General features: G+C 38.2%; 5 protein-coding genes and 1 long non-coding RNA gene across 12 annotated transcripts; 3 read left to right on the forward strand and 3 right to left on the reverse strand.

The window, feature by feature from the left end:
- Positions 1–3,369: 3,369 nt before the first annotated feature.
- STAU2 (staufen double-stranded RNA binding protein 2) lies at positions 3,370–186,166 on the reverse strand. Of its 3 annotated transcripts, none has more exons than XM_067290558.1 (15): positions 186,086–186,166; positions 166,005–166,212; positions 164,786–164,916; positions 160,226–160,385; positions 157,836–157,971; positions 127,639–127,798; positions 122,489–122,596; positions 116,121–116,333; positions 112,196–112,333; positions 109,158–109,289; positions 104,509–104,569; positions 89,061–89,368; positions 72,167–72,280; positions 5,340–5,428; positions 3,370–4,483 (listed from the first exon to the last, which is right to left on the reverse strand). In XM_067290558.1, exons 2-15 carry the CDS (start codon positions 166,201–166,203, stop codon positions 4,390–4,392), a joined length of 2,043 nt encoding a protein of 680 aa, XP_067146659.1. In that variant the 5' UTR covers positions 166,204–166,212; positions 186,086–186,166; the 3' UTR covers positions 3,370–4,389. The 3 variants fall into 3 exon arrangements, with proteins under 3 accessions (XP_067146659.1, XP_013798288.2, XP_067146660.1); XM_013942834.2 differs by lacking the exon at positions 186,086–186,166 and adding an exon at positions 171,608–171,807; XM_067290559.1 differs by lacking the exon at positions 72,167–72,280.
- A 476-nt stretch (positions 186,167–186,642) lies between these two features.
- LOC106484623 (uncharacterized) lies at positions 186,643–197,246 on the forward strand. The gene is made up of 5 exons (XR_001292598.2): positions 186,643–186,837; positions 186,967–187,114; positions 193,351–193,444; positions 195,977–196,098; positions 196,761–197,246. It is a non-coding gene; the product is annotated as an uncharacterized lncRNA (long non-coding RNA).
- A 4,851-nt stretch (positions 197,247–202,097) lies between these two features.
- On the reverse strand, positions 202,098–236,538 carry UBE2W (ubiquitin conjugating enzyme E2 W). Of its 3 annotated transcripts, none has more exons than XM_067290561.1 (6): positions 236,469–236,538; positions 216,895–216,986; positions 213,639–213,741; positions 210,819–210,974; positions 209,581–209,656; positions 202,098–204,984 (listed from the first exon to the last, which is right to left on the reverse strand). In XM_067290561.1, the coding sequence occupies exons 1-6, from the start codon at positions 236,481–236,483 to the stop codon at positions 204,971–204,973; spliced, it is 456 nt and encodes a 151-aa protein (XP_067146662.1). In that variant the 5' UTR covers positions 236,484–236,538; the 3' UTR covers positions 202,098–204,970. The 3 variants fall into 3 exon arrangements, with proteins under 3 accessions (XP_067146662.1, XP_067146661.1, XP_013798293.1); XM_067290560.1 differs by having other exon boundaries at positions 209,581–209,674; XM_013942839.2 differs by lacking the exon at positions 236,469–236,538 and adding an exon at positions 224,624–224,809 and having other exon boundaries at positions 209,581–209,674.
- Positions 236,539–242,436: 5,898 nt separating this feature from the next.
- ELOC (elongin C) lies at positions 242,437–259,112 on the reverse strand. 2 transcript variants are annotated; one of them, XM_067290563.1, is made up of 5 exons: positions 259,009–259,100; positions 258,500–258,560; positions 249,770–249,827; positions 247,324–247,467; positions 242,437–245,094 (listed from the first exon to the last, which is right to left on the reverse strand). In XM_067290563.1, exons 3-5 carry the CDS (start codon positions 249,771–249,773, stop codon positions 244,904–244,906), a joined length of 339 nt encoding a protein of 112 aa, XP_067146664.1. In that variant the 5' UTR covers positions 249,774–249,827; positions 258,500–258,560; positions 259,009–259,100; the 3' UTR covers positions 242,437–244,903. The 2 variants fall into 2 exon arrangements, with proteins under 2 accessions (XP_067146664.1, XP_067146663.1); XM_067290562.1 differs by lacking the exon at positions 258,500–258,560 and having other exon boundaries at positions 259,009–259,112.
- Positions 259,113–260,409: 1,297 nt separating this feature from the next.
- TMEM70 (transmembrane protein 70) lies at positions 260,410–263,234 on the forward strand. The gene is made up of 3 exons (XM_067290564.1): positions 260,410–260,556; positions 261,080–261,191; positions 262,556–263,234. Exons 1-3 carry the CDS (start codon positions 260,410–260,412, stop codon positions 263,002–263,004), a joined length of 708 nt encoding a protein of 235 aa, XP_067146665.1. The 3' UTR covers positions 263,005–263,234.
- Positions 263,235–269,885: 6,651 nt separating this feature from the next.
- LY96 (lymphocyte antigen 96) lies at positions 269,886–279,117 on the forward strand. 2 transcript variants are annotated; one of them, XM_013942820.2, is made up of 6 exons: positions 269,886–269,969; positions 271,428–271,477; positions 273,284–273,373; positions 273,950–274,078; positions 275,322–275,374; positions 278,415–279,117. In XM_013942820.2, the coding sequence occupies exons 1-6, from the start codon at positions 269,953–269,955 to the stop codon at positions 278,514–278,516; spliced, it is 441 nt and encodes a 146-aa protein (XP_013798274.1). In that variant the 5' UTR covers positions 269,886–269,952; the 3' UTR covers positions 278,517–279,117. The 2 variants fall into 2 exon arrangements, with proteins under 2 accessions (XP_013798274.1, XP_013798273.1); XM_013942819.2 differs by lacking the exon at positions 269,886–269,969 and having other exon boundaries at positions 270,934–271,477.
- Positions 279,118–288,358: the final 9,241 nt, after the last annotated feature.

Raw genomic sequence — 288,358 nt, forward strand, 5'->3', positions numbered from 1 at the left:
GGGGAGAGACAACAGAGAGAACAAGAACTCCTGAGGTTCTTCTCTACTCATTACATAAATACCCTTTAAAAATGCTGCTGATGAACACTTTGTCTTTTAAATCCTCTGGCTATGACTTCAATCAGGTGTAATTATATGGTGGCATGTTGAATTCAGGGAAGGACTCTAGCTGAGGGGTAAATTCAGTTTCATTGTAAATGGGCAGTGAATGCTGGGATGGTGGAGGAAGAACCATAGACATCTGCATCCTTTTCTCCAACTCTACAGCCCAGATGCTGCTGTGTTTTGCATTTGTTGCAAGCAGCACATCTGTCTATCTGGAACTCGGTGCAAAATGTGTGTCAATGTGAGAATACAAAGTTCCAGAACGTGCTGAACTGTTGACAGGTCAGTGTGCAATTGGCAGTGATAACTCAGATATGAAGTTAACCATGTCAATTCTTTTCCTTTTAGTTATATCATATACCTACAGTCTCTCTGTGATGAGGCTTTTCCTGTGTAAGCTGTTGATCACCAGAAGGTGTTGAAAAGATTTTCTGAGAGGATACCTGAGGGTATTAGTTTCCTCTAAGCATAATTCCTCCTGATTAATGAGTGTTGTCCACAACTGATGACGATTTGGGTTCCTGAGTCCTTAAAAGGAGTTGAACACAGTCTTCATGGCAGTGCTCTCAGCAGTCTTTGCCAAATGGGCACAGTTTCCAGCTTTGTTCCTCAGGACCAGTTTATACCTCTGATCCAGATCTCTAAAATATGGCATTTTCCCATCTTTGGAAAGTGCTTTGTGATGCAGGATGAAAGATGCAGAACATGTGCTAAACAGGAAACTAAACTATTCTTGGTGCTTTGCAAATAGAGGATTGACACAGTCTCTACCCCAAAGATGGTACAATCTAAAAATATAAATAAAAATGATTAACTGCTTTTAGAGAATCAAACTCAACCATTTTAGGACTAATAATCACATTCAAAACACACTGCTTCTTCTCCAATATTCACTGTACATCATTAGCTAATTATTAAGCACAATTAAATATAAAGGGTGCTTTGTTCTATTTGCCCCTGTTTACCAACTTTTATCTGATTATGGAAAGCAGTTGGGGCTGCTGAAGGAAAAAAAAAAAGTGTTTACATCATTGGACTAAAGCTTTCCCCAGAAGCTTTCAGATGCTGCCGGCTCAGGAACTAAAACAGGGACAGCTGTGAACCAACAAGACAAGTTTGGAAACATGTCCACTGCCTGCTGCAACACCTCTGGTGCAAGAATTCTCCTCAGGCTCTTGGGAAGTTGCTAGTGACAATGCCAAACTACACTTAAAGTTCATTGCTGTATATGTGTGTGTGAGAATACTGCAGAATTTTCTTTAAGAAACTGCTTGTATGTGTTATGCAGGTAGACAGATTGAAATCTGAGACACAAGCTTTGCAGTGTGTTAAAATAACACTAAACCAACATAATGGAGTTCAGGTGTGGTATCTTGATGAGCTCCATATTAAGGTCTCTGTGCTCCCATCCATACCTGTAGAGAGCAGGGACTCTTTCTTCAGAATTATGTCAGGAAAAGCTCTTAGACTTCATTGGCACCTCTTTGGTGAGGCTTTTAACCTGCAGTTTGGGAGGTGTTTTAAAACTGCCATCTGTGTGCACTTTACCTCAAACTGAACAGAATTTTCTGACTTGTGATTACTGCAAATACTAGGCAATCCTGCATTTGGAAAATAGTTAGAAATCCTGCTGATATATGACCCCAAAATAAATCTACTCCATGTTTCCATAGTTTCAAAAAAATGAACAAGCTCCCCCAGTTACTTGACTTGCTTTTGTCACGGCAAGAATCAAGTATCTCTCTGACCAACAAGAGGACCTGAGATGTTGAAAATTACATAGAGTTGACCTTTCTGTACTGTTGTCTGCAAAGTAGGGGCTGACTGAGACAGCTTGGGCCTACATAACCAGTTGCATGCGTTTGATTGCAATTTGCTCATTTGGAGCGAGGTAAGTACCACTTTGCTGTTCTGTCATGTGCACTGTAGCGAGCCCAGTGCCCAATGGAGAGGCCATCTGCCATGAACACAACAAAGCAACTAATCTGAAGATTACTGGATGCATTTCTGCAGCTATGCCTAGGAAACATCACCATGTTGGTGGGGGTCAGAGGTGCCTGAACAACACTGTGCAGCTACTGCTGACACCTGGGCTTGAGAAGACTAAAGTTTTGTCATTCATGCTCCTGCTGAGCATGGGAAGCTTTAGTCTGCTCTGGTTGGTTCCCAGATCAGTGGATGAGAAAGTGTCAAGCTATACCTTGAGTTTCTGGGCAAACAAGTACAAAGCAGGTTTGCCAAAGGGTTACTCTGTAGTGACCGGACTGGGAACATACTACAGAGGTACTGTTAATGCTTGGGAGACCATACTCTCAGTCTCCTTGTCACATTATCCCCAGCAAACTCAGCTTCTTGTCCTTGAGACAGATGCAAATGAACAGAGTTGTCAATGAATAGGTTTGTCTCTTCCTTTTGTTCCTGTTCTCCATGGGAGAGGACAATAATGCCTTTTGTACGCTTTGCACCAGAAGGTACTGCTTGAGCAGAGACTGAGCCTGCTTCTGAACTACCTCAGCTGGCTGCTAAGGTGAAGGAGCAGTAGATTTCTGCTTTGGTAGCCAACTAGGCAGGTAGTGTATCCCTGAGAAAGACACTGTGGAAGATCTAAGCATTTTTGTATGCTTAAGAACTTGAGTCTGCCAGGTGTCAAATGCCTCTGGCAATCTCCCAGTTCTGTGGGAATTGAAAGGCTCAGCTTGTTCCAGACAGTTTTACACGCCACAGAATCAGACCCTAGATAAACTGCAAACTCTGAGCACAAAGGCTCTTAATCTGTGGGGAGGAGAGTGAATCATACCCCTGAGAAAAAGGACTTAGAATTTTTAGCAACCACTCACCCTGTAAAAGCCTGATAGATGTTACCCTGAAGTCTTTCATAGAGGTGAATCAATTCCACTGTACCTTGCACCATTTCCTTACATTGCTCTTTGTTTTCCTGAGTGAGTCATCTGGGTTGTGATTTCTGCTTTACATGCTTCTAAAATCTTATGCAATGTTGTCGTGACTGCTATGCAGTTGGTAGTTGCCTTACATATTTATTGCATAAGGCTTAAAAAAAATAGTCGTATTTCAGACAAATAAATAACTTAACTGTCAGTATGACCGCTTTAACATAATAAGTTTGTAGAAGGTGGAGGCATAGAGAAAGGTACGCTGAACACTGTTTTTGGCGCTTTGGCCAGTCATTCGTTAGTTTGTAATTGTTTTTTTCAATTCATTCTCTGAGTTGTCTACCTGTGAATGATAAAGAAGGAGACGACACTGTCATCGTACACATGAACTGATGTGGTTTTACTGCATTTGGCCACACACTTGAATGAAATATGCTGGTACAGAGCGCAGCCCCAGGTCTTATCTCTGCTGCTACTCCCTTTACAACAGAACGATCTTTACATCAACAGTTTTCCTTCCTTGGTTAGATAACATTGCAATCCTATCTTTTGCTCTTGGTCAGAATGCAGAGATTAAAAACACTCAGTTGATGCAAACGGTGGGTTGATACAACACACAGAATGGGGTGTAGATGTGCTTCACACAACAGAGAGCAGAATTGAAGGGGAAAATGTTGCTTGGAGGCAAGACGCCTCTTTAATTGATTATGGCAAGGAAAATCAAATACCATATCTGCTTTTCCTGGAGTATATTGAGACTGATCATAACTAACATCTGTTCATGTTAAGCAAATACTTGTCATGATTTAAACTTCTGCTTGCATACAACTCTGAGTAGTGCATCTTAAAGTCATACTTATTCATATAGAATGAAGAATGCATAATGTCTGCATAAAAAGATAAGCTGTATGACTATATATGAAGACAACAACTACAATTCTCACAGCACTGTCATTGGTTATTTTTAAAATATTCAAGCATTATTTAAAAAACAGTAAGCTGAACTTAAACTACACTACGAAAAAATTGTATAACTGAACCAATGCTGACTTGTTTTCCTCAATATTAATCAATTTTAAAATTTCCCTTTTTATCTAACACTTTTTGTTAATTGGTTGTTACTTTAACCTCCAGTAACATGATCAGATTTCTTCTGCCTCTGGGCAATTGAGTTATGCTCTGATCTCAAGCTCTAAGGGAAATGTTCAATTCTATTTTTTTCCACAGTTGAATAAACAGTACCATGTATACTATCTCTTGTGTTAGAATAGTGTTGTCTTCACATAAGACTCAAATAATGGTATTAGTCATTCATTTCCTTGTACACATACACCCTATTGCGTGTTGACAGGTTTATAAGGATGCAGTGGCAGCCGTGGGCGCTGGGAAGCTCCTAGACGACAGCCTTTGAATCCTTGCAGTCCTGAGCAATGGTGCCTGAGTTAGTCTGTTTATTGTCTGCTTTCTCTCCCAGATGCTTGACTTGTCTGAAAGATTAATACATTAACAAGAATGGTAAGGTCCAGGGTTGCACATCTTTAAGACATGTTTATTAGCAGATGGCACATGAGATTCAAAGGTCTCTATGGAAGGCAACATTTTAAAGTGAAATAACAATATTTATGTTCAAATACTATGCTGATGAGATCATATGGAAAAATGTTTCTGATTAAATTAGTTTATAAAAAATACAATATATCTATCAAAAATTCCAAATGCCACTTACAGTCTTTTTCCTCTTATTCCATTACTTCCTAATTTATTTAGTAAGAGAAGGTTACCTTTTTACTTAAGCAGACCAACAACTGGAAAAAAAATTCTCTACTGGATTCTACAGACAATCCTGCTTTTTTAAATAATTGAAAATCCAGTGTGAAACCTGGATCTATTGTCTGCTGCTTAAAACTAATATTCCAGATATGGGTTTTTAAGATCCGACAGAAATTTTATCTTGCTTTTAAATTCTCTAGGGTAAAATTCATCTTGCAGACATAAGGACTTACTGACAGATAGCTATCCTATCTACAGGCGATATCATGTGCTGCAACACATTTGACAAAAATCATGTTACGCTACTTACACAGAATCCATAAAATAAAAAGAAAATCCTTTCCTTCAGGATTTCCATAGGAGGACTGACTGCCTGATAGTTCATTATTAAGTATTACCAGTAAAGCTAAACCTGAAATCCTGTTTATGCTCTCAAACTGTGAAAAATTTTATGTAAATTTCAAAGGAAATTTTTTTGCACAGGTTTAAAAGGGCAGCTAAGCTCTTAATTAACATTTCTTATCTACCATGCCACACAGGCATTGAAATGCCGAGGATTTAAAAGGTACTTACTTTTCAAGTGATCCATTTTCAACTTTCATAGCCCCTTCCACTGGATCCAGTCCTTGTTCTGAAAACTGTTTCAAGGCACTTAACGCTGCCTAAAGAAAAAATGAGCTGTCAAAACCCCCACTAACATAACAATATTAATACCAAATGAAGGAAGGTGGGTATTTTACTTTTAAATCATTTACTGTATTTTGAGGCCATTTAGACTACAGAGCTAATAAAGAAGCTGCATGACAGTGCCATGATAAACAGCTGTGTTTGTGCACAGGTTTGAGTATATCTTCATCTTCCTGGGCATGTGAGTGACTTCCATTCGTGTTAATGAAAACTGCATTACCTAGGTGAAGAACAAGATTAGATTTTAGGATTCTTGCTTCTCCGGCCTATAAAGTCTCTCTAGCCTCCTCATGTGCTTTCCTAGAACCTATGCTTCCCGGAGCTCCTATGGAAGGATTCTTGTCTTCTGGATGATTGAAAAAGTTGTGAGTAGCAGGAAGAGGGTCAGTAGGACAGTATGAACGTGCCAAGTCTAGATTTCAAACAATGCAATAGACTGATATCTTATACATAACTCATTCAAGTGTGCTAAATATAGTGAGCCAATACAGGATGATTATAGAGCATCAACAACAGAAGAATGATCGATTTTACAGCTTAGATTTTTCTGTATAATTGCATTCTTTATTGACCAGCTTCTCTCCCCCCTTCACGAGTCCTGCTTTAGTTCTGTGAAGCAAATTGTTCTTCTCTCCCCTAACTGCTTTGGCAACAGACAAATGATTTTTCATAATTAATTTAGCAAAGGTTGATTATGAAACTCTCAGATATCACGTGCCTCCCTTCAAAAACACATCCAATACAGTAAAACAGTAGAGGTCAGTTCTGTCTTAGAGGTGAAATGAAAGGCAAAACTGAAAAACAGATTTTTCTATTTAATCACTCCCACCTAAGTTGCACTCAGGACTAATCACAGCAAAAAAAAGGTAACTTTTCACTGACATTATCATAGAAGGTAACATCACATATACTGGAACTGATTGTAAGTCTTACAGCATTGCTTTTCATGGTCAGGCCAACAAGCACCATTTAGAAATGTGGGAGTTGCTCTCCTTTTACTTGACAAGACAGAAAGAATCTATGTTTCTATCTCCATCTCCCATTCTTCTTGGGCAACAGGGACACTGTCCATAACGGAAGCTGCCATTGTAGTGAAGTACTAGATTTACTTTCATAGTAATGCTTTGTCTGGATTCTCTCAACAGCTCCTTTTCTTGAAAAGTATGTTTATACAACTTAAATATTATTAGACAATGTGTATTTTGGCAAGATGAAAAACAGCACAAGAATTGCCAGGCTGCCCTAGACTAAAAGACCATGTATCCCAGATTTGTCTATAACAATGACTAGTTTCTAACACTTCAGAAAGCACTCCCATCCATAATCAACAAAGGTGGAATCTTTCTAGTCTGTGAGGTTTTGCCCTAGCAAACAAAGATAAAGCTAAACATTTCTTAAAATGTCTTGCTAAACCTCAGACTATCAATCATTGTTACTTACCTGTCCCCTTTCCCTTTGCCATGTCTTCTGGGCCTCCTGTATCTGATAGCTACACTGTTCTCTGCTTGCTCCTTCTTGCCATCCACTGACATAATTTTTCCCTTCATCTCAAATTCCTGCTGTCCACATCTTTCTTGCTTCCTTTTTTCCATGTATGGTTTGTCCCAGAAGTGCTGAACCTCAGCTTCACTCAGTAACAACTCCAGTTCTAGGACCTATCACTTCTATCACCCACTGAGTTCCCCAATCCCTTTCCTCTTTTTTCCTGTTTTTTTTGACGTTTTGATTTTGTGGGGGACTCCCTGCTGCAGGGGACGGAGGCATCTATCTGCCGACCTGACCTCATGTCTAGAGAGGTTTGTGGCCTGCCAGGGGCTCATGTGAGAGATGTCATGGAAAGACTGCCAAGGCTTGTCCACACTTCGGACTATTACCCACTGCTGCTCTTCCATGTGGGCGCCAATGACACCAAGGGCAAACTGGAGACCATCAAGCAGGATTTCAGAGCTCTGGGGATGGTGGTCAAGGGTCTGGGAGCCCAGGTCATCTTCTCCTCAATCCTGCCAGTGAGGGGGATGGATGAGAGGAGGAGGAGACGGACTTTCCAAGGTAACGACTGGCTGCACTGCTGGTGTTGGCAACAGGGTTTTGGTTTCTATAACCATGGGACCCTGTTTGAAGATCGACAACTGATGGGGAGAGATGGGATCCACCTCATGAGGTGGGGCACGCGGGTCTTTTTGCCAACAGGTTGGCCAACCTGGTAAGGAGGGCTTTAAACTAGGAAAGATGGGGGAAGGGAAGAGTTATAGTGCCAGGGTAGCTGGCAAAAGACAGCTCAAGCTGGGATGCCTCCAGCAGGTGAATGCAGCCAGGGAAGTGCGCATGGGATGTGGCTATGGAGGACCCTCTTCTACCCCTCCTGGGAAACCTGCATGCTCGATCACCTCCCTGAAATGCCTGTACACCAATGCACGCAGCATGGGGAACAAACAGGAAGAACTAGAGATGTGTGTGCGGTCGCAGGGCCATGATCTCATTGCCATTACAGAGACATGGTGGGATAGCTCGCATGACTGGAGTGCTGTCATGGATGGCTACGTGCTTTTTAGGAAAGACAGGCCAGGAAAGCGAGGTGGTGGAGTTGCTCTTTATGTGAGAGAGCAACTGGAATGTATTGAGCTGTGCCTAGGGGCGGACGAAGAGTGAGTCGAGAGCTTATGGGTAAGGATTAAAGGGCAGGCTAGCATGGGTGACACTGTTGTGGGTGTTTACTACAGGCCACCTGATGAGGAAGAGGAAGTCGATGAGGCTTTCTACAGACAGCTGGAAGTAGCCTCACGATCCCAGGCCCTGGTTCTCATGGGGGACTTTAACCACCCTGATATCTGCTGGAAAGAACACAGCTAGGCACAAACAGTCCTGGAGGTTCCTGCAGAGCATTGGTGACAACTTCTTGACACAGGTGGTGGAGGAGCCAACAAGGAGAGGTGTGCTGCTGGACCTCGTACTAACAAACAAAGAAGGACTGGTGGAAGATGTGAAGGTCGGGGCAGCCTTGGCTGCAGTGACCATGAGATGGTGGAGTTCAGGATCCTGCGAGGAGGCAGCAGGGCACTAAGTAGGATCGCAACCCCGGACTTCAGGAGAGCAAACTTTGGCCTCTTCAGGGACCTACTTGGAGGAATCCCATGCGTTACAGCCCTAGAAGGAAGGGGCGTTCAAGAGAGCTGGTTAATATTCAAACATCACCTCCTCCAGGCTCAAGAGCGGTGCATCCCTATGAGTAGGAAGTCAAGCAAAGGAGGCAGGAGACCTGCATGGATGAGCAAGGAGTTCCTGGCAAAACTCAACCAGAAGAAGGAAGTATACAGAAAGTGGAAAGGGGGACAGGCCACTTGGGAGGAATATAGGAACGTTGTCAGAGTATGCAGGGATGCGACGAGGAAAGCTAAGGCCCGTTTGGAATTAAATCCAGCAGGAGATGTCAAGGACAACAAGAAGGGCTTCTTCAAATACCTCAGTAGCAAGAGGAAGACTAGGGAAAATGTGGGCCCTTTGCTGAATGGGGTGGGTGCCCTGGTGACGAAGGATGCAGAGAAGGCAGAGTTACTGAATGCTGCCTTTGCTTCAGTCTTTACTGCTCAGGCCAGCCCTCAGGAACCCCAGACCCTGGAGACCATGGAGAAAGTCTGGAGGAAGGAAGACTTTCCCTTGGTCGAGGAGGATTGGGTTAGAGATCATTTAAGCAAACTTGACACCCACAAATCCATGGGCCCCGATGGGATGCACCCACGAGTGCTGAGGGAGCTGACGGACGTTATTGCTAAGCCACTCTCCATCATCTTTGAAAGGTCAGGCAGGACAGGAGAGGTGCCTGAGGACTGGAAGAAAGCCAGTGTCACCCCAGTCTTCAAAAAGGGCAAGAAGGAGGACCCAGGGAACTACAGGCCAGTCAACCTCACCTGCATCCCTGGAAAGGTGATGGAGCAGCTCATCCTGGAGGCCATCTCCAAGCATGTGGAGGGCAAGAAGGTGCTCAGGAGTAGTCAGCATGGCTTCACCAAGGGGAAATCATGCTTAACCGATCTGATAGCCTTCAACGATGGGATGACTGGCTGGGTAGATGAGGGGAGAGCAGTGGATGTTGTCTACCTAGACTTCAGCAAGGCTTTTGACACTGTCTCCCCTAACATCCTCATAGAGAAGCTCAGGAAGTGGGGGCTAGATGAGTGGACAGTGAGGTGGATTGAGAACTGGCTGAATGGCAGAGCTCAGAGAGTTGTGCTCAGCAGCGCAGAGTCTAGTTGGAGGCCTGTAGCTAGCGGTGTCCCCCAGGGGTCAGTACTGGGTCCAGTCTTGTTCAGCTTCTTCATCAATGACCTGGATGAAGGCACAGAGTGCACCCTCAGCAAGTTTGCAGACGATACAAAACTGGGAGGAGTGGCTGATACACCAGAGGTCTGTGCTGCCATTCAGAGAGACCTGGACAGGCTGGAGAGATGGGCGGAGAGGAACCTCATGAAGTTCAACAAAGGAAAGCACAAGGTCCTGCACCTGGGGAGGAATAACCTCATGCACCAGTACAGGTTGGGGTTGACCTGCTGGAAAGCAGCTCTGCTGAGAAGGACCTGGGAGTGCTGGTGGACACCGAGTTAAGCATGAGGCAGCGATGTGCCCTTGTGGCCAAGAAGGCCAATGGTATCCTGGGGTGCATCAGGAAGAGTGTTGCCAGCAGGTCGAGGGAGGTGATGCTCCCCCTCTACTCAGCCCTGGTGAGGCCGCATCTGGAGTACTGCGTCCAGTTCTGGGCTCCCCAGTACAAGAGGGATGTGGCACTACTGGAGCAAGTCCAGCGAAGGGCTACAAAGATGATTAGGGGACTGGAACATCTCTCTTATGAGGAAAGGCTGAGAGAGCTGGGCCTGTTTAGCTTGGAGGAGAGAAGGCTGAGAGGGGATCTTATCAACGTGTACAAGTATCTGAAGGGAGGGTGTCGAGAGGATGGGACCAGACTCTTTTCAGTGGTGCCCAGTGACAGGACGTGAGGCAACGGGCACAAACTGAAACACAGGCAGTTCCATCTGAACATGAGGAAATACTTTTTCACTGTGAGGGTGACAGAGCACTGGAGCAGGTTGCCCAGAGAGGTTGTGGAGTCTCCTTCTCTGGAGGTATTCAAAACCCGCCTGGACGCAATCCTGTGCAACGTGCTCTAGGTGACCCTGCTTGAGCAGGGGGGTTGGACTAGATGATCTCCAGAGGTCCCTTCCAACCTCAGCGGTTCTGTGATTCTGTGATTCTGTGATATATTTGCATTTTCTTACAAGACAGCTCTTTTTCTACCACCTCATAGTGTCCCTCGTAATTTCAGATATGTATTCACAGCTCCTGCAACCTCTGATCACCATCTACCTTTCCATTCTGGATCTTGTTTGCCCAGCAAAAATCACTAGGTTTGTTCAAATTTCTCCCAGTAGCAACAAGGTTTTTCGTCCACTCTCCTTTTAACTCATCTGCTTGTTCTAGTAATGCCACACCTTTCTTCATCCTAATTTCTCCCTTCTGTTCCTCTCCTTGGGCTCCTTTTCATCACAGTATAAAACATGCTTAGCAAGTGAGGAAGGAGAGAGATCTGGGCTCCTGTGCTCCCTTGCACAGGTCTGCTTTTCTGTTTTACTTTAGTCAGTCATGGATGAGCAACAATGAGAACCAAACAATTCAAGGGGTAGAGATGGGCATGCAAGAATCCCTTCTCCAAAAAAAAAAAAAAAAAAAAAAAAGTTATAATCTTTAAGATAGAGAGTCAAGCTATCTTGCTGGCTTTCACCTAGTCCTATGCTTGGCTACGGAGTGGTTTAACATCAACTGACAGAAATAAATCTAGCTAGAAACATACAGCAGGTGTGTGCAGTCTCCACCAGTTTAAAATGGGTGATCCTTCTCAATAAGGCACCAGTCTCTGGATCCTGAGCATAGGGAGGCATCTAATGTCTAGTTCTGAGCCAGGACAGGGCAAGGAGACCAGCTGGTCAATGCTACTGTTCCCTGCCTCTTTCCCTCTCTCTAAGCTTCCCCCAGCTCAGAGCACAGGCTTTCTTGATCACCTTTTGGAGGCACCTAGCTACTGCCCTTATATAAAGTCTAGACTCCTAGACTGTGGTTTCAAAATATGTTGTTTCTAGCCTAATTTCGTTCTTACTGTTCTCATGTTGTTTGTTCCCATGTCTGCCCCATAACATCCTGCTCACTTAGCTGAGCCAACAGAACTGTTTGTCAGATCAAGCTGGGAAACAGGTCAGAGAACTGATTTTGCTTAAAAAATATCCTGCCAAATTGAAACATGTATGAGTAAATATATATTTTTAAGCTGGCTTAATGGGCACAGGGGATGGAGGTGGAGAGCCAAGTAGGGGTAGGTGTAAGCAGCAGCAATCCCATGTCCTTTATTCCTGGATGATTTGTTTTCAGGCCACTTGAGACACTCGCATCCTACTGAAGTGAGGCACCAAAGTTTTAAGCAATTTAAAGCCTAGATTGACTGCCTAAAATAGGTGTTCTGGATCTTGTTCGTTATATTTAAGGACAGATCCCACTAATTTTCTCTTCACTTTCAGCTTTGTCTCTGACAACAACACAGGCATTGTCTGCTTATATTCTCCCTTCTCCTGTTTGTTTTTCCTAATGAATGTTAGTAAAATGATCACCATCTCACTTATTTCTTTTTATGTAAGGCAGTCTAAAAGCTATTACCAGGTAGCACTGTGAGGAGAAAAGGAAGCTGATACATCTGCTACTACTACACAGTTTTATTGCTACTTCATCTATTTCTTGAACCCATCTTGTTTGCTTTTTCTGTATCCATTTCTAGCTTCCTGATCTGATGTGTGAATTGTAAACTTTTTGCGGAAGAACTATTTGTTCAAGTTATTTGTCTGTACAGTGGCTAGCACAATGAGGTCCTGATCGTAGTAAGTAATAAGAAGTGCCAAGTAATGCTTCAGTCAAGATTAGATCACAGGTTGATCATATGATGTGCAGAACAGTCTGATCTTGATCAGTGGTCACTAAAACCGGCAGACCATCAACAGAGGAACTGAACCAACCCAAACTTCTTCCTTTATAGAATTCCTCTGAATATGAGTATCTTTGTTACTTACTACTGGTTAACTCATAGAACTGGCTATTGCAAGGCATAGCGCATACATTGCAGAGCAGCTTCCAAGCTTGCTTTCCAGGAAAACTGCTTCGGAACTTCCTAGAGGAATATTAGCCAGTATTGCAACAGAAACAGCTCACAACAGCTCTTCTAACAGCAGTGGAAGAAGTACTGCAATATAAAAATGAACTCTCTTGCCTGTAAGCCTGGGTCATTACTATATTGATGTCAAGGATGCAAATATGGAACATGTAGAGGAAATATATAAAATGAAGGTGTGTAATAATAAGGTGTGTAATGATAAGCACTCTTTAATGCCATCACAACTTTCAAATCCTACTGCTTGTTATACAGTGCAGTATCACTCCTCTCACTCCTCCATCTCACCCTCTTCAAACTATACCCTTCCCAAACCCAAGCATGATAGAAAATATAAGAGCTCAGAACTATCACATTTCTGAAACCAAGTATCAGAAGAGGGGAGTGGCAGGAAAGCAGTCCTGTGCCTGTATCCCCAATCTTCCAATTAGAGGTGTAAGGTTGTTTGTGTGAGCACTGTTGAAGAGCCACCTTTTATATCATCCCTCATTGCCTGTCTTCTCACCTTTGCTGCTCTGTAAGCTTACAGTCCTTTCAAAAGCTCAAGCTTCTCATTGCAGAGTCCCCAGTCCCTAGCATCTTTGGCCTCAGTCCCATATCCTTCCCAAGCCACTCCAGAGTCCCTGGTCTTCCACTCCTTACTATCCACCCCAAAGCTCCAACTTACTTAAGAGCAGAGGAACCCACCTCTACTACTCCACAAATCCCCCCACACCTAGGCCATTACTTTTTCCTGCTCCTAAATTCTCTCCCATTCAATACTCCCCAACCACTCTCAGCTTCCAGAAGTAAACTTTCCTTCCACAAGTCCTCCCAACCTCCTACACCTTACAGCCCCTCTTTATTTTCCAGTTTCCTAATGTGTTTCAGGTTTATGTTTGATATGATTTCTTTTGCATGGAAACACGTCTCTCTCCCCATAAGACGTCTGTGAGGGAAGCCTGACTTATTTCCTGACTTTTTACAACAATATTTGAATTTTGGGAAAGTTCCTTTCCTTTTTAAAATGTTGCTTAACTGGACATGACTGAAGGGCCATAGATGAAAGGTAAAGGGGGGCTTACATTATCTTAAAAGCTCCTGCTTTTCTTTCTCCTGGTTCTCCCATAGCTTGCTTATGTTTGGAAGGATCAGCAAAGCTGAGAGAAGCTCATAAGTAAACAATACTTTAGACCTTAAAAGATGTCCTTAATGCTTCTCCTCACCCCTTCATGCCCCTAAACAGATATGAAGAGCCTAGTTTTAGGAAGGAAGCTGGTAGCTAAGAGGCTGTGACCTGAATAATCAGCAGAGTGACACAGAGCCCAAGTAGTGGAGAAGGGCAGTGAAGAAGAGTTACAAGGATACATTAGGCTAATTTAATCCATGATTCAATTCTATTGGTCCCAACAGATTTACACCACTTGGCTTAAATATAACTTGTGAATGGCAGATAACTTAGGTTAAATGAAAAGGAAAGAAAAGAATGGAACATTTGACAGTGAATCTGGTGAACAATTTCCTCTTTTTAAAGGCTCAACACTTCCTTCCATTGATATTTTTCTTACAATAGAGCATCTGCACAGATATAGAGAAATATTTCTCTCCCCCAGAAGATTTTACAACTGTTTTGTGAGTGAAGCCCCATAGGTTACTGAACAGATGTCCTTACACATTTCTTGTATCACTTGTTTTCTATGTAGCTACAACAGTGCCAAAAATACAATGCCAACAGGATGCACCGCACTGCTAGTTGTTTGTTTTGGCTGCCATTTCCATTATTAGTATGTGTGTGTATCAGGATGGGGATGGATGTTTCCAGTCATTTTTTTAGCTTTCCTCAAGTCAATTAGCAATTAGTAAATAGCATTGAAACTTGTGAATATTCTTCCTGTTTCCCACTCTGGGGATTAAGCATCTTGTAATGGCAGTTTAGTAACATTAGATCATTCTTTTAGCAAGAACAGCAGACAGGCACTACACTAGCCCATGCACACTTAAGCTCACATCCTCATGATAAAGATTTCACATTCTTTTTAGCACAGTATGTGGTTTGTGTTTTTCCTCTTAAATCTATATTCCATTTCAGATTAGTCCATGAAACTGAAAATAATAAAACTTTGTTGTTCTCTGTGGCCCCTCCAGTTGACTTTACTAAGGAGATCTAAGACAATCCTAATAAATACATTGCTTGACATCATTGTTAATTCACTGGTGAGATGTTTCCAGACTTCAGTTTCTTAAGTACATAAAAATATATATATTCAGTTTGTCCATAATCAGTGTTTTCTGTAGACATAAAAATATGGTCAGAAATAGCTTCAGTGCAAAACTGTATTAAGAGTTAGGCCATGGAGATAAGGAACTTACTGTCTTTGGTAGCTGGGTCCAGGTTCAAGATTGAGTTTGCAGAGTCAGATGGCTCACTGTGACCATACTGCCTGTAGCCACATGTCATATATGTGATCCAGGCTCAGGCCATGCCTGAGTTTAGGCTTGACAAAATACTTGCATGCCAAGTTAAAATGACAGACAGATCTAGATCCAGTCCCTGATTTCACTTACAAGCCTATACAACAGCGTAGTTAATGCACAAACAAAACTGGAGACAGATATTTCTGCCCACAGCAATGGTGCTAGCAAGTGGATTTACAAAAACACCTAGTGTTCATCTGTTCTCTAAGCTAAGAGAAAAGAGACGTCCCAAAGGAGAGGTTCTCCGCCTTTCACAGACAGTTGAGGCCTCTGTGCAATAACATTGAGGCAGAGCTGTCTGCATCAGTAATGAGATGCACTTCATGACTTTTTAATATGTGGATTTAAATTTCACATTTAAAGGCTATTGAAAAAAAAACCAACAATATTACAGCTGTAGAGGTGAGCTTGAGGACTTACTGTCCCAAAGCTAAGCAACTATTTAAATTTGTATGTATTAAAATTACTGTTCTTTCTGATTGTTTTTGCTTTCCCTTGATGAAGAAATTTTTGACCAAGCCTCCACCTGGCCTTAACTTGTCCACACCCAAAACTGCATGCATGCACAAATGCACAAAGGGAAGATATATTTGCTTGTGTGGACTTACATACATACACACAAAATAGCTAAGATTGACTCCTTAGCATATCTATTTAATCCTCCTGGATTTACCAGGATGGCAACATATAAACTAAACAGAAACTAGGTGATGGGTACTGTAAACAAATCCCTTTTCCCCACAGCTTCTGTTACAACTGAATTTACTCTATTGCAAACAATAACTTTTGCTAGGAGTTTTTGCCACTTTCCTCACAGAATCACAGAATCACACAGAATCGCTGAGGTTGGAAGGGACCTCTGGAGATCATCTAGTCCAACCCCCCTGCTCAAGCACGGTCACCTAGAGCACGTTGCACAGGATTGCGTCCAGGCGGGTTTTGAATACCTCCAGAGAAGGAGACTCCACAACCTCTCTGGGCAACCTGCTCCAGTGCTCTGTCACCCTCACAGTGAAAAAGTATTTCCTCATGTTCAGATGGAACTGCCTGTGTTTCAGTTTGTGCCCGTTGCCTCACGTCCTGTCACTGGGCACCACTGAAAAGAGTCTGGTCCCATCCTCTCGACACCCTCCCTTCAGATACTTGTACACGTTGATAAGATCCCCTCTCAGCCTTCTCTCCTCCAAGCTAAACAGGCCCAGCTCTCTCAGCCTTTCCTCATAAGAGAGATGTTCCAGTCCCCTAATCATCTTTGTAGCCCTTCGCTGGACTTGCTCCAGTAGTGCCACATCCCTCTTGTACTGGGGAGCCCAGAACTGGACGCAGTACTCCAGATGCGGCCTCACCAGGGCTGAGTAGAGGGGGAGCATCACCTCCCTCGACCTGCTGGCAACACTCTTCCTGATGCACCCCAGGATACCATTGGCCTTCTTGGCCACAAGGGCACATCGCTGCCTCATGCTTAACTCGGTGTCCACCAGCACTCCCAGGTCCTTCTCAGCAGAGCTGCTTTCCAGCAGGTCAACCCCAACCTGTACTGGTGCATGAGGTTATTCCTCCCCAGGTGCAGGACCTTGTGCTTTCCTTTGTTGAACTTCATGAGGTTCCTCTCCGCCCATCTCTCCAGCCTGTCCAGGTCTCTCTGAATGGCAGCACAGACCTCTGGTGTATCAGCCACTCCTCCCAGTTTTGTATCGTCTGCAAACTTGCTGAGGGTGCACTCTGTGCCTTCATCCAGGTCATTGATGAAGAAGCTGAACAAGACTGGACCCAGTACTGACCCCTGGGGGACACCGCTAGCTACAGGCCTCCAACTAGACTCTGCGCTGCTGAGCACAACTCTCTGAGCTCTGCCATTCAGCCAGTTCTCAATCCACCTCACTGTCCACTCATCTAGCCCCCACTTCCTGAGCTTCTCTATGAGGATGTTAGGGGAGACAGTGTCAAAAGCCTTGCTGAAGTCTAGGTAGACAACATCCACTGCTCTCCCCTCATCTACCCAGCCAGTCATCCCATCGTTGAAGGCTATCAGATCGGTTAAGCATGATTTCCCCTTGGTGAAGCCATGCTGACTACTCCTGAGCACCTTCTTGCCCTCCACATGCTTGGAGATGGCCTCCAGGATGAGCTGCTCCATCACCTTTCCAGGGATGCAGGTGAGGTTGACTGGCCTGTAGTTCCCTGGGTCCTCCTTCTTGCCCTTTTTGAAGACTGGGGTGACACTGGCTTTCTTCCAGTCCTCAGGCACCTCTCCTGTCCTGCCTGACCTTTCAAAGATGATGGAGAGTGGCTTAGCAATAACGTCCGTCAGCTCCCTCAGCACTCGTGGGTGCATCCCATCGGGGCCCATGGATTTGTGGGTGTCAAGTTTGCTTAAATGATCTCTAACCCAATCCTCCTCGACCAAGGGAAAGTCTTCCTTCCTCCAGACTTTCTCCATGGTCTCCAGGGTCTGGGGTTCCTGAGGGCTGGCCTGAGCAGTAAAGACTGAAGCAAAGGCAGCATTCAGTAACTCTGCCTTCTCTGCATCCTTCGTCACCAGGGCACCCACCCCATTCAGCAAAGGGCCCACATTTTCCCTAGTCTTCCTCTTGCTACTGAGGTATTTGAAGAAGCCCTTCTTGTTGTCCTTGACATCTCCTGCTGGATTTAATTCCAAACGGGCCTTAGCTTTCCTCGTCGCATCCCTGCATACTCTGACAACGTTCCTATATTCCTCCCAAGTGGCCTGTCCCCCTTTCCACTTTCTGTATACTTCCTTCTTCTGGTTGAGTTTTGCCAGGAACTCCTTGCTCATCCATGCAGGTCTCCTGCCTCCTTTGCTTGACTTCCTACTCATAGGGATGCACCGCTCTTGAGCCTGGAGGAAGTGATGTTTGAATATTAACCAGCTCTCTTGAACGCCCCTTCCTTCTAGGGCTGTAACGCATGGGATTCCTCCAAGTAGGTCCCTGAAGAGGCCAAAGTTTGCTCTCCTGAAGTCCGGGGTTGCGATCCTACTTAGTGCCCTGCTGCCTCCTCGCAGGATCCTGAACTCCACCATCTCATGGTCACTGCAGCCAAGGCTGCCCCGACCTTCACATCTTCCACCAGTCCTTCTTTGTTTGTTAGTACGAGGTCCAGCAGCACACCTCTCCTTGTTGGCTCCTCCACCACCTGTGTCAAGAAGTTGTCACCAATGCTCTGCAGGAACCTCCAGGACTGTTTGTGCCTAGCTGTGTTCTTTCCAGCAGATATCAGGGTGGTTAAAGTCCCCCATGAGAACCAGGGCCTGGGATCGTGAGGCTACTTCCAGCTGTCTGTAGAAAGCCTCATCGACTTCCTCTTCCTCATCAGGTGGCCTGTAGTAAACACCCACAACAGTGTCACCCATGCTAGCCTGCCCTTTAATCCTTACCCATAAGCTCTCGACTCACTCTTCGTCCGCCCCTAGGCACAGCTCAATACATTCCAGTTGCTCTCTCACATAAAGAGCAACTCCACCACCTCGCTTTCCTGGCCTGTCTTTCCTAAAAAGCACGTAGCCATCCATGACAGCACTCCAGTCATGCGAGCTATCCCACCACATGGACCCACTCACAATGCACCGTTCTCCCCAGTTGATTAGATTTCATGTGAACCAATGTTAACATCTGTTTAAAAATTAAATTTCAGAAAGGCTTTTTTCACTGCACAATGTAAACCTTAATTAAAAGACTTTAAGCCCTTTCCTCACACAGTTTATGCTACGCATAAAAAACACAGGGTTATAATCTGATTAACTCACGTAGTTTACATGGAAATAGTATTTTCCAAACTGATTAATCTCTGCAGAAGGGAATAGACACCTGATAGGCACTAGAATTAAGGCTACTGACTGCATCTGTCAAGAAAAGGGGGTTGGGGGATAGGAGTCCAGTATCTTCAAACAAAGAAGGATGATTCACGGATGTAGCAGAGAACACTTCCGAAAAAGTCCCACCTACTAGTTAATGCCACCCCAAGGCAACTGATGCAGCCAGCATTTACATGACAAATAATCCACGTAGTGCCTGAGTTTGCCAGCTTTCTGGAGGTAATCCTAAAGTAAGGATTAACTGTTCTTGATCAATTTTTCCAATATATTAAGCAGAGTTTCTATCAACAGCAGCACGCACGTCACCTTCTTTCACGTAGTTTTATTGGGCATGCATGTTCACGGTTTGAATTCCCCCATGCCTCTCAATATTCCAAAAAGTAGGTGGAGTGAAAGACTCTATTCAACATGGAATTTTATTTCTGTAGATTTTCTCCTTCAACAATCTATTTAGGTAACAGGACTGGTTGAATCACCAGTACAGAGAATCAATTTGGCACTGGCTTATTTTAGGATATGAACAACCCCACTAGAAACCTGACATTCATTCTTGTGACTATGCAGTAATTCCAGAAGCAATGAATGGTGAGGCATTATCTTAAAGCCTAAGAAACAGCTGAACGATCATTTGAGGTGAGACAGTTCTATTGCTTTTATCGTGACTGAAGAGTTTATGGCCATAAGGAGAAAAAAAGCAGCACCTGATTTTTTAAATAAGCTTTAAAAGTATGCTTTTGTATGAGGAGTATCTGAGCAATAATACTGAAGGCCAAACTTAATACTAATGTAAGAGATTAATCTAGCATGAAGAGGGTAGTCTGTTTGCCAAGTTTAGGTTTCATTCTTACTTGCAGGTGGGAATAAGAGAGGACAGGATAACTAAAAGGTTTGTAAGAGACTCAGAAAAAAGTTCTTAAATCTGTATCTTCTCAAACTCCTCCCTCTTCACATATTCTCAGCTGTGAGAAGCAACACATTTTTGAAAGCTACCAACACATTAACTTTTAAAAGGGTTGCATGTAACTTTAGTGCTTTGGAAAATATTATCTTCTAAAACCTTGCGCCTCACGTATATTCCTACTCAGCCTCCATTTCTTTCCAAATTCGAAACTTCATATTTTGTCTTCAGTTGTTGAAATTGAAAGAGCAAAGACAGAAAGACCAATGCATCACTGTAGCTTACTTAGTAACATGGAGAAAACAATTTAAAATAAAATTTCTAAGCATTTACACTATATACAGCAGAATTTTACTAGAGAGCTACCCAGCAGAAACAATTTACAAACATCAAACACTTCATAAAACATTTTGGAGAGCTTGTCTGCGTTCTAATTGTTTCTCTAGATACTCTTACTATGTTAATAAACACTAGTCATTCCTTGGAAAAAGCAAGTCCATCTCAGAAGATGTATAGGGCCCCGTTTTTAAATTAATCTTTCTTCTAATTTTGTGTCCCCAGTCAAAAGCCATTCAAACACTAACTTTCAGAAGGATGTAGCTGTCTAAGTAATACAGAAGCTTTCATTAACTGGAGACCTCCAAATGATAGCATTTAGATGGCTAATAGTTGGATAGGTTGGCAGAGGCTTAAATCATACAGTCTGGACAGCACTCAAGCATGGGTGTGAAGCTGCAGATTATAGGAAATTTTAAGAAATGTGACTTTAAAACTAAAACTGAACGCAGCAGAATGTGTATCCTCAGGCAAAATCCTGCACCAGCAGGGAAGAAAGGCCATGAATCACTGTCTCTTTCATCACTGATGGCTGGAAAATATCCTTGTCAGCTGTGTTCTCAGAACATTTTGGTTTAGTTAATTATTTATTTATTTATAGGCATTTCAAGATATCAAATTCTTCACTGCTATATATTTGCATGCTGACTGTCATTAACCTTATATGTATTACAGGAGATTTTGATCTCCTGATTTTAGCTGGTGGACTAAAGCTCTTAGCTGTGTAAGATTTGGTGATGACTTGTAAAATAGGCTGCAACAGCCAATCCTCTTCATTAGTCTGGCCTTCACATACTGTTTTTTAACAACACTACCACAGCTTTTACTACGTGACTAGCAGTATATAAATGAAGCAAAAACCACTCCTTTTATCCTCAAGGTCAGAGAATGGGCCCTGACCCATATTAGTAGTAGTGTAGATGTGGCCAGAACTGTTTTAGCAAAAGAATTAGCTCTAAACCAAGTTGTAATAAGACAAGATATAAGCATTTTCTCTGCTACTTAAGGGCTTTTTTAGGTAACTGCCAATGTAGAGTGGTCAAAAATTAAGGTATTAAAATATTTTTCAGAATCCTCAAAGAAGATCCACGCCGAAATTCATATACAACAAAGTTCAAGCCATCAAATATCACTCAGTGCTCACTTCAACATGCTTACTCTTCCAGATAAAATAAATCGAACCTGTAAAACAAACTCACTACTTTGCACTTCTACTTGCAAGTATCTTCTTCATGAGACAAAGTGGCACTAAGAAGCAGAAGCAGCTTTATTATTCCTGTTTTTAAAGAGGATGAAACTGAAGTGAAAAGAGTGCACAAGCACATAGATGACTGGCCCAAGGTCAAGCAATAAAAGCAAGAATCAGCTTCAAAGAATACAGTTTTACTAGTTTACAGGCATTTTATCATAGGCTAAGATAGACAGTGGGAGATTCTGAATAGGAAATAGTATTTAATGATAGAAAATAAAACCACAGTCTACACTGCAGCCCTGATTTTAATTCAAATGCCTCATTCCTGTCGCTACCACCAAGCAAATTATAATCTTCCCATTACTGTTGAGCACTTTTCAGGAACCAGTGGAGAAAAAGAGCCCTCTTAAGAGAAGAGGGCTGGTGAGAGTCTCTAACAAATTCATTTATTTTGCTGAAATGTTCTAAGGAGCCTTCTTTTTTCAATGTTTTAAGAATATAATTTTTTTTTATTCTTTACTTAAAAGTTTGACAAGTTACCATATCTAAAGACAGTACTCTTCACTTTAGAAATGGGACCAATTTCCTAAATATCAGAATCCTTGTCTTTAGTAATTTTAAAACAAAAAAAATGTTTGTTCTCTCATGCCAAAACCACTACCTTAGGCTTTAAGTGTGTGTCCGACTAAACATGACTAGAAACTTCAATTTGAAAACAAAAGCAGTGGATTACACTTAATGCAAAGGACTGCCCATAGGATTATTCAAGCAGCACACTACAGCTTGAACAAAGGGGGAGTTTAGGGCTGTAGATTCTTGCATGCAAAGTCTCTGATGAAGCCCACTTACTAAATTGTATTGTGTCCTTGCTTCCATGTAACTCTACTCCTGTGGCCTGTATATAGACATTCTGCGAAGGATACTCCCACCCTGAAAGCACTAATGACCAATTGCCCTCTTAATTCTACAAGTCTCATTTTGCAGTGTGCATGTATGCACAACAAAGTATCAAATCGAGACTGACAGCTAAAAGTGTTATATCTAGTATATATTGCATGTAATTTGAAAAATTTACTGCAGAAATTTGAGTGCTTCCAAAACACAGTCAGACAAAAGTTTTTGATTCTGATCTCACACCATTTTTATACTGCATTAACTGGTGTTTTTCTCTTAATTGAAGTTGATTTAAGTGAGATCAGAGTCAGGCCCAAGAGCTACAGGCTGGACTTCTCATATGAAGCAGTTCATAATGTAAATTTGTCCTTGCTAACTGTTGATGGCTTGTCCTCATCCCATTTTAACCTATAACCATCAGCTCCTTTAATGGAAGTGTCTATAAAGATCTTCTCTAAAATATGCTTTCCAGCACTCTTAATGTCTTTTAATGTCTTTCCAATTAAATCCAGATGTGAAAAGCTTAAGGAACAGTTCTCAGGACTGAAAAAGATGACATAAATCTTGCAGCTGACAGAGATCCCACTGAGCTCAGTTGGGGAAACTCACAGAGGACTTCTTGTGGGCCAGAAAAGCTGCTGGGTATAAAGACAGATGTGTATACTCCTATTAAAAAATTTAAATAAAAACTGACTCCTACAATGAGGTATCCACAATTATCAGGGACATTACTAACTCAATCCCTCAATGTGCTGAGCACATCCTGTGTGGTAGCTTTTCTTCATTTTTGGGGGAAGTTTATCAGAGTTGAAGGGAGACACATCTTTTAAAGAAAGAGCCTCTCACCTTTCAGAACTACGGCTCTTAAACCAGTGGAGGGTCTGATTCTGGAAAATGCTGTCTGTCTTGGTCTCATACTGCTATCAAAATAATGTACTCAGCAAAGTGAATCTCTGAATTTCTACCCTGTCTCCTTTACCTCCTCCATAATCAGGTTAGCAGACTAAATTGTGGTATCACTACAGAAGAGATCCCAAATGTGCTATTAATTATAAATTAATAATTACTAATGTGATGGGAAACTGGGCATTCATAGTGACTGACTACCACTGCTGGGCAAATCCTGTTTGTGCAGCTGTCAATTTTGGGTTTATTTTGCCGTAATCACTTGTATACTTTCAGATTTTTTTTTATTTTTGCTTTAAACAACAATAGATCATCTTTTTTTGCCCTTCCCTGACTGTTCGGAAATGTGGGCTTAGCTCAGACCACATCTTTCAGAGGCAGGAAATACCCCCCCCCCCACACACACACAGCTTCTGTTAAAGAAAGTTTCTAGAAAACTGCCCAATTATAACAACTTTAATTCTCTTCTGCCCTCCTGCTACTTATTTATTTATTTTGGAAACTGCTAAAATATCCAGACAGATCAATGATTTTTAAAGAGCTGTATGATCATGAGACAACAAAAAGAAAAAAAGGAAAATTGTTCCAGGACAGAAGAAAGACCCATTTGTAACTGAGAATGAAGTTTGAGTCCATGTTTACTAGTGACAGGAACTTCAGTAGAGATATTTTGGATAGTATTACTTAAATCTAATTTTCTAATGCCCATGAAAAAGATCTTAGCACAGTTTGGTATCATGAGTGAGTATAGGGAAACATGAAACGAGGTACCTGAATTAAGAAAAATCTTTCTTACATACTCAAGTACCACAATAAATGATCAAATACAGGATTTGGACACTATTGCAGGCCTAACACTGACAGTGGTGGGCTCCTAAATGCATGCAGAGAGTACTTGAAGATAACATTCCTCCAGATCTCAACTTGCTTTAATTTCCAATGTGGCCAGCACTTTTCAGACTATCACTCCTGCAGGGCTGGATCTGACTCCCACCAGAATCACTGCTTCATGAACATCACTCAGGAGTCACTAGGAATGCCCTTCCCTTGGAATGAGCCTGCTGTCTCCGCAAGGATCCCAGTCTTGGCTAGCTCAGGGAATGAGCTCAAATCTCCTGCATTTTGCTGCCAGGGACCACCAGGCCAGCTCTGATTTATAGTTTTTTCTTTACAGTTTTATGATACAAGAATGTTCACTTGTAATTATAACAGTATTTTGTTGGCTCTCTGCCTTGACTTGGGTATGCACAACACCATATCCTCCATTCCAGCTTTTTTATGTCAAGACCCAAAATTTGAGAAAAAAAGTACATCGAAAGTATTATGAAGATGCTGCAGATCTTGCTATTCCTCCAAGAGGTGACTAGTATGTATTTGTTGGGCAGGTCACATGACCAGCTGGTTAAGACACTGAGCTAGAACTCATGGCGAGAGCTGGTCAAAATTCTTTCAAAATTCAGGAAAACACTAAAACAGGAAACAAACCTTTTCATGGGAATATGTCAGTTTTGACAAAAGGTTTTCTAGGCCCAGGACAGACTCTCCAGTCAAAATATCACAGACAAGTGCCATACATAACCACTGGGCTAATGACTGTGTTGGGGTGGCATGTTCATACTTGCTTGTTCTTCTGTATGAAAAATTTCAAGAGGTCTCTAGATCATTTCCAAGTGATGATTGAAAATACTTGAAACCTTGCTATTTTATATAGGATAAAAATCTGATTCATTCAAAAGACTGACTCTGCCACAATCTGCTATGTGACCTTGGAGAACCACTTTAGCTCAGTATTTTTCAAACGTACTTAGCTCCTGACTTTGAAATCATCAAGTACCGTATTTTGATCACTTTTGATATAAATTTGATTTTGTCATTTTCAGTAGAGGTATATACTTCTTCAGAGTAAATTCCAGGTATTTTAGATACCATCTGATAGTTAACTGTCAAACAATTCCAAGCCTTTTAAACAAAGAATACTTCTGTGCTAGCTTAATTTATAGTGTCATATATGTCCTACTTTACTTAAAGTGGCTGTGATTAAGAAGAAACACTAAGCTTAGATTTTTCTCCTAAATGAGAAAAATTTAAAGCCAATAAACTGTATCCAGAATTTTAGCTGGAAGTTGAAATAAAGGGCATATTTGTTCCTGGTCACTGAATTTTTACCCTGGGTCTGTTGCTCCTGCTGTTAAGCTCCTATACATTCCTTACTAGCATGTAGCGTCCAGCAGTTAAAGCTCTCAGAATTTGGAATTAGAGGTGAACTGCAAAATAAAACAACTTTTGGGGAAGAGTAGTGTGTGGCTAGCGTGATAGAAAAAGGCGACTGGAAAAGTTAATTTTCAAAAAGAGGACTTCTCCCACAGAATTTTTTTTTTTAATTTTAGATTAGATATATAAATTCCAACTTATCATTGGCATCTGAGAATTCTGACAATATCTGAAAAACCTGGAAGATATTGTGAAATCTGGTGGATACTACGCAAGCTGTATTTCATCTTGCCCTTTAGTACAGGAGTGAAGAGGTTGAGACTTAAGCTTGGAGCTCAGCTTTCTATCTATCTATATCTCAGGTGTGAGAATACCTTCCAGGTGCCCCAAAGTTTGTCTTTATTGTACAGCAAGAAGAAAAGTCAAAACCACTTTTTTCTAGCATCTAAAGAAAGCTATACTATTTCCGTACCCCAGATCTCTTTTCAAGGTTATATTCATATTTTTTAATCATATTATGTTTTCTAAAATAAAATATTTTAGCCTGTCTTTTTACAATAAAGGAGCAGTACCATGACTTCAATGTTTCTCCTTTTCCCTCACAACCTTGTCTTTCAAGGGTATTCAAATACTTCTTAAAGGTGATAGAAAAAGTGGAGAAAAGCTAATATGCCTATTCATCACTTCAATGATTAAGTTAAATGACAGCATTGCAGAAAACTCTAGAAATACATAAATTTTTCCACCTATTTCAATGCTGCTGTTTTACACAAAAATTCAACCATTTCTTTAGCAAACACATCTTGAGGTGAAGGATTAGCCTTCACTAAAATCAGTACCAGCTGTTTTCCTATCCAATTTGTGAAGTGGCAGATGTACTTTTTACTGAATTATTCTGTACTTTCTACTGTTAAAAGCTCCTACATTTAATGAAAAAGCCAAATATACCCTCAGATTCAGCTTCTGCTTCAATGTGTACGTCGATTTAAATGGCCACTGGCTGCATGCACCTGGATTTGTCTTACAATCATTAACTTCTACTCCTGGCTGCTTCAGCAACACAGGTAGAATGATAGAAAGAGTCCTGATGTTGTCGGAAGGATCAGGCTCTTTCAGTCATCTCAGTGAATGCTGTCCTACATGCTTTTCTCATAAGAAGGTATACATAGGATGCTGCATAGCTCAGAAAATGCTTACACAGAGACATCAACAAGCAGGTATCAGATTTTCTCAAAAATTCTGATTTCTTAAATTCAGGAACTGGCAACTGCCACCTGGCAGCTCAGCAATGCAGATTAGACAGTCCTTGCCTGTGATTAACTGAGCTGTGCAACTACGGACCTGTTTTTCCTCCATTTACAGTTGCAGTCAAAAAGACAGATGTATGTCCAACAACTTTACTGAACAGCTGGCTTTTAGACTGGAAGATCTGCTAACGGCTATTTTATCATTTCATCCTAACACTTATTATTAAAAGCCATTAACTACAGCTGTCAAAAAGAGATTATTCAAAATCTTGCTAGTTACAAAATAACCTGTCATGGTTATATTCAATAAAGAATTTAGGTGCTTACAAATTAGGCACTGTAATATCAAGGTTTTAAATAGCAGATCCCTGGAACAGAATCAAAGGTCTAAAGTTACATACTCAGTTTCTTTATTCAGTGTAAGAGGAGAGTTAGGTTTCTCTGAAGAACCATCTGAAAAAGCTATGTGCTGAATATGCAGCTACCTAAAAGCAATGAGGTACTCCAAACCCAGAGGTGAACTCTTGCTCCTCTGCGGTGCGAAGTCAGGGTTATATGCAGAGGATCCAGGATCTTGGCCTGTTGGTATCTAGAGACACGCTGTTGTCTCCTCAAGATAGTTGGCTATTCCAGCTTATCTATAGACCTGAGCACAGCCCACTGTCTTCACTGAAAATATGTTTATCTGAGAAGCAGGTATAGGTGAGACTCACCTTTTTTTTTAATGGCACAGATGTTAAAACACTTGCCCAGAGGACAGGAGATACAGATTTTAGATTTCTCAGCCTCAAGCAAACAAACCACATTTCCCATCTCCTAGGTGATAGTCTAACCTCCAGGTTAACTGATAAGGAAGATTCAGCTCTTGAAACTGGGCAACTGTGCAGAAAAATAATTCGAGATCCACGGGTCATGAAAAGATAGTGCAAGAAAGAGCTTGACTCTGTAGCTAATGGTCACAGGACTTACCATGCTGTGACCTGAGGAACATCCCATGTTCCCCAGATTATTTCTGCTCTTTATCCAACTACCACTTTAACACAAAGTTCACATGTGATGAAAGCAGGAACTGTAATCCAGTACTTCTGCTTTCAGTGACTGCTCTAACCAGTAGGGTACAATAATATTCCTTACTGTGCCCTCCTTTTATGATCCTGAGTATTTTCATTCCTTGTGGCACAGATTATCTGTGAAGGTAGATAAATAGCTCTGCTTGCATTTACAGAGTCTCCTGTGAGATGACACCTTAAGGCTGTGGAAGGAACAGAGTCCGAGTTCACATTTCCTGAGTAAGTTTATGCTGCTGTGCAAAGTACAGAAACCACTAGCAGCTCCTTCAACCACAGCAAAGAAGGAAAGTCTTCGGGATGTTATTTTGTCATAAATTTTTGCCTGCAACACTTTTTAATTAATATACAGCTGTATCTTAACAAAAGATTATTATTTAGATAAGTAATAACAATCTTTAATTATTCAAGCTGTCTTTATGCAAATGATTCCAATAAGCCTGCTCATCTATGCAAACCTTATCAGAGGATTTCCAGGATCAGGCTACAAGCAGTTTTACTCCGCCACGATAGAGCAAAATTAAGTTGCTTAAAATCAACACACTCGCAACAAAACAGAAAATACTAATATAATTTATAAGGCAGAAAGAGTAAAACATTATGTCAAGTCTTACTTAGCTCTAAGAACTTAATACTCATATCTGTCACATAAACAATGCAATCATAGCGTCAAGGGAACACTAGCTTTATAAGGCTGCCACCAGACGTGGAGAAAATACTAACACTCATAACCATACATATTATGTAGAAATATTTTTCAGGCACAAATAAGACCTAACTGAAATCACGCTTGAGATAACTGTCAGGCTATCAAGTTACCATAAAGAAAGGCAGAGATCAGACTTATTCTTTCCTTCACAATGAAATCAGTATAAACAAATCATATAATATTTGGACACCAATCTCCTGAAACAAAGAAGCCTAGAAAATCTCTTAAAACCACCCACAGACTCTGCATGCTGGCCTGTGATTATACAACTGGAGAAGATCATCCAAACTGCGATGTAAACCAATGTCAGTCTGCAAATGATAATACTACAATGGTTCTAGCAAAAAAAATAGAGCAAGTCCCTGGAACAGCCATCAATAAGGAATACCGTTACGTTTATCTAACCATATTCCTCATAAATTAGAAATACTTTTTTTAAAACTTAGAGAAAGAAGCTTAATTCCCATACTGAGAATAATAACTCTCCTATGTGTCTTTACTAAACTGCAACGCACACTCAGATAAACAAAAATGAATCTGGGGCCAATAGTAAAGGAGAGAACTTCCTAATGCACCCCAGGGCTTCCTGCGCTTCAACCCGCTTCTCCATGAAACCTACTTTGTCCTCATGTTTACCTACTATGTGGGAATATTCACCCTCATTTTTAGAAATATATATACCATACAGCATAAGTCTTTCTCCTAGGGACTACATACAAAAAGAGGAGCTCAAATGTTGAAATGCTTTCAGTTCTTTCAGAAAAATACAGTATCTCTGTAGACCGTATTTCTTCCACCTCAAAGCTGTAGTTTTTCTCTTGCCCTGACAGCCTAGAGTAAAGTATTCTAGATTTAAAAAAACATGTGCCTGTCTAGAAGAGATATGAAAGGATATGGCCAATTTTTGGTCCATAAATATCTCCTTGAAGTTTAAAACCCTGTGTACAGTGTTTAGGTTACGCTCCAGAAGATGCAAGTCATGCAAAAATATTAAGAACTCTTAAAGCACTGGATTAAGGCAGTTGTCCTGAAGGTAAGTTCTGTGATCTATCCATTTTTGGCCTGTTTCCACTGATTTTGAGATCTTGTAATGCTCAAAAATATTTTTCTCAAATCAGAAGTTGGTGATATGATACCCCCACCTTCCCTTTCCCACACACTATGAAAAGCAAAGTTATTTCTTTCTTTCCAGCTATACCATAGAGGAATCTGATGGTTCATATCTGTACTTGACAAAGAAAGTTACTTCATTCAAATCAACTGCCCCTGTAAATTGATTAATAATTTTTATTTCCTTAACATTAATCTCATTCTTTTCTTTAAACTACAGTTGAGGGAACTGTAATTGGGTATCAAGAATGGGTATGGATCATACAAAAGAAAACAAAAGAAGCAGTAATGAATTGACAAAGCTTGTTAGTCTTCTCCAGGAAAGTTGCAACAATTAACAATATAGTGAGTGAATATCAATCATTCAAATGCAGTAAAAAATGTCTATATATAAGTAAAAGAAATTAAGACTGATAGCTGACAAAGACTCAACAATCTTGGGAAAAAATAAAAGTCTAGCCATTTTTGCATTTAAAAGTTCATGAAAGAACACTTTAATTATTCAGAAAAAAGTCAAAATATAATTTGTATTAAAATAAGCAAATTGTCATTCTCAAGAAAGTATCTTCTGCAGACAGAATATTTACACAAAGGCTGTTCCCTCATACTGACATTTGTACTTCTTATATTCCTATTTTGCTTAACATTCAATCTTTTCCAGGTCTTATTTACAGCATTATGTCTGGCTAAAAGTTGTGCTACTCTCATCAGTGTTACTAGCAGTTGCATATTCAGTTAACAAGACACTTATACATGAACAGTGCTTTACAGGAAACACAAGAAAAAAAAGTCTTAGCTGCTGCTAGTGATCACTAACTCTCTTGTGTTTTATCTGGTACAGCCATTTCATCAAAGCTGGTCATATATGAAGACTCAAAGTCAAATAATTTTCCCCAATATTTTGTTATGATTTTCAATGTATAATTCTAATTTATAATATTTATAATTTGTATAGAAAATATTTTGATTTCTAGAGGCAAAATACAAAAGTAAAGTATGTATTTTTTAAGTTGTACATTAAAACAAAATGTAATTCCCAACCTTTACTGGGGTAGTAGCAGGAAGGAGCTTTCCATGAACTGTCACATGTATGTTGATACTTTTTGTAATATAGTATGATTGAATAAATTGCAACTTTGCTTTATTGTTAATGGTATTTAAGCTCACCACATACACTACATATTTTAATAAATGACATGCTTATTTTGCTAATTAGTTCTAAAAAGAGAAAACCCCTCCTTATAACAGCTGCGGTTGCCCAGATGCCATAAAATCAGCATGCCTTTGCTACGCCGGGGAGGGGCAGGTCTTTCATTTGTGCAGGCACTCGGAGACCTAGGCCAGAGCCAGCCATATGCAAGCAAATTCTGCCTGATGCGGTTTGGACAGTGGGGCAGGGCAGGAGTGTGTGTGTAACTGGTTTCTTAAATAAAATACTGAGTGGATTATTTGTTCCTGTATGGATGGCAAAGGTTCGTGGAGTTGTAGACCTAGTTTGCTGGCTGGAGAGCAGCTCCAGCCACATGCCTCAATCTCCCTGTTGCACCACAGCACAATGGCCCCAGTTGTTCTGCTCTGGCAACAGGATCAAGCTCTCACCCTGAAAGACTGATTCCAGAAAGAATAAGATGTGTGTGCACTGAATAACAACTTACCAAGCAGTCAAGGGTTGATCGGTTTTGATGAGGAGCAAAGTTTGGCAGACAAAAGAGCTGCCAGGTTCAGTTTGGCTTGTGTGAAGCTAACATTTTCTATTGTCTCTACAAAGCTATTAATACACTGTTAGAGTACGAAGAGAAGCAAAAGCAGTTTCTTCTGGAAAAAAAAAGTGAAAGTTCTTCCTTGTAAAGCTTTTGTGGAACATCCTGCCTAGTAGTACTAGAAATACCAGACTTAATTTTTTTCAGTGAAGGGGCAGCACAAAGATATTAGCCTCTTCTCAGGAATATTACCCTTTCTATGCCTCATTCACATTTTTCAACAGTTCCCTTTAGCAGTGAAAAATCAAGTCACCATTCCCATTTCACCATTGTGCCTTTGATCTGCATGTTGACTTGGCTGACATAATGTTATACTTAGGCATCTCAAGAGTTAAGCACTAAATCTAATGAAAATGAAAGAAAAAGTTTTTTGCCTCATACTTCCCATAACAAGAAAAATGTAACTAGAGGGTAAGGTGAGACTTGAGATCAGATAGAAACTGATCTGTGATCCTTTTCATGCAAACGAGGAACTTACTTAGTTTTCTCTTTGGAGAATGCTCCTAGGCAGGAGTAAATTGACAGCTGCACTCTCATAACAGCTAGGTTGGATTCCTATGTACTCTTCAGTCCTGGACATTGTTTTATTATTTTGCATTTAGATGTACGAAACTCCATGCACCTGCACTACAAAGCATTAAACTCTGTATCTAGTAAATCTGCTAATAAAGAAGCCAGTTCAATTGGTGAATTTATTTGATGTGGTCACTCACTATGAAGTGGATTGAAAGTACAAACTTCTGTCAAGCCTAATACTGTGGAAAAACACTGCAGGTTTTTATTGATGTGGGCAGGCCTCAATGAGTGACAGAGTAAGGCCAGTTTGCTGAACACTTGAAAAATAAATTCTTTTTGAAACAAAGAAACAAAGTTTCTTTGTTCAGTTTTAACACCTCTCTTGACTTCTGTTACCCACTTCTCCTTTTCCCATTCCCAAGGAAGGTTCCATTAATCATTCCTCTAATGGAAACACTTGTGTCTGATCACTAAGCAGTGGACACAGGCACAGTCTTGGGCATGCACTGAACGAGAAGCCCAAGGGAAGGCTAGCTGAAGAGTTTGGGAAAGCAAGGATGCCTTTTTAAAATAAACTTTGGAGAGGTCAGCAGGACAGCAAGGGGTCAGCACCAGGCAGCCAGTGGGTGGATGGCACAGGAGAAAGACAACAACACTTGTCATTAATTATATCTGTTGGAATGCTACACATTTTTCCCCCCAAGTGGTAGTACTCCAGACATCCCAGCACAATCTCTCCCACGTCCTACTCGACCCCAGGCAGGGCACATGCCAAGAAGCTTTCTTATGCTAGAAGCCAAGAAGTAGCTAATATGAGTGGAGGTTAAAGAATTTAAATGTGTCCCTCCACTTTGAAACGTTTTTTCTCCAGTTTAAAACCATCCCTTTTTATCTGTCTCTGTCAGTGAAAGATATAAAGATTCTATTAGAGCTAAATATGGGTAGATTTCTGTGCTCAAACTCAAACTAACAAAACTCTTCCTTTGAAGAGGAAAAACTGCTGGGAACTGGACTGCACAGAGCAAGAATGTCACTATTATTTTTTTCCTCCTAAAATTGATTTTGCAAGATCCTAATACCATGTACCACTTACCATGTCCAGATGCATCTGATCTGCAAAGGAGTTTTCTCCTACAAACATATTTTGCAAATGACAGAATATATTACTTGAGATGATTTCACATGCTTTTCTCTTGCAAAACTTTGAACTACCCCTATTTATAAAGCTAATTGTTTCATAACAAGTAGCATCTTTTATTTTAATAAAAGCTCCAAAAAGTTGTTGACAGGAGAAGAAATAACCTGCTAGCAATTCACGGATGGATCCATTCTCACTTACCCTGAATTCTCTAAGACATAGTCGAAGTTCATTGTCTCTTTTCAGCTGAAGGAGACAGCTATCTCTGGAGGATGCATTATCCTGTCCTGAATAGATAGGTGGGAGGAATCATCAAATGCTTCTTCAGTACTTTCACTATAGAGAAACCTATAAAACTAGCTTAATCAAGATGCTTTTTAATTGTCTGAAAGTTATGCAAGATGTTTCAGTGAATTACTAAAACATCCTTAGTGACTTTTAGTGGCTTACAAGGAAATTTGGTTATTGGAACTTGAGCATAGCAGAACCTTTCAGTTTTATGTCATATATTACCTGTTCATGTTGGGAAAAGTTCTGCCCATTTCTGCAGAGTAGCCTAGGATGCCTTAAAATCAGCAACACTGGTGAGGTTCCTTTGTGTAGATGGAAAGAAAAAAACCCCCAGAATTTGGGGAGATCATCCTGGAGGAGAGCAGAGTTTCCCTGTACACTGCAGGACCCTATTTTGCACTAATGGAAGTTTATTGAGATAATGACTTGAGCCAGACTGATGTGGATATTAAAGCCCTGCTAGAGGGTTCTGATTATTAAGAGGGGAAGAAATGAAAAGCCTGCACTGGAGGCACTGAACGACACTGCACAACTCTGTGGCTTAAGGAGAAATTCCCCATGATCCAGTGAATCTCCCTAAATGAAATCCAGCTTTTAAAGTTTGCAATGGAAAATAATATATCTTTTTGTAGAGAAAAAGGAGACCTTTAGAAAAAGAGGACTCCTTGTGTTGGTCAAAACCAGACCTTGACTGTGTTTTCATTGGAATGATGCATCAGACAGGGATTATTCAGACTGAGTATTACAGCTCTGTTTCTGAGCTCAGGTTCCAAGATGGGCCTTGAATCCACAGCTTCAGAGCCCAAATTAAGTCACCATATATTTTTGAGAGATTTTTATTTAACTTTTTCTCTGCAGTTTTCAGGGTTTCATACAGTCATAAAACACAGGTAAAAATATGCTCACTCTACAAACAGAAAAATATTGCAGAAGCAAACACATGTTGTGGTAAGGCACAGTATCCGCAGGAAAGTATTCACCATTCTTTATTGAAAAAAGGAAAAACTACCCAGCGCTGAAAAAGTAGTAACAGAGTAAAAGTAATCTCCTAGATGGATAAAGAACTCCAGAGTGCCCCACAACATTCAGCACTCAGACGTCCCTTCTCCAATCACAGCATTGAACAAGAGAATTAAGAACAGAGACTAAGTTATATGTAAAAATATAACAAGCAACTCTTCCTGCCTTCCCCTCAGAAAACAACAGCAAAGAAAGCAAAGAATGAGCCCGATTGTGCTGATTTAAACCATTTGCAAAGCTGCAGTTCTGAGTTATGCTCATATTAACCAAAGACCAGACACCAGGTTTCCTTTCCTCATTTGAGAAACTCATCATAGCTAGAAACTGCTTCTACAGGAGGCAGATAGAGACAGGCCTAAAGGGCAATACAAAAAATGAACTCACTACACAAAACTCCAAAGAGAAGTGAAAAAGAGATCAGACCAAATCAACAATTTCAAAACAAAGTGCCCTCAGGTAGCAGAATTTATTCTTCAGATATCATCTGAGACTTCATTATGAAAACAAGGTAGCACCACACCCCAGTACACTTCCTTCAGTTTTGCTCCTCTCCCTCTCTGAAAATGTGTATTGATTTTATTGTTCTGGGCTACCCAGACCAGTGACCAAAGTTACAGCTTAGTGAAATTTCTGTTCTGTAGCTATAAACCACTTATAAATTCATTAATTCATAAAGCCAGAAGGGAATCTGAAGTAGTCGCGTTTGACCTCGCATGTCATACTGTGTTAGTCCTGTCCTTTTGTGTCGACTAGAGAAATCCTATCTTGATTCATAGAATTTTAGGGACTTTTAGCAGCTTGTTTCCATTGGTAAGAACCTTTTCTGCTCAAAACTCTTTCTCATTTGAATTTGAGTACCTTCAGCTTTTTGCTATTGGTTCTGATTATGTCTTTCTTGGCTAGATCAAAGAATCCTTTAGGAATGAGCAGTTTTTTCTTTGAAAGTACTTTGACAGAATCATCAAGTCAGCTCCCAGGATTTTCCTTTAGCAACTAAATCAAATGAGCTCTTTCAGGACTCTCACCAGAAGGCATTTCCCCCCACTTCCTCCAGCAAACACTTTTTTGTGACTGTTTTCTGAACTTGCCTCAATGTTTCCACAACCTTTTAAAAATGTTGACATCAGGACTAGGTGAATTCTTCCAGCATCAGCTTGACCAATGCCACATATAAGTACATACCTTGTAACTCATACTTACTATTATCCAAGTTGTTCGTGGTCAAGAACTGCAATGGGAACTCTTACTCAGTTACCTTCCTTACATGACTCCTCATCAAAGTTACTTACTTCTAGGGTCATTCTGTCAGTATGACTCTGACTCCTTGCTCCTTGATGAATAATTGTGCAGTTAGCTATATCGAGATGGATTTTGTTTGAATTGACTAGGCTTATCAGACTGTATTCTATGACTTACCATCATTTAACCCTCTGTTGGTTTTTGTGCTATCAGCAAACATTACTGAGAGATGCTTTTATATTTACTTCCTGATCACTGATGAACATATTGCATATAACCCAAGACTGAAAATTAAAACTGAATTTTGAAGTGTTTATTTCAGTACAGTGTAGAGAACAAACCACCAGAGTCTGTTATGTACTGGAACAGATTTCTCAGGATGACTTAGGAAAGCTTGTATGTAATAAAAATAAAAGGTCAGGTCATATTTTCTGCCCTAGTCTTCAATTTTGTGTAAACCAATGACAGGGTTGAAATGGAGATATTTATATAAGCCAATAAGACACTGCAGGTCAAACTACCTGATTTCTGTGCAGGTAAATGTACACTCCTTTTTGAGCCTAATAGATGGCCTGCTCAAAATCAGTGGCCTCCTTACACTTCTTTGGAAGCTTAGGCTTAAAGTATACATATGAGATGTTGCCTGTGTTTTAAAGTCTTCAGCAGTCTGTATTACTCTGCTACATTCTCAGCAGTACTAAAAAAGGAGAAAAAACAAGTGATACCTGTTCCACAACGTTGTTATAATGTGGGAATGGAAGCTGAATATAGTCGGCAATGTAAGTTATCAAACTTGAAGCTGGCAGCTTTCAGTATAACAGCACCTCATTAATGCAAAATACCTTATTCTATTGAGTTGAAAGCTTTTAAAGTGTCCAAAGAAATCTTGCCTACAGGGCAACAATGCAGATACTGAATTCAGATCATTAAAGCAGATTACTAACAACTCTGCTCTAGCCTACATGGGTATTTATTTACCTTATTTGACTATAGAGTATACAAAATTGTAAACAGCTGAATATCCTGAATTCTACAGCATGAGACTGTAGATTGTTATGACGAACAGAGCTATGAATGCCCACTTCCTCTAAATAATACTGTGTTTCTCCAAAGGAAAAAAAAGATATCTGTTTAATAAACGATAGGACCCATTCCACATGAGAGAAACAAAGGCTTTCTTAAAACATGAGTTGTGCTTTACTAAATTTGTGCTGCTTTTTAAAAAATAGGTTTTTATATAAAACTGATTTGTCTTTACTGCCTTGCAGTCTTAAGCATCATGCTCTGCTTCCTTCAGTATTTGAAAATCAATTATTTCAAAGTATTAACGTTACATAGAGTTAGTAGCACAGGCAGCTCTAAGAATGATTGTTCAAAAATTCAAAGTGTCCAAAATTATTTAGGGTGGACTTACTGAGATTTAAAAAACAATAAATATCTCACTTATTAGCCTTCTATTTAATTTTAATTTTTAAAATTCATACACATATACTATTTACTGCATAGTAGCAGCCTGCACTATCTCAATGACAGGATATTAAATAACCTGCACTCTGTTTCCATTTAGTGTAGAAAAGAATCTAGGTCTGTTGTATCCAGAACTGGAATTAATTTATCAGAGAAAATCGATTTTAACATTGAGAAATGTTGTGGCTTTGAAGACAAATCTAATTGTGAAATAAAGTTAAAGTAAAAATAAGACAGAATGTCATCTATTAATTTCAAATAGAGCATTAGAAATCAGATACATAAAAATTAAGTTCTGAAAATTCAGATTTCTGCATCATCCTCACTCAACTGTGATGTTATTACTGGCCAAAAACACATCTTGGTTTTGTTCCCCTAACTTAGCTAAAAGTTTATTTGTTGATATATGATCCCAGAAAAATCATTCTCTGAGTTGGGATAGGAAAACAGCTTAGACATCCAGCCCTTCCTCTGGAAAGGTTTTCTAAAGGCTCCATTGCTTTGGTCAGACTTTTGTGTCTGGGCTCATAATCTGGGAAGAGCAAAACCATGAATCCCCCCCAAGTTATTATTTTACATAAAGTGACCTGTTTTCCAGCTGTGAGAAATCAGGATTTTATCTGCCTATAGTATAATTTGTTCTTCCCACTGAGCTCCTAAAAGCTAAAACACTGTAGATTTTCCATCTTATAGAAATCCAATTTAAGAACAAAAAGCGTCAGGTAATCCAAGAATTTAAGTGATTCTGGGATCACGTTATGAGCAGAAACCTTTGTATCTTTCTAAGTTTTACATTCCATTGCCTGAAGCGTTTGCTTGAATTAATTCTTTTAGAGTTCGGCACATTGCACTACAGGATTTCAAGTTTGTAGGGAGTTTTGGATACAAAGGAATAACTTGAGAAACGAACATCAGACAGGAGAACGGTCAGAACCTCTATGCTTTTAATGCTCCTTCAGGACCAGAATATGACTATTTCACTCACATCAGTGACCACCACCAGAGCCTGCACCCAAACTCTTCTTTCCAAGAAGCATACACTGAATGCCGCAAGTGCAGGCACCCCACCTGCCTGCTCCGGGGGGCTTCCTCCACCCGGCCCATGCACTTGGATGAAAACCAGGGTGTGGAGAGAAGGGAGACTGCTCTGCATCTACTTCTTGTTCCCATATGAGGTCAGGAGATCGCCTGTGTGTATACCAGTCTCAGGGGCTCCAAAGCACTTCTCAAAAGTACATTTGTAAATAGTGAGCTCACATGTTTTTCCAAGTAGATATATCAAATGGATCAGAACGTTGGAGCAAGTAGGTAGTAGGGGAGCACATTAGTCTAACCACGTAGATTGAAAATGACATCATTATTCTGAATTTTGCTCTTTTCTAGACCTGCCTGAAACAGGATATTCTGATTTCCATGTTTCCACTCATGAAAAACCATCAAACCACATTACAAATATCCAGGCAAAGGAGTTCTGTCTTATGACAAAACATATTCAGTTCTCATTATTAGTTATCATCAACAGTGTCCATCCTCTATTAGAAATTCTTAATTCCTTGTCAAGTTTGAGGGAAATATACAAGATGTTTTCTGAAAACTGGCTGTGTGTTCTTCCATTTAATATTAAATTCAGTGTTCAAAGTTTTTTGAGGAAAGAAGCACTACTTCGTTACTTTCTCTGATTTTTTTTTTTTTTCACGAGTTCTGATGAAACCTCACTACTTCTGATGAAGGGGGAAGTGGAGATGCCAACATTTGGTGCTGATTCAGAGGCACCCACCACATGTTGTAAAAGCTGCTGCCTAAAAGGGATTATGTGTTCCTTCAACTATTATATGCTTAAGGAGATATGAATAAACTTCCAAATTCCAAAATGATTTAAAAAAAAGGAATTACTCCCACAGAAAAGAAAAAAAAATAACCAAAAAGAAAGTCGATGAAATGGAACCAATTCATGCCAAATTTTGCCAACAGTTTTTATAGAAAAAAGATGTCAGATGTCCTGAAGCTATTTATACAACCAGTCTACAAACAACAACTGTCAGTACCAGAAAAAAAAGGGTTTTATCTGCTTGGTTTTTAGTCCCAGAACACTTGCAAACTTGTAGCAAAGAATAATCTCAAAAGACTATTATGTTCAGTAGATTATACAATGCAGAATCAGAAGACTAGTTTGTTCTGGTATAACTTAGAGCAGCACGGAGGCTGATTAACTCTTGCTAGGGATTGTAGAGACTGCATAGGAGCAACCTTTTTTGACCTCATCCTCTGGGTCCTAGTTCAGAGGGTGAAAAATGTGTGGAAGCAGGCCACCTCTTCATAGCTTCTTTTAGTCAGATAAGATCTATTTACATTTCCTACATGTGGTCACTTTTCGCTGGGGTTAGTTACCTTGTCACTGTTCTCAACCATCTCTGAAATACATTTAATAGTTTCAGGTCACTATGCAGTTTTTTAAAGTGTAAATTACTACCTCCTCCCTGTCTTGAGAGGTTCAGACCTCTCAAGATGAAAAAAAGTTAGACCCTTAACTTCACCAGTCCCGGGCAGTTATCAGAGGATTTTTTTAATTAACAAAAAAACACAGGGGCTGAAAATCTCAATGAAACAATGCAGGAATTACTGAACCAAACTATTTCATAATATATTGCAGTTCAATTTCAATATAACCTGAAGCTTTATTGCATCCTTCTTTTCAGAAGCAAATCTGCCTGAGGCATACTATTTTTGACAGTCTAGAGTACATCCCCCATAAACCTAAATTCATATGGTAAGCTCTTACTCTTAAATCCAATTTTATCTTTATTTGGGGGAAATAACTAAAGATAAGGATCAGTTTCTACACTTGCCCTTAGCTGCTTCAGAAAAAGGAATGCAAACTGACAAAGCTTCTTTATTTCTAGTTATTACTCTAATTATTTATCCACAGTTCGGATCATGATTGCTTCTATTTATACTGGGAGCCTACACATTGTACTATTTCTGCATGACTGCTTGTCAAACAGACACCTCCGACAACAATAAACAGCTCCCTTTCCTAATTAGAAATTCAGAATTTTTCACTGGAAACTAGAGAAACATATTTTTTCAATAGAAGGCAACTGAGCTGCAAGTAAGAACTGTACCTCGTACACAGTCATAGAGATAATTATAGGTAAAGCAAAGTCCTAAAATAAAGATTATGGCTCACATTATGTAGAACAAACTTTTAGAATTACAGCATATTTACAGACTTGAAATATTCAAAGTTTTTAACGCATTATGTAGTATGTAGCTATACTTCACAGACATACATTAAAAGCATTTCAAGTGGTCCTGTTCAGACTAAAAGGTTACTCACAATTAGCATAGAGAGAAAAAAGAAATTGTATACACGCGGTTCTGTCCTTGTTTTGAATAGTCATAAGAAAGAGAATGAAAGTGAAATACATGCTTTAATTTATGAACAAATCAATATTTTAGTCTTGTTATAAAGCTTTTACACACAGTACAGTTAGCAAAACAAAACATGCACATCATTATATGTTAGGAAATGATGCAGTTAAGTAGAAGTGACAGTTAAGTTTCCATCTGAAAGTTAGGGCGGATAATGGGGAGCATTGACACAAACTGTTTTTAGCCTAAGAACCTGACGTGCCAGTGACATGCCCTACAGCTCTGCTTCACAGTCTTCTCTGAATGACAGACTGGTTTCTTTGCATACCGTAGAGCAAAGCAACAATAACAAATTACCCAGAAGAAAGTTTGTCTACCCTAACAAATTTGGACAAAAAGAAAGGCACAAATGATTTTAAAATAACAGTACTTGATTTCTGAGGAAGCTAACACAATGCCGTCCGCTTGTTAAGAGCCTGAGGTGGTGAAGTGTCCATAGCACTCCAAATCAAAGGGCTGCAATCAGCGTGGGATGCTGAGCACATTTCAAGTTGGGCCCTGAATCATGTGTGTATCCAGTGTGCACACAACATGCCATCTTGAAGACTTACAAATAATCTGCAGCCACACAAAAAGAAGGCTGGAGCATATGGCAAGATTTAGGAAGCAATTGCTCCTAAAGACATCAGAGAACTTTTGAGACAACTGCAAAATATTATGTAGCCAAATGCTTCAAAGCTGCTTGTAAAACATCACTATCATGCTGCAGGACTGATTCTGCTGCCCCTCTCCTTCCACTTAAGTAACCTCCTGCTGAGAATCTGTTTGAGAATGTATCAGCCCCCCAGTTCTTCACATGATGGCATTTATTGAAAAATACCAACAGACAAAACACAGAACTGTAGTTAGAAGATGCTGATGTCAGTGTAACTCTTTCATATACTAACAAGCGTGTACTTACATAATTACAATATTTTGCAGGTTCAGATTTGTCCGATAGTCTACACAGTCCATCTGCTCCATTTTAGCATTTTCAGTAATGTGAGCATGCTCCATATCCTGATGAGATATCTGCACAATTCCCTCCTTTTCTCCAGCCCCTTCCTCCCCAATTCATACTGTGTGAACATTCAGCCCTGAATATGCTATCTAATCCTAGGAGCTCCTTCGAGGACTAACTTACTGCCAGTTTTGGTCAGACAGCTCCTTTATCTTACGCTGTACTCAGGGCTCAGGGTCACACCCACGTTGACTGACAATGTAAAGCAAATTGCATTACTCCTTTAATCTTTGAGATTGTCACAGTGATTCACAAGGTGGCACATTGGGAGTATGGTTACATTCAGATCTTCTACTCCAAAGCAAATGTCTCTTATGCTTTAGATAAAGAAAAGCCTTTGCTAAACTCTTCTTAAGGCAACTGTTATACAGATATTTCTTTTGACAACAACATCCACATAAGCAGTTCTCTGTTCCTTTTCTCTTCACTCCCCTATCCCCATTCCAGTCCCTGTGTTGCTGTGAGTCGTGCTGCTACAACTGTCCGTTAGGACACATCAGTGCACACATCAGTGAAGCTAGATCTAGCTTCTAGCTTCAAAATAATCTCCCAGGACAAAAATAAATGAATAAATAAATAAAATAAAATAAAATAAAGCAGCTATATTTGATGTGGATCAGTTTCCCAGTCTTGTTCATCATGCAGGCCCCAACAGTTGCACCAACACAACAGGAGGCAGTGGCAGGCACTGCTTACACTGACACCTCCACTAACAAAAATGTCTTTACAACCATGCCCTATGAACAACATCAGAAACATAATTCATTAGGAAAGTTAATTCAGTTACACATGCTGACTCACAACAGGAACCACAGGTTTATTGTGGAATAGTGCAATTATGCTATTCTCTACAGAATACCACGGCTAGTTAGACAAGACAACTAAGTCAATCCAGCACCCCGTCTCTGCTAAAATTAATAGTCCTATCTCTCCCCTCCCATTCTAGGAATACGCTCCTGCCCCCAGTCTTCCACCAGCACGGGCAAGTCCCCCAAGGTAAGCCATAAATCTGTTCACATATTTTTGCAGGGTTAATTTTCTCTAAGCACAGCCCTCTGAACTGCCTCCCCATGGGCCAGGTACCTGCACAAGGAGACACTGGGACCATGCAGTTGGAAACAAGATGGCAGGAAAGGCATGAGACTGCCCCTTTTGGTAGCAGGTAGCAATTAAATTGGTTTAGCTTTAGTGTCAAAATGCCCCATATTTGACAACATAATGGACTACTGAAACACAAAAAAGTACTATCCGTCTGTTGATCAGTCCTTCAGTGAATATAAAAGGGTAGCAAGGTTCACTCTGTGGACTTAACCTAGTGGCATGTGTTGGAATTGGGCAAAGAAAATGGATTAATTTCTGCTGAGCTAATAGTTTTGAGAGAATAACAAGTATGGCTCATTAGCTCTGCTAGGTGTAGGGGAGGTGAAGGTGGCCTTTTGCCTAAAGGCTTAGGTAAATAGAGAATTTTGCAGGGAAGTGCTTCAAACAGGCAAGCTTGATAGGAAACATCAGACTAAAGTTTATATCTTAGCTGTCCTTTTAACTAACAGTGGAGACATATTCTATAGAAATTATACATATTGGATTATTTCTGAGGGTTTTTTTTTAATTGTATATAGGGATTCATATTTGATAGCATTTTATAACTTCTTTGGTCTCATACTGCAAGATTATAAGGACTGGATCTACTAAAAGGGTGTTTCTGAAATGTAACTTAAGTCGGTGGTTTGACAATACAGAGACTTTGGCCATAATGACAGCTTAAAGTAAGAGGGACTGGTTCAGCATCTGTCTTAGCCTGAGATTTCCCACTTCTTAAAAGTGCCTAAGCACTAAGTTAGAGAAGCTGGGCTGGATAGGTGAGGAATGTCTTGTAATAAAATATTACGGTGCCTGGAAGCATGCTCTTCTACTCTGAACATGGATACAGGAACAACCACAAAAGGGATTTAGGGTAGACTGGAAAAAAAAAAAGGATTTTATGCCCTCAGATTATTTCTCTCATCTTACCCATATTACAGCCTCAACTGGGTGTGTGCTATGCTACTGGGCGGAAAAGGCCTCAAGATTCCCAGAAAGACAGGAAACAGGTGCCTGACTTTATAGGTGCCAGCTGGAAGAAGAAAGACCTAGATTTAATTCCTACTATTAAGATTTGTTGGGTATTTTATCCAAAGATTTTTTTTACTGTAAAATACAGAAACAGTCTTAGGTAATATTAAGGCACAACAGTAAGTATTTGGAAGTAAGCTGTCATTAACATGATAGGAGCCTAAACATTTATGGGTTGAGGTACAAAGCAGTAGATCTGAATCTTATATTTAACCAGAACATAGGTGCATACATAGCACTTATTTTTAAATAGTTACATCTTTGCCTGTAGCTTTAAAGAACTATATAGAGTCAGAAGATCTGGTGAATTTAGTCCTAATCTTTGACTGCAAAGAACATAATGATAACTCAGGCCATCATTGAGTAACTTTCTATATATCTACATACGTGCGGTAACAAGCTTAATGGATATAACATGAGAGGTTCATCAAGAGCTTGAGCAGATCTGAACATGACAGGGGGAGCAATTCACGTAGTTTTTACAGTCTGTGCATAGGTTTACCCCACACTGGCTACCCCAATTGGTAGCCTACAGTGGACTTGAGCTAAGTGTTTCTTCACTAGTCACTACATGTTTCCTTTGAACAAGGTTCAAGCCAGTTTTTAATTCTTCTAATCAAACATTTTGGGCTAAACTATTGCCATGAGAACTGCACTGAAACTGTGACTTCTCTGTTGTGGAATCCAGCCTTCAAAGTTTAGGCTGTAATTCCAGCTTTGCTTTCTTATTCGGCATTGCTTATTCACCTGTTACCAGCCCCACAATGTTTTCATTCAAAAGAGAAAAATTTGCTTGATTCCTACCTCTCAACAAACAGAAATTAACTGACTTACTTGCAACCATGCATGAAGACATTAGACCCAGCTGCTGTGTATCTACAGCAGGCCGCAAGTTAAGATTAAAGCAGCGTACAGTGCCAAGTAAATTGACCTAACCAGCAGTTTTCTCTGGAAAGAATACTGTAATATACCTCTTCTAATTTTCTTGCGTCAGCACTAAAGATAACATTAGGTATTTGCTTCACATCATTTACAAGGGAAAAAAAAACTTGCATGGGAAAGTATCAACAAGCCAAAGTGGTAAGAGAAAGGACTGATGAGATGCAAGTTTACAGGAAGGAATCCGAGACAAAAATAGTGGAGGGCATTAAATCCTTTTCTTTGGCATTGGCTTTCTCCAGGGCTACGCCACAGAGTAACGTTCAAGCTTAGAGAGAGTAGTGTGTACAAAGCAGCTCGTGACAGGGTTTTACCAGCCTTACTCGTATGATTTATTCTGTCAGGGCATTTACACAGGGTGTTGACTTCCCAGAGACAGCAGCGGGCTGCTTCTCGCTGCAAGCGCAGCAGCAGCAGCAGAGCGGCTCCGTGTGCTGCTGGCGTGCCTCACCCACGACCTCGAGGCTCAGTTTCCCTGTGCGTTCACTGCTGCTGAGATTGCCAGCAGAGATCACTAATTACAATAGCATTGACACCTGTCTACTGAGATTGACACTTGCGACTTATTTCCTCGAGGCCTCCTGCAGACGTCGAATTGGAACAGCTTTCAATCACTCATGCCCCAGGCCGGATTCACACAGGTGACCTACAAATGAAAAATTTTCCCCTACTAATCCCTAGTTGCCATCAGGGTTCTCTTTAACAACATCTGATGTCACTATGTCAAACAAAAACTTATGGGTTTGAGGTGAAAATTAAATTTGGTTTCCTAATAATTATTCATATCAAAGAACAAGAGGACGGAACCAGTGACCTGTTCTTTACCTTTAGTTTTCTTTGAGTCCTCTGTTCCTCTGGACAGCAATAGCCATGGGAATCTCAGTTCTGCAGGGCCTGGCAGAGCCAGCGGCCAGCAAATCTGCTGTCTCACTTTGCTTGTGGTTATGCTCTAGCGACCAAAGAGCAGCAGGAAAGCCGAGCGTTGAACAGTCCAGGAGACCAGGGACCAGAGGACACTCCAGCTCTCCACTTTGAAGGCTGATAATGGGACAGGCGAAACCTGTCTGCTGAATATGCTCTGCAGGTGGTATCACCAGTTGGGACTTCTTAACCAACTCTAAAGTCACTTGCAAGGCCAAAAACCAAACCAAAACATGAGCTTGAAACTGTATTAATATTTAGATATCCATAGCCCAGCTGATATTTCGAGCCATGTACTTACTCCCTTTGCCAATACAATTATAAGGATCTAGATACTTGGGATTACCTATGAGAGAGAAATGTTACTGATGAATTCAATACAGCACCTTTATGTTGCTTATTTTATATGACCACTCAAACACATATACTTAAAAAACATAAATATATTCATTCTTTGGGGAGACAAAATATGGCTATTGTTCCTTTGCTGAAAAAAAATAAACAGCTCATGTGGCAAATTTTAACTATACAAATAGAAAAACTACATCTTTTTCTAAAAAGAGACCTTCAAAGATTCTTAGGAAAATTAGCTATGCTTTAGAGCCAAATATTTCAAAAAAAGAACTTGGAAACAAAACACTGGTATTCTTTCTTGGATTACTCTCAAACAGAGGCTTCTGCCTATAATTGTATGCAGCACTTTCATGATATGGACAATTGCCTTGGAACTGAGAAATCAGTTCTGCAAAGCACTAAAAATGCTGAAGATCAGCACTTTGCAGGAGACTGCTGATACTCTGTGTGGGACCAGTTAGTTGCTAAGCAGAGAAACCCAAACTAACTTGGTGCTACTGATATATTTCAAATATTAAACAAGATCTGTAGATCTGAATACTACTTTAATAAATAATTGTTCTTCTAAGCATATACAGAGAAATCCTATTAGGTTCCTCCTGCAACAGACCAATATCTGTAAGCATACAAAAATTCTTCAAGAAAAACTTTGGGTTAACTCTGTAGGTCAAGATATATGTGACATGCAAAACTGTTTTACTGCAGACAGTTAAATTTATTGTTTGGAAGCTGATTAATCAGTCTGATTGATAGAGAAAATTTTTAGAAAAAAAAATTTAGGTAGGTGTCTGCGGCTGAAAATCTAATGGCAAATGCTAAATAATGGTAAATAAAGAATCTATTTCACAAGGCATGTATGGGCTATAAACTGCAGCCATTTTTCTACAGCTTAAATTTTTTTAATTACAAAGAACGATTTAATCACCAGTTTTTCCTATCCAACTGCAAAAATTCTGCAACCAAAGCTAATACTTACAGATTAAAACAGTGCTCCCCAGATGAATAAAGATGTCAGAATACTGTCCAAAAACTTTATGGTGAAGACTTAAAAAAGGATTAGCAAAAGTAGTTGTGTCAGTGCTGGCTGAATTTCAAATACTTGCCCATGGGTTGATTTTCAGAAAATGCTTGCTCAGTTGCTCTGAAAAATCAGTTTCTCTGGCACATTTTTTTTTTAAATTGAAGCATCTATAATCACTGGTCACTTGAAAATCTATTCTCTCTTCTGCTAAGACTTTTTGATAACTACATTCTTTACACTCCTAACTATCAGTAGTGAAACAGTGAAGAGAGAGTTTCTAAAAGTGAATCTTGTCAGAAAATAAATCATTGGTATGTCACTTAAATAGCTTCAGTCTTGGCATGCTAAATTTTCATGCTCTGATAAGGTTTTGGCATGATCCTTTAATTACTCTTGCAAAGAACACGAATAATTAAATCATAAAGTACTCAGTTTTCTTGGTATTGTTCCCAGTCAACGACAATATGACTATATGCAAACCATCACTATTGCTATTAAAACATAAATAAAGCAGTAAAACCCTAATAAAGACATGGAAAGTAAATCACTACAGTATATGAACTCTGCAAAAACTAAGTGGTCAGCTTCATCAGCTCCTGAATATGGGGAATAATAAAAGACTGCATAGAAATGCCTATATAAAGGCTAAGGAGCTAAGCAGCTTTCCTTTGTGTGGGGTGGGGGGAAAGGGGTCCGAAAGCTTTGTGAATTATTCAATAAATCTAGAAGCATTACAGAGGATGTGACCCAGAACACTGTGTCCCTGGCCCAGAGCCTCTGCTTAGCAGCACAAATTAAAGGAAAGCGTATTCTGATGCCCAATAGCCGGTGCCTACTGGTGATTATTTTCTTTGCACAGACATCTAGCACCCACTTGCTTTTTTCCAGTACGTGCTGGTGTAGGTGGCAGAAAAGCAGTCTTCTCTGCCTTCTTCGTCTTTTGCCATTTCCACTCTGCTCTCTCTGGATACGTGGATTAGGCGGAAAAGGCAAACACCTGAGGCGACAAACTGCTTTCTTTCTGCTTGTAAGTGGGATGTACACATGGAAAATTCTGGTTTATGAGTGGAAGTCACCACTTATCTGTTGCTCTGAAACAGTTGTATCAATTCTGAACAGGGACCATGGCTTCAGAAACAGATATAAATGCTTAGTGTGTCGTAGCAGCCAACTCTGCACAGCTCCCTTTTCAGCCTATGAGCTTAACTGAATTACTTTTCTGATGTAACTAACCCTATCTGTCGCTATACTATCTATCTGCTGCCAAGACAGCCTGTGGGATGGGAACTGAGAACATAGGCTAGAAACCTAATGTATAAGTACAGCCTATTTCATAGAGCTCTAAGTGCTTGTTTAGACATTGGCCATAAAACTGTAAAACTGAAGCCTGAAATACTTAGAGGAATTGGCTATGAGATTGTGTATGCAACAAAACGTCTAAATAAATGCTCATACCATTCCCGTCTCATTCCATTCACAAGATAGGCATATACAAAAGAGTCGTTCTTTTCCAAACTTCTCCCACTACAACCCCAAAGTTTCATGATAAAGAAAGTGGCCAGTTGTAAGGATATTTTGTGTATAAGGGAAAGCAGCAGAGTCTGCTCAACAGAGCACTGTACCAGGATTTATACTTTCAGGTTTGCCATGGGCATGGTGACTGACTTTCAGAAAGATGTTGAGCCTCTTCATGCCTCATTTCCCTATCGGTAACATAAGCAGAATGATACCAACTGAAGTACTTGAGATACACCAATGAAAAGTGCAGTGCAATAAGCAGATCTCCCCTTTGAGAGACTGAGTTACGCACCTCATACAACTCTTGTCAGTGGAAAGGTTGAAAAAACTCCACACCTTTCAGCTTAAACTAATCGAAACATTCTGAGTCCTTGGATTGCACCTGGAACTATTTATTACCAAGATCTGATCTTGTGATGGGATTAGTTCAGCCTCAGTGTTACAGTAACTCCACTGTGGTTTCACTCTTGTAATGGGGAATAAAAATACATACTTCTGGAGTTATGTTTCGTATTAGATGGTGAGCATATTTGTATGAGCCCTCATTTTCCCATTCAGCTTCAGAGGATCCCATCACACAGTTTTGTATGGTTATTTTCTACTTCTGCATTGGGTCAAGCTTTCCCCAGGGTACACTTCTAATTCATGATCTTCTACATTATTATTACCCTTTTGACCCAAATGATTAGCCAAAATTTGAGGCCCTGAGGGCTGTTTCTATTAGGAGGGGAAAATGATGAAGTCAAGCATCTTTTACGCAAATCTTGTTAAAAAAACACCCCCAAAGTCTCCCCTCCCCAACTTCACTTCTTCTGTTTCCTTGAATACAGGAGACACACAACAACAACAACAAAAACTCTCTGTCACCACTTCTCAAAGCCTCTTTCAGCCAGCACTCAGACCTTTTGCCTTTGTGGGATTGTCATAGAGTTTATCTAATTCTTTACTTTCTGTTCCTCTTTTGAGTTTTTTGCTATGCTTTGCTCCTGCTTTATCTGTTTTTCTTTCTTTTCTTCTTGTCATTCTCTTCCAGATATACCCAATTTCCATAGAGCTTAATTTAATATCCAGTCATACCCTTCGTCCACCTAGTTAAAATTCCTGAGTGTCTCCACATATGCTTTTGTTTCAGGAGGTGAAATGTGCCGTAGGTTAGGGTGGAGGCTGCTATTGTTTGAACTGCTACTAAAATGAGCTTACCTGTTCCTTAAAGGAAGGAGGTAACACTCATCAAGTTCCCCGATGTTTCACCCAAATGTGCATGCCAAAAGTTTGCATTTTTGGAACGCTGTGGCAATCCTCCTGGTTTGCCTACAGATCTCCTTCAGCTGGCTTCAGAGTCCGTAGCCGAATGAACATTTATGCCGGTGATGGCCGTGGTGTCCCTCAAAGCAGCAGTGCTGGCCTCCGCCATCCGGATCTGGTTCACTACTTGCAGTATAAACAGCTGCAGTAGCTCAAAGGGAAGTGTGGTAGAGGGTCAGGAGTGAGAAGCCAAGAGTGGGGGAAGGCAGGACTGCGCTTCCGGCATCCATTTCAGCATACCTGGCTGAAAGTATTCATCAAACTAGGGTCCCAGCCACGGAAACCTGCCCGAGTTTCATGCAAGTAAATATGCCTGTGAAGTAGACGCCGGTAGCCGTTAGTTCTAATAGGAGCATATGGGTATAGAGTATATGGGGAAGCTGTGAATTTTTAAATTATGACAGTTACATAGAGTAGCATAAGGGACTCAACACTTTCCGCCAGACGTGTTTTAAATACCTACCCAAATGAACCAGAGAATTTTATAGGAAACATGCTCAAAATAAATTCTATCTTGATCCTGAACTCACACAAGGGTTTTCTGGTATTTCATAGCCTTAATGTTTGGAAACCTTAAAAATTTAAGAATGTAGTAATCTTTAAAAGACCCTTATGAAGGAGAAGTACATTTTAAAGGTAGAGAAGTTGACTTGCCCAAAGTTAACAACTACATTTGTGGCAAAGCACACTTGTGCCCATAGCCCCATCTCCTCGGCTGTTGGACCACAGACAGCGTTTTCCTCACAATGGGAGTTGAACTATTATCTTCAAAGGCAAAAACCCAGTGTGAGTAAGCTGTGAAAATAGCTAGAAAGTACATCAGAGAATGTACTGCTATAATTTCCTCTTGCAGATGGACATTTTCAAATAAATCTAAGGCCTCAGTCCTTAAGGCAGTACGTACAGGGCTCTGTAAACTACTACAGCAGTTGTGCTATACCTGTAACCCCAATCTGTAACACAAATATTAAAGCTCAAAAAGCATGCATAAAATCTATATTAACACATTAATCTGAAAAGGACATTTGGCTAATATAAAATTCAGCATCATCTTCACTGATGGTTCAGGGAAATAAAGTTGTAATAAATTGCTGCAAGGCAAAGTACTAATGATTGAATGAAGCCATGCAATTAAGATGTAACTTTTTAAATCACCTTCGAGGTTAAATGTAGAAGAATTATGAGTAAAAGGGCAATTAAATGCCAGACTCTTCAATCTAAGGTCTCCTCATCAAAGCTTCAGTTACCTAAATTGTTTTTCACTATTTCAGAGGAAGAGCTGGGTGTAACAATATTTCATCCCCCACAAGAGGAACTAAAGAATACTCTTTCAAACAAAAGCATTACCAGGCTATCAAAATCTTTACAAAGAAAAATAAACTAATCAAGATTGATCTACCAGGGCTCTCAAGTTCCCAAATTCCTAAATGTTAACATTAGGTTAGAAAAGGGGAAAGAAGTGTAAAATGTAGCCATTATCATGTTCATATCACAACCTCCAGTGATATATCTTAATGAAATGTGAGTTGCGTGAGCAGTATATTTGATGTTTATATAATCTGTAACTATTTAAACACTTTTAAATGCTGTCTTTAAAAATAATTTTCTTCTGAAATCTTTAAGATTTATTTTTGATGAGAAACATGGATCTACTTCTGCTCTGGTCCTGCAGACACTTATGCATATGACTAATTCAAGTGTATATAATGTCTCTGTTGACTAAAGACATCCAAAATTAAGTGTTTTCAAGACTGTAAAGCCAATTTAAGCTTTCTTCAAAGAATTCATGAAAATTCAATTATTTACTGACTGAAAAATTAAACTAGCTGCAAACTACAGTTGTATGAGAAAATGGAAATTATAAAAACGCTTTGCATAACATTTAAAACACTAGTATTTTTCTGCATTTCCTTTCTTTTTTCCAAGTGACAATGATAGTACATTGATATAAATCAATAATAGAATTTTATATTTTCATATCATAGACCATCCCAAAGTTTCCAAGGTACTTTAAGTAGCAGCAATTGAATAACCTGCCCTGCTCTGTGAGGTTCTATGCCTCTATTACTAACAGGAAAACAGACAAAAAAGGAGTATAAGAAAACAGGCTTCTCACCAACATAACACTGACAAGATCAGGAATAGCACAAAGATCATCCTATTTCTATTACTGAGCTTTAGGATTTAGACTACTTTATCTGCATCATATAAATAAATAAAGAACACATGCCATTTTCTCTTGGGGATAACTAAGACAGAAAAGAAAGAAGCATGTTTGACAGATGCTAGTCACATCACTTACTGCATGTCTGGAAAGCCTTAGAAGGCATCTCTCTACACCAAAATAACTAAATAAATCCAAAACTCACACCAGTTCACTCCAATAGCTTAGAGATTTTAAAGTAGGAGTGCGCTACTCTGCTCTAACTTTGACTAGCTGCCCACAGCTCTCCCCTAAAAGAACACACAATGAAAACTGTTCACTTAAGCTAGGTAAGAGAAAACTCTTTTTCTTACTGATTGAAGTTTAACCAAAACTGGGCATTGCTAATCCATAATAACATCCAAACAGATTTACACCAAAATAGCTCTAAATAAAAATTTAATTCCAGAGAGAATAAAAGCAAGCCCAAAGTTATAAAGATAGATGAAAAAGAAATATATTAATATGTGGTGCTTTTTATCTTGTGCAAAATGAACTTCTTTATCTTCCTTTCCCTTATACCATTAACCCTGTAGTAACTGTTGTAGCTGTACTGTACAAGTTTAATTGCACACCAGTTTAAACAAGTAATGCTACTTACTGCTGTCATTTGCACAGGCACCAGAGTAAAATTCAGTTCTCTGATTTCCAGAAAACTTACAAGCACCTTCACAAAGTTGATTACAATGCCCTTTCCAGCTTAACGTTTCTGAGATACACACACAGCCTTCCTGACACATAGAAAAGAGTGCAAATTACTTGAGTGTTCAGCACCATAAAACACAGTCACTGATATAAAAGCACTGAAAATGTGCATACCAGCTTTTTATTGTGCGTTTACAGCCCAATTCAAGTTTATGAATAAAATTTCATTAAAAGTTGAAATAATGTTATTACATATCAGATATGCTGGTATTATGTTAACATTAAACTGAGAAACTGAATCAACTACGTTTTTACTTGCTGTATGCAGCAGAACTTCTTCCCATGCATCTGTAATTTTAAAAAATTCCTCCTACTTCTACAACAACCTTTTGCTAATTTTCTTCAATTTTCTGCTCCACTAACTTAAAAGTAATTTCCTAAAGAAAACAGATGACAGACAACTTGAGTGACTGATTATATTGTGCCATCACTTTGTTTTTCTCTGAGGCCTTGGTTTAAGAGGATGGATGTTAGTGTAAATGACAGAAAGGGGAGCTTCGCATAGGATTTCACTTCTGTTCAAAGACAAGCTAATGCAACCTCACTGAGGTGCAATCAACTTGACAAATGGATGCTGTGCAGCCCTGTGCCTCCCACTGAAACCCGAGAGTCTGATTTACACAATATTCTCCCTGTAAACTGAAGGAAGACCAAATTCCAATCAGACTTAACGCTGCTTGGCTGTATAATGGGTTGATCTGATAATTCTTCCCATATAATGAAATCTGATAATAGTGGGAAAAAATACATCAGAGAGAATGGAATACATTAATGAACTTGTAAAAATACACTTAAGTCTTAACAGATTTAATAAACAGAAAAGAAACAGCTCATACCAGGAGTCTTTATATGTGGCCAGCAGTTCTCAGGTTTAACAATGAAGCTGACTGAAAATACAGTTTCTATTTACAATTGACTACATTCACCACACCTTTTTTCAGATGGTCAAGAAAAGAAAAAAAGCATTTCAATATCAAAGTAAGCTTTGTAATATGTTTACATGTCTTGCCTTGTTCTGTTTCCCTTTCAAACCAAACTAGTGCTATGATACAAGCTGTTTTCTCAGGGAAATGTGAGTCAGATAGAAATATTTTCCTACCCGAGAAACAGTGTTTCATTTACTAACCGGACTCATAAATAGGAAATGTAAGAATTTGCTTGAAGCCTTTTAAGACTTTTAGAATTGAAAAATGAAGACAATTCAATTTCAAAACACTTATTTTATAAGTTTGACAGTTGGCACAAAAATTAACTGGACGGTTACATTGTAAAAATGTGACAGAAATGTCTACTAAAATCAGTACTTTTTGTGTATCATAACAAACTATTCAGGTTGTCACTGTCCTCTACAAATAAACTTTTTGCCTTAGGATTACAATTGTTATCAGAAGCTGTTCTCACACACATACGGGCTGAGTAGTGCAGAATTTTTATTTACTTTGCTGTTGTCACAAATAAAAGCAAAAAAAACCTTATACAAACATTTCATGCTGAAGTGAATGGATTTCAACAGCTGCTGATTTGGTGACATCGAGAACCCCAGTGGAGATGTCCTGCTGCATTAACGTCTTGGAAATGTTAAAAAGAAACTTCAAACAGCCCTTGTCTAGCAGGCGGTCGAAGCGCTCTCTCTGTGGGGATCATGTGAAGACTAGCAGAGCAGTCACTCAGTCATGAATCAGACTTGTCAATAGTTGCCTATTTTCTCAACAGGTGTCTCAGTCACACCCCATAATCCTTACCCCCATCGGCTTCTCATTTAACAGAAATCACTATCTGCCCAACACCCTGTTTCTACTAATAGGAGATTTATGCATTGACTTTTTTAATAACCAATTCCCTTCTAGGGTTGTTTCTGAATTTTATACTTGCCTATAAACACTTCTCTCTTGCCTGTTTGAGCTAGCACGGAAAGTATGAGAATTGTAACTCCAGAGTCAGGAAGCAGGTAATCCGTTACTGTTGCTGCAGCTAAGCACAGCAAACACCGAACTGGCCTCTTCTGTTTTGTCAGCTAACTTGGAAATGCTATCGCATTGAGAGATGTGCTATGATGCACTACACAGCAATCGCTTGGTACTAGCACAGAAAAAGGCATCACTGATGTAAAAGATCTTACTCTACACGAAAACGTAGGAAAATGATTCATGTTAACTGAAATTAGACAAAATAATGTTTAAAGAAAAATCCAGAAGGCCATTTTTAACAATAATTCTTTTCTAACCATCTTTCAGTCATGAGTTTTTACAACTTTTTTTTGCAAATTATATTAATTACATTAAGCTTTGAAAACCTGTTTTATTTTATATGTGACTCATACAAATATGAAACTGCATAAGTAAATTAAGCCCTATGGGTCACGGCTGTTGGAATCCTGATGAAATACAAATATTCATACAACATTTTAAATTACATACAGTTTTTACCCTATAAGAAAGTGTTTATCTGTATGCTTATAGCTGCACTCTTTGAGCTACATCAGTATTAAGCACTACAACAAAAAAAGATTTAGGTAAATTTTCTTGTTTTTTCTGTTAAATAGCACCAAGTCAGTAAATATACTGCAATACCTATTAAGCTTGCACAAATTGTATCATTTATAATGTGAATTAGAACCAAATCTGTGTTGCCAGCCTATACTCTAAGGTTTCTGTTGTTACTTATCTTTCAGAATTTTCCTACACATTCACAAAATACTAATGTTCTGAAGTAATCTTTTGTATTTTCAGGCCAATCTCTTCCTGTATCAGTAAAGCAAATATGTTTGTAAAGTAATGTGGGCAGGTTAGTAGCGGCATGTTTCACTTTTATAGCAACAGCACCTGTAGAACTACAGCTTCTGCATGACTCACAGATTAAACATAAAAAGAGATTTACCAAAAAATATATCAGATTTATGCAATGTTTTGAGATCATAAGCCCCCTTGTATCAGACTTCATCAACAAGTTCCCTAAGGAAGTCAAACTCTCCAAACATAGCATACAATTTAATAATTTCCAAATACCTTTGAAATTCATGTCAAATGAAGTTAGAAAGTAAAACTGGTGCAGTTTGATCATTCCAGCTGTACGTCAAAATTCTTCCACATTGTTGGATAACATGAAAGTGCAGCACCAGTTCCTGTCACCTTCAATTTAAAAACTTTTGATATACTACCTCAGAGCATGCAGTTGTTTAAATACTATCTCTAACATCAGTAAACTGCATGTACCATCTGCACTGTGACTTGAATTACTGAAACACAACACTACACAATTAAAGAGATCATCTCAGATTTCAGCAGAAAAAACATTGTACTAAAGAAATTTAAATCAAAAGAAAATATGTAACTTGATTGCATATCTGATGCATACACAGATTATTAATTTATATGGCATATACTAAAGGACAAGTTGTTATAAGTATGTTGATAGATACATATAACCCAGGCCAGATCTTGAAAACACAATGGAACTGAGTGACTTCGTGTACAAGTAATCCCACTGAATTAATCTGAACTATATGCATAAGCCTTTCATAATTAGATGCATAAGTAATTTGGTAATTTGTATAAGAACCTGGATAATATATATACATCACTTCCTATATTTTACAGAGAGTATATGAATACATTTTTTGCTTTGAGGTAATTTGTAAGAATTTTGTTCCTACTTATAGCCTTAATTTTATTTTATTCAACATTGTAGAAGTATTTGATATAAGACTGGATTAATCAATTGTGTTAGATTACTCAGATGTATGCCACTTTCTGTGCATTTGTGGACAGAAGACTTGCATTTTAAGATTTATTTTCACTAAAATTTTTGACAGTATGTAAGGCTATTATGCAGAGAATATCCCAGAGAATTATTTAGAGAACACAAACACATCCTCATCAAATGCACCTTTTAATGACATTTACTTATTAAACTCACTGGGCACTGATTGATTGATTCTGTATGGGAGCCCAGCCCTATACTGATCACATTCATCAAAAGAAATCCCTAATCATACCAGCGTATTCAAATTTTGAACTTTACTCCCAGTACTCAAGGAATGTAACTCATGAAATAATGAAATTTAGGGTAAACTGAATCTTGTTTCCTATATGTAGAGACTTTCTAGTTTCAACACAGGTAAAATGCTCTTGCTATATTCTGTGCTCTCTTCCCCACAAAGAGCAAGAGTTAATAGAAAGATAGTTATTTTAGAGCAAACCCCTAATGTTGACACATTATCATTGTAGAAATAGAGCTTTCAACAGGTGATCTACAATGACGCAAGTTCCATCTCATCCTGATGCAGCTCATTTATTCCAAAAAAGACAAAAATATGGACCAACCTACACTAACAAGAGTAATGAAATGGCTATAACATCAAACAAGAACATGAGACATAGTCAAAATAGTATCAAGAAATGGGAAACTTATTATCAATACAAATGGGCATTGATATTCTACAACTTGACTATGTCTAGTTGTAATATCCAAAGTTTAAAAAGTATATTGGCAGATTAGACAGTTCTGAAAAAGAGGTAGAAGAATAAGCTGAGTCTGTAAAATCTTCCTTGCATTTCGAGGCTAAAGAAGCTCAAGCTATTCTTCTTACCAGAGAAGGTGAGGAGGAAACCCAACAATGATCTGCCAGTACTTACAATGAAAAACATCTGCAGAGAGACGTGTCTTGGAGGTAACAGAGACAAAACAAGATCTTGTAAAAGGCAGAGGAAGCTCAGACAAGAGGAAAAATGCACAACTGCTCTTGGAGAACAATAGGACAGGAGTGATCTTGAGCCATCCTTTTCTCCTGCCAGACAAGGAACCTAATGGAAACTTCGACCACAAACTCTGAAGTATTGACTTTGGTACATTTCTGGCATTAATGTATGACACCAGTGTACTTGGACTGTCGATTTCAAGACCTGAAAGGACTTAGTTCTAACTTCTTTGCATCAGAGAGACCGGAGCACATCACCTGGTTATACCACTCCTCACTGGTAACTTAGCTTGCTTGGCTTCTCTCTTCTGCTTGAACTGGAGAATGTGATTGGGAGCCCAGAAGTACATACCATATACATTGAAAACTTGTCCCACCTGATAAAGACCACCACTGCTGAAAATGTGCTCCTGTGCAAACCATCAGCCAAATAACAGGCTCTAATTTTCTGGGCTGCCAGCTGCTCCTTCAGTTGTGAAAAGATTTGCTGTCTACATCAAGATTTTCAAAGGGAGGTCTAGGAGTTAAGTAAGAGGCATCATCAAAAAGAGAACTATGAGACTCTGTGGTTCTTAAAGATACAACCCAGCACATATGTCTGTTCCCAGGGCAAGGACAGTGAATTCCTGTGATTCCAACAATGAGTCTTTATTTTTCTGTACTTCCCTCCATCTTTTTTTCTAAAATCATAAACAGAATTTTCCCCTTTAATCACCTTTGACTAGCAGAAGGCAACAGGCATACCAGTGCCATCTACAATGACTGGTAAAACAAAATAGAAAGAACAAAAGGGAGTACAAAACAAAAATCATTAATTCTATTATAGAAATATTTGATATGACTGTAAACTGCAGCTTTCATGCAGTTTGAAGATAAAAACTGACTGTAGGAATAGCAGTCATACTTCTTGGAATACCATGTTTTATTCTCTGCTATGTGACATTCTTAGACAAAACCCTAGCTTAAACAAGAGCTGATACTAAACCCATGCAATGTAGCTAGGTGTCTGGTATTCTACATCAGATCAACCTCTATTCACATCAGCTGAATTTGCAGTTCTGACTGTATGTACATTTGTACAGACCAATCATCAGGTAATTTAATGGGTCCGCTCGTATGCAAAGCTACGTAAGTACCCTAATGTCTATAGGATCAGGAAACTGGGTAAGATTTTCTTAATGAACTAGCAGTGTGGTTACTCTTCTGGCATCACTATAAACTGAATAGGGAAAGCTCCTGCAAAAGACAAAGCACACATCCTTTAAAAAGCTGTGGTGCTTGTCGCTTCTGAATACCATGGATTAAGGTATCTCAAATCAGATGCCCAGAATCAGAGGGTGTGTTTGAAATGTAGCCTTTAAGTTTTCTCTGGAGCTTTTAATTTGTACTTTGTATCATAATCCATATTATTTTTGAAGTTTCACAACTCAACTTGAACTTTGCTACAACTGTCCAGATAGTATGAGTGTTACTACCCTCTTACACGTGGCACTGTCCATTACGCTGCTGATGGAATGCATCTTGTCTAAATATCTTAAGAAGTGCTAACTCTTGAAACAACTTCTGGCAGGCTGTTACATCTGTTTTTTACCTTCTCATGCTTTCTTTCCTAAAAAAATCTTTCAAGCAAAGAGGAATGTATTTCCATGTACTTTTTTCAATCATACACTTTACTATAAAATGCTACCCTTTTCTATTTAACCAAAACAGCCGTCAGTACTTTTTAATCACTCTGGTTTTTAGTTTAAAGCTGTGGGTTAATTGAAAATAGCAAGTTTACGCCTTATCACTTTTCTCACTGTTTAGTCATGATCAAAAACAAGATGTTCCTTAAGATATCTCATAATTTCATCAAATTCTATACTTGCTGTTTTTCCAACTGGTTTCAGTACTGTTCTCTTCACTCCATTGCTTATTTTGTCACATTTCCCAAGTCTTACTATAACTCAGTGCTTGTTATACTGCTGTATGTTCCACAGTCTATTTAGATATGAAGCGCTTTTGGCTTGTTTTCCTAAAAGGCATATCTTGTAAACAGAAAACAATCTGCTTCTGAAGTTAAGTTAATACTTAGCTTGCTCCTCCTCCTTTCAGTAACATTCTTTGATCTGAAATATAATGGTGACAATTTTATTTTGTCAAAGGCTTAATGCAAGTTAGTTTAGTTTTTTTGATAGATAAAAAAAATACTGCTGTTTTTCATGACTTGCCATTATTGTTAAGATAGCTTGAATGTCTAAGCAAGCTAAAAGCCAGATTTATGAGGTAAATGCAATATAACTGAACAAGTGTATCAAAGAAAGCATTTCTCTAGTTGAAGAACTAAGATGTACCATACTTAAAAACAGTCTGTTGAGAAGAAGGTGTGGAGACTGTCACCACCATGCTGTTCAGCTGAGTCTTCAAGAAGTACTGTGGCTTCTTTGCTTCTGAAAATGTACTCATGGACTTCCCTCAACACTAAAAGTTACTTTCACACAGCACCTCCAGCCATATTAAAGCTGGCAAGTTTTTGTTTTCTTCTTCACATTTCAGTATGTCTCTGTTAAAGACATTTTCTAAAGAATAAAAGTGAGAATCCAAATTGCAGAGTTTCTTTAACATTCCAAATAATAAAATTCTTTACTCAATGTTGGTCTTGTAACACTCAACCCTCAGACTCTATTTGACCTGAAGAGAGAGACACAGTCATCAAAAATATTAAGGATGAAGTCAAAATTTTATTTTCCAGTACACTGTACATATTGCCCTTATTGCAGTTAAAAATCACAGCAAAAGAGAGTCTCTGCGAAAAGAGGATGAATTTAGACTCTTTCCATCTACACTCAGCTCAGGTGTTACCTTTTCTAAATGTAAAACGACTAATTTAAAGGTATAGCTTTCTATTGCAAATGAAAATACATATTGTCCCAAACACAATTTTCTTACACTCTACTAAACACAGACAGGGATGGCTAGAGGCTAAAAATCTTTAGGTTCTCCACTGATGCAATAACTAAACAAAAAAGACAACCTTACTTGTTTCAGAAAGCTTTATTAGAATAGGAATCTTTGAAGACAAACACAAAAGATTCTAATATGTTTAGATTTTATAATGTAAACAACTAATTTAATGCATCACTAGCAATATACAATAGTCGCCATCTTGCAACATGAATGCGAGTAAGAAACTGATGTAATCTGTGAGATATTTCAAAATAATTAATTTGAGAATAAGAAAAGAACTTTTATTGTGTAAACCTTCCTCATTTTCCTTTTTTAAAAGGATCAGAAAACCAGCACTTGAGCACTTGCTAAAGGTAACAAGCAATCATTTGAACTGGCTTCTAAATTAAGAACATAGAATTGCATGAGGAAGGCTATCTGATCAAACATGTTTCAAGCATTAGTTAAAAAAACTCCTCAAGATTCAGTTTATCTAAATTATGGCCGAAAAAGCTCTCAAGTTTTTGCAAATTTTCTGGTACTTTGACATGTCTAAATTGTGAAATATTTCCCACCATGTCAGACTTCTTCTACGCTAATATTTTTGTTCTGTAGAGGTAAATAGGGCTTTAAGCATCTTTGGTCAAGATAGCATTTGATGCCTCCTCCTTATTTGCTTATCTTCCTTTCAAACTTGTATCTTCTTCCTTAATTATTTTGCAGGTTAGATAATTATACCAAATACTTCTTTCAAATTTCTGTTGTTTTCCTATCATGTCAAGCATGCACATACGCGTGATGACTAAAAAATGTTCTCCTACACACTGATCCCTGTTTATTTTTTATAAATTTTCAAAGAATGATCCTGTTTTCAGGCACACTCCAACATCAAGTCCCAGACCCTTCAGTATTATCTGCATTGATGAACTGAGGCACCCTGTGAAGCCCCACTCACATGAACAAAGCTTCACGTAGCTCCAGCTGTCTGACTAAATGAATGACAGGGTAGTATTGCACCAATTCACATGAAAATGGGGTATTGAATCATATATGACAACACAGAAATCCCCTCAGTTCACAATTTTATACAGCATGCTGCGCTAGAAAATATTACCCCAATTATTTAAAACAATGTTAAAGTATGAAATATTTAGGGAGCAGACTGAAATAGGACTCACTTGTTGAATAGCCCAATATTTTGAAGTAATGGTTGTATAGGTTTTTTATACTCTCACAAACCAGTTAAAATCTTTAAATTACTGGGATGAGCCCTGCAGCTAGTACTAGCAATGGGTGTGCTTTTTATGTAAATGTTTGGAGCATGAAAGGTATAGGCGTCCCAGTGTTCTCATCACACAGAGAATCCAGTCTTCAGCATGTGTCCTACTTTATCAAACTGCCCATCTCATAGATCCTGCAATAGTAGATGTACAAATGTGTGCCAAGATGTCCATTATGAATCAATGCCATATAATCAAGTTTTAAAAAATACTGAAGCAAATGCAATGCTCTTTTATAGACAGCTGAAGAGCTGAATGTTAAGGGAGTGAAGCTTTCATTCTGTCTGCAGGTTGTGCAGTAAGTGAGAGCATACATGGTAGAAGGAGACTTTCCGTGTACTGCTGGGGAAGAGAGTGATTCTAGCTGAAGATGTCTTACTACCTTAAACTGCCTTTGTGGCCTGCCCTAGCAGTCTCTGCTTGGGATCCATGTGGCAACTTTCAGTCATCATCACTAGCACACAGCTGGGAGGTTTGAACAATGCTGCCACCAGCTGGACATGGACTGGTGGAAAGGATGTGGACTGGTTGTAGAGCAAGGTAAGCATCTCCTTTCTTAAAAAACAAAAACAAAAACAAAAAAAACAGAAAAAGCAGTTTGGGGTTGCCTAAATCTACTCTCAAACTTCTGATAATTATTCTACAATTTCAACTGAAAATAGCAGTTGACTAACTGTAGAAACTTTGAAATTATCTGTTATGAGTTGCTTGACTTTTGCCATCTGTAGTTAAACCAAAGGGCAAGATTCAAAAGGCAGGAGACAATTGGTTTTAACACCACTTAACACCAATAGCTAGGATTTAGACTGGAAAACCATAGCTTAAGGATTCCTTGATTCACAAGGGATCTGAATCTTTCTTTCACATCTTTCGGAAGAGGGGCCCAGCCACCATGTTGTGGGACAGTCCAAAATGATAATCCCTCAAATTCTTCTGTTTATGCAGTTCTACTTGGCATGGTCTGTTTAAATATTCAGAGAGACAAGGAAAGTGATGACTCTGTGGGCATTGATTCCTGTTCCAGTGACTACACAACTGTATTGCTCTGTAGCATGAGGCTTCTGGTAGAAGATACATGTTCCTGCAGGGACAGGATAGAATAAACTTTACATGTTCTGCATCTTGCATGAGTACCTTCACACTGAGCTATCAGCTAGATTAATTCATCATCTTTCCCACCACTTATGTGAACCTCAGCCATTTTCCTAGCTTCACTACAAATACCCTAGTACAAAATTAATTATTTTTTTTGGCTAGAACTATTTTTTTCTTTATTTTGGACCAATCTGAACTTTTTTTTTGAGAGGATGAAGGATGAGAGAGGAGATTTTGGACTGTAAAATCAACTGTTTGTACAGCCCAAAGGATCTGCGGAAAACTAGGTCTCACAGTCTCTCTAATGATGGGAAAGAACGAATATAACGAAACACATATAATTTAAAGTTTAACTTAGAGTTCATTATTTGGGTTGTGCTTGATACCTCCTTTTTAATGTTTATTATCTCAAGTCCTGGACCCATGAGAGGGTAAAATTACTTGGAAGTACTCTTATATTTAGCATATGTGAAGGATCCTGCTGGTATGAAGCACTATTATTGGAACACAGATGATCTACATGATCTGTAAGTGCTACAAAATGGATATTCTGGGAATGTAGGAACTCCTGCATTAAATGAGAATATTGTACATTTAATGCTTTCGAGAAAAGTTAGTTGGTGACTCCTTCCTTCCTTTCTCAAATAGGGAAATGTTCTGATTCAGGGATTAGAGAAATCTGGTGTGACCACCAAAATCTATACTTGAAATGAGTTTGGGAGTCAAGAGAGGCAAGAGACAATGTGCTGTGTTAAATGAGTTCTAGAAAAGCATATAAAAACCTGCTTTTTCTCTGGGTATATCTCATGCTTTCTCTCTCTGTCAGGGAAACAATGCAATCATGTAAAAAGGGAAAGTGAAATCATTTTCTCAGGCAAACCATTAGTAAGCAAGCTAGAGTAAGTCTTCAGTTCTCTCTTCATGAGGCATTTTTGTTCAAGAACACAAAAACTGTTTAAGGAAGAAAGCAAAATGTTGTTGCACCATGTCTAGGAACTGACTTTAATCTTAGTGCTCCTAAACATAATTCCACCACTTCTTCTTAATCAGCAGAGATCCAGCTCTCTCATGTAATTATTTGTGTTCCAAGTAGCATATCTCAGAGAGTAACTTAAATTTGAACTGAACTTTAAATTGGACAGGGACTCATACAGATGAGTATCGACCTAAGTTATCTAGACACAACAGACAGCGAGAGTTTGCAATGGGAATGTGGTGCTCTCTAATACTAAATTTTCAGAAGTGCTTATTCTAGTTAACCACCAGGGCTGGTTATGCAGTGTAGACCTATGTCAAAAAGAAAAAGGAAAAGTGGTTTTAAACTCTGAGCAAATGTTTAGGGGAAAATTGTACCAATTTGATCCAACTACTCCCAGTTAAAGTGGTGATAGAGGAGAGTGGTCATTTTTGTTATATCCCTCTGTATTTCTCAGTACATAAGCTTGGCTATTCCCCTGTAATTATTTATAAAACCTGACCTCCTCTTTTTCCCTTTAAGTCTACTGTGAAAAGATTTATTATGAGAATATGGCTTCTTTGAAATGAAGGGGGCTAGCATGTCAAATTTTGTTTCTACTTGCACTATGTAGATCCAGTTGTTGTATGATGATTATGCAAACAAAAATCTATGAAACTTCATTTGTACTAGGTGAATGCATAATGCTAGCCACTTGATATTACTTCATGAAAAGTGAGAAAACTAGGTGACAAACACTATTTTGGCAAAAAGACAATTCTGCAGATGCAACATGTGTAAATCATTATTTTATCTGGTAGAATAGCTAAGGAAATGTGATTTATGTTGAAATGCCAATTATATAATTAGTGTGTTAAGCAACTTCACTGAAATGATGTGATTAAACACATATCAACAAACAGACATGGTATTACTCTGATTAGAGTGTGGAAAATGCCACAGAGTAACTCTGGTGAGTACAGGGTGGGCAATGAAATAGAGCATATGTATTGCTAACATCATTCTAATACCATTCTGAGTTTTGACTGTTAGTTTTAATTCACAAGGTTTGAATGACTTTATCAGCCCTAGCTATTAAAATGAACACAGCTATTAGAATGAAAATGCTGGCATCGGGGGTCAAGATGAAAAACCCCAACTGCAAGACCAACTATTGGGGAAGGGGACTCCTTTCACTTCACTTTTGACTCCATCTTTTTTACCAACTTCTGTCTATCCATTTTTAACTGTTAAGCAAGGGAAGAGCCCAGCCCTGCTGTCTTCCTTCTGGCTGATGCTGCCGGGAAAAAAACTGTTAAGATTTCTTGATATTGCAAGTGGGCTGAATTTCCTGCTGTAGTGTGACAAAATAGAAAAGAGACTGACACTTGTAGGTTTTCCAAACTTCTCTAATACGTGTCCATTTTAAGCTTCTTGCCTTCCCAAACAGCAACAGCAGCAACATGAAAATTACAGATTTTACATTTCACCATTGGCCAGATGAGCCTAAAGTAGCCGTAAAACTAATCAAACCAGAAGCAGATTACAAACTGAGGCCAGTGGCAGGTTAGCTCATTGCATGTTGTTTATGCCTTTCTTTTCATTTCCACATGCTACACTGCACTGAAAGCTTGCTAAGGTATTTTAATGGATCACACAAGCAACTATTAAGGGTGCAGTTTCAAAAAAGCTAAACATATCTAGGTCATGGCAGCTACAATTCTGCTTTTCCTCCTTCCTCCTGTGTGCATTCCTGTTCCCTTCCTTATGCCAGATCATGCTATTGCACAGTGAATTGCTTTAAGGGTGATAAACCAGATAAAAATTTGTACAAGAAAAATCTCTTTTCTTTTATGTGGAGTTAGTTTTTGTCTCGTTCTCCTCAAGTGAGGCTTTACAAGATGGATAAGCTGGTCCAATGGGTGGCTAGTGCAGAAGGGGATGGCATCCCATCCCCTTCCCTTGGCTGTGCAGGCCTGCTCTCTCCCTTGCTTCAGTTCTGGTACGCATCTAACCCCCAGTGGGCCAGTTCAACTCACTAACCAGGCTAAAAGATGGAGTTAGGTTCTGCCTGCTTAGTGGTTTAGGGAGCAGAGGAGCCCACAGGCAGGACTGGGGATGAAGTCAAGGGGAAGGAACAACCTTGCTACTCTTGTGAAACCTCACCTATGGTTGTCATAGGGATGTTCTGAGATGGTTTTTTTTTCAACAGAGAAGGAAATAGTACCCAAAACATTGGCAAAGTCTTGTTTTGTTATTATTTACACACCAAGCATGTAAGATACCATCAGACTGCAATAGTAGCATTTCATACCCTGTTCACATTACTGTGTAAACAAAGATACATACACGGAGCACTGAGAAATCTTATTCTGCATCTTCAGTAAGAGGCAGTCATGTTACAAAGCTGTTTGGGAAACCCTGAACGAGAGCACTGAAGCAGCCTGCCTGGAAGACAGCACTGCTTTGGTTTACATTCTGTTCCCATTCGGCAGTTAATTAGTAACTTATTTTTTGAAAATGAAAGATTACACATTCTGAACAAATACAAGCGTTTGATCTGAGGCGCATCAAGGAAAACTTCAGCAGTTGTGAGGGAAAAGCAAATGCTCTGTCACGTACATCCAAATTGAGTTAATGGGAAACAGAAGACAAAGAATAAGGAGAAAATGTACTAAAGCTTCCACACACAGCCATGGGGAGCACAGCAGACGAGCAAAAAGTACTGAACAGCAGACAGCAACCTAGTGAGCATAACTAAAACCTGATGGGGTGACTCCTGACAGGAATGTCAATGTAAAAGGTGCAACTTTCCAGCTACAAAAAAGAGAAGAGTGAAGTTTGGTGCTATATATCAAAAGTAGCTTATATTTCTTTCACAGTGAACTGTCTCTTTCAGAGTGTCAGGTGCTCAACTACGGCTATACCTAAGCCACCCTGAGGGTTACAGAGTCATGGAGGAAAAGGCAGCAGCCCCCAGACAGTATGGGCAGGAGAAGGAGCCTTAGCCGCATGAGATATTTTTACAAGAACAGGTAGAAGTCCTGATTCTGAAGGGGCTGTGAAGGAATCACTGAGCTTTGGAATACTGGCTAGAAGTTTTTTACTGAGTCAAACTACGCTTTTTTCCTTTTATTACAGAAACCACCCCAAAGAACTGAGAACTGTACAGAGGAAAATCAAGCAGAACTGAGATGACAGGGGAAGCACATAATACCAGTAGAAAAAGAAATACATTCATTTTTTAAAGAAAATCCTAACATCTTCTCATTTTTTGACTATGTCCATGACACAAATGTCTACTATGAAGTAAATCTGAACATTTTGAAAATATTTGTTTTGCCTCAGAACAAAATTCCTTTTAAGCAGGAATATTAATTCCTGTAGTGTCCAGGAAAAAATCTTTTTTCTGATGTGGAAAGGTATCTTAACTAAAATCCCAATGCCGTTCATCTTCTCTGGTAACAGCAGTGGGCAAATTCTCTTCCTCTTCATACTCACTGACAGGACTGTTAGTTTTTTTGTTTGGATTTTTTCTTTTGGGGATTTCTGGCCCTGCACGAGCAAGGAGGCATTGCTCTCCCTCGTGGGAATGGTGCTAACCCTCCTGAGAAAGTCTGAAGGAGTACCACTGTCTTAGGAAGCTGCTGCAAAGGGGCTGATAGGGAGAGACAGCCAAAACTGTGAAATCAGTAATACCATCAGAGGAGAGGGGAGAAGTAGCACTGAGGATGGAAACCAAGAGTCCTGACTCCCAACCCCACTGCAAATCAGTCAGTCAGTGAGTCTGGCTGACATAAATTCCCTAGGAGAAGACACCTTTCCCAGCATGCTCTACAAATAGTCCTCATTCCCTATAAAGTCCACCTTTCCTCCATGTGTTTTCTGTTAACCCAAGGTAAGGTTCATCTTAGACCTTGTCTTGAGTTTTGATGCTCCAAGCATTCGTCCCTCGAGCCTATTCGTTCACCTCCTGGGTCTCTCACCCCTCGAGGACTACTTCTCTCTTTGCTGTATTCAAGTGACATGAAGAGTTGCTCACCCCAGGGTGTCACCATAAGCCCTTAACCCTGCCCAGTAACACCAGTTCGCAGGCAGACAGTGATGGTCCCTTACATAGCTCATTTCGGTTTGTTTGTTATTGCTGTCTGTCAGACTTTCCATCAGCAATTTCTGAAACTGTTGATGATGGCATCTTGCTTTCAGTACAGCCCCCTCTCTGCTGCACTTTCTTATCAAGTCTATCTCATAAGTAACACTTCCATTTCTACAATTTCCACCCCTGCTTATTCTCTTTCCAGCTATTTTTACACTTGAAAATAGAACTGATAATAATGGTAGATTATATATAACATTACACAGGGAACCATTAAAATTTGTTATCTGTCCTAGAAAATAAAAATATTCTATTTTACGCATTGTGACAGGTAGGTGAATTTGAACAAACACACTCTAACATACAACACAAACATAATGGAATTAAGTGAGCATGGACTCAAGATACAAGCTGAGCATAAAAGATTCATTTTCACTTCAGAAGCACCTTATCAGAACTACTGGGTGAAGTAAACAGTAGAAGTCAGTAATAAATAAACTGAAAGTAATGTCAGCTCCAAAAAACAAGCATATGTTCAAATTCATATATTAAAAATGCAAACATTAAATATTCAAAATTATCAGAAAGTATTAAAGTAATGAGATTTTAAGAAAATCACTGGTTTTTGAGTTGTCTGAGTAGAGAACTGGTCACCCCTCAATGAATATCAAGTTATTTTTGGCTTAAAATTGTACAGGCAGAGTATTCTACACCAAGAATTCAAAATCTGAAGACGGGCTTTATCTGTTCTTCCCTTCACACTGCCAGGACTGACTTAAAATAATTTTATTTAAAAATGACTTTTTATACTTTTAATTTGCCTTCTGTCCTGCAAGTTGTAAGAGTGCACCCAAGACATTCTTTCAGGTTTTTCATAACAGCTATGAGAACTACAGGAGTATTTATATCCCTGAAGCAGAGTTCTGCAGTCATGTAGACTCAGAGCCAAAGCATTCAGAAAAATGCCCTTTATTATAAAATCACAAAAGATGGCAACATTGCAGGTTCCCAAAATATACATGTGAATGCGGAAGGTGTGTTCAACACTGGCTTTCTCAAGATGTAGAAGTGTGGGAGAGTAGGAAGTGGTGACCATTTTAACTGAAAGCAGCTTGCAGCTAATTTGTATAGAAAAAACTGAAAAATAGTGGAAAACTTAGGAAAAAAAAAGAAAGTCGATAAGGATGCTATTAGATACTGGGAAACAGAAAATAGAGAAGAAGGTATTTCAGGAAAAAAAAATTCTAAAAATCATTACATTTCTAGTAAAGAAGTTGGCATATCTGAATACAAAACCCAACAGAACATGTGGCAGGCTAGACAGCAGTGATATTACAGAAATGTTTCCCCTTTTTACTGTTTGTCAAAAGAGAATAAAAGTTACTTTTAGGAATAAAATACAGACCAACAACAGCTTCCACAGCACTGCTTCATGACCAAATGGGATACGGCTTAGCAATCAGGTATTTGAAATGCACACTAATTAGTGCCAATATGAAATATGAATTTTACTCTGAAATAGCTCAAATGTATGAAATATTTGGGAAAAAAAATCCATTAAAATCACAAGCTAAAGCAACCTAAAGAATGAAGAGATGAATTCTCTACATCACATAGGAAAAGAGCAAGTGATTTTGAAAAACTGCCGTGTCAAGTCTTAGTAGATTTGAATAAGCAAGAAAATATACTTATGTTGGATTGTAACCATACTGGTATCTGCTGGGTAACAAATGTCCCACTGGATGTATAATGAAAGATATTCCAATATTACAAAAAACAAGACCAATCTAACAAGTCGACTATGGTGCTAGAAATGCCCTTGAGAACCTTTTTTTTATTTTTTTTTGGAGAACCATTTAACCATTAATAACTATTAATACCATATATATACACCTAAATATCTATATCTATCTGTCTATCCATATATATATATACAAAAAACTATATACACTATTCGAATTTATCACAGTAACAAAATGGTTTCTACAAAGCAAATATAAAAAGCAGAATACGAGATGGGAAAAAAAGGGTATTTGGTCAACTATGGTCCTTCTGCCACAATATCCTGACAATTCTAGTATACAGCTGGTTTATTAGATGCACTCATACAAAAGATTCCACCACCTTCCTAGAGAGAAACTATTCCAGATTCTCATTCAGACAGCTTTCCATGAAACAATGTCAGAATTTACAGAATCTGTATTTTAGAATGAAAATGAGAAAAATTATCTTCACAAGCAGAGAAGACATCCTAAAGCCACACTATGTCAGGCCTCTTAGCTGATTCAGATCAACATGTCACCATTGAAATCACAGGTTTTTAGGCAACTAGCTCATCCTAAATATTATACAATATAAAAGAGAGATACAAGTAACAGATGACATTAGTTAAAGACTTTCCAGACTTTAAGTTTTATAGTATATGGCAGCTTGCACTTATTTCATTTGAAACTTAAAAATGAGGATAATTCAGCTTAAGAAATGCGCAGCAGTCCTTTTTCCTATTTTTTAAGAATAAGGTATCAAATAAACCTGCTGTGAGGGAAATGGTAGAAAAACAAGAAAAATCATACCAAATCACAAAGGAATGAGAAGGAGAAGGATCTTTTTAGTCAGCCCATTAACAGCCCTAATTTTGTTACTAATTAATTCCAGTGCCTGACAAACACTTGATGTACCTTTTGTTTGCTTTATTTTGTTTTGTTTTGTTTGATACAGTTTTCTCTGTCTGCTTAGATAATGGCAAATGCTTCATTCCAGTGCTGCCATCCTCCCCAACAAACACAAGCAGTGAATAGTATCTGTCCTCTCCAGAAAGTGGAATTCCTTTGATATTTAGGAAGGGACAATTCTGTGACTCCTGACCAGCATTTGGATCTATTTGTGACCCACCAGTTGCCACCCGGCTTTTAGATGATCATTTTCTTCTGCTCACAGCTCAGAGAAAATCTTGGCACAAGTGATGAGGCTTCAGTGTTGCAACAACCACCCAATCATGGAATGATAAACTTTTTTTCCTTTTTAAAAACTTGTGGAAAATTATATAACTAAGAAAAATGAGGAACATTCTTTATAATGCAAATTGAAGCAAGATTAGGAAATTCTAGCTTCATAATGGCCCAAGCAAACTTAATTCTACTTATTTGTGTACATGCTATGCTATAAACTTTAACTATGTGATTTTATGTATTTTTTTCCTCACAGAATTTCCCATTTGGAGCACTGAATGGGTGCACTAGGGAACTAGGGCTGCACATAATCTGGAATTTCCTAGCTCCAAGGTGCTTGGCTTTGCAGGCTCAGTAATGCTTTTTCATTTAGTAATTTTAAATATATAATTATTCAGACGGATTAAACTTGCTTTTTGCTTACACAGTCTTTTTTTGTTTACATATCATACCCTAGCCTAAATAAATGCTTAGACAAAAGCCAAGCTGGCTGGTAGCCCAGAACGTAGTTGTTACCAAATTGACAGAGACCACCTTAAATTCACTGAAATGTCTAAATATTGTATTTGAGATACAACTATATTTTAAAAGACAATCTTTACTGAAAGAAAAACTGACAGAGTTTAGAACAGTATAAACCAGCTGCTGGATGAAATGGGAATTGAATGGAATATGGCTGTCGAATCAGTCTGACTTACCACAGCTCTCCATTACTGTAAAGTACCAAACACTTACAGACAGGAAGTATCCTCAAGTTACCATGTAAATAACTAATGAGCTTAGTTTATGTTAACAACTAACTTCTTACAAACTTCTAATAAAAAAACACCAACCTAAAATACAGCTAAGAGCATCTGAACTTTTCCCCAAAAGTAACTAATTCTGATAATTCTTAAGAAGACTCTTCCTTTTTCCCTAGAGAATCTTACATACAGTCTGAAAAAATGTATGCTAGATGTTAGCACAGTCAATTTAAAGATGGCCTGCAAAGGCAAATAGAAATGGTGCTTTTTCCAACCTACTAAAGATCTGAAAGATGCAAGGTTTGGTTTAAAGTTTTCTTCTATTTGTTTCCTTTTTTGCTTTGAAATCTTTTGGAGTATCAAAGACTTGTCTTGTCTTGATTTTATACATAAGAGTGTTGGAGGACAAGAAGACCAGCATGGAAGTCCCCCTCAATTCCCACCTGAAGCAGCTAGGTGATCAGTGATTAATGAAGAGAGTTTTTTCTGCTGGCTGTCTGCCAGAAGCTTGAATCAAACATTTTAAGAACAGCCAAACAAAATGAGAGTTTTGCAGAGTCTGATTAACAATCCTTTTCCCCTCTCAAATGCCAGTTTCTTGTGACAGATGATGACTTCATCTCACTTGTTTTACAGCTACTCATAATCTTCCAGTAAAAATTGGATAGACAAAACCTGATACATGCATAAAATTAAACAAAACCTACACAGAAACCTGACTCTAAAACCAAAACAAACTCTTTGGGCTTTCTTAATATATCTTAAAAATCTGAAAAAGGCCACATATAGAGTTTTGTCCTATTTTCAGGTCACTCCTTAGATCTAATCCCATTATGGTAAGATAGGCAAATCCCAGGGATAAGCACATGCCATATGAAAAGCACAGATGTGTCTAAATTTGAAACACGCTAATGCTGACATTCTGGCCTTACTAGATATTAATAAAATTACAGGAGTGCGGGGTGAAGGTATTATACCTGGTCATGGCTGGCTTCAATGGAGCTTCCGATACCTTGGAAAGTCATCTGCACAGGAGACAGTGTCAAACAGGTCATACACTCTTTGCCATTTTGTCTATCACTGTAGTGTACCTATAACAGAATAACATACGTAATCTGCTAAACACCAGGTTTGCACAAGGGAGTCATGCTAAAATACTCTGTCCCTTTTCAACAAGTTTGTAAGAAGAATTCTGCACATTTACATTGAATTCATCTTTAATATAAAACAAGGAGTGTGTAAAATACTCTAGGTAGTCATGTACTGAACTGGGGGCAAGTCTTCTGTGATATGTTTGTTGAACAGTTTTTAAGTGCTATGCTCTTCAGTTCCTGAGACCTTTGGGGCTGAATTCGAGGCATTATATTTATATAACCATAAGAATCAGTTTCAAGTTATAGTTTCCAACCTAGATGTTATCTTTAACAGCATTTTGTAGCTTAGTTACAGAACATCCACATAAATCATCATATCTCCAAAAACTTGGCAATAATAGTTTTAATTTTTCAATTGTAATGCCATTTTTATTGAAATCAACTAACTTTTTTGATATTGCTATGTAATGTCGTATATTTGAACTTGCCTTTGTAATTGAATTAAAATGACAGATAACATGGAGAAGAATTCACATTCTTCTTGAGATGTCTAGGTCTAGGCTATCCTTCTCTAAGAGTAACTCATTCGCTACTAATGTCCAGATGTTCATGTTAAACTTGATTCTTGAATGAAATACAGAGGAAGATACTGCTTCTACTTAAATTATTTTCCTTGCCTTGAGGTCATCTTCATATAGTTCTTAAATCCCCTAAAGAAAGGACGGATTTTAGTTTGTTGAGACAAAAGTAATTTAAATGTTGTCAGTATTTCTTTATTAAGAACAGGTTGCCACTCATGCTGAATTGTTGAAATATTACAATCTGCTACGTAGCTCCTGGTTTCTAGACAGGCAGATCAAGCACTTTGCTCTACAGCAGAGGTGGAATTTAGTTTATGGTGGTAATTTACATTGGCTATGTGACCCCTGTCAGAAACGGAAAGCGAGATCAGTTCTGCTGGAGCTGATCCTAACTAACCTTTTATGTTAGTATCTATTTACAAATGTATAGATCTCAGGGAAAGGTTATACGATAAAGTCTCATCTTTACCTTTAAGCTACAAAATTAAATACTATTATTTCTGAAGAGAACTAGGAACTGTATTAGACTTATTTCTGTAGAACTGATTTAGAGATGTCTATGATACTTAATTGTACACCATGTGTACTACACCCATTTTGCCTAACTCTTCTCTGCCACAGGTGTAAATTGGGAATAATTCACCTGACGCAAAACCAATGCAAAGCTCGCTGAGTGAGAGGAAAAAGAAGTCCTTGGTACATTACAGAATTAACTTTAATGACAGACAACACATAAAAACAGTTTAGCTGTGGTCAAAAGTAAGATATAGAATGCAGACTTCTCCTTTTACTGTGTATAGAAATATTGATTTAACTCAGCCCTTCTTAAAGCTTTCTGGTCCATCCTTTCCTCCTCTCTCAACCCTCACAATATGTGCCTACTAAATTGTTTGTGGCTCTCTGCCAGAAAAGCCATACTACTTACTTAGAAACCACAAGAGGACCCTTCACATATACAATGGTTTAACTTTGATTAATTGAAAGAGGCATGAAGGTATGAAATTTGGCTTGCAAATATAAACTCAAGTTCTTTAAATGTCAGGGACTACTGTTATGAAAAGAACTTAGTAAGCCTCCACAACTGTGGTATCTGGTTGCAAGCTAGATATTCCGCTGAGTATCTGCTGTGGGAGTGCAAATTGGGGAAATGGGGCAGAGAAGCATGCGCAGATGATTCTGCACTGCGAGTATGACATAGCGCAAGGGCCAAAAGCAACTTTCCTAGGAAAGGACATGTCTTACAGTATGCATGGAGAAATGGAGCAATGGAGCATTCAGAACTGCATAGCATGTTGTAGGCTTACTGTTAATGAGAATGATATGAATGCAGGTGCAGTTCACTAATGTCCACTAGACTACAGCAAGTTTAACAAGTTGAAAGAACAAGAGATATCCAGAAGAAAGATTACAATAAGTATTACATGAAATGATAATCTGCAACAGCAGAAGATTTGATCTGTGACTCATTTGTAGTTCCAAGATGAGAATACAATAAATCTGGAAGTCTAATTTCTTTCTAGGTTTAACCCTACTGAAGGAATTTTTTGATGCACTTTTGGCCTCATCTTACTGGATACAGACCATTGCTTAGTAGTTTCTTAAGACAATAGTTCTCTAGTTATCTCTTACCACGTTGAAGCTCTTCAGTTTAACCAAAATAAACATTTTCTATGTCAATGATATAAAACAGTGATATAAAAACAAACTACTGGACTTAGAATGTGGGCCAAAATCAGTTTGTCCTTTCATCAAATCTCTCTAGGCTACAGAACTCTATACAGTCAACAGAAACATTCTGATTTCCTCTATACATTTTGGCATGTGTATGCATGATATCCCAGTAAATCTGTGTTGTTATTAACCAGTCCAGCTGCTACATTTTCAAGCTCTCTCTATTTTAATTCTCCTTCTTCTTCATAATTGATCTATGATCTAAAGGTTGTTTTCTGTCAACCAAGCAGAATGCCCAAAATAGGCACTTTGGAAAAAAATAGTAGTAGTCTAATAGCTATTGAATAGTCTGAATAGCAGCAGATGCTTCCAGGTTTTCAGCCAGAAGTATGTTGTAAATGTTTCAGTTTATATGCCCATACTAGTATGACTAAGTATGGAAGGAACCTGAATATCTATAAAACTGGTTTAAGGATATCATTAGCATCTAAGGCAAGAAACATGAAGGCAGAGCAAATGTTTTCTTCAGTATCTGTGATCAAAGAGTGGCAACTGAAGGCTGGCCAAGTGCTCCAAGAGTGATTACATGGCCATTATTAATAACTATAATAATACTTTGCTTTTGTAAGTCACTAAGTGCCTCTAGTTTAAGCGTGGAGAGTGCTTAACTACTGCTCATCTTCACAATAGCTCTGTAGGCAGGTAAGGGCAGCTTGTGGACTGAAGTTAAATGACTCACCCAAATTCACTCAGAATTGGCAGCAGTGAATGGCAGCGTTGGGACTATAACCCATGATTAAGGCCTGGAGCCTAACCACAATTGGGCATTTTCCCTTTCCATATATTAGGTAGGTAAAAATAAAAGGGTTATGAAAGCAATTACTATCCAAGTGCAGTGCCTAATTTTCAGGCTTTAATTTTTTTGCAATTAAGGCACATTCATAAATTAGCTCAGTGCACTTTAAGGATTAAACTGCAATGAAATTTCTCTCATTAAAATTCAGAATGTTTTATTTGGATAACATATAAGAGACTTTAAAGAACAGCATTAGGATTTAGTTAGAAAATAATGCCCAGGTTAATGTACTGATGCCTGTGGGAAAGGTGGTGCAAGTTTCTGAGCAAAATTCAAGGATCCAGCCTCAGACTATTATGAGTGATTTACATGTAATTCTCTTCAAAGGTATGCCTACACAGCACCAAGCAGTGCCACAACAAGATCCTGGCAATAATTCTAAATGAGTCTGCTCATTTATTGGGAAAAAGCATACAGCACCGCTAGCTTTTCTCCTGGGTAACTACACACTTCTAGTATCAGAGATAAATCATTTATAACTAGCTCAGGAATCCCAAACACAGCACTTCATTGTTCTGCGTAGACAGGGCACAAAACCTCTGTCTATAAAATGCAAAGTGCATCCCAGGCATCAAAATAATGAAGTAAATTCTAGATGACTTTTTTTCCACAAGTGCATGCCATGGATTTACTCATATGTGTACACTTTTATGTTTGATATTCTCAGGAGCTGCAACTATACACCCTTTTAAGAGATTATTTCAGGCAGGAATAAAACAAGTTGTATGGTATGACTATGCATGCAGGGATACTACTAACTGGCATATGTATATTGAAATGTATGTGATGGTCTGAATCCATTTTACAAGTATGTCAAAATTTGGCCCTTGTTTGTAATATTTTACATTACTGAAGAGATGCAAATATTTTGAAGTACATTTATAGCGTCACATAAAGAAAGACATAAAATGAATGTTTGCAACGTTACAACTGCATGTGGAATGGCATAGCCAAAATTCTCAACCTTGTATGTTTTTTCATAAAGGAAAAACTAAATTGCACTGTATAAAACTGCATAAGAAATTAGACTTAAGGCTATTTCTACCATAATGCTGTTCTAAAAGCAGAAAAATTCCCATTTCTTTTGTAGTTATGTAAATACATGTTTCTTGAATCTAGCTTTACTATAAAATCCTTCACTATGCTTAAGCATGCTGATAGAAACTGTAAAAATATTGCAGATTTCTCTTGCAAGAAGCTAGCTTAAAACACTGGGTCACTATGCAATTTCAGATAAGGGCCATAGTCAATCTGTATATATTATTCTGCAAATACAATGTCCCTAACTTCAAGCACAGGAGTAGTCTCCTGGTCTTTAGCAGGCACTTCTGATTTTAAACATCCATCCTTTTGCATCAAGGCATGCAAAGGGGGAGCTATGTTTTACTGACTCACAACTCAGGAAGGGGAGAGACCTGCTATACTAATATATAATTACTAAGCTTAACTGTAAGATACTAAACTACTGTTTGAACCAAGCTAACTATATATTACCGAGAAACTGAAGTGAGCAAAAATAAAGGCTAGTATTTTCACACACTGCTGCTTAGATGTTCACAGTTTGAAACACAAATTCTGTCTGGCCAAACACTTTCTTGCTTGAACATTTACTAACTTAAAAAAATAATATGAATTACTAAAAGAAAGAAGTCATCTGTGACAATGGAATTCATGTTTCCAAACCAAAAACTACTCTGAGTCAAAGCATCAGCAGGAGTCTTAGAATGCTAGACAGAAATAAACTAGGTAATAAAATGCCATTATGTTCAGCAAAGCACAAATCTTCTGGATTGACAAGCCAGGACTATTCTGTTAGAACAAAGGATGGTATTCCTTTAAATCTGCCCCTTAAAGTGAAAGCACCAAAGTTTGTCCTGAATTTACAGGAAAATTTCAAAGATTCTACATAGGTTGCTCTGGATTTACAGCTGCCAACAAACTAGAATGGGTCTCAAAAATCAAATGTTAAAATAAGTAGCTTTGACTTGCACAATGGTCTCATGAAGCATTTTGTTCCTTTAACTTCCTGATGAAATAATTCTCTTTTCCATATTTGTCTTTTATTTTACTATTTCTGTTACTTATCTACTGGGAGTCCTGTGATCTTCTACTAAAGAAAATTTAAAAATCCTGTTTGTGCTCAGACTCTGTTTTATGCCTATATACCAGTGAAGAAATACGTCTGGTGCTAAAATAATTTAAATATATTTGGTAATTTCAAATCATTTTCTCAAAGTGAATTTTAGGACTTTTCACAGTGTATTATTTCACAGTGTAGATCCTGGTATTATCTATAGAGATTTTCCAATAAATAATAGATTAGTCTTTTCAAACATGGAGTAGCATATTAGAAATTCTTAGCATCTGTTTTACAATTCCACAGATTTTATTTGTGAGAGTAGGACAGAGTAGGACTACAGTAAAAACAAAGAAAACAAAATTAGGGGAAATCCTATAGCATGAAGAAAGTCTTTTATGAAAAGTTGAAGATACAAAAAACAAGACCGAGATGAAAAAAAATTGTCCCAGATGAAAAAATAAGACATAAAAATAAAAATCAGAAAAAAGTGTTGAATCAAACTGTTTCCTGCAATGCTGGAGTTCCTTGATGTAGTGCGATTACTAAATATAGTATTTTACTAATCTCAGCAGGGAGCTGGCTAACTGCATGCCCGTCAGATGTTTTTAATGGTCACCCCCTGTGGAACAAATCTAAGGAGTCCATGAAAAACACCCACATTTAAAAAAGACCCCTTGCTAGATCATTAAGGAAGGATAAAGGCCTGTACATTCATATGTGATATATAACACAATCATTGTGTCAAGAAAACATATGTTTGATTAGTACGCCTCAGGTTCATTAATCGCTGTGTCTGCTTCCCAGCAGTGGGCAAAGCCTCCATTGTAGCTACTGCTAAAGACACTCGGTAGCGAAAAGACTGACAGTTCGGCAGTAAATCTTGAGCTATTCTAACATGCTCTTCTCTCACAGAGTTTGAATGCCAGTGGTATCATAGCCTTAAATCTCCACTAAAATACACAATCCAAGGTTTTTGACTAAGAAATAAACCATTACTGTGCCATAAATAGATGACAATAAGCAGACTAAAGACACTGTCATAGGTCTGCGCACTAGTTATTTATATTCTTGACTACAGTAAGGCAGACAGTTGCCATCTATAAAAACACATAAAGCATGAGTAAGACTGAAAAGGCTTATTTGATACAGTTCCTAAAGGGAACATATCAAATATCTGTTAAATGCAAAATAAGCTTATCTGAGCCAAAGATACTTGGATGTCATTTATTTTATGCTATTTATATATCCTCTGAATCCAGATCTCTTGTTTTCAGTGATGCAGGTGATCTGGAAAGTTTGGGCATGTATTATGTTCAGTGAAGTAAGGGAGACCCAGCTCTGTCCTACCACTGGAGCTAGTCCACCACTGTGATGTTTGGCTCTAACCGAGAGAAGATTAGCTAACGCCACTGCTGCTGCAGTAGCATGCAGCAGCATCGGGGCAGGAAGGCATTCACTGTTTATCTTCCATCTGCTAAACTTTAACCCAGGCCTTTAACCCTTATAAATACAAGTATTTGTAAGAACGGTGTTCCTGTGGTGCACATGCAAAGTATGCAATTGTAGTTTCAACAGGTACCACTCAAAAGTACAAAGAGAACTGCTTGTCTGATCAGGGAACCTGAAAGCATGAGATGGGACGTGGCTTTCTATTAAAATAACCCAATTACATTGCAAAGCACCTTGCTACTCTGTTCACTTCCTGTAGCCTGTAACCAAAACACGAACGTACCTAGAGACAGAGTAATGTTACTGCAGAGAGTTACTGAATATAATCTCCCAAAAAACACTGAAGCCCATGAATAAGAGACACCTGATAAAAAAAAAAACAAATGAATTATTCACAAGTGAAAACACTAAAGCACTATAAAGTAATGTAAGTTACACCTGACATGGTTTTAGCAGAAACACCTTATCTGTTGTAATTAAATGTAATTATTCAGATGACTAGTGTATTTTCAGGGAGAGGAGTCAAAATTAAATTTCTATTTTACAGTCAAAGTAAATATGAAAAAGACATCTGCATACAGAGAAATCCCTGTGATCTCCTGCTTTCATCATACAGCCTAAAAAAATGAAGGAGGTGAGAGAGTTTGTGTTCAGCTAAGAAAGTATGCAGAGAAAGAGCTTATTTTAGAATATTTGTAGAGGAGCAAGTGCCTCAGTTATCACTTCGAACAACTGCCTCATTTGACAGAGGAATTTGGTCAGTGTGGAGAGAGAAAACCATTCAGGTTTAAAATAATATTTTAGCAACAATATCAATGGAATATGTTTTCTTGTACATTCTTTTTCATTATGAAGACTCACTTAAGTGAAGAATTAAGGATGTGTTAACTATTCTCTGTTTACAATCTGCAAGCAAAAGCCCAAAGCGGAAAATATTACATTAATGAGCATGGAAGAACATCACTATGAAACTGCAAACACAAAACCAGCCGCCTGAATTTACTGAAAAATCTAACAATTGCACAGACACTGCTTTTGTGCATTAACTTCGACATATGACATCACACATAAAGAATTATGATTCTTTATAAACAAGTGAAATAAACTGTATAAACAATAAAAAATCATTCCACTTCTGAAAATAATACTGCTTCTTTGTGCCCCAGTTCTGAATGAGACTGAAAGAGATGACAGCTAAAACACCCCTCATTCTCGGAAAGCCTAGTCTTCCAGCACAGTGAGGGGAGTAAACTGTGACTCTGCTGTCTGCTTTCTTCTTCTCAAACTTTTCTTGTTGTGTCTCTTTCTAAGGCTTTATGCTTCAGAGCTGAATTCCCTTATTTCAATTAAAGCTAAGCCACAGTCTACAATGAATTCAGCATCACACTTTCACATTTTTGCTAACTGAAACTTCCAGTCATTCAAATTTTTGGCTTTCTTCCAAGTCGAGGTCTGTAGCTAAGTTATCAAGTCATGTTATGATTTATTTAAAAAGATTTTGGCAGGGGGCAGGCCTGGTGTGTTTAGTGCTGGCTACAATATTTTGAGAGATCCTGATAGCTTTTTAACCTTCTATATATGTATAAAACCCCTAAATCCTAAAATTGGTTACGAAAACACAATTTTACATTTTTTCATGGACCAAGTCATGTGCAGGGATATGTGGGAGGATTTCGGTTGTTATTTGCAAGATGCTGAGGACAAAAGCTAAAATGTTGCCCAGGTCAAATACCCACCACACCAGTGGTCACACGCAATGCCATTATTTTGTTTTTCTCCATTTACCTTCTTTCTTTCTAGAAACTGAAACAAAAAGATGCACCTGGAATTTTCAACGGCCCTTGGCTACAGGGCTTTCCTCCTGCTAAGAGGCAGAGAGGGAACAATCGCCACAAGAGAAAAAAGTTAGTTTAGACAGGTATCTGGCCAGAAGCCAGGCACTTGCAGACCACAGCCTTGTATCAGAAAATTTACTGCCCCTTGCAACTAGATTTGCATTTGTTTCTGTAGTTCTGCATGCTCTTAAATTAATTTAGAAACATTTTTCCTGTAGAAAGTATTACACTACGTTCTGTGAATATGCTAGGTTTCTAGCATATTCATATTCATATTCTAGCATATTCATATTCATATTCATAGCATATTCTACCTTCTTTCCAAAATTCAGTTGATTAAAAAAACCTGTAAGACACAATGTGATAAAGTCCAGGTGCTTTGATTTTTACATGAAGCTTTCTCAAGATCAATCCTTGTCATCAGCTTGTTCTGTTTTATCTCTCTATTCCACACTCCCAACATGGTTTGGGTTTTTTTTGGCTAGTCATGTATAATTCAGGCTTTGGCCTTGAAGCCATTACCTATGTTACATACCCATATGATTTCAAGGTGATTTTCAGTGTAGCAAGACACCTGCAAGTTTCTGAGAGACAAGTGAGGACTTTCCATTAATAGCAGATAAACTCCTGGTGTTGTGCAAATCAGATGCCACTAAACTTATTTATAAAATCCAGACTTATCTGTTGCTGTTGCTTAAAGGAAGCTTCCTTCCCTGTTAATCTGTATTACTGTTTTGCCAAGAGTAACAGTTGTCTTGAACAAATGTGGAGGTTTTGTGGAAAAATAACTTGCTACAATAGAGTAAGTTTCCTTCAGAGCACAAAGACTGTAAGTTCACACGGATAAAAGAATTTTCAATTCCTGATTTCTGTCCAGTTGTATAGAACAGGAGTAAAAATGCTAGTTAAATTTGGACAGCCTATAATAATTTGAACATCAGGCAACAGCTTGGTGTTTGGTGAAATTGCAAATTTCATATTAGCAAAAAAAAAAAAAAAGAAAGAAAAAGTATTCAGAAGAGAAGAAACTGGGACAATGAGAACTGTCAGCTAATTCTATAGGTGTTTAAATTCTCTGTGGGTAATGGACAAATATTGCTGTTGAGATTATTGTATTGGCCATTAAGCATGGCATAGTACGAACACACAGGAAGATACCTTTCTGTAAAAGGCCAGATTTCAACACTTTTGGTCATGATGGAGCACAACATCATTCCACACGTCATTTCACAGAAACCGATCTACCCAACGAGCCAGTACAGCGCTCATAAACTTGACTAAGATCCAAGGTACTGGGACTGGAACCAAAACTCGATTACAGTGTGTTTTGTAGAAGAAGATAGTTGTAACCACATGGCAACACAGCCACTCTAGAGCTTCTCCAAGGTGTTTCATGAATACTTATTTTTAAATATAAACATCATTAATTCCCACTGACCTTCTATCCACTGTTCAATATTAACATTAAAGTAAATCACCTGATCACAGTTCCTTCTGGGGTCTAAACAAATACTACTATTTTAGAACAATCTCACAAATATTTGCAGTCTGGTCAGTCCTGCTTGTTAAGAAGTCTCCGGTGACTTCAATAAGGAACCAGATGCACAGTTACATACATAGAATTATAACTTTTTTTGACCTGAACTGTGGATAAAGCAAAATTTGCTTTAACAGCCTGATTTCAAAACTATTCTCTTAACAGAGTTGTTTTACAAACTTTTTCATTTTTTAATATCTTAATTTGCCCTCATTTTAGGAAATATGACCTTCTTAACAGAAACATTTGTTTAAAAATTCTTTGCTGAAATTAAGTTAATCCATTTTACATTAAAGATGCCAGGAAGACTGATGCTATAATTTCAAAAGCTTCCTCTAACTATTTATGTTTTTCCATTTGAACTAGAGATGAGACTTTTGCATTCCCCACTACTAGAACATTTGTTGGGATTCCAGTTTCAAGGTGACAACCGCTGCAAATGTTTCTGCAGCTGAAAGGTCCAAGGACAGAACAGTACCATTCGGGTTTACGTTCTAGTTTTTAGGACTTGCTATACTTTCCATGATCAAATTTAGCTGGAGACTTGCTAAAAAACAGCTTTTGATTCATTTACCTCCAGGAAACTTTGAAAATATACTTTCCCTGACAGCTAATACTACAATTAAAATTATTTTCAATATATAGGTTCACTATACTGAACCCTTACTCCAAAACACAGTAAAAAAATTTTTTTTTCTCAAAAGTGATTTTGGGGAATCTCTGAGGAAAATCACATCAGCCATTCATGATTCAAAGGAGACAGTTTGGTTTTTTTTTCAGTTTAACACAGCTCAGCTCCATTTCATCCCTAAAAAATGACCAGTTGAATGCAATCACCACAAAATGATTAAACTTCTAACTATAACTCATGCAAGGTAGGATTAGTAGATAACTACTGAAGAACAGTGGAGGTGAATGGCATAGTGGGGCATCACTTTACCCACAGCAGTGAGTTACGAGAAAAGGTGAAAGAAGCAAAGAGAAGTAGCTCCTTTCTATCTTGACCGAGAAATGGAAATGAAAACAACAAAACAAATGAAGAAGGCTTATTGCAAAAATGGAGATAGTACACTTGGGATGGGAAGGCAGGTACTCTACACTCCATCAGAGACACAGAGACAGCAAATGCCCACTGGTTTTCTGGGAAACCATGGAAGCCTCACTCAAATGTGCTGCTTCAAAGCTCTATATCATGAGCTTTCACTTTCATCGTAACATTCTTATTCACCTCTTTTCCTTTTCCCTACTATCTATTCAGCAGGAGGATTCTGTTGAGAATGAGATGCAACACTGAGCATTTTCAGAGTGCTTTCACCCTATTTCCATTCACTAGAACACTCAAAAAAAAAAATTTAGCAGTTCTTTTTTTGCAGCTATTTGAATTTGGGGTCGATGGAGAATGTTCAGGCTTTCTTTCTACTTGTTTTTATCCCTAATCCTGCAACCGATACCGCTAAATTCTTGCAATTTTCAAAGCTAATTCAGAGATTCTTGGTCTTCAGGAGTTTAAAAGACTGGCAAACATCTTGCTGTAGTCTTCTCCTCCTCCTCCTTATTTTATCATGGCTGTTTTTATGAATGTGACAGGTTTACAGAAAACTTCAAAGGACAGTCCTGTTGCCCAAATCTGCAACTGGTGTCTCACTCTGTTGCCTTCAGAGATGTAATAATTTGTGCAAGTAAATGATCTGGCTTTAGTTTTCTAGTCAGAAGTTATATCAAAGATTGTTGAAAAGAAATATCCTAATCTATGTGCAAAGACTGACAAAACTTCAACGGAAAAAAAAACCCTGCTTGCCATGGGAAGGGAAAAATCTGTACCAAAAAAGGATAAGGTGTTGCTTTTACTGAGGTAAAAAGCAGCTTCACAGTTGAGAAAGGAGGAGGGAAATAGCTAATGTTAACTCTCCCAGGGAGATCTGCCAAACTCAATATGCAAATTTCACTGGGTCGTCTAACAAGAACTCATGAAAGGGAAGCTGCTTCCATTCAGTGAAGTGCGATGAACTTTAATTTAACCAAGTAAGCAATTTTTCTTAATTGTGGCCTGCTTTTGAAAAGAACTTTTGAATTGAAATTGTTATTTCATCCATCATTGATGAGTTGTCATACTTGGAAACAAAATGCTAATGAAGGAAGTTAAAGGTACCTGCATCAAGTTTTAAGGACATGTATATATATACACACACATATATACACACACACACACATACATATAGAAGAGGAGTGAATACAGTTTATATCCCAATTATTTTCTTCTGGCTTAACCCTGAATCCCTTGCTCATTCCCTTGGTATTAGAAATTCCCACTGAACTCAGAGATGAGCATGACAGTAAGATCTAAGAGATTTGCTCGAATAAGGATTTCAAGCCTAAATTTTTCCGTATTAAAAAGACCAGGAACTGTTTAACTATCTTTAACGCTGTTAACAGGTGCTAACAGTGAGCTTAACACTGGACAAACAGAAAGAGACTGGGATAAAAACAAGGTTCTGATTCACAGTCCTGTGCGAATTCAGTAGGGGTGGAGAAGAAGGTGGCGGTCCCCTACTTTGGGAGCCAAATGCCAATTCTGTGGTATTAAACTCTTCAGCAGCTACAGCTATGTCTAAGAGGCACCATGAAATGGAGCCTCAGTCACTACAGCTCACAGCCCAGCATAAACTAGACCTGATGGCTCTGTCAAGTACTCTGCAAAGCCTGAACTTCCAGTGGCTAATAAAAAGAAAGACTGGCGCCTTTTGCTCTCCCTGTCAGAGTGGCTAGAGCCTTAGCAGAAGAGCAGAGTAGACACCAAGGAAAGTAACGTTTTAAATCACACTAGAAGGACAACCCAGAGTTTGTGAGAAAGTCTCAAGAGACTTAGGCACGTCTGCGGCAGGCAGCACAGCGTAGGGCAGAAATCTCCAACGTGTTACTAACCTCCAGCAACACGTTCATGGGGTGGCACAAGAGGGACCATAGCTCCAAATTGCAAAACACTATGTAGGGTGTCCCATGTTACGATTTAACTGGAAGTCAGTTACCGAATTTATGTAGCTGTTTGTGAAAATCCCAAGAAGCATCTACCTGGATTTTTAGACACTCTTACAACTTCAAAAAACTTGCCATTAGCATTCATAGTGCCTATGTCACTTTTTAAAATGGTATATAGGTGCTTTTTAAATTTTGACCTGTGGGTCCTGCTCCAAGAAATTTGCAATTACATAGAGATTAGACAAAAACTATAGATCTTTACTTGAAATTTACTGAGATTACAATTTACCTGAAATTCACAAACATATCTCAGTAATAAGATGCAAACACTCCAAGACTGATTTCCAAATCCAAGCTTCAGCAAAGCAGGACTCTTGGTTTTGCTTAAAGTCACTGTAGGAAAAGGTTTGACCTCAATGTCAGCCCTGATACAGGTGTAGAGATTTGGTTTAGGCCCATCTCTCGCTACAGTTCAAAACCACAAGCTGAAATGTATGGGCTACAAGTAATCCTGAGTCTAGAGTGTCCAGCAGGACTTCTCAAGTATGTACAATCACTCAGAAATGTAAGTCTTCACTACTTGTTGGGAAAATGAGAAATATTTGGAAATGCCCCACATACAACATTCAAATCAATCAACTAAACAGATGTGAAAAAAACCCCAAACAGATACATTGTGAAATCATTGCAATCAATGAGATGTATCAAATAGAAACTATATCCTGTGTGAGCTTTTATTATGTAGCCACTACAGAGAAAAAGTTAAGATATCTAAGTCCTGCCAAGACAGCAAGCCAAATGTAATACTAACATCACTGTGACCCATTATGGCTCCATCCATGCACAGTGACTGCGGGCTCTCAGCAACGGCCTCTTAAATTTTACAGTCTACTTCATGGAAACTCCCAGGGGAATTTCCTACTGGACTCTAACTACCTGCAACTTGTGTTTTGCCTCAGTAAAGACTGGAGGTTCAAATTATTCATGTGTAAACAGTTCCTCTAAATGTTTCAGTTTAAACAAACACTCTGAATAATTTACTGCACTTAAATTGTCAGCAAATGTAACTATAACTTTCCTAATCCAGTTACAAAACAATGACTAAAACACCACAGTCACTTAAAAATAACAATTTTAACCAAAGCTGAATCTTCCTTTAAACAATCTCTGGGCAAAGCCTGCAAAATAATTAACTGGTAGATTGTATCCATAAATATGGAGCAAGCACTAAAAACACTTTATTCAGACTTTGTAATGGCTTGCTTGTAAAGTATTTTGGTTTAATTATCACTGGTAATTTGAAGCCTGAGCCTTGAAAGTATCCAAGCAAAACACCTGTTTTTCAGTGACACTGAGCTGCTGCTTATCAATTACAAATGCCTTTAGAATAATAAGCCATAAAACGTAGAATGTATTTTTTTTAGTATTTTTCCATACATTGGTCCCAATAACTCTTAATATTAAGGGCTTACAACAGAACACGACTGAGATCATATACAAATGGTTTAGAAGAATTTAAATTAAATAGTCACATTTTTAAGACGTGTCCTCTGCAGCTAAAGAAGTTCAAAGAAACATTCAAATAAGCAAATAACATTTTTTTACATTTACAAATGAAACATCATATGCGTATTTATTGATTTTTTTAAAAATTCAAAAATACATTGTAACAGAACAGAATGTATACGTTCTTCAATGAAAGACAAAACTATGGTTATCATCCAGACCAGAATACAAATACATGCTAACAATTTAAAAATCATTTTGGGTCAACATGAAACAAGCTACCTGTTTGTAAATGCAGTAGTTTTCTACTTAGTAAATATGCCTGAGAAAGTTAACCTGCAAAGAAATAGGCTTTCAAACTCTTAAACACAAAGAGCTTTCTACACTGAAATGGTGAAGAGACCTGTGATATGCACCTGACAGGCCACTAAGCCATTTCCCACAGAGATTCTGTTCACAGCTCCACCTCAGCTCAGTGATCCAGCAGTGGCAGAGTTTCACATCAATACCAGACTTATTCAAGCGAGGTGTTAAAAAGCATGCTAATATGATGTAAAACCATCAGTCATATACAGAGAAGATATATGTTAATAATAGAAATTCTCTATCAAACTTGTTGTATTGTATCAGGGCCAAGTAAAAAGTAGTAGTCTAGTTTATGAGTGAAACGGATTATATTTTTGGCTCAAGGTAAGACCCTTTAAAAACAATTTCTACATAAGCATCTAGAATCAAAGCATGAAAAAAACAGGACAAACACAACTAAGCATTTTACAGTAACCACATACTGTAGGCAAGTAGGAATCAAAACAATAACATAAATTGTGCACTGGTTCTATGAAAATAAAGTGTTACTAGTAGACACAAGCAATCTGACAAGATGTGAAAGCAAGCAGTGAAAACTTGACGGATTGAATTTCTTTTCATCAGAATTCATCCGTTTCTAGTGTAGGCAGATAACAAATGGAACTCAGAGAAACTGAATTCCTATTAGCAGTTAACTCTTCTGCGATAAGGTTTACACTCTTACTGTTTCTTGTATTAAGAGAAATTCAAACTAATGAATCAAAAATGATGTATTTTAAAATGAAGACTGAAAGAAATCTGAGCGTACATTTTAGAGAGAAAGAACATTGGACCAGATCCACAACTGGTGAGATCTGATTTACTTATCTGTAATTGAACTACGCTGCTTATGCCAACAAAATACCTGGCGCTATTTCTCGAATTTTAGCAGCCTCTTTTAAATCACTTCCAACAACTGCATACTTTGTTAATTACATGGGCTTTGATGAAAAAAGTTATCAGGCATGCAAAAATTCTAACAGACACCTCCCATTTCCATAATTTGGTTACATGATCAAATTACATATGCTAAAACATATGAAGCCAAGTTTTCAAATGAAACAAATTCACAACTCTGAAACGAAAAATAAAAGACCCTAAGACAGGAAAAAAGAGTATTTCTACACAGCTGGTCCTATTCTCCAGTGGTGCAACACAACAAAATGAGCAACTATACATATATACGCATGTAATTATGCATGTAATTTTCTAAAGGTGATCAGGAAGAGGCTTCCTTTTCCCATCTTCTAGACTGCAGAAATGACTGAATGTATTACAGAGGCTTTCACTGCCATATGAAATGTACAGTATTTGCCAGTGCTGGATACAGGTTATCAGTGCTGATGGACTAATACGCTGATCCAGCATGGTACATCCTACATTCACTAGGACTGAGTGTGATCTTGAGAACATTCTACATTGCACCGACACCAAGTCTGCTTTCAGGTTGCACCTTCTGACCATAACTTTGTTCTACCGGTTACAACCAACAGGTGCAGGAAGGAAACCAGAACAACAGTTTTAACAACCCAGCTCAGAAGAAGACGAACACTAAGTTAATATGTCAGTATCTTCTGGATCAGATTGTAAGAGAGAAACCAACATCAGAGCAGTATGTAAAGCTTCTAATGCCAAGAGGTGAAGACACTCAAAGAAGTGCAAGTAAAAAGCATCATTTAAGCCTGTAATTATTTAAGGAAAATAAACAAAGGAGAGAAAGATGACCTGTAGTATAGTGAATGGAAGGAAGGAACAAAAAAGAGAAGGAGGGACATGTATATTGGGGCAGGGTTATATCCCCTGGACCCAGAAACTGCCTTGGACACCAGCTAATTTTACAAGATAAGTTACATGCACGCCCACATTCAAGAGGGCAAGATTGAAACCTTGATGGCAATGCTATGATTCTGGTTGAAGAGCTTCATTTTCCCCTTCCCATACCTGAAAGCCTTGAATCCTTGCCAAATACTCCAGCTGTTTTGAAGGCTGCACTGCAGAACAGGAGGAAGCAGGAGATATTCCTTTTAGACCTATGGCTTCGGCAGTTGGGGATGTTCCATTCATGAGAAGTTCCCTGGCAATTGTAGCTGTGCTATTTGTTGTAGGAGATATGCTGAAGAAAGAGCTAGAAGTCTGGCTCATTTCTTTGGAGGACAAATAGCTTACAGTGGTACCAGGGGCTGCTTTGTTGCGGCTTGCTTCCATCTCTTGATAAACATCAGGAGAGAGATGGAGTATTCCCTTTGGTGCTGAAAATAAAAGCAAATTCTCATTACCCTAGCATGGGTTTGACAGTTAGACAATTCTCATTAAAATACTTTTCACCTGAAAACAAAGCAAGTATTTAAAAGCAATGTTTCTTCTTTCTTTACAGAAACTGTAAATCAAATTGCGTAATCTATTTAAGCAACAAAACAGGTATGAAATGCCCCTCTATTTCCTCTTTCCCACTCATCCCAAGCTATAAACCTGGACTTTAAAACTGCGGCATGCACAGAGTACACAATGTGAACAGTTAAGGTCTGTAGATCTATAAACCATAAGGAACTGATGTTACTTCCAATTAGTAGCACAATATTTAACTACAATCTTCTGCCTCCTACCTGATACAACAATTCAGTCTGTTGTTTGAAAAATAATTTAAACTAGCCTATGTCAGCACTATCACCATAAGAAGTAGTTCTTTTCTCTCCCACCTACAGCTGTTGTTTGTACTCTCCAGCTGCTCTGTTTCTTGTGCCAGCACAGGCACCTGTAGGACCATGCAGGGACACTCGTGAGAACGAGCAGTCAGAGGCAGAAGAAGGGCAGGACTGCTTCTTGCAGTAGCAGTGCTGCCTTATGCTGGCTTAAAATGTTTTCTGAATTACAACAGTAGCCTGTGCTTAAATATTCTTAAATTGCCCTGCAGCCACATCATTACTGTGCTAATGACTCTTATTTGACTGTCTGCTCTCCAATGAAGAGAATTTTTTTGTATTTGGCTACATACGGCATTCTATAGCTTGCAAATAGCTACTTGCTTTGGACAACATACATGCTTTCTTTGTTCATGATTAACATCAACAGGAGTTACAGGAATATCAAAAAGATCTAAATTTATTCACATGAATTGCAGGAAACTTTTAAGTATTTCTACTGACAGGTTAATCAGGAATAATTTGTCTAAATTTCAAAATTTTAAATATATTTTCAGAGAACATCTTGACCCTCAGCCCACTTGTACAAAGGTACATACTTGAGCAGTTTTGCTGATATTCTTGTGTGCAGAATTAAGGCTGAATTTTGTTAGTTTTCATATACAATGAAGTATTTGTTTGAAACCTGAGTACCCAGTTTGCTGATATAAGAGGAAAACCGCTTTCTTATGATTAATAAATTGAAAAGTAATCTTGAGAATGTTTAATATCATACTAATAGCATACTTAATCTTTTAGTATATACCTGAAAATAACATTTGTGAACCTGAGCCATATGGCACTTCATTTTAGGAATGATAAACCTGTTTGTTAACTGCTTTAGCAATTCCATGAGAAATTGCCTGGTTCAATGCTTAATTCACTTGCAGTGCATATTCAAGTTATTTCAGAATGTAGAATAAATTCAAAGAAGAGAATTAATTTCTAGTTTCCTATAAAGGATTCCTTTAATCCTAGTAATACGAGTAATATTTTTAAACAAGATATCTTCTGCAAGGAGAAGACTCAAAAATATTACCACTAATTAGTAACTTCATCTTCAACTACACGGCAAAAATCGAACTTCCACACTGCTGACCTAGCAAACTGCTTACAGGTGAATCTTTTAATCGATTTACTCACACATTTGGCTTTTAACTTAATATTGGTTTCAGAGAGAATATCAGCTTATGCCATTCAAAAAGGCCTAACAAAGTTTCATAAAGTATCTGGTTACACTGTTAGGCTTGAATAGTTTAAAGAGTGCTGCTATTAATTTTACATTAGGGCAGTAAAAACTAGGGGGCAAAGCCTGATGTTGTCATCTGTATTAAGCTAAGTAATTCCACTGATGCTGACAGAACAACTTGAATGAGTTAAGTATAGAAGGACAAGGCCCCAAATTTTGACCTTGCTTGTTCTGTGCAGTGCAAAGGTGTGTAACAGGTAACATCCGAGTCACAACTGCACTAAACTTCTTTGCTGCTGGAGGAAAACAAAGCCAAAGACTGTTCCAGAGCCTACAGACAGCAAACCACACAATGCTCCATACCATTGCTTAGAGAGAAAGTGTAGATGCCTGCAGTTGCATTTGCAATAGGCAAATATATATATATATATAAATATAAATATAAATATATATATATATATATATATATATATATAGGCAGAGACAGATGTATTTATTGCTCAACTGAGTAATCAGCTCTCTACCTTTCCTACGTGGGGCTGCAGAGTCTGGTCAGACCCTGACCTCTAACCCAAGGGCACTTCATCCACGCTGACAGCTAACTGCAAGAGGAGAGACTCCTGCACTGAACTCTCTAGAGTCAGGCACAAATTCAGGATGGAGGATGAAGTCCCTAAAATTTCTTTTTCCCCTAGTAGAATTTTTGCTCCATGTGGGACAAGTTGTCCCATGTGCGACATTTAGAATATAACCTTGCAGATATAATTACTGTGTCAACAGGCAACATTATTTTATAGTGTGTAATCCATACAATAGAGTGATTATATACCCTTTTCTGAGGCTATAATCCCTGTGGTCCATCATTTTTCATTTTTTTTGAATAGTCTTGTAAATGAGATAACAAGAATGAAAATCAAAATAGATACTACAGATATTGGCTGTTAAAGTTTGGTTACGAAAACAAACAGTTACAACAATCACAGAATCACAGAATGGTTGAGGTTGGAAGAGACCTCTGGAGATCATCTAGTCCAACCCCCCCTGCTCAAGCATGGTCACCTAGAGCACGTTGCACAGGATTGCATCCAGGCAGGTTTTGAGTATCTCCAGAGAAGGAGACTCTACAACCTCTCTGGGCAACCTGCTCCAGTACTCTGTCATCCTCACAGTTTGAAGAAGTTTTTTCTTATATTCAGATGGAACTGCTTGTGGTTCAGTTTGTGTCTATTGCCTCTTGTCCTGATACTGAGTGACAGGTGTTCAGTACCTCCTAAGATGATGCCTGTTGTAAAATTGATTTTATACAAACACTTGAGAAATAGAAATGAAAATTTAAACAGAAGGAGGTAAAACAATATACTTGCTTAGAAATAATATGATATTACTCCCCAAAAAATCAACTTTAGAAAAAAATAGCACAATGTTAACTTGAAAAAAAAAAAAAGTTTAAAGAAGTTTAAAACCAAATCCAGTACTGCAGATGTCTGTTTCATTGATGTAATATTACTTAAAACAAACATTTTACATGCTTTCTCAGCCATTTCACTGTTTTTACATGATCCACCCAGATATCTAACTGCTGTCTGGAACAATAGTTTGGAACACTTCCAGATTACTAAGCTTTCTAAATGTTAAAATAACTAATATGCAGCATATGATGAATAAAAAGTTATTGAGCATAGGATAGCAAATGTTCCTAAAGTACCAACTTTGCTCTAATGGTGCTGTTAAATTAATAATAATAATAATAGTACTTTTACACTTATGTAACACCTTTCAACTAAAGACTTCAAAGTGCTTTATAAGCAATAATGAATTTAAATCATACATTGGATCCGAGAGGCAGGTATTATATTACCATCATTGATTATCTCTGGAAACCAAGTAATGTAATGTTCCAGACATTATAGTTGCAAGCTATTAAAATTTTATATTCAGTGCCTATGTTTCATGAAACTACTTAGACATCTGCTTTAAAAAGGCAGTGAAACTTGGTCTCTTTCAAAACTTCTATCCAGCGCTTATTTATTATAACTCTTTACCATTTTTAAAATGTTATTGAGGATTTTTTTAGTATCATCCCTCTTTCTTGTCTATTACAACTCTGTTGAATTCTAAAAGTGTGTACACATAACAACTTAGTTACTGCGGTAATGATGTTATCACAAGATGAGAAGAATGACATCAAGAGAAAAGTAACTGTAGGAACAAAAGAAGTCTCCAGAAATTATCATAATTCATCTTCAAACAAGCGCTTTAATAAAAAACACGGGAAAAGAAATACTATGCTCTAACAGTTTTCCACACTGCATGAGAATATTATTCACTACGTGAATGATATTTTCATACATTTGTTAGTCATCTGAAAAAAATAATTTTTACATTATGTCTGCTAAACATAAACTTATCCCATACTAACTTCAACATACTCTAAAGGTAACATCGTAACTGTTAGGACAGTCACAGGAACTACAATACCACCATTTACACCAATAACATTGCACCTTCTGCTGGACATAGCTTAGAGGTACATTCATCAAACATGTTAAAATAATTTCCATATATATTTAAACCTATGGGCAAACGTGTTATGAAAATATGCAGGCTAGCTACACAGTATAATCACTAACATTTAAAAACATGTCTTACTCATTCTTGGCGGTAATTGTTTGCAGTCTGTAAAATCTGCTATAGTCTCTGAAAATCCCAAACCAAACTGAAGACCTCTCTAACCTAAGAATAAATTTCTTGATCTTCCATTGTCTACTTCTGCTGTCACATGCTTGACAACTGCAAAACAGTTTAGATTCTACAGCAAATGTTTGATTAAAGTACCAAAGGGCCTCACTATCCTTCACAAGCTTTCCCCTTGAAGCATAACCTCTGTGCTTTGATTCCACTTCTTTTCATAGTGGCAGTAGTAGAAGCAGGCTTCAAAAGATCTTTTTGAGTGGTGCTGTTTTTATCCCTGATCCTTTTTATACAGGGTCCCGCTACCTGGGAGGGCAGGGGACCTTTCTACAGAAGGGTTCCTCGCCATCTAGACCTTCACTCCATCTGGAGCTCATGGAAAACAACACTTACCCATCTGAGGAACTTTGTGCATGGGGGCTGTGGGGTGGGGAGGGAGAACTACTGACAATATCACCAAATGAGCCTTCCTGTAAAAAGACTCCTCATAAACTGAATTTTTTGCTACAGGGACAGTGGCAAGTTACCCCACAGCAGTGGGTTATAAAGCTAAGAAATGTTCAGAGTGATGATAGCATTGCTTGCAGAGTCAGATGCATAAATCTCTACATGGGTAACATGGGTGCCCCATTTTCACATTTTTATTTCTGTCAGGAAGATTAGAAAACATGAAAGGTTGAGATTTTGATTTTATCATTCAACTCCAAAAGATGATCTACAGGACCAGGTTTATATTTTAATCCACATACATACCAGATCTAAATTTCTCTTTCCTACTTGATCAGCACTGTAGGGATGCTCTCCTTCTGCCTTCACTCAATGACTTTTCTTGTTTCAAGGCCATGTAGTATACTTGGTCTAAAACACATTCTTTCTTGGAGGACCATAACTTGCTCCTTGGGCTCCCATCTGTCCAACAGGAAAGCTATACTTGGTGTGTCAGAAGTGGTGTCAGCTAATGTATGAATTGCACTGATATCCCCGGTGAGCATGTACTCTTCCCTGCACTACAACCACTGGCGTGGGTCACCAGCATAAGGGAGCACTTTTGTGTCTTCTGTAGCTATGCAAAGTGGACCAAAATATAATCCTGTACACGACAGGCTCATAAATTAACACCTCAGTATTTTAAGTAACACATTAATAGATGAAGGCAGTAAGCACAAACTATAACACAGGAAATTCCACTTGAACATAAGAAAACACTTCTTTACTGTGAGGGTGGTTCAACACTGGAACAGGTTGCCCAGAGAAGTTTTGGTGTCTCCATCCTTGGAGATATTCAAAAGCTGACTGAACCTGGTCCTAGGCAACCTGCTCCAGGTGACCCTGTTTGAGCAGCAGGGTTGGACTGGATGATCTCCAGAGGTCCCTTCCTATACCAACTCTTCTACCATTCTGTGATAATCAGTATTTCAGGAACTGCATAAAAAACTCAGTCAATAATCATCAAAAAAGCTTACTTCTTATTTCGCTACCTGTATTCAAATTGAGTAAAGCCTTCCTATATTGTGCTGCTGAAAATATGTGGTAAAATTTTGTAGTAAGGTATTAAGCAGCAAGAGTTAGATCAAAATCCAGCCCTGACTTCACTATAATGCAAGTTAAAATGGACAACATTTTCAGAGGCATTTTCAGAGGACTTTCAAATGGAATGACTCCTCCATAGAACTGGCAGATTCTCAACATATCTTAGAATATGGCCTATTACAAAACCCCTTAGAGCAAAAAAGAAGAGAATTTATAAAAATAAATATTTCAATACCAAGACTGAATAATGTAAATACTATCATAAAAAGAAATTGTTATGATTTGATACTACACTAATTGTAAAAGCTTATTTACATACTAGAATATTTTCAAAAAAATCTTATTACATCACTGGGAATCTCAGAAAACATTAGTCAAACAATTGAATAGGAAAATAGTATGGCCTCAGTAATGTTCTCAGTAATAGTCTACACACAATCTTGGCTAGAAATGCCATGATACAAACATTATTTACTTAACACAGCTATCTGTGGTATTTCTAAGTCACCAGCTACTCCAATATACAGACATCAAAAAATGTTTTGTCATTACACAATGTCTTTCAATCAAATGATCTTCTCTACATGACCTTAAACAAATTGATGTTATATAAAACCATTCATTAAAATACTAGTTTATTTAACCTTAAAATAACCATGACACCGAAGTAAACACTATTTACTTCTTTGTGAAGTCAGGTCTTGATATCCTTAATTTTACTAAAATGTTTCCTGTACAGCCAAAAATAAAATTGTACTATCACAGGAGAGTTAAAATTCTATTCTATACATTTTCTGTAAGATTTGGTGTTTAACCTATGTGAGAAAATTGTTTTGAAATATCCAGAAGCTTTACTCCTCTACTTGGGATCATAATACTTTGGTAAAAATAAGACTTAGTAGTTGTAATTGGGAATTTCCATAGGAAATCCTTTGAAATGTTTTTATAGACATAGGCAAAACACCTACACCATTATTTTTACATGATAATTTCTGCATTGGAAATTTCATACAATATTTCAGTGTACCAGCAAAATCTAAGATTAAGATGAAGCAGGTTCTGAAAAGAACCAATAAAAATGCAAAAGAAAGGACAGTGCTCTTATCAGTAGAGAGGATTAGCAAATTTTGGAGCAGGAGCAAATCAAGCTAGTGAGCTGACAGATCAAGGTGCTTGTAAAAGCAGCAAAAAAGTGATTTTTGAGAGGGTAAAGCAATTAGGAGAGTGCCTAAGTGCAACCGGAGAGTGACCTGTGCAGGCAAGACCATTCATTAACAACTTAAGAGGGGAGTGAGAATTGTGATGATGAAAACAAAGGCATGACCTACACATAGAAGAGATGAAAGAATAAGCCAGTCTAATAGACGAGAATAGAGAGGTTGCTGAAACTAAGAAGGTCAAGGGGGACATCAACAAGCACAGCGTAGGTATGAGCAAAGATGAAATCAGAGGAGGAGAGAGCAGTGGGGGAGTGGAAGTCATAGGGGTAAGATGTCTGATGTAAGGAAAGAGGATAGAGGTGAGAATGGAGAATTAAGTCTTGGTTCTGACAGCAGTAAAGCCTCAGTTCAAGTGATTCAGTTCTTCAAGGAAATTATCATCCTACTTTAACGGTGATGCATCCGGTGGGTTCTAGGTGAGAACAGGGTGGAGGGGAGAAAAGGGCTGGGAAAAGGAAAAAAAAATCAGAAAAGTGAAAGTATTTAGAATACAGTATATTAAGGTTAAATGTGGGATATTGCTCAGTTTGCCTAGGCTGAGACATAAACCTAAATGCAGATCATTTTCAGAATTACATTCTTAAATCTGAATTTGAGAGTTAACATAAAAAAAGAGCTCTGCCTCGCCATGTAATATGCAGATTTTTTCAAAGGAATAAAATCTATCAACCTTGAACAAATATAATTCATGTAAGAATTTCAGAGGACTGAGAAAAGCAAAAGATGAATTTCTCTGAAATTTTCTCTTCCCCCAGAGAGGCGTATCTACTGTCATAGTGGCTGTTCCCTCTCTATACATGAAGAACTTAATGATTAAGCAGTCTCCTAGAAAGCTGAAGGCCTGGATTCAATTCCTTCTCAGCCTGAAGGCAACCAAATCACAACCCTCAAAGCCCAAGGGTATGTTTCTTACATATGCATAATCTGTACTACCCAAGAGCCAGACAATAGGTTCCTTGGAACACCAAAGTTCAATGACCCAGGGGAGAGACAAAATTGGAAAAATCTCTTCAATTTCTAAATCTGATTCTCCTGGGTTTTCAGTTAGAAAGAAAAGATGATTATCTCAGATCCTCTGTAGAAGATGGGATAAATCTCTCTTAAAATTAGCACATAAACTCAGTAGCTACAGAGGTAAGGTGTTACTTAAGCATAACCAACTTCTTTAAGAGACTCTAGTCACAGTGGTGACACATACACAGTGCAAACCAGTTGCTCAGCTGGTGAAACTGCTCTCTGAAACATGCAATAATGGTATAATGCTAACCTGGCAGTAAGTTTGTTTAAAAAAAAAACAGACTGAAAGCTACCTTCCTGCCTGTGCTATGTCAAATAAGCAGTGCTGTCAACCCTTCTTACTGCAGTTTCTATTCAGAATGACAAATAATTCAATAAAACTACCAACGTATCAATCTAACTCCTAGCAACAGCGTATTGTAATTGACAGTTTAGTATGTTTGGAAGCAATTCAAATGTGAAGTCCAACAAAGCAGTAATTAGTGAGTAAAAATGGATACAATCCACTGCAAATCACCTTTGAAATACCCCCAAAGCAAATACTTCAGTAAAATATAACACAGATTCATTCCAATTTAAAATGTCTGAAATACAAAACAAAAACTTTACCCCCAAAACTGTAAACCGCTCATGCAAATACACAGGCATTAAATTAGCTACTGGAGGGCTTCATCAAAATTTCCAGTTGAAAAATAAACATATAGAGGACTATAAAAAAAAAATTCATAAAGCTATTCTGTACCAGAACTATAGAGTTCCTATGAATTTTGTTTCCTCCAAAGTGAAGACCTATTAACATGCAAAATTTCATGAAAATACAATTTATTTTGCATTTATTTTTCTCCTCCCAAAACTGGTGAAGATGCACCTAGGTAATAATTTGAATGTAACCATACAGTTAGGACTTAACAGTAACACCATGTACTTCCATACTTTTTATACTCCTTATATCCCTACTCTATATTTCTTATTATTTAGGTATATGTAAAAATACTAAAATACTTATTAGTTATGGACAAATGCTGAAATTTCCTAATCATAGATTTGCAAAACTCTTCTGAGTGTCTATTTACTTTTTTCTCATTGCTTGTTTTTTCCTGAGAACAATTGCATGAGATCAAGTATCTTTGTTCCTTAGGAGATCATCTGCTCCTGCTGCTCATTTACCGTCTGAAATCATAATCATCTGTTGGTGACAATCTAATCATCTTCACAGTAACTAATTGTGAGGTCACCAACAAACGCTTATGATTTCAGGTGGTGAACAAACAGCAGGAGCAGATGTGCTCAGAAGAACAAAGATTGTAAAGTCATGCAGAATCCCAAGTAATAAAATGTTAGGCAAGAAAAACAAAGAGGCTATCTTTACAGAGAGGTAGGATCGTTCTGAATGTAATGCTTTAGCTTTAGTTTTCCAGCATTTGCTTTGTGACTCCCCAAAACTGGTAGAAACAGATACAGGAAAATTATTCTATGGAAAATTGAGGGTGAGGGAACAGATAAAAGCAGTTGGGGTCATTTTTTTTCTCCTCAGTAATATAAAATAAAAAATCACCCAGTTACTTTTTTTTTTTTAATTTTGTACATTTTTGTCCTTCATTTTTAAACACTCTATGCCTTATCTTCAGCATCTCCTAGGACACATACTGAATAATGTTTATGATAACCCCTACTGAGAAATATCAAACCAGAACCTGAATATGCTCCACAGAGAATACAATTTGCATTAGGATTTCTCTTTGTTTTGCATTTTGTTTTTGTTGATACCCGATTAAATCAAATCCTGAGAAACTGATGAGCATTTTTTTGACAGCAAACAGTTCCTATATAGGCTGGAAAAGATTGTGATCTGCCCACAGTTTCTTCAAAGTCTCTTGCAGAAGCATCGAGGAAGAACATATTCAACACTTTTGATATTTCACATGTGAAAAACTTCTAGGATATCCAATGCCAAGAAACAAATAGTTTCTTGTTGCAAGTCATCTTTAAGATTGTGAAATGAAGAGGAAAGGTAAAGAAGTGAATCTGTGGGAAGAAGCTTTACTCCAAGGATAGCTGTGAAAGTGCTTGATAGAGAGGAACAGGAGAAGTTAGTTTTCAAGGACATTTAATAGGAAAAACTAAAAATGTATTGAGTATGCTAAAGGATACAGAATGAAGGGTATTTCTCAGTAAAAACATAAGCTACATAATAAGGAAATAATGGAATCTGTTCTTCAACTGTACTAAAATATACAATTTTTGATTTTTTGTTTTTGTTTTACTAAAATATACAAGTTCCCTTTACTATTCCAGTTTTACTCCACACAGTTTCAGATGAAAACATAGTATATTATGCACACAAAGAAAGAGAAAGAGTATCTGCCTGCAAAAGGAAACAGATACACAATATGTTGTCCTAACTAGACACAATTGTTCTCCTGTAATAAAATTACTGGAAATCTGAACCAACGGTATATGCCAAACAGTAGATGTAGCAATCTCAGAGCCTACCTTCAATTTTCAAATACGTTTTAGGGTCATGGCAAATGCAAACTATACATTTCTCTTATAAGCAGGGATATAGGAGTGAAACATAAAACACTGCAAGAGTAGATACACTTACCAAAAACCGTTGCTCTTAACTATAAACTAGCATATTCGTACTTGCAAGGATGCAGCATTTCTGACCTCAGACTGTGGAACTTGTTAGTGGCACATACCACTGCCTTAAAAACTGCACTTCACATGCAAATGATCTCTTTTTTCATACAGAAGGAGAGCATACTTCAGACTTCCTCAGTTCTCCTTGACTATGAAGCTCTGAAGTTATCTAGAACTGTGAGGCTGAGGGAAAGATCAACGGGTGTGCAAATGGAAAACTCTTAATAATATTTATTAATTCTTCTTCAAGGGTCTTTATTCTCTTTGTGGGAAAATAGCAGATAATGTTCTACCAGAAGACAAGAGGGCAAAGTACTCATAGGACTGTTCTCCCCTGCCAAATATTAGCAGAGAATTCTAACAAGTAATTGTGTCTGTGAAAAATAGGTAACAAATTTCAGGTGAGTACTCTGTAAATCTCCAAATGCTGCAATCTTCTAACCTCAGCCATATCTTGAAAGAAAGGTCTCTTCATAGAGCCATTCAGTAGGAAGGTATGAAATGAGGTTATTGGCTCCCTGGATAATACAAAAACATTCACTGCATTTTCTGTCCAGGGATCTCTGGTTTCTTCCTATATATTACACATAAATGCTACATTTTCAGAATGACATGGTATTTATACATCAAAAGATCTGTGGTATAGAAAATAATTTTACCTTAATACGGATGTAATATTTGCAAGACAGTTAGGAAAATACTTTGAGATATCTGCAATAATTCTAAGCATCAAGCTGAATGAACTCAATGCAGACTCTGTCCTTGTGGACTACCATATAATATACTTCAGCATAAATGTATTTATGCTAAAGTATAAATATACGTTAATAGAGTGCCAGCTGAAACAGTAAACTCACAATGCTAGCAGAAAGGCATTTTAATTTACAAATATCTAGAGAGGTTTCAGTAAGAAACTCAAAAAGAAGACCTATCAGCAACTCATTCAGCCAAAAGTGGTATCACTTAAGGCTTTTAGGGATGAAAAATGCAATTCTTTGTCTTCAATGAATCTAATGAGTGCCCTGAAGAAGACTGTAAGGTGAAAAAAGACTTATCTGTCCTCCATATAACTGTAACAGAGTCATTCTTCTCCTATGACTTTTTATGGAAATTAGTTAAGCTGTAAATTTTAAAGAAAATACTCTAGAACCAGAAAGGCCCTTGAGGAAGTAAACAATCAAAAAATCATTTTTACGCCTGTTTATAGCATTTTGTGTTCAAACCATTCCTATTTTGCAAAAGGACAGTCCCTCTAAAAACAAAAATGAGCCACTTTAATCAGCTGATTATCATTATGTTGCCTCTGGACTCAAGTACACAAAAAAGGAGTTATGGGCCCAAGGGACTAAGCACAGTGGTCTCTGAACAGTGCTGTCAGAAATGCTCTACAGCTACTGACATGTTAACTACATCTTATCTGATTTTCAATTTACTTGGTATCAGAAGAATGGACATGAGGGCATCTAGGAATGTCTTCTGTGCATGAGAAGAACATCCCAGACTTAAAACTCTTAAAAAGTCTTAGATCTTGTAGAATCTTTCCTTCCAGGGAGATACAACAGCCTACACTGAATCCAAGATCATTTTAAATAATGGTGAGCTTTTGTGTAAATTGAAGCACAAATTATTCAGCCTATTCTTCCCCAGGTCCAGGGACTGGGAAGACTGCATATGTACTGGAACACTATATCGAATCCTCTCAAAACCTGTCTTTGGGACCAAATCATTCAGATACCGATAGGCAAAAAATAGAAGGTAGCTGATGTGCATGTCTTCATACAATCCTCAGTTTAGGGAGATAATGTTTGGGATGATTACAAAGTTCCAAATCCAACAAAGTACTAGAGAAGAATATAGGGTTCCTGGAACAGGAAAGGAAGTGCTGTTCATATTATCTTTACCACTCTAAAGAGCAAGTCCGAAGACGGGAAAAATCTGCTCATGAAATCACAAGGGCTTGTTCTATTCATTATCTACAGCACTGGAACCAAAGTGCATGTATGGTGTATAATCTGAATAAACATTAGACCAGATTCATCCTTGTATGAAATCTCTCTCATAGCTCTTTAAAGCTGCCAGACTCAAAACTGTGTGCCATTTCTGTACGTGGGGAAATGTAACAATGCCTAAACATTTAAACCATTACTATAAAATTCTTCACATAGAATCAGACTCTGAACATCTTATGTTTCTCTAGTTAATCAAGAGTTTTAATATTTGTATACATCCAATGTGCTCAGCCCTGAAGTCTGTAAGCACAATATTAAAAAGAATTCTTGAATTCTTCCCTACCTTTGCTAAGTAGGTGCCACAGCTCCCTCTCTTCCTCCTTCCGACTGTACTAGAAAACTTCATTCCTACTTCCATTTTCTCAGCTACATTCCCTAATGTCTAAGTGTACTCAGGACACAACAGAACAAATGCAGTATTATAAATTCATTCAATAAAAGTTTGCTATCTGCAAACTCGAGGAAGTCTCCAAACCACAGATTCTGATTCTTATAGGAGACTTCAACCTCCATGACTTGTGCTGAAAGGGCAACACGGTGAGACACAAGCCAGTTTTTTGGAGGGTGCCAGAGAAAATTTCTTATCACAGATGATAGAAGGGCCAACCAGTGCTGCTGCTCTCCTGAATACTCTACTAATACACAAGGAAGAACTTGTTGCAGACAGGATAACTAGTAGCACCCTTGGCTTTAGCAACCATGAAACACTGATGCTCCTGAAGATCCTGAGGGAAATGTGGAAGGCAGGTAGTAGAGTACAGTCTCTGGGTTTCAAGAGAGCAGATTTCAGCTTATTCAAGGAGCTAGTAGATGAGATTCCATGAGATGCAGGTCTGAAGGATAAAGGAGCTCAAGACAGCTGACAGGTCTTTAGAAACAACCTCCTCCAAGTACAAGAACAGACTACCGTGATATTCAGGGAAACTAGTAGTCATATCAGGAGATCAGGCTGCCTAAACAGGGAACTCATAACTGAGCTCCAATGCAAAAAGAATGGATACCGGGAGGTGGAAGCAGCTACAGGCAACAAAGAGTTAGAAACATTGCCCAGGCATGCAGGGATGGTGTTATGATAGTTAAAGCTAACCTAGAGTTGAAACTGGCAAGGGACCTCAAGGGCAGCAAGGAGAGCTTCTATCATTACACTAACAGTAAAAGAATAAACAAAGAAAATGCTGCTGAAAGAAGTGGGTGATTTAGTGAGAGCAGACACAGATGTTTTCTTTGCCTTGGTCTTCACCAACAAGGTCTTCCAGGCCTTTGTGTCTACAGACAGAGTTCAAGGAAAAGAGAAACTACCAGGAGTGAAAGAGGATCAGAGTCAGAGATCTCTTGAAAAACTTCAGCCCGTACAAGTCCACTGGACCAGATGGGATATATCTCAGAGTGAGTGAGCGAACTGGCCGATGCCACTGTGAGGTCACTCTCTACCATCTCTGAAAAGTCATGGAGATCAGGGGAGGTGATCAAGGAGAAAGGCAAATATTGCACCCATCACCAAAGGCAAGAAAGATGATGTAGGGAACTGCAGGCTAGTCAGCCTCACTTTGGTCCCTGGGAAAATCGTAGAACAAGTCCTCTTAAAAGCCATTTCTGGCCACACACCGAAGAAAGTGATAGGGAACAGTCCACATGGATTTACCAAGGATGAATAATACTTGAATAACCTGATTGCTTTTTGTGACTAAATGACTGAATTTATGAACGGGGGAGAGCAGTGGATGTCATTCACCTTGATTTTAACAAGGCTTTTGACATGGTCTTCCACAGCATCCTTTTATCCAAGTTGGGATGTTACAGTCTAGGTGAACAGTCTACTAGATGGGTGAAAAACTGTTTGGATGATTGGGCTTAGAGGACAGTGGGAGGCTTGCAGGGACCTAATAATGTCTTTCCAATACCTAAGAAGAGGTTGCCAGAAAAAGGGAGCCAGGCACTTTACTGAGATGCACAGCAGAAGAACAAGAGATGATAATCATAAACTGAACCAGGAGAGGTTCGGATTGGGTAAAAGGAAAAAAAAAAATTCAGTGTGAGAATAATTAAGCATTGGGACAGGCTGCCCAGAGAAGCTGCGGAATCTCCATCCTTGGTGGTTTTCAAAATCTGACAGGAAAAAAGCTTAAGCAGCCTTATCTGAATTCAGTGTTGGCCCTGCTTTGAGCAAGTGGTTGGACTAGATGACCTCTTAAAGTCCCTTACAACCTGAAAGGATTCTATGATCATTTAGTAAACAAAAATCTTTTTCCTGCATTCATTCATATCTATGCTCATACAACAGACACTCAAGAGTTAATTTGTTGCAATAAAAAGCCCAAAATATAATTGCAATAATAAGCCTATCAAGTAATTCAAATCCTAAAGAGACAAAAAGAAATAAGAATAAATATAAATATAGAAAGTAATACTCACTGTTACTTGTTGGCTCAGGAAACCCAACATTCTGGCCATTCCAACTCTTATTTTCTCCGAGCTGAAACAGATAGAAAATGACAAGTAAGTAAAGGGCAAACTACACTTTAAACAAAATATTCAGATTTAGAAATATGTTTGAAAAATTCTAAAAAGGATGACTTGGTATTGCCACATCTGCTCACAAAACTTGGCTAATGTATCTTAATTTTGGTCTAAAATAGGTTACTTGAGGATTGTACTCTTCATGAATAAACATTTACAACTATTGCCCAACGCTGAAATATAAACGTTTCCCCAAGTATTAGGCTCAACTCAGTATGTTACCAAATCATACTTAAAATCAAATGTTTTAAGCAGCTCTCATGTGAGTACATACACAGACAACAGAGAAATTACATTTTGAAACACAAGAACCTAATATCTGTCTATGAAAGAATGTATAAACACCATAAAGTACTTTGGGTGAAATTTTAAAATATTTACGCACTAGGAATCCATTTAGTTCCTTTATTGCTTCCTGAAGTAGAAGCAATAAAGACTCTTACAATTTTCCATTATTTTAATATATAGATCTTTTTTGAGGAGGCTAATTGCCTACAATTGGATTTCATTATGTTTAACACTGCGTATCATTCTGACACAGAAAGAGAAGCAATTAACATGTAAGTTCAAAATATGGCCATTCCTGAAGTCAAACACAGTAAAGATAAAATAGCAATGTTCTACATTTCTGTGTAAATGTGGAGAAACAAGTCCAAGCTTCCTCAGAAACTACAAGCTATTGACAGGCAGCTCAGTGAATGTGAACCAAATGATCTTTTTCAAATTTCACTGGCATTTTATAAGGGAACAGAAAACCTCACAGCAATGCAGCCTATAAGCTATTACTATAAGCCATGACAAAGTCATAATTATTTGCTCTCGGAGACGAGGCTGACAGGAAAGTGGAAGAGACAAGAAGAATGGCCTAAAGTCTGAAATCTGACAGAGCCTTGTCCCCTGGAGAGGGCCTGTCTGGTTTGCAAGCTGGGACAGAATGCTGCTATCTGTCATCCCATCACGGTCCACCCTGCGTCTTCTCCTGCCTCTGTAACCTTTCCATGGTTCCATGGTTGCATCTCAAAGGTTTAGTCAAGGCAGTTTAGGTTACTATGACATTGTAAGGCTGACTACTAGAAGATATGTTTTCCTTGGGAAGAAGGAGAGAAGCAAAGCAGCTATTCCAATGACTATTTCCCTGCCTTTCCTCATCATGTACATAACAATATGCTACAGTATAGGCAATGCACAATAAAATAAAGTGGCTATTCAGTGGAAAGAGGGGATAGGTCTTAGAGTTGTCTCTCAAACTGGTCACCCACTTCCATGCATCTTAATTTCACAGAACTCCTTCAATTCTTATCATGAAGGACAAATAAGTATACTGGAAAACATGGAACAGATAGTTCTTCAAACAAATAGACAATATGAAATCTGTAAATATGCCTGTATTTACTGTTGTTTGTTACAACAGCATGGCTTTATCAGGTATCCAGAACACGACAGGAAAACTTGCCAAGTACACTGCTGGAATACAAAGAATAACATTTCCAACTTCATCATGATAGGGAGCTTAACAAGAATTCATGTATTAGTAAGTCAGTCTTAGTGTTGTCATCTCACACATATGACATCTACTTTGGTGTATTTCTCTCAAAGAAGTGTCAAGAAGAAATGAAAAGATGAAAGCATGAAAAACTGAAAATATTAAAACTCTCCAATTCTACCCATAGAGCAAAAATTCTCATAGCTGCAAAAAATTTCCCAAATTTTCAAATTGCTCTCCTCGGGGCTCTGCACAAATGCTAGTGAGTTCTTCCAAGAATCTGATTACCTCATAAAAAAAGCAGAGCAGAGCTTTTACTTTTTTACATTACTTGGAATACCTGTACTGCCATCAGCAACATGCATTGCCCTTGTAATGTAACACTCTTAGCTCTTCATTAAAATGATGAATATGGTCAAACTTCATGCACTAGGGGGGTGAGGAAGGAACACTGAATTTGATTTTGCTTATTTTGTGGGGGGAGGAAAGGTTGAAAGGACTCAGGGTGGAAAAGTCTACTTTTTTTAACTCACCAAAGACAACACGTAAGTGAAAATTCTCTTTTTAGATGCCAAGTTGATATGTCTAGCTAATCTACCTTGGGGCCCCATTTGGGATTCAAAGAGAGAAACAAGTATCTTCTAATAAAATATGTCTATTGTGCAATTTATATGGAAGAAATTTTGCAATGGTCAAACTGATAGAGATCTAAGGGCTATTTACCTTCTTCTCCAGCACTGGACATGTTTTGGCTGAGGAGATTACCTGAGTAGATTTCGCCTAACCAGCTCCCAGCTAGTGCTGACTCCTCTAGCAAGGATTCTACAATTTTCAATATTGAATTAAAGCACCCTTCAGATCACTCAGAAGAATACATTTCATCCATACTATGTACAGATACACAACTGCATGTCTGTCAAAAGAAATAAAGTCTGGCAATACAAATTTAATCAGTCAAAAAAGTTCCAATGTATTCTGAACAAGCAAAGTGAGATTTTTCTTGGATTAGCTCTCTGTTTCATGGGGCCATCACATTGTGATTTGGTAATAAGAGCCTCAAACCCAGATTTAACATATGCTGGAACAAGGAACTACTGGTAACTCAGTCTCTCCTGCTCTGTGTGTAGGGAACACAGTTTAATCTGTGAACTAAACTGCTTTAATCTACCCAGACTAATCTGAGTAGCTGCTTTCAATGTTGTCTGGTATATACAGAAGATCAGACTAGATGTTCTAACGATATTTTATGTCCTTGACCCCAATGAAGCTATAAATTTTTTTTCTAGTGTCTCGAATACTCATAAAATCTGAGTAGTTCACATTTTGTGTATATAGTATCATGTTTGCTTATTGCATAGAACATCATTAGGATGTTATGTGATTTACTCTACCAATTCCAAGGTATCTACTCCTTCAGAGTATGTAATTAAGCCTGTTTTTTGAAAATGATGCACTTGAAAGCAATAGGCTAACAAACATAGGAAAGCAAAGCAGCGGCACCCACTCCTAGCCACTCAAAATTTTTTAATGATTTCAGTGTAACCACAAGTTTCCACTGTGCAGAGCTCTCCAAAGCAACTATGTTGTGGGTTGAAATTTTTCAGGCTTTATCTCTGAGAATTACTGAGTAAAAATAGTTCAGCCAGTTTGAAATTCAAGAATGAAAAACTGTATTTTCCTATCATAAAATAAGTTGACTTTTCTGTTTTGTTTTTCAAAAAGCCCTTCAGCCAATTTGGAAGGGAACAAAAAGTTGAAACTGGCAGAAAATATCTTTGACAGTAGAGAAGTTCCAGCATTCTGGTAAAAATGAATTTTTACTTGACTCTGTCACAGGTCTTTGAAAATGGTAACGACTGCACAATGTTTTCTCACTGGAAATACCATCTAGTCTCAAAGTACTCAGTTTCAAGTATTGCACCTGAGCACTTTGAGACTAGATGGTTTAAGATATATAGTGAAATACGTAGTAAAGGGCATGCACATATTATACACAGAGCTCCTCCTTTCAAGGGAGAAGGCGACAGGAGCAGGGGTAGCCAACTAACCAGTATAGCATTTATCTCTGCCTAGCTAAAACAGTTATTTCCTGAGGAAAAAAATAGAAGAACATATTGAACCAAGTATATGCATATATTTGGATTTTTTCTAAATAGAAAAGGAGGCCACCACTGAGCCACCACTCAGAAGAGAATACATTACTGCATGTATACAGGTTTATTATGTGGGCCCTATAACCCCAGTAGAGCATTCTGTTGACCTGAGCTAGCTGGTGCAGCAACACTAAACAGGTAAGCTGCGATCAAAATATCTATGTGTAGTGACTTCGTGCATATGACAGAAGCTATGATGAGTCCACTGCTTAGCCAAATACCTTGACCTGCTTTTTTCAGGATACCAAAAGCAAAATCTTAACCCCCCATTTTGGTCACAAAACTGTTTATCAACAAACTCAAGATAGATGAGGACTGCTAAGCTGTACATCGCTAACATCGAAATGCATACCTGCAACACAAATGAATATAAAATTTAATCTATTCTGTCTCCACAAAAATTTGACACTTGTTTTTCTTGGCCTTGAAAAAGCCATTATTTTTCTAGAACGTTTTTAGTGCATATGCAACAGTAACATAAACATCTGTGACTACTTCACATATGAGAATTAATAACATCATGTATGAAAATTAATAATACAGGACTTCCCAGTTTCACAAGAGAAGAAATATCCTATCATGGACTCCAAAAATGGAATAAAAGCAAGAGGCATGTGTGTCCTCATTTCTTAAGTAGAAATATGTGCACTCATGTCATAAACATGCATTTTTGCACATACACTATACTCTTGGAACTACATTTCTGTTCTTAATTACTCTCACAGGAGGACAGGCTGCACTGGCGATGGACTGTAGTTACAGAGTTGTAGCTAAATGAAGAATAACCCCCGAAACGCAACTCAGTAACAGTGACTGCACGCATTTAAGGTTCTGTTCTTACAAAGTTGATACAGCTAAGATACCTGGACAAAGGGTAAAATGTTACCATCATAACAATTGGTTCTCACCTTTTCTGGCTGATCTTGAAGAGGAGTAGAGGCTTTATAACCCAGCTGTAGCAACATTGCTTCTGCTGCATTTCTTTTAGCTATTTTCTTGTTTGAGCCTGTTCCAGTAGTAATCTCATTGCCTACTTTTACCTTAAAAAAAAAAAAAAATTGATCATAAACATGGTAAGTACATGACCCTTCAATAACACCACATAATAATCCTGCTGACCTACTAACAACTGTGTCAGCCCTTTTCATGAAGATGCAGTCTCCAAAAAATAAGAATAGTGCAAAAGGGGACTACAATGCTGCTTTCCACAGGTGAGCTTGCTTGGATTTTTTAAAAGGTCCCCAAACTCACACCAGAGCGCTATTTTTTTGTTTATTTACGGTGCAGAGATGGAGTCCTCTCCCTTCCACCAGCCTCCCCTGCTGAATATCCCCCTGACTCTTGCTTTCTGCTCTTTTTTAGAGGAGGAGGTGCTACAGGATCTGGACATCCTCTTCCTTGTAGAAGTGGGGCCTGCAGCAGCTCCCCAGCATGACCATGACAGTATCCAGAACAAGGGAGACACAACAAATGACCTGGAGATTTAAAAGACAGTGGTTTCTGTAGAAAGATGACAGTCGTGGGCATACTCCTGCCTCTGCGTGGCAGAGTGAGGAGCACAGGGGCAGAGTCCCTGGGAGAACAAGCGCAAGGAGGATGCAGGGCTGCCTCCTTCTTCAGCGCTTGCACCTGACTAGCTTTTATCAAGACATTATTTGGAAAGCTGGCTCCTCGCTGGACCTGTGGTCTGCACTGCATAAAGGTTTTCTGACAAGCAAGATGCCTTTCACAAAACTAGAAGTTAAAACCTAAAAATAAAAACATACTATGGACAACAGATATCCACTAAGAGTGTGGCTATATTTATTCTTTGGGTTTGGTACCATTCATAAACCACGCAAGCTTTATGTGCCTCATCTGTGTGTGATATTAGCTCTGTCATTCATATTCGTTTGTGGAATATTTATGGCTCTTTAATAGCTATATGCCACTTTGTGCATTAAGCCAATGTATTTGCTGCATTATCTCTAAAAATAGTGGATGGTTTCAAAAGCATGTTAAAAAAGGAAACCAAAGTAAAATAAAAACACACACAAGGCAATTTGAATAAAAGAAACCTTAGAGGTCAAAGAGCTGAAACATCCTGGAAGGAGCTTTAAAAAAATTAGACAAACATACACATACTTGTTAAATAAATTAAAAATGTTATTTAAGATTTGTTATTTAATAATTACTGACTTTCATCAAATTATCATGTATATATTTGCCAAAAAGTTTAAATTATTTTTTATTTCAATACTATTAATTATAAATACAAAGGAAAGGTTGTCAATAAATAAGAATGATTGTAAATATCCCTTGGAAATAAATATATACATAACTAAACAAAAAGATTCAGCCACATAAAGCAGAAATATTAGTAATCATGAAACAAAAAGGCTTATCTTTTATGTAGTTCTGCAATCATGACTAGAAAATAGCCAATGTGCTATAAGTTTGCATGCAATAAAATTGAAGGACTTTAATGGGACAAGACGAAATGATAATTTATAACATAGCTTACAATAAATCAATGTGCTGCTATTTCTCGGACCTGTAAAACTAGTTTAGCTATTATTATAACCTCTATCAAGGATTAAAGGTCTGACTACAAAGAGAAGGAGCTTTCTGAAATTGACTTTGGGAACAAAACACCAACTAATGTTATCAGAGATTTTCTTCTGTTTATTTAGTGGTAAGGACAAGTAATTGGATCCATTTCATTACCTCTAAATTTGCTCTTTGTGTGACAGATAAAAATGAACATATTATCTCGCGATATTTTACTTCCACATTCAATTAAATTAAATGAAAACATTGTTTAAGTAGTTTATACAAAGGCTTTTTATTTTGATAAGTTTTTTTTGCATGTCATAATGAATCCACTGAGACTTCCTGAAGAAAAGAGAAACAGCAGTAGGATTTTAGTGTGTAAGTACTAAAAAAGTTTTAAAATGAGGCTACATAATAAAGCAACTGATCTATGGAATTTCTTTGATTTTCCCTTTCACAAGTCTTTTTAGATAAAGGAATCTCCTATGTATTAACTTCCTGTAAGATTATTTTTTGATTCAGACCAAAGATTACTATTATGGAGAAACCTTCAGTGAAGACACAAATTCTCTGCCAATTATTCTTAAATACTGAACTGTTGTACGCAGTCATTTCCTGAAACCTCAAAGAACCACCTCAGATCACGGACTCTTCTAAGAAAGGCTGAGCAGGGGAAGAAAGATGGTCTGTGACAAGAACGCTCTTTTTCAAATACTTTCAAATCACATAAAAAGTCAGAAATCCAAGTCTATATTCATATATATACAGATTCTGCAACAATAACTCTAGACAGAGAAAGAACCCCAAAATCATCTTTTTTTTTCAGAAAGAAAAATAATAAATTCTCAAGAAAGACCACTGAGATCCAAAGATATGAAGATATAGGTAGACATGAAAGATGGATTTAAAGATTTAAGTGAAAACATAACTAATTTTGTAGAGAAGGAAGTACTGGAACATCATAAATTCCGCTTGTGATCAGAACTGACGTTTTGGTGTGGTTTGTAGACAACAAGTCAAAACATGTTCTGGTATGCTGTTCTGAACTGTTCCAGCACAAAATTACCCAAGTGAAAACAGGACAAGAAAAAAAACGTTCTTTCCTGTTCCCAATCTTGCTTAGCCCGCTGTTGTGCTACCTACTAAAATATCATGGCCGTATTAAATCTTTGCAAATGTTCTTACTTTAAAAATTAAAGGAACATTAAGGATCTGCTGTTTCTCTATTAGGCCCAGGACCTTCCACTGGACAGGCTAAAACATGTGATGAAAGACTTTTTGCAGTATTTCAGGTATTAACAAAGTGATGGAGAAAGTGAAAATCTGGAAGGAGCCTGCTCTTACAAGATTTACAACACAGAGGAATCAACTTTATATTATGCCACCATTTTGCTAATGTAACAGCAGTTGATACCTGCATAACAAACTCTCGACGACGAGGCATTCCTCTCTCTGAAAGAAGAACATACTCTGGCTCCTTCTCCTTTTTGGCCTGTTGGATCTGAGCCAGGCGACTGATGGGATTCATTCCTTGACCATATTCTGGTCCAGTCTAAAAAAGTTAAAAAAAAAAAAAAAAAAAAGGAACAACCATGATTTCAGCATATACCAGTACAACTGTTATGCTGTTTTAATAAGTCATTTACTGTGGTCCTCTCTTCTCTAATATTTGTTTTGAGAGGATAAGAAATAAATTTCATATCATCTTCTGATCATGCGACAGAAGCTAAGACTCCTCAAGCTCAAAACTACAGCAAGTAATATGCACCTATTTTCTACCACTGTTGCGGGAAGTGTGTATGCCCAACATCTGTAGTCTACTAATACCCTTATCTATCTATGTAGGTCCTATGGGGATGGATGACAATAAGCAGACTCGCCAATTATACTTCACTGCTGTACTTCTGTGACCCTTGCCCCCAGCCCCTTAAAATAGCTTGCTACAATGTTGGAACAGGCAGTGCATTAAGAGGTGGATTTACAAGGGACACAAAAGATTTGCTGCAAAACAAGGAAGTCACAATTCTCTCAGGATTCCCACTTTCCATCCTACAATGAAACTAAAGATGCAGAAGGCTTACTCTGTTTGCATGTCATAGGAATATACCCTCGAAATGCTGTTATGTAGTGAAGCTAGAAAAGACAAGGAGAGGAGTATCTCCAACGGCTATAAATGCTATGCACTGTGAGCCACCCATGGAAGTATTTCAAAAGCTTTACAGACATCAGTCTTCACAATCATATCAGTCAAAATGTGTTGTTGGTAATAGTATGCCTTTACCTGATGAGGTAAACAAAAGGACAGAGAGACAAAATTACACAGACAGGTGAAAAACTAGAGTCCTCACAAAATACCTGTATTAGTCTTGAAATCCTTTTAATGTTATGCATAAGGCAAATGTTCACTCAAAGCATATAGCTACCAAAATGTTTGTTTGCAGAAGGTAAGGAAAGGAGAAGGAATTTAAGATACAAAGATATTTATCTGAAGTCATATATGGCTAATTCATATGTCATGATGCATAAGGAAGAACTTGTAAATGGAATTTGAATGTAGAATCGTTTTTAATTTGAATGTAGAATTGTTTTCATATTATTATTATTATTATTATTATTATGTTTCCTTTTTATGAAGGCATTTGCAGAATAAGAGAAGATCAGAAGTCATGCTTATTTGAGCTTCTCAAAAAAGAACAAACAAGTGGTCAAGACCTAAAGAGAAGATCAGCAACTGAAAGGAAAGACCAGAGAGGGATAATATATTAAGAAAGTTGTGCAGCAAACCCTTCATATTGTAATCCCTAAGTTGTTAGAGAACATGTAGGTGAAAGAATTAGGACAATGTCATGCACAAGGGCAGCTGTGTGGGCAAGGAGCCAGGCAGAGATAAAATGAAGAGCAGGCTAAATAAAGTGCAGGCCATAAGATATAACCTTACAAATATATACATACAAGAAAAAAAAAGTTATTGTCACTTTTCTTCAATGCTCAAAATATGTTCAGATTAAATAAAAAGAAATGCATTATGGAGGTTTGGATATTCAAAAAATAAAGACCGCCTGCATATCCACGTTTTAACTATTAATGTCTGTTTCTAATGTGGCCAATTTGGAGTAATTCAATTTAAAATTGTAATGGTATACGGTAATTGTATGTATATGGTAATATAAGATATTTTGACATTATTATATCCTTATCATCTAACTCTACTCAGTGTGTACTTGAGCAATATTTACCAAAATGAGACAGCCAGCGCCAATAGCTTCTGTAACACTTTGTTTTCTGACTCTCAGGTCTTGCAGGTTTAAAGCTGCATTAATGCTGACAGTTTTGCATTAAATACTTTTTTTTCCTAAAATTTTGCCAGAAGTCTTTGGAAATTAGATACCCAGAATTTCTGGGTATCTAACTAACCTTGATTTCTTTGAAAAATCTCTCACTTTGTTTTGAAGGCAAATGAAGAGAGGAAGAAGATTAAAGGAGGACTTTGTGCAGTGTTCAAATCCAGTTCTGCCCTCTCCAAAGTATTTGCTTATCTAGATGGCTGTGCTGTTAACTCCTACAGAATCCTGCACTCAGTGCATACTGCACTCAGCATATAGGTTTCTAATAGACATACTTTTGTTCAAACTAAGTATTTATTTATTTATTTTTACAATCTAATCTATCTATTTATTTTACAATCTATCTAAGACTCAGTGAGGACTGAGTTTAAGCTATATTTAAAACTTCAGATTTGGCTGGTATAGTGCTGCCTAACCTAACATAATGCAAGCTGTGCACATAGCTGTGTATTTTAACACAAGCGGTGTATTAGCCCTACAGTTGTCAAAATCAGAAAAAAAATTGAAGAGTTTTTTTTTATTAACAAGAGGCAAATACAGAAAAACAGATTAAATTTAGGTCCTATAAATATATTCCAAAGTATGGGTTTTGCACATAATGGTTTTCTGTTTTGTGCACTGTAGTTCTAGTCTTGAGGTTCCTGATCTGCAGATTATAGGGCAAAAGTCACTCTGTAAGACCAGACAGAAAGTGACAAACTTTCCAATGTTATTCAGATCAATCTAAAGCAAGCATGAAAGGCTACTACTGTGCCTTTAAATAAACATCATATGTCATTATTTTGTACAGGTGTAAAAGACTACCCAACATGCCAGACAATGGAGAACCATGTCCAAAGAGTTTAGCTACTTTCCTCACAAAATAATACTTCCTAAAATAAAATGGAACGTACAAGATTTTGACCACTTAAAAGGCCTCTGCTTCCAGACTGAACAGATGACAAGTTAATCTGATCAGTTGTACAGTGCTGAGACCAAGTAGTGATGCTTAATGAGTATATCTGGAAAACTTTTTTGTTAGTACAGCTGGAAGACGGATTACTTAAGATGGCCCTTCGTTTCTGTACAAATTCAGGATGAATACACAAACCAGGGCTAGTCAGTGTGGACTGACTGAATTCTAGAAGCAGCAATAAATCTACTACCACTGAGAATAAAAGCACCATTTAAGAAATTTGAGCTCACAAGAATCCAGAGCCTCTAAAGGAAGCCTCATTAGTGCAGCGAGAAGCATATTAATATCCTCTGAGACAGGGCACATTTTAATGGAGGGATGGTTCAAAGTCACCAAGTCCTTCATGGGCTCGTCTCCAGTCAATTTTCTATCTTTTTGAGAGCTATCAAGTGTTATCAGACAAACGCTAAGCTCAACATAGGCATACAAAACAAGCATTTGTCTTTGGAGCTTGAAAAATGACACACTCAGCTGAGATGAAAAAATTGCTGGGCTTCTTTCAGCTCTTTCAACAATCAAAACACACTGAGGTTGAACCCACAAAACTCCCGAATCCAGCTCCATTAGGGGAGGAAGCTGGACTGTGCACCATTTCCCCATGTATCTGTTCTTTCATATACATCTCTCTCTTTAAATGAAACCTTCAGTGGGCATGGGTGGGAGAGAGAAGAGCAGGGAAAAAGCCATCATATACTCCAGAAGGGCCTCCCAGCAGAGTTGATGCTGAAAATTCACACAAATGTGCAGAGATATTCTGGGGGTTTGATCCTCCACTTCACTTGGACAAACTTCTGCACACTTCAGTGATGCAAGCTTGGGTCTTAAGAAATAGCATCTTCCAAGCAGTTATGTCTGAGAATTTCACAGCATTCTTAGAATTTTAAAAAAAGTACTGGCATATCAGCACAAGCAAATATATAATGATATCGACAAAGAAGTGACGGAAAATGACAAATGAGCCCTTCCTGATTTAAAATTTGAGTAATTCTGTTACTTCCTAAGCAAATGTTCCTAATTCTGACACACAGGCAGACACATACCTTCAATATTGTTTTGGGGCGTTTTTTAAAGTATAGTTTTGGCTTTTCAATCACAGGAAGAGGAGGAAGTTTCTTAAGCTCTTGCAGAACAGCCATCGCAGCACGTTTCTTTGAGAGCTTCTTACTGTTCCCTTCTCCTTCTGCAGTGAACTCTCCTACGGTGACTCGTGTGACAAAGCTCTTCATATGAGGAGGTCCACTTTCTTTAATCACCTTTTGAATAGAAGTTATATTGAGTCAAATCACCCTATAAGAATACAACTTAGTTATTAACATTACTCTTCTGCAACACAATGTACTTACTACTAATGTGACCTTCCTGCTAATTGAAGGCATTCACATGGGGTTTCACACAATCTGGACAAGTATTAATGAGACTGCCAGGTTTGAGGATACAAAATTAAGGCTGATGAGGTAAAGCAAATCTAAACATTCTATTCAGTGTTTCACAGAACATACAGTAGACCTACCTTTTCAAAAAAAATGTATACAACAATAACATAGCACATATTTAAACCAAGGGAACCATATTTTTCCTCGCAAGGCACTTCACGTACTAAAGAATTTCAATTCATCAAGGGCTACCATGTTCTAGCTTATTCTCTATGTACAATATTCAAAATTAAGTTCATAGGACATCACTTTAATCTGCTCGTAAATTTTTTCCATTATCACTAAAAACTAGGATGTTCATGCATGGTCCCAAACTTTAGTCTCAAATATCAGTAATTTTACACTGTCCAGACTACCAGCAGCATGCCTGCTCTCTATCCTCATCTTGCCAGAGCACACAGCTTGGAGCGATACCATGTATATTTGAAAGGCTGCCACAGACTAGCCTCCAAGGTCATCAGCTGTGCCTCCCAACAGTACCAATGGGAGATACCAACAGTACCTCCGTAACTCACACAAAAAAGCAATCAGTTCTGCAAAGTTTAATTCATACATTCCTTTCCAAACATATTCAGGATGAAAAACAATGAGAAAACCTGCTTTAAATACCTCTTAACTATTAAAAGTTACAATAACATGACGAAATAAAACAAAGAAGTTCTGACTGGTGTATCTTCCTTTAGCTCTTTTATCTTCACCTTTCCACAAACATGAAACTTCTTTTAGAAGGTTAAACCAATAGAGTGCACTTACCAACAAATTACAGCAGCGCAAGTGCTAACATAGCCATCTATTCACGCATGCAACACGTACTGTTCTGGATAACATCTATAAGGTATTAGAGACCTCATTTGTGAAAAGGTTCAGTTATTTTGTTCAATGGGAGGAAGCAGCTACCTAATTTAATTTCTGTCATACGTAATGTGTACAAGGAGAGATCACAGCTTCTGACAGGCACCTCCTTGTATTAACTTTAAAATCAATACAAATACATACTTTTTCAGCAGGTGCAATAGCATCAAACCATTTGTTGAAGAAGTATAATGCCTGACTGCAAGGGAACTGAGGCAAAGGTGCTAGGGCGCTCTTGGTGCAATAACTGTGTTTTTACGGGCTGAAACCCTCAACCTTAGTATTATTACAACATGTTTTGTATTAAAGTTCTTTTTATCAAGGTCATGTCCCTTGCATTATTTAGTTTTGCCATTACACTGTAATGAGGTCTCCTTAGGCTTGTATTTCTTTTTTAAGCTCTCTTTTGTGGCAGTTTCACCCAGCAAATACAATCATCACAGCATATATCAATAAAAAGACACAAAATGAAAATTAACAGAAAACTTTGTCCACATTTTCCCAGAATAAGATGACTTCTGCGCCAGCATGGGATTTATTTGTTTGTAGTCTAGGAGTGTTCTTACTCTAAGTTTCAAGGTAAGAATTTCAGAAGTATTTTCAAAATTACATCACTCAGAAGTGGCCCATTAGCGTTTCACAAAGCGAGAACTCAGTTGTGCTTTTGTTGTCATGTGGAGCTGTACTGTTTACATCAGAACTGAAGAACCTAATTCCAGGATCCATCCACTTTCAGGCATAACAGGGCTTTGTATCAGTGCTATGCACCTTCATCTCATTGAAGTGTTTTCCACTCTGTTTTAAAGGTGTATCTTAACGTATTACTGTACGTTGCTATCCAAGTATTACATGCTGGCTGCAAAACATGGCTAAACTAACATTAGTAAGGCCCTTAATCTTTTTGTGATTAGATCTTATTAATACCATTATATAGGTGTTTTCACTTATATACAATATAATGTATTAATAAAATGTTCAAGAATGTCTACACTGACCAGATGAAAAAGGACAAAATAACTGCTTAAGAAATATAATTGTCGAGTTCCTAAAATATTAGTTTTATATATGTTTTCTCATATATATAAATGCACACAAATATATACAGAAAAAAGAATTTTAATACAAAATGAGATTATATTTTCATATGCATGAAAAAATATTTCTTAATATAAAGCCAGTGTTTTCCAGTGTTTTTAACCTTTTAAACTTTTAAGTATGTGACACAAAGTAAATAATTGCATGGAAAACATTCAAAACTGTGTCTCTGTTAGTGTGCAAATGAAAAAATCTTTGTGTTGTCAATGGAATGAATCCCATAGGCTTCAGATGGGCTCCAGATCAAACTCAATATCCAAATTTGGTAACTTAGCAAAAAAACATTAACCTAAAACCATTTTTGGCTAACCCCAGATTTTAGATCTTTTTACACCACGTGATTTCAAATAGTTGTTCTATAAACCTAAGGACACAAAACACTAAGAAGAAATTCAGTCTTTGCTACCCAAGAACACTATCTGCCTTAGTACACTAATCCATTTCCTCAGTTGGAAGATTTGACCAAATCACGGCTAATTTGAAGCTGAGAATTTGATTAAGGGTGACAGTTCAATACGCTTTTCTTTTTCTGTTGCACTGATTTAAAGAATAACTCCAGCAAGAGAAAACACATGGGGCCAAAACACATCTAAGGTCAAGTTACATCAAGAGTGAATTTGGCTCAATTTAACGAATCATGCTGACAAATGAAAAACAGCAGTACAATTACAATGAAAGAGTAATGCTGCTTCAATTATTACTGAGACTACAGGTAGAAAAGTCAACAGATTTTGACAACATTAAATGTAATTTAAAAAAAAACACAGAAGACAAAAGACAAGTCAGCAAAAACATGTCACCTATATGCATGATTATTTAGAATTTTAAAAATACCAATATATTTCCATGAGCTTGTGCCAGCAGGCAGACATGCAAGATTTTCCCAGTTTTAAAAAAAAAAAAAGAGTCTGGATAGTTTATTAAAAATGGAGTGAAGAAGGCTGGCCTCCCTTCATCCAAAATCAGAAGGAGGGCTACTCAATATGTCCATAATCTAATCTGAAAGCCTTAGTCACCAGGAGACCAGGAGCCAGATGGGTATGAAACTTCATGCTGAGAACTTCCTCAGTTTTTCATAGTCAGCAACTTCATAGTCAGCTCCTAGTTCAAAATACAGAATCCATGCAAGTACCACTACAGTAAGACTGGAACACAATAAACTTCAACTCTTTTTTCCCAGAAGAGCATAGAGGGCAGAAAAAATGCTTGTTCAGGCACTACATTTCCTCACTCCTGATATTGAGAATGAAAAAAAGGATTATTGTATTTGGTCTTCTAAACAAAGAACATTCCAATCCAAAGAAAAATACTGAAAATAAAATGACAATCTAAAACACCTCAAGGCACCTAAATGCTTGGTGAGAGCACAGTATTATTTGCATATAGTTGTTCTAATTCCATAAGCGGTCCAGCTCAGTAGAGTCTTCTAGGTTCACTCAACTCCTTACTGACAAGTTCGGAAAGAAAAATCATTTATGCTGCAAGAGAACTAGAACAGCAAGATTTCAGTCTACTGTCAAGCAGCGAATAATAAGCAAAATGAGCATTTTACAGCTATTTTAATAATATACAGAACAATCAATTTTGCATCCTTCCTTAAAAGCTGTTCATTGACAGTCCCATGTATGTGATAAAGGCATTGCAGTTTGTCTTAAAAGTTGACGAATAAAGGTTAGGTAAGGATGCACCAATGACAGGTTGCTATTAAAGGTTCCTTTTATTGGAATTCAGTGATTTTATTTTAGTTAGCCATTTATTAGATAGAAATTCCTTAAAATTCTTCCTAGATTTCTTAGCTTTCAAACTAGCCATACTATATGAACAGAATAAACAGGATGATGAGTGCATAACTCCCATTGGCAAAGCAGGTGGAACGAAACCATACACTCAGTTTCAATGGACACACTGACATTATCATGCAAAACCTGGGCTCTGCAGGCTCTCCCTATTCCCCACCTATTATGCAATTCTGAAAACATGTTTACATAGAACTTTACATATCTTTATGACCATTACTTACTTAGTTGCATAACACAGCACTGTTGGAACATTTGTCAGATGAAGAAAAGGCTGATCATTTTATAGCTACCACACAAAAAATGCTAGAGAAAGCTTTGATGCATGCCTGGAATAACACGAAACCATTTGTAAAAAGAACCCTATTATAAACATCAGATCCTGTGGATTACCCCTAATTGTTCAATAGTTTTATTGAAATATAAGCCATCTTTTAAAACCCAAGTTAAACCAGAACTCTATTTAAGAATATCACCTCTACTTAAAGACAGGAAATAACACAAAACCTGTTTTGGAGAGCAAGAAAATGTCTTTTTTCAACATTCTTCTAAACATTCTATAACAAGTGTCACATTAGACTTTTCCTCTCCTAAGTACAGCTACCTTCATTCTTTCCTCAACAAATGCTGTCTCTTAAGGAGGCTAAAACATAGGAATGAGGTTAGGAACATATTCAAAGTACTATCCCTCTTTCTAACTTCCCAGATATTCTGTGATCCACGACCATTCATCTCTCTGTATTTTAGTGCATTGATTTATATGGTACTATTCCAAATGCTTTTTAATACTTAAGGTAGAAAATGATCTGTGAAAGCTGAAATGTTAATTAAGAATTTCCTTTTTTGAAACACAGGCATGTGTTTCCATTATGTCTGATCCTACATAAGAATTACAATATTCTTTCCATATAGTTGCAAATTGATATGCCAACACCTCCAGTTTTATCCCCGAGATTTTACTTTCTCTTCATTTTCTTATCAGCTCATGTTATTTTTTTTTGCAATTATAGACCATATACATGAAACACATGTCCATTTGCTATTCTGCATATATATGTATGTGTGTGTGTGTGGGGGGGTGTTTATACACACACACACACACACACATGCATATATATATACACCCTGAATATATATATCTTTAGTCAATAAAATAATTCTATACCTTTGGCCCTCCTGACTACTGTATGATAGGTCACACTCAGATTTCTAAGAAGCTCTAAATAGCTCATTTGACATTGGCCAACTCACGGATGTGGGCCAAACATGCCAGTAAATTGTATACAGCACACTCTATATCATGCCACACTGTATTTTATTTTTTGGCATGTAAATATGTATATATACTTCATGTACAAAAAATACTGGAGAAAATTACCACTACCAGTATAGGCACTACACGTCCTTCAAATTTATTCAGTATAAGTGTATAATAAAAAGCAGAAAAATAAAAACCAACAACTTCAAAGTGCCATTTAAACCAGGATTCTCTTCATTTAAATGAAAATCAAAACTTGAAATTTGATGGATTCTACAGTAAGATTAGATTTTTACAACCAGCTTGTATAAAGCTTTCTCATCGGAAAAATTCTGCTGTTACTATTACTCATCTTCCTGTAGTTAGTTCATTGATTGCATTGGAGCTATTCCAAAAATTCTTTATTACTTAAGGTAAACAAAGGTGTCAGAAGCAGTTTCATAGATAAATTTGTATGAAATGTCAAAAAAATCATGAAGGCTTAAGCAGAGATTGATAAGGAGTTGAACATTGTGCAAGACAAAAAAAATATATTTATGACTTTCTGAAAATGGCAAATAGGATGTGAAGTGGCTCAATGGGAACTTCTGTAGTGAATGCACACCTTACAAAAATCTCCTACAGTTAAAGCAAATATCTCGACTGACTCCATTTTGAGAAACAATTTCAATTCAGATTGGGTGTGGCCACTGGTTCCAAAATCCCACACCCCACAGGGGATGCTTGAACAGTCTTTCTACCATCCACTTGTTACCACCCAAATGTTAGGTCTATAATGCTCTGACAGAGCACCTATTATAATAGTAAAAACTCAGTGTCTTAGATTCAGATGTATTACCAAACTTTGCTATTTATAATTTGCGTGAATTTAAAAGTGTCATCTTCATAATTATTATTATTTTTAATCTTGTTGAATTTTAGTGGCAGCTTTTTTTAATACTTTCTCAGCAAACAAATAAATATGTAACACATACCTCAAAACTGACAGGTATATTGCGTTTCAAAGCAATTTCAAACACTACACTGATCTCAGACTTGTTTGCATCTTTATCTTCTTCTGTTTCTTTTCCTGCTTCTCCATTCTGAAAAATGAATACATGATCATAGTAAAATATTTTTTTAGAAGATAAAAAATGTAATATGCTCTTCCCCCCATTTATTAAACACTTCTGAGTTCTGTCATGCTGTAAATCTTTGTATACCTACTTCAGTACCCCACTGTCAGCCACTCACTGACCTGTAAAGCTGTATAAAATGCAGTTATGCTTCATATTGCTCATGCTAAAAGAACACACGCACATTAGCTTATAAATGGCTGTTAGATGGCAAAGTAGCTTCTATTGATTTTAGGCTTATTAATAACATGGATAATAATCAACTAAACACACTGCTTGTGTCAAACACGACTATTAAAGATCCTGTGATCTCTTTCTCAGCCTCCCCCCGTGGACACCCCTTCCAAGCAGCGGGCAAGTGCCTGCATTTCTCTCAGAAGAAATTCAGTGAATCAGCCCTACACTTCGACTGGGTCACCAGGTTGCAGGTGTCCTCAGCAGGTCCAGCTGGTTAATGGCCCCTCCGCAGCCTTCCCTCTGGGAGGTATGACCAGTATGAAAAGGTAGTGACAGAGAACAGCTTGCTCAACACAAAACTTTATTTATTTATCCATAGGAACATAACAAACAGGGAGGATAAGGGATAAAACAACAAAAGGAATATATAAACGTTATCCTACCTAAAATTCAGCTTTGTTTTGCAGTTAAGGTAAGTCCTACTTTTCTCACAAAACCACCAGTATGGGGATCAGTCAAACAGCTATCACGTTCTATAACTTCTGCCTTTTGGTCTTTGACCCCAGGCCACATTTTCCTTAGTTCTCAGAGGTTTAACTTTCAGTTACTTTCAACCTCAAAAGCCGTGAACATTTCAAACTGAGATCTCTCAACAACCTTGTAGCCTTGGCCAGACTCTTAATTTTTTATTAGGGGAGGTAAACATCAAACCAACAGTGCTGAACTAGGTGGATTCCTGCAGAGTTTCAGTCTTGCATAATAAAGACTGATATAAATCTTTAGCCACCAGTATAAATACAAAATCCAGATACTGAAGTTATAAAATAACATTACAAAAAATTAAGTTCTTCACAATAACAATGAAAATTATCAAGATTTTATCTACCCTTTGTTAACTCTTAATATATTAATCTTTAACATAAAGTGGGACCAAAAATGCAGCAGAAGCAGGCAACTTTAATACACAGACTTGGGGAACTTTTTGTCTCATTAAATGGTCACAAAATTTTCAGTGGAAAATGCAATTTACTTCCCTGCCAGTGATCTGGAGCTAAATACAAAACAAAAAATTGATAAAGTTTGCAGAAGCTGCCAAAAATAAAGGCTGCAGTACTAAGCAACAGTAAGAGGAGCCAGAATGAAATTACGTAGCACCTCTGGCTCATTTCATACAATGAAATGTAAAGTACTACTGAAATCAAGAATGTGGGTCATTATTTATAGGACAGGCAAAGCAGTGATTCAGTAAAGGACTTAGGTTCACAGAGAATAATCAACTGAACAGAGTTGAAAGGATAACACTTGAAAGCACACATGTATTTTGGGGATACAGAGAATATCAAACAGAAACTGTGGGGTACTATTATTACTATAAACAACTGTAGTGAGAACCTTACTTAATACTGTATTCAGTTAAGCTTGTGTTTTATAAAGGAGACTGATAATCGGAAAGGCAGAGAAAAGCAGCTGTAAGAATGAACTATTGATTACAAGAAGCACTTTAGACTGACAGACTATGGAAACAATCAGTTATATAAGAAGATTTTAAAATTACTTGAGCATAATTGATAAACTTATATGGGGAAGAGATTTTTTAGAGCCGTTTCTCAGATTTAACAAAGACATGAAAAGACGTACTAGATAGAAATCAAAGCTAAGTAAATTTAGAAGAAATACAACACTATTTATCTTTAAAAGGGAGAATAATCAATCACTGGCATAAATTACATAAAATTATATAATAGAGTCCATCCATTGGACTGTCACTAAGTCTTTAAGTTAAGATTTTTTTTAGGTTATACTCAAGCTTAACCACACATGCAGAGTCCAATGTAGAAATTACTGTTTAAAATTTCATGATTAATACAAACACATCAGTCTAAAAAATCATTAAATGTCCGTTCTTAAAACTTCAGTCCTTGCCTATTCTTCCATCACACACAGCAAAGCCTAACTGTGAGTGGAGACTAAGGAGGATACGTCTTTAAGGATTAGACCTTAGTACTGAGCAATAAGGTTTCAAGTCTTAAGTCATCTGACTCCCTTAACTTCAGGAAGATAAAATATGTCCAGGAGTGTCTAAGGTGCTTTGGATTTAAATTTGATCCTCATTCCAGAACTGACACTTAAATTGTAAGGCCTTTCCTAGGCCTCCGTTCTACGAGGCAGCAGAGCTCCTTTGGCAGATGCACAATAGTTCTTTTATGAAAGCAAGTCACCTATACCCCTGCTCTGTTTGCTGTTTGTTTCTTGTTTCTTTTCACCTTATGCTTTCTACATGTTTGTACAATGAAGTATTAAGACAATAATGTTTCTCTTCAGTGGTTTAATATGGGTAAAAGATTTTGCACTTGACTCATTTAGTTAAAAAAAAAAGAAAAAACTTGGCATCTCCAGATGAAAGAAGAATATAAATAAATCTGCATTAAGCAAATACAGTTATATAGATCAAAAGGCAAAACCACACATTTATTGTGCTATATTCCAGGGATCCCATTCCAGTGAAGTTCTTTTCATGACTAACGGCATGCAGGGCTAGACTGGTCTCAGCAGCTCTGTCCTTGCTCCCTCGCATTGCTGAAAGCATAGCGGCAATAAGAGATTGGGGGAGAAAGAAGTTCAGCTGGTCAGCTGATAAGGCCAGCCAGACTAATGCCAACTAGCTCTGATCTGCATATGACAAATAAGGTATGACAAATCACGCATCTTCCATGGCAGGTGCAGATCCCAGCAGGTCAGTCCAGCTGAAGGAAGCAGAGCTTTAGTGAGCTGGACAGGGTCCCATGCTGAGGGCACATGTCACCACTCTGCAGCGGACAGGAGCTCTGCATGTGCCTCACGTGGCCAGCAGCAGGGAGGAGCCTCAGCCTCAGCATGGTGAAGCCCTTAAACACTACTTCAACCTGTCAGTTCTTTGGATAGCTGCACCCAGCGCCACACAGGGCAGTTCTTTGTACTCCACTGTGCCCTGGGCACAGCGTCACCTCCAGCCTTCCACAGGCACCTGCGACTCTAACCCATAGAGTAACAGAGATTATTCTTCATCATGACTCCCGTCAGCCAGCAACCTTTACCTTCAGCATGACCAAGCTACACAGACTCTCCTGACTGAGGACTCGATTCAGTTTCCTACCCACAGACATCTGCCATTTGAGATCCTGCAGGATCCTTACTGGCCTTCAGCTGCTACGCCAGAACATCACGGTACTCCCACTGGTCTTGCCAGTAGCATGCAAATACCTCAGTGACCTCAGGGTATTGTCTCCTGACAATCCTTCCCTATTTTTCTCATTACATACATAATTTATGCTGGTGAAGAGAAGATTTATTAGCTCAAGATTGAGGCAACAACTCAGATTGCTACAAGAATTTAGGAAACTCAATTTGCACAACTGCGTCCTCTCCTAAAAGCCTGCAAACTCTAAGAGACAATAATCTAAACAGACACTAAATAGACCAAATTGGACATGAATGTGAATTTAGGATTCCATTACTGCCGCTAAGTAAATAAATGTTACCCAGGTTTCACATACATAGGCTATAAAAACCAAGCATTTAAACCCACCTATCTTACTTATTATTCTATGCACTTAGATAACAGCAGTTTACTTTCCATGCTGACTAATAGATATCTTGAATTCAAGGATTCTTTTTATAAAATACAATATTATATATATAATTTTCAAAAATAAGAATATGTTGATCTAAAAGTACAGTTCAATAATATGACATTCCCACTCGGCTTTGTGCTTAGCATTCATCATCAACCTATACTTTTGTCTGGAAACCAGAAGAGAAAGGAAGCGAATTAAAAACAGGAAAGGAAATGGAAATTCTACTTAAGACTTTACATATTTCTTTTAATAGCTTTTCTGTTTAAAAAAAATCAATACTAATTTTAGTAAGTGGTTTTAAAGAAAATTTCCTGATCCAGAAAAATGATACAGCACAACCAAAGGGGTGAGTCAAACACTCTTTGGACTGAAAGGAATACATTTAGATATAGGGTGAGGCAGATGGATGTGCTTTTGATACAGAAAATTATTTCCATTCTTAAAAAGCAGCTTGAAACAACCACACAAGACACTGAAGGTAGTTTTAGTAATGTTTTGCACCATGCACAGTATTTCAACAGGAGTCATCAGAAAGAGAATACAAAAAAGGAATTGTCTCCTGATGCATTTGTTCTGGCTCATTTGGCTCATTTATTATTTTTGTGCTTTGAATTTGCAATGATTATTCTAAGAATAATTTTTCTGCTAATATATTTTTTAAAATATAACACAATATTTTCATTTATAAGCAACAATATACACCATTTGCAAACACAACAGTGAGAAAGCTAACTATTCAGAAAGGGACTAAGTGGCTAAAAGCCTAAAACCATCTGACAGCTGTTCAGTAAGCTCAGTCAGGCTCATAGGGGGACAAGTCACTTCAACCGTAAATATCACATTCATGACACAACATACGTGTAAGATCAATAATTCATTCTCTGTAAAGCCACTGATTAAATTGACATTTTCCCTACTTTTGGGATAAATCTCAGTTATTTTCTATTATTTTACTTAACCACTGTCGATAATCCTCTCATCTTTAAAACAGCTGCCTACTTTTACTATTTAAGTCTAGTTCCATGTTAGGTGTGCTTTTATTCAGAAATAGCACTAACAACTTTTTACTATTGCTCCTCTCTTTACTGAGGCTAATATGTAAATAAATAAATAAATAAATAGATTAATTAATTAAACACTGAAAAGCTGACAAATAAATTGTAAGATTTGGCATCTTAATGTGGAGATTAGGCAGAGTACATTTTTTGAAACACAAACCTGAGGTAATTTTTCTGGAATAGGCTCATTCTGGAGAGCTTGAAGGGCCTTCATTGCAGCATTATGTCTAGCAGCTTGACGAGTCTTTCCTTCACCAAAAAACTCACTGTTGCCAACAGTTAACTGGACATAGAAAATTTTAGGCACTGGGCAGTGATACCTGGAGAGAGGTCATGAACAAGTTAATGCATTTCTATACTTCAGAAACCAGAAATACAAGTTATCAATTTTAAATGTGCATTTTTATGTAATATACAACAGTAGTTAGGATTACAATGTTACCTCTTCTCACAGGGTAAGACCTAACACTCAAATATATGACCCATTCCTCAGCCAGTCCATCAGTAATTCTGACAGCAATCTCGACATGCCCACTAGCTCTGCACTTGTATTTGCATTGCTCTGCAATGAGCTGAACTACGCTTCAGGTGAACCTGCCAGCTCTACCCTCTCTCTGGTTTTCATCCTGAGAGCATTAAGCCTAAGGAGAACTGAAAGCTCCAGGGGAAGCTGTGCCTGTGAGACTCTTATTTCCCAAGGGAAAGTTGTATAGAGGAAGCAGGAATGTGAGGTCTCTCCCACAAGGGTTCTGCGACATGCCTGCATGTCTCAGGTCTTGCAGTGAACAGAGAGAAAATCAGATGGCAGAGACTGAGGGATCTGGAAAATGTACTTCTAGTCTCTTCTTAAAGTTCAGTTTTTGAAATTTTTGTAGAGAATAGGAAGGAGTTCTCTTCCAACAGCATAACAGAAGGTAGGAAGAAGCTCTCCTCCTACATTGAACATTATCCAGGCACTGAAAGAAAGGCAGTAACCACCATCCCTTTTTTTTCCTTTTTTTGTCTCCCTACAGAAAAATCTCCAAATATAATGGCAGAGCTTGTTTTAATATGTTTTTGAATATACAGCACTGAAAGAAAGATAAAGTAAAAAATTGGAAGTTTTCCTATCAAACAGTGCAGCTATTATACCTTAAAGGACGCAATACCTTTACTCATATCAACTCCACATTTCTATTTTCAGTAATAAAAATAGCCAACCCAACCTATACTCCCTAGCCAGAAACCTGCCTCCTGCTAGCATAGAACGAAGAAGGCGAAATAATGCCATTCTTGGTTTTGGAATATCCCGTCACAGCACTATGATGACTACAAACACAAGAGCTTGTCAAAGCAATTTCTACAGTAAAGAAGTGGGTTTTTCCCCCTAGCCCCAGAAAAAGTAATTCAGCACAGACAGTTAGTTCTTGTCACTGTTACAATTATAATCTTTTAACAGAAAATTAAGAAAAAAACCTCTGTAAATTAAGAAAATTCCCTCCAATGAGGGAATTTGCTTTCTACTCTATGCTCTCTGGTCAAGTATGCCAGGGGCTCCTTCCTCAAAAAATGGCTCTTCTAACACACTTGAAATTTCTTCCTCAGAAAAATATATGTGTATTGGAAATGGTTTCTCATTTATGACATAGAACTTGTACATATTTTACTGTGATGTAAAAAAGCCCAGAACTTCAAAGCTTGGCCAAAAGCTAGGCCGATCACAACAAAAATAGAAACACTCAAAATCACAGCATTTTTCCTTCTTCTTCCTCTTAAAGGACCCCTACTAAAACATACTCCCTTCAATTTTGTCTCTTGATACAGGTGGTGATATTTTCTATGAAGACTTTTTGACTTTTCAGTTACAATAGTAATTGATGTTTCCTCTGTCTTGAGGATGAAGTCAGGTTCACCAGCTGATAGTCCACAAGATCCTATTATCCCTTGTCCTTCTTAAAGAGGCACATGACATTTTCTTACAAGATGACAGGCACTGTCCTTTATAATGACAAAACCAGCTCCCCCAGCATATCAGATCTACCCTATCTTGTCACAGGCTTGTACCTCTTGTTTGCTTGAATGATCCCTAAGTTCTCTTCTCTACCATGGGTAGTAAGTAATTCACTCCCCCTGACTCTGCCACTAGGCACAGGGAAATCTGAGTCCAGATCTTGCCAGTAAAGACCAATGCAAAGCAGGCACTGAGTACCTCAGTACACCCTTTTCTGTGTCCTTTGTCACAAGGTTCCTCGCTCCATTCAGCAGGCTGAATTGCTGCGTTTCTTATTGACCTTCACACCCCTAGCCAATTCCATTTCCAAATGAGCTTTAGCTTTCTATATTTCATCAAAATTGAGATTATCTTAGTTATTAGCTTGATTAAACCTACACTTGAAGGCAATATGGTATGACTTATCAAGAGTGACCACTGTATATTTTTAACAGCCAGAGTATGCCAAGTGGCACAAAGGTATAAAAAAATATTACTATATTTTTGGCTCTACTTTGCTAGTTTTACACTGCTTCAATGAAGTTAGTTCAGATTTGTGCCAGTTCAAGTGAGGTTAAGAACTGAGTTAACGTCTAGATGATTTAATTTCCCCAGCAGTAGGAGTTTAAGAGTTAAAACACGGAAACCAAATTAGAAACTACTTGCTCTTTCCCTTTAAAGGTAACCACTATATTCCATTAAAGAGAAATTAGAGATACTAAACATTGTAGAAGGGAGTGGTAATAAACCTAAATTTTATTATAAAAACCTATGACAAAAAAAAAAAAATCAGATGCTTCTAAACTGATCCATCTAAATTTAAGTTTCTATATTAGATATGCAAATATATTGTAATACTATAAATATCATCCACAGAAAATATGCATATTTATATGCATACTTATATATATGCATGTGATATAATATATATGACACATTATATCATCTACACATGATTACAAAAAACTATAAAATAGAACACAGGCACTTTCTGGAAACACTACAAAGCCCCTATATGAATATTAAATATCACACTGCTATTCATTAACTAAGCTGCTGACAAACCAAAGCAGAGAAACAGATGGGTAGCCCTAGAACTTTAATTTGTAACTCACTCCAGTCTGTTCTTCACTGCTTTTGACATCTAGCATTCCCCTTCTGTCTCCCTACACTACCAAAAGATACAAAAATAAAATCAAGACAACGCTAATGTGGCAAAATCTACAGTTCTTACTTAGACAAAGTACAGTGGCATCAGAGGGAGATCTACCTCAAAAAGAATGGATTTTCCTCACAATATTTAAAGGTAGATTTTCACCCTTTCTCTTGGCTTCATAAGTTTATGTGAAATTTGTCCTATATCAACACTTTCCTTTGATTTATTAGTTTTATTTGGATTGCAATATTGTTTTAGGGAATATGTTAAAAATAAATGTAGGGAATATAGGTAATAAATCAAAATAATAACTTGAAAGAATGTAAGTCTAAGAATCAGGAATGGGCCTTTGACACAAAACATAGTTCACAGTATATCTCAAAAAGTGTAAAAATATTACTTACTGAAAATCAAGGGAAAAATAAAGAAAAGCTTCATCAGTTTAGTCACTACCAATGGACTAGATGAGTGGCTAGGTTCATAACTCTACTTCTTCCACATCTGGCTTAGAGTTGGCTGTCACTGGCTCCTCTACTAGAACACTGCTCATGTAACTCCTCTAAAGTGTTTTCTTAGTTTATCACAGAATCATGGAATAGTTGAGGTTGGAAGGTACCTCTGCAGATCATCTATTCTAACCTCCAGCTAAAGCAGGGTCTACCAGAGCAAGTTGCTAAGGAGGGTGTCCAGTCACATTCTGAGTATCTCCAACGATGGAGACTCCACAAACTCTCCGGGCAACCTGTTCAGTGTTCAATCACCTTTACAGTAAAAACTTTTTTTATGTTTAAACAGAATTCCCTGTATTTTAGTTTGTGCCCACTGCCTCTTGTTCTTTCACTGGATGCCACTGAGAAGGGTTCACCTTCTTTACTCCCTCCCATCAGGTATTTATACACATAGACAAGATCTCCCTGAGCCTTCTCCAGGCTAAACTGTCCCAGCTCTCTCAGCCTTTCCTCATATGAGAGATGCTCCAGCCCCTTAATCATCTTTGTGGCCCTTTGCTGCATTTACTCCAACTGGTCCACGTTTTTCTTGTACTGAGGAGCCCAGAACTGGACACAGTACTCCAGATGTGGCCTCACCAGGGCTGAGTAGAATGGAAGGATCACCTCCCTCCACCTGCAGGCAAAGCTCTTCCTCATGCACCCCAGGATACCATTGGCTTTCTTTGCCACAAGGGTGCATTGATGTCCCACTTGTTGTCCAATAGCACCCTCAGGTCCTTTTCTGCAAACCTGCTTTCCAGCTGGTTTGAGTTAATTCCTGTTATTCCTCCCTAGGGGCAGGACTTTTACATTTGTTGAGCATTTTCATTTGTTGAGCTTCATGATATCCTTGTCGGCACATTTCTCCAGCCTGTCAAGGCCCCCCTCTGAATAGAAGCACAACCATCTGGTATATCAACCACTCCTCCCAGGTTTTGTATCATCTGAAAACTTGCTGAGGGTGTGCTCTGTCCCATCATCCCAGTCACTGATGAAGGTGTAAACAATACTGGCCCCAGTACTGATCCCGATGGACACCACTAGTGACTGGCCTCCATCCGGACTTCATGCCTCCATCTGGACTTCATGCCGCTGATCACAGCCCTTTGAGTTCAGCAGTTCAGCCAGTTTTCAATCCACCTCACTATCCACTTACCTAGTTCATACTTCATCAGTTTGTCAATGAGGATGTTATGGGAGAGACAGTGTCGAAAGCCTTGCTAAAGTCACGATAAATAACATCCACAGCACTCCCCTCATCCACTGAGCTAGTCATCTCAACGTAGAAGGCTATCAGCTTGGTCAGGCATGATCTTCCCTTCGTAAATCTGTGCTGACTACTCCCAATCACCTTCTTGTCCTTAATATGTTTGGAAATGCTTTCCAGAATGATTCACCTTCCCAGGGATCAAGGGGAGGCAGATCAGCCTGTAGTTACCCAGATCCTCCTTCTTGTGCTTCTTGAAGATAGGTGTGACATTTGCATTCTTCTAGTCCTCAGAGACCTCCCCTGATTGCCACAACTTTTCAAAGATAATTGAGAGCAGCCTTGCAGTGACATCAGTCAGTTCCCTCAGTACTCATGCATGCATCCCATTGGGTCCCATAGACATTTGTATGCCCAGGTTTTTTAAATGTTCCCTAACCTGATCCTCCAAGGGTAAGTCTTCACTGCTCCAGACTTTCCTGCAGGTCTCAGGGGCTTGGGATTCCTGAAGGCAAATCTTACCAGTAAAGACCAAGGTGAAGATGGCATTGAGTAGCTTGGCCTTTTCTGTGTCCTCTGTCACCAGCCCCCTGCACCATTCAGCAGCAGGCCCACATTTTCCCTAGTCTTCATTTTGGTGCTGATATACCTGTAGAAACCTTTCTTGTTGCTCTTCATGATTCAAATCTAGATGGGCTTTGGCTTTCCTAACCCCATCCCTGCCTGTTTGGACATGGTCTCTATATTCCTCTGGGGTCACCTGACCCTTCTTTCATCTCTTGTATGTTTCTCTTTTATGTTGGAACTTAGTCAAGGAGCCCCCCGTTTATCCATGCAGGCCTCCTGCCACCTCTGCTTGTTTACTAGCACATCAGGAGGGATGAGTCTTGAACTTGGAGGAGGTGATCCTTGAAAATTCAACCAGCTCTCCTAGACCTCTATTATTTCCAGGACCGTATCCCATGGTATTATTTCAAGCAGATCCCTGAAGAGGCCAAAGTCTGCTCTCCTGAAGTTCTGGGTCATGATTCTGTTATTTGCCTTGTTCCCACCTCTCAGGATCCTGAACTCCACCATCTCATGGTCACTGCAGCCAAGGCTGCCCCCAGCCTTCACATCCACAAACAATTCTTCCTTGTTTGAAAGTATGAGGTCCAGCACAGCATCTCCTCTCATTGGCTCCTCAATCACCTGTGTTAGGAAGCTGACATCGACACACTCCAGAAACCTCCTCAATTGCTTGTGCCCTGCTGTGTTGCCCTTTCAGCAGATTTTGGGTGGTTGAAGTCCCCCATGAGGAGGAGGGCCTGTGAACATGAACCTTATTCCAGCTATCTGAAGAAGGCCTCATCTACTTCTTCCTGACCAGGCAGGACTTCCACCACAACATCACCCACATTGGTCTCCCTCTAATCCTAACCCATAAACTCTAAACTGGCTCATCATCCATCCCTAGGCAGAGCTCCATGCATTCCTGCTGCTTTTTCACATAAAGGGCAACTCCCCCTCCTCGCCTTCCTCACGAGCCTGTATCCATCCATTGCAGCATTCCAGTCATGTGAGCTATCCCACAATGTCTCTGTGATTCCAGTGAGATCATAGCCCTGCAACTGCACACAGATCTCTAATTGCTCCTGTTTGTGCCCCACGCTGAATGTGTTAGTGTACAGGTACTTCAGATGGACACCCAGCCATACTGATTTTCCAGAAAGTGTGAGAGCTTCCACAACACTGTGCTATAGGTACTTCCCTATTTGTGTGCATATACTTGGGGTGGGCCCCTTTCAGCCCTGTTTTGTTTGCTGCAGGGTTTCTCTTGTCCACATCATCCTGAAGCCTTTGCTTACCAGCTTGGTTCACTACTTCTTCACTTGATTGTGAATTGTAATCTCCTTGCACCATCATTCCTAGTTTAAAGCTCTCCTCAGCAGGTTGGCCAACCTGTTGAAAAAGATGCTTTTGTCCCACTTGGTCAGGTAGATCCCATCTCTTCCTAGCAGTCCTCAATCCTTGAAGAGGGTCCCATGGTCATAAAAACCAAATCCCTGCTGTCAACACCAGCTGTGCAATCAATTGTTGACCCACAGGATCCATCCATTGCTCCTCAAGCTCTTCCCCCTCACTGGCAGATTTGAAAGGAAAACCATCTATGCCCCATGCTCTGGGAATGACTATCACTCCCAGATCCATACAGCTATGCTCGATATGCTCCAAGTGTCCCCTAGTTGTATCACGGGTGCCCATGAGGAAGAGCAGCAGAGGATAATAGTTCAAAGGCCAGACAAGCCTTAGCAGGCTCTACACTACGTCCTGATCCGAGATCCCAGCAAGCAGCAAATCTACCCAGACAGCAGGTCAGGTTGGCAGATGGGGGTCTCCATCCCCTGCAGCAGGAATTCACCCACTACTATTACTTGCTGCTTCCTCCTGGTGCTGCTGCATGGTTCAGGCTCAGCTGGTTTGGATGTTTTGTTGGACAGAGCTCCCAGCCCCTTATTTGCTGCCAGGGCACTGAAACTATTCTGTAGTCGCAGATCTGCAGGTGGAGCAGGAGCCTTCCTCCTGGTGCCAGAAGTCACAGGCTTCCAGCCTTCATCATCACAGGAGTCTCCATTTCCCATCCAAAAAGTACTCACTCGCCCTGTCCCTCCTTTGGTACAGTTGGGGGTTCAAACTCTTGTACCTGCAGGGTCTCGGAGAAGATCCAATCTCTTTCCCATCACCTCTACGTGATGTGCAGTTTGCTGACCTCCTCTCACAGCTCTTTTACTTGGTGAAACAGAGCTTCCATCACTACACACATCCAAAAGACAAGGAGATTGCCCTCCCCTGTCCCAGCCTCACAGAATCACAGAATCACAGAATGGTTGAGGTTGGAAGGGACCTCTGGAGATCATCTAGTCCAACCCCCCTGCTCAAGCAGGGTCACCTAGAGTACGTTGCACAGGATCGCGTCCAGGAGGGGTTTGAATATCTCCAGAGAAGAAGACTCCACAACCTCTCTGGGCAACCTGCTCCAGTGCTCTGTCACCCTCACAGTGAAGAAGTTTTCCTCATGTTCAGATGGAACTGCCTGTGTTTCAGCTTGTGCCTGTTGCCTCTTGTCCTGTCGCTGGGCACCACTGAAAAGAGTCTGGCTCCATCCTCTTGACACCCTCCCTTCAGATACTTGTACACGTTGATAAGATCTCCTCTCAGCCTTCTCTTCTCTAGGCTAAACAGGCCCAGCTCTCTCAGCCTTTCCTCATAAGAGAGATGCTCCAGTCCCCTAATCATCTTTGTAGCCCTTCGCTGGACTTCCTCCAGTAGTGCCACATCCCTCTTGTACTGGGGAGCCCAGAACTGGACACAGTACTCCAGATGTGGCCTCACCAGGGCTGAGTGGAGGGGGAGGATCACCTCCCTCGACCTGCTGGCAACACTCTTCCTGATGCACCCCAGGATACCATTGGCCTTCTTGGCCACAAGGGCACATTGCTGACTCAGGCTTAACTTGGTGTCCACCAGCACTCCCAGGTCCTTCTCCGCAGAGCTGCTTCTCAGCAGGTTGACCCCCAACCTCTACTGGTGCCTGGGGTTATTCCTCCCTAGGTGCAGGACCCTGCACTTGCCTTTGTTGAACTTCATGAGGTTCCTCTCCGCCCATCTCTCCAGCCTGTCCAGGTCTCTCTGAATGGCAGCACAGCCCTCTGGTGTATCCGCCACTCCTCCCAGTTTTCTATCGTCTGCAAACTTGCTGAGGGTGCACTCTGTGCCTTCATCCAGGTCATTGATGAAGAAGTTGAACAAGACTGGACCCAGTACTGACCCCTGGGGGACACCGCTGGCTACAGGCCTCCAACTAGACTCTGCGCCGCTGAGCACAACTCTCTGAGCTCTGCCATTCAGCCAGTTCTCAGTCCACCTCACTGTCCACTCATCTAGCCCCCACTTCCTGAGCTTGTCTATGAGGATGTTAGGGGAGACAGTGTCAAAAGCCTTGCTGAAGTCAAGGGAGACAACATCCACTGCTCTCCCCTCATCTACCCAGCCAGTCATCCCATCATTGAAGGCTATCAGATCGGTTAAGCATGATTTCCCCTTGGTGAAGCCATGCTGACTACTCCTGAGCACCTTCTTGTCCTCCACATGCTTGGAGATGGCCTCCAGGATGAGCTGCTCCATCACCTTTCCAGGGATGCAGGTGAGGCTGACTGGCCTGTAGTTCCCTGGGTCCTCCTTCTTGCCCTTTTTGAAGACTGGGGTGACATTGGCTTTCTTCCAGTCCTCAGGCACCTCTCCTGTCCTGCCTGACCTTTCAAAGATGATGGAGAGTGGCTTAGCAATAACGTCCGTCAGCTCCCTCAGCACTCGTGGGTGCATCCCATCAGGGCCCATGGATTTGTGGGTGTCAGGTTTGCTTAAATGATCTCTAACCTGATCCTCCCCGACCAAGGGAAAGTCTTCCTTCCTCCAGACTTTCTCCATGGTCTCCAGGGTCTGGGGTTCCTGAGGGCTGGCCTGAGCAGTAAAGACTGAAGCAAAGGCAGCATTCAGTAACTCTGCCTTCTCTGCATCCTTCGTCACCAGGGCACCCACCCCATTCAGCAAAGGCCCCACATTTTCCCTAGTCTTCCTCTTGCTACTGAGGTATTTGAAGAAGCTATTCTTGCTGTCCTTGACATCTCCTGCTGGATTTAATTCCAAAGGGGCCTTAGCTTTCCTCGTCGCATCCCTGCATACTCTGACAACGGCAGAAAAGGTCATGGAGAACAGGAGAGGTGCCTGAAGACTGGAAGAAAGTCAAGGTCATTCCAGTCTTCAAAAAGGGCAAGAAGGAGGACCCAGGGAACTACAGGCCAGTCAGCCTCACCTGCATCCCTGGAAAGGTGATGGAGCAGCTCATCCTGGAGGCCATCTCCAAGCATGTGGAGGACAAGAAGGTGATCAGGAGTAGTCAGCATGGCTTCACCAAGGGGAAATCATGCTTAACCAATCTGATAGCCTTCAACGATGGGATGACTGGCTGGGTAGATGAGGGGAGAGCAGTGGATGTTGTCTCCCTTGACTTCAGCAAGGCTTTTGACACTGTCTCCCCTAACATCCTCATAGACAAGCTCAGGAAGTGGGGGCTAGATGAGTGGACAGTGAGGTGGACTGAGAACTGGCTGAATGGCAGAGCTCAGAGAGTTGTGCTCAGCGGCGCAGAGTCTAGTTGGAGGCCTGTAGCCAGCGGTGTCCCCCAGGGGTCAGTACTGGGTCCAGTCTTGTTCAACTTCTTCATCAATGACCTGGATGAAGGCACAGAGTGCACCCTCAGCAAGTTTGCAGACGATAGAAAACTGGGAGGAGTGGCGGATACACCAGAGGGCTGTGCTGCCATTCAGAGAGACCTGGACAGGCTGGAGAGATGGGCGGAGAGGAACCTCATGAAGTTCAACAAAGGCAAGTGCAGGGTCCTGCACCTAGGGAGGAATAACCCCAGGCACCAGTAGAGGTTGGGGGTCAACCTGCTGAGAAGCAGCTCTGCGGAGAAGGACCTGGGAGTGCTGGTGGACACCAAGTTAAGCCTGAGTCAGCAATGTGCCCTTGTGGCCAAGAAGGCCAATGGTATCCTGGGGTGCATCAGGAAGAGTGTTGCCAGCAGGTCGAGGGAGGTGATCCTCCCCCTCCACTCAGCCCTGGTGAGGCCACATCTGGAGTACTGTGTCCAGTTCTGGGCTCCCCAGTACAAGAGGGATGTGGCACTACTGGAGCAAGTCCAGCGAAGGGCTACAAAGATGATTAGGGGACTGGAGCATCTCTCTTATGAGGAAAGGCTGAGAGAGCTGGGCCTGTTTAGCCTAGAGAAGAGAAGGCTGAGAGGAGATCTTATCAACGTGTACAAGTATCTGAAGGGAGGGTGTCAAGAGGATGGAGCCAGACTCTTTTCAGTGGTGCCCAGCGACAGGACAAGAGGCAACAGGCACAAGCTGAAACACAGGCAGTTCCATCTGAACATGAGGAAAACTTCTTCACTGTGAGGGTGACAGAGCACTGGAGCAGGTTGCCCAGAGAGGTTGTGGAGTCTTCTTCTCTGGAGATATTCAAAACCCGCCTGAACGCGATCCTGTGCAACGTACTCTAGGTGACCCTGCTTGAGCAGGGGGGTTGGACTAGATGATCTCCAGAGGTCCCTTCCAACCTCAGCGGTTCTGTGATTCTGTGATTCTGTAATTTCCCAGAAGATCTAGAAGCAGAGCCTGCAAACTGGTGCCTCTGTGGGCTGCAGCATGCAGAAGAAATTCTGCTATGCAAAAGCAGTAGGTATCTTGATAGCCCATCCCACCTCATTACTTCACAATCTTCTTGAAATAAAAAAATGTGGTGGAACTGTCAGCAACTACCTACATTTGGAGAAAAATACCACATCCATCATAAGTTCCTATTTCTTGTCGAGTTACTAGGCTTCCCCTTCTCTCCATTCCATGCAATGGAGGAAAGCATATGAACCTTAACCCACTTTATAAACTCAGGTCCCACAACAGGCCCTCTCTTTTTCCCTTCCCCCCCACCTTTTCTTTTAAATAGTGTTTAGGGAGCTATTTATGTGATAATATGGAAAATGATATTCAGCCTGTGGCTCTAGAGCCTCAGGCAGCTCTCTGGCATTGGCAGAATGATTAGGCTTTTATATGGTTTTGATTAAACTTTTTTTGCTCTGCTTGGCCTCAAGCAGAGTTAACAGAGCACTGATAACATGAACATTGCCAGGAAAGTGTAAAGGAGCACCTGAGGTCCTCAGAAAATGAACTAAATCTGCAGGATCTTGGCTTCTCTACAATTTGGACAGTGTCAAATAGAAAAGAAATATCCCCAACTTTTCAGTAGTGAGGACAGAAGAACGAGACAGTGTTAGTGAAAGCCTTAAAAGTAATCATAATATTACAATCTAAAAGTACAGTGCAACCATTAGACTGAGTTTTAACATGGAGTAATTCTGCATCCTAAAGAGGCACTCTAACAAAAGGAACAGTGCCATGCAAAGTTAAGATATTCTATCTGCCACTGATCATCAATGAATTTTCCCTATATTTTACATTTGACCTACTAAAAGGATTGAAAGCAATAACAATATTGGGAATATTTATATATAATTTGTTGATTATTATACAGTAACATACCAGCACAGTATTTTCTGTCACAAGGATTCCTAAACTTCAGTCCTATACTACTTAGCCCTCTGTCGATCTGTTCAGTCACAGAACTGAAATACTCAGTATTTCAAACAGTAACACTTCAAATACAGACTCTTAAGGTTTCTGAAAGTTTTAAAACTACCCATATTTATAGAATATGCATCTCTCTGCACTCTGCATTGCTGCTGCAAAGGTCAGGATTTTTCTTTGGAGTAAATCCACATGTAAAAAAAAAAATTCCCACGTGATACTGCCACAATCCATAGAACATACATTGACAGACTGTCCAAATGACAAAAAATTACAAGACCAGAGGACAACAGAAGGACATATGGAATGATACACTCAATTAACAGATACAAGTATGATAAAGGATAATACTTTCAACAAGCAGTCACATACAACCTACAAGTCAATTTTCATCTAGCTCTCCTGGATATTTGAGATTCATAAGACCATCCCTCACATAAGAAAGCAGATTCTCTTTATCCCCTTTAAGTTTCACAGCATCAGAAATCTGCTTTTTAGCTAACTCCACTGGTATCACTTTAGAATGGTCAACCTGAAAAGGAAAATTTGCTCTGTGACTGTGATCTTGAATGCCAAGTTTCAGCAATGAACAAATATTTACAGCTAGTTATAAACCCCTAAAAATAGGGGTTCATAACAGAAATGCTGACAGACCTTAACTAAGTTGGTGTGAGCGGGCGCCACTATAATTAAATAAATCACTAAGGTCTGTTGACAATTACAAAACTCATTTTGGTTTGCCACAGAGACAAACAAAAATTCTGTTCATTATAATTTTACTGGAATATGATGTCATAACATGTAAGCATACTGAAACAATCTGCTGCTTTTCTAGCCAAAATATTAATTGCATACTAAGGAGCCCTTGGGGCCTCTTCCTTTTTGGCCATCAAATCCACATACACAAAGACAAATAAAGTATTAGTATATATATTATGTGTTCATATTGCATTTCCTGTATTTCTCTGGATTCCTCAATGGCATAAATGTTTCTGATAAATATTGTTACTTTATTCTTAGAAGGGGAAAAAAGAAACAAGTGCAATTTGAAGCTCAAGGAAACTGGCAATTTTATTTAGATTTAGCCTCCTTTTGACTGCTAAAAACTCCAGTGAGGCTCTGTCTGAATTCTAATGGCCAATGTATTCTTCACCTATGTAAAAAAAGAACAAATAAACCCAACTACTTCTCCACTACAGAAGTGCTATAATAAGTATTATGCTATTTCCATTTCATATAGCAAGTGAAGAGGAATGAGGACTGGTTTGGCCAAAGAAAAGGGACACTAAATTATGAGATCCAAAATGGTACAGGAAAGTCACTCAACAGATGCCAGCTCCCTGTTAAAAGGGCCCTTCTCTGCACTCTTCCCTCTGGTGCCTTTTCCATATCAGTTCAGCCAAGCTGGCAGCCCTGCTGACCCTGCTTAACCAGAAAAATGCTGCGAGCTTTGCGAGGGTGTAGGGATAGAAAGTCAGAGAATGTGCAGGGGAGTCGGAAACAGAGTTCGCTGTGAACAACTTTTTCTCCATAACATTTGAAATTTCTCTAGGGGAGCAAGTTGCTTAGTGCAGCTGTTCCCTGGCCATGCCCTATTTTTCCAAGCAGTCCATTAGCCACATGGATTTCTTACAGATGTGAGTCAGTTCTATGTTTTGAAGAAGGAAACATCCAGTACAGCCACTTTCATCTTCACACAGTCTACCTTCTGCTCCTTTATGCAGCTTCCACAACGACGCCTGGGAACAAGGAGACCCTCTTTTCCAAGAACCTCTTTTGAGAACTACAGTCCATTATCCCTGAATTAGTCTGGTTGTCCTCCTCTGGATTACCTCCATATCCTCAAAAAAAAAAAATCTTACTGTAAAGCTAGAAAGACAAAGCACTATATTTCACTTTTAGTCATACTCATCCCTTACTTGGTAGAAAGATAAATTTTCTGAATTTTCTCTTCTGCAGATTTTTTTATACAGCCTGTGACTGTTTTCACTTTTCCTAATGCTGATATACCCTCAGCCACATGTACAAAAAATATATAAATCATGTATACATCTCCCAGATTATTCTTCCTTTGAAAGAAGGTTTTAAACTAAAATTTGAATCTTTAAAAAACTGAAATTACTTTAATGAATTCTAGATTATTTTATACTTTTAATATATATGTAACTTTTGCCACGATCACTTTATTAAATCACTTTTGATCTGACTGTAGAAATCCCCTAAGCAACAGAATGATATATAATTGCTTATGTTAAAATTTTAAAGACTAAGTGATGGAAAAATATTAACAGAAAGAAATTAAAAAGCATTGTTAAAACTTTTTAAAATACTGAGAAGACATAACAAAGATGTTTTCCATTTTAACAAAAACCAGCTCCTTCTCTGTTTCAAATGTAAGAATATAAACAAATCCTGAGCTACAGTCAATCTGACTCCTGTGAGTTGTATGCTGCTGCATATTATAACCCTCTTTATCTATCTGGGTCTATGAGAGAATGAATTGGATTACTTGTTTCCAATGCTTCTACTAGGAGGATGTTCTAACACTGAGGTGATAGGAATTTTCTAATGTTCAACCTAGCTGTATTACCTGTTTTGTTTTGGATCAACATTTCACCTTAAATAGCTCTTTTACTTTTTTGTTGTGCTTACCTCTAAGGCAAACAGTCCCATTCCCACTTAGCCTTCGTTATGCAACAGTGAACAAGTCAACCTATTTTAGTACTTTGTATAAAAGGCTATCCACTATTCTGATAATCCTTCACAGCCCTTCTCTTGCTCCTGTTCTTGACCATAAGAGCCAAGAAGACAAAATTGATAGACAAAATTCCATATGAAACCTTAACAGTGCTCTCATTAACAGCACATCCTAAATATCACTTTTGCCTCTATCGTTCCATCACATCAGTTGTTCACAGTTAATTTTGCAAATAATTGATAATATTAGATAATTCTCCTGTTCTGCTATTTTCATCTAAATAATGCTCAGCTGACAGCAGAATTTTTGCTACTAGTGCCTATGTACTATGTAAAATGCATTGCATTTTATACTGCAAAGTTTAATCTCATGCCATTTCTAATGTGTCAGCGCTCAGGATTATCCAAATCTTCCTGTATAGCTTGATCTTTCTGTCTTGATGTTGCTTTATAAATTCCATGAGCATGTTCCCACCTTTTGTGAAAACATCTTTAACAAAAATATAAACAAGATTGGTCCTAAAACCAGAAGAGAAACTGCACTTAATAATCTCCCTCCAAGTTTGATTTTTAATACTGCCAAATATTTTTCTTCTCCTTTCCCATCCTGCATTTCTTATACTAAGACCCATCATCCTCAGGTTAATGAAAGCGGTATTCTTATCTAATGCTACAAAATGCTTAACTGAATTCCACAAAAATTGAGGCATCTCACAAAAATCCCAGAAAAAATGAGTTAACGCGTAACAGGCTACACATTAGTCAGATACACTCTACCTTTAGTATACAGTAACTTCATGCTGAATTTTATCCTGGTTTACATTTACTTCCATGCTTTTATATTTTCTTTCAAACTTTGGCCTGAATCTGTGAATATTGTATGAGGTTAACACCAATTCCCTTCTTTTTATCTTTTCCTACGTGGTTCTACACTTCCTATTCTCTGGTTATATGATAATCCCATACAATTTGGGAGATCTGTTTAAAACCATACCCATAATTTCAAAATTCTGGATTAGAGACTACACAGTTCCTCCATACAATATGATTACGTTTATCAAAAATTGACTCATATTTTCGCTATCCCAATATCAAATATCTTAAAACATTACTATGCAAAAACAGAAGAAATGGGAATTCACTTTTACATAACATTACCTAATGTGGAATCCTTCCAGGAGAACTTGTTATGAGAAGACAATAATATTGCTACATCACTATAACTTTGTATTCCAAGTTGCTCAACAAAGATATTTGACTGAAATCAAAATTACAGTATTTACTCTGGGCGTACACCACTACACCTTTTACTACTTCTCTGTGACAGCAAAGAATATGTACACCAACAACAAGGAAAAAATGTTGTTCATCAAAAGTAATCAGAAGAAGAAAGTTATAGAAATTATAAGCACAATACTTTAAAAATCATGGATAACCTGACAAGTAATACAATATACATACTGAGCTGGCTTTGCAGCACTCGTTATACAGAGATGCTTACATGCACCATAAGTTCAGATCTCTGCTTCCACCTTTATATCTCCCTCTACTAGCTGATTCAGTCCAAAACCCATCTTAGAAACAGCACTTTTCAAAATGGTAGAACTGTCTCAATGCCAGCCTGAATGCCTTTTTATAAAATAAAGAAAAATGAGTGCAAGAAGAATGGGAGGAAAAAAAGAAAAAAGCAGTACTGCTTTACTGTTAAGAAGCAATAAAAAGAAAAAGAACTAGGGAAAAAAAAGAATCATGTGATGAACCTTCCAAAGGACAAGGGTAGAAAGAATCAAGTGAAAAACAACAATCAAAAGCAAGAAGAGAGCACAGAACAAAATGTTACGTGCCTCTGAAGAAGTATTTTTATCTAACTATCGATCTATCTATCTAACCAAATAACTAAGTAATGGAAATGGTTGACACAACTTCAATTTATTCTTGACTGCAAAAATAGCAGAAGCAATATAAGAACATAACAAGAATACTGCCTCCACAGTTTAAGGCATTGGAAAATGTCAAGCGGACAATGCTGAAATAGAGATGTTGAGGTGGGGGAGAATATGGAAAAGATAAATATAAGTAAAAAGAAAATGTTCTTTTCAGTAACACAAAAACAAGTACAATAGGAATAAAAGGGAAAACATAATGAAGCTGTGATGTACACTGTAGACTTAAAGGTTAAAACAGACATCTAGAAGACAAACATCTCAAACCCTTTATCTACTTCAGCTCATAAAATTTCCCATGAACTGTATTACTCACTAATCTTTACAAGCATGCAGAGTGGTTGCTGAGAATGTCTTCCAAATACCCATTACAGTAAAAGAACATAAACAGTGTTGCATATCTGACTACAATATCATTTTCTCTCTGCATAAGAAACTCGCACAGAAAAAAATCATGTTACTTGCCAACCTAGGGACTAAGTAAATGAGAGAATAAAATACCTCATTCACCTAATTTTGTCATATATTTATACCATTAATGTAATACCGATAAAAATATTACTAACAAAATCCTCTGAAGCCTAGGACTTCATAGGAATTATTTACATTGCAACTTAAAAGTGCATATAGGAAGAAGACACAAGAAAACTTAAAATGATTCTAACTCACCATCAAAATACACCTAAATTGAAGTAACTAGTGTATATTGAGCTACATTCTGTTCTGACCTGTAGAAATGCAAACACGCTTATGCTAAATTGCATTACTCTGAATGAGTCAAAAATTTAACTTGTCGTTTTAAATTTGGCAATTAAATGATTGAAACTATGAACATCAACAGAAAAATCCCATTTAATTATGGCTTAATGAGCCTCTTCTCAACTCCTGAGCACAGTTAATTAAATATATACACTATCTTAGCCTGTTAGTTATCATCTGTGCATCCTCTAAAAATGTGTTATCACAGCCAGCAACAGCTTCTGTTCAGAAATCTTACTGTCTTTGCCATCAGACTTCTAAAGAAATGAAAAGGGGAGGTAGAAGGCCAATTGAAAACAGAGTGTGTTTTGTGTTGCCCTACATTGATCCTCTCAACATGCTGAAAGTAACATGGATGGCCTTACAAAGAAAGCCTTAGCTACATCTACTGAAAAAGGAAGAAGTTTGTTAACCACTTAAAATGTAGTTTTGAAGGTGGCAAAAAAGATAGCAATGCAAAAAAAACAGTGGTGAAATATTTCAGAGCTTTGATTCTTTTCTACTTAAATGCATAAAAAGTCCAGTATTTCCTAGGGAAGCTTATTCATGAATGGTAGATACAATACTTCTCTTTCAATGCTCTCAATTTTCAAACTTTAGTGGACATACTGGATTTACATCAATGATCTGGAAGTAAATATGAAGTCATTGCTAATAAAATTTGTAAATGACTACAATAAGGGTGTAGTAGTAGTGGTCACTGATGCACAGTGACTTGACTCAGTTGACCCATTGGGTGCAATTCAGTACTGCATATTAATATAGAAAAAAGTTAGATCATGTTAGCTCAATATACTAAAATATAAGATCATATACTTACTAGAAAGTAGGAAATGCAGAAAATCTTTAGAAAATGGTGGGGGATTGTATTCTAGAAAGCAGGGACACTGAAAAAGACTTGGAGAATAGAGTTAACAATGACTGTTGATCATGTGCACATCCAAAATTGCTAATATAATCTTTGACAGTTGAAAAACAAATTCAGTATAGAGAGGTATCTTAACTGAACTGAACTAAGGTTCAGCTGCTAATATGCATCTCCTTAAGAACTCTCACTTTCTTTTTCACTGACATGAAAGTCATACTTGAATCTAAATCAGTAAGTTGACTAGACTCCTCCTCTTCTCTTTTGTCATGGAAAAAAGACTTAAAGTTAAGAGATGCTTTTTTCAGAGATGATCTCCCTTTTGACCACAAAGTTAGGGGATGCAGCTCCATTACAGTCGAACAATTAATCCAAACAAATTTTGATCTCAAAGCGCACAATCCCTAAGTTCAACTGACTTTTCTTTGACAATAATAAACTTAAATTGGCATTCCTCTTAAAAAAAGATCCTTGCATCACAAACAGATCTTCAGAAGATCCTGGGAACTAGCACTTTTGAAGAGCTGTTAACTGTACTTTCTTTCACAGAGAACAAGCAGTCACCAAAATTACTACTTCAGAAAAGACATTAAGAGAAACTGTAATACAGTGGCTACTGGTGACAAGTTCTATATTTAGATTGTCTTCATAAAAATCTTAAAAAATTTTCTTGGGAAAATTTAATACTTTCAGTCTGTGGCAGAACTTTCAGTTTAACAGGAACAAAGACCTTGGCCTAGGGAGATGTTTTTCCAGTATAATTCCAGTCAGGTCTAATCAGGTTATAAACTGTTAAAAATTAGCCACTAACCTTCTTTTGGTTGCTTCCAGCAGAAAAATTATGATAGCCTCTCAAATTACTATTTGAACTCTAACAGCAGTTTGCCTGTGTCATTACCAAAAGAGTAGGAGAAGAAAAGAGTTATTTACTGATAATTGACGTTCAAGTTCTGGACATAGCACAAAGGCCATAACAGGAAAGAAGGACATCTAGGCTTGCTTCCATTGAACCTATCATCTCACAGGTCAATTGACTGAAATATCCACAGTTCAGCAGAACATCACTTTGAGCATTTTGAGGACAAAGATAAGGGTGAAGAAAAAGCTACCTGCGGAAGGAATGCAACACACACCCAACATATTCCTGCTCCAGAAAGAGCATTCTGAATCAGGATTTACTTTTATACACACCAACAGTACTAGTCTTCTGTATGTTCCCTGGAAGATGCCTTAAAACAATCAGCTATAGAGCAAGGATTGCAGGACACTCAGCAGATCGCAAAGCCAGTAGACTAAAGGAGATTCATCAGGTCCTGGGGCAGGTTGCTGGCTCTGAAGATTTTTGAATCAGAGGGGTTTATAGGAACTGTCCCAAGGGGAAGAACAAGGTTGAAGGATAGTTATTGAGAGCAACCAAAGATGAAGATGATTTGTATTTCATCTGTTTATGCTTTTCAGCCCAAGCGAGAACAAGAAAAGTCATAGCTGACATTGAAACAAGATCTGGATCCAGAGGTTCCTTCTCCAGAGCAGAGAAAAGAATCTATCAAAACCCTGTTCACAGATGTAAGCCTCAGGAGAAATAATCAAAATTTGAGCCAAGGACCACAAGAGGAAAGGGCAGTCCTAAAGGAAGATGACCCTCTATATCTATTTAGCAAGGAAAGTGTAAATTGGCCTGAGGAGCTCACTATATGCTGAATGAAATCAAAGAAAAACAATAATTAGAGAGAAGAATAAAGTAGAAGGGCTCAGGAGCTCCTCTATAAAAATGGTTCAAGAGGTCATTGACAAAACTACTTAGCCTCAAGTGAAAGACGGTTTAGCAGAATGCAATAGTGTAAAATGTCATGCTTGAGCAGTGATGAAGCATCTACATGATGCTAAGGCTAAAAAGGTTTTAATGACAGCAGGTAAGTACATTCACTTGGAGAATAAAGATACACTGTACCAGAAATACTATCCACAAAGTTAGCTCTATATTCTGTCAGCTTGATTTTATCCTATGTAATGACATTTTAACAGCTCTCAATGTAATATTGTACATACACTTACGAGTATATATTTTTTGATGCCTGATTGGTCAAATGCACCCATTAATGTTGTGGATGGCAGCAATAGCATGTATTTGTCAAAAGGATTCAATTCACATGTGTCAAGGCATATCGCCCAACACCAGTTTGTGAGCACTGTGGAACTTCACCGTAACAGGGCGAGGTGAGTACAGAAAAATAGCTTTTGTAAAGAATTTAATGGATTTTGTAGAATCCTCAGTGGGATGTAGGTTTTCTGATCCCAGATACTACTCCACGTATTTTTATGATTTAAAACATTGTAGAAATCAAATATTAGCTGTCAAAAATTTTATTGCAGAAATAAATATCCTCTGTCACTTACTGACAGACTTAGGAAATTTCTTTCTTAAAGCCGACAATACTAATCACCATTGTCTAAACTGATAGCTACTGGCAATGGCAAAGCTCATCACCTGCAGGCTCCCTTGCCACTGTTCTTTTGGGAAAACTTTCTTAAGACAAACAGATGTTTCTGCTGTTTTAAACCAACAGGAAATGGACTGACTTTCTCCCTTTTCCTTTCCTAGAAACAAATACTAGCAAAGAAAAATCTAGCACAGCTGTACTCAACACTTTCCTTGTAACAATATGTCTGTGTGGGAGGCATGCAATGACTGGGAACAAACAGACCAGGGGAAGTGAAATGTAACATGCAGAAGATAGATACAAAGAATTCATTAAAAATCTCTGAGTGGATTATTACTCTGTAATGTTGATGCACTAAAGCTGGTCTAGGTTACTGTAATAATACTGGAATGTACAAGCTTTTGCTTTAAGATATGATCTGAACTCTATCTCAACTGGTAATGTACAAAACCTAATAAAATATCAGTTGGTAAGCTCAATCCCCTCCAAGTCAATAGTTGTCCATGTCACTAGAAAGCATCTTAGTATGAACAGACTTCAGGCTTGGTGAATAAGTTACAGCCTGTCTTTAAGGAAATGTCGTTAGGTTAAGAGTTAGAAAAGCCATAGCGAAACCCAGAATTCTGCTGCTCTTGCTGTAGTTCTGTGGATAAACCAAATACTTGAATTTTCACTGCTGACAAACAGGCACCTTCTACATGCATTAAAATTATATTTGGACATTACAGACATTATATGGACATTGTAGTTACATTCACTATAGGAAAGGAAAGCTTGAGGAAAACAATAAGACAAAACATTGCAGCAAACCTGTTTTTAATTGTTTTATGCTGGAATTATGACATTTTAAGTAATGAAAAGATATAGTATAGAAAAAAGGCAACTTTTTAGAGAGGGTTTCTGCTGTGAAATTCAAGTACCAAAACACAAATTCATGCTGCCATCTAATGGTCTAAATCAAATGCATCTAGCTGTACAATTAAATCGCTAATCGGAACAATCTTTCATCACTGTTAGGACTATAATTTCTTCCCCTAAATATTAACTCTTTCTAATCCATCAGTAGTGTTCAGAATGAAATTGCACCAAAATTAAGGAAATATAATCTATTCCAATAAAACTCTTAATTTCTATTCCCAATCTATATTTCTTCCAAAATGGTTTTTCTCCAAAAGATGTGGGGAGAGGAATGCAGAAAGGAGTTTTCTCAAAGTGAATCAGTAAACTAAATCAACAGCATCTCTGTCATTACACCCCTTTTTCCATAAAATGCAAATTTTAAGGATAAACATTTTGCAACATTGAATGGAAATCAGAGGCAAACCATCTCAAATTCCTTCTGGCCTTTTCAGGAGAGGGATGTTGTACATTGTGGCTTAAGTCTGCAACTGACAATTGCAGACACAAGGTAAAATCACAGCGTTACCCCACCCTACTTCTGGACCTTGAGTCTTCTCCTCTGACTAACTTTGCTTAATAGAACAAACCTCAGAACCTCTGCTTCACCTTGGGACTTAGGACACTGGTGTCCTGCAACCAAACAGCCTTTTGCAGCAAAATACTGCTTGCTTAAATCACAAGCATTTCGGTAAAAAGCATACATGCATGCCTGCCTCTCCTTATAATTATTACCAGATATGAGAAGAGAACTTAATCTCTCATATACTCTTAAAGAGTTTGTTCTTTTGGTACTTTTCTCTCTGGGGAGAGATTTTCATCTTTTTACAGTCTTATCATGTTTATCCATTCCTAGACTTACAACAAGGTATCCTTTGACAAGTACCTGGAAGCAGAGCAAAGAGGAAATTTGTGGTTTCCTTACTCACTGGTAAAATTGAACAGTATTTTCAGACACCAAATCTTAAAGCCTAACACGCTATAAATTCATGTCATTGCCCTGGTCACCTAGGATAGCACTGACCAGACTTAACATAAGATGTTTAGAGAACTATTTCTCCTGCCTATTTTATATAGGATGGGCTAAGCAGCACCCTGGGAAGTGCTTGTTTCTCTGCTGTCAACTATTAAGGGATCTTCAAGTAACTAGATCAGAGGTATTCGTCCGTGATAGTCAGATGACTCCCACTATAGCATTCTTCAAATTATTACCTATCAACATTCTTATGATTATTTCTTAGGTTCGGATTCAGTTCTAGATTCAGACACTACCTATTTAGCTGATGTGTAGTAGCCTAAGTTCCCGTTATAATCAGTGAAACTGTAGAGAGATCCATATGAACAAATGTAGATGTCTTGACTTATGACACACAAACAGCATTCTGCACTGCACTGCAACTGCACTGACTAGACCTTCCACTGGTTATAATGGGAACTAAGGTTTCCAGGGCATAGGCAGAGACTATATTTAGGCATCTGAACTTGGAGCTGAATCCCGCCCTTAGAAAGCAGCCAGCTGCCTGAACACAAACACATAAGACCATTTGAGATGGTGCACCTAAGATATCTGCATGATATGACACAGGACTCATTCATGAAAAGCACACATTTCCCATGAATAGGTGGAGTCTAGGTGGGTTATCTAAAATGGTATGATGAGTTGAACCCTACTTTTAGGGCTTGATTCAATTGCCTAAACACAGGTAGGTAGGGCCCTCTGAAACGTCCTAAGGTATCTTGCCTGGCCTTCAGCTGCCACTCTAGAAATGTCTCCTTTAGATTTTCTGCCAAATCTGTCAGCCCCTATGTGGATGTCACAGAAACCCTACAATGTCTCAAATGGCACCATAGGCCTCTGTTTAGGCAACCTAGTGTCTTCACATCTGCCACAATGCATATGTTTGAGAGAAAAATCTGCGCATAAAAATCTACCTTCATGGCAGTAAGCTTCAGTAACTGGAATTCAGCTAAGAATAAGAGGTGCCTGGATTCATCAAAAGACTCTACAGGATAAACTGAACTTTACCTGTTTCAGGCTACAGTCTGATCTAATCACCACTAGATGATCCAACAACCCTTCACATTATTCACTGGACTATTTGTGCCACAAATGGATGAAGCTTTCTGTACAGAGAGAACTCTCCTGGACAGTAAACAGGGTGCTCCAGCAGTGCAGGAGGCCTTTTAAGGTCAGAAGAGTTTCAGCCTTCGCTCTGTTTCCATAAACTAAAAAACTGGGTTTGTATACCTGTAGATGTGCTTCTGGAGATAGTCAACAGATTTTAGGTTGCCTCCTGCAGTGCAACCCCCTCACCAGAAAATTTCACTGCTTTTTCTTTACCGCTGTCCTTCTGGTTAGATTTTTCTTTTTTACATCAGACTGCGTAACTTTTGTGAAAAAATGAAGCTGGGTAAGGATTAAGATTGCATTGCTAAGCACTCAAAGTCAAATAACACTAGCCTCAAAACTGTTCTCTTTGACACATGTATTTAATATTTAACTGAGCATTCATAGAAGAAACAAACTTTTCATCTTCATTCCAGTCTTTCACCATAAAATCTTTTGTTCATCTGATCTGACAATTTTACTAATTTATCCAATAATCACACACTGTACTTTCCATTCAATCATTAGATTGAATTTGGAGAACATGACAGTCCACTATGAAGCTAACAGTTATAGATGTAGTTGGCCTATTACAGCTCCTCAAATTTTCTGTTACTATACCTCAATTTTAGAGCGTTGGATTCAGTATTTAGGGCACTGGTCCACAGGGCTGATATATATAACTTCAGGAGCAACTAAGCCTAAGCAAACAGTCCCCTGCCGCAGCTCAGTACCCAGTAGGTAGGAAAGACATGTCCACTTAGGGAGATGCCCTGTGCTTTGGGGCCAGTCAGCTTGGCTGGCTGCAGAGGAGGCAAGAATATGCTTCCTCTATATTTCTCTTGAGTCTTGGTCTTGCAAACAGCACTGTAGAGAAGCATTCACTAACATCAAAGAAATGTGGGATCAGAATGACAGGGTTATGAAGAGAAAGAAAAGGACGAATGCTCTGTGCATTCTCCCTCCTGCACTAAAGAGAAAGGTAATAATCTCCTAAGCCTGTAGTATACAATATACATGCAGGAAGAAGTAATCCTATACAAAATGAATGTGAATGCTCAGTGCAGCAGAAACTGTCAAAGTGTACAGAAGCAGCAACTTATCTCAAGGACATTACCACTTTGCATGACATATGCTTATAGAATTATCACACCGTATCAAATTCTTCAGAACCAAGGAAGAATCTCCTTTAATTATTTTATTCCCATCCTTCAGCTTGTCATTGTTTTATATTTTCTTTGTTCCTACACTTCACAAGTGTTTTTAATTTTGAAAGGTTTTTTTTTTTTTTAAATAAAGGTTTTTCAAGATCTCTAAATTGTGGTGGGACAGTTTTAAGGATTTATTATATAAAAGCAAGTAATTTCTGAATTCTCCTAAAAGACAAGGGTTGAAATCTGTAATCCCTGTGACACTACTTTCCATATTAAAACATCAAAAGCTGGTGTTCAGTTTCTAGTGGTTTTATTTCTTGGCTGAAAGCACATGGTTTGGTTAAGCTTGTAAGATATCATGTCTTTTTTGTCACTTACGGACATTCTATAATTGAAGATCCTGCAGGATAATTAAACTTCAAGAATGACACTTTTCAATTCCAACTGAAGACAAAATATCTCGTTATAAAACCAACCAGCACTCAGTGGGGACAAAGCAAACTGGATGACTATGTAGTCAGAACTGAGACCTTTTTTATTTTTAACCTGTTCTAATTTGAACAGCCATGTTTTTGTTTTGCTACGCAGTTTAAGCCAACTGCATACTCAGGGATGTGAGAGAGTATCGGCTCTAGTACTGGCTAACAGATATGAGTAGTATACACAGGTTTCATCCTCAGTTCTGCCAATATTACTCAAACTTGACCTACTGTTTCAGAGCTTGCCCTCTTCTGAGTAGCTTGCCAGTTCTACTGAATTGTGCCAAACAGCGTGCTGACAAACACATGAGATGCAACTCAAACCAGTTAAAAAATTGTTCCTGAGAACATCAGCACTTAATTCCTTACAGTCAATTTGTTAACTTGCCTTGTCCCCACTGAGTGCTGTTTGGTTTTATAATAAGATATTTTATTTTCAATTAGAATTGAAAAGAACCATTCATATAGAAAAAGAAGCCCTTTAAAATGCAACTTACCATCGTCAGTTTTCCTGTAACGTGTATTATTTGAACTGAAAGGTCCTCACACGTCTTGGTTACAAAATTGTTCAAAATTCCAGATCAAACTTGTAAGGCTTTAAAAGGCTAATGTATAACTAGTGAAATTTTGAGCGTCAAAAAAATTTCTCCTTCAACTATAGTCTCCTTTAGTAGTGAACTCTGAGTTAAGTAAAAGCTATCTAACACGGGTGGATTCAGGGCAGACAGCTGTTTCTAAGAGCTCTGCCTTATCAGAGACCATCAAGCTTCCTAGAGACCAGACTTGTATGGAATCTACTTGAATAAAGAAAACGCGGAGAAGACTATGAAAATGTCTCACCAGACAGAGATGAAAAGGTTTTAAAGGTGTATCTGTATTGTGAAATGAACTGCAGTATACAGATACCTAGTCTATCGGAGGCCTAAGCTGATAAAGTCACGATTCAGCACAGCACCATGCAGACTACATCAGCTCAGTTTGAGATGCAGTATAATGACAATGGTCCAATGTTGTTACCAACTTAGTAAGTACTGTGCTTGTTAGTTTGAGTGAAAAGCCAGGTCAACACATCCACAGCTCATCCACTCCCAAGCTGGACTGCATCTTCCCTACTTAACTCCTTAAGAGGGGATCAAACTCGCCCCTACACTTCCTTACTTAGCACAGGAAGAGACTTACCCAGGGCTGCCCTCACCTGTGGCACACTGCCTTAAATGCCTTACCCTGGGCACTGGGAAGGGTTTTCCATTTGCAGTTCTGTAGCCTGCCTTTGCAGGTCTTGAGGCCTGGCAGTGTTTTCCAAAGCTTTTGTGGCAGTATTTTCCCTTGTTCTCTTGCTGTTTTTCTCATGCTGTTATTATTGTGGTCTTATACTTGCAAACCCCAGTATTTTTGATACCGTTGTATCTGTACTGTACCCCTTCTTTCCTCTCTCCCTTTCCTACCCCTTGGCTATAGTATTTGGTACATGTTAGGGAGCCCAATAATATGCACACACAAAGTTTAGGAAGCAGTCAGCTTTCAATATCTGCCCTGATCAAAGCATGCTCTAACACTAACAGCATCATAAGCAGGAAAATCAAGATGGAGTTTGAGCAGGTCCTGATAAAAAACGCAGAATTACTATGGGAAAAGCGTTACGGGGGACCACCTGCTGCATGGGAGAGAACGCTCATCTTGGAGACCCCATCATTTCCCTTCCAAGCTGGCCTTGGAGTTTTCCCTTTCTTTTGCCTTTTTTTTTTCCCCCTCCCTTTTTTACTTTTAGGTAACTTTCACCTTCAGTGTCAACATATGCTGTCAGCTATGGACCCTGCAAATACATCTTTGTGCAGGTAAAACTGTTTCAGCATTCTCTGTGCAACATACCCCCATATAAATATGCTCTACAGCATCTGGGAGTGTAGTTCTTCACAAGCTTAACTGCCCTCAGCTCCCAAATACACAGTCCTGCCCCCTCTCTGGTGCCAGCCCTAGGTGAAGAGCTGTTTGAGAACAGATGTTAGTCAGAAAGTAACCCCTCCCTTCCTCTCCCCCTGCTAAAAAATAATTCATTTCTGAGCAGTTCAGCTCCCAGTGCTGAAGCCAGGAATACTGCAGGGACCCAAGGCTGAGGACAGAGAGAGGGAGTGAAATCACAGTCACCTAAACATAAATTATCTTAGGCTGACATGGAAGCTAGCTCTCAACTTTGCATGCAAATAGCAGCTCTTAGACCACATTTCCATGAGTTACTGAAAAGGATCTTTTGTGCCACTTGAAACACTAGACTTAACTGGTCTGAAGAGATGCCCTGGGGTGAACTTCATACTCTTCTTTTTTTTCCCCCTCAAGTCATTCATCTTGCCAGAATCAAAGTTCCTAACAGAATTTCCTAATCTTCATCTATTTGAAAAACATATTTTTTTAAACAGAGATTAGTAATGAGAATTTAGTCACAATATAAAAGAAAAAAAATGGCTTCCAGCTCATTTAGCATATTTAGTAACTGTTTTAATATCAAAGCTATTTCCTCAATCTAGAGTCAGAAACTGATGAAAACGAAAGATACTGACCACAGCATATTACTTTTACTATTTTTCAAATCTTATTTTTAAAAAGTCCATAAAGTCTGCATTTACTTGGGAACTCCAGCAGTTCTATTCCACTACGCTATTGCTAAAAATCAGCAAATGAATGCTGCCTACAATATGGCAATAAGTTATTTTAAAAAGTCATAAACATAACATATCATACTATTAGAACATAATATAATTCTTCAACATGTGCTTCACATGTGGGACTTGACTTACTACTACAACAGAGCTAGAATCTGTCTTCAAACGCATCTCTGGTGAGGGTAGGCAAGAGGTGATAAACAATCATTTCCAACACTGGAGTAGTTACAAAAATATTACTAGGTGGCACCATTATTGCTTCCTCTTTAGTGTTAGTGAGTTAGCATGCATGCACGTGGGGGCAGATTGTATGTGTATTTATATAGATTTATACAGTTATTTACTACTTAGCTATAGTTACTTACTAATTTACTATCTACAGTAAATTATTAACCATCTTGCACGGGCTACTGTACTCAAATAAGTCCAGTGAAGCTGGCATGCAAAGATTCTGGCCTTCTGTCCCACTCTATTTGTTATGTGAATAGAAAAATCAAATACCCTTGCTACCTCATGCACCTAGAGAAATCAAAGCTCCTGTACCACTCTACCCTAACATGGGAACAAAGTTCAAGAAAGAAATAAACTTAGAGACTGTGTTTGATGTACTACTCATTTCGGATGAAAGAAAGAACAACCTAAAAGTTAGCAACTACTAAGTGTTTTGGGGGTTCTGCTTTGATGAAGATGTTCAGTAAGGCAGTCCAGATTCTGCAATTCCACAGTTGGCTTTTGCTAGCTTGCACTTTTTCCAGCCTTGCCTAGTCAAACTAATCTCTTTATAAAAGTAATTTGACTAAGTGCTGGAGTTCTAAATATTAACAAAACTTTTTTCAGGCACCATAGCCAGCTACCTAAACCATCACATATGTAAGCAGAGACACTAATCAGCAGTGACTAGAAATACAACGCAAGTAATACAGTAATCAGACACTGTTCTGTAGAGTCATGAAAGTCTTCTTGACAATTTTTTTTTTTTTTTTTTAAACAGTTCTAGGTATCTAGGTATTATGAGTTAAAAACCTGTGGAGAAAGTAAAATTAGATGAAGTCACCTGAAACATTTTCCTTAGACAATTACGAAATGCTGCATTTTCATTTCAAGTTCCTTAACTTTTTAAACATTACTATAAATTCAACTCCTAACAGAAGAATAATTTTGAACCAAAACACTTCTTCAGGGTGTGTCACCTTATCCTTTTTGACAATTAAGTGTATAAAAACTAACAGGAAATCTGTTAAGCAAACCCCTTATAAGAAAAGCAGCATTATTCAGTGAAAGAACATTTTTTGGAAATTCTTGACCAGTTTTTATCTTTTTTCTTATTTTACAGAATATACTTTGGACCACTTTTGAGTTTTAGCCCGCATTCAAAAGAGCTCATCTAATATAGTTCCTCTGAGGAGAATAAGGAAAAATTGGGAGGGGAGGGGGGAATCTGTTCTAGAGAAAGAACCCTTTGGGTTTACAAATAATACATGTATTACCTTAAGCTTCTCTTAGATTGTTACATTAGATACAACTTACATTTAGATTCAGAATGAACTAGAACAGCTTTTCTATCTATACTAAAATTGTACAAATACCAAACACAAAGATGTTTCAAAAACTTGAAACGTACTGAAGAACAACATATTTGGTTTGTCAGTTAACAAAACTGCTCCTCTCACTTAACGTTTTCAACTTTTTTTAAGGTTTTGACAACTTGATTATAAAAGCAAAATTACGAATACTATCTTCTGAAAGATTACTCCAAGTAATTACAGTAATTACAACATCAATGGATGGCTCTGAATATAGGTTTTAAAACTGTGAAATAAAGGATCTTTGTAAATCAAACATTGAGGCGTTACGGAACTGAGATATTTGAATTTGGTAAAGTTTTTATCACTTAACAATGATAAAAACTGGAAACTTGAGAATGGTTTCAAGACTGTTTTCAAAATGCAGCCCCCCTAATTTTATATCCATCTTCCAAGAAAAGAGCACTTCATTTTTAATGCTACAGATTCTAATCATATGACATAAAATATCAGCAAAGAAAAGCAAAACCTTTGTCTGAAGTTAATAGTCTGCCTCCTTGCTGTCATGACTGGAGACTGTAACTCCAGCTTGCACATTAAGAACTAAATAAAAACAAGCTTTACACCTCTTTATTCCTGTTGACATGCTTATGGCATCTGCCTTCTTTAAGGAGCAGATTATGTGTGTTTCTAAATTAGGCTGCTCAGACTCTCCTTATTAAAAAAGTTTATTTTACACTGAAATAATCTATGAAGTTCATAAAGACTTAATATACATTAATAAGCAAAGGAGAGAGAACAGCAAATAATAGAAAAAGTACAAACCTCTGATTGTACATGCCCCGAAAATTATAATTTGCTCTATAATTAGGTATTGGCTTTGGATCTAATGGCCTGTAGATGGCAGGCTCTCCTCTTTTCATAGCCAGACCATTCAGCTCCACTGTTGGAGTTATACTGCCTGGAAAAAAATAAGAATACATGTACGGCACTTAAAACACAAATCCAGAAAAACACACATACAGTATTGCTAAAGAAGAGAGAGCTGTAATACACCTGCATGATTTTCTTGCTATTTAACTACTATGCTGTCTCTGTTTTCCTATAAGATGAGAATATAGATGCCAACTTAATCACAAGTAATGAAAAAGAACATTTAAATAGTCATCTTAGTGTATTCTCTTTGCAATTTCAGTAGATTAACGTTCATAGATGAATAAGTCAATGCTATAACCGAACTGGTTATTCATCTTTCCAGAGTGCCTGTAATATACGGTGATACTTTCTGAAACTAAAGTTTAAAAGTGTAATGTTTCTTCTCACTGAATATCATTAAATAAAAACACAAATAAAGCAAAGATGTATTGAAACAAGACTTGAAAATTTAAGACTATGACTAAAAACTAATGAACTGGAATGATCTAATAAACTAGAAGTGTAACTACTGGAAATCAGTGCAACTACAGCCATCTACTGGTGACAGAATACAAAAAAGAAAAAACAACCACACTTTTGCCCACTGACATAGTCTCCAAAATGCCAATATGAAGCTACATTATAGCTTCATCTAAATACTTTATTTAAAAAGGAAACCCATTTGAAAGATTTAAATTATTTTAATATACCACATTTATATTTATTCATGAAAAAAATTGTTCAGCTATGGCATTCCCCCTTCTGCTGTTGTAAGAGAACCCCTAAAGGAGCTAAATGCATAAATGCATTCCAGTAAAAAGTAGTTAATATATTCTCAAACTATTTCATAATGTTCAAAGGAATCTAGCCTTAAAACGGCTATGATGAATGTGGCAGTCTGCCGCTGAGCCTTCATATGCCAAATGATGAAAGTTTTTATACTTAGGTGAAAATATCCACCAACTACAACTTTGATATTTTCCCGAGCAAGAAATGACTATGAATTCAACTATATAATAAAAATGAAAATGCCATTTGATGACAAGATACTTGAACATGCACAATAAACCTATCTTAAAGCAAATTACAGTGTTTTGTGATACATTTTTTTAACTGAATACTTTTAAAGGCTATTTCTTTTATCAGCTTTTCCCTTTAAAAGTATGACAAAAGCAAAAAAAAAATCTAGAAGCTCAGGGATATGCTGCAATGCCAAGAATCAAATGTAGGATTCTTCTATAGAGATCTGACCCTGCTGCCTTCTGACAGCAGAAGTCACACTGACTACAAAAGGAAACAGGGTAAAAGCAGAGTCCTGTGGCTGGAGAAGCAATGTACTGATCCCCAAAGCAGCAAGAGAATGCTATAATATTACTCTCAAGCAACTCTTAATGGCCGATGCTCAGGATAATACTGATATGCTCTAGAGGAAAGTTTGCCCAGCTCTTTGCCAACATGGAGAAGTTTAACTGCAAATTGAATCCTCTTTAAGAAAGCGGCTGAAAGAAACTTTAAAGAAGGAGGGGAGAGGGGAAAAAGGGGAAAAAAGGAAGATGAAAAAAGGGAAAATGGAAAGGATGAAATTTTTTCTCATCAGCTTGCTTTTATATTTGTGTGAAATATAATTAGGAATAAAAACATTTCTTTATCTCATCAAACAAGACAGAAAAATCACTGAGCACATGACTGAGATGTATACCTCAAAAGGCGTCGCATGCATAGAAGACAACTCACCGGTAACATCTCAAACGGAAGGACGTCAGACTCCAACGGGTTCTTCCAATTGTTCAAACAATAAAGATTCCAAAGCTGTTTGCTAGCTTATTTTAAGTTGCTAGGAAGTAAAATCCATTAGGCAGGGAATAATCTGTCAAAGTTCCCATGCCAAATCCTTTTCTTTATACCACAGATGTAATTTCACAGGAGTGGACTGGGTAAAATTTGTCCCTTTCACTGTAAAATCAGCTAAAATAACTTTGAAAAATTCAGTATTTTACTATGGCTAGTTCAATCAAGTTTTGTCTGGCTGTCTACTGTCAGTCACATATAATCACTTTGTATATAGCCAAGTCTTATGTAAATAATCATATTCACTTATGGTTCAACTGTTTTAGGTATGTTGTATTAAAAATTCTACTGTGCAAACTCACTGTAGGTTCTTAATTATACTATCACACCTGTAAGACAGCTGCATTGATTCTCATCTGCCAAATCTACCTATATCTAGTTAAAATTATCTGTTAGTGGACTAACATTCCAACACTGCAACAAGATTTATCATGCACAGGAAAATGCCATACCTGGATTATTATTAACATTATTTTTGGGTGGTCTAGGAGTTGGTTTGGGAAGGGTAGTTTCATTCAATGCTTTGCTAGCAGCAGCATGTTGGGCCTTTTTAATACTGCTTCCTTCAGCTTCCCACATCTGCTCTCCAAGAGTCAGCTGCACTGTGAACATCTTCAAAGACAAAGAACAGGTAAACACTGGCAAGATTCTCACTGTGAGTTAGACCAATCTGTGTAAAAACTTACGTGCCTGAAGAGAAACTGTGCTTCCTTTTCATCATACTCAATTCAACTCTCAGATAACACATTTGATTCTTACAGAGAACAGTGAGTCCTTATCAGTGGGCAACATTTGGCCCTTTAAATGACAAAGTAAAATAGCATAATGTTACATCTCCTATCAAAGGAGAGAGTACTATTCAAACCAAGTGCAAACTGGTCCTTTGCTCTCAGAAGACCGTATACATGTCATTTAAGACCACATTTCTTCGCACATTTGAACAAGTTTAGTCATTTTTACCTGTAGAAAACAGGTGCAGCATGCTACAAAAAGAGAAGAATGTAATTTTATAACAAGTCTAAATGGATATAAATGACTGCACACTCTTCAAAACAGTGGGGAACTTGGTCCAAATATTTTTACACAGTAAGAGGACTTCTTCTAGTACAGTCTGATTTCTGAAAATAACATACATTGTTAGGGCACAGTCACAACAACCTATATGAAGTATGAAAGAAAAAAAAGTACTATTCTTTTAAAAAAAACTGTAGTTCTTTAATGTGGACTCTATAGTGAAGACAGGAACTGTAATAATTCAGAAGTCAGAAAACTGACTCTTGATGAAATTGTATACATTTAAAAATCTGTAGTAAAGGATTATTCCAAGCAGTATCTATGCTGCATAAGTTGTGAAGATAAATATTAAAGCATATTTAAGATATTAAATAGAGTATATCTGCTGTATATGTTCATGTTCCGTTTAAATTTGAGCATCTAACAACAACAGTAGAGTAAAAAAGATTAAGAATTCAGTGTCTTTTCCAAGTATCAGTCCCACATATGTAAAACAAGGTTTATTAGTCAGATGCACATGGTAAACTAAGATATACCTACATAAAAAAACAGAAATCTATGTATCAGTGTTAGTAATAGAGAAGGTAAAATTTTCATTTGGACACTTATTTGCTCTATACTTTTTTAAGGGAGTTAAATTTGCTAGATCCAGGATCAGGTGTCTAGAGTTAGGCATGATGGGCAACTTTGAAATCTGCCTGTACATATATTTTTATATAGCATGTATTTGCAAATAAGCATTTGAACACAAATACATATGCATCTCCAAACTCAGTTCTGTAAAAAACTGAATTCTATAAATATATATTTTCACCTTAATTGCAGGCTTGAATTTTGGCCTACTGTATTTTTCAGAATCACAGTGCAAGTCCCAGGATCACAATTCCTGTTGACATTTCATTTTTTCACACTGTCATGACAATTTCCTCATGGACAAGGGGGAAGAGAAAAACAGTCTTTTAATTTTGCATTCTGTCGAACACTACCCTCACCTGAATGCTAAGCTAGGTATTAGCTAAATACCCATAATTATATTATTATCATAAACAAACATCTTTATTCTTAACAGAACTAAAATTTGATTTCTGGATCTGGAGTTTATATTTTTTATATTCTGCAAGAAAATATCAGTGTAGTATTTTTATAAGAGAAATAATCTTGAATTTCAATAAAAACATGATCAGTAATGGCTACTTATCTACCTGTCTGTTTACAACTCTCTTCCTAGTTCTTAGGGTAATCTACAGGAATCCAAGATAATAAAGGGCTTACTCAGTAAATTTCTATATCTTCTCACTTAGCCCATCTGACAAAAACCTGCTTAAAAAAAACAAAACACCACAAACACAATAGTAGGTGGGAATTCAATTAAAGGAATAAAACTGGCTAAAAAAAAAAAAAGTCTGAACTAACCAATGAAATATTCAAGTTCTGGAAGATCCAAGCTGACAATTTTGCTACAGTTTGGTAGGCATTTCTCCCTAATTTTATAAGGAAGTTTTTATTCCTTAAGTCTAACCTAATTACATGATGGCAAGGGACCAGAAATGCAAACGCTATCAGGCTTTGTGCTCTTTCACTCCACTGTCCTCCTAAGGTCAGCCTCCCCTAGCTCTGGCAGTTCTTTCCTCCTCACTTTTTCTGCATGTAGAACTTTCCCTCCTCCTTCCAAGTCTTTTGAAGTGCTAGTCCCTTCACGCTTTTCCTTTTCTTTTGTGTCACTATGTAGTTTCTTTTGCCATTATTTCTTTTAAGTCTGTCTCCTGAGATGCCACTGACATAGAAGCACATAACCAATGACCAAGTTGACTAATACCCTTGAAAATGTAGTTTATGCTAACAAAGGTTTTCTGATTCTTTTTATGATGAAAAATCCATTTAGAGGGCAGACTTTAGAAATCATAGCTACATTGTCAGTAAGTGCCACTTCTCTAACAACTCCACTGTTATCAGCTTCCCATTTGATCATAATTCTCAAAATTTATTTGCCAAAGACACCTAGAAAAAAAGGATATAAAAATTTACTAGCATTTGTAGTCATGACACAGACAGTTGTCTTGTAGCGTGCTTCTCTGAAAATTATGGAAACCACTAGTGGTTGGGAACAAAGTACGCGGAGGTGAAAAGCACTACGGAATGCTCCTTCAGCGGCTAACAGCAACAGCATTACATCCTTTATGTCATGTTTTCTAGGATGGAGACTTTGCTCTGTTTCACACAGTCTATCAAGTATATCATCATGAGACTAGCAACACATACAAAACAGCTAACACTGTCAGAATAACTTCTATATCACCACCTTCCATAGGAGAAAGATATGCAAGTCTGCATAATCCTATTAATATCACTCTTGTTCTTCTTCATCCCCTTCCCTTCTTTTTTTGTTATCCTCATTTGCTGCACAGGTCAAAATTAGACTTAATATTCTTCTGAATAACAATGAGTCTGCAGAGCACATAACATTATTTGGAGCACTATGAACATAATTAAAACAGTAAGAAGAGGTAAACTGAAAAACTGAAAAATGAAGAAACCCCCAGAAAACCTGGATTTCCAAAGTAGAGCTAACAAAGGCTCATTTCAGTTATATATGCATTGTTATTTTTACAGTAATTAGTATCTGAGCTATATTTTAATCCTTAGGCAGTTCGGAGCTCTTATATGCAGAATTTAAAGTATAATACTATTTTAATTAACTCAAATCCCCTTACTGCTGCATCTTTCTACACAACTGAAGCACCTCCAGCTTCACAGTAATGGAACAACAGTTGTATAACAAACGAGTAGCACAACAGTGAAAAATGAAGGAACACGCAACAGATTTAACACGTCATAACCTAAAACCAACCAAGAAGATTATCATGCAGTGCTGAACACTTCCAGGAAGGGGAAGAGTGTTTCAACCTCCACTCCTAGGAGAGAGATGAATAACCTGCTGACTCTCCATGGCCCTGCACATAGTGACATCATTTCCACCAGTATAAAGTATGCATGAAAAAGTCAAATCAGAATCGCAGTATTTTGCATCAGCTCTGCACTAGCTGACAACATAATGTGCAAAAGAGAAACAAGGGCCAATTGCACAGGAAACAGCCTACTAGTAGTCAACACTGTTGCTAATCTGCAGTGTGATCCTACTGTTTTCTTGAATTTTTCCCCTCTTGAAATACTGACTACAAAGAAGTTATTAATTATACTATTTTCTCTCTGGGTGCTTTTCAGGCTTTTTTCCCCTTCCCCAGATTGCTCCTAACTAGGGAGCAAGTTCGAAATGATATCTGAAAATGATTTTCATGAGACTATCCCTCTGTGTCCCCTGTCACCTGAAATCATGCTAATATATACTTATGAAACGAAGTTGGATATCCAAACAGATATGAGAACTGATAAGAATTAATTGTCAGTTCACTAGAAACTTTAATGCTATGATCATTTTAGGAGTTTTAATATCACTGTGAACCTTTGGAAAAAGACTGCATGGATTTTAAGGGAAAGAGCAATAACATAGTTTGTGCCCTGTAACACAAGATCCAAAGATATGACATCGGTAATCAACTCTATGGGCACAAAATCATATCAATAAGTACTTTAAAAATGACACAAACTAGCCCTATAGTATTCTGTACTATCATGAAATAGATTCAGAGGTAATCATCACAGGAAGACTGGGGAGAAGGATTCATGCAGCTTAAAAGCAGACTTCATGATGATTAAGAAAGGGTGGTAATGCTCTGAAAAGACCTTTAGTGAGGTCTTTGCAGGGATCAACAAATATAAACTCAAAGATGGAGGTCAAAGTAAGGTACAAAATGATCTATGGGGCTTCAGCAGAAATACAGAAATACTTTCTGAAAGTGTAATAAAAATAAAACAAAATAAAGAAAAGAAACGCCTTACACTAGAAATGTGATTGTGTTTGACAAGTGCACTTGCCCAGACCATGACATTATCTGTTCAGAATTTAAGGTATGGCTCATAACCTGGAACTGTGACCTTACCTTGGCATGAGCAGGCCCTCTTTCATTCAGAAGCTTATACTGGGGTTGAATTCTATTGAAACGGGCTAACTCATTTACCAGACACATTGGAGTTTTCTCTTTGGGGTTTGCCATGTTATCTTGGAGAGGAGCTGTAAACAAAGAGTCTGTAAAGTTTTTGTGGAGAAATGTATTCTTCACAACTTTGCAAAACTTTGCAAAAGCAGTAGTATGCTTAAAAAAGAAAATACTTTGGCTAAAAAACAACTTTTTGCAAATATGCTAAATATAATGTTTAAATACTATTTACAGATTAACCATTTGAGAATATGCATTTTATCATGACCATTTCAATCACATGCAATAAAAAACAGATTTTCTTTTCAAAATGTCTTCATAAAAGATGATAATGTAGGAGGACACATACATATGCTATATTTTCTACAATATTACTGAAGTTTATTGTCAGTAGTGTACTGGTTACAGGAATTAACTACTCTTTCAGAATGACTTCTAAACATTCTGAAACGGTGGGTAGCATAAGGGTTCCAAGATAAATATAACAGATAAAATTCTGTGGTCCTCATTTGCTTTTCCCTCCTTCTTCTCAATGCTTTAGATTTTCCTCATAATAATTAAGTCACCCTCAGAGTCAAAGAGCAACTTTCCACCCCTTTTAAGGATTTTGCTCTGCTTTTTTTAAACAGATTATTTACTTGATGTTTACAGCCTTAGTATTTTTTTTTATCCTTCTATTACTTATTTCTTTCAACTTATGTGTATTTATTCCTAACACAAACTTTCCTTACTTGCTTAACTTTTTAGGATAACAGTTCTGTATTTTATACCCAGCCGAGCATAGGAACTACAGCATTTATTAGGCTACAAAGGAAACACCAAATACTGCCAAGCAGCCTGAAGACATTCTGTTCTAGGGAAGAGAAATACACTTGGAGACCTTCCTGCACGACTAAAACTTCTCTATAAAAGATACAGTCAGAATTTGACAAAAAAAGGCGTATTCTTTCTGGGCTTTTATAATATTTACCTACACTTCATTGTAAAACTGACCTCAGTTTAAAAAACTTAACTTAGTAAACAGTCTATTCAACCAAAATGTTTTTCTACAGAATTTTCTTTCTTTAGTTTAATCCCCCTTAAGACCTATTTTTTTTAAATTAACAAGTCATCAAAAAAGATCCATTTGAACAACAAAGAAAATATACCTGAACCAACCTACCTGGTGAGTTGCTAGAAGGTGCAGGATCCACAAGGCCAGCAGTAGGGCTGCTACAGCTGGCAGCTGATTCGGAAATGGATCCATTCATTGAGGACTGCAGACCCAGTGTAGCTGTCGTTGTTACTGGTAGGGGTAGCACCATAGGGGACATGGTAGGTCCAGAGAGGTTTGCTGTAGTCTGCATCTTAACTTGTGCCATTGTCTATTACTGCAAAAAAACACAAATAATTATGAGCAGGGCGCCTCTGCATTTTGAATGTCAAGTGAAAGTACTGCTATTAACAACACCTCTTTTTGCTACTGGATCTTTCACACATGGGACACAAAACTATTCATAAATGTCATTCCCCTGCAAACATTAATTCCAGACAAACAGAATTAGGACAGAAAAAGAGCTATATGCCCACAGCCAAAGAACATGACTAAAGCAGAACCCATACTTCCTGATTTTAGGTTCTGTTGCTTAACTATGGGATAATCCTGTCTAAAATACAGCAGGAAGAATGATTATTCTAGAATAAAATTCCATACAATTCTTCTGCAGATAAGATTAGCACTTGTCAGCTTCTACATGAGCAGATGCCTTCACAAAAAATTGCAGTAGCAATCTTTTGCCATAGTTTTTACAGTAAGATGCACACAAAATGCCAAACAAGGCCACTGAAGAAAATCCCTAATTACTCTGCCTGTTTTCAAACTAGAAAAGAGACAAAATAAGAAGTGGAGAAAAAAGAAAAATTTTGAGAAGTTCTGAAAAATTATTGCTGCTTCCAGTTGACAGGCAAAAAAACTTTAATGCTTGTACAATCACTGGAAGGTTATCATAGACTTCCTACTCTAGCCTGTAATCCAGTGCCTGAAGTGTTCACCTGGAATATGCCAGATACAAATCATCTCTCTCCATCTCCCTAGATGGGTTTCTTTATTACCAACACATGTTCTCTGGCTAGGTCTATACTAGTATACAAAACCAGGTCAGGGCACAGCTCCTTCACACTCTTCCACCAAGAGTACACTCCCTGGCATAGTCTTGGCTCCTGCCAAATCCTTGCAGGGAATCCTTGCCGGGATAGTGGAGAGGACAGTGGGCATCCCAGGCAAGTCAGGGGAGGCATGGAGGGAGCCAACCTCAGTCTCAGAGGTGGCGGACAGGGGAAAGCCTTAGGCTTCTTCTTTGGGCATCAAGACCAAACTTTTTTTCCTAGTAATACAGATGTAGACTATGTTTCTTAAGCCTCATACGCATTACATGATTCATGCAAGGTGGATGAAGAGACCAACTCCAGAGCAGCCGGTAGCCCGGTGCCCTGGGACCTTTCCTGGCACAAAGCCCAGTCCCTCTGCCCAAGGCAGAGGAGGACGTGAGACTAGTCCTCCCCCAGCTCCTGGAGCGCCTTAACCACCAAAGCTCTTTGCTGCTTTTGCTGGGGTAATTCTCTCCTCCTGAGGAAAAATCCTATCCAAGACCTGAAAAAGCAATTAAGGTCTTACTGAAACAAATACAACTATATGAAAAATTTTGATTTTTGATTAAATCAGTATTTCTGGCCTCCAAAAAAAATCTGTTAAAAAATATTCCAGTAGCTCTACTCAGATGGACAGTACTGCTGTATTAAAACCTCAAATAAAACCACAGCATACGGTGCAACTACTTTAGCACAGTTCAGCTTGTATAACTAAAATGATGAATCCTATTACTACGAATCTGTGCTTTGAGGAAGAAGTTCAGGTTGGAATGCCATTTTTATTATATAGGAAGGATAAAAGACTCTGACTTAAATCTCTGGAAAGATAAAAGTAAAACAATAAAAATAAACAATGAAGCTGAGATGCAATCATTTGCCCTTTCCATAAAAAAGGTAAGTAAAACGTACCAGTGACAGATTTTAAAAACATGTATGTAGTCAGCTGACATATGTTCAAATATTTTATATATTCAAAATATATACTAAATTGAGACTGTAAAAATACTACTGTTACTTAACAGAAGATATCACACAATATAGCAGTAGTGTTAGAGGGGCCTAACTTAAAGGCTGAGTAAGTGTATGACTACAGACTTCTTTGGTATTCTATGTGTTTAATTTTGAATTTAAATATACAGGCATAAATCAGAATGAATTTGAAAAGTTTCTTAATGGTAAATGTCAAAGCAAATTATGACAGAATCCGTCCATATTTATTAAACATCTTCTTTAAAATGAAACCAACATAAATAATTAAATATTATCCAAATATGTATAGCATTATCATAAAATATTATCAAAATACTTAAAGTTTCAGAAACCCATTAGAGTATTTACAGCATTTTGACTTTTAATGGCAAGTAGAGGAGAGGCCTCATTCACATCATACTGTGGAAGGCACATTCTTGGACCTTGTCAGCTGCAAAATGTCTTTCTGGTTTCTAGCATTTTGAAAGGTTATTTTTCTTTCCAAGAAATTAGAACATGCTAATAACCAAATAAAACCATAAGTTTTGTGAAGTACATTAATAGCTGTTACACCATTGTTGTTCTAAAGGGATAAATTACAGGAATGATCCTTTTTTATTAAGGATAAATAATCAGTTTGATAATAGTGTCAAAGAAGATAAAGACAAGATAAAGTTTAGGAGAAAAAGAAGATATTCTTTGTACTAAGGTGTTGAAATTAAACTATGAAATCAGAATAAAATCATAACATATTAGGAGTTGGGGTTTGTTTCTTTTATTAATTTTGTTGTATTTCTAAAGCTGAAGAAGTCCTACAAGAATGGGTAACTACCTTGTAAATTAGCTGCATAAACAATGATGCCCAGAAGGTAAATATAAGTGTAGGGACTAGCTCTTAAGCACATGAGATGTGCAGGTATTTTGTAATCAATCTTAAAAATATAGTAACACATAGAGAAGAGAAGGAATACAGTTGATACAGTCCTGTAATGAGATTTTCACATTACTAAGGAAATAATCTATCATGTAATTACAAAAAAGGGGAGGAAACCTATATGCTAAATCTTTTCATGCTGTCTTATATGTGTTGAATATATGCCAGTGTCATCATATTTTAGAAATAACAAAACAAGAACATTTTGAGTCCTTCCAGCCACAAGCATAAAATTATTTACTACTCCAAAACAAAATGTAGGGCTCACAGTGAAAGAGATTTTACTAAGCTGTTCAGACATGAATACAGTTAAATAGTCAAAATAATTTTAAATCTTCTATGTGAATACTTTTGTAAAATTTGACATACAGAAAGGATCATTTCTAAGGATATTATGATTGGGTTTAGGAGAGCCTCCACACCTCATTTCAAGTGGCTAACCGAACTCACAGCTATGAAATTGTTATATCACAGTATCTGCTAGAGTTTTTCTTTATGTTAAATGACAGTTACATGGACATTTGTTAGGAATCTTTACGGTTCAGCTGCTGACTACTAGCTTTGTTTCTTTATAAAGTCACCAACTACCACACTGACCCACCAGAGCAATGATATTAGTTTTCAGCAGATATGTGCCTTTAGATTTGAAGTCTATAAACTACAATACTGCAATTTTTAAAAAGTTGTATTTAAAAGCTTATGTTGACTTCTAAAATACAGTAACATTTTTCTTTTTACTCCAACTTGATTAGGTATATTAGAAATCCTACAGCAGGCATTTAAAAGGACTTAAATAGACTCTAATTGCATTATAGTTAATTTCCACATTTGAAAGCACTTTGTATATAGGCAGTTCTACAGGTTTCACTAAACAGTTTGGGTATTAACTTTCTTGTTCATCAACATAAAAGCTGTGATTTTTTTCTCTCACACTAAAAACCAAAAAAGTCCTCACATTTTAGAGTGAAAATATTACTATCAAATATTCAATTCATATTTCCTGTAAGTTGGGAAATATAACATTAGTTTACTTATATTCATAGCTACAAAATATTTTTAACAGATATGAATACACCTGTGTCATGCTAAAAATGCCCCACACAACACAAAGAATTACTTCTATTTTTTCTAATGAATATCATTAGAAAAAATGACTAGATTGTCATGAGATTATCACTAGTACATTTCTTGTACTTTTCTGGAATATACATCACTTTACATCCTTAAGTCTTATGATATAAGATATAATTGAAACGGTGAGATGAAGTGATTCTTACAATATGGCAAACTAATAGAATAAACAAAGACAAAAGTAGGTAAGATGGAACAAAATGTGGAAATAAGAAGAATGAGTTTTCAAGTTAAATGTACTTTCACATTGTGAAAAAATTTTAAAGCAAAAAACTTGACTTGAAACACAAGTTGCTGTGTGAAAAATCAACACAGTAAGAGGAACTAATGACCTGAACAGCCAAAGTGGAAGACTGAATTTTATCTGTATGGAATGTGAAAATATTTATATATAGTAGGGTGTTTCCAAATGTTGCACTACTGTGTCATACAACTAAATGTACACAATCTAATTTTCATACAAGTATATAACAAATAACACAGCAGTTATTCATGAAGTGCTTTACAAAAACTAACAACTGAGGGCCAGCCACTGCCGAGTAAAACAGATTACTTGGCATATCTTGCATCTTATATATCCAATAATTCCGCTTACACATTCTAATACAGTGCCTATTTTTCACTACAATATCACATTATTGATTCCAGGTTCTGCAGAATTGCTACGCAGCCAGTTACAACCCCATGGTCTGTTTTAGTCTACAGAGAGCAGCTGGCTGATAAAGATACAACCTTCTGCTCTGTCCTGTCTGGGAACCTGACTGTTCTACAGGTAACGAGACTTTGCTCTCATCTTCCCTGAATTGCCTTAAAAAAAAAAAAGAAAAGAAAAAAAAGTATTACTTTGTCAAGATCACACTGAATTCTAATTCTACTTCTAAAATGTTTGCAGTCTCCTCCAACCCTGCTTTACAGCATCTACAAATTTAATAAGTGTACTGCTTATTCAATCATCCGCATCATTAATGAAAATATTGAAAGATACAGGAACAGCATCATGGACTGTGGGCAATGGCCAAGTAGGCAGCATGTCAATGTTTTTTCTAAGACCAACCCCTACTTTGGTCTGTAGCTTATTAATGGGATTCTTTTTCCAAATGTCACAAATGATAGCACACCAACATGGTTAACAGTTTCCTAACTAAGGAGGCCTTGGTTTTGTTTTTAGTCTTAAAAATCTATTAAACTCTCTATTCTACTTATATGACTTTATTCACTCACTCACAGAAAAGCATACAAAACTTTCAAAAGATAAAATGTATTTGTGTAGTTTCCCACATTTACAGTAAGTATTTTGGTATTAATGTACACATGTGTATAAAGTACTACCCATAAGTCCTAAGCTTCATGGTTTTTCTTTTTGCTGTGGTATTGTTATATCTAGCAGCTTGTTTGGGGATGACAGAAAACACACAGCTCTGCATTTACCTTCACAGCAGCTGTTAATTCAATCTTTCCTGTTCTATAAAATCAAATAAAGAGGTAGCCACACAGTAACAATTTAGCAAGAGCATGACTTAAAGCAACAGTGAGCAGACGGCTATCTAGCAATACTAACAAAATTTGTCTTGTTTATACATTTTAAATATGCAAAATTGACAAACCAGGCATGCAATCTGTGTGCACAGAGGTCTGCAGGCATCGCTGTGAGTCTCCACTCTGTCTGTACTCCCATTTGGTTCTCCACCAACCGGTTGGCTTCCGCCTTGCTGGATGCGGTTTGACAACAGCCAAACAGACCTAATGACTTGCTGCCACAGGAAAGGACAATCCCGTTTGTCCTCCTCCCTTTCCCAGAGCAAAAATTTCAATTTTTTCTGTTAATTTACCTCACTGAACCAGTTCACATGCGGGTGGGGGGAAGATGAGAGAGTCTCTGTACAGGGAGAGCCACAGACTCACGACCAGGAGTGAAAGTAAGGAATTAGCCCTTGCAGCTCTCGCTAATCAGCTTAGCTTTACTGTCAAACCATACACTAAAGTTCAGCTCCTTTACACTGCTCCACATAAAACCCCGTACCTCATCCCCTGTGGCTTAATCTTCAAAAACAGTGACTTCACATATTTTTTTTTTCTTTTGTTTACAGTGCCTCACACAAGGGATTCTTAATCTCAGTGGAAATTCTGGACATAGCTACAGTCCAAATAAGTAATACATGATAGCAAGTAAAGACCTGAAAAACTTTACTTGCTACTTTACTATCTTTCTCAAAGCATAAGAAAAAAAAAAATCACTAACTGTATTATTTTGGTTAGTTTGATAAAATAATTTACAACCAAAGACAACAAAAAAGCACATGAATAGGAAGGTGAATTGACACAGTATCATCGACAAATGCTCAAACTCAAAGGGGCCGCAAAGGTAACAGAAAATTCACCTACTTGCTCAGCACTAAACCAATCCTCTCAGGAATGACTTCATACTATAGTTTCTTAAAAGTAGCTCCTTCTGCTTTTTGAATGCAATAAACAATACAAGAATATAAAAATTTTGCAAGGTAAGGTAACTTCACTATGCCAGTAGGAATACAGCTATTAAATTAAATTTGACTTCATGTCAGATTTACCATCAAATCTACAAGACTGTTATTCACATTTTTAGGCAGTCACCAACATCCATTCTTCACTGTGCCCCCATTAATACTCCCTAGTTCTCTGCAGCAGCAGATGTGATGATGATCCCTTTGCCTCACATTTGTCTTTGCAAGACCCAAAATGAAATAAGGAAGTGAGTAGAGAAAGCCAGGCCAGAACATTAAATCATATCACACATTCAGAAAATATAAAAGTTATTTTTGTAAGGCTATTACCATTCACAGAGTAACACTCCACAGAGATGCAAGAATCACTTTCTCTGCAAACTTCTATACATGATCAGTGAGAAATTGTCTGAGTAGAGGCAGGAAGGTTTTTTTGGAAAAAAAAAAAAAATCAAGCAGGATATTTAAAAGAGCAAAAATCTGTACTCCTAATAACTTTCAGCCACTTCTTCAAACACCAATCAGCTCATCATCCCATTTGAATTACTACACAGGAAAAGTACATTAAAACAAACAAAAAAAAAGGATCAGACAGCTGAGCTGGAAACTGTATCATCTTGTAGACTTTTTTCACTATGAAGCTATATAGGTTCCCTAATTGCTAGTGCTATGTTGATCCAAGAAGCTACATGAAGCATATTAGTCTTTAAATTAATGACTAGATTACAGTTATTTGGGAATACCACCCACATCTGTCACAGATTTAATCCTCCTGCAACAATGGCATTCTGAAATTTTGAAAAGAAAGGAAAATTTCCAAACAAAAAACAAAACAGACAAATAAGGTAACAAATTATAGACCCAAAGACTAAAAACCAAGGTTTCAAGATAAACAAAATGCCAAAGGTGGGGATTTTTGTTGCCTTTCAACTATTACGTGTTAGCAAGGTGACTAAAATAGAAAAAGCTCACACAGCAGTTGAGATAATATCCATATAACTTGAAATACATAATATATGTCAGAGAGAGAGGAGAAAAAGAAAAAAAGCAAACATTTCCAACCTAGTAAATTGTTTAAGCTGCTATAGCAAAGGACAGGTAACTAATAAAAAAACCATGTGATCTGTGAGGCCATCTATGTGCATGATAGATCTCACACCAGAACAGTAACCCACACCTTATGACACTGCTCTGTAATAACACATGAGGATTCAGTCAAGGATTAAAGGCATCTATAATTTAGGTTTCCAAATACAGCTATCTGGATATAAGCAAGGTGTCTAAACTGGAGTCAAAGGAAATACAGTATAGGATCCAGTAGTCCATTTGACTAGTTTACTAGTGTTATTTCAGATGCGTTAAGATATCCCATCTGGATACCCCATCAGCTGCTCCTTCAGCAGAGCAGAAGTCTCTCAAAAGACCTATGTCACATTTGACACTGCATGTGGCATCTGGTTCAGATAAACCAGGATATCTGAAATGGCACTAATGTATGTGTTTAAACAAAATGCATTATGTCACTAGTCAATACAGTCAGTGGACCTCAGAGTTATTCAAGGTGATCAACAAGTAGGCATCTATTTTAGAGTCAGCTAAATCACTCAGCTGAGTGGCAGTTGAAGACTGGACAGGATAACTTACAATGTCGCAAACAGCACTAGTACAGGCAACTGAATCCTGCTCAAAGTCCACTGTCAAACCGGTCTTTGACAAATAAGCAATCACAGATCTTATTAAAACTGACAGAACATGATTACAGAAGCAAACAAACACCCTTGAGAAGTACTGCAGACAGAAGAAAAGTGCCACACCTAATGTATTTGCCTAAGACTGGTTGTCTTCTAAGGAATGATGGAAAATGGAGAAGCTATGACACTGACTATAATCGTGCACTTCTGCATGTACGACAGTCTGAAAACCTGTAACAACACAAACTTGGTAGGAAGTGGAACATATTGACACCAAGAAATATAACTCTTGCTTCTGTGGCAACTGTGAAGCTGAAATTAAAATTCTGAGGAAGGAACATCTCAGGTCACACTACATCTTTTTGCATACAATGAAACAGAATAACCCCAGGGAATAGATGCAGTTAATTTTCTTCCCTAACAGGAGGATTATAGTCTGGTCCTGTGTATGCTGGACAGCCACTTGGATCAAGTGGGAACTTCAATGGCAGGTATGTAACAGAGCTCCTAAGTGGAGAAACTGAATTTATATTCATGTGGAACCATGATGGAAAAAAAGTTCACTATTCTCACAAAGCATCTCACTGATATCAAAAATTACTGAAACAAAGGCAGAAACAAACAAAAAATGGACTTCAGAAAATTCTTTAGAGAAGATAGTCTGTGACCAGAGCAAACACTTCTTCTGGACAGCTAATTGGCATTTAGGCAGATTGAGATGGTTAATTACAAAACTCCTATTTGAAATTACAAGGGAGATAATGAGATTACCTACAACTTTGAGATTTCAATGCCAGCAGAAAACTAAAAGATAACAGAAGTCAACAGATTGCATCAGAAATTGAGCCAGTTAGGCATTTCAACACTTTTCAACACGTTTATAACCCACAGCCCAAAGGGGAAAGATTAGGCTGTTTCATATAAACAGCCACGATGTTACAGAGCAAAACTCATCAGAAAGATTGTTTAGCTCTATTTATTGCTGTCTAGAAAGTAAAGGTGATGATCAAGAAAGAGGAAGTTTCCAACAGCCAATATGACCTAACCCAGCTCTCATGCTACCACAAAATTCATGTCCAGAAAAGAAATTGAACCATCCAGGCAGGACATCAGTTCAGGCACAACCATCAATTTGACCCAGCCAGGATACCTTGCATTACTGTGAAGAGAAGAAAAGGTGAGACTCCTTCATGAAACAGCAAGACAATTAGAGATTTCTTTGTGGAAGGCCTTCCACATCCAAAATCCATCAGTGTTTGAGGTATATCCAATAAACTAGTTTACAGATGCTTAATACAGACTTACAGATCAGTGACAGGAAGTCACAAGCACTCCACAAAACCAGAGGATAATATCCTTTTTTGTATTAGTCTACTATAACGGGGAGCAACTACTAATCCAAGAGACAAAAGCTAGCTGTCAGAAATCCAGTAACATGGATTCTTTACTACCATGATCTAACAGTCGTGGTAAAGAAGAGATCTAAACCTTCTTTCTACGACTTCTTGAAAAATTGGAAAAGGTGTCACATTTTGCTCATAAAACAAAGGAAAGTCGCAAATCACTCATTTTTAAGGAAACAGCTCAATTAAATTCTAGTCATGTCTTTTTGGTGACATACATGTTTTAAGGTTAGTTCCTGTCTCACTTAAATTAAAGGTTCTGTGAATTAATTCATAAGCAGATCTGATGCCAGATGAGTCACCTCAAGAATTTGAATCCAAAATTGCAAATGCAGATTTGCATGCAGTAGTCATGCAAAATTCCAGGGACCCACAAAACTTGTATCTACCCAGACACTCTATGATATGCAGTTATAACTGTAAGTTTTTAAAAAGATGACCACATCTGGTTTCACAATCTTTGGAGAAGGGAGAGTAGAAAAATCTTCAAGAGAAATTCTATGCAACACTGACACAAAGAAATGTTGAATTTCTACAGTCACCTCAAAACTTATCCATACAGAACATGTTAGAAAGGTTCAAGGAGATAACTAATTAACTCAGTGGCTCCAGAAATTGCAAACAAAGCAGCTGAAGCTGAAAAAACACAGAAGGATTGAGTTCTTTACTTTCTGGGATAGGTCATTCAAGTGCAACCATTTAAATACCCCAGTGAGACGTCAGGTGTAACTCAAAGAAAGGGTTATACCAAAATGCGCTGCCTTTGCATACAGAGGTCATCACATCATCTTACCAAAGATGACGGGCAGGTAAACCACATCGCCTTAGGTCAAACAAAAATAAGTTACTAAGCTCTTTCATGAAAGAAAATAGATGAAAAGAAGGGAAGCTTAAGCCACTACTTTAACAATCAGTCAGCAGCTTAAAAGTACAGAAGGAGATTAAGTAGGTAAATGAGAAAAACATGACTCAGGCTTGACACACTGCCACTACAGAATTGTTTCCATCAAAGCTGTAACTGGTTCCTTATTGGGATATCACTGTCTAATCGGCACTCCTTCAAAGAGTCCAGATTCTTATTCAACTGATTTTAAAAAATTTCTGTGATATATATTTCTAAAAGTAATTATTGAAGCCTACTAAAATTTATGATGGTAATTAGTAGTTATAAAATCTCAAATAAGGAAATGAGTTTTGATCAACTTCAAATTACAAAATATTTCTCAGATTATTCTAAATAAAACATCCCTACAACTGTTATATTGCTCTGAAGTAGGCAAAAAATATTTCTCTACTAAAACTTTATTCCCTAACTAGAAATTGCATATTGTTAACGGATTCAGAAAATGATCTAGGTTTTCATTGGCTGCCTGTGACAAACTGCTTTCCAGATCACTTCAAGTAAGATAGCTTAGTGTAGTAGAAACATGTCTTTTTTTTTTTCTTTAATCTTGCAGAAAGTTGCAGTTCTTGCTACCTGCTCTCCCCACCCTACAAACTTTCCCCTATTATCAACAGCTGAAGAGTATCAGAGAAGGATGTTTCATTGGACAAAGTGGCAGATATTGTGCTTTACTGTTTGTTAGAAGCAGATAAAATTCTATGTTTTGTGTTTCTCTTTTTATTTTCCACCATTCTATTTAAACAAAACCAGTATTTTACAGCTAGAATTAGGAATGGCCAATCAATGACTTTTAAGTCTCCTACAGCTTCCCAAAAGTTGCAGCTCCCAGACACAATCTGGGCCAAACTGCCATCTCCTGTTCATGAAACACTTCTGGAGTTCTCCTTCCCTCAGCATGTTCCCACATGTGTTTTGTGACATTTGTATACATGATGATTTTGATATACAGCTCCTAAGACTAGTTCCCTATTCACCAGGGGCTGGAACAGGATCATTGTTCACAGGTGTAGAGCACCGGCCACATCAGGAGATCTGGAACAAGTTCAGAGAAAAAGTCTTCTTTCTATTTCAAGTACAGTTGATGAATAAAGACAAAAATAATTACTGGGACTCATTTTGGATGTATCAGATTTTCTTGCTGAAGAAAAGCATGAAATCCAAGTTTTCAATTGGAGAAAATGAATAGCTTAGAAACACTAAGTTTGGCGGCAAAGCCATGAACCTTTGAAAAAGAGATGATACAAACTCAGCTCAGTAACAATGAAAAAGAGTACAAAGATTAAGGAAGTGAACAAGTCATTTGTAGCCAGTCATGACGTGGTGCCAGTAACACTAAGCTCCTGCAAACAAGATGGGAAGAGACACGCATCTGGACGAGTTAAGAGAAAGCCAAAGGGAGCAGAACTCACTGATATAACCGTATGCAGCAACCAGCTATCAATACAGACTCTTCAAGCATCCTGAGAATGCAAAGAATCATCATCAACAACTCAGCAAAGGACACAAGTATAGCAACGGTGTACTGATTCCTTGTAGCAAAACCATGTTTTGGATAGAAATTGTGAAGTTGTGTGAGGAAAATATTCAAATGAATGACTTCTCCTCATAAGAAACTGCATACTACAGAAGATTTTGATGCTCTTGGAAGGAAAAAAAAATCCTAGTGATATACGTAGAGATCTCTTCAGTTGATGGAGTTAGCAAAGGCACAAAACACTGAAGAAAAACTGTTGAATACATGATCAGTGTTAAGCTGAACATTACAAACTTGCTGAACATTCAGCACGCACATTCCTCTGCGGCACAGAGACTACATAAAGCTAGCAGGATGGCAAAAGGTTAATCCCTGTAGTTGAATCAGTAAGGAGGATATTACACTAACAAAGAACAACAGAAAGGAAGAGCGCTAATAAAAAGAGATTGGGTTCAAATTCAGCATGCTGTGACTACACAGAACCAGCATGGCAAAAATAGGAGACTTCTTCCTCCAGCTGCTTACGTACTAATCATTAGGAGTACAAAGTAGGATAGAGAACAAGATAACAAATATGACAAAATCCTCTCAATCCATGTAGTCGATGGTTCAAAATAACTTGCTTCCCTAGACCCAAGGAAGTTATAAGCATAACTGATACATGAAAAAATATAAACAGTGAACTAAAATTTAGAATTCTCTTAAGTACTTTTAAATGGATAAAGAGTCAGAAATAAGATAGAGAACAATCTTGGGTGAAAGCGCAACCTGATTCAGTGATAGCATGAAATAATTCAAAATAAAAGAAATCAGCATCTAGAAAAAAATAAAAAAGAAATTGAAATAAATAAGATTTCATGGAGTGGAGAAAACTCTACGGGAAACTAAAGACACCATGGGAAAACTCTAATCTATAGACTATCAGAAAAAGTTTAAGTATATGAGGAACAATAAAAACATTAGCAACAGCATAGGCCCATGACTAGATGGAGATAGAATGGACAAACAGATAAAATCATACTTGGAGTTGCCCTTCAGAGGAATGTCTTTCTCACCACTTACTGTACTTTCAGGAATCCGGAACCCTTTATCTCACTATGGTAAAGTTAACCTCTGTGATTTCCCCTGGAATCACCCTAAATCAGAGTGAAAGAACAGGCTTACTTTTAAACTTCCATGGAGCTAACACTCCTGTTCATTACTGAGCTAAGATGCCTGTTCCTTACCTTCAAAAACGCAATCGAATAAACAAAAACAGTTCAAAGAGGAAGCAGAACGCAGCTTTCTAAGATCTCCAAGAAAACACATGCTATTTGGCTACATATAGGTGTCAAATGGAGTCTTACCGCCTGCCAATACGGATGCCCCTCATTAATGATGGGAAGGAGTACTCTCTCAGCTCAAAAGCCACCCAACATCTAGGTTGTGATGTGACACACATCAGAAGTTTAGGTAGAAGTTACTGACCTCAGCACTGTGGAGAAGAGGTCTGCAATCCAGCACAATGGCTAAGACATCATATTTGAAAAGCAGAGTAGGTCCTGGCACTAAAACTGCCCTGGCTAAACTAGTTCAACTGTAGTGCTCTGTCCTGCCCTATCTTTCCAAGGACCTTCTGTGAGAGTGAAATGAAGACAAGATGCACAAATAGTAATAAAAGGTTGGCTGCCAAAACTGAAAAAGGGAGGAAGCTGAGAATAATCTGGGCCATTTGGTACATTTGTTTTGATGGCCACTACGTCTCCCTTACTTCTGATAGCTATGAGGCGTCTTAGCAGAGGTAAAGGGTACAGAGCAGTATTTGCAGTGACACCAAATAAAGCATTTTCTTTTTCATGCTACATGTAAAGATTCACAGTGAGCACAGAGTTGCCTTAAAAGCTTTGAAAACATTCAAAGTACTATCACGAACAAAATACTTTTAAAGCCAGAATAGGTAAGTCATTGCTTCCATATCTTAAAATGCTGAAAGTCTGACATAAGCTACGGCATTAAAGGTCAGTTTCCCCAGCTACAGCAGTAGTTCACTCTCATGCCTACTTGTAATGAAGATGGCTGTTGCAAAGTATCAAGGAGCTCTCACCACAGTGGGATTTGAAGAACATCAGAAAAAAGCAAGCTTCCTGAGAAAGTCAAGTATAGTTTTAGAGTCACATGAAAAAGACCACTGACAAAGGGGCCTCCAAAGCCACCTGCTCTGGCGACCTGCCACTCACAATAATGTGTGGGAGAGGACAGTAATATAACAGCCGAAGAAAGTTGTGAGGTGAATTTTTCTCCTAAGACCTGGAAAATACCTATAGTTGCAAGCAAGTTTACATCCAGAATATCCTCATGAAGGACAAGTCCATCACCCCATAGAATTGGAATTCAGTTCTGACATCTTCAATGACTTTTACTTGCTTAAGGCTACGTCTAGGTGATGAAAACTGGTCTGCTGAAGAGGGGTGATGAAAAGATAGTGTGGCCATTCTCCCTACTGAAGAGGTCAAACCCCATGTCTACCCGTACGGTTTCAGCTAAGATAGCTGAGAGAAGTCTTGTGGAGAAACAAGGCTTTACTTGCCTTCTCATTCTGTTTCATGAGGGATAGCCAGCCTCAACTGCAATACAGAAGCTGAGACAACATCTATCTCATACAAGGCCATTCAGTGTGTTGGACTGAATTATAAAAAGGACAGAAGTGTTTTCAAGGAAATCTCTCTGGAGCCATTCTTGACATTCATTAAGATCCCCAGGCTTTAAACACTTACAGAAGGAGTATCTCTTGGGTTTATAATCTTCTCTTAAGCAAAATACACATTAGTGATGTCCATCTGACAGAGGAACATAGTTTATGGCCACAGATAGAACACAGCTTAAAGCAGGCAGGGTTAAGTATTGTCAGATACACAAGACTTCAACCAAAAGCAGAGAAAACAATTTTCACATTCTGGAAGGGAAAAGCCCTGCAATCCTGTTTACAGGAGTGAAGTACCACCAGAAAGAAAAGGGGGGGAAAAAAAAAAAAAAGACAAAAAGCACAGAATCATTTTTAACAAGAAGTTCTAGATGATTTCTTGTTCTTATGTTGCCTAGCAAAGTCAAGTTCCTACAGACTCTGTCATTTTAGTTATTTATTTGTATCAGTACAACTGGATATGCTACCCAGTTTCAACTCTACAATCTCACATTGGAGAACATTGGTTTCTTCCCTTCAAAAACTTAGCTGCTGCACGGATGTATTGGTGACATGGAAGAAGTCTTCTATCACTTACAGCCAGTCACTTATCTGAATAACTTCAGTTACTGGTATCAACCTGCCATGTTTAGTAGATTGAAATTTTCTTATGTTGTCTGACACTACTTTTTAAACTGAGTTTATTGTATAAAAAACTGGAAACCACAAATACATAACAGCTGCCAAGAATAACTAAGTATAGCAAGAGTAACTAAGAATAGCAATAATAATAAAAATTAATTGTTTCTTACAGAACTCTCATTGTTCCAACAGGTGACTATTTTCACTGCAAGAAGCTTTCCCAGGAAATCCAATCCCCTGCCCTCAGAAACTTTTTCTTCAATGTGGAGGCAAACAGCACTAATTCCCCTGTTCCTCAAGGCTGGCAAGTGGAGAAATTAGAAGCCTAACCAGTTTCAGTACTATCCTTTGGAACTTTTCAAGCAATGATGAGACTGTAAACATATCCTTTGAGTGTGTCATACTATGATAAACATTTTAGTAAGCTGTCTTTTTCCAGAAACTAAGGATAGCTGGTTAAACCACACGCACTGTAATACTTAGCCGCTGGCTTTCACTAGGGACTTCCCCAAACAGCAACTGAAATCTGTGCTCAAACACTGATTTCTAAATAGTCTAAAAAGATGACCCCCTCAATCATTTTAATGGAGACTAAATTGGAGGATTACAGGGATACAGAAATATACTTGATTCACAAAATATAATCATTTTTGTACTCAAAGAATGTGTTATTTACCATAAAAAACATTTTAAATTTCATATTTTGGTTTTATTTGGTTAAATATCAATAAATTTGTAACATACTAACGATATACTATACAGAAGCGTACTTGATTGAACCAGAGGAAAATATGAGCTACAACACAGGTGAGTACACTATAATCCTGGACTACAGATTTAAATCTTGGGAGGCATTCCAAATACTACCAGCTTAAAACAAACAAACAAACAAACAATAAACAGTTGCTGTTAGGGTGAAGTGCGAGCAAACTTTAACAGTTACAGACATACACGTGACTTTGGTATTACACTACCACAGATGGTCTTTCAAAATACATTTTTAGATTAGAAGTTGTGACAAGTGACTTTTTTTATTCTAAGTAGTTTCCAGAACAACGCATGACAAGACATCTTTCAGATTTTTATTGAACTCCTGATCTTCTAATATTAACACAAGCACTATTTCAGATAACACTGCTTGTGGTTGCGCTCTGACACAGAGCAGACCCAAGAAATCTCTAAAAGCACAGCCCTTGATTTTTAGTATCTATTAAGCACTTATTATACACAGGTTCCATTTTCTCTCTTCCCAGAGTCTGTCACACCTCCCACCACTCCTACTCCCCCCACTCTTGCACCAGACATCCGCTCCTCCCTGAATGGCACTGCCAACCTCATGTCCTGTACACCCCTCACCCATCCACAATAAACCTTGATTCCTCGAATCAAGACCTGAGTTTCTTACCTTCTTAAATTTGGCTCCTATTATAAAGGAGTATTTTACCTCTCCAAATCAAACCCCCTTCATTATGCTTCTGACCTCCTGTTTTTAGACACATGTGGTACCAGCTGATGAACAGCAACTAGGTGAGAAAAGAAGGGTGGCCAGGTCAGAACGACAGAGAGGGTCTCAGATACTTCTGACTTTTACGGGGGTGTAGTCGCAAGCGTAACACAGCAAAACCAGCAAAAGGAGCAGCTGAGAAGTGAGAACGCAAAAAAGGGTAGCGGGGATTCTAGATTTCCAATATGGGCTCTGACAACAGTACCTTTATAGGAGCTTTAAGAAAGACATTCTCTTTCTCTGCCTGTTTGGAAGAGAGAAAAAATTCAAGTCTTCCCCAAGAACTATTGTGAAAAATGAAGTCTGTAAGCAATTCAAAGATTAGAAATGCAAAACAAATGGTTCTGGCAAAACAAGATAGGACTAACTCTCAACTTATGGGTCTTCTCATTGCTGTTGCTGATATAAAATCAATATAACCAGGGAAAGAAGTGAAGCTTTGGTGGCTTATTAACAGAAGTTAGGTTGTTGTTACAGTTATCCTAAAAAAATATAGGCTTAGGTCCTTCTCCACCATGTCAGTTTGACTCATGTAAGCAAGTAAATATTTGAATAGAATAAATCTGTGCATGTGTGTGTATACATGTGTGTACACACACATGCATGTGTATGTGTGTGTGTGTATATATATATATAAATTTAGCACTAAAACATGGCACACTTTATAAGCCCCACTTTCCAATTGTATGATACTATAATAAGATGTATTTTTGGCTGAAGGATTGGACAGAACTGGCATGAGAGTTTTTCTTCTTTTCAAAGACCGGCAAATCAATAGCCACATATTTTGGCCAGGTCGAAACAAACTGTCTAGATAGAGCATAACAGGTACAGCTTTCCTAATGGTTGGAGAAGCAGTCTTGGAATCAGAAGATCTGGCTTGACTAGGGCCTTTTGTCTAACCTTCCCAAGGTCACTTTTCATGACACTTTACAGATAAAACACATAATATTTGATTCACTTCCCACATTTACACCAAAATAAACCAGGATTTCAGCAGATCTAAATTTATATACCTGTGTAGGAAAATCAGGCCCAATATTTGCTCCCAAGAAAGGGCTGAGTGAGCAATAAGTGCTGGTTTAAACTTGGTCAAGTCATTAAACACTTCTGATTAAGTTTTGCTGAACGTAAAATTACTAAATTATTTTACAAGCTACTTTCACAATGCAGTATAAAAGACTATTCCAATTCATTATTATTCTGACATTACTGTTGGTAGGCTAAGTAACTTAAGCTGACAAAAAGATGTATAAAGACTTTGACCTCCAGACCTCAATCTGAATTGAACCTGAACTGGGAACCGAACTGAACAATGTCACTGAAAAATTCTCTTTAAAAGAATAAAAATTCTGAATTGCCCCCTCCCCTCAGAAGCTAACTATGAACAAACAGGCAGTCTCAATCCTGTTCCCAGAAGACAGCAACAGGAAACTTAGCAAACACACACAAGAACAGAAATCTCTCTCTTCGGGAGTTCTTCTAGGGCAAAGCTAAGGTTCAGTGACTGGAAATCAGTACTGGAAATCTTACACTGCTGCTGGCTCCTTAGAAAAAAGATTTCATTCAGAAAGCTGTCAGCCTGGCACTGTTTATAGACAGTAATGTCACAACAAAACCTGTACAGAAGAGTCTTGCCTATATTTAGAAAATGGTTTAAATACATTAATACTATTACACTGGTCGTAGACTCCTAACCTGGAGTTACTACACAGCTCAAGAAGACTTTATTCTTGCACAGCTTGATGCCACTAGTAAGGTAAGTAAGACATAGCAATGTATGTTCACTTACACAAGCACAATGCAACTAAACCTAGTTGCACCAAAGGCACACTTGTACCCTGCAACATCAGGGTTATTCATGCACCTTCTTCAGGTACTGTTCAATACAGTGTTTAACACAAAGAACAGAGCTACAACAGTAATATTCCACCTACTCTTTTGCATAATATAAACTTTTATTTTTTAGTACCATAATACTTGAAAAAAGCACACTCCAAAGGGGGCCTTGGTATCGACATGTTTGTTGGCCAGATGGCAATGTTAGAAAGATGCACTTGAGGAATTTTTTTTTGCTTGGATACCACCGACTTTTAGGGTAGGACCCCGCAACATATCAGACAAACAGCTTTGCTGTTTCCCCCTGCTCCCAGCCTGTACCGGGCACCCAGGCTCCTCCAGGAGAGCTCGGCTATGACTTCTAGGCCTGGCTACAGCCAAGGTGAACTTTTAATCAGAGACCTAAACACCAGGAAAACACCAACCAATGTCTGGGTAACTCGGACTAGCTCATTTGGTAAAAATGTACTGTCTCTGGGCTTCAGCACATCTCAGAGACAACCCTGAAACCATCATGCCCCGTGAATGCCAGTTAACCACTTCACTGCCAACACTTCATGGCAGAAACACTGACATCCATTTTGGGAGCATGCGAGCATCATCCTGCTGGCAAAGTTTAGGATCCTGGACAAAGTTTGGGTAAAGTGCAAGACGAATAAAGTGATGGCAATAAATAAAAGGTAGAAAAATACAACTACCAAACTATCAGAGTCCACGTCGTTAACTGAACACGGGAATTTTGAAACGCATCACCACACGTCTGTTAGGCGCTAACTGCCACTTGCGCTCTTGGAAACCGGGGTGCCAAACCTGAGGGGGGCGGGGGGGGCGAGGAGCGCAGCGCGCAGGGGTGGGCGGCAGGCCGAGGGAAGGGAGGCGAGTTCAGGTCGCCTCCAACTACTTCCCAGGCGCGAGGCAGGCCCGGCGCAGGGCGCAGGGCGCCGCCGGCCGCCACCCCCGCGCCAGCGGCCGCCGCCGCCTCCGCGCCTGCCGGGGGCACCCGCGGCGCAGCCGCCTCGCCCGCCGCCGCAGCCCCCGGGCGGGGCGAGGAAACGGTCGTTCACCTGCGCCCCTCCCCGCCGCCGCCGCCACCCCATCCCCCCCGCGGGGACCCCGCGGCGGATGGCGGAGCCGCTGCCCCCCCCGCCGCCCCCTCCTCCATCCCCGCCGGGAGCTGGCGACAGCCGGGCGGGCTGGCGACAGCCGGGCGGGCGGCAGCGCCGTGGCGCAGAGGCGCCTTCCCGGCCCGGGGGGAAGGCGCCGAGGGGCCGGCGCGGCGCCCCACCGCCCCGCGGCCCGGGCCCCGCGGGACCGCCGCGCCGGCGGCAGGGGAGGGGGCGAGGGAGGAGGGGGAAGCGGGACGGCGGCTCGGACATCATGGCCGAAGCAGCCCCCTCCCCGCCGGCGCCGGCGGCTCGGCTCCCGCCGTCCCGCGCCCTCCCGCCGCCGCCGCGGGACGCCGGGCCGCCGCCGCGGGCTCCGTTACCTGGTTCCCGGGGACACTTTGGAGACGCCTCCAACATCGGCAAACACTAAAGAGAACTGACCCCGCCGCGGCCGCCGCCGGCCCCAACCACTCCGCCCCCCTCGCGCTCCCGCCGCCGCCGCGCCGCCGCGCCGCCGCCGCGCCGCCCGCCGCGCCGCGCCGCGCCGCCCGCCGGCCTCGTTCGCCGCCCCCGCCGGCCGGCGTCTCCAGCGGAGAGCTGCCCGCGCCGCGCCCGGGCCCGCGCTCCCCCCGCTCCCGCGGCGCGAATGGCCGCGTCCGCATCCCTTCCCCGGCCCGCGAGCCCGCGCGCAGCGCCCCCAGCGGCGGCTCCGCTCGCCTCGGCGCCGGGCTGCGCGGGGCGGCGGCGGCGGGCCGGGGCGCCGCGCTGCCCCGCTCGGCCCCGCGGCGGGGAGCGGCCCCGCGCCCGCCCCGCCCGCCGCAGGGCCGCCCCCGCCCCTGCCCCCGCCGGGCCCGGCCGCCGCCCCGGCGCCACCGGCCTGGCCTGGGCCCCGCTACTCACCGCGGCCGGCAGCGCGGCGGCGAGGCGCGGGGAGGCGGGCAGAGGCCCCGGCGCCGGGCCGGGCCGGGCCGGGGCCAACTTCGCCGCGGGCATCGAGCCGCTCCGGGCGGCGGGAAGCGGGCGGTGCGGGCCTGCCCCTGCCGCCGCGTGGGGACCGCGCACCTCGCCGCGGCCCCGGGCTCGCGGCCCCGCTCTGAACTTCGCTAGAGCGAAGGAGCCTGGAAAAAATAAGGTCGCACTAGAGCCCTGTTCGCATTCTCTTACTGGCAGCTGCCCCTCGCGAGATGAGTTGCAAGCTGCTTATTTCCTTTTATACATTGCCTTGCAAGATTTTGCCTCTATTTTTGTTTTCTGTTTGCAGTGACCTGACCCCTACTGGCGATTTTATGAAACTTGATGTCTGCGCTAGGGACGGATGCTTCCTAGAGACAGATTAAAGAACAAGGAGCAAAACGGCATGACTTAATGCGAGGGAAAACAAATTAATGGCTTGCAGTAATACAGAAAAAGTGAGTAAATAGAATAGGATTTGACTTTTCTCCATTTGGTTTTACTCTGCCGGTCTCACACATCTCAATCTAGGTTTTTGAGTGTTACGTGTTCTGAGGTAAAGTTTTACTTGCCGCCTTTGCTCTCAAAGACCACAGTTTAGAGAGAAAGGCAAAAGGTCAACCATAACTTGTTCCCCTCAGTAGCATATACATTCCCCCCCACCCCCCCAAATAGTCCACTGACTGCAGCACTCGCTACTTGGCCACATCATTCAAACAAACTATACAGAAAGGCAAAAGCTAGAAGAACCTAGTGGGCAGTAGAGACTGCATTGAACTTGTTGCATCTTACTGTTGTAGAAACTGGAACTTAAGTATTATACCCACAAGCAAGAATTAAGTTTTAAAACCAAAGTGTCCTAGAAGAATTTGGCTTATGAGCATGTTTTCATTTCCTTTACTGCTCTATTCATAAGAGTTTTTACAATGAGTATTTTAGGAAGAGCTGAGAACTGCTTTATAGATGTGGGACAAGAAGCAGGTGAAAAATAATGGTTTTTTAGGTCTAAGAAATCATCATATATGCTTTTTCCTTTTTAAGCTGTATTAAAAACAAGACTTAAGCATAGTTAACACCTTCAGCAGCTCTCTAGTTAAAACACTACTCATCATGGATAGTGACTGAAGTCCTAAAAAGTCTGAGAGATGGCCTCTGGCAAATCTAACAACAGCTTAAGATAGACTATATCTCATATTAAGCTCAAAAAAAGTAATTCATTTTTACATTACAATACACATTTCACTGGTTTTATTAGTAAGTTTTACTTATGGGGTAATGGACCTGGGCTTTGTATTTAGTCAAAACACCATGGAAACATTTAAACAATTTACATGAAGAGTATTTCTATTTTAGGGGTTTTGAAAGAGATTTACAAGGGTTGGACCTAAACTTTCTACTCCACCTCAATGCTACCATCTTTTTGAAAGACTCCAGTAAAGATTACAATAAAGGAAGTTACAGCATTCCTCAAAAAATTGGGGCAAGGCTATTGGGATGAATGATTGCTGAGATGTGAACATTTCATTCTATGCAGAATTAGATAATTTGTTAGGTCAAATCATGTTTCTACCAGCTACATAAGATGAAGAAGCACCTAACTGCTCTAGTTGTTGGGCATTCCCCTACAGTACATGAAGGGAGGTGATAACCAGGAGCACTGTCTGCATGGTCCAGTTCTGGAGGCTCAGGCTGGACGTTGGGGAAGACTTCTTCACTCGGTGGGTGGCAGAGCAGCATGACAGGCCACCAAGGGAGGCTGTGGAGTCCCCCTCCGTAGAGGCTGTCAAGAGATGGCTAGATAAAGTCATGGCTAACTTGATCTGCTTTTGGACAGCTTTGTTTCTGGTGGAAAGTTAGACTAGATGACTTCCAAAGTTTGCTTCTGACCAACATTGCTATGATTCTACGGTAACAAAACATTTACCTTGTCACCATCTTGCAAGTCTTTGCATATGTCACCTGCAGAAGGCAGATCTAGACAGAAGAAATAAAATGCAAAGCACTTTAGTAGTGTCAGATTTGGCTATATACAGAATTGAGAGATTAAAGGCTAAATGATTTCTGGGAGAAAAAAAAAAAATCTTCCTTTAAATTGGGGATCAAATAAATCTGACCAGTAATTTCTGCACTAATTAAACCCTTTATGCTTCAAAGCAAAAACAGTAATTTTGAGGAAAGCTGTCTACATCATGTTACCACGCAATTGTATTTTAATGATAGCTATGAGAGCTAGAACATTAGGTGTAGCAAATGTAGTTTAAGACCAACAGATATTTATTCAAGATCAGAATGAATTCAGAAGTCATATGTCCTTCAATATCCATTTATGCTACTCCATGAGAATGTTTTAAAGTCATGATTTTAAAAATGTGGTGGATTGCTATGACAGCTGAGAACAAGAAAGACCACAATGTAGCCTGTCAGACCTTCCACGTGCTGACGGTATAGTCACCTGGCATCTGGTAGCACATCCCCCCAGATGGATTTTGGTAATAAGCTTGTATATTATAGGAAATAAATAATATGTCAACTACATGTAATTTCACCTAGTAGCAGGATTTTATTATGGATAGCTAAGTGATATCAAGGTTTTGTTCATACTAACAGAACACCAATATGACATGTATAACTTGTTTGAATACACTTTGGGACATCAGCAGTTACTAAGACATGGTTGTATATATACCCATTTTTTCAGCTGTGGTAACTTGACATCCTTCCCTTCTTATTCCTCCTTTGTTTAGTTTTCTGCATCTGAGATTCCTTACCCCTTATTTCATCTAAAAACTGAGCTCAGATGTACATAATACATAGTACCATTTCCTGTGTATTCTTCTGATGGCTTCTAGTCACTGCTAATAATGCAAATGCTTTTCATAAGCCTCCTACAAGTTTTTAATGTAAGTAAAGTTTCTTCTTATGCTGAATCATCACTGTCTATAAAAATTTTTACTTATGGGCTGGTTAGTAGCTTGATGAGCAGCCTTATATTATAGCATATACTTAGTGTACCTGGAGTAAAAATGAGTTCAGGGAATGTCAGCATCAGATTAGAAGGAAAGTTTTCACAACTTTTCTACACTAGTTGGATAAAATTCCAACAGGTCCCAAAAATCTGCAGTCTGTGCTCTTATGTGAATATTTAACATTTTTATAATTAATAGTGCTGCTACTGCACAGCTAACTGCTTAGTTTAAAAATATATTTATACCTCTAAGATTACTTGAAATATTTTATCAGCTCAGAAAACTCAAATCTTAATTATACATCCAGTGTCACAAATGGTTTATATAGCTGAAAGAAAACTGGGAATACAAAAGAAGCCTATGAATAATTAAGAGTGAATTTTATCCAGAAACTTACCATATAACTAGAGTTCTGTATCTAGTATTATTCAGTGATAAAGCAGAGGATCAAATATTTTATGTCCATTATAAATTCTGTGATTGTGTTTTGCTGTTTAATTAATTTCTGCTACATGTTTGGAGCATTACATAGATGAACAACTAAGTCAAGTTACTAGCCATTCTTTAGATTTACTGTACCTTCATGAAAGTCTCTTCCCACCCCCCCACTGAGATATGGGATAAAGGCTAGTCAGTACATCCAGTAAGGACAGCTTAATATAAACAAAAAATGCCTTGGGAAGAAAAAAAAAAAAACAAACAGATGCTTATTTTGTGTATAAGCATCTGCTCCACTTCATTACAGTTCAATGGGTACAGCGTTTTAGTAGGTGATTTGTTTTCAAACAGCATACTGGATTAATCACGCCTATAAAAAGAGAGAAAGAAAAACACACTAGCAGAATGCCTAAAACGGAATATAAGAAACAAGTACTCCATTTTTTCAATATACATGAGTGCAGGATACTTGAAAACACTTGGCCTTGTCATTTCTAACCTCAGATTCGGAAAAAAAAAAGGTACTTTCAAACTGTCTTCCAAAAATCAAAATATTTTAATTTTTACTGATAAATTTTATTAGAATTGAAAATGGCTTTTAAAAAGCCATCATGAAATGAGTTCCCACCCCTCAGTACAGTGGTGCAACAAGCTGAAAGAATGTACTCAGGGATGCATTTAACAACAAAGAGGAGAATGGCAGCACGACAGAAACAGGAAGCTGTTTTTAATCAGTATATTAGGAACAGAAAAATTGGTTGGAAAGCACCTCTGGAAATCATCTGGTCAGTCACCTTCTCTGCCCCCTCAAAGCAGGGCCAACCTCAAAGTTGGATCAGATTTTGAAGTTAACAGGTTGCTCAGGGCCTTGTCCAGTTGAGTTTTGAGTATCTCCAAGGATGGAGATTTTACAGCCTCTCTGGGCCACCTGTTCTGGGGTTTGATAAAAGTCTGTAGCTATATTTTTGAAATGTATAGTAATAAACTTAGATTTGAATATTAAAGTTGAAGCAATAAACAAACTAATACAGTGTGCTCATAATATACCAATGGGAACTTGCGTGCATTATTTACATTAGTCATACTGGCTCAGCTGACAATACTCTGAAGAGTCTACTAGCTTAATACCAGAGAACAGATCGAAGTTTGTAAACAGTATTTTTCATATAACTAAGAACTATTGGAAAAGCAAAAGCCAGGAGCTTAGGATTATATTTGGTTAAAGCTGAAATTATCAATAAAGCTAAGTCTAATTAAGCTGCTGTTTTCCCCAGTTACAGGTGCAGAAGCGTAACTATGAAAACACATTTTTGGTGACAATGCATATTATATAATTAACTAAAACAAGTTATCATCCTGGGCAGTACATAAATGAGAAACATTAAGAAACCACAATGCAACTGTATAGCTTACAAGTAAATACTAGACTGTTTTCTCAGTTAATGGAAACCATTTATTCTTCATACTCCAGTAGAGAGTGGTGAGCACTAAACTTCAAGAATTCACAAAATACATTATTTTTCATGATTCCTATCTAAAATGCAAGTTCCCTAAACCGGACGAATCACACAATCACTTCAAGAATAAAAACAGTGAAATCAAGTAGAATTTGCATTTATTACCATATATTCAACTTTCCCTTGTTTTTTCATCATTTAAAATTAATGGTGCTACTAGGCGTGTTGTGCAAGTTCTAGGTCCTCAGCTCCTTTGGCTCTCATCACTATTTTAGAACACGCCACCAAAGTGAATCCAACCAAAACGATGTGCTGATTTTGTAATCACTAGTTTATATCTAGGTCCCTTATCATCAGGGTATCAAATCCAGTTCTTCATTTATTGGCCCAAATTCAGATTGTTTGCAGGTTCAAATGTATTTCCCTGTAATTATTTGCTCCTATTACTCTTGTATACATGTTGGAAACAATAAGACCTTGTCTAAATAAAAGCTTTACTGTTTTAATTACTAGTGTAAATTAAAAAATTATACTGACAAATTATTGTATAGTATATAGTAGGGGTTGTACTTATACATTCAAAAAAATTCATATTGTTCATTATCCTAGTTTATGTATCCAAAACTGCATGAAAGTTAGGCCTAAAATCTCTCCTTTTAGGGTACATTTAAGATTTGTTTTGTGTTATAAAGATATGACTGGTTTTGTGTCAGCTATTTTTGTTATCGCAGATCTTCCTAATTTATTTTCTTAATTAGGAACTAAAGAACTTTTATATACAGTCATCCTGCCTTTTTACAACTAGGGGAAAATGTTATAATGAGTATTTATATCTATATAGTTATTATGCATACTAACCCTATAAACTCTTGTGTGTATATACAGTTATTTAGTACACACAAGTTCACCATTTAAGTTGAATGCAGGGAACTTCTCTCATTTCTTATGTATTTTCCAGACTTAGAAAAAACTAGGTTTGGATTTTTCCTGTAAAATGCAAATTATAATTTATTTATTTTTGGGGGGGGGGGGGTGGGTCATGAGCAATACACTAGCTTTCCTCAGGAGATAAGTATGGGAAAGCCAAAGGGTAACTACAGACCAAAGAAGCAATAGATTCTGTAAGATTAAATTCCTATTTACAAGACTAATTTTGGGGGGTGGGGGAGGGGGATTTTCTATTATTATTGATAGCATTTTGTCTATATAAAGAGGCCTTCAAACAAGTCCAGACATAATGCCATTTTCATTGGCAGAGAGGTGTAAGAGAGCATCATGTCCTTCTTGAAGAGCTTTGCATTCCAGTTGCGGTGTCTTTTACTGGAGACACAGTCTACAGCAAACACACAGCAAGCTACACCAGGAGCAGCATTGCTCTGTCTGTACACCAGTGTAAATACTGCGTACATTCACTGGGACAGCTGTGTTCATAGGAGATTGTACCTAATCATACCTATTGACACCTGTACCAGTAGCAGACGGTAACACAGACTAGTCTTAGAGTAAATAGGAATCGGGCCTTTTGAATTGTGAAGTAAGTTAAGGTCAATGTGTGACATTGAATTTTAAACTCATACCTAAACATTTTCTTGTAGTGACATAAGTTTAAAAATGACCTGATATAGTTAAGCAGATGTAACAGGATAAAACTAGTGTGGACAAAATAAAACTGGTAGAAAGGTGCTCTCCATACTGCATAGGTTGTTTATTTTTCCATCCAGCTCTAAGTTACACTACTACAGGAGTGCTGCACTAATAACCTTGTATTCCATACCACACCAAGGTAGTTAAGGCACACAAAACCTAACCCTCCTAAAATACTTTTTATTGCAGGACAATGAAGAACTCTACAGTAAGTTGAAAAGGACTTGTTTTTGCAAGTGATACTAAATCATTAAGAAATAGAAAAATCATTTAAGGCAATAAGGTAAGATAAAATGATATTGTGAAATTAAGCCTATATTAAATTAGTAAGTTTTAGAATGATTATTCTCTTGGAACAAGGAATATCTTAGTCATATATGAAGTCAAACAGGAGAAATTCTCTGTACGCAGCATTATGCGGACTCTGCATACAGGAAAAGTTTCTTTTCCTGGAGGGGGGAAAAGAATAAGTAAGGCTTCACAAGTTACTAGTATTATAAACACGAACCAGTAACAATAAAAAGAGTGTATCATAGTCGATATAAAAAATACTAATGCAATGTGATTGACTATACATGCTTACAAAAGTAGAGTGATCCCATGAATGAAAACACCAAAACTGGCAGGACTGTAACTCAAATTTTGAATAGATGTTCTGTTTCCAGAGGATTACTGAAACTTTCCATTTTTTATTAATACTATTTTCTGTCAATGTATGCTAACTTCACTCTCAGTTTGTCCGATTTTTTAAATGATAGCTCTTGGAACAACTAGATATATGCTGCTTTTAGCAATGACAGCAACCTACAGCTTCAAAACATGACAAGTGTTGCTACCTGAGTAAACAGTAGCTATTGCATCAGTTAGAAATCTAGAATTTATGCATTTACACTTAAATCAGATAGAATTTTATTTAATGTCTCAGAGTTTCACCTACAAAATAGCCATTTTTAGATGAGTTTGAATGTATTTTGAAAGGGAGAAGAATTTTTTTTTTTTTTAAATGAAGTTGGCTAAATCTGTTTGGCTTTAGAGGATTTCAAAGAGGCTTTCAAATCTGTCACAATCAAGTCTCCAATCCTTAGTAAAGGCTTTTGGGGACTAATAAAATTATAAATTACATATCCATAACCTCCACAGCAAGTTTGTTGAATTTCACAGAGTTTGAATACCAGTAGTAATGAAGCACAAATATTGTAATCCCTGTAATCTGACAAAATAGCTGGAATGAATTCTATTGCTGCATGAACAGTTACTACAATTGACAGTATGTTTTGCAGCAGTTCAAACTTTAAAATTAGATTTTTAAAATGAACAGTCGAGGCAACATTTGGCCTTTAACAATAATTTGAAAAAAATCTTATCCTGCATTGGCACTAAAACATCCATTTGCAATTATGTGCTAGCTACGCCAGGGTGAGGGGGCTGTGAGGGACCTAGGAGAGGTTTGAGAATGCATTAATTGGATGTTTCTACTAAAACGCTGCCGTGTAGCACTTAACTGAGCAAGACGGGGCGGGGGGGGAGGGGGTGGGTGTCCCACTAAATAATTTGCTTACCAAAAGCATAGTTTTGTGGTGACGGAGCTGACTGAATTTGATGGAGCTGACTGAATTTGACAATTTAAGTGAGAGTAAATGCCGACATAATTTGAGAAATTCACTGTTCATTTAACAGCAACAAAAAAGTAGTACCAGTCTACTACCTGAACAGCAATTAAAAACATCTTAAAAAAGGAACATCTATGAGAAATATCTACATTTTTCCGCTTCTCTGAAGAAGTTTAAGCAACTGCAGTGCCCACACGTCTTCACAAGAGTTACCAAAACATCCCCATGTCTAAAAATGTTTTGATCTTTCAAAGCCATATTAAGACAAAATATAAGCCATCTAAAGGCATTTTTCTTTGCACAAAAGCACCATCCCAGGATTCTCAAAACAGTTTTTCCACTGCACGTACAGTGAACCTTTGAAGAGAGAGAGGAAAAAAAAGATCAACTTGTATTATTTTTATATATGCATTTGATAAAAGAAAAAGAACATTTTTAAATAGAAACACCTTAGATAGTAAAATCCAAATTTGGATGGAGGAAGCTTTTAAATTTCTACTCCAAGACACAAGCTGGTGAATTCTCACTTTCTTTTCTCCAGATTCTTTCTATGCATTACCTTTACTTTTAAGGAAATAAAGGATGAAAATATAAGAGTCCATGGAAGCCTGCACTTTGGAATGAAAATGTGAAGGTCTACAGCCAGAAGTAAATAATAAGGTCTTTGATATGTATCAAGGAGGGGTTAAATGCATCAAATATGCCGAGATGGATATACACTAAAATCAACGTGGATTAATACATGGCCTAAGCAAGATTTATTAAGTATCTTTAGTATGTACCTAGACATAAAACTATTGTGCAAATCAAATACAAGAAATAAGTTCTATATCAGAATGAAGCAGAGTTCTGGTGAAGACCACACAGCAAGATTCCTTTCCAGAGGCCAAATTCAGTGATAACACTTTGTAGAGATTAGTAAATAAAAATTATGTAAATGCTTTATATTGTGACAAACTCCTAACAGTGATAGTGCCCTTTACTCAAAATCAAGTGAGGCATATAATGACTTTCTAGGCATTTCAAGGCACCTATCTCACAGCAAAACAACATGGAATCAGTTTATCAAAGTTAAATTTAAAAAATTCCTGAGGTCTTTGTGTTTACTCCAAAGAGAACCCTAGGACATTAAACATATGGTGCAGAGATGCTCCAGACTGGGCTGCCAATACTGGATAAAGAATTCAGATGCATTTACATTTCAGTGTCTTTTAGAAAGAGGAAACCACTCAGGAAGACCTGCATGTGACAGACACCATCATAAGGAAATTTACCTTTCAGATAAAATGGCAACACATTATGAGAAACTCACATTAACATCCCAGTGGTAAGTCTTTCAAATGTTCACTTTCAAAGAGTGCATAGTTGCACAGAAATGAGATTTTAAAAAGTTACAAGCTAGCTGATTGGGAAAGTATAAAAGTAGATGACACATCTAAACAGATGTAAGAACTATTCAGAAAAATATTTGTGCAGTTTTTAATGAAAAAGAGGTCTATCTGCACCTAGCTGAACCAAATCCCAAATTGTTCTATGTAACATTCCCTAGACCGTATCTGGACATTATTGATGTCTTCCTGGTCTCCTAGATGCTATTTAGTCTATTCCTATAGGCTAAAGAAAGGAAGGAAGCTAACAGAACTTTTAGAATTCCAAACATGCTCCGAGTTGTGAAGTTTGATTGGACCAGTGGTTTTTCTTAGTATAGAATATCCTGACCTACTCTGATGATAGTTTTATACAGGACTTGACCAGAAGTAAAATCTCTGGCCTTCAGTTGCATCATGATCACAGTTGTCTTGCATTTGCCTTCTTCCACTTCTGAAGAACTTCATGACATAAGAATTACAGTTTGGTGCAATTACTGATTTTTTTTTTTTTTTTTTTAAACAACCACTGATTCTCTGAGAATCTTCATAAATCTATCAAACCAATTTAATTTCCAGACTGTTTGGGATTCCCTCTCATTCTCCAATTCTCGCTCCCTAGGTATAACTTGTCTCCATTTGGCATACTTTGGCATCCAGTCAACACAATTTGGAGGAGTGTTTGGAAGACTATTCTCAATACAAGGCTGTCTGGACTTGTCTAAGAAGGCCAAAAAGTCATGTTACTGCAGCATGATGTCCAAGTCAGGAATTATTGCTCGGGGCACATGGTAATGCAAAGATACATAAGAGATTAAAAGGAGTTTTAACTCAAAAAAGCTAACATTCAGCGTGATACAAAGCACATTAATGCAGGGTGATGCTCCCAATTTCTTTTTTCCCTTTAAACTCGAAACCTGTTGCAAGTCAAGAATAATTCAGGCTAGATATACTCTAAAACATCTGGAGATTGTGTATTTTAGTCTTTGTGACTTGTTTACCTATTGACATGTACTTCCTATACTAATACTTTCAGAGTACTGTCTTCAATAAATTGTCTACATCCAATAGAGAAAAGTGTGCTTTATCTTGTGAATGTGAAATATAGCCACCCACCAATGTTTTCTGGATGTATGAACAGTTCAGAGAGTAAGAGAGATGAGGCTGCTCCTGTGCAGCAAATATAAGAGTGCCAGAGTCCAGAGCTGTTCACCCTTCTCTGCCAGAGTGACAGCTGTAACATACTTTTTTTACTGACCCAGTTCAAAAACAGATTTCCACATAAAATTAATCCATCCATCCTTTGATTAAGACCTTCAGAGGAAGGGGTGAAACAAACAACAATGTGGTTTTGTCTTGCAAACCTCCTACCAAAGTGCAAAAGAGCATCCTGTTCTTTAAATCTGCAATAAATCTATGAGATCTGTATCTAAGACTTCTATCTCAAGTCTCTTCTGTATTAGAAGATGACTACCACATTTGGCTTTATATGCAACCTCAAGAACATTTGATTTGTAACCCAGTGGATTGAATTCCTGGTGGGAAATAACTGTGCCGTCCTTGAGCAGCTTCACTGAATCTGTAACCCTTCACTCCATTAATATTTGGCAATATTGGTCTGGTAAATACTTATTATAGAACTCCTGAACTTTCCAGCTTACTAAATGCTACAAGTTCTCCCTTCAAATACAGTACTTCCAACTAAATTTCCATTGAGAAAGGGACAGACCCTGTACCCTATCTATTTTCAAAGACTACTGTCTTCGAAAAAATATACTTATTTATAGGTGTTGTAAGAGTCTGCAATTCCTTCACCACCTAGCTACACCAGAGAAAGTGTAAAAGCAGAATGGGATTTTAGCAAGAGCTTTCTGCTCCAAGTATCACAGCTGCAATCCTGGTACATGCAAATGTTGTAACAAAAAAAAAAACAAAAAAACCCCAGACATTTGACAAATTTCTTTCTTTAAGAAACAAAGGCAGATAATTCTTTGGCTGTTATCTTGGTATTCATTCAGGTAGGGACAATTTGCTTCATAACACCCCTTAGTTAATGTCCACAGTGCTTTTCTTTATCACCAATCACTACAAAGTATCTATGGAGAATGACACATGAAATAAAGCATGAAACAATGACCACTGTCAGCCTTGAGAGATGTAGCACCTGTAGTAAGAGCAACTTCTTAAACACAGTGTCAGAACTTGGACACTGTTTGCCTCAGTACATAAAATGGTCCAACTATACCATAAATATTCGACGTGCCAAGATATCACAAAAGGAACACATGACAGGACTGATGTGGACAATCTCAAGGAAGACAGAAAATAACAGATTCACTGTGAATTTTCTGCATTGTTGAACAGGGAACACTCAAAAATACAGAATTCATTATTTGGATTTACCAATATTCTGAGGCTTAAACAAATCTTCTGGTGAGCTGCTAACGCCTCTTAGTGGTTGCCACCTCAGCCCTATTGACTAGAAGTTCTAGCTAATCCAAAGAGCTAGAACTCTGAATTAGTGGATTCCAGAATGATGTACAAGAACATCAAGAAACATCTGGTGAATGTGCCACGCTCAGCTTCAGAGGAAATTGCTTGCACCATTGGCACAGAATCCCAACTGCAGTCTTGGCCAACTATGATCTCTAGTCCACAGAACTGTATGCCAAATTCAGCTGGAATTACAGGAGTCTTCATACAAGCACTCCTAAACTGCCATGCTCAGAGCAACAGCTGCAGACCTGCCTTCTATCCTTTCACACTGCAATTTACTTGACAGAATCACAAATACAGCTTTAGTCACAAACTTGGTTCTGATGCCCTGACAGCACCTGAAAACAATGACAATGATACTCTCCCTTTTTTAAAAGGGATATCTGAAATAAAAGCAAAAGTAGATACAAATTATGGATCAAGAGATGAGACAACTGCAAGCCCAAACATAAGCTTTCAAGCATCTAGGAACTCATCCACATCAGCAGACTACTAAAGAAATTTTAAAGAACAATACACTAATATATCCGCAACGCCTGTATGCACAGACTAATGCTAACAGCCTTGCTATTTGGAAAACAAAAAAACAAAACAGAACAACAACAAAAAGAAGAAATCTTGGGCACAGAGACTAAGACATCTAAATGAAGAAGTAACAGATGACAAATCACTTGAAGGTTTTGGAACATCTTGAGAATTTTTACTGGAAAAAACAAAGTTAGAACAGAAAGGGTATCCCCTGCCAAAATTGACATAGGCAGTCCAGATCCCCAGCTTTTAGGATTCTCATAGCATATAACTCAGCTTCTGCGTTAAACAAGGTTTCTAGTACTTTATCATGCAGAAAAGTCTAAAGATATGAACTGGGTTTCAGCTATCCCCTCCCAATCCTCAGCTGCACAATCTTCCCGATTTCCTCTAGCTCTGGAACTCTTGGATCACACAGCAAACTGACTGAATTTGCTAATTCAGAAGAAAAGTTTTCACTTTTCTTCTTCTGAATTCAGTTTCCTAGTGGTTTAACAAGCTGAATCATCTCAGTGCAGACTCCAACAGCAAAACTAGATGCAAGGCAGAAATGTGAATCATGAGGCTGGAAAGGAAGGAGGAGGAGTCCAACTTCCTCCTTTTCAGTGGCAGCAAACTAAGATAAGACACTGAATTGCCAGACCGCTGTTCCGTTTATTTCTGTGGATGTTAGCGCCATGCTCTGGAGAACTGTATTAACACCATCCAGATGATATTGCAGCCCTGGGAAGGGAGAAGGCCCAGAATGTTCATATAAACAGATTTAACCCTGGCCCAGAAAGTGCTCTAACATACTCCTACAGCACAGGTTCCTAGCTGCTGAGAACAGGACAGAGCTTCTATAAGGTCTTATCACCAAAATTTTAAATACCAGAAGTAGGACCAGCTTAAGGAAGCATCAGTAGTCAGTGTTACAGGATTTCATACTGTTCCAGGCATCTCTGTTATTGAGACTAACATGATGGTTTCCAGCACTTCGCTGGCTTCCTGTTCCAGAAAAGTGGAGTCTCTTATAAGTAGCTCTTTCACCAGCACTAGCCAAAAAAAAAAAAAGACACTTCCAAGGGCAATGTTATACTTGTGGATAATAAGTATGTAAAGTGAAGGAGTTTAAACACAGTTTAATCTACTGTTGCTGCCCTCAAAAGGCAAAAGGCCCTTAAAAGGTATGGAATTCCTCTAAGTTTTATGCTAAAAAGACTGTGGACTGAGACTTATATAAATGTGATCTCTACCCTGGTAGCATTTTTACAATCTACAATCCATCAGTTTTGCATTTATAATTTTTATAAAAGAATTATCTGAATGAAATCCACGCAGATTTCTAAGGAAGCCACTTCGTGGCAGTAATTATTTTTGAACTACAAAATTACTGAATCTGCTCTTGCTTTGTAACTTAAACTCTCACCTTTTGTAGTTGCAGAGGGGGCTTTCTGAAGTTTAATCAACTGCTAAAAAAATTCAAACACTAGCAAATGCCACTTAAAAAAAGTACTTAAAATCTGGAGGAAAAACATGGCAAATGAACAAGATTTCCAGCACTGCTATTAGCACTAAAATTAAATAATAGCAGTGGCTAAATATTTACAAATTTGTATTTCTGAATTAAACTTTAATTAGTAAAAGAAGGCTCATGATACTTTTACTCTTTCAATTTTGCTTAGGTCAAAGTGTTTGTAAAAGACATGAAAACAGTAGGCTGACAACTACCAGCATACAAACCAAATCTAGTCTTTCTTCCCACCCTTCTGTGTAGCTGCAGCTGAAGATGGAATATCACCAAGTCAGCTCAAATTCCATTATGCATTTCAGCATTCTCAAAAGTCCAGAGACAACTGCTTTTTGAAAGCAAATCCAAGCTGGATTGAGTGATCTGGATTAAATAACTAGTTTTAAAAGAAAGTTTGTTCTAACCTGATTTGTTAGAATGAGCAGGATTTGTAGAGCTTCACATTACACTGAATTACTTTACTGCAGGAGACAAAAACTATATTGGCTTCCCCCCAACAAAGCTAGATAATATGTAGCTGCACTATCATAAAGCTTTCAATACCAACAGGACATGGTTTAAGAAACATGAGTTCCACAGGGGTTTTTTTTGCCCTGGTTTTTAAACCTCAATCATTTTAATAAACATTTACATACACAAAAATCAGCAAAAACAGGATTGGAAAGTCTTATTGTCAATTATATCTACCCTTCCTGAAGCCATTTGTCTAATCTGTTCTTCAAAAGTTACAGGCATGGGAATTTTATTGTCTTCTCAAATTTATAATCTCAGATGTTAATTATGTTTTGCCAGACTTTCAAATAAATTAATAACTAAAAAAACAAACACCCAGAAAAAATGGTATATGAATTTAAAAAGTTTTTCCACAAAAAATATTTTTTTCAGGTATCAAAGTGCCTTACTTTTTCTGAAACTGAAATCATCATTTTCTGAAGAAAAAAGAACAAAACTGAAAGCAATTATTGATTTGAGGCAGTAGAAATCTCATTTAACACTCCTGACATATGCTCACAAAGAATCTCTCTTCCACAACTGGGAGCAAACAAAAAAGCCTGCATATGAAACTCCCATCCAGCATTTAAAGTGCTTATCATGGTTCTTTGCCCTTTGACAAGGAATTTATTCAAGCATCTATGAGAGGTGAAAAGTAGTCTCACAGCACTACTTGATGATTCAGTGGATCTCTTTGATGCTGTAAGTTTAGTAATTTTTTATGGAACTATTTGCTTTAGCCATTACAACAGATATCCTCTGGAGAAGAAAAGAGGAAACACCTCAGTATTAGGCAAATTCCTCCCTTGATATCCATCACATCATTTTGGAATTACTGATAGCTTTGTCTCAGAGTAGCTGAATGTAAAGGACAATGCTTCTGCACTCCACCATGAAAAGGTCCACACGTATTTCCATTCAAGGGTAATAATCTATTTTAAAAACAAGAATTTATTTTGTTATAGTATAAAGACACTAAACACAAAACAGTGTTTAACAACATGAGCATTGACACAAAAGAAAAGCAAGGATCGTTTCAAGCCAATTCTGTAACCGCTTCATGTGAGAAACCCGAAGTGAAGAAAGTTTCATACACAGGGTCACCCTAAGGGAAGGATGGCACCACCTTCATCTAATTTAAACCCTATTTTGGGACATCACAGTATTGTCAGAATAGTTGCATTATTTTGAGGGCTTGAGTGGTACATAGGTTTTGTCTTGGCCCTCTGTATATAGATGAACTCATCCACAGAACTGCAAAAGAATCATGACATTATTCTGGGGGGATTTCTGTTGTAAACTAAAAGACCTGATGTACATTCGCTTCTAATCTACCTTGTGTTTTTTGGATTTAAGTATATTATAGGTGGGGGTATTAAAGAGCAGCATAAATTTGGTTATTTAACTTCACTGTAGCCCATATAAAGCTGTAAGTCAATAAAAAGTATAATGCTTACCACTACATCACATATCTTTGACAGGATACATACAGTATGTCATAAAGCTTCTCTGAAACCACATTTTGTAGTATGGCAATCCACCATATGAAAAGATACATGAACCTGTGAAGATATACCATAACTATTTCTTCAGAGACATCGTCTTGTGTCACAATAATGTCTCTTTGCTATGGACTATTTAATAAAACCTTTTATGTGAACCAACTCTGTGAAAATACATAAGATTTTCAAAGATGTGTCAGTCCATTCAATCAATAATACAGAGCAGTTAACATGAATATACAGATTAAGTATTCAGATAGATTACTGCTCTTTCATATTAAACATTTGCAAAAATAGTTGATTTCATTAACTTATAACAATAACATTTTACTAAACAAAAGTTAGACACACAACTATTTCCTTTGCTTAAAATGATTATTTTTGGCTCTTAAAATAAACCAACTTCTGTGTTTTAAAGGCTCATTGTGAAAGTGTATATACACATCAAATTTATATCCACAGCTAAATTTTACCATTGAGTTTTAAAGGCCAAGAAATATTTTCAATACAGTAGAAAAAAAGATAGCAGTTCCTGAAGTATATAGTAGCCTCACTTCACTGGTAATATCCGTAATTCAGTTGCTGTACAAAACACTTCTCTGAAACAAATCCATTTGAATTCTATCCACCCTGAGTTAAGCATCTATACTTTAAAATATGTTTTAAACATTAATAGAGAAGTATGTACAAGACTACAAAATTTGTCAGTTATTATACAGAAGTAAAAAAGTAAATATTTTCAGCCAATTTCTTGTTGTTATTGTAGTTATTCATTCTGGGTTGGCTTTTTTTCTTTAATCAAGTAGTTACTTGATTTAGACATTCATGTTTTGACCACTTGATTTGAGTGCAACAATAAGGCAACAGTTAAAAAAAAAGTTATAGAAACTTTGCATATGTGTAAAGGTATTACGTTTATAAAAGTGTTTCCTAAAAAGACAACCTAATTGCAGTATCAAAAGATTACAGAATGGTGAGAACAACTATCCGTTATTTCAATAATTGTTGTTCCATAGAAAAATGTCAATCTAATTTTAGGTTTTTTTCTCCTTTTTGGTGAAGTAAAAGCCTGGAGAAAATTGATATGGCTGGCAGGGACAAACAAGTTAATAAAATATACTTTAGTCTAAACTTAAATAAAAAGGTCCACACTTTTTTGTCAAAACATTAAGCCTCTGTCAAAAATGTATTTTTTTTTATATATAGTACAGAATTAAAAGACAAGATGACGCTTACAAGGTAAAGAAATAATTTACATGAAAATATTTTCTGACAAAGCTTTTCAATCAAAATATTGTTTTGTAACATTCAAACATGACATACAACAACAAAAGAAACAGTGAATGCAAACAAAAAAATGTTATATGGATTGCTTTCAAACACATAAATAAATGAAATATTGATGTAGGCAATAGGGCTCATGCTGATGGCTAGCAGGAAATAACAGTGTGCAATCTATTTGGAAAAAAGCTCTAAAGTACAAATTACAAGCCCAATTATGGACTGCAGCAAGTTCAGTTATATCACTGCCATCCTCTCTTATTTCCAAAATAAATTCTTGATTAAATCACTCATACCCTAAATTACTCATACCTTTGCTTCAGAGATATGAATAACTATATACAAAAAAGTAGTTTTATTTCACCATAGGGATAACATTGTACCTCTCTGCCACTGTCACTTGAAAACCTTCCATGTCAAAACAATCTGACAGCAGATAAACAATTTAATAAATATGCAATGATCTTATTACAGTCCTTCAGCTAAGCATGTTAACTCATGCTGCTAGTTGTGTGATCACAGTGCATAGAATCCAAATATAAAAGAATGGGGTGGCTTTTAAGGTAATGGTGGATCCCTTGCTTATAATCCAAATATATCTGAAACTTTCCTAAGCTCTGTCATGCAATCTTTTTGTGGCAGGAGCAAAAATTTTCCCTGGTACAATGTCCATTGCCGGCAATGGATGCACCAAAACCGTCAAGGAGCTCAGTGTTATTGCACAATATATGAAGACCTGGAATTCTTCCAAAAGCTTAAAATAAAAATAATGGAATTATTCTGACATTTCTGGACACCTGCATTAATACTGTATGACTAATAAAAGCATGTCAGTTGCATGGACTGAACCAGCGATCAACATGCGCCCAGAATGCACACTAGTAAAAATGCAGTCAAAGGAAGTAGTCTTCATTGCCTATAGGTCACTTCCAGTCAAAGGTTAAAGTTCAAAGACTGAATGATCAAAGTGCTCATTTTCTCAGTAGGACTATCTTCTGCTACGAGGATCACAAAATGGTGGCATCAACATGTGTCATCTTTAAAATAAGAAAAAGTATTTATGGAAAACATATAAATATTCTAAGCCCAACTTAGTAAGGTGCTAAACAATTTCTAGCATAGAGATTAGCATGCAGCGGAAACGTATCGACTGATTAACACTGGGGTTTTGTTCAGTAATGACTCAGGAAAAGAAAAAGAGAGACTATCAAACAAAACTTTCAAAATTTATATATACACACCCCTAGCATATCATTAGCAGCAAATATTCCATTAAAAGGACAATACTTTCACATTTGATTTTTAGAAAACCATTCTTTCGGAAAACAAAATACCAAATACGCTTAACATTTTGTCTCATGAAGTAAAGCATGTGTACATCAGTTTAAAGAGTTCTAGAACTGATAAATCCTTTTACAAAGGAAATACAGTGATAAAAAGAGTTTGCAAAGTGGGCTTCTCCTCACGTTTCCATTCTCAGCCCCTTATATACACTTCTCAAGAATCAACACAAACTGTAGCTGATATTGTATTAAGCAATATGTTGCTACAGTAATCCTAAAACCTTAAATGTGAAAAATAGTTTACATTCACTAAATTTTAGATATTATGGTTGGATAAACATATTATAGAAAAGGCATTCTATATCAATTTTTTGCATTATGCTGATATTAAAGAAATGTTTACATCTGTGAAAGCTCTCCCTTTTAAAGTTTCTTTTCCAGACATCAACCTACAGTGCAATTGCATCTGATAACAGCTTGCCAAGGGAAAAAAAAAATTCCTCAGAACTTGCAGTACAACTTTATTGCATCAGTACAGTAAAAATGTGCTTCAGTAAAAGTTAAACTTATTAACAGAAAGCAAATTCACTGTCTATTTTTAATGCACTTGTAACCTTGCACACAAAAGAGGTAGCCTCATCAACAGATGGATTTCTAATATATGTAAAGCAGCAGAGAACAATTCTACATTGTCACTGGAAACCCTTATGTCCTCTGCACCGTTACATGAAAGAAAGCTCATTTTGATAGGAGGGTAAAGAATGAAAATTTTACATTTGCCAAAAAAAAAAAAAAAAAAAAAAGATGCAGGAGGGATAGAAGGGGTGTTTGAACTGCATACGAGAAGTTTAGGACAAATACCAGAGAAAATACTTTCTCTTTAAAGAAAAAAATGCAGTAAGGAGGTGCTGATGGTTAAAAAAACAAAAAACAAAAAACACCAACAAAAAAACTCCCAGAACACCCACATACCAGTGCCCCCTTCTTTCACAGAAGTTATCTCCTGACAGTGCAAAGAACAAGCAACAACCTAATGGAACAAAGTTTCAGCCTGGATGCCCCCTACAAGGGGAAAAGTCCTCCTGCGTCTCTGACAGGGCATGACTGACTCTTAGATTGGCAGCATGAAATTCAGCGTACATTTAAGCAGATGTTGAGTAGGGGAGAGAATCTAGAAATATTTCTAGCTGTTGAAGGGAGTGAGAGTTAGAGGAAGCAGGAGTTTTGCAACAGGGCTTGAGAGGACAGCAGTTTGTACCAAACAAGGCTTCATAATTTTGTTACTTATGGAATAAGTTGTTATGCTGGGCAGGGAGGAAGTGAGATATTAAAAGCTCTAGTAAACTAAACACACAGAGAGGCACGTTCACATGCCAGAGTATCTCTAAGAGCCACTGTGTCCCTCTGTGTCTGTATTGGTTTGCTTGAACATCAATCCCCAATCATGCATTATTTGCTCCCAGTCAAGTAAGCTCCAGGCACCTCCTGGAAAAGAAAATACCCTTCAGAGGCACATGATAAAAACGATGACAATCTTCCTCCTTTCTCTTCAAAATGGGAGACTACAAACTTCTTAACAGAACATGAGGATACAATTTCACCTTACAGCTAAGGCAGTCCAATGGCTAGCTACCAGCAGAAGCAGCAGTACCACTCTGCCCCTCCCTCCACATGTTCCTGTATCAGTATTGGCACTTAGTTCACCCTGTGGTTACCCTCGGATTTTTTTTTCCCCCCCCTCTCCTTTCTTAGTTGGTGTTATGTTTTTCCTTCACTAATTTACCTAGCTCAAAGCGGTTCAGCCACACGGTTAGATGTGTGGCACTCCGATGGAAACAGGAGCAGGAAATTAAGATGACAGAACCACCTTTTTCAAGGGCTTGTAAATCCATTCAGGGATACCGAAGGTTGAAGACTGTTCTTGTCAAGAAAGAGGGGGGTTAAAATTGGCAGTCAGGGTATATTTCCCATCTTGGTGCAATCCAGCATTTCTTCAAACCAATTAGGAAAACCATTGAAAATGTAAAGATCTTCCCTTGGCAGCTTTGTCATACAGCCACAAAAAAGAAGTAAATTACTTGTAACTGAGAAAAGGGCATACAAAATTTGAGATAAAAACCTTGTAAGTTTTATGAAAAACTTTTTATCCAACTGACATAAAAAAATAAAACCACCCTTGATTTTTTAAGAATTTAATGGGGGAAAAGGGAGAAAGAAGCTCATTCAACTTTTAAACATGACCTCTTTTGTAATTAGTAATTAAAAAGGAAGTTAAAAGACATAAATGAAAGTATTCTGGAGCAAAACAGTAAGAGTTATTTAAATGAACTGATTTGTTTTCTCTTGCCAGAATGTTAGGTTGGCTTTTGGGTTATTCAATTTTCTGACTTCCATAGAACAGCCATTGTGTAATTATTTTGAAATAATTCAATGACTTGTTCAGTGGACTATAGGAAGTTTGATTTTTTCCAGCCACAATTATATAGCAACTTTCAGAGTAGAACCACATTTCTTTTCATTTTCATTTGGTGTTTTGCTTGTTTAACTTTAACTGAATTTCACAAATAAGAAATCAAAGTAGTGTCTGCAAACTGTTCTCCTTGAGAGACTTCAATTCTTAATCAAAAGGAAACTTTCTATAGATTCAAAGTAAACAGAACATATTTGAATCACAAGATAAAGCTAATAAATGAAACTTCAGCTGATTTGCTTTAAAAATAACTAGCAAATGAAAATAAAAGAAAGAGTCAATAAACAAATTATCCAGAAACTGCCAATAAAGAGAAAGCAAGAGGAGAAATGGAGAAGCACCATACATATTACAAGAGTGAGGAGACAGGGGAAAAAAAAGAAGTGTTTACTAAAGAATGTAGTGAAGTTGAAGAACCTAGCCTATTCAGTCTTTTGGACAATGGATTTATTATTTTTGGAGACAATTTTAAAAACAACGTAATGTATAGTCACATGATCAACAGTCTTAAGTACTGTAAATACTTCCTAATCCCACGGCATATAGCACTCCTCTTGCTGTGATTAAAGTCAACTTGTTTTTGAGAAACTATTATGATATTACACTATGAGAAACACAGTTCATTCTTTTCCATTACCCTCTAACAAAAAATCCCCACAGGTGTCAGTAAGTATTATGAAACTATCAAAATCTTAAGATAAAGCACTCGCAGGCTTTTAAGAATGTAAGGGTGAAGGCTTTGGTCTTTGCCTCTCCATTCATTGACTCCCACAATCTCAAATATTTGGTCTCATTTCACAAGGGAGACAGAACCAGTCCTGGGGTGGGGAGGCAGGTAAAAAAAAAATAAATAAATAAATAAAATAAAAAGAGGACATCTTATGATGCAGGCTTCAGTGAAAGATATTTGTGGGACCTGCTCCTCCTGCGCCATCCTAGCACACAGTATTTCCTGTTCTAACACATCCCTTCCTGAAAGATGCATGGGTTTCCTATAACCACCATTTGTATGGTATTTTCCTAGGGAGAGAAAAGAAAGTATTGGCCAAGGAGAGAAGAGAGAAGGAAAGCATAGTTCATCTCTACTCCTTCTTTCCTTCCTCACTGCTGGACTGGATAAGCCAAGCACATACAGCCAACCCCAGCTCTGGGAAGAGGACAACAGATGTTAAGGCAGAAGGGAAGAAAAACAAAAACAAACAAAAAACATAGTAAAAAGCTGGACAGGAACCATGTGGCAAGGAAAAGAAAAAGCACTACACTGCAGAGACTGTAGTACTAAGCAATTTTAGTTTAGTTTTTTTTTTTTTTTTTTTAAGTGATGTACATGTGAATCACATTGCTATATTATTGACTATTAGTTCCTAAGACCCTTTAAGTCACCCAATTGTCCCACATTAGAAATTCTGTGGAACAGTTGAAATCTATTGAAAACATAGCTGTTTATAAGTATATAGGGGTATTTTCATTGCAGTGCAAGCTTTTAAAGCATTACCAACAAGAAAAAAATCTGGTTTTAGAGTTATAATAAACTGGTCATAGGAATCTGGTTTCACTAAGTACCTTCCCCAGACCCAACTTTAAAACTTGTCAAGGACTGATACAATTCTCAAGAACTCCTATTCAAATCAAATCCTACAGTTTAAAACTCATATAACCTTGTGCTGTTTAAAGTTCACTCAGCAATTAAAATGTGATGTAAAAAAATCAACATAGCATATCTCAGAAACAGAATTTTCATAAATTTTTTGAAATAAAACAAGTTTAAGGCTTTGAAAACACTTTTCCTACTTTATTATGTTTTGTCTTCAGCCTAAAAACAAACAAACAACCCCCCCACACACACACTCCAAAATTCCTGGTTCTAGTTAAATACTTACCATGATACCACCATTTTGTTTTCTTTGGATTCTTGTTACATGTTCTTACATAAAATGAATTATCTGGAGGTCGCCTCTGCAACAGAAAAAACACCTACAAATAATCAAACAATCCTCACATTGTAACACATGAACTATTTGAATAAGCTTGTGAAAAGCTGTCACGTGAATGCAGTGAAAGTGAGATAATAGACAGTGCTAGACCTTGGTCAAGAAAAATCTCTCAAGAATCCTGGTAACAAAATTCTTAGTAGAGATACTTCAAGCACAAATTCCATGAAAATTCCAAATGGGGGTTGGCAGGGACAGAAGAAAAACAGACAAATAAAAAAGGAACACGGTTATTTAAAAGAACCAAATGAAATACCTCTGCAGTTTGGATCTAATATAACACAGTTAGAATCCAATTCACATAAGTCTCCCATAGCTCGGAGTAGCTTAAAAAGTGAACTTTGTTTCAACCCTCTTACAGATAAACATCTGCTATATCAAATATTCTTCAGGTTTTTTTATACTAATTTTAAGGTACAGTGTCATCATGGTGCAAAACCAAAGTCACAGGATACAGTACAAAGCAATTTGAGGTTTTTTTCTATCACATACATATGGTTAGGATTGACTGGGATGCGATATAAATAGGCATGTTTGGATAGCACAAATGTACGAGTAATTTCACTCCAAAAGAAGCAGTAAAACAATAGAATCTTTACCAAAAAAAAAAGTGTTTAAGGTATCAGTGCCACAAATTTATGACCAAAAATGCAGCTCAGCACTATTTACTTTCCTGCAATAAAAGTGATAAAGATTAATGAAATAACTAACTGCTAAAGCTTTTGCAGCTGTACTAATTCCAATACTCTAATATAGACAAATATCTACACTATGCAAAATATTCATTTCAACACAATCATCTCGCACTGCCTTTACTGTCTGAATCAGTTTACAAAGAATTATTCTAAGACACAATTTAACTTTGTAATTAGTACAATTAGAATGGTTCTGTTCATGCCTCTTTTCCAGTAATGATACATGAGCAGATTATCATGAAAACAGTTATGAAGTAGTTACTGCACTGTTCATTTCGTAGCTCTAGCTTAGTATTTTTTCAGTGGTTGAAACATAGATAGTATGTTGTCTATTTTAAAATTTGAGAGATGAACCCTTACTTTGCAAAGTTAGCTAGTTAACTTTTATTTTACTCAAACAATTCTAAAAACAAAACCAAAAAATACTCATACCTTTTCTTTGCAGCTGGAAAGCATGCTAATAATGCTAAGACAAACAGATTGCACTGAGAGAGCTGGAGACCAGTCTTCTGTTAGAATGGATAAACAGATATGACCATTGCTATAAACGTGAGGATGAACAGGAATATTGTCACCAGTAAACATGACCTAAAAGAAGAATTAAATAAAGGTAATTGTAATTTATTGTCAACATAAATAAGACAGTAAGAGATCGTGAAAAAATTGTTCAATAAGCCTCTATTGCTTTTGGGCAAACAGTAATATCTAAGTAGTAGATTCTGCCATTTTCACTTACACTGAATAATACATTTCACCATGTTACATTCATTCATTTTTGCAAGCAAGTAATTAAAACATAAAATAAAAGAATGTAAGCCTAAATAACTGCTGATGATAAAGTGCAATGTGGGTAAATGTTGTTCTTTTTTTATGAACAGCAGTACAGCATAGGAAAGTGCAAAGGTAAATTCACATTTACAACAGTGTAAGGACATCAAACTAAACTTTAAATCTTGCAGTCTCAGTCTTCTGTGTCCTATCGAATAGAGCCGCCTACCCAAGACACTGAATTTGAAAGACTTCATACGCCACAAGCCTGAATGATTTCATCCACCAGGAAACAATGAAACTGACAGAGGAGCATTTCTATAGCCACAGACACAACAGAAATGGAAGTTCTGCACGACCCACGCAGGTTCCAGCATGAAGAGTTAAATGCACTAAACTTATTAACTACAAAATGCAGTACTTGAACAGCCACAGTATGATATCACACCAGAAATATTTGTAGATCATATTCCATTTGAAATATGATGTTATTTATCATGGAGTAATACCAAAAGAACAATGTTTAGAACTTTAACTCCTCTCTATTAAAAAGACAATACCATAGTCAAAACAAGGTTAGAAAACTGATTCTGACAATTTTTGCTCATACAACAAGTTTTTGTCAAACACATGGTTGACTCATGACCAGTGAAAATGTAGTAAGAGAACCTCACAGCAGACAGTATCCTCCTGAGCTCCTTACCTGACACAATCATTGCCTTCTTTTATGCAATGACATAATAAATCTCTACCACTCGTTACCGTCCAGCAGCATCTTAAGCAGCCTCATATTTTTGTCTATCTCTAAATATATACACACACATACACACGTGCACGTGTACACACACACGCACTGACTAGAAGAGGGAAGCATCACCATAATCATATGGGGAACTGAGATGAAAGAGCTTAATTTATTTGCTAAATGGCACATACAGTCTGCCACAGCAGAGGAAAAACTGGATGCAAAATGATCATCTATCATGGACTTTAGAGGTCTTTTACCGATATTTCTTAAGCACTGGAACATCTTACTTTCATAATCCAGTAATGTATTTCCATTCAAACTAATGTCTCCTCTTTACCAGAAAGCAAGAACTAGGCATATTAAGTAAACAAAAGCATGCATGCTATGATAGACAACATACATTTAAGACAGAAAACAACCAAGTGATTAAGCAGCGGAAGTTTAAACTCTCAATTCACAGTAGGTAGATTTGAGGGAGAGAATTATAATCCAAGAGTTGCAATAAGAAATGAACTTACTCCACTGCACCATTTTCACAATGGAAATTCTAATTATCTACAACAATCCAATATCTAGGATTAAATACTTAATTATTTTCTGTGCTAAAAATCAGTGTATATGTACTGATCTGGTTTGCTGTTTTACAATAAATTACACACAGCCACACACACACACACATTGGATAATAAGTACAAACAGCACCTACTTGGAACCAAATGAAAGTGGCTACTCTCTTGTGGATCACCTATGAGTAGTCACTGCAAACCTGAGGGGTGCAGATGCGCAGGTGCCAGTTTGTTCCTTACAAACCTAAGACTGAAAAGTCAGCATTCTAGTTTTTACCATGGTACCTAAAGTTACTACATGTTTATGGTTACGTCTCTCGTGGCTCTTTGCATTGGTTTCAACAACAGTGAGAAAAGCATCTCGGAGATGACTAACTCTCCCTCTTGGAACTTTGAGCTGAAAGGTCAAGAACAGACAGGACAAAGACTGAGGCGTCCTTGTTTTTCTTTTTCCTTTTTCAGGAGGGTGGATGGGTGATAGCTGAACACTCATTTCCTCCTTACAAGAGATGTTTTGGAACAATCCCCTCAGGTAATGGAGGGATGTGCAGAGCTCATTCTACAGCCCAATAGTAATGCTGCCCCTTCAGCTCTTCTGATGTTGTCATTAAAAGCAACACAGCAGTTTACACCTTAATTGTAATCACTAGATTTGCAGGCCTCTCATAAGATGCCACATATCTCTGAGAATCCCTATCAGAGTCACAATATTTCCCCAGCTGTATCAACAATCACAGCAGGTAAGATGCAAGAGAGGCTTAAAAAAAAAAAAAAAAAAAAGTTGGAAGTAAAAAGGAGAGGGGACAAAGAAGCAGTTGGTTGTTTACTCTACTCCTATATCCCAGTAAAGGAGTACCTTCCTATTTTCTTCTGTGTTGCTTTTTAATATGATATAAAAAATACTCTGTGCCTCTCAAAAAGGGAAGAAAACAACCCTCAAGTTACTCTGCTCTTTCATCTCCTGTGAAAATAAGTGGACTGCAGTGGGCACTGTATTTCACTGCAAGGTCATTTTTAAAAGAAATGGCAGCTGCACAATGTGTTTAATACAAATCAAAGCTACTAAGCCTTACATTAGGATATGTGTGGAAAGTGTTAATAGTCAGCATGTGCCATGCAGCTACAACCTAAAAGTAGAACTAAGTAGGAAGGAAGAAAGCAAGCAGTTACCTGAGGCGAATCAAAAGGATACCGACTACTGAACTTAAATAGAAGCTGAAATTTCTCCCCTTCATATAGTGTTCCTGGAGCACCTTCCATGTCTACAATCCACCTAAAGAACAGGGGAATAACACTGTTAGTACTGTAGACTACCAAATTGTAATTTTACTCCTGGAACACAGGACTAATCAAATCAATTGCCAATTATAACAAAATCCACTAAACTCTTCATTAGTATCTTAACTAGCATGAAAGCAAATAAAATGTCAAGCTTGCATTTGAAAGAAACCAGCTTGGTGTTTTACATATAGTCATTGCTATAGCACTGAAAACCATACAAATAATTATCACTTGAACTCAAGTCAGACCTGTTATTTCCCAATAAAGTAACTGCGTTAACAAGAGACAGTAAAGCCAAAACAGAAGGCCTGTTCCAAAGTTTATTCCTACACAAAAACAGCCTAGGAAGGAAACAAAGTAGCATGCATTCTCTTTCCAATTTGTTTTTTTCTGCAAGAAAATCATAGATACAGCTTATTAAAATAAACACCAACATCTGAAGGGTGAAGGGGGAATACTTCTTTCTCCCCCTTATACTATGAAAAAGTCAAAAATGAAAAGCTATACAATCTAGCAGGTCTGCACCAAACTGGAAAAGTTAGCAGCATAAAAAGGAAAAGGTCACAGCAAAAAAGGAAGGTAATGACTTGCAGATGACCAATTCTGTAAATTGTTTTATCCTTTATCTAACTCAACAGGTAATAAGATAGCACCTCAGCATACCACAGGATTCCTTTTCCTCTGCTTTTGCTCCTTCCATCATAATATGGAAGCGACTGATAGGTTTTTTTTTTTTTTAATCCAGTCAAAAAGAGATGCTTTGAATAGTGTTCAAAACATACAGCAGCATGCTGCTACCTAACTTCTCTGTCATTTGTTGATCGTTTAATACCATCATCTGCTAACGATCATCACTCCCACATTTTTCTGTCCTTCATCCTTGACTGAACATTATACATTTGAGGAATATGACTATAACATAAACATTCAGCAAGAGGCAACAAAACTGCCCAGATTAAAAGACCTGCATCAGTCTCACAGGTGAAGCAGCTGAGATTTTTCAGAACAGCAATGCATTCAGGAAAAAAAAAAAAAAAGCATCTCCTTCAGCAGGTAATCCTGATGAACCTGTTCCCAACTTTTCCATCCTGCCTGTCATATACACTGTCCCCACATATTTAAGCTGTAAATTTTTCAAGTCCCTGCACATATCTTTCCCTCTATTACATTAATTTTTTTAAGAAAAATTCCTTCTCTGTTAAACCACTAACTGCCACACTCTTCAGGAGGAATGCATCTTCAACAGCAGCAGGGCAATGCTGTGCTAGTGTTCCAATTTTGTGAAGACTCCTTTGATTTAACCTAGCTGTGCTCAAGAACATTTATCACGTTATGCCTTCTGCTTTTACATTTATACCCATGCTGCACCAACACTCCTCAGCTTTATTTGTCCTTGTGATACAGAACATCCCACCTTCACATTTTTGAAATAATTTCGTTTACAAAGTAGAAGAGAGATCCAGAAGATAGCTCTGTATGGACATTCCTCCTTTTCCAATTAATCACTAGAACCAATCTTTCCTGTGTGTTTTAAGTTTACACAATGATTAGAAGTTTAAGAAAAGGCTATTTAAAAGATGACTACCTTGTGTGTTAATTGATCCAGTTACTCCAAAGGCTCTAATTATTTTATTCAACTCTTTTCAAACCCAAGCTAGCACTTCCACACAAACCTACACTGGAGGTAGTTTTATTTGCAAGCTACTGAGAGGTAGAAAAATAGTACATCACATAAAAACCAATAAAGTAGTACTCTGGTAACTTAAGAGATTTCTTAAGAAAAAATCGAAACCCAAGAATAGATAAGAACAGATTTTCCCCCCTTTTTCCATCTCTTTATTTTCTGTAAACTTTCACTTAATTTTTTCTTGTTTAAATGGGAGTGAAAAGTATTTGCAATATTTGATTGAGTCTTCTTTTTCAGAAAATTCAGAATTTTGCTTCTCTAGTGGACACAAAAAATTCAAAGTAAAACAAAATACAATTTGTAATTTGGCAATTGAGCACCAGTTTATTATTAATTGTACCTAATTCTGGAATGCGCTATTTCAGTTTGGTTCAGTCCTATTTGTCTGCATCAAGTATCCCAAAAAACAGTAACATTTGAAAAGCAACAACAGTATTTAACTCAGTATGTATAAACACTCAGGGCCCAAAGGCCTTACCTAACATGGTCATTGAGTGCAACCACCAAAAATGCAGATGTGAAGTAAATATCAGAAGTCAGCTCTATATTATGTTTTTGAATTCGCATGCAGGAGGTTTTCATTACTTACACTTTTAAGCTTGATGACAAAAATAAAACAATCAATGAATAATACAGAAGTCCAGAACACGCAACCTGAGATTCCTACTCATACAAATGTTTTTCTCTGCTAAGAGTTTTCTAATATTTCTCTAAAATAAAGCTGCTAATAAAAATAGCTACAAAATCATCTAAAATGCTAACATAGCCTAGGAAAACATTCTGAACTTCAGTCAGTTAAAAAGAAGGAAGAAAATTTAAAAAAAAAATAGTTTAAATTAAAATCAGGAACTACACCTGTCCATTTCAACCAACTATATGGAATATTTAACCAAGTCTCTCTTTCAGTTATACTAATCACAGATAAAACCACAGCAGGGATGAAAATGCAAACAAATTTACTTTGATAACTTTGCTCTTTAAGAAGTTTCCTCCACTTGCTTTCGAGAAAGATGACTCTGGAAGTCAACAACTACTGAATATATTCAACACAAGTAATAGAGAGAATCTAAACCAGCTAGTGTATGATTTTCATAAATTTAGAGGGGGTTCACAGGTTAGTGGCTATGAGAGGTGTTGTTCTTCAACTATTTTATTCTAAAATGTGCAGAAGATTTTAACCATTGACATTTTATTAGACAGTAAAATGCCTAATATAGATTTAATGCATGGGCTATTCAGTTTCAGAGAGTGGCCAGTACATTAAAGTAATAGATTCATCAATCAGAACAGTGTTTCAGTCCCTAAATTAAAAAAAAAAAAAAAAAAATCAGAATGTTACTTGGAATAAGTGGTGGAAGTGGCATGTAGGACTTTTCATTACATACTTATATACTTTCATTTCAAACACTTGTACTTCTAAGCTTGATGACAAAAACAAAAGTGTATTTATATACTTACTGTGTGATTGAATTTTGTACACTCTTTTCATTTAGAGTCATTCCTGGAGGTGGATCATTTTGCAATGCCAAGAGTTCTTTTTGTAATCTTTTCTAGAAAGAAATTGCATAGAGTACTTGAAATATTATGTAAAGTAAGTTTAACAATAAACAAATTATTGTGCACTAAAGTATATTTTATCAGTTATTGAAAGGTAAAAACAAGTTTTATTTGAAAATTTAAATAAAATGCACAATTGAAAGATGAGAAAGAGGAAAGACTCCACTCCCAGAAATTAAACTGAAGGGAAAAATTCACAGAACTTAACTTAGTATTTTTTCATTATAGTCTTTATAATATGCAATTCCACTTATATTTGCAATACTACTAAGTGAAGAACTGTTGCATCAAGAAATACACAGGAGTATCTAGGATTTTGTCGTATTATAAAGATGTCAGTCGCAGCTCCACACTTAACGGCGAATATTTCATATTCCTCAGATGGCATCAGATTTAGAACTAATTCTCTAAGAACTTAATAGCACAACTCTTCCTCTTCCCCATAATTTAACAGATATTTAAGCCTGGTGTCTGTGTAAGCCTTTTCTTTGTTCTAAATAATCCCAGAGGACAGAAGACAAAACTAAAAGATCATGTGCAGAACACAACTATAAGACAGTTTATAGTTACTATATCTTAAAATCTATAGAGTTATAATATTTAGAAAACTGCTGTACCAGGACCTCCGGTAATTCTTACCTATTTTGACATATTGATATAAATCAATAACCACAACCACTCCTTGTATGAAACAATTGTCAGTTGCTATAAATTCTATTGAGGGAGGGAAATGAAACCTATATGAAGCATTATCATTGGCCATGCTTTCAGAGTGTATTTTCTGCATGTAAAAGGTTATGAGACATGTTTTGTCATTTCCAAGCCATCTAGGTAACAGAAAGTTCAAGATCTTCTCATTTCTTACTCTCCTTTTTCCTACCAACACTTTTTATTAATTACCATCTACAAGTCCATTTCCTTCATCCTTACTAGTCAAAATGATCTTATATGGGTTTTAACCCATTCAAGGTGCATAAAAATCTGTTCTAGTATCTTATTTTGATTCAGTCTACAACTTTAAAAAACATAGGTTTGTTCTGATGTTCAGCAGAACTTAAAAAAAAAAAAAAAAATCTGTGGGGTAGGGAGGGAAGGGGGAAATTCACTTGTCAACACAGAATTGATCCAGTATCTCATTTCCTTTTTAAAAAGGCCATAATAAATTCAAAAACACAACTACTTAACTACTCAGAAACATCTGCAATTTACCTTTAAAATAAACTTCTGTCTCTATCAAACATCCCTGAAAATCTGCTTTGTGCTGCTACTTTGAAAGCTTTAGTCTGGGAACCCAGACATACACTCTGAAAGTCTAAATAACTTATTTGTAAGCAGTTAAATAACTTCATTTTGAAGAGAAACATTATGCCATGAAACAATTTTAATTAAAGGCTGTTATAATTGGTGTACAGAAAAACAAACTGAAAAATAATGGTAATGTTTCCATAGGAAAGTTATATAATTTGCTCACAGTGAGAAGCAGATTAGATCCCTAGTGTTCAATATTTGCTTTTTTACACATAGCTTAGGAAAATCTCAGACACATAACAGCAACTGTATTTCATACCCTATCATGAATTAAGTTGCAATAGAACAACATTCCAAAATCATTTTATAGGTTCTTAATCTGAGTGGAAAAGATGGTTTGAAGTCATTTCACTTTCTGATTCTTTCCAAGATCATCATATAAAAATCAATGGTAGTCAACCTGTAAATTCAATCTATATGCCTTGTCATGTAGATCGTCATATAGAGAAATATAAAAAAAGTTCAGATGAGAACCTTTTATCATAAGGGCAATGAAAATTCTTCCACTAGGAGAGAAGAAATTTGGAAATGTTAGATAAAAACAATGAAGGAACAAATGTATACAAGACCAGAAAACAATTCAGTAGACCTCTTTACTTATACACATAGACAGACTACACACTTGTCTTTATAAAAATAAGCCTAAAATCCATTTTAAAATTAAATAAAAACATCCACATTAAGGTATCAATACCTGACCAAACAGCAGTAATTTGAAGAGAGGAAGTTTTGGTTGTTCTGTATCCTTCTAAAAAACCCCACATTTTAAATGAGAAGCTATTTTAAGTGATAATAATTTAGACCTATGCTACTTTTCTCCAAAAAACTTGTTTTCAGGCTAATACAGTCTTGGTCATTTTTTCATTTGTCTCATCAGTGCAAAAACTCTCTCTCAAACTGCTTCACAGTGTTTCAGTTCTCACACGTAATATTTATGGCTTCTTCTAGAACATCAGTAAACCAAGAAAAATTTTGTACATGATCACTAGAGTAGCCACTGAAATGCTCTGTTCCTCTCATTTTAAAAATCTGTTGTCACCTTCATGAGCACCTGCCCATTAAATGCAAATAACATACACAGACAACACATCACTTCTAATCAGCTACAATACAAAAACATATTAAGATCCAGGAAAAATGCATCCCAGAGAAATAACAGTGTTTACTTTTGACTCAAAGTGTAAATGGTGTCACAGTAAACAAAATCATATTTTAAAGACAAAAGAAATTATCTTTTTTCCAAGTTAGCTAGTCCAAACGAGTATCAACAAAAGCTCAGGCAGCTCCCATTGAAAATGCCAATAGAAAAATTATCCACTTCATTCCCATATAAAGCTGAAAAGAACATATTCAATAGAAAATGGGTATGCATATCTTAATATTTTCAAGCCAGACGCAATAATATAAGTCTCCAAAATAAGAAAGGCTATAATATAGCCAGTGTAGAGAAAACGAAAACAAGTTTTAGCAAAGAAATTTATCACTTTGAAATATGGGAACACACAAAGAAAATCTGACTATGATTACCTATTATGCAAAGAAAACTCCAGTGCAAATCTGACTAACAGTAGGTTCACAGGCATGGTCCCTCTCCAGAAAAGTGAGGAGGGGATGCAAGAAACCCACATCTTTTCTGGACTTGCTCCACATCCCAGAAGAACATCCCAATCAGAAGCAAATACCAGCAAAAGGTGTTATTGCCTCCAACCTTAATGTTATTATCAGTTTAATCCTATGCCTAACTTGGATAACAGCAGTGTTCTCCATTATACTGTACCCTGATGGATTTCATATATCACTATATTGCTCACCTTGAGGTTAAGGTCACAACCTTACACACAAACACACACAGGATCTCACCCACCACTATAAGAAATCAGAACAGTAGTCCAACAGCTGCTATTAGAACAGGCATGGCATCTTTTCATTTTTACTATCAGAGAAAGATGCAACTCCAGCTATACCTACAATCTTACACAACTTTCTTTGAAATTAAAGGTCACAGATGTAAATTTATGATAAATTCCTAGATTTTTCTAATCCCTACAATGAAAGAAACTCAAAGTGTTAGCTCAAGGGAAAAAATGCTTTTAAGATTTCATAAGTGTTACTCTAGCCACTATGATCTAAAGATAGAAGCAAGGCAAGGTCTTTAGGGAAAAAAATGACTTTAATTGGAGCAACCAACATTTAAGATTTGATACTTATGGGCATACAAGCCCTTATTTGTTTTTTCCAACTGGAATAAGAAAAGATACTATCTATTTTACAACTCTGTACTATTCCATTAACCATGCCATACAAGTTAATTATATCTGGCTAACATGCCTGGGTATCTTTAATGGTACAAACCAAATTTTGAAAATTTCTGGTGAAAAGTCTATCAAGCATTAACTCAGTTATTTCTGCACAGACTAATGAATAGTTGCCTACAGAGCTTTTCCAGAAGATACACAGGAGTACTCTACAGCAATAGGAACAAAATTGTTAGAGGGCAGCATGGCCTGCTAAACAGAGTTCAATCAACTACTGAAAAATTCCTTTAAGAAGAAAGAGTAACTACTGTTGAGAAAGTTTTAAGTATTAGAGTATTTAAGAGTTCTGTCCTTCTGCACTTGAGCAAAATTCTACTGAAACCATTCTGCATTATTGTACAAAGATATCTTGGACCCAGGAATCAGATCTATATGCTCAGAATATTCTGAAGTATCACAAATACTGTAAGATAAGCATTTTCATAAAAAATAATCTAGCAAAAAAATTGATATTCATCTAGCTTTTGCAATTATATTTTAGTCAAAGTGTCTCATCTAAGAGATAAAATTCTTAGAACTAAGATATCAATATATGGGAAAAAAACAAGCAAGGTGAAGATAGAAAACTTAACATTTCAACTGCAAAATTAAGATGCTTGGATAAAGCTTTCAGTCAAAAGGGGACATTAACAAAGGTCCAACTTCATCTAAAGATTTATCAAGTTTAAAGCAACAAAGTTTCTCTAATGAACCCTATTTAATTCCCTAACCAATAAACCCAACCAATTTACTTTTAGAATCACATAGGCTGGAAGGGACCTCCAGAAGTCAGCTGTCTAGTCCAGCCTCCTACTCAAGGCAGCTACAATTACAGCAGGGCCTCATCCAGTCAAGTTTCAAGTATCTCCACAGATGGAGATTCTACAGCCTCTCTGGGCAACCTGTTCCTGTGTTTGACCACCTCCACAGTACAAAATGTTTTCTTCATATCTTACTGGAATTTCTCATGTTTCAAACTGTGTCTGTTGCCTCTTGTCTTTCTACTGTGTACCTGAGAAGAGTCAAGATCTGTTTTCTCTATACTTTCCCATTAGATTGTTATAAACAGTGGCAAGATCTTCCCTTTGCCTTTCCTTCTTAAGGCTGAACAAATGCAGTTTTCTCAGTCTCTCCCTGCACATGATGTAGCCCAGCCCCTCATCTTGGTAGCCCTCTGTTGGACTCACTCCAGTACATCAGTGCCTTTCTTGTACCTGGGATCCCAAAACATAGTACTGCAGATGTCACGTCACAAGCGCCAAATAAAGGGGAAGGATCACTTTCTTTAACTTGACGGCTACATTCTTGCCAATATAGCCCTCTATGCAGCTGAAGATACTCAGAAAATCCTGAAGATAATCTCCAGATATTATGAGGGTCTATTTTTTTTCTCCCCTTCACCACAACTCAAAATAATTTGTTAGCTGCTTTGTGTCTCATTAATACACAACACTGGATTATCAGGAGTTAAAAAAAAAAAAATTGCTTAAGTGTAGACCTCGAAGACCAGATTCATACAGCTCAGTTAGGAAATTTCAGCTCCTAGTAAAACAGAAAACATCCAAAGTTTAAATGCAACAACTTGAAATGAATTCCTCTTTAGTGTTAAAAATGTCTGTATTAGTTGAACAAACAAGTTACAAAGAACATTAATTTTCTCAGAGAAATGCTAAATCTAAAGACTACTGCATCTCACACACAGTCAGAAATGCACGGTGGTAGCGTCACTTGAAGATAATTTATTGTTCAGATATATATTCAAAAAAAGAAAGAGAAACATGACTGAAATACCAGGCCCACTCACATTTTACGTACAAAAGGCACACTGCAACTGTAAGTTTCTAAAGTTAAGCATTTAAAAATGGGACAGCTTCAGGGAGAGAAAAGACTTTCTTGTATTTCATAGGCATGAGCATAAAAAACTGCTTTTCTTGCACAAAATTCTATAGGTATTAGCAGAGACATATATAGCAGGACAAAGTATAATGGAGTTAAGATTGTCTGAAAATTCTTAACATCTCATTTCTAGAATGTTATAAACATAGAAGAGACCTCACAGAAGTCACCTCTCCTTCTTCCTAACATGAGGCTAGATTAAGTATTCTTAAAATATCCTTTCACTTAAAAGTCTTTAATGTTTTCCACATCACACCATCTCTGGTTGTTGCCCATTCTGCTGCTTTTATAATTAGAAGGATTTTCTTCACAGTAGATCTAGATGAATGATTTATGTCAAATTCTCTTACACTCTTCATTGACACATAGAAAAATTCTTTTACTTATTTCAACTTATTACTCCTCTCCTTCCCTAACCTTCACTAAATAAATCTAATTCCTTCAACTTTCCCCCACACAAGTCTTGTTTACTAAGCATTTCATTTTTGCTACTCTCCAGCTGACTCCTTAACACATTTAGATTTAGAAACATGATACTCAAAAGCACTGAAGCCTCACAGTGGCACAGTTGAGGAGAATGTCTTATCACAACACTTATGTGAATATACCTCAGAGATTTGCTTCTTCTTTGTAATAGCACAATCCTGTTGACTCTCATTCAGACTGAATTGGTAACCTAGAGCCCCTTCTGCATGAGTATTGGTTAGTCAAGCACTCATTTATATTTGTATGTTCTCTTCTCACCCCATGCTCCAGTTAATTACTCTGTACCCGTCTTTACTGAATTGCGTTTTGTTGATTTAAATGCTTCTTCAGTTGAAGCTTTTCCATTTACTGTCACCTGTGCATTTTGTAAAAACACTTGTATTCAAATCATCCAAGCTGCTTTTAGAAAGCATGAAAACCAAAACAGACTGTCCTCAAAATACCCTTTGTTACATTTTCTCAGTTTAACAAAACGAAATGCCACTTCTCAATCAGACACCTAACTTGAAACAAAGTACTTATACTATGACCAAATTACATATGTGATTCCTTGAGAAGCACTCTCTGCAGTTAATAGGACAAAAAATTTAGAATCCACTGATTTAAACAACATTTTCTGTGTTCACTTACTAAAATGTCACACTAATGCAAGTCAAAAAATATTTGTACCATCAGAAGAAAGCACATCTACCGCTCCCTTCTGATGCAATTGTTACCACACAATCAAAGGAGGAAATCATGTTAGTTCAGTGTAATCCATTTTGGATGCTTTTTACCTAGGTACCTGCAAGTTAATTGTTTATATCTTCTAGAATCAGAGACCATTCAGTCCAACAGTGGTTTCCAGAAGCCAGCTTTTTACATGACAGATACCATGCTTATTCTTCTACTATCATCTGTAAACACGCTCAAAGTAATTGCCAAAAACTCAGATTACTTCAGTTGCTTAAATATTTACCCCCCCCAAAACAACACAAATAGAATTCTGCTGACTTTCACATATCCAATACCCAAAAACTACTGAATCTGTCCTTTTTGTTAGGCGTGATTTACTGTCCCACTGTTCTTAAGTATCTGTATCATCTATTCTTTGCTTTATTTTTCCATCAATGGGCTCATTGTTTTCTTTGTCTTTCTTCTAAGAGATTTATAATACCCTTTCTTAATGTTTTTCAAACCTGCTAATTTTACCACAATACACCATGTTTGGTTTCACTCTTGCCTGCTTGCCTCTTTCTTTTAAATTGAGCTTTAGCAGTAACTACTTATTTCCACTTTTTTTGTACAATACCTTTTTGATCTTCAAGTCACTAAACTGCTACTCATGTAGGCATATTGACTTCTACTGTACTTCCTGTATTTTTTTCATATTGAAACAGCTTGCCACTGCAAATTTATACTTTCTTCTAGAAACCTGTAACTCTGCAGCACTCACACATGAATTATCAAGATACCTTCTGTATTTCTAAATCTCCAATTCTGTTGAAACATGCATCTCTGAAGTCACTATCATTATTACTCTTGGGTTTTTTTCTTACCATGAATCAAGAGCACTACTCTTCCTATCACGTACTCTGGTTGTTTCCAGCCTTGCAACCAGCTCCTTTAAGTCAAAATAAAATCTAGTGCAGCTACACCCAAATTACCTCCATCGCTCACTAAAGCAGGTATCTTCTACACATTGACAAGCTCTTGGGATCTGTGCTTGCTGTGTTGTTCTCTTCAGACCACAAGACCATCTTTCTGATGTTTCTCCTAATCCATCATAAGATTCTGTACAGAAATTCCTTTCCTGCTTGTCAGTCTACAGTCCAACATTTTATTCTAGATCACTGAGAAAAAAAAAAAAAACAGACTACAATCATGAAGTTATTTACATAAAGGGGGAATGAAATAAGGTTACATAGGCAATCCTTTTTTTTTTTTTTTTTTTTAAAGTTTTGAGAGAAAGGATTTTATGTTTAAACATTCTTTTAATCCAAAGTCCCAGGAAACCAAAACTAAAAAGTACAATCTGGTACAACATTCACTACCAAGACGAAGAGTGAACAGAAGAGTAGGGAGACCAGAAACCAAGATGGGTTAACAACACAGTCCTCCAAATAAAGGAATAACAACTGCAAAAGATAGAGTAGCGACACAACTAGTAGTTTACACAAGTATTTTCATAAGCGTAGAAGTCTTTGAAACCAAGATTGCTTATACTCCTACCTCTATAGGAGAGTGATTCAGTGATGAAATCAAAGAACACAGCTTAAAACTGATCCAAACATCTATTCCAAAAGAAAGTTTATTCAAGTAGTTGACATGTCTGACATAGTAATGTTTTGTATTCTACTGCTAATTCTGTCGAGTAGGATTTTGTGCAATCCCCTCAGTTACCCTTCACATAAGACTTCTCAAAGTATGGGCAGCAAAGAACACAAAACTAACAAGGCGTCAGCAAAGTAAAATTTCTGCTGGTTCCCCAGACAGCTCACAACAAACTAAATCATTGTAAATCAAAAAGATGGCAGCCACTGCCTGTCACAATTCCCAAGTTAAATACAACTCCAAAGCCAACAGCTTCTATCACCTTTGCCAGGCAGAAATCCACACTCTTCTTTCTCCAAACTGGCACACATCTTTCTTTGCCAGCTCTGGAACAGGTGTGGTAAGATCTCAAATGCCATAGTTAAATTCATGAGAGGTTTAAATCTTCCCTCATGTCAATTCCTGGTGCATTTCCTTAAAGCTCCAAAGAACACGGGTAGTCCACCTAGTTCTGAAAGCTTTGCTTTATTGCTTTTAATTTACCCTTCTAGAGCAAAAATCTCTGTCAGAGTAGTGAGAAAGTTATGCTGGGGCAACACTTTCCGCAAACTGTGGTAGCTCAACTCCTCACAAAATTATCTGTAAACCATCAGGACAGATTCTGCCTCTCAGGGGGCAGTGGCAAGATTATTCAGTGGCCAGCTATCTTTTAGAATATAAAGTACTATTTATTCAGAGAAGCAGCATTACAGGGAGCCTCATCAGAAAGTAGTCAGGATGTATGCCCAGCTAACGTGCCTGACAATGTGCCAGTTTTGGTATAAGCACTAGCAAGACTACAGTACAATCAAATCTGCACAGAGGGATCTCCCTCTTGGTCACAAACCCATATTGATTTTTGACTTCCCTATGCCAAGGGAATTACATCATTTGATTTATGCCTTTTGTCACCCAGGCTTCTTGAATCCAAAAGTCAAAGTATTTTCTCTCCAAGAAACTTCAAACTTCAAAACATTTCACTGTTGCAGCACTAGAGACTTCCTCATTAGCCAATATATTCAGTTAAGAATACAATCACTAGTGAATGCACAGTGCAAGACTGGTCAAACTAGAGCTCACAAGTCCAAAATAATGTCCACTGAGCTCTCAGCCCCCCATTTCTTACTAATGCCACTCTAGAGCAGAAGGCATAGTCATGTCAGATATAGAGATATATATAGTCATCTCAGACAGTTGGGTGGGGCAGAAGTATGTAAAAAGAGATACAGTGTGAAAAAGGGTATGTATAAATAAGTAAAGGGTATACATAAATACAGGATATTTAGTACAGGAGGAGGTTTGGCTGTTGGTAACATGAGTATTTCAGAATGCATCTCCTAGAATCAGAAAGTTTGGTTACTACACCATTGCACTAGATATATCTCACAAACATTTATTAACAGATGCAAAATCATGCCCCTGCCCCCCATCAGCTAACTCACATGGGAATAACCTATATTCCTACAGCACATATGACAATACCACTATTACATTCCCCAAACCAGCAATCTTTTTTTCTGGTTCTCCCATAAACAAGGATCATAACCAAAGACAGACAGGACTTTCCAAGCACAAGCTCCCACAAAGCTACACTGCATTCGAAGGTATTTTGCTTTCCCCACCATGAAAACCTATGTAATTTTTGTAGGTATATGAAAAGTACCTTTCTTAATACCTTTAGAAAGGAATATCACAATATCAGATGTCTCTTCCAGTCCTAAGCCCATTGCCAGAACTCTTACAACAGCTCTGCCCCTCCCTTGGAAAACTGGAGCCTAGACAGAGTTAAAGTTCAATAAAACTATATGCAAACAAAAACATGCTTACAATGAAAATGCGAGGCACCCTTAGTTATAGGGGTCAATAACAAGTATGAATATGTACATACAGTTGAAAGCAATTAAGGTAGTCAATGAATATGGTTTTAGTTTATGAATTTTACTTTATAACTGGTGTGGGCAAAGCATGTGCACTGCTTTGCTGATGAGCATGAAGTGTTAACCTGCCATACCACGACCAAGTTTTACTGTGTGCCCATACTCCATGTTTATTATTTCCTCAGAGCTGAGTATATAAACCCTATAAAGGCAAATGATACAAAGAAAAATAAAACTGAAGAAAGCTCAACACATACGTTCAAGTGCCTGATCTTGCAGTTCTTCAGTATTCCATTTCTGGTGTTTCAAGTGTTGCATGAGGTGTGCAAGGTTCTAAATGGGTAAGCTGAAAACTAAATAATGAGCTACCTTAAATAAATACTTTACCTGTGAACAACCCTTAAGAAGGCTTGGAAGTTTAAGAAGAGACAGAAAAGCTGAGCTGACTGACCCAAAAGGAGATTCAGTACAAGACAGGATGTATTAGGGACAGCGAGCAAAGAGTTTGGTATGAAACAGTTGGGGGAAAAAAAAACATTCCTCTCTGCCAGTAGAGCAGAAAACAAATGGAAAACGGGTAAACAGCTTCCTTTCATTTCTGCTGAAGCAAATGCTCCATATCCACACCTTCTTTTACCACCAAGACAAGCTGTGATGGGTGATTAAAAGCTGGAACATGGTGGCCATTCCACCTGGAGTAGCAAACAGAGACTCAACTAGCCATGCTCAATTACAGAATATCATGATGAAATGAGGAACATAAAGATGGAACAGCAGCTTTGAAATATTACAAACCAGGAAACATGGGTGTCCAAAACATCTGCGCTTGAACTTTCTTAAAAACTTTCCATTTCCACACACCACAATTCCCTTTTGTTGCAATGCTGTAAGAAAGGAGTAGCCAGTCCTTCTAAAACCTTGCAAATTGTAGACTCAATCTTAATCTTGCCTGGATATCTAAGAGGAAGAAAAAGCCAGCTCATGAAAAGGAGTTAAAAACTAATCCCATAAGAGCCCCACTCTTCTATCTTACATGGGAAAAGCAGCTGCATCCTAGGAATAACCAATAAAGTTTCCTCAGTAACTACTAATGATTCTCTCCCACAGCTGAAGATTTAATTTACCCAGTAAACTCCATCTTAGCACAGAACTGTTGTCAGTCCTATGAAGTAATCCTGGAAAAAAAAATTACACTTTACTTATGAATTACAAGTCACCTCCTCCTCCATTCAAGTTATAATATTCTTCTGTTCCCAAAATAAACATCCTTTCTGATTTGGAGAATTTTTTGCACGCAGAAGACAGAATTCTTAAAGTGCTCCCTCAAGAGATGGAGGTAAACAGGGTGAACCAGAACAGGAGTCGTTACCAGTCTGCAACAACAGTGTTGTTACAACACCACCATGTTGTTTCATAAGCAAAACTGTTACTGGCCTGCTACATACAACTACCAGTCCGAGAGAACATGGCTAGCAAGAACTCTTTAGTTTCTGTATTTTGGTTCTTCCATTCATGCTTTTCTCATTGAAAAGTATCTCAAGTCAAGAATATGAAATTCTAAACACTGTGCAAACAGCCCTGCTTTTCAAACAAGAGTCCTCTACAGAAAAGACATTCTTAACAGTGTAAGTATTTCTGGAATCAATTTCATGTTACTCTCTAATTAGAAACCTAATTTCAAATGCCAAACAGCTTTCAAACAGAATAAAGAGAAACAAGGCACAGATGAAAGATAGTGACATTTAAGAGAATTTTACCTACTACAGGCCATTTTACTACATAATCTACAGAAAAGATGAAAAAGCTGTTCCTACAAGGTCAAAAATCCTTTGTTTCCTAATGAATAATCAGGACATTCAAGAAAGCCCCTGTAGAGCATATCCTGCTATTCAGGTAAAACCATTTGGCCCAAATTCCCAATCTCACAAGCTATCCAGATACTTGACTATCATGATCCTGGGAGAATTTTTCGTAATGAAGTTAATAGTTCTTATAGTAAGTTTTAATCAAGGCCCAGAGGAAGAAATGAGGAGGGACGAGGGATAAATTGAGTGTATGTGCCCAATTAAAGCTTCAGCAGAACATGTAACAAAACTGTTTCACAAAATACTATGGCCAGGAAAATTAACACCAGGATTTGAATTTAAAGAATCATTTTTCAATTTTATCTATTTTTGGCTGAATATCAGGTTTTCAATCTGTACTCAGACTGCAGAGGCAGATTAGTCTCTTCCTTCTCATTTCTAATAAAACATGTTAACATCTGGCAACCTAGTTCTACAATGTTATTTTCCCCGACCAATCCATAGTTCAAGTCCTGAATGTCAGGCTCTTCATATGGTTCTCTCTTTAGAAGGGGACATAAAGGCAGTGCATGACTCTCTTAATGAGCTACTTAGAAGAAGCTTCCACCAATCTTTTGTTCTTTTGAGATATTTTGAAGTTTCATTAGATTCTGTTGGGGGGAGGTGGAGGGGGGAAAGAGAGGAAGGGGAAATAAACATTGTTTGTTGCTTTCCCTGTTCACTAAATAGAATACTATCTTCATGTTCTCCAAGATAGTCTAAAAGAAAGAAATACTGCAAGCTGTGAATTTCTCAGTATTTGACTGGAAGGTCAAAGCAACGGAGATGACAACATTCAGGATAATGGATAATTTCATATCATCGTCTTCCAAAGGCAATGATACGACTGACTTAAAACTCACTAAGAGACAAGATCAACCCAAAATCAAAACTACAGTATAATTAAACAGCAATCATTGACAACGGCACACACACACAAAAAAAATTGTACTCTCTAGACCACCATCTGTAAAGGTTTTTTTCCAGATAATCCCATTTCTGACATCAAACCTGTGAATTTAAAGCAAATCCTATCCTTATGAAGAACATTCTAGAAGCTGATACCAAGATAAAATGTTGTATTCTGACAATAAGCCTTTTGGAAGGGAGAGATAAAAGCTGGAAGCAGCAAACTATAAAAGGATTTAAATAGTTATCAAGCCTCTATCCCTGAATATGACAGGGAGAGAATTTCTTTCTTCAGAAACTCAATCCACATAGTTTCCTTGTCCTGTCTCCTTATTGGTCATCAACTTCTAACCAAGAAGAAATAAATAAATCTATGTAAACAAGCAGCATAAAATTCCTTGAAGGATTTTATTCCAGCAGACTTTTAGAAACAATGTTTACTATACTTCATTATTAATAACAATATTTATTAACATATATAAAGGAATTTTTCCTGAGGCTGATCAAGCAGTATTTTTAAATAAGCTGAATAAAAAGACGACAAAGAATTTGGATTTTGTAATTATCCAAAGAGAAACAGAATTTTAAACTGCATATGAAAGGATGAGTAGTTAGTATTCTCCATGAGATCCTTTATTACCAAAATTAAGGTGTCTCAGCAATTCCTGCTCTACCACTGATAATTTATGTCCTTTCTTATCTGACATATTAATACTGCTCCCAGGGAGGCAGATCAGCCCTGGTGGGGTTTGGGTTTTTTTTTCCCCCTTCTTCTTTCCCCCAGATTAATACCTGCTTTTCATTCCAGTGATAGAGGTCACTTCAGAGAAAAAAATCTGCAAGGACTGGCACAGATTCTAGAGTATCTTTTGAGAACCTTTAACTGTCAAAAGCAGAGAGGCAGAAGATGGGCGACCTGACCTTCATCACAAAAGGTTGCTTATTGGCTCTTTTTATTTTATTTTTTACTTTTTTAACTAACATAGTTGTAACAGGTTTAACGAACGTGTAATATTGTCTCCTCCTCCCCTCAAGAAACAAACAAACAAAAAACAACCAACCCACATCTGGACAGCTCTATCAGTCCTTTGCTACTGCAAAACCATGTCAGATGCACAAAATTTTTGTCTCAAAGTACAGATTAAAAGAGCTTTGCTCCCCCCCACCCACCCCCAAGAATGGGAGCCTGCAAACTACTTTAAAAAGCTTTCTTTTTGTCTTTTTGTTGTAGACCAAGGCTACCTAAGAGACATTGTTATATCGAACACATTTGCATTTGCTGAACGCACCAAAGGAGGAGTTCAATTTAAGTTGTGCCTTATTTCTTTCATATCATTAGGGGCAATTTAATCACATCTCCTGTAGGTATAGGCTATATTGGTGAATACTCCATATTATACAGTGAAGATCCTTAGGTCTTCAAGTCTTAGCTTGATAGAAATTGAGCAAACAGTTACGGAAAGTGCTTGATCTACCAAGTTTTACACATTATTCAAGCTAAACTGCTTTAGTTTATTAATTATAAACCTGTAGAGCTTTCCAAAGTTACAGCTTAATAAGACAACATTCCCTGGCTTTGGCAAATCTATTGTTTTCTCTTTTCCTCTTCTCAGAGCTTAAATAGCTCAGCCCAAAAGCAAGAACAAGATATTATCAAAGGTTGAGCAGAAAAAATTTACGATCAACTGGAATGACAGTGCTCTATACAATAACTATCCACTTGCCTTTATTTTCCTCATTTAAATCATATACACATCAATGTTCAAAATGAGAGGTTTTCAGTTTTCTAGCTATGTAGCTGGTGCAGTTATAAGGAAGATTTGCTGATATTCAGGGACATTTACGTAAACTGAAGTCTACTTCTTTTTCTTTCTAAAATGAACTTTTCCGTTCTAGCTCAAAAATTATGCACTTGCTACACAGCACAGTATTTTCTAAAATCCTACTTTATGTGATCAGATGCAAAAACAAGTGAGACTCCTTAGGGCCAAAACCACAACTTTTATTTATCTCTGACTTACAGGCTACAAATTTTAAACTGCATTTGATTTTCAATTCACTTTAGTCTTGCTTTTTTAATCAACTTTTTAAAACTATGTTGGTAAAACAAGAATAAGTTTTGCATTTATCTTATTTTACTGAAGCATGGCTATAGGCCAAAACTAATATACCACATATCAGTACTGACAGACAACTGAAGGTTACATAAAGGACTAAACCACTTAGTGGACAGGAGAAATACTTTTGCTTTCCACTCGCTCTGGTCTCACTCATGGTATTTGCATTTTTGAGTTTAAGGAATGCTTGAAGTTTTCATCGTCAACCACAATGGCACCACTAAATATCTCAAGTAGTTTATAACTACCAATAATTTCATTCTGTTTATATCCCAGAATTGGTTGTAAAAAAATAAGTACTACTTTTTTTATTTACTGTTTCTAATATTTTATTTGAAATAACGTAAATAACTTCCTGTCTTATGACCCCCTAATAGCAGGCTATACATGTGCAACCTCACTGAAATATTTTTATTCACTGAAGGTTTTTTCTCTTTTAAGTTACATTAAAAATAATTTAGAACTTTTCTGGATAAAACGGTCAACTCAATAAAGAAGAAATGATTTCCAAATTACTATATAAAAATGTTTCAAATACTGAAGAAATATTAAGCAATAAACAGTTGTTCTCAGAGCAGCTGGAAACACAGAACTTCCTCTGAGAATGGAAGAGCAGGTAAAGAATAAAAACAAGGAAGCTCAGCTAAAAATACAGAAAAAAATACATCATTTCTATACGAAGTGTCACATTCTGAATTAACACTTTCCCTAAACCCACAAATATCAACTGTTCACGCCTTCAGCTTGAAACATGCACTTTATCCATAATGCTGACTTTTTAATTATTACCATCCTACCTTTCCCCTCCTTATATTTTTAATACCAAGTTCCTTGAAAACCTGAATTCTGAACGGACATATTTGAACACAAACACGTCTATGGAAACAGTTTTAAGGGTGCACTTTATCACCAGAATAACTTCTGTTCTTTTCATTTAAATTAGGCACATGTGGTTTGTACAAAAAGATATTCAAATCTGATTAAATACAGAGCTAATGTAATTAATGGCACAAAAAGCTTTAATAAAGAGTGCAGAATGTTAGTTTTCACTATGCATTTGATTAGGACTTTATTTTTGCCCTTGAAAACTGCCTGTTACATAGGCCACCATCAAAACACATGCACACATCAAAATAAAACATACTACTTTAAAAGTTTGTTCCAACAATAAGATTTGATTTTTTCCTGCAAAATATTTGTCTAAAAAGGCACTTAATAAAATAAACACTCATGTGCTAGATGGCAATGCAGAATTCATGTTACAGTTCAAGACTGCCCAGAACCTTATCACGAAACACCAGCCACTAGCAATACAAAAGCTTCCCACAAGTTTCATCCCAACCCTTTTAGGCAGTGGGGTAGGGGGTGGGGAAAATTTATACAAGCCACTGAAACCTCAAGAAAAACTGCTTTACATTATGCTCTGGGTACATTGTAATGTTATCTAGAGCTTTAAGGTTTAAGACCAGAAGTACTATACCAAATTTTCTTAAGCAAATACATTCTATTCACACATTCTATACAACGCTCACAGTTTTCCAAAATACTACTGTTTTTCATGAAGAAGTTGCACAAGCTTGGCCTTTTCTTAATAATCTTTAAAAATATGCTTTTCTATCAAGTTTTTTGTTAAAACAAAAAAAAAAATAGCAACTGACTAAAATCAGGTAAACCAAATTTGTATCAATCCAGTGATGAACTAGCCAACACTTTAGACAATGCAGTGGTTAGAAAACAAAACACAAGATCTCACCAACACTAGCTTTTTTTTTTTCTCCCAGAAAAATAGAAGTCAGAGAAAACTACCATTAAAGAACATTAATGCAAATGAAGATCACAATAAATTTAAATTCTGCATGTTCTCCTCAAACATCCAAGCTTTACAAGCTTAGAATTAAAACCTGAAGATTAAAATTATGATATTTATTATCCTCAGGTCTTGGACCAGACTGTTGTCAAAGGTCATGTACAAGTGATTTTAACTTTTAAACTAAACTTTGGAGTCATTGATTTTTTTAAACAAATGTTGAGCCCCCAGTAAAATAATACAGTGGGCGATGCTAGAGTGATATGTCAACCAATTTAATTGTAATAATACTCTCAATTTCTCAACTCTTTCCTTGGTGTCAGGTTCATTAACTCTCCAGATACAGGTTGAATTTTTAAGTGATTTTTTTTTAAATAAAAATATCACTTAAAAGTATCAGACTAGTTATTTAAACAGTTTAAGGAAACCTCTACAAAGCCATGCTTCCCATTTTATTGCTCATCTTTAGGATAATGGGAACAAGAATTCTGTCAGAAGGTTATACAATTGTAAAGATACGAACAACAACAAAAAAGCTACTCCATAATTCTCTTGAATCTCTCATCAAAACACCACAAAACATCATTAAAAAAAAAAAAACAAACAGAAATCTTGCAGCCAGTATTTCTAAAATGAAAGCAATTACAATACTAGACTTACCACTGCCATATTTTCAGGAAAAGAGTACTACCTCAACACATTACTGTCATTTTCCTTTCAGAGGGCATTTATCATTCATGTATTTTAAACAACCTTACTTAATTTGTAATCACCATTTCCCTTTTACAAAGGGAAATGCAGGAACGATGGTGAGGCAAGCTGTACAAGGTCATTTAATAGGCCAGAGATAGCAGCACAGCACAGGTTTACAGAGTCTCAGGGAGTGTCTCCTTAAAGTTTCACAACTGTCATTTCCCTAGGATTTTTACACAGTTCTAAACAAGATTCTGCTGAATAAACTATTGCTTCTATTTTGCAGCTTTGCTTGTAAAAGTTTGAACACTTAAAAAAAAAAAAAAAAAAGCATTACAAAATACATTTGCCAAATAGAGCTGATAAAGACAGATTAGTCTATCTTATCTAAACTGCTACTAAATCAAGAATGTTCTGTACAGTGTGTTCATGTTCTTGATCCCATTTCATTTTAGTAACTCAAAAAGACATACAATGCTTTTTTATTCTTCCAGACTTCATCAGCAACATTTTTACCCAATAAGGTTCAATGTTCTGACATTTTACTTCTCATTATCAATACTAAATCCAGCATGGATCCCAGGCTAATCGAGGGACAAATCTGTCTAATTTGATTCAGTTTGTACACTCTTTCTGCGCTGTCCCATTAGTCGTAACAAAAACAATGTAAACTATACTGGACCAAAATGAAAACAAAAACAAGAGAAAATAAAAATAGCAGCAGCTTGAGAAGGAAAACAGAAGTATTAGATCATCCAGATCCAAATACAACATCGAAAATTATGAAATTTGGCAAAAAAAACCCCAGCTCAAATACAGGTGAAATGAGAACAAACAGGGGCCATAGTCACAAAACCAAGTGATCTTTTGTCCTGCCCGCGTCCTAGGCGTGTCACAGAATAAAACACCACCCATTCACAGCAGCACACAGTGAAAGCGATCCATTCTTTCAGAGCAATTTCTACAGCTACTATTTAAAAACTCTTTCGGAGAAGGTATAAATAAATAATTCAGGTGGAAATACCTGTCAAGCAGCAGGATGTTTCATGCTACCGTACCTACAGCAAACCCATCCAACCAAGCCAAACCGGACATTATCTGTCCACAGGACTGAAAACATACTACGATCTCATTTTACAGAAAGAGAGGGGGGGACCTCACAGGCAACACTCACGCACCGCTTGAGATAAAACGTGTCTGTCGCAACCACCCTGTGCTCGAGGAGAATTAACAGGGCCGTAACCTCAGAAACTCTGGGAAGATGGAGTTGCTGGCCACATCCTTCAACACGGTCTTCACGACGGCACCGGGGAGGCCGCCCCGCCGCGCCACAGAGGGGGAGCCCGCCACCTCCCCAGGAGCCAACAACGCCCTGACGCCCTCAAACCCCGCCCGGGCCACGGCTCCCTTCGCCCTTCCCTCGCCTCCAAGCCCCCCCCCCCCCCGAGGGCTGCATCGCTACCGGACCCCTCCTGGGGGCAAGTCGCTCTCGTCGCCCGCAGGCGCCCCATCTTTTCCCCAAAGGATCTCTGCCCTTCCCGCCTCCTCCCCCACCGAGCGGGCCTGCCCCGCCCGCCCTCCCTCCCTCACTCGCTGCTCCCTCCTCCCTTCCCCTCGCCACAGCCGGGCCCAGCCTCGCCCTTCACGGCCTCCCCCTGCGGCTCCCAGCTCCATCCCGCCGCCGGCAGCCAACTCTGCCCTACTTCCCCGCGGCCCCAGCCCCGCCGAGCGGCCGGCGGCGCGCCCAGCCCCGAGCCTCGCCGCAACCGACCCTCCAACCGCTGCCCCAGCGGGGGCTCCCCCCGCCCCGACGGCCTCGCTCCCCCCAACCTCCCCCCTCCCGGAGAGCGGCTCCTCCCGGCCTCGCGACGCCACTGCCCGGGCCCGCGCCCTGCCGCGGCGCGCCGGCGCTCTCCTCCCGCTCCTGCCCGGCTCCGCCGCAAGCTCCTCACCTGCATAGACGCCATGATGAATCCACCCCCCGCCCCTCTGCGCCGCCGGCCGGACCCACAGAGACGCAGCGCCGCGCGCCCGTCTCCTCCCCGCCCCCGCCGGTCACGTGGGGAGCGCTGCCTGCCGCCCGGCCGCGCATGCGCATGCGCCGCGGGCAGGGCGAGGCGGCTCGCGGCCCTCGTCCTTGGGCTCGCCGCCACGGCCGCCCTCGCCGGCTGCCGAGCGGAGCGGGGTTTCCCCGCGGGGGTGTGTGGGGGGGGGGACAGGCTGCGTCCGCCGGGGCCGGGCGTGCAGTGCTGCAGCGCCGCCCTAGAGCCTCCGCCCGGGCCGTCTCGGCCAGCCCCGAGCACGCTGTGGGAAAGAGCCGTGGAAATGCGGCCTCGTCGCCCCCTGCCGCGTCACGCGGGGGGGTGGCCGTTGGGGCCGCGCGGGGGGGAAGGGCGGGGCGGCCGTTGGCCGCGCGGGCGGGAGAGAGCGGCCGTTGGGGTCCACGCGGGGGGAGGGGCGGCCCGCCCGCACCCTCGCCGCCCTGACACCCGGGCACGGCGCAGCACCGCGGGGAAGCGGTGTCTGTGCGCCCTTGCTCCTGCAGCGAGGACTGAGTGGTTGCTATATTTTTAAAGGTTGGAAGGTTTCGCCAGTTCAAAAAAGGCAAACATTTCTCCCTGCTGATAGGGACATCGTTGCCTGGCTGGGGTTAGAACTGTTCTGCGAGCAGTGGCCTACATATTTTTAAAGGTTTTTAGAACTGCACATCCAGAGTCCTTAAGGGATTTAGTTAATGCCTGCTTTTTCCTTTTATGGGTTTCTGCAAGTTTGTCTCATATTTGGTTCGTCATTTCGGGAAAGTAGGATTAGAGATCCACAGCAGGCAGTGCTAAGGGTCTGCGTTTTGGACTAAGTCCCCCGGATCTCTTATCTGGCTTGCTGCAGGAAAACATCTGGCTGTAATTTGTGATGATGAAAATTGTCCTGATGACAAGGGAGAAGTTTCTCTTTGCCTCTCATGCTGCATTGTCAGGGTTCTTCAAATAATCTCAGCTTTGGACTTTTTTCTCCACTGATGGCCTAGGTGCCTGAATTAGCATGAATATATTTTAAGTGGGGGAATTTTTTTGATCCTACATTTTATTTTCCTGGACTGGAATATTTTCTGTCCTTTGCATCAGACACTCTTGTAGTAACCACACAGGTGAAAATCAGCAGCAGCACCTTGGAGAAACACTTTTCATAAAAGTTATTCAGTTGTATTTCAGACCTACCTGATCCTCCAAAGGAACCTCCAAAATATTACTTCTACCTACAGGCTTTCGTTTCCTGTATGCTCTTATCTATCCCCAACTTTGAAAACTGCTAACTGGAGAAAAACAAAAACCCAGCACACAATGTGGCATCAGATTCAAACTTGGATCTGGCTTCAGCAATGTTGCAATAGTTAAGTGGCGTGTATAGACCTCCGTGATTTGCTTAAAGGGAACAACAGAAGGCACAGGAATATCACTCCTCAGTGGGCTAGCTGCAGAAGGGAGTGAACCTACTGCTGTTGCAGGAATTTGCTCATGACAGAATTGCGATTATGTGTACATTTGAGTATGAAAGGAGACTAACCTACCAAAAGTAAGGATGGAAAAAGCATTGAAGTGCATTCAGTAAGCTAAATTCTGTACTTTTTGTCCTGTGACTTCAATCTACACTAGCCATACTGAGTTTTCCTTAGCTCAGTCACAAACCTATAGGCTCCTCAAGCAGTGTAAACAAGCATTGCTCTACTGACTTAAATTAAGTGACACTTAAGTCATTAGAGTCTTCTGTCTAATTTTTTCCTGGAAGTCAGTGTTTCTGTGCTGTATTATGTCTCAACACAGTTTGGGTTGCAAAAGATTTATTGTGTTAAATAGACATTTAGAACTGGTGAAAATTTCTTTTTTCCTGCAGTCCTTCATAACTAACTGAGGCTGTTGCAATATTAAGTGCAATGTTGTTATTACTGTTTTACTAGATTTTGTTGTTTTACATGATTCAGACATATGTTTATCCTAAAATACATTTCTTAATGCCATATGCCACACAGACAGCAAGAACATCAAGTTTAGGCAATGGACATGTGTTCAGCTATAAACATGGACATATTGACTGTTCATGTTGATGTAATCACAGTGGGATAAAACTGATTTGAATCCATTATATTCAGTTTCTTAACCCTGTTACAGGAAACCCTCTTCAAGGTCAGAAGATACAAAAAGGCATAAGTGTATGACTGCCCCTATGTTTCATAGACTGCAAAGTGGTTTTGCTCTTGTGCATTTACCAGATACAGTAAATGAAAAGATCAGCTTTGTAGTATTAAGGCTAACTGTAATCAATACAAATATGACTTCCACTCTGTAATAAAGAAAAAATCTCTAGGCAAAAAGCTGCTTTAGCAAGGACACATAGCTTTTTACTGTTCTTTTATTTGTGCAGCCTTTTTCTTGTCACACTTACAGTGCCATTTAATCTTTAAAGCAGGCATCTGCCATGTTTTGGACTAAAATAACATTTACTGAGATAACCTCATCCACACTATAAATCCCATTCCTGAGGACAGCAGATGTGTAAAGCAAGGGATAGAATCTGCCCTTCACAAAAACTGTAAGGCATAAATGGATTACTACCTACCCTGTCTTAACTGGACTTATAAGAAACTGAGCTGTGTTACTACGCAGCTGAAATCAGTGACCAGAATCTCTCTATCCCTAGCTTCATTTTGAGCAGAGTTAATTCTCACAGGACTGCCAAAGATATCTTTTATGAATGTTTTCACCTGTTCATTTTCTCATGTGTCATGCAATCACCTAATATATATGTGCAATATTTTTAGCTTCTCTTGTCATTGTTGAAATAGGGAAGCTGGAGAATTATCCTTGTGTTTTATTGTTGTTTTCTCCTTCCCCATGTCTCATATCAGTAACCTGGATTGCAGAGTGTGCTTTTTTTTAGTGTTTGTACAGTCTCTAATGCTATAGGGATTCAATCCCTTAAGCACAGTATTAAAACATTTACTTTTGCAATTAACCCTTATCAATCTGTTGCAGGTGTAAAGACAGCCAACACAATAGTTGAAGGTTTATTATTATTATTATTTTTATTAAAGAAAGCTTTAATATTTGGCCTATACAATCTGATCCTGCACCAGTCAACCTGTTTTTTGCTGGAGCCTTCAAAGATTGGAATCCTAGGCCCAAATATTTAACTTCAGAGGTAAAATGAATTTCATCTATCTTCATTATTTCAGGAGGTATCTTGCATTGGTCTGATCAAATATACTTTTATGATTTGCATATCTAATACATATAGTGCAAACCATGAGGACTGCAGCTGTACCTCCTACTAAAAATGTTTCTGTAAATATGCATGCGCTTGACCTGAAAATTCACTTTTCTTTGTAGTTTGCATTACCTTAAATTTACAGAAAAAATTAAAAATGCAATAAATGTTCAAAGTGCATTTATTAGATTATCTTCTGATGTGTCTAGCCAGTTTCACAAAGGTCAAATATGTCTCCTTATTTGGGTCCTTATAAATTTATATTCCATTTCTTTCATTATCTGTAAGGTTTTCACAAGCATTACCAAACTATTTTTTTCTCTGCTGTCCCTTTTTTCCTCTGTCATTTTTCTATATACTGAGCTTCTGTATACTGCCTGCTTCTTTACAATTTCTGCCACTATAACACTCAAGCTTGCATTCTTCTGTACGAGTCCACTGTGCTTTTCTAGCTTTACATTTTATCTGCTTCTCACACAGAACTTAACTGTACATTCACATTAATCTCCCTGTGTTACTCCAGTGACATAGCAAGCATACTCTGCAGTGCCAGGAGACCACATATCATGAGCGAGGAGGACCACCACATACCTCCCAGACAAACTGTGCCAACTTCTGCTTCTACTGCTGTTTGCCAGTTTAAAGGAGGGCACTAAACAAAAAATCTCTGAAACAGAGATCTTCTGACAAATACAAACTTGACTCACCTGCAGAAAACAGTCTGCATCTTGCTAGTAAAAGATTTAGAATCAGACCAAGACAATAGATATTGAGATTGCAGATGAAACAAATTGCATACAGAGCTAAAAATGAGAAATGCCTTACATTTCCAAGATGTTGTTGAACTGTTGAGAATTTATTGTCATTTTATTCCTTTGTGCCAATGTAGGTATTTCAGCAATGGTTTATTTTACTGTATCTTACTTAGCTCTGAATGGTAATAGGCATATTATCACTTCCATCCTGGGAATTTCAAAGGAACAAATAGAGGCTAAGGAAAGGTTTCACCTGATGCCTGATCTGCTGCAACTGCAGCATCTGCAGAAAAGGATGATCCTGCTCTCTAATACAGTCGTATGCTTCCATTTCTTCTCCTACAGAGGAGATAAGTTTGCAGCCATGGGGTGATCTGTGGCTTTTGGGAAGGCTAACCTACCAAAATTATTACCTCTCTTTTCTCTGTGCTGCCCTAGTGATGACACTTAAAAAAAACCTTCACAGGCGAATAATAATCACAAAAGCTACTATGTACTCTTTCCTGGCTCTTTCAATCTCATGCAACACATCAAGTTCACAGTATTGGTATGTTCCCACACAATTACCACCTACTAAGCTACCTTTAAAAAGAAATCCAACTCCAATGCAGTTTATTGCTTGTCAAAAAACCTTCAAATTTGAACTTTTCCCATGGAAAAAGCCACCAGACACCTTTTTTGCTAATTGCAAAGCTTTGGTCTTTCTGTCTTTAAAGAGCATCATAATAGTTTCATTTCTAAATCCAGTCCATCTTAAAATAAAATAAAGAGTTGCTCCTGTTTTTCTCTCATTCAGTTGTTGAAATCAGATGAACACCACAGCCTCTACCATTAGTTTCCAACTAAAAAAATCCTGCTATTTCTCCTTAGTACCCACACAGTAATATTGTGCTTTCGTTGACTCCACAGTAGCTGCTGCTTTCTTACAAATAGGATGCCACATTTGAGATTACAAAAAAAAAAAAAAAAAAAAAAGGTAGAGAGACAACACCTTTATGTTGGGGCACAAAACATGAAGTGAAAAGTTACTTTCCTCTCTCATTAAATACAGGTTTTTTGGACCAATTTATTTATCGTATAAGCCAACAGATTTAGGTGTTGGGAAACTCCTTTCAATAGGACAGTAAAAACAAGGAAGGGGAACAAACAGCCCCTGCTGCAGCTTACAACTATGAAGTATGATACATGCTGACCAAATGCAGACACAAGCAACTCATTTTTCCATATACTAGCGAGACATTAATAAATGCCTCTTAAAGTGTCCAGCACAGCTGTTGAATACAATGGCCTGACAGATTTTGATGAAACATTCTCCTTTCTTGCAGCTCAAGACCAAAAAGGAATTTCATGTCTTGTAGAACAGAGTTCTCACTTTTTTTTTTTTTTTAAATAGACTATTTTATGTTGGAGGCCATCAAAGACTTCTTTGGCAACCTATAATCAAGCTATGAAAAAAGTCATTAACAAGCAAGACTTTCCTCGTCGCTTACTCTTGGCAAAGAATTTGCAACTTTTTATGGCAAAATCACTGGTTCAGTTTAAAATTTGAAGCATCACATACAGGACTAGCTTACTAAATTAAAGGGAGTTCAGTATTATGTGACCCATGAAGTCTTCAAAATATCCTATTCTAGGTTGTTTAGGAGTATTATCCTTTTTCAGTGGTTGGTTGCTTCTGAGAATTACAAGTACTTAGGAGGATCATGAAGCGATCTGAACACTTCAATTCCATGACACTCTTCAGAACCACACACACAAAAAAAGCATTTTATAAATGCTGTTTTAGCCATCTATACTACCCAAATACCAGTTTTATATTAGCAGTTTGCTCACCAAATAGTAATGAAAACTATGATTCCACATATTAATACCTGCTGTAAAAAGTCACAAATCAACAGAAACACGGTTTTAAAAATTTTCAAATTCGAAATTTATTTAGAACGCAGGGGTTAAGTGTGGTAAGTTTCCAATTGTCTGTTAATAGCACACCCATGTCACTATCAAATAAATTGCACTAATTCCCTCTGCCCAGTTCCCCCTTAGATAGTTGCAGGTTAGTTTTCTTAACAGCCGATGTTTTGCAAATAGTGCATTATAGGACACTACTGCATTTCCTGAGTGTTCAAAGCTACTGTATGATACATTAAGCTGAAGGAAAAACATGAAATTATAATCCAGAAATAAAACAGCTATTTTACCTTACTGCTGAAATATGCAATCATAAAATGCAATGTATTTTAAACACATTTTTGGAATGTTTCCAAAAAAAAAAACCCCACACAAAACCAGCCCACTCCTTTTTAAATGAAGTTAAGCTCAACTTTTTACTTCCATTTCAAACTAAAGTTTTAGACTTCAAGTCGCTAACCTGAAGGCTGTTAAAAGATGGCTAAAGAATTTAAGAGTCTCTCAGTCCAAAATGAAGTTGGGACTAAAATATCCATGTTGATATTCCTTTAACTGTCAGGGTATTTCTAGTGGCTCGAGTAAAAGCAGCATAACAGGGTATTTCTGTTTTGTGGGTTTTTTTTCATCTTTTTAGTGCTCTTGAAGATTAGTTACTAATAGCACTAACCAGAGTGCTTAAACATAGGATTTTGCCTTTTGCCAATAGCCTTGCAATGCGCTTCAGCTTTAACGTGCAAAACCAATCTAGTCACAAACATCTCCACATTAACCACAATAAATTGTGCCAAAGTGTGTGATGTGAATAAATGTCAGCTAATCTACCAGATGTCAGCATCTCTATCAAGCATTGCTCAAGTCCAGAGTAAAAGCTCATTTGTCAGAGCTCAACTCAGCTGTGGGCAGACTGCATAGTCTATGTAAGTTACCAGTTTTTGCCTAACAATCTCCTCATAGGTTTTTGTATTTATGCTGGCAAACAGGTTTAGACAAAATTTTTAACCACCCTCTAAGTTCACCATTATTTAGTTAATACATCAATAAAGAAGTCTCACCACCTGTTAGTGGCATTTTTCATAAGAGAACACAAGCAATTCTTAATATAACAGATCTGAAGTAGTGACAGCTGATGGAAGTGCTAACTACATTGTCCTTGCATCATTTTTCATGATACATTAAGATTTATCATTCTCATTTACAGATGATTTTGGCAGAAGAGTTCTTCAGGCTGTTGCTGAAAAAAAAGCAGTTTGTCCCAGTTCAATTTTTTTTGTTTTATGGAAACCTGTTTTGAACAAGGAATTGATAGTATAGGCAATTACCAGCAGGAACTACCAAGAGATAATGTGTTCCACTCAAGTATTATGTCAGTGGCTTGCCAATCCTTTCCCCCTAAAATACTTGTAAAAACATTGGAAATATCTAAGAAATTTATAAAAAAAGCTCCTTAAACATCTGCTTAATGCCCCTTTCCTTCAAATACAAAAGGGCTCTGCATTTCAGTTTTTTTTCCTGTGGAAGTAAGAGAGGCTACGGAATAGCTAAAGAATAGAATAACAGCTATCTTTCAATGGCTATGTTAGAAAATTTAAATGACTACTACTCTAAAGGTTAAATACAGAGTTTACATAACCAATCACAACAATGGAAAAAAAACCATAGCTGACATAAAAATCCATATCAGGTCAAGTGACGGTACATTAAGAATATCCTTATATGTTATACAGAAGATAATATACACAAAGATTGTAACACAGTTATATTTTCCCTTAAAAGCCACTGTCAGTAGGGTCAGACTTACTATACAGACAAGTGGCTTGAGTATTTTTGATTGGTAAAGGGGAAAATTTAGGTTACAAAAGAAAAATGTATCAAGTACACTTTTTCACACGTCTATACTATGATTTTAAATAAAAGACTTAAACATTCTCCTACATATTCCACTTTCAACCTAAATGGAATATCACTGTCACTATACAAACCCTAGAGAGGGCAGTTCTAATCTAGTTGGTTTAAGTATGCTAAAGGACAGCTATCTTATAAAGGAGATTAAGTTCAGATGTTTAGAAACTGCAACAATAAAAGAAAGTTAGAAACCTTAAACAGCTACTCATATTTAGATATAATTACCTTTTAGAGAGCATTAGCCTAAACTCCAGTATTTTATATGGTCATTGTATTAAAAGAAAGTTTTACCACACCTAAAGGATAAGGCATAGCCATCTACTAATTGGCATATTTGTTTATTTGTCTCAGTTTGTGAAAAGGTCCTTATTTGTGTAAGCAGCAAAACAAATTTCAACTGAATGATTGCTATATGCAAAAGGACTGAAGGCAATTGCCTCTGCAGTGAACTTTACAGTTCTCAACAGCACACACGCAACATGCTATCTGAAAAAAAGTAACTAACTGAACTACTGGTATTAAATACTGAAAAAAGTTTACATTTTTATTATAATTTATTTTATTTAACAATCTAAGAAGTTTGCAGCCATCAGAAGTTCCAGTGCAATTTCAGGTGCAATTGGGAATTCAGGAATCTCCGTAGAGCTGTTAGTATAGCGGACCTTGTAGGTGAAATACATGCATACTTTGGATAGGACATGGGATGGGATTTCTCTAAAATTCACCTCATTTGTTTCATTTTCTGCAAACTGTCCTGTAGGGGGAAAAAAAAAGTTATCAAAACAAAAATCAGCACCTCAATTCACTGCAACATGAAACACTACCACATTGTCTAATACAACACGCTAAATAGACCTGCGTAAGTCCTATGCTGCTGGGTATTAGATTCTTCAGTATAAAACAGGATGTGCCACAATCACAATCCTCAAGAATATTAAGATCCATTTGCATTAGAAAGTGTTGTTCATTTTGGCTGCAGCCTATTAACAATATTCTGAACAATGCACCAGAAATTAAGATTTAATTTTGATCTGTTTGGCTTCGAAAGGTGCTTTAAAACCGTAGCATTCACAGTTCTGAAGCCCACAATAACAATATGTCTACAAGGAGAGGTATCAATCCAAATTTTTAGCTGGCTTTCCATGGGAAAAAGAGCTTATATATGTTCCACATTTATGTATGCGCACTTGTCCCTTCTGTTCCTTTTGTGATCCTACTAATTTTGAATTTCTAGGTCAGTTTCAGGCAGATTTGAGAGAGGGTAGAAACCTCAGAAACATACGAGCTTGGTCAGCTCCGTGAAAACAGGCAGGCAGGAGGAAAGGGGAAACCCTAGTTACAATTCTACTAGAAGAAATGTTCAGGATGAGTTTATCCAGGGATTTCATCCAGTATTATCCTCCAGGATAATGAAGAACTGAGAACCAAATTCTTCAATATCCTCTGGAATACTGAAGAATTTATCCAAAAGCTCAAATCTTAAAACACATTTGAAACTAGCCTTCTTTGGTCCCTCTAAGCATGAAATTAAATGCAAGATTATCCTGTAATTAGTCCCACAGACATCCTACTGTTATCTTTTCCTTTCTCTTCCTCATCTCTCTAGATTGTAAACTCATTAAGCTGAAAGACAAATTCAAAAACTAACACTAACTCAGTATTTATGAGAGACTTAGCAGTGTGTAGTTTCTGCTATCCTTCCAGGAATCCCCTTCATATCAACTACAAAGCAGAGTTATTTACTGACTTTTACACACAGAAATCTGAACATGTATACTCAAGCCAGCCCAGCTTGAATTCTAGTACAGGAACATAGGAAGCAACACAGATATTAGCATACTGGTAATGTTTACTGAAACAGAGAACACTCACACATCAATTAAATATTGATCTATTTAACTAGACAGCAAGAGTACCTTTCCTTGTAAACCCATTTACTTGTTAGTTTTTATACAAAATGTGCTTAACTGCCGACTCCTCTACAGAGTCTAGCCTCTGAGCAGGGTGCTTTGACTTTTATTTCTTCACATTGCCACGGACTGTGGAACAAATTCAGAGCGGGTCTTGTAACTACTCTCCCTCTTACATGTCTAGGTGGTGATATGAACTACATCAGACACAATAGGTCTGCTACGTATTTTCAAGTGCAACCATTACAATGCCATTTAGTGGAACATTAAGCCAAGAATTGTAACTGTTCAGTCTAACAATTACTGAAAAATTTCAAGATATATTAAGAAAATAGATCTCTCCAACAACCTCCTCTCACCAGAATCTGAAAGAGAATATAAGAATGACTGTATGGGGTCAGAACAGAGGTCCACATACCCTACTGCCTGCTACTCAAGTGGCCAAAGGTAAATGTAAAAGATGAGGATCCAGAAGAGGGCGAGCATTTTCTTTTTTCTTAAAAAAAAAAAAACAAAAAAACAAACAAAAAAAACAAAAAACAAAAAACCTTCTCCCCATTCTCTTCTCTATCCCTTCAGACTTCCATAATAAGTAGTTCAGACACTTCTTAAGCTAGAGGTGGTTTCAAATATTAAGTAACACTCGATGAGTTTTCCCTCTGTGAATTTATCTACTTTCCCCTCAAACTCAAGCAAGCTTTCAGTATTCACAAGATCCTATGGAAAGGAGTTCCTGAGCTTAATCGCAAGAGTTCAACCATGAAGGGCTACCAGCTCTTGTTTGTTTGAACTTGACAGCTGCAAGCTTCATTTAATGCCCTTAAATTCTCATAATAGGGGAAATGAGTAGTAACATCACCATAATATTGTTAACAGTCCAAAAGCAGACAGAGTGCAATTACATTGCTGGTAGTACACCTCCACAGAGGTGGGCTGTTCCAACAGAAACAGGAAGTAGTTGGGATTGGGAAAAGTTACTACTTACTTCAACTTCCACTCACTGCATGATATAAATTCGAACTGCCCAATAAAGAAAATGAAGGACATGAAGGTATTGAATTTTTTGTACCTACCTGGTCCACTCAACATAGCTTTTATTGTTCCTGATGTTAATGCATGCTCTCTTTTTACAATGAACTCATGGCCATCAGACGATATTAACTTCACATACATAGCATCTGGGCCCTCACACCCACCGTATGTTTTCTCTTCTCCATCTATAATGGAAAACAGATTAATAGTTCCAGAAAACAATGAACATTACTAAGAATACAAGCTGCAGTCTTGTGCACAACTACATTTGCAGACAGAAGATTCCAATACCACCAAAAATAAGACAGAAGTATTTTGCACATTTGAAAAAGACTTCTTTGAAGAGTACAGCACCTGTTTCAAAGTAGGAATTTTTTAAAGACTCAGTTGATTAACTTTCCTCCTCCCTCATTTCTCCATCACCAAATTTTGACATGATTTCAAGAAAATCTACATTGGGCTCAAATTTTCCTTTAGACAAATTCTCAAGTGGAAAGTATTTTTAAGAGTATGCTACTTCTTCCCTCCATGTTCATGCATGAAACTATCACCATGTTTATCATGGTAATACTTCAACAGTTTACTAAAAGCTATCTAAATACCCATCTAATGTTAAAAAAAAAAAAAAAAAAAAAACCAACAACACAGACTGCAAGGCAAAAAGGCCTTTATGAAGCACAGGTAAGAACAAAAGCAGCCAGAGCACGGATTCCTGCACTGAAGTGGCATGAAATAGGATTTATTCCTCTTGCACTGCCCAGTCAGACCCAGAACCACACAGGGTTAATGCATCTGTGTCACCCATATTATGTCCTTTGGTGTAAAATAAGGAAAGTACAAGACACTTTAAAAAAAAAAAAAAAGAAGAAAAAAAAGGAAACTTGGACACTCCTCCCACAGCAGTTTTGACTGTGTTTTTTTCTTTTTTGCTTCTCCCTTTTGTCTCACTATACACCTGCTTTCCACTTTGCTTCTCTATAGACCCTTCCCCCCCCCCTTTTTTTTTTTCTTTCATTTATTTTCTCCTACCATCCCACGGTTCACTTTGTGCATTCTAACACTTTCCCCATCTTGCACCTGTCTTAGCTGTTTGGGCAGCAAGCTCACTGCAGTAGGAATTGCTGAATACTGTGTCTGTATACTGCCAAGCATATGATACTGTAGCACTAAGGAGACCGTATCTATTGTTAGTCTTTACACATAGCAGTAAGGAGACCATATCTATAGTTGGCCTTTACACATTCCTGTCAACTCATTTAAGTAAAAAAAGACTGCAGTAATTTTAAAACTTTTTTAGAAGTGTAAACACCCACCCATACACTCCAGTAAATAGACAGTTTCTATCAAATTCAAACTGTATTTTCTACAAGAGTACAGAATTGATATAGTAAGTACTGCTAGAATTCCATTAAAAATGCTTGAGTTTTATATTGCATGTAGACTTTATTTTCAGAAAAGTAATAATCTTGCCAGAAATGTAAAAGTGAAAATCCCCAAAGTTCCTACAGCTTGGAAAAAATATAACAGAAGAGATCTGCATACAATCATGAAATATTGGCAATATATTCATTTTCAGAAGGATATAGAAGTAGGAAAGATAGAACTGATATAGACTGCAAACTTGAAATTTGATTGTTAGTGTTGTTTCTCCATCCGACAAAACAAAGAATAGAAATACTAAGTGCACTGCATTTTATCTAGTGCTATAGCAAATACAACATCCCCCCAATAAATTACGTTGCTTGAAAATTAAAATGGAATTAACATATAGTTATTGCAAATCTTAATAAAGTATTGCCAGTGCCAAGGATGCTAATACTTTTAGAAAAAATATAATTAAAACCAGAATCTGTCCAATCTTGTTTTAAATCCATTTCATTAACCAGTCATTTGAATACAGAGATGGATACAACAGTTTTAGATGTTTAAAGTCAACGCACACACACACACAGTAATTCAGAAAGAGTTTGTCCTTATAATGATCTCTTAGTCAGAATTAAACAGGTTGACCTCAGTAAGCAGTTGAAAAATATTTAAGAGCATATAAAGGAATTTTCTAGTCCACTATCTTAGTGTTATAGAACCTAAAGACAACCTATTTTAGCATGTACATTTTCAGTGTTATGCACATTAAGTAAAATGAAATTTATTATAAAATAGATGCATTTTGAATAAGCCTTTCAATAAACCAACATTCACTTGAGAAATTCCTCCTAAAAACTATTTAAATTAAAGCTTTCTCTGGTTTATGAATTATTTTTCCACATAATCATTACCTACAATATCAGGAGAAGAGCAAATAAAATGTGTATTGTGGAATGTAGTATTTGCACACTGTAGTAATTCTGTAGTAAATTTGAAGCTACAAGAGAAACAGTGACATGATCAACATTTAGAGTCTTACAATCCACCTCCTCTGCCAATGTAAGAGACTACAAGATGTTTCACATTATAATAAACAAAAAAGTTCTAAGAAAATTAACTTACCCATTCTCTTATAAAAATTTTTATTTCTTTGCAACAGCAGCTTTTGCAATAGGAGCGTCTGAAAAAAACACAAGTGGCAAAGCTTTCAGTCAGTAGTACGATGATTTCTTAAGCCAGTTTCAGTTATTAGCCTTTATATTATTATAAACACTATTAAGGAAAAATATGATAACACACAACATGCAATGTTGATGAATACTTAAACATTAGGCTTTGAAATTTATCTTCACTGTCCAAAGATCCTTACCAGCTCGCCATATTCTGATATTTCTAAACTCTAACTTTTAGCTTACTTTGTAAAGAAACTGTTCCTTTAAGCTCTTTAAAGCCCTTGGCTATAAAGCCAGAGTTATTTCTAGAGCCTTAAGTCATTTATTACTATAGACATGGGTAATGGGTTGGGGTGGGGACGATGGAGGATGACAAGTTTTGCCACAGTAAAATATGTACTGCAAAAGGCACTTAAGAGACCATGCAGCTTATGTAGAGAGGAAAAGAAGTCAGAGACCAGTTTATGATGATGTGACTCGAGGAGTGGTTGATACACCAGATGGTTGTGCTGCCTTTTCAGATGGACTGTGACAGGCTGGAGAAATGGGCAAACGGGAGTCTCACAAAGCTCAAAGAGAAACACAACAGTCCTGCACCTGGGAAAGGACTAACCTCACGCACCAGTACAGCCTGGGGGCCAACTAGCTGGAAAGCAGCTTTTTAGAAAAAGACCTGAGGGTGCTGGTGGACAGCAAGTTGAACATGAGCCAGCAGCGTGCCCTTGCAGTGAAGGAGGCCAGCGCTATCCTGGGCTGCATTAGAAAGAGGATTGGCAGCAGGATGAGGGAGGTGATCCTTCCCCTCAGCACTGGTGAGACACCTGGAGGGCTGTGTTCTGTTCTGGACTCCCCAGTACAAGACACACATAGACATACTGGAGTGAGTCCAGCAAAGGGCCACAAAGACAATTAAGGCACTTGAGCATTCTTCATATGAGGAGAGACTGAGAGAAACAGGATTATTTAGCCTAGAGAAGAGAAGGCTCAGGAGGATCTTATGAATGTGTGTAAGTAACTGATGAGAAGGAATTTAGATGACTGAGCCAGACACTTTACAGTGGTATCCAGCGAAAGGACAAGATGCAATGGGAGTGTACTGAAACACAAGACATTCCATTTAAAGAAAAAACACTTCTCCTGCAAAAGTGGAACACTGGAACAGCTTGATCAGAGAGGTTCCTTGGTGGTATTTAAAGCCCAGTTGGACAAGATCCTAAGCAACCAATCCTAGTTGACCCTGCTTTGAGCAGAGGGGTTGGACTAAATCTCCAGGGTTCCCCTCCCAGTCTCTTCTATTCTGTGATTCTACAGATTTACCATCCAGTCTGTATTAGCTCCCCAGAGTGGACTTAGCATTGTTGCCATTTGTAGCATTCACTTTCAAAGTATATTACTTAATGCAAGAGACGAAGCATGCTAAAGGATGAATATACATATCCGATATGTTCATTACATATATGCACAAGTCTGCCTCTCAGTGAATATATACTCAAGGATTAGAAACATGTTTCATGGAAACCAAGGATGGCACGTAGCAGATTTTGAAGAACCTACCATATCATAGAGTTAAGAGCCCTAATAACTGCAGACAAGCATTTGAGAGAGGCAGCAGTGCTGAACTCAATGGGCTGTCAGTAAAAAAACACTGCTTGCTGATAGATGATGGGCAGCACTATGCTTCCAGTGGAGAACATTTGCCAGCTCCCACTATCTGGCCCTCCAACCTGTCCTTTTCAAAGATTGACAACTCCTGATATAGGTACATAATTATCACCTAGATAATCTATTTTACACATTTAACATAAGCATTCACATGGTAAATTAATTAGGAGTTGCCACAGCTTATAAATTCACAAACAGCTTGCTACATACATACTTCCCCATGTAAATATATCCTAAGAGGTATAGAAATGAAAGCACTTATCTGCAAAACATATCCTGTATGTTCACATACAATATGTATTTCTTCACACTGAAACTGCCCTTCTGTTGTGAAAAAGAAAACTTTGGAACAGAAATTCCATCCACCCAATTACAATCCTAAAATTCCTTTCATGTCAACAGCTACTCTCCAATCATTAACCTAGTACAAATCAATGAAGTACTGTTGCGTTCCAGCAGATTCTGGAGAACACTGCCAGTGATTCTGGTTGCTTTCCTAGCTGACATCCAGGGCTGAGGGCAGCAATGAGACTGTTAAGAATTCTGACAATTCATGCCATTGCTTAGAAAAGCAATGGGCAACAGCAGAGGCATGAACTGGAATTACTCACTACAGAGAAGAACCCCAGTACTTGAGCGTGAGCGAGAGAGAGAAACACAACAGAGACCACTGTTTCCCCCACCTCCCACATTTGTGGTAAAAGCCCAAAATGTAAGCAAGTTGAGGACAGGGCTGAAAGATAAAGTTTTTCCTCCAGCATTTGGAGGAGAAGTTTTACAGATATCGCTGAGCAAAATCAAAGATTCAGCTCTTCAGAAGACACAGCTCTTTGCTCTTGCTGGTAGCTTCACTTTTCAGCTGCAGTTTGGAGCAGGGTATGTTGATTTGTTCTAGCTCCCTTCTTCAGGATGATCCCATGTAAGCAAATATGAAATAGTCTGAATGGTTTTTTTTTCAAGCTTTCGCAAGACAACACTTTAAGGACTATTGTTTTCTCTCTTGTCATGCATATGTAGTTTGGTTAAGTATGCAGAGTAACTTTGTGTAGAAAAAAGCATCCTCCACCTACATTGTTTTTGTCTTTAAAAATTGTCTCCACCTTACATAAATCTTTTTATAAAATACTTTCCTTTCCCACTTACATAGGGCAACTCTCCGCCTGTACTCTTGCAGGTGAAAAGTTTCTGAACATAAAGCACATTCAAGAATGCCCTTTCAGAGTTAATTTGTGTAAACTGGCATAGAGATACCCTAATATCAAATGTTAAATGCCGCTGCCATTTTCATTAATTCCAGGAACTCCTCCAAGGGAATCACATTCAGCTGCTGCACACTCAGGTGCAGGAACAGTAACAGCACAAGACTGATGTGATCTTTTCTCCTGTTTCAACAGGTTTTGTAAATGGAAATCAAGCATCCTATAGGCGAATACTGGTTGCTCAGAAACTGAAGGGACACCTTACTTTATTACTTCTACTTCACAGAAGAGTATTGCTTGTGCGGCCCTTTTCTCTAGCCACAAACCTCTTCCCTACACTCCAAAAGAGTAGTGAAACAGCTTATTTTCTTCTTAAACAGAAGAAAAGAACAAAAGAACTGATACCATTTTGTGGAGGTAACAGTGGCAAGATAAAATATGCCTCAGTTTTCAATATAAATAGTACCATTGAATATAGGAAGGAATAAAGACAGGCTAGTTGGTGGGAATGAGAATATATTAACACCTTCCAAGGTGAAGGCATAACTTGAAGAGACTAATACATTAAAGTTGGGGAACTGAAATAATTCCTGAACCAAAACCTTAGAGCTGTCAAAAAATTGCAAATCCAACGAGCATTTTAATTAAATCAAATGGAATGTGCTATCATATGATTAGAGAGAAAAAAATACAGCAGTTACACCTAAAGAAAAAACATGCTCAGGTTCAGTGATCTGAATTCAAGTGTATGAAATATAAATGAAAACAGGATAAAAATGCAGAAAAGGTTAGCAGAGTTACAACATGCTAGATGAAACCAATACCTAAAAAATGAACCAGTCATTTTCTTGATAATGGGCAAGGGAGTAAACTAGATGTAATCTGGATTCAGTAAATCATCTGAGGTTAAATAAATGTGATAAGAAGATAATCTTAAAACAAAAAAGAAACTTTCTAAAAGAATGCCATATAACACTGCAAAAAAAAAAAAGAAAAAGAAAAAAGGAAGAAACAATGGGGCTGGAAAATAGTAACTAGTGAAGCTCCTCCAAAATTTGTATCAAACTTATTTTTCAACAATGCTGCCAGGAAAAGAAGGCATGTTTAGATGGGACAAATGTGGAAGACAACAAAAGCAGAACAGAGTATCATATAAAGAAGTGAACAATATTGAAAAATAACATACTAGAAGCTAGATGAAATGAAATCATTTGAAATGCAAGAGCCCTACATGTAGGGATTAATGAGTTTCTTTTATGTCATCAGGGCTTGGAAATTTTAGCCATCCTATGGTCAACTATAAACTGATGCAGCTCTGGAAAAAAAAAAAGCAAATGCAAATCAAGGACTTAGGGAAGTATTAATGCTGTTTTACTACATTTGGGTGACAACTTGTCTGGAATACCACATACAATTCTAATTACCTGCCTTCAAGGATAAGAAGTTTAAATTCAAAGAGTTACAGAAAGGAGCTACTGACATGACCAAAGAGCCTGTTGTATGAAAGAAAAATTAAAGTCTTGCTTATTCAGCTTAGCAAAATAAAGCTGGAATGAATATAAACATAACAATTTATTGTAAGGACAAATTTCAAAGAGGAAGAAGTATGCCAACATTATTCCTCAGTTTAAGTCCAACAAACAAACATAAACTAGCAAATAATAAATCAATACTTCTATTCCAGAATCCAAGTTTTGTCTAGAAAGTAAAATAAAACTTTAACATTCTAATGCTAAAAGCAAAAAATGCAAAAAACCTACCTACTTTTAAGAAAAAAAACTTAATATATTTCATTGTATGATGCATTTGATGTATAAGCAAGGGACTGAGTTTGGTTTCACTCAATTTCTATTCTGACATAACAAAGAATGTATAATTTCAGAAAAATATAAAAAGAAAATCATGAATAGTATCAGCAAGATAGATTTAATCCTGACAGGATACAGAAAATGGAGAGCATGGAAAGATCATATGGCTCAATATAAAAACAGAAGAGAGAAGGAAAGGAAGAAAACAGGAAAGCTAGGCAAACCGAGAAACCTAGAAAAGCAATAATAACCTGTTAGCATCTCTTGGTTTCTCTCCTGGATCAAGAAGTGTTGAATTATAAAGATTAGCACATACTGCATTAGAAATGGTTATTTTGTGAAAAGCATCTTCTTCCCAGCAACTATACTCAAGTTGACTGAGATAGCATTAACATGATCCCACATAAGCCAAAGCCTATTTTCTTCAGTCAACTATATTATTGGCTTATGAGTTTATATAAAGGTAAGTGGAATAAGCACCCTGAAAAGCTGGTACAAAAACAAACACGCACATTTGATGTTTTTTTCATAGAAATCTGATTTGTTACTCAACATCTTAAAAGAAAAAAAGAATCCACTGAGAAAATAAATTAGAATGGGAATAACAACAGATGAAGGATGAAGAGATCCCTACCACACACAAGTTACCACTGTAAAAGGAGTGGAAAGGAATTCTTTCTGCACAAAAGCCTGCCCTACACACAACTTTTTAAAAGACTGGCAATTAGGTCCTCTTAAGTATTAAATAATAGGTTAGAAACAGGAAACTCAAGTCAAAGAGCATGTCCTCTTACCAGAATTTTTTCTTGGAGCGTATTTTCTAATATTGCAAAACACCTCATTATATTTTCCTTCTGTATAATGAAAACGATGCAGAGGACAACATTTGTCAAGGCAATATGAAGAAAACACCTGGTGAGCTTTATGAAGGTGCCTGGTACCTACCTATATTTTACATACTTTACTACATTTTATAGTTGTTTCTGTCTGACTTCACCAAGATCACACTAAGGCAAGAGAACAATTTAATTTTTTGAACACTAGAACCAGACACATGCAAAGAACCAGTAATTTTTTGTTCAAAATATATTCTCTATTCCCTTTCCCATTCAAGAAGCTTATGAGGCATTATAAATTAGATAGCTCAGCTCTCTGCCTTCACTCTCAAAATGCACATATATTAGGCATTCTTGTTTTCCTGCAATAACTCCATAATAAAAAAAAGAGAAAATTAAACATTAGCTAAAACTGCATTACTTAAGAGAAAGATTGCACAAAAAGGATATACCACTTTCCATCAAAGAGGGTGAGTACAATAAAATTAAAACCAGTATTTGGCACAGAAAAGAGAACTTTCCAAACTGCCTAAAAAGGAAGCTGCTGTTGCAGAAGACAAAATTTTGGCCAGAAATTAGAGAACTGAAAGTTTTCACAAGTTGCTAGAATATTTACATCTACAACATAAAACATAGCTATGTATCATAAAATGCGATTATTAACCTACACAAGTCAAGTGTTCTTCTTGTAAGCATACTCAAATGTTTTGTTCTCCTTCTCACAACCTTACGAATAAATACTACAGTATAGCAAGTGTACTGTGACTCCTGTCCTGCTTCTCTTGAGCATCAAGTGCAGGAGATAATGAAGCATGTCCATGATGTTCCTACCTTACTCCCCACATTCAGTGCTTGTCTCCCAAGCCTACCCAAATTTTCAGCATGTCATTTCCTTGCATACTTTGTATGTCTATAGACTGGAATATATGTCACTTCAGAGACATGCAATAATTTGACCAGACACATGCAGCCATTGTAAAGATTTCAGAACTCCACTGCTTTAATTAAGCGCAAGCAAGTTAAATCTATAAAAACATTTGCAAGCACTCAGATTCTTTGATCTCACAGAAAGAGTTTTAGACTCTGGTCCAGGGCAACTCAAATGACTTCCAATTCTTTAACTTTGTAGCACACACATGGCTTTTGTACACTTCAGCTTGTGACATTTCTTGTGTCTTCTACATTCATTTTTTTGGAAAATGCGGGGCAAACAACTCAAATGCCTTCACAATTCCTAGGTTAGTTTAAAAGTCAAGTGTGAATTTTTCAGGATGCTGTCTGTATATTAATAAGTGTTCATCAATAAGCAAAGATTATAATGCATTAAAACATTAATCTCCTGTTTAATCCCAGGCAACCAAGCCCTAGTCCTGTTCTAGATGCTGTATACTGATTTGTTTAAGAATATGGCACTTCAATTTAGCATTCATTGCCCAGGACACACTAGAAAACACTGAAAATAAGGATTGTAGTATATTTCGTAAAATCATGAGGGAAACTGGTACAGCATGATTTCCAAATCAGCTTACTTGGTATTCCATAAACACAAATACTAAAGTTTGAACATTCAGGGCAAACTGAACTGTGAGAGAAAGATATACTAAAGGTGAATGCCAGCTAAGACAAACATAAGATGAGTTAGAATACGGTGCATGGAGTATCAAAGATTTCACTTTACTCAAGAATTTCTTTTCTCTAAGGAAACTTATCTTTTCAGTAACTCCTTTATTGTTTTTCTTCCTAACATACAACAAAAGCCTTAATTATAGCCTTTACTAAGCCTTGTATACTTTTTGCCATAGGGGGGGAAAAATGCTAGCATATTCCACTGGATATCCCCTCTCTATCAAAAACTACTGTTTTATAAATTACTCCATAATGAAGATAACTAAATTATGAACTCTAAAACCTTTCTGGATGTAAAAAATTTTGTCAAAAGCCCAACATCAAAACTCCTTTATTTTGATCTGACAACAAGCATACCTTTATGAAAAAAAAAGTTAAGACTTTCTTGTAGCGTATACAGAGAATTGCAAAAACACAGTAAAACATCTGAAGCTAAGTAAACTCCCAAAAGATATTAAGTTGTCCCCACACAAAGCATAAGCGACATGAGCATGAACACAAAAGTACATATTGGAAAGAAATCTGAAGGTGGGAACAAGACGAAGGAGGAAGGTGCTTGAGAGAATCAGCTGGATCTCCTCACTGCATTGTAAGACAGTGACCAACATTAAGTTTTCATATGAAATCTGCGTGAAGTTTCAGGAAACCAGCTACATCTGTTCATCACCTATTCTAGCACAAAGAAGCTCAAATAACTCTTAGCTGATATAGGAAGAAAAAAAAGTGCTAAAAGTGCTGAAAGTTTCTAAAGCATATATGTCCTGAAGCTCCCATCGATGTTAACGCTACATAACACTGACATAAACACCAAAGGATCTTGTTGGGGATAATTTTATTTACATAACTTAAGCCTGTTAGAAGGCTGATCTCAAGATATAATGTGTAAGACGTGCAAAAAGGGTAGCTGTTGTACTACAGAGAATTAACACTCCCCCCCTTCTAAACACTCTGGTTATCAAAAAATATTTCTCTACCAACATTATTGTTTTTTTCTTAGTATTCTAACAAGAAAAAAAATTGAGTACAGGAAGAAATATTCAGAAATGTAGGTACAAAGTGGTGCTTAAACAAACAGGTGAGACACCTTTAGGATATGCGTATTTTTCTGTTTTCCTTCCAAATTGAACTTCTGCAAGTGATCCACTGCAAACTCAAGTAAACAAAAGGCCTACAACTTTCTAAGTTTCTCTGCAGTACAAGGCTTATCTCAGAATTTGCAGTATTAAAAATCTCTAGCACAGTTCAAAGTAAGAGAAATACCTGTAGATAGTACTACACATGGTAAAATAAAATCAGGCCTCAGAGGAAACTGCTAGCATCACACCCTTTCCTTTTCATACGTATATCTCAAGACATCAATCATTTACCAATGCCTATGTTCATTTATATTAAAGTAAAATCACTCTGTGAGGAACAAATCGTACCGAAAAGCTTGGTTTTTTTTTTTCCTAACTACACACAAAACAGCGTACCACCCCTTTCCATCAACCTTGTTTTGCTTATATTATTTGACTATTACTGCTAAAGCACTTTAACTAGCACTTCTCACCTTGGTATAACAACCCCAGGGGGTGCATCCTAAATTCTTTCGGCCTTAGTTTTTCCCCTCTCTCTAGGGCCAGGCGTGGGAAGAGGGTGGACGTCATTTGTGGTGGAAAAAGTTCAAGAGCGATATTTAATTAAAACACCGTTCTGGAAAGCCCCTTTCCCGGCGGCGCGTGGATTCCAAGAAGACTGTTTTAGTCGCGCCCCAAAGGAGGGGAACGCGCCTCTCCCCCTCCCTCCGCTCCCCGTCCCGGTGCGGGCACCCAGCCTGGCACCGCATCCCCCCTCCCCCCCACACACACACCCCGACCCCGGCCCCGGCCCCGCTCGCCCAATGGCCCCGCGCGCCGCGGCCCCTCCGCGCCTCTCCGCGCCGCGGCCGGGCCCCCGCCCGGCGCCCGCCGCTCGGAGCGGGACCGGCGCGGCGGGCGAGGCCCGCTCCTCTCCCCGGGGCGGCCTCGGGGGCTTCCGCTCCCCCTCCCCATTTTCCGCTCGCGCCCCACGGCCACTCACCCGTCGGCGCCGCTACCTCTGCCCTGTTCGCAGGGCCCCCTCGGTGACGGGCCAGCTGCCTCGCGAACACTTCCGCTGGGTCACGGCAGACTTCCGGCCGCGGCGCGCAGCCCCGCGCCCTGCCCTTGGAAGGTGTGCGGCGCCCGGCTCCCGCCATGCCGTGCGGCGAGAGCGAGGCATGCTGGGGCGTGTAGTTCCGGCCGGCGGGGGCCAGGGGCGAGTCCACCATGTTAGTGGCGGCAGCGGTGGCCACGCCGAGGCCCCGGGGAGTGGGGAGCAGCCTGCGTTTTGCTGCGGGGCTCCCCGTGTGGGGCTTCCTGCCGCGGGGTTCGCGCGAGTCAGAGTTTTTGTGAGGGTTCCCCGCAGCAGTAAAGCTAAAACCCACGTTTTTAGGGAGGGCTGAGCTTTCCCCCCGACCCGAACATCCCAGGAAGCCGAGCTGCGAAAACGCTGGACTTGGGCCCAAATTCTGTGGGTCAGCTGTGAGCCTGGTGGGAAGCGATGCTAAGGCACCCCGAGGGACAGGCTCTGCCACTGCCGAGCCCCCCCAGGGCTGCTGCTACTGCTGCCTCCTAGGACGCCTGAAACCTTTCCTGAGTGCCGTCCTTGCCTCTTGCAGCCCCAGGGCTAAAATGCCACCATCGTCCTGTCTAACTGAGCCACGACTGCAATAATGGGCAAAAGCCTGTTTGCAAAATTGCTACAAATCAAATACTTCGTTTCCTTTCTACTAAAGGGAAATAGTCCAGGACTGTAGGACAAAGGGATTTCTGCCAACGGTTTTACAGTATGTTGTAATTTTCAGCCACCTCTAAAGTTTTTTTTTTCAAAAAAGTAATGCCGAGTATTTGGGAAAAATAACAAAACAGCTTCCTTTGCAAGTCAAACACACTAAGTTTTCACAGGCACCTTTCATTTGTGTATTACTCTAACTTCCATGTGCTCACTGTCCACAGCGTCATTTGTGTCTCACTCATTTCCTCAGTTTTGAGTTCTTGGTTTTACCACCTTATTTTTTACGCGTTTTCTACCTCACTCACCTGCATGCTCATCAGTAAAATGAGCATGGCTTCCTTTAGGGGTCCTGTCTGACAAACCTACTCTTACGCCACCATCAGCAGAGGGCTGGGCTGCTTGAATCAGCAGGCCCAAGGCTGGCGGGGGGCCAGCTCCGGCGTGGCTGTTAGTTCAGCGCCGTTAAGGTGTACAAACGCGGGGCTCCGGCTCGGGCACCGCAGCCAGCCGGGGCCGGGGCCGGGGCCGGGGCCGGGGCCTTTCCGGCGGGGGAACCAAAGCGCCGGGCTGCGGGGCGGCGGGGGCCGCCGGCGGTGGCGCCGCGCTCCTCCCTCCCTCCCTCTCCGCCTTCCTTCCCTCCCGGCCTGCCCCGCCACTGCGGCCGCGATGCTGCTGCTGGCTGCGGGCTGCTGCCGCGCCGCCGGCCCGGCCTCGGCCGCCGCCGCCGCCTGGCTGCGGGGAGCCGCCCGCCGCGGGGCCCCAGCCGCCTGCCGCCGCCGGGCGGGCCTGCCCGCGCCCGCGGGGGGCCAGCAGGTGCGGGGGGGGGCCGGCCCCGGCCCCGGCCCCGGGGGAGCCGGGGGGGGGGGGTGACTGATCCCGCGTTCTCCGGTTTGCAGCATTTCCCTCTGCGTAAAGTATAGCCTGAAAGGGAAAGCTGAGGTTGCCGTGCGCGCTGCGCCGGCTGCTGACCTCCCTGGTGCCAGATTCATTGGGGGATCGGGGCCGGAGCTGGGTTCCGGCTGGGGTTTAAGGGTTGAAGGCTGTGAGTGCCTCCCTGCAAAGCCGTCTGTAAGCGGATGGATTGCAAGATTAATATTTGCAAAGTGGTTTGCCAATATTTAAGGCTCTTTTAGGATAACTAAATGAAAGGTTGTTAAAATAATTAAGCAAAATGTTAGTTGAAGCTTGCTTGTGGTGTGCCTTGTAATGTAATTTAGCTTTCAGCCTCCAGCTTCAGGTGCAGGGAATGGGTTCAGCAACAGGAGAAGCTTCCTTTTTATATGAAAAGTAGATTGATGCTGATTTTCATTGGCCATGCGCTGCTTTTATCTTCTAGGTTACATCTTTCCAAGGGCTGGCTGTATGCAGCCTCAGCACATCCCCCCTTCCAGAACACTCGGAACATGGAAGACTAATTTATAAAGGAAGTCTCGCCAAGGCAGTGTTAGGTATGTGCCCTGAAGTGATTTGCATTGCCTTTTTTTTTTTTTAACAATATTTAATAACTATAAAGTGTAACATTAAAGAAGGGAACATTCTTCTTCCAGTTGTGCTAAACCACAGATTCTTTGTGCAACAAAAAAAAGTTGTGGTCTTTGATGTTTGCTTCCACAGTTTGTACTGATTAATGTTAATATTATTTCCATATTTCAATCGATTTTTTTGGTCTCCAGTGAATCCTGCAGCTATCCTGCATCTCTCAGATCCCTCAGCCTGCTTCTGGAGTGCATTATCCTACCCAGGAGCAAAGACTAGCTGTAGCTGCCACTTGCATTCTACATACTTTCAAATATGACTGAAATGTTTCCGAAGTAGGCAGATAGTGTGATGAAACATGCTATCACTAATAAGACTTCCGTTGATCTCTCTTTGATCAATTTTCCAAAGACATAGTGAAAAGTAAACAATCAGATGTTTTTGATATGCGTTTTTTGATACACACCTTAAAGAGAAAGGAAGTATGCCTTAACATTTTCACAGCAGTTTAGACTACTGGTTCCTGTGGTGGCTGGGAACTGCAGGTGATCACAGTGGTGACTGTCCTTTAAACTGCAGGTAAAGATGACAGTGGAGTAGTCATTGTTGAATAAACTAGTTCTTAGGATTAACTGAAGTGGAGGACCAAGCACACTTCTCTTTGAAATGCACACTGAATGCCTACATTAGCTCTGGATGGAGAGCTAACCATGATTTAATTTACATATGCCAGTGACTGAAGTCAAATTCAAATTTCTTTTGAATTCAGTTTCCTATTTGTTAGACTAGCTTTATGTAACTACTGACTTAGTTTACTATAGGCAAGCAATTTGATTATATGTATGTCTTATTGTTACACCTCTGAATTACTCGAGAGGGAAATCCTTATTTTTCTGTGAAATATTTTCACCTCTTTTTTTTTTCTCCATCTGAACCTAAGATGATGGTTTCCTTTAGAAATGTACTGTGTCTGTGTAGTGAATACTTCGTAGGTGTGCATAATAGCTAATAGTATAATAGCTGTGTTCATCATAGAAATAGAGCCAGCTCTACCAACATTAATAAAACCCAACATGAATATATAAACAAACCATAATAGTGGCAGGAAGAGAGGGCTGAACTTTCTGGTTCCTAGCAATGGCTTCATGTGTTCCTGGGTGTAAAAACAAAAAAAAAATCAACAGATAAACAAAAAGACTGAATTTTCAGTAATGTTAACTGTTCAACTAATGCAATGGATATATAAGAACAGAACATACGTAATTATAGAGATAATTTTACCCACAAGTATTAACCTTGTTTTTCTGTTTGTTGTTGTTGTTGTTGTTTTGTGCAGGTGTGAAATTTTTCTCTTATTCCACCAGCATATTCAACCTTTTCATGATGCCCTACATCATGCTCAAAACTGGTATTGGATTTGAAAGTCTGCTTGTACAAGCTGCCTTTTATGGCTTGATAGGTTTTTTTACATTTATAACACCAGTAACCTTGCATATCCTTACAAAAGGCTATGTGATTCGACTCTATTATAAAGCTGAAATGGACACATATACAGCCATTACATATAATGCAATCCTGGCAGAAAAAGCAACTGTCTTCCATCAGAAGGATGTAAAGATTCCAGACATCAGCAAGATGTTCACAACATTTTATGCTAAAACTAAATCAATGCTTGTTAATCCAATGCTTTTCCCAAATCCACAGGATTATGAACATCTCATGGGCTATGACAAACCTTTTTATTTTGACTTGGAGGAGGAAAAGGAAGCCACTGAAAGCAAATAATTTGAAGATAATGAATGTTACTATCATTATTTGTGGTGCAGTGCTACCTATGTGAAAGAATGTAAAATTTTGTAACATTTTTTTAAGTCTCAGATGCTGTTAGAGTTCTTCAGATGCATTTTGGAATGTATAAAAGCCCCCCAATTTTTTTTTTCTTTTATAACTTGTAAACAGTATGAGGGGTTTCTTCAGAGTTAATGACACAAAACACAGTAAAACAAATGCTTATATCTGTCTTGTGCTTGTTTGTTCTTGGCTTGATTTTCATCATTAACTGTCCAGGAGAACTGTAAAATGCACGGGCTGTTCAATCTGTGCTGCAAACTCACCATCTCCATTTTAAAAGGAGTCTTTCATATGAAAAAATCATCAATACTCATTACCCATCAAGTACATAGTTACGTTTTTAAGGCTTAAAGATTAATTGCACTTAATGCAAAAAGACCAGGTTTTCTTGTTGATACTGCGTAGATGGTATAAAGGGCGTGGAGATGGCTTTCACTTCCCTCTGAGAACATCAGTAGCTGGGAGGAGTCTTCAGGTCAGCAGACAGGTGGTGTTGCTAGCTCCTTTGCCTGCAGACTTCTGGGGAGGATAGGAAGAATGGCTGAGTCTCAATAAACTCTAGCTATTCACATTTACTGCGTGGCCTCTTAAGCGAAAGGCCCACCAAGCAACTCTGTCTCCAGAGATGGAGAACAAGTGGTCTTTATCTTCTGTAGAGGGGGTGGGGGAAAAGCATTCTGGCATATCATCTGCTCTGTCAAAATACTGTCTAAAATGTGTGCTGTACTTCTACTGACTTAAAATACTAGCAGATGATGGTTAAAAATGGAATCCTTTGGATGGAAAATGGAAACTTTCCTTTAAAATGGCAACCTTGCTGGGGAAGCAAAAAGGAATCTTCTCTAGAGTACTGTTTAGATTTTCTGCCTTTAAAAATACCTCTCTATCTACTTATTTATTTATTTAGCTCTGCAAAGAAAGCCACCTTTAGCTCAATTAAAAAGAGGATTAGACCTTTGGATCTTTTTGCATGACTGGATTTGTTAGATTAGTTCTGCACTCTGAATATGAAATTGGATTTAAATGTTTTCAGCCCAAGCAGTTTTGTCATGTAAAGTGATGGATACTTGTTTTCAAATAATGAAAGGCCTAAATATTTTGAGGTTTAAAAAATTACTGAACTGAAATACAATATAAGCAAAATTCACATTAATCCTTTTGTATTACCAGTGTAATTTGTAATAAGTAAATCTGATGCTTGCTACTAATGAGGTCACCTTGATGCTGCAGATAAGGAAAAATAGTTACAACTGTCTTTACAGATGTTTCCTAAATTCTAACTGAGTAAAAAGAATGTATTTAAAAGTCTAAATGGCTTCTAAGACTACTATTTTAATGTCCTATCATAGAATGACACCATAGATCATATTAAAATAGCAGTATTTTTAAACGCTGTTGTTCTGACTATTGAAACTACCCTGGATATGTTTGCTGAGCGATTTAAAAGCAAATCAGCCCATCCAAATATTTTTGAGATACTTCTTTTGTGTTGGAACAGTCCCCATTAAGCCAGTAACTCTAGATAGGCAACCAAAAAAAGACAAAAAATATATTCCATACATTGTGCTGAAGACGTGAGGCCAGTAACACGCAATTCTGATCACTGTTTTTTAGTACCTGTGCTTATTGAAAATGATGTTTTACACCTAATTAAAAATAATCTTTTAATTCTTTCCATGTTTGATGTGTTCACTCCCTTCTTTTTGTGCTTGTAGATGAAGTTAATATAATCATCTTTAAATGCCAAATAGAGGGAGAACAGGAAAAAGAGTTTGCAAGAGAAGGGCCCAAAATTATATTTACAAACCCATGTAGACAAGAACAAAATCCTCAGCCTTTTCTTTTGATTGCAAAAAATTTTCACTGTTAAATTTGAGATTTTTGCTAATTCAGATTTAAGTAATAATAGTAATAGATTTGCATTCCAGTGGCTAAGTTTCTTTAAAAAAAAAAGTATAGAATTAAAATGGTATTTCTTTTGCCTGTTTGTCTTCAAGCAGAGAAATGCAGGTTAAGCTAGATGTCACACAGATGTTCTTCACTCCTTTTAGCAGACCAACCCATCCTTTCTCTGGATCCCAAAGTTCAGATGCGTTGCACAGTGCACTTCTGAGTGGGAAACTGAATGCTTCCTGTCCTTCTAAGCATTTGCTATGAAATGTATGCAGAGGAAAGCAGGCCCTCTTGCTACTAACAAATCCTGCAGTGAGTGTTTCAGTAAACTGAGATTGCTGTTAAGTAACTCCCAAAGCCTGATTAAGTATTGATTTTTAATATCAGCTCCACATCCTTCACAATTCTATTAATATTGTAAACTAATTTTTTCTTGTTGTTTATTTTTCTTCTTTAGTTTCATACATTTGGTGAAAAACAGTTCTGGTCACAGAGGTATTACAAGTTGCTAACACTTCCCCTCTGGTAGTTCTTGACATTTTTTCTGGTGTAGGTAAGTTGTGTGCAACACGGAAGAAACAGGTAATTTATAAGACCTAAACAATGTGCTCATACATGTGGAGATTCTGAAGGAAATACTGATTTAGAGGCCCCGTCTTCTAAAATATGTGACCCACAAGCTGTCTTATTTGCAAGTCTACAGCTACTGTGGAAGTTGCCAGCTCCTGCAACCCTCCTAGTACCAGCCAGTCACTTGTCACTAGCAGCTGGGTCTCACATCTTACTCACTCTAGTGCTTGTTCCCCTCAATCTGGTGTGAAGAGCAGGAACATATGAAATGACTCAAACCTCCTTCCTGGACTCGTCTCCTATTCCAGCCTTTAGAGGTTCCACAGAAGGTCATAGACGACTGCTGTTTTTCCTAGGAAGACAGACAGGATATGTACTTACAGATTTTTCTTTCCACTCTCTGATTACATGTTGTTTTCTTGCCAGTGTTCCTTTCCCTTTTTCTCAAGGTTTTGGCTTTGTCCACAGTATTATTCATTAGTCCCTATCTGTTCGTAATCATAAAGTACAATGCTTCTTGTCATTTTTTAATTTTAATCTTTAAATTAAATTATCCTCAGCCCTCAGACTTTTCTTGCAAATGTAAGAATTTCTGATGAGAAAATTATCCCCTTAAGATACTTTAAAGATGTATCTTTAAAGCTCTGAGGTACTTCAAACCCTTAACAACAGTCTCTAGAATTAAAAGATAACTAGTTTCACTTGAGCTTGTTTTATTACGAACCAGAGTCACTGCACTGACAAAGATGAAGAAAAGCTATGTAAGTCTTTCACACTGCAGAGAGTATAATCAAGGCAATGGAAACTTCATGAAATTCTATTTGTGCTATAAAAACTAAGAGCACACAGGTGAATAGTTATAATTGCTCAGTATAACTTAATAGGTGGAAACTTGGTAAGCGGCTGTAATTTGGTTGCCCTGGAGTTGTGTGCTTGTACCGTGAAGTTCTTCATGATCCCATGTACAGCATAGCTTCCTACAGCCCCACCAAGAAATGGAACAAATATGCTAGCTAAGAGCTAGATCCACTGATAAAAATAAGATTATCTGACAGCTGTACAGACCTAAGCTCAAAAGAGTGGCTATTTTATGCATGGAAAAAGAGAGAACAAGAGCAAACAGCCATAAAATGTGTCCAACCATGTCCATTCCTGGAATACCAATGGCAGACTGTGCTGCTGTGGTATCTGTTCTGGATATCAGCCTCAGGTAGGACATAACCCTTTCTCTCTCGTTACCCTCCGCTTTCTCCTCTTCCTGCCAAGTTTAATGGTTTAATATACTCTTTAGAGTACAACTATAAACTTTAATCTTAAACTTGGCTTGAAAAGAATAAACTATGAGCCTATTGACATCAGGCAGAGGGTTATTTCAACATAATTGTTTCCACAGGATAGCACCTAGTCTGTATTTCACTTTACTTTAACAGTGTCCAGCGATTTAACTTAATACATTTGAATCAAACCAGGAAGCCAAAATGCATACAGCAGGTTTACCAATATGTTCAGAATAATGCTCGTCACTCCCTTTCTTCCTCTCCCAAATATTTTGTTGCTTTCTCAAATGCTACAGACTCACCACCAGATATCTGCTGTTGCATTGCTCTTGGACTGGCTCCTTGGCACCCATAAGCACATCATCAGCCATATACAGAGAAGGTGAATCGTATTTCTCTCTCTAGTCTCCCTGGTCATGACTTTTTGCTTAAACTATGCATAAAATATGCACTAAATAAACATTGTTGAAGATGGGATGAGAGGATTTAAGAAGGGAAATTTACCTGTGAATTGCTACAATTTTCTGTTCTCCGTGTTGACTGTCAGGCATGCTTTGTCATGTGAACAAATGCCTTATATTTTGTGTATAGTCCCTTTATATTGGAGTTATCTACAACAGCAATCCTAAACCCAAGATCAGAAGCAATAATCGTATCTGCTTCCACCTGCATAAAGATCTGCTTCAAAAACTGACACAAATGATCCTGCAAAGAAACTTAAATGATCATTTCCTCTTTTTCTATAAGATAAATAGAAAAACATCTTAAAAGAGTTTTCAATTAACATAAGGTTTTGGGAACTATGTGATTACATCCCAAGAACATGGACATAGTGGTGTCTTCTAGAAAGTGCATCTACATACTTGTCTCAAGGTTTATAATTCTCTCTAACACTTTGAAATGGAGTACTTTCCTCTGCTGTCCTGGAATACTGTTAATAATTTTTCTGTGATGGGATATTATGATAATGTATATTATAAATCTTTCCTGAGGGAGGTTTCAGTGACTTATAACTGCTCTTCAGGTCAAAGTACTCATCTGCAGCCAACAAACCAAATACAAAGCGATTATTTTGAAAAGCAATCACATATAAGCTAAGCACTTTTTAGATTTATTGAAAAAGAAAATAAAAATCTCATAAAATAGGGTAAGGTTTTTAAACATAAATCAGTGAGGAAGCTTAGTGTTAAACTTCTCCTCTCAGCAACTCAGATGCAGAGGAAATGAAAAGTCATAGGAATGAAGTTCTAAATTCTCTGGACTTGAATTTATTTTAGGCACTGCTAAAACCTGATATGAGAGTCAGTCCCTATCAAATGCAGTTACAAAGGATCTCAAAACAAGTGAAGTAAATTGTCACAAAACTCTAGTAAAATAACACTATTGTGTAGCTCTCCCCAATTCTCTTTCTCTCCTTTTCACCTTTCTCTCCTTTTCATCTTCCTCCTCAGAGTATATAAGAAAAAGATTACAGTAAAGAAACAATATTTAGTAAAAATAAAATGTAAATAAGTTTATGCCCTTCCTTTCCAGTGCCCTTTTATACTAACTTTAAAGGGCCAAAGCAGACCCCTCACACCTACAGTGCGCTGGTTTAGGGCTTTTGTCAACAAGCAGCACAGGAGTTCAGATATATGAATGCCATTGATAAGGGCATCAGAAGCCACATGCAACTAAACCTGAATTAGCTGAAAAGATGTAAAATGATTGAGATTATTTTGCTTTAAGAACAAATAGTCTTGACTTACACAGTAAAACTTCAGTAAAGAATAGCAGAGAATACAAAGCTTTTCCTAGCTATCTGTATAAGCCACCAGGGGGAACTCATTCCTCATCTATATCATTTATTGAAGCAAGTATCTGAAAAACGACCTATTCTAGATCCAGGTCTAGCAAGTCACAGGGTTCAGCTGAGAGCTTAATTTCATTTAAGCTAAAAGAGCTTTTATATAAAATCTCATAAATCTGCAGTGCTTTTTCCAGTCTGCCCCTGAGTTTAGCAGCCATTCAATGCTCAGGGCAGCAGAGCAAGTGCAAGTCCGGCATCAGAGGGACAGATGCGCTTCCAGTCGGGTGAGCTGTGCCGTACACGTCAACGCGGTACAGGCAGCGCGCTCTCATGCCTACTTAAAACTGACCTGTGACTTGCGCCGGATCTATTGGACCGACAGAAGACTCAGTGGAGAGCCTGCTTCTGCCTTCTTGCTGCTTAGACTTGCTGCCGATCAGCAGCTCTCAAATCAGTGGCCGCAGCTCTGTGATTAACAAGAAACCTTTTTTTGACATGGTGACTGTACATGTACAAGGCAGCTACTCTTTAATGGCTGTTTTATTCCTCCTTCTCTTTTTGCCATTACCGAAGTCTTCCTGCTTTATTTTAGTTTCGTTATATATTTTACTATTTTTAGGCAAAATTTGGCCCTTTTGAAACATAACTCTATTGTTGCTATGATTACGAAGGGTTTGTATGCTTTATTATGTCCTGTCAAACAACAGCTAAAATCTGTGTGTGATGTATGTACTCTGGAGATCTGTCAGGAAAACTATGTAATTTTGAATTCAGACTTAAAAGCCAAATATTAGAACTTTCTTTCAGTTTTGAACTCTATTAGATAGTGCAGTTCTTTTTGTCACCTGTAGGAACATTTGAAAATACCAAAGAGAATTCTCTAATCTTATTAAATTTTGAAATTTTTATCTTCCATTGTGAATTATTACATTTATTAGTTCATCAGTTGGTACTTTTAAGTGCTTTTAATAGAACTCTCCTCATCTTCCTTAACTAGTCTGTGTACTCCCTTCTCCTTCTGGGCACAATCAGTTGAGTTTGCTGTGTATCTCTATTCCTAAGTTATCTTTTGTGTTAAATATGTTTGGGCTTCTGAAAGCTAATTTTTTAATCTTTTCCTACTTCACCTTTAATATGTGTAAAATATTCCCCTAGCATACACACAAGTTATGAGAATAAAAGCTACAAGTGCTTTTAGACACTATGTCAGAAAAATTAAATGTTATATTTGTTGCAAGTAATTTTTTTGAATTTCTTGCATAGCACAAAATTGAATACCTGTGTCTTGCATATATTGCTGCTTTTTCAATATCAACAAATACAGTTTCTGATCTATAAAGAGCCTGTGGACATATGTATAAATCAAGAAGGTAACTCATGAGAAAATAATTCAATTCATATAAGTTTCCGTATTTTATTATATTCAGAAAAAAACCCTGTAATTTTATTTTTGTTCAGTTAGATGATGATTGTACTTTCTTGAATGAGGCATTGAACTTTTTTATCTATTTCCGTAGTTGGGACTAGCAGTATTGCTGATTTTGTGGAGTAAGAGCTGACCCAGTTTAGTCCACAGAGCTGATATAGCAGAAAAATGCAAAATAGATTATGTTATTTTTTGTGTATTGCACTGACAGACAAAAACAAGGGAGTCTAATTCCAAAAGTGCTCGAAAATTTTTTGTTTTATTGTTTCAGACACGAGTAGCAAAATCTGCAATTTAGACTATGTTTTTCACATAGTCCTACCCTATATTAAAATCAGACTCTTAATCTATCTTTAGTTATGACAGGGAGATTATGCTTTCCTATGAAAACATCTCAGTGAAAATTTGATAGCTTTTATTAACTGCATCCTGTTCAGTATCCTTCTGGCCACATGCCTGTGCACTGTATTGCCAAATTATTCAGTGTTTGGGCTTGGTGTTCTTCAGCTGATTGCATAGTGCAAGGTTCTCCCCCAGCCATTCCCAGGCAAAGCATGGGAACAGGCCAAAGGGGAGAGGGACACGGGAATCAGACTCATCAGTAGTAATTTTATGGATTTATAAATTTTTTTCATATTTTCACAGGAATATTGTTTTCACTATTTCACAGAAATATCACTGTGCTAGATACAGCTTTGAAGACCCTACCAGACAGTACAGAATGTTAGTGGTTCAAGTCAACAACACGTCAGATGATTTCATAAATTCCCATCCTTACCTACGCTTGGAAATATGTCATCTAATTAGACTCCTCCACAGTACCAGAATGCCCTTAAAGGATGGTGGGCTTGATATGACATTCATTCTGAAAGCTTGTGAAAAGTGTTGGCTAACATGTATGAATAAGAGAGTAGACTTGTTTTTCATCATTTGAATGTAGATTTTCTCTTTTTTATTTTGCATAGGAAACTTTGTGAGCCTTTGAAGTTATGCCTTAACAAATGTTACTTCTGATGAGTCAACTAAACTTGTCTTTTACATGTTTCTGGCAATCACATTTTTAGTTTTTCTCACTTCCCTGTTTTATACAGCTTTCTCTTTCATTTTTCACTTGTGACTTGAGCTATATTGTCTGGACAAAATGTAACAACAAAGGCAGAAATTCTTTTTCTTCACAAATTTAGGATGATAAATCTGATAGTGCTACAGGAGGATTAATTAAGATTGTAGAGAATTTGACAAAATAGCTGAAAGTTTCCTGAAGCCATGTGACTGAGGATGACTAGGCTTATTTTTTTGTTCCTCTTTCGCTGAAACGAAGCTTCTGTCAGATAGTATAGTAACCAAGACAAGTAACTATGTTTCAACTTTTTCTTTTCATTTTGTTCACCCCTGGACTTAGTGAATTGCTTTGTACATCGTCAGATCTAGAAATATCATATACCTTTTGTGGTAAGTAAAAGATGGCTTATTCTTTTTTTATATTGTGTTTGCACAGTAGTTACTGTAGCCTAAGGAAATGTGATTTTTCTCATTTGTTTCTTTGATGAATACAGAAAAATAAAAATAAGAAGCTCAGCTAGAGTGTATATCTGTTGGTAATTAGAGTGTATTTCTGTATTTCTGTTATTAATTACCATGTTACAGGAATTACACTGCACAGGCATAAATATTACCCCAGTGCTGGTTGCATCAGCTATGAGAAAAGAGAGGTTTACTACTAAGTAAAGCAGTCATGTTTTGCTTTAGGAAAAAATTAAAAGGTAAGAGATTTGAACTTGGTCTTTTAGTACTATATGATATAAATGATACACATGGATTTAACCAACACATTCAAATCAATAGCTTTAGGCATATGGGAAAAGAAAGGCCTAATGTGAGATTCTGTCAGGTTGGGGAATCAGTTATGCTCTGGGGCAACATTGCATGTCTCCTCTTCACTTGCCATATCTGTATTGTAGGCCATGGGATCTATGTAGTTTCCTACTGTTTTTTCATGGATTTTGCAATACCTAAGCACTGATGTCAGCAGACCTCTTGAACAGACTAAGTGTGCCCATGTGAACCCAACAGCAAGAAGGTGGGCTTTTGAGGAGGTATTTCACAAGGAAAGGGCCATGTCTTTTAAAAATCTGTGGGCATTATTAGTGTATATCACTTGTAAAATAGCTATATAAATTAAGGCACAAGAAGGAGTGTTTATTTTAAGTAATTTGCTTTACCTTAATACCCACTTTTTAAATTTAACAAGTGTAAAAGTTGCTATACTTAAGCTTGCAGATCAAGCCTTCAAGCCCACACTAGCTATGTTTACCCTTTTTCTGTCATAATTTCCCACACATTTGTTTCTGTCATAAGAAAATGGCTGCTGATTACCAAGAGTCAGTCAGCTTCCCTTTGCACATCCCTTGCTTTAATCCCCAACATACAAGGCAGCTCTGCTCCTTGTAAATCATCATGAAACCACTTTTGCTACCTCAGGTGGTCAGCAGCTTAGCATGCAGTTACACTCCTTCTCCCACCCTACCTGCAAACCCACAGTTGTTTAACATGAACACACTTGGAAAGCCAGAAGAAGCAACTTCTAGAATGAAAATAAAAGTACTGAATGGAATCCTTCCAAAGGCTGGCATTGAATGATGTTTTTTTAATGAAAATACCAGATAATGGGCTCTGAATTTGATTAGATATGGAGCATATGATGCTTCATCACATTGCATCTTCCACTGACATCTGCTTTGTGGATGTTGTACAACATTAGATGGATCAGTCATAAAGCAAATCTACTCATAGTCTCATTTACTTTATTCTGGAAAATATGCTTGTCCATTAAAATCATATTTTCCTGTTCTTAGCAGGCTCCTACAATTTCCATGGTTAGTATAAGTAGGGATATTTTCATCAGAGGACCATGCTGACATAATGCTAATAAAAAACGTGATTTCAAATAGAAATAAAGGTACTTTTGCCTCTGCTTGTTTGCGTGCAAAATATCAGCCTAACAATGGATTTTTCTTACTACTTAATCTCAATTTAATATGATTTTACTTTTGACTTCTAAGCATATGAATAGTCAGAAATATGATTTAAAACACATATTTACTGTTTGCTATGGATATTTTGTATTATATAATTTTACAATATGTACCTTATATTAAATATGTATTTAAAATATATGTGTTTATTATAACTGTGTATGCATGTATGCTTTTATTATCTATTCACACTAACTATATTAAACACTTTTTTGTCCTGTAGATTCTATAGCTCAGACCTTCGTGTTTAATATAACACCTTGCACCATGGTGAATAGATCAGTCTGGAATGTTGTTCTTACCTGGATTCCACGTAAGTCACTCCTTGCCAGAGAATTATTGTCTATAAATGCAAAAAATACAACACTAGCAAAAAGCTAACACTTCATTCTAAGTGTTAAACTATTTAGGAGAGCACATAAAGAATTGGTAATGTGATAGACAAAAAATATGATTTCTAAATCATCCATGGAAACCAGCGTGAGTTTGACTTGAGCAGTTACCGGAGCTCTGCACGCAGACTGGCATTGTGCACTGGAACTGGAGACAGTTCAGGTGTGGTGTCTCTCGCAGTTCTCCTTCGAGCATTTATTTGGATTAGCTGTGGAGCTGAGTAAAAACTCTGTTATTTTTGTTGAAGAAATTAAAACAAAAGAAATTTGAAATTTTTCATTCATATATTTTTGGAAGATGGATTATTTTTGTTTAAAAATAGTTTTTGTTGTTCTGGAAATGACATCGTTTAAGTTATTTATTTTTGTTAGTTTTGAGGGGGTCTTTAAACACAAATATTTTAAAGAAAAATATTTTTTTATCTAAATAGCATGTTTGTGTATATGTTTTTCCTCATTATCCACCACCTTTTTCTTATTTGCAATGTCTTAACTAGGAAGTGACATCACCTTTTTGAAGGCAGCCTTTAACGTCTGGTATGATGGTGCCAGGGCATTAGACTGGAAAGAAGTTCTTTGTAGCGGAGCTGATGATGAATATACTGTTTGTGGAGCATTGAAAGGAGGTCAGTGTAAATAATATGCAGTATCTTTCCCTTGCCTTGCAGACTGCCTCCATAAAAGAGGCAAAATCTGCCCCCTTTTTAAATACTTACCACTAAGATGATTTCTTAAGTGACTGTTTCATCAACCTGTGGAGGTAGATTTTTCACTCCACGTTCTAGACCAATTCACATAGCTTGGCAGGAAAACCTAGAAAAGTAAAGGTGAACTTCTGTCAAAGCTAGCCACGCTACAGCACTTCAGCTGTTACAAAGGTGTCCTTTGCCCCTCTGCAGCTGGTCTAGCTCAGCTGCTGAACAGGGGAGTTATTTCTGGCTCCAAGAAGCAGCAGCTTAAGCTATTGAAAGACATCATGGTTCACCAAGCTAAGGGAGGCTTTGAGAACAAGGGGACTTGCCACAGCTTAAACTCAGATTGACTCTAACTTTAGTCAAGACACATGGACCAGTTATGTGAACCCTGAGCTCCTGGCTTAGGTAACATAATTCAGAGCAAGCAGTTCTCCAAAGTCAGAATTCTGCTAAAACACGGAATCTAAATTTTGTGCTTTAATGTCTTTGTAGTGCGGTTTCCACCTCTGTAAAGTAGGATTAATAATATACTTTACCTCATTATCACAATTTTATTGTTAATATCTCTAAAATGCCATGGCAATGGCTGGACTGCACACACAAACCTGAGAGGAGCCAGGGACACTACTAATCTCCAGAACACAGTTCATTTAAGTAAGTGGCAAGATGATGTTTTGATCATGTTCTCTACACAGACATATAATGCTTTTCCTTATTAGAGAAGAGTCAGTCCTGTCCTAGGGACTAACCAGCATTAACATGACACAGGTTCGGACCCAGAGAATTCATGATATCAGACTGCAAGCAAAAAAGACCAGGACAGAGGTCACAGTATGCAGTCCATGTTTCCCCTTTTTTTTTAAAGTGAATATCAACTCTGTGCAGTTATTTAGAACTACTATGACAGATTAAGTTATTGGAGGTATCAGTTGGATGGGTCTGTAGGGGATGTTGCAGTAGCATTGTGCTTAATTTTTATTTCCTAATGTGATTTAGACAAATAGACAGAGCTCTGGGAGAAGAAATAGCTGAAGGCTTTATCCTTTGTCAGAGTAAACAGCACTGGTGTTGTTACTGAGAGATATGGCACATTGTTTTGAAGTTATTTAGGGAGTTTGACTGATGGCTTCATGATTAAGTAACCATTTCTGTGATGATGATCCCTATTTTACAGAAACAGTTGCAACAACATTTGATATTAAAGGTGCAAGAGTGACATTTCCACAGGTACTTTCCAACATTTTATATAAAGAGATAACAATAGTAAAATAACGTACTTATATGTGTGTATTTTCTGGAAAGGGATGTTCACCCAAACTGTAGAAAACAGCAAAAGGAAATGTAAGAAAACTTTCTCATGCTTGAAGTAATGACGCCAGAATGGTAGCGATTCTGGATTGATAGAGGTGCTCAGGTTATTCCTCTATGCATAGCTTTCCATAAACTTTATTTTGTGAAAGAAAAGACTGAAGGTATTAGTTAATGTCACACTAATTATTTTGTTTGTTTGGTAAATTATTGTGTTTACTTTAGCCTGTGGGGTAAATCCATCCATATTCTTTCTTCCTATTTGATCCATTCTCTTAGGTTCTCTTCACATTCTTGGCTGTTCCTCCCAGAAGCCTTTTTCAAAGATTTGAAAAGGGATAACAACATTTGAAAGTAAAAGCAGGGCTCCAGTGTTGAACCAGGAGCAGCACCAGTCCTCAAGTTAGCCCACTCTGATCCAACACCTGCCTCAGCAGCCTGAACTTTCCCAAGACCCTGACACTAGCCTTAGCATCACTCACCCAGGCATCCCTATTAATTCTCACAAATGTTGCTAAGGAGCTCCTGCTGGGAGAAAATCTCCAGCATCCCCTTCCTAATCCTTAATTTAAAGTTCATGGGCCTCTAATGGGATTGAACTCCTGCCCAGAATCCCTTCTAGCCCAGAGCTGTTAGTAGGCAGGAACCCCCCCTGCCAAAGGTCCTCTGAGAGATGAGGTGCTTATCTGTGCTTGTCTGACACTTCTTCATGGGACTCTGCCAGCTCAAGCACTAAACCTAACCATAGTCTTTACTGGAAACTGGAAACTCTTGCAAGCCTTCCAGTCTTTACATTAGTCCTAAGAGCCCTTCTGGTCCCAGATGCTCATCCCCAGCTTGTCATATCAGAAGAGGAAGGTGACAGGTGTCAAAGAGGTAGGGTGAGATCCGAGTTCAGCAGGGGTCACCAAGCTAACTTCTGTCCTGATGCTTACAAGAGTCTCCTGTCTATATGAGGGTGTGGAGATAAAATATGTGGCTAGGAAACAGCTAAATCTAGGGTTATGTTGCTTTATGGATCAGACTGCTGGATGTAGATGAGCAAAATCCTAGGTTTGGAAAGAAAGCTGAACTAACATGAGGACTGATGTTGGTTTCTTTAGTGTCTACTATGAGAAAGCATGGCTGAGTTAGAGCTGAGCCTCTGGCTAAGATTGGGGCAAGCAGGATCCCACTTGTCAGGGAGCAGCACGAGGGGGCTACTCCACGAGGGAGGGAGCTGGGAGCTGAGGGTGACAACCAGGCCAGAAGGGCCATGCCTGCACCAACAGGGCACCATCCCACCATGCCCAGTGAGGCGAGCAGGGGAGGGCTGGTGACGGTGACCAGGGTCAACCTCAGCCACAGACAAGTCTGTAGTCATGAGACAGGTCCAAGGACAAACCAGAAAGTTAGGCCAGGGTCAGGAAAGAACAAGGCCAGGCACAGACATACCTACAACATATCTTAGACAGAGACTAAGAGCAAGGGCTGGAGCTTAAATGCAACTGCTGAGCAAGGTGGGGGATGGCCCAGCCAAGGCCTCTCACAGCTCCTTCTCCCATGGCTGATCCAAGGCCACATGGCTGTGCCGTGGCAGAGCTGGCCCTGGGCACAGGCAGCCAAAGCCCTAGGATGGGGGGAAGAGGTTGCAGACCCTGAGGATGCACTCATGGCCCTGAGACTATGATTTAGGATAGGGCCAAAAGGGCAGCTTGAGACCTCATGCTGAGAAACAGTCCTGGTTATATTTTGAGCAGGAACTGGAAGAAATGACTAGAGCTAAAGCTAACATTACAGTTGAGGTTATGTTTAGGCTCCAAACTTGTTAAGAACAGTCAGTTTCTTCAAAGCCTAGAATTAGAAAGAAGTGGTAGGCTATACCAAGGACAGTTGCTGGCAACATCACCTAGTTTCCTTATGTCTGGAACTAACAACACTCACTGAACTAGGACCAAAGCAAGGGTTAACTCTAGCATTAGGGTTAGAATCTAGTCCCTTAGGGCAGCACTCAAATACCTTCACTCTGTCTAACTTTTCCTGTTCTCTACCATGGGTCTTTCCTCCCACTCTTCTCTCTCTAGTACACTTCATCCTAATCCTGACATCATGTCCAAACTCAGGACAAATTTTTTGCCACTGGTAATACTGTGAGGTTGTTTCATCTTTTATCAAGCAGATATTTGATGTACTCATGTCATACGCTCACTAAAGTCAACCCATTTGGCAAGTGCCATTGAGGCTGAATGGAAATAACAAATATCCAGTACCTGATTATAGCTGAAAACAACAGAACAGACTGTCTAATGCAACAAACTCTATTACAAGACTCTGATCAGAAGCTGTGCAGCATGTAGCCTGGAGGATTCTCCTAGGACTGACCATAAAATTCAGGGGCTATGGTTGCAACTACCTATGGTATATATATTTTGGGGGAAGAAGGTAGCAGAAAGCCAGCAGAAAGCAGAAGAAGTGTTGGTGTGTCTCAATCCCTGCTGGATCTAAACTATAAGGGCTAATGAGGTTATACAGCCTCACAGCAAGAACAAAAAAAAAAGCAGCACACTTGCCCATTGCTGCAGAACAAAGCCTGGTCTGTCAGCTCAGTTAATTCCTCTTTGTATGTCTATTTTGTCAGCTGGAGCAGCAATCCCAGGTCAGAACCATTAATCAAGAGGCCAGCTCTGGAAGGGGGAGCCAGAGCCCTTGGGAGCGCAGGACTCCTTGGCTTGGGAGAGAGCCCTGAGAAGTATAAGCCAGATCACAGCTTACGTTCATTAGTGTTGGGGTTGAGAAAAGGATGTGCAGTATTTTTTATGTGCATATGTATTTGAATATATTCATGATAACAATCACTGATGGGAATCTTTGTTTTTCCATCCTAACAGAAATAACATGAACCATGCTAACTAACTGCTTGGCCAGAAATGGGTAGCATTATGCACTGATTTTGTTTTTTTTTTTCTCTGCTTGCTTTTAGGCAAAGTATATTATTATTGTGCAAGGATTCTCTGATGATTCTGAAAAGAATATGCTCGTATGCCTAAATATCACCATGACAGTAAAACGAGAAGCTCTCTGAATGTGACAAATGTTACAAATTATTTCAGAACACACACATTCCTTCTGCAAGCAATTGGAATCTGATCTATGAAATAATAAGCACACTAATTATCCTAGGATAGAATACAGCATGTACTTTATGGAAGCTTACATGATGGATAGTCTTATCCATTTATAGCACTGCTGTAATCAGATGCTCAGCCAATGTGCACAAAATCTCTGGGAATCAGGCCTGCTGAGAGTGATTCTGAATGGATGTCAGACTGAGAACTGCGTTTCAATGCTGTGCCTTGAGTTATGAAAAAGCTGAGTACTTCAGACTGCACTAAACGAACACAAGAATTTTTGAAGTCCTGAGCTGCAAGAATTAGGTATTTACCAGGACTCAGTTTAAAACATGACAGCGTTTGAATCTAGAACCCTGTTTTTCCTACTAACGATAAAACTCGATTGTATGACCAACTTGAGAAACAGTTTTTGTGCTCCTGTTATCTTCTGATTATCTTTAAAGGCTTCATAATCTTCCCCTCTGTTTTCACCACAGGGAAAGAAAAGAGTAACAACTTGTTATCTCCTATTAGCTGATGTTAATAAAATCCAAAGCAAAATATGTTACCATATATGCTGTTTCAGTACCGCTGAATTAAGCCATCCAGAGCTATAACCTCAACCACACCGGCTTTTAGCTCGGGCACCGCAACGGTGCCGGTGCTGAGGCTGGAGCTGGCACCGCTGCGGCGTTGCGGGGTGGTGACTGATGGCCCCGGGCTGGGCTGTGATGGGGACCTGGGGGAGGCGAAACACATCTCTTTTCATACCCAACTCTCCGTCAGGACTTGCCTAGTGAAGTAAGACTTTTTCTTCTAATAGATGTACCCGTGATGAAGTTGTGTGCTGTGCTGTACCTAACCGTTTACTGCAAAATCCCTGGGAAAAAAACGAAAACAACAGAACAAACCAACCAACCAACCCTCTTGCAGGCTGCTAAATAAACTACCAATCTTGCAAATTAGTTGAAGTAAAAATTTTTCATTCACTTCAGCAGAGGCATCCTTCAAATTGGGTACCAGAAAAAAAAACAAAAACAGAACAAGACATGTAGACATTTGATTTTAGGTACTCAGTTTAAAAGCTGGCTTCACTCTAACTATAATTTCGCAAAATCATCAATATTCAATAAAAATATAAGAACTAGAATTGCATTATGGTAGAAGAGAAGAAGCCAAAATTACATCAAAGTGGTAATGGCAAAGTATTGGTGCTTACATTCAGCCCGCAGACCATTATGGCAGTGGTTCATTATAACTATTACAGCAGCTGCTGTTTAATTTTCAGTCAAGCTATTAGACCTGTAATCATTTGCCTCTGAATCTAAAGTATCAATCAAAAATCAGCCAGAAAGCCTGTTAACTATTTTCTACTTTTCTCCTATTCTGCTCATTTCAAATAGTATTACTGTGTATGATTACTATGTATGATGTCCCCTTGTAACCATTTTGCAAAAGTGTCCAGCAACCACAAGTAGACTTCTCAAAACAGGTTTTAGTGCCAAAGTGTTCTGACTTTTATGTTGCCCTGACTCTTTCTGGAAGATAGAAGAAACAGTTAAAATGATATTTTCATTAAGTAGCAAGTACCTACTTTAAGTAGCAAGAAGAAAAGCTAAAAACTAGTGGGAATCATCTATATTCATATGCCCTCTTTTCACACAGAATCACACACACAACAGTTCGGGTTGGAAGGGACCTCTGGAGATCATCTAGTCCAACCCCCCTGCTCAAGCAGGGTCACCTAGAGCACGTTGCACAGGATCACGTCCAGGCGGGTTTTGAATATCTCCAGAGAAGGAGACTCCACAACCTCTCTGGGCAACCTGCTCCAGTGCTCTGTCACCCTCACAGTGAAGAAGTTTTCCTCATGTTCAGATGGAACTGTCTGTGTTTCAGTTTGTGCCCGTTGCCTCGCGTCCTGTCACTGGGCACCACTGAAAAGAGTCTGGTCCCATCCTCTTGACACCCTCCCTTCAGATACTTGTACACGTTGATAAGATCTCCTCTCAGCCTTCTCTTCTCCAGGCTAAACAGGCCCAGCTCTCTCAGCCTTTCCTCATAAGAGAGATGCTCCAGTCCCCTAATCATCTTTGTAGCCCTTTGCTGGACTTGCTCCAGTAGTGCCACATCCCTCTTGTACTGGGGAGCCCAGAACTGGACGCAGTACTCCAGATGTGGCCTCACCAGGGCTGAGTGGAGGGGGAGAATCACCTCCCTCGACCTGCTGGCAACACTCTTCCTGATGCACCCCAGGATACCATTGGCCTTCTTGGCCACAAGGGCACATTGCTGCCTCATGCTTAACTTGGTGTCCACCAGCACTCCCAGGTCCTTCTCAGCAGAGCTGCTTTCCAGCAGGTCAGCCCCCAACCTGTCCTGGTGCATGGGGTTATTCCTCCCCAGGTGCAGCACCCTGCACTTGCCTTTGTTGAACTTCATGAGGTTCCTCTCCGCCCACCTCTCCAGCCTGTCCAGGTCCCTCTGAATGGCAGCACAGCCCTCTGGTGTATCGGCCACTCCTCCCAGTTTTGTATCATCGGCGAACTTGCTGAGGGTGCACTCTGTTCCTTCATCCAGGTCATTGATGAAGAAGTTGAACAAGACTGGACCCAGTACTGACCCCTGGGGGACACCGCTAGCTACAGGCCTCCAACTAGACTCTGTGCCACCAAGCACAACTCTCTGAGCTCTGCCATTCAGCCAGTTCTCAGTCCACCTCACTGTCCACTCATCTAGCCCCCACTTCCTGAGCTTGTCTATGAGGATGTTAGGGGAGACAGTGTCAAAAGCCTTGCTGAAGTCTAGGTAGACAACATCCACTGCTCTCCCCTCATCTACCCAGCCAGTCATCCCATCGTTGAAGGCTATCAGATTGGTTAAGCATGATTTCGCCTTGGTGAAGCCATGCTGACTACTCCTGAGCACCTTCTTGTCCTCCACATGCTTGGAGATGGCCTCCAGGATGAGCTGCTCCATCACCTTTCCAGGGATGCAGGTGAGGCTGACTGGCCTGTAGTTCCCTGGGTCCTCCTTCTTGCCCTTTTTGAAGACTGGGGTGACATTGGCTTTCTTCCAGTCTTCAGGCACCTCTCCTGTTCTCCATGACCTTTCAAAGATGATGGAGAGTGGCTTAGCAATGACATCTGCCAGCTCCCTCAGCACTCGTGGGTGCATCCCTTCAGGGCCCATGGACTTGTGGATATCAAGGGGGACAGGGATGCCTAAATGATCTCTAACCCGATCCTCCTCGACCAAGGGAAAGTCTTCCCTTCTCCAGACTTTCTCCATGGTTTCTAGCGTCTGGGATTCCTGAGGGCGGGTCTTAACAGTAAAGACTGAAACAAAGAAGGCATTTAGTATCTCTGCCTCCTCCGTATCCTTCACCACCAGGGTCCTTGTCCCATTCAGTAGCAGACTCACATTTTCCCTAGTCTTCCTTTTGTAGCTGATGTACCCTTCTTGCTGTCCTTGACATCCCTTGCCAGATTAAACTCCAAATGGCCTTCTTAGTCCCATCCTTGCATACTCGGACAATGTCCCTATATTTCTCCCAAGTGACCTGTCCCTGCTTCCACCTTCTGTACACTTTTTTCTTCTGTTTGTTTGAGTTTTGCCAGGAGCTCCTTGTCCATCCATGCGGATCTCCTGCCCCCTTTTCTCGACTTCTTGCTCATCGAGATGCACTGTAACACATAAACACATTGATAAGCAGAACAGAAAAGGCACAATTTTATAAAGCAAAGACCTTTCAAAGAACTCGAGCTTTCCCTTGCACATGATCAAAGGTTTCTATTTATTGCAGCACTGGTGACTTTAGTACATTCCCTCATGTGCAAGCGAAGACAGAAATAATTTTGTAAAATGTAATATGCAAATTGATTACCTTGAAATTATGATACCATAGAGGAATGGTAGAGATGAAGGCAGAGCATTGCTTTGCATATCTTTGTCCCAGGACAGAGCTCTTTCAAAGCTTTTTTTTTTCTTCTACTGCGGTCTGTAGTTGACAGAGGTTATTATTAAACTTGCTTCTTTTCCAGACTTGTCAGAGCAGAAACTCAGGGCTCTGCAACAAAGACAAATCTGAGATGAAGTGGATTGCTTGGATTCAGTAAAGACTGGTCTGAATTTTTCCCTTTTCTTCAAATTATTGGGTCAATAAACTTTGATCTTTGTTTTTACTTCTTCATTTCCTGGATCTGTCCTGGGACAGAATTTGAATGGTGTCAATGAGATAAACTATTCACTGAGTAGTTAGCTGCGCAAATCCCCCTCCCCTACAAACTAAAGCAAATCAAGGGAGGACTAGTATACAACATATTTATCTGAATCTAATATCTAAAATCATCACAAATATCTCTCTTTCTCTTCCTCATTACTGTTGTTTTTTAAGCAGGACTTGCTGCAGATGGGAAAATAGCTTTTCTTCACCCCCTCACCCTCTGTCGCCAAATATGCAATTATCTGAAGAAACAGTTCCTGTAAAATGTGTTTTTTGATAAGCATGCACACTTTTTGAATTGTGTATTAAGATTTCAATTGATAAAAGCAGTGAAGCATAAGTAACTGAATGTGAGAGAAGTCCTGCTGGCCACAATACCGTGCACCTGTGCTGGCTCAAATTGTCACATCATTAGGCTAGACACAAAAAAAATTCCGCATAATTTGGGTATATTGATAGCATATTTTCTTACTAGGGATGTACTGGAAGATATAAGTAATCACTTAGTCACCAGTCAGCTTAGCTGGTGAAAACCACACATGCTCATATTGAAATAAATTATATGGTATTATATGGAATAAATTATATGTTTTTTTATATAATATTTTTATATAATAAACTATATGGCAGCAAGAAGTTGGACTTGGTGATGCAAGATATGTTCTGGTCTGTGCAACAGGCATGGAAAGAAAAGTGCAGCAGTATCAATACCTTTTGCACAATTTCTTCTCTGCAGGACATGCTAGTAATTGCCTTTGAAGTTTCAGTCCAGCACGCTGCTCTATGCCAGATAGCTTCACCTGCTTCATGTTCCTCCTGTGCTGCTGCTGCTGCACACCAATTTACAGGGCAGCAGATGGAGATAGCGGCATTTATAATGCAAGAGAGGCGAGGGAGAGATGGGAGGGCCACTCATGCTGTGAGAGCACAGGAAAGAGAGGACGGGAGAAAGGGACTTTGGAAACTCTCGCTGCTTGCACCAGAAATGGCTGGGCATTGGAAACTCCAGAAAATAGGTCCTGGGCAGGCACGCTGTGGCTTGTGGATCCTAGACACAGGGGCCTCACTGCGTGTCTGCTGTAGATAGGTATGTCCATAACCAATTTTTTCAAGATACATTTTATGCCGTCAAAGAGACACTCATATATATGCGTATGGCATATATATATAAAATATATATATATGCATATGTGTGTGTATATATATATATGCATATAAAATAGATATATATTTTTGGCCACATAGTTTATAACAGTTTCCCAAAGCTTCTGTCTGCAAAAGAATGCTTTTTTTTCCCCTTAGGCTTTTGCCTGAATGTCTGTATTAGCTAACAGTGTGGTGTTTTTTGTTTAATATTATTTTTGCTGACATAACTACAACAGCAAAACTTTTAGTAGTAAACCCGTCCCTTTGCTCACTGGACAGAAGAGTCACTGATTCTGAGTATTAAGATCCGTGTCTGTCCCTGTTTTCCTGTCCCACACAAAACCTTCATGTACTATAGGGTAGACAGTTTTTCTTAATTTATAATTTCTGTTAACCAAGCTCATCCACTGTGTTTTTTCAGTCTCCAAGAGATTTGACATCTTTCCTGAAGAAATACCTCCATATTGGTTATGATGTTGGATTCTTACATGTATTGTGTTCAGCCAGATTTGATTTAGCCCTTTCACTATATTACCCATATTTTCTGTATTTTAATAGAGTAATATAGTTTAACAATATCAGTAATGCAACTTAAAAAAAACTACAGTAAGTAAAGATAAATACAGAAAAGGGGGCAAATATTTAGCACTGAAATCCTCTGAAAACAATAGAATTGAAAATCTGACCTTCACTTATGAGATGGTTAAAAGAGCAAATAAGCAAAAAATCCACAACACATGCAAGGGTAAACTGCTGTTCACCTTGACCCTAAATTAACACTGTTTTAGAAATGACTTGACTTTATTTCACATCTGACTATCAGCTGAACAGACTGGTAGTTATCTTTTATAATCATATATTGCACTGAAGAAATCTGCCATACGTCTGTGGACGTTTCATGCAGTGGAATTTTGTTTGTATTGTTAAAGCATTAAAAATTAGAACAATAAACATCATTAATGAAAGTTTCACAAATGACTGTCAGAAGAATAGGCTATCAGCAGCAATGTGACTTTCTGATTCCCCAAGCTACATATCAGTGACTCCAACTGCTAGATAAACAGTTTTTCTATTCTGTAAAAGTTTTAGAGGTTTTTATATTCTAATTTTGGAGGAAAAGAGTTCCTTAAAAAAATCTAAGAAAATGGCTTATCTAGGACCAATCAAAATATTAAAATAAAGAAAAAGTCTTCACAGATGAATAATAAGGAAAAAAGTAGTTGGGTCAAATAAATCATTTTGATCACTTCAGAATGGTGTGTATTTATTTTGACTAAAAAGCTTAAAAATATGGGCTTCAAGTAGCTTAAATTTAAAGATTAATGTTGTTTAGAAGATGGTAACCTTAAAAAAAGTCAAAATTAGACGTTTCAACAGCTAAATAATATTTTTCTACATTTTTGTGTTGACAAATTGGCATTATTCAAGGAAAGACCATTGTGCCAAAAAATCATAATGATTCTGTTGATTGGTCAAAAGTCAAGCTGTGATACTCTTACCCATATTAATACCTCCTTGAGAACCTGAGTTACCCTATTGGGTACAGACGCACAGCCCAATTCTAAATAATTTTCTATGCCTTCTTCTGGAAGTAATATGCAAAGGGTGACATTAAGACAACAAACAGTACAGCAGGAATCAAGGTGTCCACAGGAGCAGGCTAATCCATACATTTTGACTTGGTAAGTTATAATTTTCTTCTAGTACTTCTCTTTTTGGAAAAAGCAAATGTTATTACTCTTCTCCTGACAAATACAATTCCTCATGCACTGTTAGCAATATATGGTTAGGGTAACCAAAATTCAATCCTCCCATTGCCCACCTGCTTTGAGTGAGGAAGCTGAGCACTCCGCAGGGTTTCCTCTGCGCCCTGGGCACAGACCCTCACTCCCGCAGCAGTGAGGAAGAGCAACCTACATAGGTCATGAGGCGAAATACAGACCTGCCAAACTGAATGTTGGCGTAAGTCTGTAAGAAGAGATGTTCCAAATTCTCTGAATGAGTCACCTGAGCATAAAGATGAATAGCGATTCGCATGCACTCAGGACTGGCAGCAGGATTGTAGTGAAATGTGCTGCCCACTTGAGACCTGATCTTGCCAACCTCTGATAAGGCCTAGAAGTGCTGAGTGTCTCCAAACTGGAGACACTCAGCAACATATACTTTCCTATATGGCAATCTTTTCACAGTCATAATGCCAACAATTTCATTTAAATGTAGATGAGACATCTGTGATATAAAATAAACAAACTGCATTTCCTCCCAGGCTGGTATCAGTTCTACTGAAAAGGTTTATATAAAAAAGTGACTTGATTTGTGATATCTGAGCCTGGATTTCTGTGAGCAGGAAAGGGGAGCACCAGGAAGGAGCACCTTCCTCAGCCCTTTGCAGAGGGGCAGGGCTCAGCAAAGTTCATGCAAGGGTTGGGGTGGGAGTGGAAACACAGCTGCGTGAAGCACTACCTGCTGCTTCACCAATGGGCACAGCCAGTTCTTGTGATATGCCACCTCCTTACCAAAGGTGCACTGTGTTTCAAGGAGAAAATATGGAATAAAATGATGAATATCATTTCAGTGTTGAAAATGTACAAGAAAATAAGGGAAAAAGTATAGGTAGGGTTAACAGTTACATAAAATATGTAATCAGAAGCAGCAAGATATTTAAAGTATTTAGAGGTAAAATGTTGCAATATCAGTGAGTCAGGCACCAATATTAGATTTATTTGAAAGAGGAGACTTTCTCCAAACATTCTGTCAACACAACAAGGATGACAAAGGCACCACAGTTCTGTGAGAAGAGCTAAATTTGCCATAAGCTCAAGGAATTCAGCAGTTACAATTATCAAGATCTGGATTTTTAATATTTGGATTGCAGTGGTGCCTTCTGTAAGTAGTTTCCAATCAGGATTGTTGCTTCCCTGCTGTGTACTGTATAAATATTTATGAAATTAGTGGAATAAAATTTTAGGCATTCTTTGAAATGTGATTTATGGCCAGATCCAAAGCACATGCATAAGCATCTAGCCCCAGGAAAGTGACCCAGAATCCCTAAATTCTGTAATGGGCAATGAGATTGCTTGACATCTCCATAGGGCAACCCAGAAATCCTACACAATGAGTTGGCAGCAGTTCTGTGCAGTACAAGAGCCTTTTCCATTTAGAATGGCAGGCAAACTGAATTAGTTCTTGTTCTCCACTAAAATAAACTCTATGGGGCAAGTCATATTTCAAAGCATTAGCAGTCTAAAGAAACATACAGCACGATGCACCAGCTATGCACCAGCTTCTAAGCATGAGGATTTTGCAGGAGTATCAAGCTGGAAATGGAACCAGATGCTTAACTGTGATGGATCTTGATCATGTTCATTGTATTGATGTTTAAACTGATGTTACATAGATTTGGCATCAAATTTGTCCTTTTTTTTGCTGTGGTCTTACAAGCCATTGGCCACAGTTACCTGCAAACTGAACTACCTTATTCTCCACCATCACAAACTATGTGGCTGTGTTATTTAAAGATAATAATAATATTTAAAGATAATAATACAAGAACATTGATGCAATCCTTGGACTAAATCACTGATTCTTTCAGTGAATGCTTTCTCCGTTTTTAGGCTAGATTGAAGTTGAAAGATTCTTATTTAAGAAAAGAGCAATGCATTTTAAGGCACATTGCCCTAAAGTGTTCACTGTGATCAGGCGGAAGCCCTTCAGACTGCTATCTCTTGATGGGATTTGATGACTTTTCCAGTTCCCCAGACGTCATTCACAGGAGCCCCTGAAGACAAGTAAACATGAGGACCAGCGGCATCACTCCTCAGCTGGCTGGAGCAGCTACCGTCAGCCAACACCCAGCACCTTCTTCTCTGCAGAGTTGTGAGCCTTCACCACTGCACGCATCTGAAGCATTTTGATCTTATAAACTAACCTGAATTCCCTGAACTCACGGTAGTAACAGAGAAATGACATTAGGCAGTCTTTTTCCATGTTGTAGAGTGACCTTGGAGGAAAAAGGGGATTGACAGTAATAGGAAGAAATTGTCTTTTCCTTTGCTCTCTTTTTTTCCTCAAAAATAACTTAAAGGTTAGACTTGTGAGTTATGTAACAAAGTGCTGTTTGCATTTTGGCCAGATACAAACCATCAAAAGAAAGTGAAAGCATCTGATCCTGAAGTTTAGAATATTAGAAACAATAAAAACAGAAGTAATATATACCAATGTCAGTCTCTTGTCACGTGCAGAATAACATGGAGAGAATCTAGCAGTGGCACAGTCGCTCCAACTTTCTACACATGTTGAGCTAACTTTTTATACCAAGAAGAAACAGACATCAAAGGATTGAAAAAATGAACTGATTCTCATCTTACTAGGTTTTGAAATTTTCTAATGGAGGTTCTTGGTCTTAAATTCCCAACATTAAGTTCTCAGTATTCCCATTCCCTA

Source organism: Apteryx mantelli, chromosome 2, assembly GCF_036417845.1.
Source record: "Apteryx mantelli isolate bAptMan1 chromosome 2, bAptMan1.hap1, whole genome shotgun sequence".
Classification (NCBI taxonomy): Eukaryota; Metazoa; Chordata; class Aves; order Apterygiformes; family Apterygidae; genus Apteryx; species Apteryx mantelli.

Excerpts from the sequence above, each read along its gene's own strand:
- TMEM70 (XM_067290564.1), top strand. The coding sequence starts at position 260,410 with ATGCTGCTGCTGGCTGCGGGCTGCTGCCGCGCCGCCGGCCCGGCCTCG. Across the intron at positions 260,557-261,079 it reads CGCCCGCGGGGGGCCAGCAG|GTTACATCTTTCCAAGGGCT; the intron begins GTGCGGGGGGGG and ends TTTATCTTCTAG. Across the intron at positions 261,192-262,555 it reads TCTCGCCAAGGCAGTGTTAG|GTGTGAAATTTTTCTCTTAT; the intron begins GTATGTGCCCTG and ends TGTTTTGTGCAG.
- STAU2 (XM_067290558.1), bottom strand. The coding sequence starts at position 166,203 with ATGGCACAAGTTAAGATGCAGACTACAGCAAACCTCTCTGGACCTACC. Across the intron at positions 160,386-164,785 it reads GAGGGCCTGCTCATGCCAAG|ATGTTCACAGTGCAGCTGAC; the intron begins GTAAGGTCACAG and ends TTGTCTTTGAAG. Across the intron at positions 104,570-109,157 it reads TTCAAGATCAGCCAGAAAAG|CTCGGAGAAAATAAGAGTTG; the intron begins GTGAGAACCAAT and ends TATCTGTTTCAG.
- LY96 (XM_013942819.2), top strand. The coding sequence starts at position 271,384 with ATGTTTCAACTTTTTCTTTTCATTTTGTTCACCCCTGGACTTAGTGAA. Across the intron at positions 273,374-273,949 it reads TGTTCTTACCTGGATTCCAC|GAAGTGACATCACCTTTTTG; the intron begins GTAAGTCACTCC and ends TGTCTTAACTAG. Across the intron at positions 275,375-278,414 it reads CAAGAGTGACATTTCCACAG|GCAAAGTATATTATTATTGT; the intron begins GTACTTTCCAAC and ends GCTTGCTTTTAG.
- UBE2W (XM_067290560.1), bottom strand. Across the intron at positions 213,742-216,894 it reads GTACAAAATTCAATCACACA|GTGGATTGTAGACATGGAAG; the intron begins GTAAGTATATAA and ends CCTGTTCTTTAG. Across the intron at positions 210,975-213,638 it reads ATCCTTTTGATTCGCCTCAG|GTCATGTTTACTGGTGACAA; the intron begins GTAACTGCTTGC and ends TTCTTCTTTTAG.
- ELOC (XM_067290562.1), bottom strand. Across the intron at positions 245,095-247,323 it reads AGCTATGTTGAGTGGACCAG|GACAGTTTGCAGAAAATGAA; the intron begins GTAGGTACAAAA and ends TTCCCCCTACAG.